The following is a 229856-nucleotide window of genomic DNA, read 5'->3' as shown; positions in this document are numbered from 1 at the left end:
AAAATTGGTTAAATAACAAATTTTACTTGTGTAAAAAGGTGTTTTTTTTTTATTACTTAAGGCATCACCCTAAATAAATATTATATAGACTTGAAAGAAGTGCAAAAATACCTTTTTACGGGCTTTTAAGCTACTTGCCCCTTAAAACATTTTTGTTTAAACATCCCCATTGTCGATATCTTCGACTGTTACAAAAATTTACATAAATATATATAGAAATATAAATATTTTGGAATGTCGATATTGGAAAGAAATTAACAAAATAGTAAATGTTTACGTGGAAACGTATTAAAACAAATTAGAATCTGCCTATCAATTTTTGTTTAGCTTTTCTAGTTCCCTAGATCACAGATTTTATATGGATGGCCGGACACACATACACATGGCCAGATAATCAGTTTATTATTTAATTTACAAACTTTTTAATATGTTATAACTGAAATCGGAACAAAATTTCCTTCTTAATTCTTGAACCGTACTTTTAATATGAAAAATAGTTAATCATGCAATGAATATTTTGTTTAAAGTGTCCTTGGAATTTTCGCTGAGGTAAGGTATGTACTAACATATTTTTGCGGGATGGTTTAACTTAATATTAAAAGTAATAAATAAATTATACAACTATAGAGTAGTTTTGAATTTGTTTATTCAATTCTTGACATGAAAATAAAATACACCAGATTGGCTGTGTTCACAAACACATTTAAGTTTAATAGAAAATACGTTTTAACAGGCAAATTTATGTAAACAGGCAACTTATTTCTTTAACATCGCTTTTAGCCCTACAAAAACCATTTCTAAGGAAGAGTAAGTGAAGGAAAGAAATATTTTAAGTACGTAGTTTACGAGGCAACTTTTAAGGTACATACAATTATGAAGATAATATATAAGGCAATAAATTAAATATATATTTATATACATATGTATATGTATATATTAATACACCGTTCTGGAAAAGCTATTTTGTGAAATTTCAAAATTGTTTTTACACGTTTAAAGATAAATATATTTAGGAAAATAATATATAAGGAAAAAAATGCATTGATATATATATTCATATACTCCTTCGGAAAGCTATTTGGTATAACAAATGGGAAAGGTGAAAATAATTTTTGAACGTAATCAATGGTTTAAAGCTTTTTAATACAACAAATGATTTTTAATAATATAATATTAATAACTGCTCGTATGTAAATGTGGCCTGCATTTTCTGTTTAGGGCTTGCTTTGCCTGCTTTCGAATTTATCATCTAGCTGTGGCAAAAGAGGCATGGAAGCTGCTGCCGTATCTTTGTCATCGTGTTCTCCACTGTGAAGGTCCTCTACTTCAGAACCTATGTTTTCTGAGACATTGCCCGCATGGTTTAAGTTTTTTAATTTCGTGCCGTCTTGAATGGCTTCGTCGACTTTATTATATACCAAATCGGGAGAGCTGTTCATATTTGTTGGAGAACAATTTACACTTCGGTTAGGTATGGATAGACGTCTCGTACTTTGATTTGATGCAAGACAAAAAGGCTTTTCATCTTCTGTTATAGAGTGCAATAGACGTTCCACTTCGTCATCGAAGGTCTCACTGGAAAATGTCCCAGATTTTCGACTTTTTTCCAACAATGTAGCTTTCTTTGCAGTTAGATACAAAACCCTTTTAATTGTTATATAAATCACATCCGATATAGCACGAACTGAGTAATCAGGTACAAAAGATTGGCGTATTTTTGAGTCCATATTTAAAGACTGCAGAGAACCCATTTGTGTTGGAGAGTCTAAAAAAAAAAAGATTTAATGAGAATTGGTTTGTAATTTGATATTAATAAAATAGGGCAGATCGCTACAGTCGAGTTCCATTGAATCGAAATACGAGAATGATGGGCTCATAAAAACAGAATGCGAATGCTCTAGCATGTAATAAGGTGACGGCTCATTTTTTATTAGCTTAACAAAATTTTTGTTGTTTTAAACTTTAAGCATGTGGGCTTTAATATACGACAGATCGGCTCGATTCTCGAGAAGGTAGACGCAATATAGGACAGTGTGAAGAAACGAGAAAATATATTCATATTAGTAAGATCTATTTATATGTTAAAAAAGTTAGTAATGATCGCTCTAAGAATAACACGTATCACGGCACCATATTTGAAAGCCGTCTGGATCGGAAGGCAATTCCAAATGGCAAGAAATATCTTTAACTGTAAATATCCCATTTTTGTATTGCGCGCCTTAGTGTGAACAAGATAAACAATGATATCGATAAGCGATAGAATAAAGTAGATTTTAAGAGAAAGAAGATCCTAAAAAATCAAGTTTTCTTACAAAAAATATACGATTTACACAGTCAAATGTTTTACTAGTGTCAGTGTAAACGACATCTGGAAGTCAGCCCCGCGCACTCGAGAAAATCATTAAGCTTAATCATAAGCTGTTTTGGGCGGTTTGTGAACGTTGGAATGGGACAAACAAAAAAATTAAAATATAAAAAAACATTTTTTAAAAGTTTGGGCGTGACAGTTTTGGGCGGGTTGTGGGCGTTGCAACATTTGGAAACAAACTTGCCCTGCATGTTTGTCTCTAGAACCTGCATTCCTAACTTTTTCAGCTTTTATAGTTCCTGAGATCGAGGCGCTAATACGGACATGGCCAGATCAACTCGGTTATTGATTCTGATTAAGAATATATATACCTTATATGGTCGAAAACTTAACGGGGGTATGATTTGGCTTTGCAAATTTAACGGCTCGGAAGACGTAAAAACATTCGAATGTACAAACAGTTTAGGAGACTGAACTTATATAAGTAAACAAAAAATATAAAAGAAAAAACTGCTAAGGTCAGTATTTATTTTAGTCGAATAACGAGGGATTTCAAAACAAAAGCAATGCAATGATACAGAAAGTCAACAAGTGGTCACGGCATTGCAGATTTTTTTGGACTGCTACTTAAAAGTTACCAAACGGAAACTTAGCCATCGCGAAATACATACAGCCAAAAAGACAAAAGTTAACTACTGTATTAAACACAGATGACAAAATAAAATTGGAAAATAAACGGAGAGCTCCGCATAAATTAAAGGCCGAGAAGACAATAAACGCATTGATTAAAAAAATTGTTAAGCTAGTTGGGAAAGATATCTTTTACATAATTCCACTCTCAAAAGGAACAATAAGCGAAACTGCAAATCAAAACGGAAGATCACTTCCGAATAGTCACCAAAAAGTTAAATGGTTAAAGAAGAAACTATAAAACAGCATCAAAGCCTTGAACTGATTCTATTGGTCTGCTCGCTACGAAATACGTGCGGCTAGCTCAGTAGATTTCGTGTATTCGTCCCACAAAATTTATATTAAAAACGTGATCATCTGGTTGCCAGTAAAAACATTTGCCGTTTTCGTTTCTTGGGTATTTATTCTGGCCTAGCTTTATAATATAATTTGATTATCGCACGGCAGATAACGGCTGCGACCCCCAAGGCAATCGCCTGGTGGAACGGCAACACGCCAACACGTAGTCTCCGACACAGTCGATCGGGTCTACACCGCAATTCCTGCCGTCTCTTCGGGACCCTTCTGTTGAATGCTTCCGGACTACCGTGGTTCGTCGTATTGGACCTGCGCTACCTGCGTCTCAGTGTCTTGTCCCGAACTCCTTCACGTAGCGATCTTGTTGACTATCACGGCTGTAGTTCCTCTGCTTTTGTGCATCTTTTCATCTGCAGTTGTGCGGAGTTTTAACTCCTCACATCCTCCCCTTTCTTCGGAAAAATTTAAATTCGGCCTTGCAGTTACTGCGGGACATTCCTGAGATCCCGTCGGCGCTCACAGCTCTGTCTTCAGTTCCACAGCGCCGATCTCCTTTCAGTGTATTCTTCTTTCCTCCTTTTCAAATTTTGCGCCGATTTTAATTTCCGTGACGCCACTCCCTTTTTCACTCTTCTTTCCGCATTCCGCATTCCGCATTCTCGTCCTTTCGTCGTTTGGTCACACTACTTCCCGTCGATCGATTGTTGCGGGTAGATCCCGATGACTTTCGTGGGTGCGGCGTTGCCACTCGATGACCATAGTAGTTCTGTAGTGTGACCCGTCATGTGTTGCTAGTTCCGATATTTTCGCCCACCGATTGAACTTTGCCGGTAAGTTGGATTATAAAAAAAACGTTTTACCCTGGTTAATCCTGGACTTTCTTCCCTGCTGTCTTATTTAGCTTGCCTTGCGGTACTTCTGTACCGCCCCTCACCTTTCCTCGGGAGCATGTTGGTTCCTTGGTCTGGTGAGTGCATTGCTTCTCCGTGCCCCGCTTACTTGTGGCATGCCCCCGTTGACTCCGGCTTTGGCCTGACGCTGAAACGGACGCCTCTGTTGCTTGTATTTGGGATACGTTGAGTGTGCCTGAGCCTGACGTTAGTTGGGGAATCCTGATGTCCGCGTGAAAGAAACAGTATTCCGGCTTGCTCGCTGAATGTCCCCGTTGACTCTCGTCTTGGCCTGACGCTGAAACGCTGGCCTTTCCTATATGTGACCTCGAAGTCATACTGCTGTAGCTCAAACGCCCATCTGGTAATTCTTCCCGAAGGGCTTTCTATGTTGTTCAGCCACTTCAGCCATATGATCCGTCACTACCTTAATGTGGAAGCCCTCCAGGTACGGCTTTAGCTTCCGAATAGCCCACACAATTGCCAAGCACTCCTTCTATGTTGTAAGGTAGTTCTTCTCGGCTCTCTTTAGGGTCCGGCTGGAGTACGAAATGACCTTTTTACCATCTTCTGTGCCCTGTGTGAGGATCGCGCATATCCCGTAGTCACTGGCGTCCGTTTGCAGGATAAACATTTTTCGAAATCGGGGCACGCCAAGACTGGGTCGGTAACTAATCTAACTTTTACCTCCTCGAAGGCTTGCTGGTGATCCTGTGACCATCTCCACTTGGTACTCTTGCTGAGGAGGCCGTTGAGTGGCCTTACAATGCGCGCGAAGTCAGGCACGAAACGTCGGTACCAAGATGAGACTTCAAGGTATTGGGTTCGTGCTCCTGGCTCCTTGGCTTGTGACGCGTTGCCCTATGTACAGTAGTTGTTGCTTGAAGAATTTTCATTTCTCTGGGTTTATTCTTAGATTCGCGTTCTTCAAACGGCGGAACACTTCCCTGAGGTTTCTTTTGTGTTCCTTTAGGGTGCGGCCAATCACGATGAATGGCCAATCGCGTTTATCTGCCTGAAGTCTCCATTTACCCGTTTTCTTCTTCACCATGACTATGGGCTGTACGGTCTCCTTGAATGTTCTATTAGTCCCATTTCCAGAAGTTCATCCACTTTTGCATTAATCTCCCCTTGAATCTTTGGATTCTTGGGGTAGTATCTTTGCTTAATCGGTTTGTCATCTTTCATGGTTATCATGTGCTCGGCTATACTAGATGTTCCGGTCATAGAGTGAAATTTCGCGAGCTCATGTCATCCTCTTCGCCGTCCTTTTGGACTTATGCGACCGACAACTTTTCCTCGACCTCGATTTCATGACCGGCGCACCTGATCTCGGCCCGACTTGCGTGAGGAAATTCCACTATTCCTGGTAATATCAGCAAGCTCATGCTGAGTCGCCTGTTGCCGAACTCCACACCAATTTCGAGCTTTGCCTTGATTTCGCCGCACCTTCCATCTGCCAACCTAAACTACCGTCGTATCCATGCTTGTCCGCCAGCTCTTCGCTTATAAAGCTTGCTGTTGCCCCGGTGTCGATCGTGGCCTTGTACGTGTCCCCACCGATCGTTACCGCTGCGGACAAATGCTGCTCCTTCTCGATTAATTTTCCAGTTAGTTTGGAGAGGCGGCAGCTTGCGACCCCGGCTCGCCTCTCTGCGGCTGGGATCGCTGCCCACTTCCCGCTCTCTGACAGCATTCCGTACTTCGGATTCCTATTTTCCCGCACATCCAGCAGAACAGCAGCCTCTGGTTTCGGCAGCCTCTTGCCCAATGGGCATGTCCACCGCACCTACGACAAGCTTCTTGCGGATTGGCAACAGGGGTTGGGCTCTGACCCGAGTTGCCCCCAAGTGTCGTTCCATTGTGTCTCTGGGTGGTGGCTGTCGGCCTCCATAGGGTTGTGTTTTGTCGCCTGGACTAAACCGGGGTATATTGCGCCCACTGTTCCTGGGTCTGTGTACCTAGATCGCCTGCGTCCTCACACCTTCTACACGTGACGTGTGTTGCGGCCGCGGGCCTGTTGCGGCTGAAATTATGTTCCTCCGCGAAGGCTTCCCATTCCGTTTCCCTTTTCCGTACCACAGGGGTCTTATTAGGGTCTGAATCTCGACCATGCAGTCCTTTAATGCTCCACTAAACCCTTGCTTCCTTTGCCTCACCTTGTCCGCGAGTTTCGTAAAGTACCTCCTGGGCAAGAAGAATGTTTTGAAACTATCTATGAATTCGGCCCAAGTCCTCCAGTGTCTGTTATTGGATATGTACCACATTAGAGCCTTTCCCCGCATTTATTCCGGCATTGCTTGGGGAATCATGTTCAGGTCCAAGCCGTACGTGTTTGCGGACGACTCCACCTGTTCCAGGAATTCGAGGGGCTTTTCTTCCCCGTTACGCACTTTTGCGTAATTCGGCTGGTTGGGCCTGGGTCTTTCTGGACTTGGCCTCCTTTCCCTACTCGTCTCCTCCTTCAGCCTTGCTATGAAGTCTTTACCCTCGGGATTTGTCAGCTTTACGCTTGGACCTGGTTTGTCTGAATATGCTGCCTCCAATTCTATCCACATTGCTGCTAACTTTGGGTCGTTTTCCGTCTCTGTGTAGTACACCCCCAGGGCCTTTCGTATGTCCTCTGTACTTCCGGACAGTGATATGCACAACCTCTGTGCGATATATGCGAAATCCTCTTTTTTGAGACGGTAGATCCAACTTCTACCCATACTGCACTTTTTTTTGCGTATACTGCCGGGATAATCACGCCTTTGGGCGCCAGATGTAACGAAGTCTGCTCGTTACGGAACACGTGCGGCTAGGTCGGTAGATTTCGTGTGTTTGTCCCACCAAATTTATATTAAAAACGTGATCTCCCGATTACGTTGGGTGCCCGGCACATGGGCTGAGAATTGTCGTCCTATGCGGACTCACGCAGCTAACGGCTGCGATCCCCAAGGCAATCGCCTGGTGGAACGGCAACATGTCAACCCCATGTCTGCTCTGACTGGTGGCGCCGTCACCACGCCTGCTCGGATCGTACGGACACACCAGGCAATCGCCGGGTTCACATACGTAGTCTCCGACACAGTCGACCACGTTGACTTGTTGCGTAACTGGCAACGGCAGATCCTCCTCATGCCATCTTCATCTGCATTTCTGAGGAGTTTTAACTCCTCATACCCCTGTGAATTTACATATGCACATAGAGTAATATGAGTCCAAAAACCACAAGGTTGAGCTAGAACTAGATACCAACTATTAAAGAAAAACGAAGTTTACTTAATATTTAGACAGGAGTTCTGGTTGCATCAAAAATTTTCAGTAGCAGAGTCGTACAAGCGGAATTGGCCAGTGCAATTTTTGAATTACATGAAGTATGGACATCCTAGGACAGTCTGCGTACGTTGTGGAGACGGCCACAAATCCGAACCGTGCTCTGCTAACAATGAAGCCCCGGTAATAAAAAAGTATGAAGAAAATCATTCAGCAAACTGGGCTAATCTGTCTGCAAGGAGCTGAAAAGTCGAATCCAACGAGCCATAACGGCTTACACCTAAAACTTATAGGATACTTAGTTTAGTTCGCAAGCCACACTTTTACTTCGCAAAAGCAGCCATTTCATCATTAGTGAACGCCCTAAACCAAAACAATTATGCAAAATGAAAACAAGAGAGAACGCTATAGTTGAGTTCCCCGACTATCTGATACCCGTTACTAAGCTGGTGGAAGTACTTTTGGGCGGTTTGTGGGCGCTAGAGTTACGCTGCTTTTAAGTCTCTGGAGTCTGCAGGCTTAATCTCAACTTTCCAGCCTTTACAGTTACTAAGATCTCGACATTCATACGGACGGCCAGACGGACAGACAGACGGACAGGGCCAGATCGACTCCGGTGATTGATTCTGATCAAGAATATATATACTTTATATGGTCCGAAACACTTCCTCCTGCCTGATACATACTTTTCAACTAAAAATTATCTTTTTTATATCCTCCAAATCACATCCGGTCTCCCACAAGGGAGCCACCCTGGTCACCTTATTTTTTAACTACCTTTCCTTAGTAACAAAACATTCGCGTGTACTTATGTACGCAGACGATGTTAAATTATCTTGCCATTCGGACTTACAATCCGGGCTAGATAGCTTTTAAATATGGAGCCGTGATAACGTAAAAAACTTAAGTGGCTCTTGAGTATGGACCGGCTGACCTGGAGTCCACAATAAGGAGAGTCCACTCGGACCGCAGTGAAAAAAAACTTCTTACTGTTTGCTTTACGTGGCCTAAATTGGAATGCAAACCTCATATTACCTCCTTACATTAACAGCCAGAATCTGATGTAAAGGGAGGGGTACAACTACATTTTTGAGTCAGACTGAATGCAACAAAGAAAATTCAGTTCGGCAATAAACCAGTCCAGCGCCCACAAGAGCTCACATGAAAATTATACCCTAAACAACTTCATTAAAACAGTATAACGTCAAATTTAAATTCAACAAGAGAGTACGCTATAGTCGAGTTCCCCAACTGTCTGACACCTGTTACTCAGCTTGTGAAAGTACGAAGGAGACATTTTTAAACTGACATTCTTTGGCGGTTTGTGGGCGTTAGAATGGGCGTTTTTTGGCAAAGCGAGAGAAATTTACAAGTCTAAATAAAAATATCATATATTAAATAACTAACAAAAATGTGAAATAGTATAAAACATTTTTTAAAAGTGTGGGCGTGTCAGTATTAATTGTTTTGTGGGCGTTAGAGTGGGCGTGGCAAAAAAAAAAATTACAAGACTAACAAAAAAAAATCAACGTATTTTTCAAAAGTGTGGGCTTGGCAGCTCAGAGCGGATGTTGGGCGTTGGGCGTGACAACATGGGTTACCCAATTTGCGCTGCGTCTATGCCTTTGGAGTTTATATGCTAAATCTCAACTTTCTAGCTTGTATAGTTCCTGAGATCTCGACGTTCATACGGACGGACAGAGAGAAGGAAAGACGGACTCGGCTATTGATTCTGATATATGGTTGGAAACGCTTCCTTCTGCCTGTTACATACTTTTCAACGAATCTAGCATACCCTTTATTTATTGTCAAAACAGTATTTTTTGTTTTCAATTGGTTAAGTAATCTTAAATTTGAAATAAGTAACCCGCGCCAGCAAACACTAAATTGAAACGCCTGAAATAAATTGAAAATATCGTAACATCTTTCAATTTTGTGATGCGTTTTGCCGGGGTGATGAAGTGATACATTTACGTAGCGGACAATTAATGACATTTTCATAAATTTGTATAAGTTCATTTGGTACTGCTGCCACAAGCCCGTCGTCGAATTATCTTGTACGCATGCCTATGAAACAACACCCTGTCAGGATATATAATAAATTTGTTAACCAGTTTGTACAAAACTTTTAAATGCGGCGAGTGTGTGAGACAGATGCCCAATGTCAGTGTGAACAAATTTCCTCTGAAATTTAGAATTCTGCGAATTAGAAAAGACAAAACAGCTAGAAAAGCAGCGCGAACGAGTATTACGAAAAATGTTGAGCAAGGCCTTGATTTACTTGGGTGACTAAAAGACGGTTGTGAGCAGGAGTATAGCTAGCCGCCAGGGCAAATAATTTTAACCCCATCGTGTCCCTAAAAAATTAAAGAAGCTTAATGAGTCAATATACGAGGAGAAATTAGACGAGAGATTAAATATCGAGGTGACAGTGATAAGAGCCATGACTTGGTAACCATGTTTGAGGCCCTCCGCTCAGAAATATAGGGTATACGAATATATATAAACAGAGCCCGTTTAGGTATATAAAACAATCAACGTGAAAATAAGTCTTTGGCCGATCGTCAATTAAAGAAGTTTAAGTGTATCCGTGATTTCAATAACGATTCCATAGAAAATACAAATTCAAATACAAATGAGGGCAATAAAAAAAGGGCTACTCAAGATCAAGGTCAAGAACGAATTGGGAAACAGTTTGTAATCGGATTGCCATGGAAGGAAGATGTAAGAATGCCGGATAGTTATGTGATGGCTGAGAAAAGATTGTACGCAAATACAAGAGAGAACGCTAAAGTCGAAGTACTCAGCTAGTGGAAGTGCGAAGGAGAGTCTTTAACACTGACAGTTTTTGGCGGTTTGTGGGCGTTCGAGTGGGCATGGCAAAAAGTTTTTTGGCAAATCGATAGAAATTTACAAGACCAATTCAAAAATGAAAAAATATAAAATTATTTTTCAAAAGTGTGGGAGTGGCAGTTTCGGGCGGTTTGTCGGCCTTAGAGTGGGCGTGGCAACATGAATCGCAAACTTGCGCTGCTTCTATGTCTCTGGAGTCTGTATGCTTTATCTCAACTTTCTAGCTTTTGTAGTTCCTGAGATCTCGACGTTCATACGGACGGACATGGCCAGATCGACTCGGCTATTAATCCTGATCAAGAATATATATACTTTATATGATCGGAAACGCTTCCTTCTGCCAGTTACATACTTTTCAACGAATCTAGTATACCCTTTTACTCTACGAGTAACGGGTATAAAAAAGATGCACGCTAATCAAGAATTGGATTAAAAATACAAGACAGAGATGACTAAATATGTCGAAAGGGAGTAATGCTCGCGAGCTAAGTCACTCGGAAATTATTGACACATCAAAACCAGTCTAGTGCATTCCACATTTTACAGTACAGTCGGTTCACAAACCAGATAACATGTTCAGCTACATCGTTTTCGACGAAGCTACTGAAGTCAAAATAAAATATGTGTAACACAATATGCAAAAGGTTCCGCGAAATTACTATCCTATTTAAGCTGCTGCGACCAATTGGATGTGCATATATTCGTCGTCGCGAGTCCAGCAGCATTTTCAGCGGTTGCTTATTTGCGCATATTTGTCATGAGAAAAATACGCCTAGCCCCGAAGAAACTGTTGTCTATTCCTAAACTGGAGCTTCAAGCTGCAATCCGATTAAAGCTTCAATCGATTAAATCGCTTAAGGATCTTAAGTTCGATCTTGACTTTCTGCAGGGGCCTTGGGCATGATAAGGTCAGTTCTGGCTTAGCATTGCTTCAGACTTTTTGCAAAAGTACTTCAGCAAGAAATTCTCAGTGGTTTGGAATGGGTAGCCTTCACCCCTGAAATCGGCTGTAACAGGTAGAAGAAACAGGACCAATTAACGAGTCGATCTGTTCATCTTTACGTCCGCCCGACTGCACGTCCATATGAAAGTTGAAATTATACATGCAGTTTCCAGACACATGAAATATTTGTAATACTATTTAATTTTTTCTTTAGTCTTGTAAATTTCTATTGACTTGCTAAAAAACTTTTTTCTCGCTCATCCTAACGCATACAAACGGTCTCTTTTGAAAAATTTTCTTACTTTTTTAGTTTTTTTTTTTGCGAATTTCTATTGATATGTCAATTGTTTAACTTTCTCGTTCGCACCCCCAATAGCTGAGTAACGGGCATCTCTATTCGGGACCTCGCCTATAGCGTTCTCCATTGTTGTTTTTTAACTAAAAGACATAGACAGACATGGTAAACTTATGTCTAGGACAAGAACAATAAGAATTACAAAGCAAGTCCCCTGTAAGTGCTTCCTAACAATTCCTCAGCCAAATATTTCTTGTTGGACTTAATTTTTGTCGTTAAAAAATTAATAACTTATATATATGTATTATTAGTGTCTCTTTGTCTTCAATGTTCAAATGGTATTGTCTAGCTATGAAAGACCAATTCCTTGAGATATTAAGAATGGTTATGGATAATTTTATACAAGAAGAAAAATTTTTTTTTACATTAAGAATTAACAAGAACTGTGACTCGCGTCGGGGTAAGACGTATTTTGATCGAGGTCGGTATAAAATCAATTTACTTAAGTGAAGTGAATAAATAAAACAAAATAAATTACAAATATCAGCGAAAAGACGCTATTAGCAATGTTAAATTGCAAATCTATAATATTTGTTGTGTGTGGAAACATTAAATTAAATCAAAAGCTAATTTAAATAGACAACAAACAAATCGACAGTTCCAAAATGAGCCAACGCGATTTGCGCGCTCAGCGGCAAAAAGAGCAAGACGAGCGCCGGCTCTCTCTCCAACGAAACAATGCATACTTCACCGTCGTGTCTGACGCCCGCGAGTGCCAAACAATCCATCGGGTCAATGACCTAGCACCTGCAGATAGCAAACGATCGCGGTCTTGCTCACCAATGCTTATGACTGCACGATGTGAACCCGAACGCATTGAGAGCGTCTTTCTCGCGCTCTCCTCATTGCAAACGGTGTCAAGTTCTGTAGCTACCAGCACAGTAACTTCGATATCTACTGCAACTGCACCCATAGCAACAACAACAACAACATCAACACTATGCTCAGTACCGAGAGCTGTGTACATTTCTGCTGAATCAACAACAACCAAAGCAAGTGCAACCTCTCCGACTCTAAAAAACAAAAGCGGACAAGAACCAAAACAAAACACAAAACTGTGTCAAACAGGGCTGGATCGCTACATTCAAATAAAGCGAAAGCTAAGCCCACAACACAAACAGGCTGGCAATCAGCCGAAAATAAATCGCACCAACGTTGACAACTCAACTTCAAATAGGTTTGCACTACTGGATGACTGCGAAGTGCGTCCAATCAAGAACAGGAGCAGAAGAAGATTAAGCCGCCACCAATATTTATACGAGAGAAAACCCCAAGTGCACTGGTTAACAAACTAGCTACGATCATCGGAGAAAACAAGTTCCACGTTATACCTCTTACCAAGGGAAACATACATGAAACGAAAGTGCAGACTCCGGATGAGTCTAGCCATCGATCAGTGACCAAGTACCTGGATGAAGCTGGAAAGAGTTACTATACCTACCAGCGTAAAAGTGCCAAAAGATTGCAGGTTGTCATTAAAGGAATTGAATCATCAGTGACCCCATCCGAAATTATCGAGGCACTAAAGGAGAAAAACCTTAAGGCAAAAACGGTGATCAACATTCTTAACAGGAAGAAAGAGCCGCAGCCACTCTTCAAAGTCGAACTGGAGCCATCGAGTCAAAAAATCAGCAAAAATGAAGTACATCCTATTCTTAAACTACAGTTTCTACTGCACCGCAGAATAACTATCGAAGAGCCACACAAGCGCAAGCAGCCTGTGCAGTGCACTAACGGCCACACCAAAGCGTACTGCACTTTAAAATCTATCTGCGTCATTTGCAGGGATGCTCACAGTACCGCAAACTGTCCTAAGAACAAGGATGACAGCTCAATTAAATTATGCAGCAACTGTTGCGAAAACCACACAGCCAACTGGCGAGGATGCATTGTTTACAAGGAACTTAAGAGTCGCCTAAACAAACGAGTGACTTCAGCTCGTGATCGTACCATACCTGCAATTCACAAAGTAACGGAACCGACTACAACTTATATCCTTTCGTCTGGCAGATACCTAACAATGCCAAATTTTTCCTTTGCAAGTACACTAAAGTCAGAGTCAAATCAGCATACAACCCCATTCATGAAACATACAATCACGAGAACATGCAATAGCAGTCAATTGGAGTTGAACCGATTGTGCTTTCGATGTAGCAAAGCATTAAAGACTTTATGGCATTCATGCAAGCAACTATGCAAGAGCTCGTTTCTTTAAAAACAGCATAATCAGGCATGCTCCGGTAATCGTTATTTTTATTCGACTTCGATGTGGGCCAAATCTTTTGATTTCGTTTTTAGGTGCAAAATTTTTTCTATCGGAGTGTTTCGTTTCTCATCGCTTCTTGCTGCTCAAACAGCATATTTTTTTCTTTAGTCACAATTTAACAATGTGAAAAAATTAGAAAATCTAGAGCTGCCACCTTTTTCACAGTTCTAATTCCGATGTTCGCAATTACATTTTTACTACACTTTGACCATTTAAGCAGTTAAATTAAATAGCATTTTATACAAACAATACTTTTGGCCCTGCTTTAAATGAATTAATAAATTCTTTTATATTTCATAATTATATTTACCTGCCTTTTTCGTTTCACCTGCCTACCGTTTCACGGTATGGCAACCTTCGCGAAAGCTTTTGCCGGCGTACTTATCGACCCGTTGCCAAATCGAAAATTGTTGTTGCCGATGGCAACATTTTGTTTGTCATATATGAGCTAGGGTAAGAAATAAATTTCATAAAATACCTAAAAGGTAGAATGATCTTGTGGTGATGTACAATTAACATCAATAGACCACTGAGTAAATTATTTTTTTCCCTTAGTAAATAATATCTGATTTGATATAAAAAAGACATTTACTTTTTATTTCGGCCAAACAAAAGTGTCCGTTTTACAAATCGAACAATTCTTACGAATTTGAAAACCGGAGAACCAATTTTTTGATTTTAAATCCAAATCGTAAGCATGCCTGAATGACTTCCTTAATAATAGCAACCTGGAACGCTACAAGCGTTTCGCGACACAAGCTTGCTTAGTTCTTAGCTGACAGAAACATTGATGTTATGCTACTCTCAGAGACTCATCTTACTGAAAAGAAACATTTTCAAATATCAGGATAACAATTTTACTTTACAAATCACCCGGATGGCAAGGCCATGGAGGCACTGGCATACTAATCCGATCCCGAATTAAGCACCACTTTCTTAGTAATTGGCAAGAATACTGCCTACAAAAACCTCTATAAGCCTCCAACGCTATAACGGTGACCACATTCTGGCTGCTGTCTATTGCCCACCCCGCTTCACAATATCTGAGGACAAATTCACAACACTTTTCGACTCGCTTGATGAAAGGTTTGTTGCATCTAGCGATTGGAAAGCCAAGCACATGTACCGGGGATCTCGAATAGCGACCCCAAAAGGAAAACAGCTGTACAACGCAATTATTAAACCGGAAAGCAAGCTTAATTATGTTTCTCCGGGTGCGCCTACATACTGGCCAGGAGATCCTAAGAACCTTCCAGATTTGATTGACTTTGCCATCACTATGAGGATATCCCAATCAATAATTACAGCTTACGCACTTGCAGAACTTTCATCTGATCACTGCCCTGTGCTCTTTCATCTTATGTACCAGCTGCAACACATCGAGCGGCCGTATAGGCTTACAAGCAGCAGGACTAGTGGGGAGAGGTACAAAAAATATGTTTGTTGCCATACCGACTTTTCAAGCCCCTTTGAAGTAGAGCAAGACATTGATCAGTTTGCTGGTGACCTAGAATCAACACTAGTTGCAGCAGCAAAAGCATCAACTTCACAAGGTACCCACTCATGCAGTATAAAGACAAGTCGACAAGACATGACAAGTCGGGATACTGATTTGCCTGTGCTCACCTGGTTTCCAGACTTACTAAAGCACTTCAGAAAGAAGAAGCGGACGCACAACTACGTTACCTCGAGAGTCTTACGCCCACCAGCACAAAGAACTCATTGTTGAAAGCCCATAGGAATCTACAGGCACCAACAGAAACTGGGCTCGTAGTGACATGGATAGAGCCAGAGCCTTCACTGATCATCTCAGAAAAGTATTTTAACCAAAGCCAGCCACTAGTTCATTTACACTCCACTCTTAACTCCATCTGACTTAACACCACAAGATCCCATAGAATTCCAGCCAATCGAAATAACGAATATCATTAAAGAGCAACTAAAGACTGGAAAATCGCCTGGCTTATTAACCCCAAAAATGATCACCGAGCAGTTCTACAATGCAGTTCTACAAATTTTCTGGCTCTTCAACGCAATTACCAAAATTGGATATTTCCCTCAAAAGTAGAAAAAATCAGTCATAGTTATGATCCCTAAGCCCGGGAAAGAGAAAACACAGCCATCATCATAAAGCAAGAAGCTTAAGTGCAGCTGCTACGAATCAGTACCCACCTCGAAACACACTACAAACTCCCATCGCACCAATTTGGTTTTCGGGCAATATATGGAGCTATTGAGCAGGTTAACCGCATCACAACAGAAACGCCTTTGAACATCGTAAACACTGCACAGCTTTATTCCTAGACGTTGCACAAGCATTCGATAGAATATGGTTGGATGGATGTTTTAAATAATCAAACTGCTTTCTCAAAACTTACATAAGCTTCTAAAGTCTTACTTATAGAAAAGAGTGTTCGCGGTTAGATGTAGTTCAAGCACTTCAAGCGATTGTACTATAGAAGCTGGAGTGCCCCAAGGAAGTGTATTAGGTCCAATTCTATACACCCTATACACGGCGGACATCCCAACAGATTACCAGTTAACTATATCTACATTCGCTGATGACACTGCAATACTGAGTCGATCCAGATGCCCAGTAAAAGCTACGATGCAACTAGCACGCTATTTAACATGTGTAGAGAATTGGCTTGCAAATTGGCGCATATGAGTAAACGAACTAAAACGCAAACAAGTTACGTTTACCCTTAACAAACAAAGCTGCCCACCCTTGGTTATGAACCACACGCGCATCCCACAAGCCGATGACGTAACATACTTAGGTATTCATCTGGACAAGCGGCTCACCTGGCGGAAACACATAGAGGCCAAGACGACGCACCTGAGACTAAAAGCAAAGGATCTACACTGGCTTATAAACGTTCGGTCTCCCCTAAGCCTGGAGTACAAAGTCCTTTTGTATAACTCCGTTCTTAAACCCATATGGACCTATGGCTTCGAGCTATGGGGCAATGCATCGAGAAGCAACATCGACATCATACAGCGAGCACAGTCTAGGATTCTGAGAATCATAACTGGAGCTCCATGGTATCATACAGCGAGCACAGTCTAGGATTCTGAGAATCATAACTGGAGCTCCATGGTATCTTCGGAACGAGAATATACACAAAGACCTAGAAATAAAACTTGTCATTGAGACAATAACAGAGAGAAAAGTAAAATACAAGGAAAAACTAGGCTCACTTCTAAATCCCCTTGCAAGAAAACTTCTTTGAGTATGCAGCCAAAGTCGACTGCACCGCAACGATCAACCAGCCCAGCGTTAAATTTGTTAGGCCACATAGCACAAATCATCTCATAAAATGATAATTAGCTAGCTTAGAATAAGATTTGAAAACTTATTGTTAGTCTCTTAAGTAAAAGGGAAGATTCAATAAATAAGATTTAAAAAAAAAAAAAAAAAACATTAACAATGTTTTCTTACCAATAACTACATTTGGGACCAACGCCTGTGTTCCGAAATAAGTAAAAGGCCCGCTTTCAAACATAAGCGCTTCCTTGCCAATTGTAACTTCTACACGACCTTCCAGTATAAGTACAAAAAAGTCGACAGCTTTTCCTTGTGTGAAAATATAAAGGCTTGGATCATCTTTACTCTTTCCCTTTGTTTTTATGTTGTGAAACACGTCTTGATTAAGTAACCTCCGCAAAATGAGTTCAGAAATAACATCTTTTTTAAAAGCATCGACAGCTAAAAGTTAAAACATTAAACAATAAATATATGATAAAGTTAAATATATATTACCAGTGCTAAGGTACTGGAAAGTAGCCAGTGTTAATTGAGGAGATATCCGAACAGTTTGCACTTCACGACGTTCGGCAAACGCTGAAAAGTCCGCTTTTTTGTATCTGTTTCTTCTGGTTTTTGTACGGTTGTCAACAAAAACATCGGTTTCGTCAACAATTTCAGCTTGAATCAGTTCTTCAATTACATCTTCCAGAGTAACTAACCCGACAGTTTCATAAAAAGGATCACCATCACCTTCATTATTTACGCGGTGCACAAAAGCAATGTGACCAATTGTTCCTTCTTTAAATTGATTAAACATAATATCCAAGGTATAATCTTCAAATACGAAATGAACAGGATTTTGGTAGAATTCGCAAAGCGTTTTTAAAGGAGTGTTATCATCAGTATCAACAAATGCCAAATCTTTAATATAAAGTAAAGTAACAATGTTTTTTCTATCACCATCGTATACCGGAATACGAGAATACCCAGAATTCATAATTTCTGACACTGTTTCAAAATCAAGTAGCGCATCCAATGACAGCATAAATGCATCATTTATATGCGTCATTACGTCAGCAACAGTTTTCTTACGCAATTCGAGAGCTCCGGATATTATGTTTACCTCATTTTTGTCAAGATCATTTACATCGTTTGTAACCTACATTTAAAATATTTATTAATGATTAAAATATATTTACAAATAAAACATAATTTTTACTCACACGGACAAGTTCTTTTAAACGTTCTCGGTTGTAAACATTACCAATTTCTTCGCCTAATAATTTATCAAGAATACGAGAAACTGGATAAGATAGTGGGGCTGTTATAGCCATTACGGTTTTGGTTACTAAAATGGTCTTAGCTCCAATTGCCAATCCATGTCTTGAACACACTGCCTGTAATTAAAAAAAAAAAATTTAGTGGAAAAACAGCCGAGTTCCCCGATTATCAAAATCGGCCAATTTTTGTGTTTCGCTAGACTGAATGGGACTCTTTAGAGTGGGCGTGACAGTTTTTGTTGGTTTGTGAGTGTTACAGTGGGCGTGGCAGTTTTAGGCGGTTTGTGGGCGTTAGAGTGGGCGTGGCAACAAACTTGCGTTGCGTCTATGTCCCTGGAGTCTGTAAGCTTAATCTCAACTTTCTAGCTTTTGTAGTTCCTGAGACAGACAGACGGACGGACAGACGGACATGGCCAAATCAACTCGGCTATTGATCCTGATCAAGAATATATATATACTTTATATGGTCAGAAAAGCTTCTTTCTGCCTGTTTCATACTTTTCAACAAATCTAGTATACCCTTTTACTCAACGAGTAACGAGTATAAAAGTAGTAGTAGTTGAGATTAAGCATACAGACTCCCAAGACATAGAAGCAGCGCAAGTTTGTCGATTCATGTTGCCACGCCCACTCTAACGCCCACAAACCGCCCAAAACTGCCACGCCCACACTTTTGAAATATGTTTTGAAATTTTTTCATTTTTGTATTAGTCTTGTAATTTTCTATCGATTTACCAAAAAACTTTTTGCCACGCCCACTCTAACGCCCTCAAACCGCCCAAAGCTGATACGCCCACACTTTTGAAAAATGTTTTGATATTTTTTCATTTTTATATTGGTCTTGTAAATTTCTATCGATTTGCCAAGAAACGTTCGGCCACGCCCACTATAACGCCTACAAACCGCCAAAAACTGTGTTTAAGACTCTCCTTTTCCCTTCCACTAGCTGAGTAACGGGTATCAGATAGTCGGGGAACTCGACTATAGCGTCCTCTCTTGTTTTTATGTATGTTCCGATCATTTTTATAATTTTATTTATTTTATGTGATCAGAAATTTAAGAAAACTTACCTGTGGAGTAATTTCACCGAAAAGTACGATGGCCAATGTGGAAAATATAACAGCGAAGAGTCCAGAAGTTAAACCATCCAGCAGAATGGTAAAGGTTGAGTTAACCAACACATTACCCAGGAGGATACTGCACAAAAGATAATTACCTTGATCACGAACAGGTGCAATCTTTGATGCATATTTTTTTTCTTTTTCCGTACCAGTGTTCCGCAAAATCTAAAGTTTTCAGTTATTAAAACATTATATTATATATTCCGCTTTTACCTTTAATTCTGTGCGGTCCATCGACATTAAACCCAAGTTAAGACCTGAAAACAAAGCCGAAAAGCCCAAGCATGTTACGATGATGATTATGGCCAACCAAACAGGTATCAACGGTTCTAATGTTATTATTTTCAAAAAATCGGAGTTTCCTTGATGTTCCAAAGGTGTCGTCGTTGCAGCTCTGCTGTGCTAAAAAAAAAAACACACTTTTAAGCTTTGTGCCGTGCACATTATCAAAGAGACCTTAAGGCGTAAGTGTATATTCTAGATTTGATGAATGGTATGTAACAGGACCAAGATAGCGTTTCCAACACGATACAGTATATATATTATTAATTAGTACAACCAGTCGAGTAGATCTAACCATGCCCGTCTGTCTGTCTCTACGTCTGTATGCACGTAGAGATTTCAGGAACTATGAAAGCTAAAAAGTTGAAATAAGATATGATGAATTTAGTGACGCATACGCTGCACAAGTTTGTTTCAGTACGTTGTCATTCCCACTCTAACGCCCATTAGCCGCCAACAACTGCCACAACCACACATTTGTAATTTGTTGTGTTATATTTTCATTTCTTTATTAGTCTTGTAAATTTTGATGTGCCAAAAAACTTTTTGCGATGTCCACTTTAACGCCTATAAGAAAAAATGAGGAGAGACTTTTGTCATAACATATTTTCGGGAATACAAATGTTGAGCGCAACTGTTTTCGCTAACTAATTAACGGATCCTGGGAAACAATTTTTGCTTCTTACTTTAAAATATCAAAGAATTAGAAACTAAAATATATAGGCCTTGCTGATTTTTACAATCTTACTATGTCGGCAAGGAATTGTTCACATTTTTCCTGTTTATGTATTTATTTATTTGTACGTTGTAGACAAAAGTTTTAAAATTATGCTACAACAGATATCGGTTATAGCTGCTGGCGCTTATAGCCGGACTTCAAAAATATTTACTTAATATTTTCAACAATATTTACAATTATTTACAATAAATATACAGTGATTAACAAATGGAGTATTACGGAAATTTGTTATTTGTGTTACGAAAGAATGTTTACAGAAGATGGAATATGTTTGCTTTTTTTATAAATGTAAGTAAATGCTGTAGATTTTTTGGTGTGGTTTAAGATATCTGTAAGGTTTAAATTCGAATTGCTGGATCTGTTTTTGAAGATGTCCTAGATATAGTCCTATGATTTTTAGATCTCTTCTGGTTATATCACAGGTTTTACCGTGTTTGCTATAATCAGTTATGTTTTCGTTATTTAGGGTTATCGATTGGTACCAGGGAGATGAATTTTTAATTTTTCTTTAACGAAAAGTAAAAAAATAATACATTTTGTGAAAAGTGAAAATAAAAATAAAATTTTATTGTGATCCCAGGGAGATGGAAAAAAAATCTACAGTTTAAAACGGGGGAAAAGCCATTAAATGAGTATAGAAGCCCGAATGGTGTCAAACGCAAAACCACAGATATAGAGGATAGACGCATAAGAAGGATTCGCAATCGCGGAAAATGAGAATTTATTTAAAGAAGGGTCTAGAGCATGTGGAAGAACTACGGATGATCGTCTATCTAGAAGGGTTCGCGGGATCGAGCTATGCCTCGAAGAATTTTCTGTCGGAATTTGAGGAGCGTTATATGGACGCCTATAGCGCCATTGCAAATTTTCCGGTGAGTGTGTGGACTGGCAAGACTAATATGACGCCTTCACAAGCCTCATACACAACAACAAGAATTTGATTAATGTGCAACGATTCACTTTCTTAAAGATTCGTTGCCAGTAGGGCGCGATAATGACATCCGACAAATTCAAGTCACGGAGAAAAATTACGCCGTGGTTTGGGGACTGATGATTAATCTACGTCTCGTTTTTTAGCACCACATGAACGCTAACTATGCGCCGCACAAGCTGCAAAAGGAAAATACAAAATTAATACAGTCTATGTTTGCCTGACTGCATTCCGACGCGTTCAAGCTTCAGACGCGCAGCACTGGTTGCCGCATTACGTAGCATAGCAGTTGCGTAAGGAGACCCATAACGTTTGGGTGCACCATCAAGGGAGCGGTCCCACCGTTCCTAAGAGCGCTCAAGACGACCGGATAGAGCATGTTACCACATCGATGGCGTCCATTTCCTGCGTCGTTGCGCAACCCTTCTTGCTTTGGAGAAAGGAGATAGTGAGCAGGAAAAAATTATGCATCAATTGCTTGAGCAAATCGCATGCAGCAAGAGCTGCATTTCCCAGTATTGACTCATAACCAATCCTCGAGCCGTGCACAGCCGCATTCGAGAAGGTCTTCAGCGCCGCCGCTTTGTGCACCCGCAGCCATGGAAAACCTATCTCAGCAAGGAACGGAGGACCAGAACGCATCTTGCAGATGCTATTGGGCAACTTCGTCGAATGTCCCTTCGAGGAATGTGCTTCTCGCCCCTGCTCGTATCGTCGTACGAAATCCTGTCAACGGCCTACACGCAGTCAATGCTCTAATCAATCAAGGATCTGAGGCAACCATAGTATCGGAACACATCGTTCAGTCCCTGCACCTGAAGCGGTCTGCCACCCGAGCAGGGTTGGGTCCCGGGGTGGATCCTTGGGGCGGCCGTCGTTGCAAGTACTAAGTAAATTTCGAAATCTGTAGTATTATTAACACAAATTTCTTTTTAGGGGTTGATTTAGCATATGTTCTTAATTCGGTTTCTTTTTGCCTGCCAGGTCTTAGCTCTACGCCACAGTATTGGGATATTCGAGGGCTCTCATAGGCAGAAACCCACTAGGCACGATCGATAGGCACGGCCATTTAGGAGTGGACATGCTGGCGCATGTTGCCCGACACCAGGATCGGATTGCCCGACGAGCCCATACTTCGTTTCTGTGAGGCCGAGTCGGTTTAAACCGCCCTACAGCAACAGACGAGGACCTCTGGTAAAAGCAGTTTAATAAGGAATACATCCACGAATAGGCGTGTAGCATCTTGTGTACTTTCACATGACACTGTCTTTGAGAAGGATCCTCAGTCGACTAAACAGCGAATCGTCTTCGATGCCTTATCATTGTCCAGCAACGAAGCGAATATTGTCCGCTCGATTGCAAGAGATCATCAGTGCAGTCGAACACTGACAACTTTCTTAGGATCCACAATATAAGTATTCAGCGGTGTATTTATTATTCACCTGGACACAAAACTTCAACTTAGCTTTACGAGTTTCGTAGGACTCGAGCATGAGGGCGGAACGTGCTACACCTCGCTGTTGGCTGCAAAATGAAAGGTTACTCCTACGAAACCTCTCATACCTAGAACGAAGCTGAGTGGTGCAGTACTGGCCATCAAGTTGGTGAATTGACTAACCACGGAAAAGTAGCTAGAAAACCTTCCCATCCAGACTATTGGACGGATGATACAATATTTCTGCATTGGCTGCACGGGGACGTCAATAAATGGAAGACTTTCGTCGCTAAAAGGGTCACCTTTATTTTAGATCACTCTTCACCGTCTCAATGGAGACATATTGGTACTAGCAAAAAACCAGCAGACTGTGCGACAAGAGCTAAACATTGTGCTGAAGAACTTCGATCCCGGAGTGGCGTACACGCAGTCAAGGTGACTGGCCTTTGTCGGAGATCAGATAAGTCGACATGAATGATGCTTCACTAGAGGCAAAGGCCGAAAAGGCACGCGTTCACCACACAGTCTCAATGCCATCGCTTCTGGAGCGATTTTCTAGTTTCTGCCAGGTGGTACGAGTCATAGCATATATAATTCGGTTCAAAACCAATGCTATCGGGAAAGAAGAGAGGTGCTCTAAGCATTATACTGATAGTATTATGTTACTCGCACGTTTAAACCTTTACTTTGCACTTCGACTAGCTGAGTAACGGGTATCAAATAGTCGGGGAATTCGACTATAGCGTTCTCTCTTGATTTTATTGTTTTTTTACAAAAAAAGGATACAGAATCGAATGTTGAGGAAATGTTTTAATAAGATTTAATTGAGTTAAAAAAGTTAGAATTGTTTGCATTAAGAGCTGCAGAGTATCAAGATTAGAGATAATTGGATAAAGTTATAGTCAGAACATTATACTCTGTAGGGGTTATCAAACTCATCGTTAGATCAAGATTAGAGGTAAGTAGTTTCTAGTTAATCTGCTTGGAACAGAGAAGTTTACCCAACTAACCAAGTCGGTTCTATCAACTTCACCGCGAATAAGCTTACAATAAAAGACTGTTCCAAGTATTGTTCTACGGTTAGCTGGGAAAGGTAAATTAATTAACATTAGTCTACGGAAGTAAGGAAGAAATATAAGGTTTGCATCCCAGTTTAGGCGCCGTAGAGCAAACAGTTTTTTTTGAACCGATTCAATGCGGTCCGAGTAAACTACGTATTGTGGACTCAAAACTAGTGATCCATACTCAAGAATCTGACAGTCAAGCCAAATGAATAGGGATGATCAAATTTTTTTGACCACCTTTTTATAAAACCAGGCACACCCCTGGCCTTATTGATAATGGACGAAATATGGTCTACAAATTTTAGTTACGGGTCTATAAAACCACCAAGATTATTAACCCGTGTTATTCTGTCCAAAGAGCACCCACTTAGAGTAGGTTATCACGGCATCATATTAAATATACGTATATTACTTATATAAATGTTTACTTATATAGTTATAGGGCTACAAAGACTGGGGTAAATTAAAAATAAGGTAAACGTAAAAAAAAAAGGTTTAACTTAATTTTTTACTTCTAATTCCTGATTTTCCCAAGAAATAAAGGCACTTCACAAGAGGCCACAATATACAAAACTTAAGACACGAATCATAAATTTTGACCATTTGACAATTTTGAAAATTTATCTGCACGTAAATTCTTCACTTTGTGGATCTGCGTCTTGAAGTTTTTTTAATTTAAGAACTGCTAAAAATACTTAAATCTGTGCAATAATGGAATTGGAAAGGAAGGTTTTTATTATATTTTATTACATATAATCAATAACAGTACAATTTTGCAGAAATCCCAAAAGTTCTGTCACCACTCATTTCAAAGGACCCGTTGGAAATGGATCACGGCTGTGTTTTTTTTTTAAGTTTTAGGACCATCTCCCGAAGCCTTTGTAACTTTGTCAGCATAGTTAAGCGTGAAAGGTATATCTTCAAATATATAAAGCACCAATCGAATTGGATAAAACAGAGTTGACACATTAAGTTTCCAGTTTAATGTACGTCTTTGCATTGAATATTTTTTAATTTTAAGTAATCATAATTAGTGAAATAAGTTATTTGGTTTATTGCAAGCTTTGTCTTATTTCCAGCATTATATTCTTCCCGAAACGTTTATGATTTTAATCGGCTTAGATATGATTTTAAATAATAATAGAATTTTTCTACTGTTAATCATATTCAAAGATGAAATGGTTTTCGTCTAGCATCTAATGTCTATGGGCTAGCGTTTGCAATTAGAAGGGCTTAACATTTAATTTTAAGCAAAAGACAGCATCGGTACCGTGAGAGATTAAGCCTTCGCCGTCGCCACAAACCGCTGCTTCAACGGTATTCTCAATATAATCTGCCCCCTCCGAAGCTATGTTTGTCCGTCGCGTATCTTACGATATCTCTTAAAACACGCGATCGTTCTACAAAACGATTACCGCTGGTGAGCTACTAGAACTTAGTTACCAATACGAAATCAATAATATGATGATTTCTTCAGTTTATCAGCACTTTTACCTTACAATGATTTACGGTTAAGACATTGTTTCCACTCATTGTGTTTCTTAAAACATATATGAATATAAGATATTCGAATATGCTGGTACGAACCGCTGGTCCGGTGTCCAGACCATTTCTATAGCATCTGCATGCTTAATCTCAACTCTCTAGCTTCTATAGTTTCTGAGATCTCGACGTTCATACTGACAGACGGACTTGGCCAGATCGACTGGCTATAAGAGGAACGACCCACAGCCTCCGGCAAGTGATCAACAGGACCCGACAGCTGATCAACTGTCGATTGCTGCCAGTGCCCAAATGTTGCTAGGAGCGGCAGTTAAAAACGATTAGGAGCAACCCGATAAATCCGCTGTGGAGGAACTTTTGTTTGCGATTGCTAGAGATTCCGATGTGGCTGTTTTGGTTTCACAACCAGGAATCTCTGGTCCTGTCCTAATTTGTGTATCACCAATAGGGAATATTTTAAGTCCAGGTTTTATACAAAATGAAAAAATACTGGTTATCAATCTATATTTTTATACCCGTTACTCGTAGAGTAAAAGAGTATACTAGATTCGTTGAAAAGTATGTAACAGGCAGAAGGAAGCGTTTCCGACCATATAAAGTATATATATTCTTGATCAGGATCAATAGTCGAGTCGATCTGGCCATGTCCGTCTGTCCGTCCGTCTGTCCGTCTGTCTGTCCGTATGAACGTCGAGATCTCAGGAACTACAAAAGCTAGAAAGTTGAGATTAAGCATACAGACTCCCAAGACATAGAAGCAGCGCAAGTTTGTCGATTCATGATGCCACGCCCACTCTAACGCCCACAAACCGCCCAAAACTGCCACGCCCACACGTTCGAAAAATGTTTTAATATTTTTTCATATTTGTATTGTTCTAAGTTTCTATCGATTTGCCAAAAAATGCCCAAAGCTGCCACACCCACACTTTTGCAAAATGTTTTGATATTTTTATACCCGTTACTCGTAGAGTAAAAGGGTATACTAGATTCGTTGAAAAGTATGTAACAGGCAGAAGGAAGCGTTTCCGACCATATAAAGTATATATATTCTTGATCAGGATCAATAGCCGAGTCGATTTGGCCATGTCCGTCTGTCCGTCCGTCTGTCCGTCTGTCCGTCTGTCCGTCTGTCCGTCCGTCTGTCTGTCCGTATGAACGTCGAGATCTCAGGAACTACAAAAGCTAGAAAGTTGAGATTAAGTAAACAGACTCCAGGGACATAGACGCAGCGCAAGTTTGTCGAATCATGCTGCCACGCCCACTCTAACGCCCACAAACCGCCCAAAACTGTCACGCCCACACTTTTGAAAAATGTTTTAATATTTCTTCATTTTTGTATTGGTCTTGAAAATTTCTATCGATTTGCAAAAAAACTTTTTGCCACGCCCACTCTAACGCCCACAAACCGCCCAAAGCTGCCACGCCCACACTTTTGAAAAATGTTTTGATATTTTTTCATTTTTGTATTAGTCTTGTAAATTTCTATCTATTTGCCAAAAAACTTTTGGCCACGCCCACTCTAACGCCCACAAACCGCCAAAAACTGTCCTTCGCACTTACACTAGCTGAGTAACGGGTATCAGATAGTCGGGGAACTCGACTATAGCGTTCTCTCTTGTTTCATTTTTGTATTAGTCTTGTAAATTTCTATCGATTTGCAAAAAACTTTTTGCCACGCCCACCCTAACCCCCACAAATTGTTAAAAACTCTCAGTGCTTAAGATTCTACTTCGCACTCCCACCAGCTAAGTAACGGGTATCAGATAGTCGGGGAACTCGACTATAGCGTTCTCTCTTGTTTTGAAATATTTAAATGCTCGGCAAAATTTTACCTTGCTCAATGCTCAGTGTTAAAAAACTATTTAAACTGTCGTTGGATTCGGTTCGCACAGGATCATTAATGCAAATTCAATGCAAGCTATTACATAGGAATCCTTAAATTGCCGGCTATCCCTTTTTTTTTTGAAAATGTTATAACTCCTCATTTGCAGCACCTTTGTAGGTAAATAATTTCACAATGTCAGCACGCTTTTATAAAACGCAGATTAACAACCATTAACCTTTTTGAGCTAACCTTATTCGTAATACAGGGTTTCTAAAAAACATTTTTACAGCAGCACAGTAGCTGCGTGTCCATCTAACCTCGCGCTCTCTCTCCTTTGTCCTCTCGCGCCTGCACCTTTGCGTTCTGCTGTTCGCACTGAAATGAAGTCAACAGGCTGCAATTTATAATAGAGTGGAACGTTTAGCGGACTACTTATTAACCTCTGCAATAACTTCGTTTGATGAGTCCGTTCTTCATATGAGGTTGGAGCTGATCGATGAGCATCACCAAACATTCAGAAAAAATTCTCGTTATGCTCGAAAAACTTGATATTAATGAAATTAACCCCACATTTCGGGGGGAGATTTCAAAGCGCACCCCGCATAAACTTTACTGATCTTAGAAAAGCTACAGCATCTACGAGGGACACTCCAACCATTCATTCACTGGAAATATCGGATGGCAACAAATTTGCTAATCGAACAGAACAGAACAGATTAGCTAATCGTCGTTTGTTATTTCAGGCACAGATTACTGAAATTCCTAGGCTAAGGGCAGTGCAAAGTGGTTTCGTTTTAATGCTTTGTGAAATGTCGAATAAATTTAACGTTCATACTCGCGCTTTAATGGAATGTGCTCCACGGAACAAATCGCTGGATGCATCATCGTCCATGTACTCCTTCGAAAGCTAGAACTTCGTTGCTTGCCGTGCTCTGTTCGACTGTGTATCTGAACTGCACCTTATAACATTCCTGATTCGCAAATCAAATTTATCTTAAAAAGGCAAAATCGGCAGCTTGTGTTATTGGCTTGTGTTCTTGTCCAGAATAAAAGATACAGCACTAAAAAAAAAGACAGTCCCGGAAAATAGAGATTTCGTGTCAAAAGGGAGACTATCGATTTCATGTCGAAATCTATTGGGCCTAGAGAGGACAGCTTCTTTCAGATCCAGAACGGAATTCTGGGATTTAAAAAGGTTAAAGTTCTTAGGACTAGAAGATATCCTTGACTCAGAAGTGATGAGAAAATCGTGAACTGCGATGGCAAGGCGAAGGCACATAATGAAGGAAGACCCGTATTTTTATACAGCAGCTGAGAAGTTCCAGGATGGGCAGCAAGAAATCCAAAGCCTCCGACAACACCGCCGACTACGTAACTTAAGTATCAGATAGCGGTTAGAGCGCTTTGCGGGTAAACATACATACTGCAATACACCTTTGTACATATTAATTGACAATATTCACTTTGTGTTATTGTTATATCCGTTATTCGTAGAGTAAAGGGGTATACAAGATTCGTTGAAAAGTATGTAACAGGCAGAAGGAAGCGTTTCCGACCATATAAAGTATATATATTCTTAATCAGGATCAATAGACGAGTCGATCTGGCCATGTCCGTCTGTCCGTCCGTCTGTCCGTATGAACGTCGAGATCTCAGGAACTATAAAAGTTTGTCGATTTGCCAAAAAACTTTTAGCCACGCCCACTCCACTCCTTTGCACTTCCACTAGCTGAGTAACGGGTATCAGATAGTCGGGGACTCGACTATAGCGTTTCCTCTTGTTTTTAGGCGTAACCGTTTTTGTTTATAATTTGTTGAATCACGTGTATAAGTTAACACAATCAGTTCTCACGGAGTGAAACTGCCGAATCGCAGGCCATATCCGGTGGTCTGCATGCGCAATAAAGAAACTGCTGATCGCGCACTTCAAGTGCCTGGAGCTGCAGCGGGATCGGACCATTAAGTTAGTTATAAATTGTACTCCGAGGCTTTCGCCTTTATAAAATACTTGGAATATTATGACCCTCGCCCTAACGGTAGAGTGGCGAATAAATATTATTAAACTAAACCAAACGACTTATAACTTATATAAGTCATGTTTAGTTTCAACTTAATATATAGAAATGCACACGATCCAGAGTTTCGAAATCCCATCGCACAGGATTCATTTTGAGTATGTTAAACGAAACTCAGTATGCTAAATTTTATAGTATCTGTCCCCATATATCCTCGAGCCATCTTCATTCTTCTATATGCACAACTTATCTTTGTAAGAGCATTCACAAAAGTTTATTGGGCATTTTCAGCCTCTTCTATACCATGCAATTTTACTGATGAAAATTGGATAAGTCATATTTATATATAAATAAAGTTATCTTTAGCCACCTATCTTTATCATTTTCCCAAGAGCTCCAAAAGATTCTTAATAAAGTTCTCGGTCGACACTTCAGATAGACGTTCGTAGCGGTATCACATAAGACTCATAACTGCAGAAGTGGGTCGAAACCACACATTTATGGGAAAGGCAAGATAGGATTATTAGCAAGATGTCGTACGCATTTCATTTGCAAAGTTATTTCATCCGTTTACGCATCGATCACAAAGAGCTAGTTAAGTACGCCCTCTTAGTAAAATTGTAAGACATTCACACGTAGAAAAGCTATAATCTTGAAACAAAGGGATGGGTGCAATTCGCTCGTAGAATCAGACTGATACAATCAAGGAAAGTACATTGTGACTTGGTGACCACTTGATTAAGTGTTCCAAGATTGGAGGCAAGGAGTCCCAAGCCTTCGACAACACCATTACCGTGATTAACGTGATCCTTAAAATAATTTAGATGTACAAGAGAACCGTGCAGCGGCGACTGGATAACCACCATGCGTTATGAAAGGTCGTGTCTACCATCTTATGCTAAAAACTAACAGTAATCAAATACGTGTTTAAAAAATAACATGTGCAATTGAAGAAGCATACAGAAACACCGCAATTGGAGTATGCCGCAGATGCATATACAAAGCAGAGTGATTTCATTCCCGGAAATGGAAAATACCGACGAGTTTGTAAAAAGGACGAAGCAGCAGTTGCAGATACAAAGGATTTTTGACGATTACAAAATATGAAGATAAAAATGTAACAGCCGAAATTGCCATAGCTAAAAAAGACAGATAAAAGATTTTTGAAAAAAAAAAATAGTTTCCATTGTGTTTTAAATACAGAGGTATTATATATACATATATTGTTTAATGTCTATTTAATAGATATAACAGATTATTTTTCGGTAAAATTAGATAAGCTAATGATATTATTTGTAGTTATTTAATGATGCTATTTTGTTTCTATTTTTATTAGTATGTTTTTAACTGTTCGTGAATAAAATAGATCTTAGAAATTGCACGAAAGTTTTAAGCTTCAAAACTTTCCAACTTCTTCCCAAAAGGCACCTTTACAGCGTTGCAAACTTCTGACTGAAATCAACACACCCTATGTACGGTCATAATAATTTTCGGGTCCAAGATGGTTCTCGGATAATTGTTTTAGATTGGCCATACTCTGAACGTAGATGTAGTTCTACTAACCGCTCCTATAAGAGATCACCGAGGAAACGAGGCAAGGGCTATTTGTCTCTTCTTTTCGAAGGCTCTTTGGCTAGGTTGTTACGGGTTCATTCCGAAGAAAATGTTTGTTTGTGGTTGCTTAAACTAACGTCATCGGTCTCGCAGTAAGTAATAACAGTCATTTGTCGTGTAAGAAGTCATCTGAGTCAAATTACCAAATTTGCAGCGAAGTCATCCTTGAGTTTATTTATCCGTCCCTCCGGTGCTCGCAAAGTGTTATTAATGAGCTCATTAAGATCATTAAAGCGAGAGTTCATAATCTCAAGCAGCTGCTTGTTACGAACGTCCTCTTTATAAAATAATAAGGTACATCTCAAATTATTACTCTTAGGAGGGTCCAATAAGCAATTCCAACCAGTCATGGGTGTAAATGGTTTATATAAATGTTGTAGCCAAAATACTACCAAGCGTTTAAATTATTTACAATAAGTGCAAAATTACTGTACCACTGGGTACATTGTATTTCTTAATTCCAAGGTTATATAAACATGCAATGGACAGTCCTAGTGCTAAGTCGGCATATCTGGCATGTTACTATGAGAGCATAATAATCTCTCTAGCGTATTGTCAAAATAGACCATAATACATAATAATTTTAGAAATTTTAACTTATTTAAACTGCTATAAAATTAATTCTTTATATTTTCCAGTGGCATACATTAAATGTTAATAGTACATTTAAATGACGTTTTTACAAAATCTTGAAGCTGGTGGCCAGACAGAAGTGTTGCGATAGGCGCTACGAGCCTTTTATTTTATTTTATTCGGGAATGGACAATCTGACAACTGTAAGCTCTATTGTTAAGCTAAACAGTTTTGAGGGTATACGTACTTAGACCGTTTTGACATTTTTGGGGATGAAGCTTTATCAAAAACCAATGTTTAAGGATGGTTTGAAGACTATAACAGAGGTTGAAGGCGAATTTCTTGAAGGAATTCCAAAATCCGTTGTTGTTCCAAAAACCATTGATGCTGTGACCTTAGGCATTAGTTAGACCAGCATACATTTAATAATACATGAACATATGACCGTCAAAAAATGTAATCGCGTTGGAACTCACACAGTTTGTCAATCACTTAAAAGAAGGCTCGTGCCGATTGGAAGAAAGAAATGCTTAAAAAAAATATAATCGAGCTTCCACAAATCTCCTCAAACTGTGCATTATTAAGCAACAATGTTTAATTGTTAAGTTCGACTTATTTCCGTTCTTGAAAAATAAAAAGAGAGGTCAATGTTATTTGATTTTGATATCAATCAGTGGCAAAAGTGCTTCGACACTTGGTTGAAACGAGTGCTGAAGTGTAAAGATCTTAATGGGGAATATTTTAAGGCATTTTTGTTTACAAAAAGGGTGTACCGAGTACTAATAATTAAGCTTCGTTTCTGTTCTGAATTGAATGGCAGTGATTGTTATTTGTGTAAAATACAATAATAGCTCTTTTCACGAATCGACAGCTTTTCTCATTTAGAAATTAAAATTTGGTTTCCATTACGTTGCCCTTGGCAAATAACATAACATACCTATGGTTCCCGAAAAGGCGAGTAAGTTTCTACCCCGTCGTTGGTTATTGTTTTTGCAAAAATTGTTGAATGCTTAAGACAATTGATTTGTAAAACAACTATTAATAAAACAACTATTTCGATTTTTGGTAATTTAGAATTCTTGTGAAATTACGAGCTATTGTAAAATTGCATTGAGTTTAGTTCCACGCGTGTTAACCTATACTTATAGACCTGTGTATATGTGCACGCTAGCATGGACAAGGGAAAACGAAATATAAAGCCATTCAATGGCGAGAAGTATGCGATTTGGGAATTCAGAATAAGGGCTTTATTGACCGAACTGGATGTGCTTAAGGTCATCGATCAAGACATACCTGATAAATTACCTGAGCGTTGTGCAAAAATTTATTTCTAAACTTTGCGACGAGGGATATAACGGCGCGTCAAATTCTTGGAAATTCGAACGCGATATATAAAAGAAAAAAAATATCAATTGGCCGCAGGTGCCAAAATAGAAGAGATTGATAAAGTGTCCCAATGTTTATTACATTGCCTTCGGCTTACGATGGCGTCACCACAGCCATTATCAGACGAATATTTAACATTGGGATTTGTTAAGAATAGATGCTAGATCAGGAAACTAAAATTAAAAATGATCGTAAAAACATCAGCAGGAAATTTTTTAAATACGATTGTGCAAAATAAAAACTACAGCTTTGAAAACAACTCATTTAAAATTCGCGTAACTAAACAAAAGAAAACATTGAAGGTGAATTCTAAGAATAGGGTTAGATCTCACTACAAACAGGGACACATTAAAAAGGATTGTTACCACTATAAAAGAATACTAACTGAAAGAAATAAAGATAATACAAACTACAAAAAACAAGCTAAAACCGCAACATCACAAGGCATTGCATTCATGGTAAACGAAGGGAATGAAAACCGCGCGGTAGATAAATGAGGTGCAAGGGATCTTCTCAAAATGATGAGTCGCTGTGCGTTAATTTTGTGGAATTGGTGCCGCCGCTGAAGATCGCTGTGGCCAAGCAAGGCGAATATATTTACTCAATTAAGCGCGGCATTGTGCTGGAAACTTGATGTCCGTGAAGCGCCTACAAGAGGCAGGAATGTCAATCAAATTTGACAAGACTCGGTTAACCATTTTCAAGAATGGATTGATCGTGGCCAAGAATTCAGGTATGTTTAACAACATTCCTATTGTGCAGTATCAATCATATATTATGCAAATATGCGAAAAATAAACATTATTTTCGATTATGGCATGAGAGGCTTGGAAATATAAGCGATAAAAAGTTATTAGAAATACAAATAAATAATGAAATTATTTGATTAAAAAAATTTGTGAATCATGTTTAAATGAAGAGCAAGCAAGGCTACCGTTACCGACTCCTATTTGTTGCGCACTCAGATGTTTGTGGACCAATTTGTCCAGTTACTTTAAGTGACAAAAATTACTTCTTGTTGATCAGTTTACCCACTATTGTGTAACTAACTTAATAAAACACAAAGCTGACTTATTTTATGTATATGTTTAAAGACTTTTTTGCAAAATGTGAAGCTCATTATACCCGTTACTCGAAGACTAAAAGGGTATTCGTTGAAAAGTATGTAAAAGGCAGAAGGAAGCGTATGTATAATCTTGATATATATATTCTACAGTTTTGGGCGGTTTGTGGGCGTTAGAGTGGGCGTGGCAACATGAATCGACAAACTTGCGCTGCTTCTATGTCTATGGAGTCTGTATGCTTAATCTCAACTTTCTAGCTTTTGTAGTTCCTGAGACGGACAGACGGACATGACCAGATCGACTCGGCTAAATGACTCCTAAATGAAAGAAATTAAACAACCTGACTGAGAGTATGGAAAATTAAACAGCTGGATACTTGGATGAAACACGATCTGTAAAGAATCTGATTTAAACTGATGATATTGAAATAACGAGTGGAAGAAGTGAGATATAAAAAAAAGACATCATATAATAAGGATTAAAATAGTTAAAATAAATTTGTTTTAAAAGCTCACATTATCTTTAACGATGTTCCAAATTCATTCCATGAAATTCAGTATAAAATGGACAAAAATGAGTTAATTGGTCATGAATTGAATAATACCTGTACAATCACAGAAAGTCCTAAAAATAAAAACATAGTAGATAGCAAAGGGGGGTTTTCCGCTAAATATAACGAACTGGGAAGTCCTACTAGAGTTAGATTTGTTGCATGATGATTTACTTAGGAATAATATAGAAAGTCGACTATGAGAGACTTTTGGTTCTGTAGCTAGAATATCCAGTTTTCGATTTATATTATCATTGCCAATATAACTTAAAAAACCATCAAATAGAGTTTTCTTAAATGGCACATTGAAACAGGAAATATACATAGCAAGGGTGACAATGTGTATACATTAAATAAGGCAATTTACGGACACAAACAAACGAACTGATTTTATTTGTTTGCTTATTGGTCTTATTTGGTTTTACACCACCTTATAGAAAGTTAAACTTAAAAACTTACATTTGTTGTTTTCTCAGCTGCTTTGGCACAAATAAAAAATTCATTTATAAATGATGGAAATTTTACTGAGTATAGTGCTGAAAATCCATCGCTGGATACTTCTATCGGTGTGTACAGATCAGTAGCTGGCTTTAGACATGGACCGCCATAATCGTTTTTTTCAGTTGTAAACGTTATAGCTGTATTTTCTTTTAATCCGCTACCAAATACTCGAAAATGCTGTTCCTTGTATACTAACACTGTTGGTATTCCGTTTTTAGTTTCTACTGTTTCGTCTTCCAAACGAATTCCAACAATACGAAAAGAATTCGCAATGGTTCGTTGCGTCCGTGAACTGAAAAAAATGTATATGTTGAGTTGTTACTAGTATTGCTAAAATTATATAATGTCAAACGAATAACTTTATAAATAGCAGAAACAAATGAATATGGCCAGGATTAAGCCATTAAAACTCGAAATATATTATATTTATGTGTAATTTATGGAAACATAGTATTGATGGTTTTTTTTATTTTTTTTTAAATTGAACGTTTTTAAATGCAAACGGGGTTGATACTATTGTTTTTCAAAGGGCATTTTGCTTAAAGAAATCCATATAGCTGGCGTTAACATTTTTTAATTTTTGTCAGATTTGTGTTGTTATTGTCTTAATTATTAGTCTATAGTAATATTTTATATTTTTAATAAATCATGATGATCAGGCGTACCTGGTCGAGATGTATCTTTTTCACTTATTTCACAGTTATATTCGGTATCAGGGTTTTTACTTTAATTACCCTGTCTATTTGTTGTGCATATTACTTATTATAAGTACTTCTGGTTAAAACCTTGTATTGGTAATATTAACTAGTTAGCTAGTATATGTCTCTGGAATCTGCAAGCTTAGTTAATCTCAACATTTTTATAGTTACACATTTTTCAACGAAGCAAGTATACCATTTTACTCTACAGGTAAAGAATATAACTATTGAACAGATTTTCCTCATCTATAACTAATTTTAAGGAGCATAAAAATGGTTTAATATAGACTAAATATTTTAAAAACAATTGTCGAATCATGCTGCCATGCCCACTCTAACGCCCACAAACCGCCCAAAACTGCCATGCCCACACTTTTGAAAAATGTTTTGATATTTTTTCATTTTTGTATTAGTCTTAAATTTCTATCGATTTGCCAAAAAACTTTTTGCCACGCCCACTCTAACGCCCACAAACCGCCAAAAACTGTCAGAGTTGAAGACTCTCCTTCGCACTTTCACTAGATGAGTAACGGGTATCAGATAGTCGGGGAACTCGACTATAGCGTTCTCTCTTGTTTATTTTTTATAACGGTTTACAATAATATTTCTTTGATTACTTGTTTGTAATAAAAAATAAATTATTTTAAACAAATAAATTACTAAATAATTGCATTTAATTAATGCAGCCGGCAGCATTAAACAAGACCAATTGTAAAAGTTAAGAGCGAACAGAGCGTTCGAAGAGACAAACAAATCTTAGTCGTCTACATACTCCGCCTGAATACAAACATTTCGCTGTCAAATAAATTATAATAAACTAAGAATATTAATTGAACAATAAGTGTGGTTTATTCAAAGTTTATTTAGTTCAAGGCTAGCATACGAGCGATTTGCAAGCGTAATGCCAATTTTGCTACGCATTCCACGTTTGCCGAAGATGTCACGCCGAATAATTGCAGGTATCCAAGGCATCAGACGCGACATAGTTCGCATATGCGAACTGGACAGACTTTTACTCGATGTTTATAATTATTATAGACTGCCATCCGGACCTAGCCAATTACCATTGCAGCACCTAAAGTATTGGTAATGGATCAGTTTCTTAACTACGGGAACTATCGGAACTATATTCATATTCGCGCTCTCAAAGGCTTGGGCTCGCCTTCATTCGCATTTATGAATTTGATTTCGTCGTGGGAATTGATGGCAAATTTTCTGGAGCAGCGCTGCAGAACATTAGAATCCGTGGACTACGCTATGGCAACCTACTCGCCAGGCGGCCAGGTGTGAGAAAATAGACACGATAACAAATTCTCATTTATAGCTATTGCCCCAACTACTATTTGGTTCCCGGTTCCGGGAGTTAACGCTATCTGATAGTCTTATAGGTAAAAAGGCTTGCCCCGTGTATGAACTGCCTTAAACGAGGGCATAATCTACGGCAATGCAATGCAAGTCACTGCCGCACTTGTGGGTCTAGGCATCACACTTTGCTGAATTTTGAAAATGCAATCTCTTCTTCCGAGCAGGAATGCCACTGCATGCCACTGCACTCATTGCACAGGATTCCGGTAGTGACATTGCGCTTTTAGCCACTGCGTCTGTTTTAGTTAACAGCTGTAATGGATCGTTCATTCCCGGTCGGGCATTGCTTGATTCCGGTTCGCAATTGCATCTTATTACATTCCGTTTTGCCAACTAGCTTTAACTTAAAAAGTTAAGATCCTATGGCGCAGTTTCGGAAATAGGCAATTACACTTTCGTTACTGATGGGTTTTTGGTAGATTTTATCCGGCGGTCCACTGTTTCCGACTACTCTACAAACATAACTGCAACAATTGCTCCAAATATTACTGATGAAGCACTTCGCCCGAATGCCGTCTGGTGATTATTCTATCCGGTTGCAGGCAAAATTAAACTTAGTTCTTTTGGGAGATTCCTATCGGCAGGCGTTGCGGAGGTGTCTATCTCTCGAGAGGAAGCTTATTCGAAATCTTGTCGTAAAGGATCAGTAATTTGCATTAATGAAGAAACAAGAGATACATACATACTCCTTAATGTTGGTCATATATCTCATCTTGTTCCTTCATCTCTGGACCGTTCTTTGAGATACTTTTAACCGTTATGCAAAAACAAGAGCCGATACTCCCCACTAGCCTTTCATTTTTGTATAACACAGTACACATGGCACTAGCCAACAACTTATTAATCAATAAAATTACTCGTATGTTATTATTTTGACTACAACAAAATGATTAGGTAAACAAAAGGGGTGCTGACGCGAGAAGCGGAGTAGGTCAAAAACGATGACATAACGTTTGACGGAAAACGCCTTGACAACAGGGATCGAATTGCGCGGCCTGCGACGGTCCATCAGGCATGCGGACGCATGAAGGAGAGGGAATGTGGCCGAAACCTTGCCCGATCGTTTGACGATCAAGCTACAGCTTATGGGGTAGTGAGGACTGATGACTGACGAACGGTCCGAACTTTTACAGGCACTACTAATATTTATTCTCGTTATGTAGGAGAGAAGGGCTTACCAAGATCGCAAGACCAAAAATCGACGAGCTTACGCTGACAACCTGGTGCCTGAACATCGGATGAACCTCCCTTAGCCTTAGTCCTTACACTGGACACGGGCACTAATACGCCGACATAACATATCTTAATGATCTATTGATGTCGGGTCCAGTCATCCAGCCCAAGCGGTTTCATACATTATTCCAGTTTCGTTCGCACCCTGATGCCATTACAGAGGACATCTGTAAGATGTATAACTGTGTAAGGATTTCGCATGAGGACAGCTATTTGCAGTGTAATTTATGGAGAGACTCCCTAACAGAATAAGTTAAAGTGTATAAACTAGACATAGTTACGTACGGCAACAAGCCGCCTTCTACTTGTCTGAGAGGGCTATGCTCCATTTGGCGATGGATAAGCAAGGCAGAATTTCCCATTGGATCAGAAATTCTTCGTCGCAATTTCTACGTGGATGATCTAATCAGGTGCCAATTCCGTGGAAGATGCTATCAACATTATGCACCAGACCCCTAAAATTCTTGCTGAGGCCACTTCAAGCTAATACAAGAGTGCTCCAAAACTCCGTTACTTTTAGAGGATGTAAACAAGGAGGACAGAAAATCCTACTAATTTGATGATGGGAGTGACATCACCAAAACATCGGGCCACGCTTGGGATCCTATCTCTGATCACCTGTTGTTCTCATTTTCTGTTCTGCAGTCATCATCGACGCCATGTAGACGCTCTGTATTATCCACAATTGCAAGGTGTTATCCGTAATTGCAAAGTGTAAAATTTTTTGGCAAGAGCTCTGTAAGGATAAGTTATCCTGGGATGAAAGCCTCCGCCGAGATTCTTTCCAGAGGTGTTCTGTCCTCTCAGCTCTGCGAGTTCCCAGTCTGGACACACCAGTTCTTTTTAATCGGGAGAAAGAGAAAGATTGGCCATCGACTGGTCTCACTGAGAAGCCGCTGCCTGGGCTTCGTCGAAGTGTATTGCTGGACAATCTCCGTATGTGGACATATCCATTTGATTTAAAATTGCAAACTCCTTTACTTCGCTGCAGCGTGTATTCGGTTATGTCCACATCATGCTTTTATGGTCACTGGAGTCGAATTTTGTGGGCTATTCTTCTACAAGTCGGAGGCTCACATATCTTATTTGCAGTAAATCTTCTGGTCTAAGAGGAGGGACGAGTATCTGGCGAACTGGAGAGTAAGTGGCGATCTACAAGTCCTGGTCTGACGGTGAACGACATTGTTCTTGTCAAGAACGAGAATCTACCCCAAATGAGGTGGCCCCTAGCTAAAGTTTTTCTAGTTGCCATAAAGAACAAGACGTGCAGTAAACAAGCTGTGTCAGCTGCCCCTAAAGGACTCTATTGAATGTCTGACTTGAGCATGTCGGACGGCGCAGCTGGCAGCATTACCCAAGACCAATTGTAATAGTTAAGATTAACGTAAATTAATTATTTTATTTTATTTAATACGTTCTTTATGCTCATCTTTGTACAGAGCGTTTGGAGAGACTCATTTTTGATCTCAGTCGTCTACATACTGCGCCTGCATACAAACTTTTTGCGCTGGTTTAACCCTTTCGCTGTCAAATAAACTTAAAAAACCGAGAATATTGTTTGAACAATAAGTGTTATTAATTATTAAACTAAAATTATTAAAGAGCTCATTGGCTAAACAGTATATAAATAAATATATATAAATAATATAATAATCAAAACACGCTTTTTAAAGTTAACTACTATAGTATTTAAAACAAAAAGTTCAGGAGCACCACCTAGCGTGTAGATTTATAGCTTAGAATCATTGGCCATGGTAAATCTTAAAATCTTATTTGATTCTTACAACTTATGAGCTTATACAACTTTTCAACATAATTTACTGGCAAGAAAAAGCCATTACATTTCCTTCGTAATTTGTGGGCAATTAAGTCAAAATGCTATTAATTTAATTTAGCAAGACAAGTAATAATATCAATACATAAGACGTCACTATGGAATCTGCATGCATAACATTAAGGAGATATCGAGTTCTTTTAATTCACGAGTTTCCGAAGGGAATACTATACCATACGCTTTTTATGCTGGTTTACAATAGTTTCTTTATATCTCTTGCTTGTACATTCGGTAATCTAAAATATCTTGATATATTTTTAATAGTTTCGCTTCTGAGCAACAAGCTGACCGAATGTAATCAATTTGTTGTTCTGGAAGATTGTAAAATACCTGGTTTGTTCCAGGTCTATCAATATTGAGCGTCCTTCTCCTACAATGAAATAACTTGACTTGATATTGCTTTACATATCGTTGTCGCAATTATATTAACTATATTTAAAATTCACCAGCTCCTTTCCTAAACCTGTTCTTTGTAACTGTCCCGCAGTTTCATACACTAATTTTTATCATGTGTGTCACCGTATAAAATTCATTATTATTATTATTCATATCGCACGCTCAATTTGTATAACATCTTTTGATGATTTTAACATTGGCATCGCTAAGACAAACCATCACAAAAACAACACTAGAACGGCAAAAAATCGCACAGTTAATATCCGCAAATTATAATTACAAAATCCTCACTCATTTTCGAAGAAAGAAATTTACAGCTCTTTACCATCATTTTTTTTTTAGCTTTTCAGGAGCAATTTTTATCAACCTTTTACTAAAATAGAACCAAATTATCGAATTCATAAATTTTTTTTATTATTTTTTATGTATTATTTTTAATTTACCATGGGTCTCAACTTGCGCTGCGTCTAATTATCTGAAATCTGCAAGCTTTTTATCAAATTTGATAGCTTTTATAGTTCCTGAGATCCCGAAGTTCATACGGACGGACAGACAGACGGACTGACATGTCCAGATCGACCTGGCTATTGATTCTGATCAAGAATATATATATTTTATATGGTCCGAAAAGGATCCTTCTGCATGGTTCATACTTTTCAATGAGTCTAGTATACGCTGTCTGTCCGTCCGTCTGTCTGTTCGTTCGTATGAACGTCGAGATCACACGAACTATAAAAGCTAGAACGGTAAGATTCACACACTTCCCACACTTTTGTAAAATGCTTTGATATTTTTATACCCGTTACTCGTAGAGTAAAAGGGTATACTAGATTCGTTGAAAAGTATGTAACAGGCAAAAGGAACCGTTTCCGACCTGTCCGTCTGTCTGTCCGTCCGTATGAACGCTGAGATTTTTGGAACAACAAAAGCTAGAAAGTTGAGACTGAGCATACAAACTCTAGAGACATAGACACAGCGAAAATTTCTCGATTCATATTGCCACGCGCACTCTAACGCCCACAAACCGACCAAAACTGCCACGCCCACATTTTTGAAAAATGTTTTGATATTTTTTCATTTTTGTGTTAGTCTTGTAAATTTCTATCGATTTGCCAAAATACTCTAACGCCTACAAACCGCCAAAAATTTAAAACTAGGTGATGCTCCCATATGCCTTCACAGACATGCCATTTGTTTGGACTTTTCAACAGGACAATAATCCAAAACATACAAGTAAACACACCAAAGAGTGGTTCGCAGCCAATCAAGTCGATGACATGGAGGGGCCCGCACAGTCACCCGATCTCAATCCAAAAGAGAATTTGTGACGTAAGGAGAGCAGTCTCATAAATAAAACCGAGTAATAGTTTTGAACTCTGGGAACCTGTACAAAGGTCATGGAACTCTATTCCTGTGCAAATATGCCAGAATTTAGTTAATTCCATTCATATGCGCTATGCGTCTATTATTGCAAACAGAGGCTATTCAAGAAATTACTAAAATAAACATATATATAGGGCTATTACAAAGATTAAATCATTTAAATGTTTTATTTGGCTGTAATGCTGTTTGAGAAAATGCACTAGTAATATTTTAACCGATCAAATTACGGTCCAATTTCACATTTTCATTTCTTTCTGAAAAGTCTTATGAATTATCCAAAGTCAATTTTTTTTTTTTGATTATTTAAAAACCTTTGTGAGCACTACTATTATTTTGACTGTAGCTGTGCTTTTCAACGAATCTAGTATACCCTTTTACTTTACGGGTATAAAAAGTACGTTTTTGATCAAAATTTTGAATATTGTTCGGTAAACACCAACTTTTAAACATAATAAAATATCGAGTGTAAATCGGACGACTTGGTTGAAAGGCAAGAAATAGGTATAAGTAAGCATTTTCTATCCTCTAATATATACATATGTATATTATTTATCAGAATCACTATCTGAGTCAACCGACGTATTAGTCGGTCTGTCCCTTTTACTCTCCGAGTAAGCGCTGTAAAAATAAGCGTGTATTTAAAAAGAAAAGTCCTTATCTTAAATCTGCAATCGCCCAAGACCGAAAAAATCCAGATATTTTTGAATGTCTTCGTATTCATCACTGCAATCCAAATGTTGAAGTTGAACTTCAGGGATAGTTGGATTGCTTAAATACTTATGTATATGTGAAATTTTATAGAGACAACAGAGAAATAATAGCCAATTTCCTCTACAGTCGGATACCCGTTACTCACTTGAGGGAGGGAAAAACTATTTGATGGCATAGCGAATATAATTTGTGAGGAAAATAGTTTAATAAGATTTATCAGAACTTTTTTAATTACTGTGGGTCACACGGTTTTGGGCGGTCTGTGGGCGTTAGAGTAGTGAACGTATTATCCGCATGCTCAGCCTCAACTTTATTGCAGACGAACAGACACACAAGCCAGACCGGCTCGCCTGCCAGTTTGATCAAGAATATACATAAAACAAGAGAGAACGCTATAGTTCCCCGACTATCTGATACCCGTTACTCAGCAAAAGGGAGTCTTCAACACTGACAGTTTTTGACGGTTTGTGGGCGTTAGAATGGGCGCGGCAAAAAGTTTTGTGGTAAATCAATAGAAACTTACAAGACCAATACAAAAATGAAAAACTATCAACACATTTTTCAAAATTGTGGGGCGTGGCAGTTTTGGGCGGTTTGTGGGTGTTAGAGTGGGCGTGGCAACATGAATCGAACTTGCAACTTGCGCTGCGTCTATGTCTCTGGAGTATGTATGCTTAAACTCAACTTTCTAGTTTTTTTAGTTTCTGAGATCTCGACGTTCATACGGACATGGCCAGATCGACTCGTCTATTAATCCTGATCAAGAATATATATACTTTATATGGTCGGAAACGCTTCCTTCTGCCTGATAAATACTTTTCAACGAATATAGTATACCCTTTTACTCTACGAGTAACGGGTATAAAAGGAATATGTTCGGCAGAAACGCTAATACTAATTCGCAGAAGAATATACATAAAAACTGCATATGTCTTAGTATACACTTTATAACCATATTAACATGAAAACGCATTCTTGGTTAGTTCAGTGTTTTAAGCTTTGGGTGTATTACTGTATTACTTATAAGGGTACTATATAAATCTCTGGTCCTAGTTACGCAACCAATATCAGTAATCTTTCTACAAAGGTGTCTGCAGATATTAAGCAAACTAAAGGCCCATATGATCTAAATAGGTATGTATATGCATCGTACCTGTTGCATGCATACGTTTTCGTTATTCTTTGCACCTTTTCCCAAATTAAATTAAAAATAATACATTACTGACAGTGAGGAAAAAAAATATTCAACAACTTTGTATTCGGTTTACAAAAACATTGGAAAGTAATTGCATGCTAAAAGGTTAAGGGATAAGCTGTTTACAACCAGATATATCTGGATATTTAGGAATACATATACATATATGTACTTCTTTGTTTTGCTCTGTAGCCTTTTCCAAATTTTTATTGAAAATTATTACTGACTAAAGAAACCGAAAAATATTAAACTTATGTAATCGATTTACAAATACATTGTTCAGTTACTGTATACATTCTTCACATGTCTAGGTTAAAGCAGTTTACAACCAGATATATCTGGATTGTTAACAATAAATAGAGACATATATTTAAGCATATACGTATCAAATAAATATCACTCATCTTAAATAAGGTTAGAAATAAATGTACGAAATGTGGATTTATGAATATAAAGTAATTATGATGTGAGGTAATTATTGAATAAATACATTTATTAACAAAAAAACTTGCCTTGCTAAATTTTGTGATAATTCAGACGATACGGAGTTGAAGTCATTCCCTTTCTCCAACAAGAATTTATTTCTTGTCTCCGTGGAAATTCCATTTATACCATTAGCAAAAAGAAGTATAGTAATTAATGATGTCAAATATGTGCTTTTCATTTTAGTCGAACCGAGCAATATGTATACTCCGTTTATTGACTTTTTATTGTTCAAAAGTGTTAGGCTGAAAACTTCTAGTATTACAAAATAAATAACTTTTAAACACTTTTCAAAGAAACTAGCTTTACCGGTGTATTTTAAGAGTTCAACCCATTTAGTCTGTATTTGACACATGTGTATACACTGTTTACTATTTTGCATACTACGCTCTTGGGAGTATTTTAGTGGCATCTGTTCACGCCAATTTTATAATCTCATAAATTGTCTACTTGAATGAGAGAAATCTTTTATTATAATATATTTTGTAATAATAAAAGTAGAAAGATTTTCAAAGCACTATTGTACTATTTGTAAAGCACTATTGTATTTTGGATGTTCCTTATATACCTTTTTCCCACTCTCTCTTATCTTGCTCTCTAACTTTTTACTCTCTCTTAAATGTACTTGTATTCTAATACTCAGTGCCACTGAATATTCCAATGAGTACATCGATATTACTATCGATTATTATTAATATTAAAGGCTCTTCATGCCTGCATTAGAATTATAACAATAGCAAAACTGCACTTCTATAATCTCCATTATTATAGCATAAGTCGGATACCGATAAAAACGGAACTGTTAACTTTTTTAACTTTGTTCAGTTATTGGCCCTTTCCAAATTTCACTTCCGAGAGATTCACGCGTATTTCTTTTTTTATACCCGTTACTCGTAGAGTAAAAGGGTATACTAGATTCGTTGAAAAGTATGTAACAGGCAGAAGGAAGCGTTTCCGACCATATAAAGTATATATATTCTTGATCAGGATCAATAGCCGAGTCGATTTGGCCATGTCCGTCCGTCTGTCCGTCTGTCCGTCTGTCTGTCCGTATGAACGTCGAGATCTCAGGAACTACAAAAGCTAGAAAGTTGAGACTAAGCACACAGACTCCAGAGACATAGACGCAGCGCAAGTTTGTCGAATCATGTTGCCACGCCCACTCTAACGCCCACAAACCGCCCAAAACTGCGACGCCCACACTTTTGAAAAATGTTTTGATATTTTTTCATTTTTGTATTGGTATGGTAAATTTCTATCGATTTGCAAAAAAACGTTTTGCCACGCCCACTCTAACGCCCACAAACCGCCCAAAACTGCCACGCCCACACTTTTGAAAAATGTTTTAATATTTTTTCATTTTTGTATTGGTCTTGAAAATTTCTATCGACTTGCAAAAAATCTTTTTGCCACGCCCACTCTTACGCCCACAAACCGCCCAAAGCTGCCACGCCCACACTTTTGAAAAATGTTTTGATATTTTTTCATTTTTGTATTATTCTTGTAAATTTCTATCTTTTCGCCAAAAAACTTTTTGCCACGCCCACTCTAACGCCCACAAACCGCCAAAAACTGTCCTTCGCACTTACACTAGCTGAGTAACGGGTATCAGATAGTCGGGGAACTCGACTATAGCGTTCTCTCTTGTTTTTATATTAAAAAAAACAGCTGTGGAAACGAAACAAACGGTAAATGTTTAAAACGGTAAAATATAAAAGTTTGGGTTGGGCATTTAAAAATTCGATTAAAAAGTATATTAAGACTTAAGCATTCTTTTTGAAGCTCCGTTTTATTTTGTATTTTGTAAAATATCTATCGATATTAAATTTTTAAATTTCATGTTCGCACTTCCATTATGGTATTATTTCCTGTTTTCTTTTTCCTTGTGTAAACTACCATTATCTTCCAACATAATTTGTTAATCTACTAGTAATGTATGAGAAAAACAAAAAGGTAATTAAATAAAAAAAATAAAACAATAAAAACGTAGAAAATTCGGAGTGTGGCCCATTAGATTGGTGTTCATGCCTGGAAATATTCTAATAAACAAAAATATTCTAATTGGGGTTTGACTCAACAGATGTCACTGAACAATTATAACCCAATATTCAAGAATACTAAACTTTTAATCACTAAATAAAAATTCTCGGACTTATAATAAAAAACATATACAGCTCGAACACACACATTAACTCCCTCATACTATGTTTTTTCAACAAATTAATATTATAAAATGCCTGGCCAACCTTAAATTTAACTGCAACACAAAGAGCCGACAGAACATCACAAAAGCCATACTGATCTAGAAAATCGTCTACAGATTTCGGACACATGGAAACGCACCAAAAAGTACGATGACCAAATTCAAATCTACATAAAATGCAGCACTCAGGCTAGTCCTAGGAGTTTTCCAAAGAACACTGACGAACCACTTTCTGTACAAAACCAACATACTGCAACTAGCCAAAAATACAGAAATATTCAAATACATAAAACCAAAAAATAAAAAACACATTTTAACATGAGATCGCGCTATAAAAACATGTTAACTCAACATACACAACAACGCAACATATCCTACAACTCAATGAAACTACCCAGAACCACCAATGAAACTTCCCGAAAATCTAACAACAGCAAATAACGACAACACTGCACCAAAAATATTTCGAAAATTTTTTATGAAACAAAATAAACCTAAAAAAACCACACATTTATCTACACAGACGTTTCCAAACAAAACATCACCACCGAAACGGAAAGTCTGCACCTTGGTACACTACCACCCTACTCATCTACCCCAACAGCAGATAACGCAATAAAATAGTTAGTTTTGGAGAGGAAAGTTTGTAAGAGCGATTTAAGCTTTACTCAACACAACGCACAACAACAAATACCTCACACAAATCAGGTGACAAATTCAAATAAAAAAACCAAAGATAAAAGTCTAACGTAAATGAGGTGATCAAATAGCAAAGAAGGCTAATAAAATGCCGACTATATACACCTCCAACAACATCATAAAATGCATAAAGAATCTTCTAAAACAATAATTACAAAAGGAAAACAGAACCTTATTAAGCAAATTCAACACATGGTACAAAAACATCAACACAAACAACACCCGCCCACCAAACACTTTTAGCATATGTAGTGTGAAACGTCTCCTTTAGGAGGATCTGCTCTGCTGGTTCACGCTGCCATTTTCCGGCTACAGCTCGTCGGCGGGGTGGTGGTCTTTCTTACCAAGATCTTGGACACGGACTACACATCATTATTAACAAGACAAGAAATTACAAGCTAGAACTAAACCGGATGTTTAGTGAAAAGACAGAGAGAAGACGAATTTTTTTTTGCGGAGACACAGAGGTTGTTGTGCTTGCATAATGCCGTAATTAAGGCTATCATTACGTTTTTTTTTTAGATAGGTAGGGAAATAGATTATATATGTCGGCGCTTTATATGAAGTGCCAGGGTCCTTTATGCTGATCTGCTACAAGCCTATAAATACTGAGTGTGGTGTCGAAATGACACAGTCTTCATTTGAGAGTTCAGCATGCCTAGGAAACGCGCTGACCGTGGCATCGACGGTATCGATGTAGTGAACGAAAATAATAATCATGCTCCGACATCAGAAGTAGGATCGCCTCCACACCAAACCATCACCAAAGACAGTTTGTGTTCACTTTTGGAACTACAGCATCGCAATCTAATTGAGATCTTAACTTCACTGAAAATCCTCTGGACGGCAGTGCTTTGCTAATAGCTCTAAGCAGATCTTTGGAGGGCAGTGCTTCTAATTGGCTTTCGCAAATATGCTTTTCTGGAGTGTCATGGAGTAAGTTCAAAGAACTATTTCTGCAGCAATTTGAAGGCAACGAGACCTCAGCATCAACATTGTTCAATGTCTTGAACGGTCGACCTAGTGATGTATATGGAAACTGACTTATAACTACACTAATGGCCCAATGGAAGTCCATGACAAAAGAAGAAATTGCGGTATCAACTGTCTTTGCGCATGCGGCAATTGTTGACACTAGAATTCAACGTACGGTGTTCACAACTACTATCAAGACAATAAGTTTCCCGCGTTTTTATTAGCCAGAAGAAGGGACCAATCTGTACCTGAAAATTCTGCAAGCGGAAAAACAGGCTACAAAATCGCCGATTGCCGTTCACGGAAAACAACATTAAACACCAAAATGCATCTCATCCAAATGCTGGACGTCCGTCTGATGGACAGAATGGAGAAATTTCGTGTTACACGTGTGGAAAATCTGGGCACATTTCACCAAATCGCCCTGCACGAAAACTATCAACAACTCACAACAGGAACGAAGAGAAGCGTGCTAACTTGTGTCAAGTAGCAGAGCCAATTGGTACCCTAAGCTCGTCCGCTGAGTCATATCCATTTTATTTCGATTCAGGAGCCGAGTGCTCCCTTGTGAAGGAATCTGCATCATCCCAACTGGCGGGCACACGCATCATAATACTGTAACTAGCACACTACAAATTCTATCAAAAGTCAATATTAGCGGATAGCCGATCGAAGTCCTTTTTCATGTAGTCCTTAATAGTTACATTAATTATAATATAATAATTGGGGGGGGATTTTTAATCAGAATTTTGGAACTACAATAACTATTGAAAAGATTGAACTTTTTAAGAGTAAGTCTGTGTAAACCCTTTCTGCTATGAATAATACCGCCGAATATTATTTGTCCCAGCAGTTCTCCATTTACCAGTCCCCGTGCTACTAGCTAAATAGAAAAACGGTTCTTATCGACTATGCATGAATTACCGTGAATTAAATGCAAACACCATCGTCGAAAATTGTTCCTTGCGGCGCTAGGTACTTTTCTTGTTTAGTTATGGCTAGCGGTTTCACCCAAATTCTACTGAACGTACTGCATTCGTTACTCCAGAGGGCTAATACAAAATTCAAGCGTTAATTAAATTACCTCCTCCACAGTCAGTTTCCCAAGTAAGACAGTTTATTGGTCGTGCATCATATTTTTGGCAATTGTATGGTCTTACTTGTAAAAGTAAAATATTCGATTGGAAACCAGAGCATGAGCAGATCCGCAGAAAGGTTATGAAAATACGGACAGATGAGCCAGTCCTAATTATATTTGACCATTCAAGTTTTAATGAAATCTGTTCAAAGCAAAAAATAAATTAAAACTTAATTGCAAAAGGCTCCAGTCGCGCAAATAGCCAGGTAGAACGCGGTTTGAGCGTTTGAGCGTGTGTTGGCTTGATAGATGTCTTCCGACTGACGTTTGGCAAAAGGCCGTTTTGGTTGGTGTCCTGAATGTCAGAGTACATTGCAATTTTTGGGAACTCACTGTCCGGCTGTTAAAAATTGTTTACAAATTCAAGTATAAAACAAGAGAGGACGAGAGGAGTTCCCAGACTATCTGGTACCCGTTACTCAGCTAGTAGAAGTGCGAAGGAGAGCCTTCAACACTGACAGTTTTTGGCGGTTTGTGGGCGTTAGAGTGGGCGTGGAAAAAAGTTTTTTGGCACATCGATAGAAATTTACAAGACCAATACAAAAATGAAAAAATATCAAAACATTTTTCAAAAGTGTGGGCGTGGCAGCTTTGAGGCGTTAGAGTGGGCGTGGCAACATGAATCGACAAACATGCGTTGCTTCTATGTCTCTGGAGTCTGTATGCTTAATCTCATAATCTTTCTAGCTTTTGTAGTTCATGAGATCTCGACGTTCATACGGACGGACGGACAGACAGACGGACTGACAGACGGACATGGCCAGATCGACTCGACTATTGATTCTGATCAAGAATATATATACTATATATGGCCGGAAACGCTTCCTTCTGCCTGTTACATACTTTTCAACGAATCTGGTATACCCTGTTACTCTACGAGTAACGGGTATAATTATAAGAATCTAAGAGCACTTGTTTCCAAGAGTGAATGCACTTGAATCCAAGAGAAATCCAAAGACAAATAAAGTCACCAACTCCAAAGCTTTCTCTTTTCATATGATCAGAACCCTAAAGTCTAAAGTCCATTTTAGAAAAGCTCGAAACCGAGGCTTGAACGTCAATCAAACCAGTCACGTCTAAATAAAAATATTGTAATCATTCAGTAAAATAAAAATATATTTTTTTTACATATGAGTGTTGCGATTATTCATCAATTTCAATAATTAAAGTTTAATTTAAGGTAGCGATAATTCATTAACTTTATTTCTTGTGATAGTCAATTCAGGTTTCACTTTCAGCATAGGGTAGAACTTTTTCAAAAATTTTTTAGGCTTTTGTTAAGCTTCCATGACAAAAAAACACTATTTATTTATTATTTATTAACCCTCACGCATCATTTCCATCGGTGAAAGATCGATCACTCGACGGTGGCTGAAAATTAATTGCGGTTCTCGGTCTAAACGAAAGCGACGAGAAATTTTCTTTTTTTTACCCCATTCTTTAGATTGATAAGGAGAACTTTACAATTTACTTAAATTTGATTAAAAATTACTTAAAAAATAAAAAAAAAATATTTGTTTTTGTTTCATATAATCCAAAAGACAGTTCCTCTCATTATTCTCGGATTCTAGTTTCAGCAAAAGTTCACATATAGAATTCGCGCATACACAGCTGTCGGACGACGGACGTTGCCTTTGGCCACTGATCGGGTCTACTCTTTGGTTAAGTTCACTACCGAATATAGGTTAAGTCCGTAAGGGCACGCAAGTCATTTCAGGGTCAAATATTTAAAGCCGCACGGCGTAGCAGGCCATTGAAGAATGTTGCGCAGCCGTGCTTGTGGCCGATTTAACTGCACTAGAAGTTTTTAAAAATGCCTCTGTTCGCTTCCTAGCCGGCCATGCCCCGCTTAGGGGTGCTTCTCGGGATCCGAAGTCAATTCCTCTTTGCTGGGTTCAATCACCCAATAACCCAAACGCTTATTCCGAAATTACCCGCAGAATTAATGGTTCCGATGAAAAATTAGGGGGTGTCCCAGGTCTAACCTCTCGTACTTGAGTACTGGCCGACGCCAGACAGTAAACTTGCCACCTTCGATGGCACTTGTTTCCGTGACCTGGACAAAAACAGAGATACGCATTGTACACATACACAGGCAGTTTTTCTCTATTCACTTGAATTTGCTTAAGCTCCGGCTAAACCCTTTTCTAACCAAATATTTATCTGGTCGTGGACTTAAAGCTTATTGAAAACTTTGGATGCGGAGGAAGCAACTTAAATGCTTATACACTTCACCGGTTCTCGATTTAGAAAATAAATTTAATACGGAAACGGACGCAGCGACTTATGTTCAGGTTCAGCAGCAGCGAAAATTTCCTAATTGGGACCCGAGCTTACAAAATCTTCACGAACGAAGCTATGAGTTATCTGTAATATTTGCCCAAAAGTCTGTCAGACCGAAAAAAAAATGCAGCTCACGAATTTTATGCACGCCCGACTTGGGAATAGCGAAAAAGGTTGCCTGCGTTTAAGCTGAAACACGTTTGCGTTATTTCATACGCCCAAAGCTTTGCTTAAAGCTTTTATTATCTGTAGCATGCTTCTGGACCCAAAATTTAGTTCGCGGCTATTCATTTGGCATCCCAACAACACACGCACTTTACCCTATGCCAATCCTTAAACCCCGTGGACATTGTCCAACAAATGCTAACAAAATCATATTTTGTGTATTCGTCATTACTTTGTTGGCGGTTAAACAGCAATTGATTTAATTTTCGTATGCACGCGTCAAACCGTTTGCTGAAGCTTCACAAATAATTCTCGTGTGATAAGGAATTGAACTCCACTAATGTACAGTGCTCGAAATCATAATAGAGCGTCTCTGATTTGCCAGTCGTGCTCGTGGGCACCACCATATTATTATAAGCTTATGCTTATACATGTATCATGGGCCGGCCACACTGTATTACAACGCTACACCAAAAACGAATAGGGAAACTTCGCCATGCCATATCTGTTTTTAAACACTTATTACATTTTTCTTAAATTTTTTTTATTTTTCTTTTACAATATTAGCCCATTGACTGGCCGATTATGTTGACGTTAACTATTTTTATATTGGTGCATAAAGTTTTTTCAATTCACATTTGATTATTTAGTTATTTTCTTAGAAATGAATGAATAAATTAATTTAAGAACAATTTAATACTATTATTTATTTAAAATACGCAAAAAACGCCAAATATCAGATAGCCGTTACTCAGCTAGTGAAAGTACAAACAAGAAATTGGGAAGAACAATATTAAAATTAAAAAAAATTACAAATTTTTTTTAAAAGTGCGAGCGTGACAGTTTTTTTTGCGGTTTTTAGGCGTTATAGTGGGCATGGAAAACAAATTTTTGCCAAATCGATAGAAATTTACAAGGTTAACAAAAAAATTTAAAAAAATATATAAACATTTTTCAAAAGTGTAGGCGTGGCAATTTTGTACGATTTGTGGGCGTTAGAGAGGGCGGGGCAACATGGGTCTGCAGGCTTAATCTCAACTTTTTCGTTCCTGAAATCTCCACGTTCATACGGACAGACGGACGGACTAACAGGGACAGATCGACTGCGTGCTTAAATCACGAAATTTGATCTGTGTGTGCTCTATGGGATTGATATATTTCAAACTTAGTTTTATAGTCACAATATAAGACTATTATTTTATTTTTTAACGAATTTTAAGAATATAATGATATGAAACATTTGTATAAAGTCCCACAGTCAAAGTCAATTTCATATTTCGTTGTTCCATTTTCAACGGTTTTTAAAATTCAACACATTTAATTCCAATTTCGACAAGGATATTGCCGCTATTTGAACGCATGTTTTTGGGGAACTTTTACCAAGATGCATTTGATGTATTCTACGATACCCAATGAATGTACAATAGAAGTTTGTTTTAATATTCTATTATTTGCTCCGAGTCTTATGCATGCGTAGAAATACGTAGCAGTTTTGGAAGTATTTCTTTCAGAATAATTTTTTTGCATACATCTGAGAACATTAAAAAACTAACAACGCAAGCCCAAATGATCATTTGCATTTGTAAATGAAAAGACTTGAAGAAAACCCGAAAAAGGTAATATTCCCATATAAACAAGTCAATTATTAAATCAGTTTTAACTATGATCTGTGTAATTTTTTTAATACGCAACCGAAACTACCCAAACTGAACAACTAAACATTTTTTTAACAAATTAAAAGCGCTGCGAGGGAAACAATGCAATAAGGTACAGTAAGCCGAACAAATTACATTGCCCTATTGTTTGCATTGATTAAACAGTTGTGCTGGTTGACATTTAAAATAGTTAAAATTAATTAAGTTTAAAATAGTTATGTTTAAGCAACACTGCACTTGTAATCAAAAATGTATATGTAGCTTTATGCAGTGATTAACAGGATTTTTTCCAAATTTATTTAACTAGAGCTGTATTGACTAATCGGTTTATCTTTTTGATAACCGACCCTAGTGCAAAAATTTACCAGTCACGTTCCCGTTTTAGCACGGCAATAACAATAACCATTAGGATTCATGCAACAGCCTCAAAAACTTGATCCAGGAGTGCCCAGTTGGAAGTATGTACATTCACAAGTAGGAATTTACTATTTCATTTTGCTGGGCATGAATGAAGAATATTTCTTTTGCAATTATTCTGAAAACATTCCTTTTCAGAATATTTTTCGTACAGTTCTGTAAACTTTTCTCCCGAACAAAATAAGCTATCCAGAATACTTCTATACTTCTGAATGTGTATAATGATTAAAATAACAATTCATTAATTAATACATATTTTATTTTATTTAACTACCATATTTGAAATTCTAAAAGATATAATATAATTACATTAGGATTAGAATTAATAATTAACTAAGAAGCCGTAAAAAATTTATAATAGAAATTTCCAACTATGTAATAAAAGGCCGAAAAAAATTAAATGATGTATTGAATTTAAACTAAATATGCATAATTAAATTCAAAGTAAATATTTATAAATATTATTAATAATTTGTTACTTGACACAAATTTTAATGCATTCAGGAGAATTTTCGAATGTGTATACTATATACATAAAAAGAAATTAAAGTTTTTTGTGGATTATTTTATTTATTTATTTTTTTAGTATAATCGAAAGGTACCGGAAATACATAACAAGACTTTGAAAAAAATATATATTATTCTGGAGAAAAACAAGTTTAGGTTAAACTAATGACCTATAACTAACTAACTAAAAACATAAGAAATTGTGGCTTAAGGGTACACAATTTTTGTTGACAAAACGCATTGATTGATCTTATATTTAAAATCCGACTTACAAATAAAACAAGATTTTTCTAAATGAAATATTCTCTCTGGCCGTTCGCAACAGAGCGTTATTTTAAAATCCTAATCTAAATTTTACTGTTCAGCAGGTCAATATTAAAACTTTTAGATTTCCCACTTTTGGGGAACTTGGTACTGCCATAACCGTCGAACAAGAGACTTCTGTTACGGTATTTTTGCTTTCAAACATTATAGAAATATAAAGTAGCTGTTTCTCACGTTTTTATACCCGTTACTCGTAGAGTAAAAGGGTATACTAGATTCGTTGAAAAGTATGTAACAGGCAGAAGAAAGCGTTTCCGACCATATAAAGTATATATATTCTTGGTCAGGATCAATAGCCGAGTCGATCTGGCCATGTCCGTCTGTCCGTCCGTATGAACGTCGAGATCTCAGGAACTACTAAAGCTAGAAAGTTGAGATTAAGCATACAAACTCCAGGGACATAGAAGCAGCGCAAGTTTATCGATTCATGTTGCCACGCCGACTCTAACGCCCACAAACCGCCCAAAACTGCCACGCCCACACTTTTGAAAAATGTTTTGAAATTTTTTCATTTTTGTATTAGGTATGTAATTTTCTATCTATTTACCAAAAAACTTTTTGCCACGCCCACTCTAACGCCCACAAACCGCCCAAAACTGCCACGCCCACACTTTTGAAAAATGTTTTGAAATTTTTTCACTTTTGTATTAGTCTTGTAATTTTCTATCGATTTACCAAAAAACTTTTTGCCACGCCCACTCTAACGCTCTCAAACCGCCCAAAGCTGATACGCCTACACTTTTGAAAAATGTTTTGATATTTTTTCATTTTTATATTGGTCTTGTGAATTTCTATCGATTTGCCAAGAAACGTTCTGCCACGCCCACTATAACGCCTACAAACCGCCAAAAACTGTGTTTAAGACTCTCCTTTTCCCTTCCACTAGCTGAGTAACGGGTATCAGATAGTCGGGGAACTCGACTAAAGCGTTCTCTCTTGTTTATGTTCAAATATGTTCCTTTAATTTTAGATTCCCTTGATATGTATTTAACGAATATGTATTAATATATACTTATCAAATGGTGATACTAGTGTAAGACTTACAAAGGTCTTAGAACCGAATTCCAGTGAAGAAATGGCAGAATTTGGTTGATTTCTTACAAAAGAGCTGTGCTTTCTTTAATAAACATCAAGGATATAAACAGGAAACACAAAAATTACCATTAAATTATAGTTTTATTATGCGATGATTTTTATTTCCTTGAAGGAAGTTTTTCTAAAAATGTTGTATACTGTTAAAAATATTTATACCCGTTACTCGTAGAGTAAAAGGGTATACAAGATTCGTTGAAAAGTATTTAACAGGCAGAAGGAAGCGTTTCCGACCATATAAAGTATATATATTCTTGATCAGGATCAGTAGCCGAGTCGATCTGGCCATGTCCGTCTGTCCGTCCGTCTGTCTGTCCGTCTGTCCGTATGAACGTCGAGATCTCAGGAACTACAAAAGCTAGAAAGTTGAGATTAAGTATACAGACTCCAGGGACATAGACGCAGCGCAAGTTTGTCGATTCATGCTGCCACGCCCACTCTAACGCCCACAAACCGCCTAAAACTGCCACGCCCACACTTTTGAAAAATGTTTTAATATTTTTTCATTTTTGTATTGGTCTTGTAAATTTCTATCGATTTGCAAAAAAACTTTTTGCCACGCCTACTCTAACGCCCACAAACCGCCCAAAACTACTACGCCCACACTTTTGAAAAATGTTTTAATATTTTTTCATTTTTGTATTGGTCTTGTAAATTTCTATCGATTTAAAAAAAAACTTTTTGCCACGCCCACAAACCGCCAAAAACTGGCCTTCGCACTTCCACTAGCTGAGTAACGGGTATCAGATAGTCGGGGAACTCGACTATAGCGTTCTCTTGTTTTTTTATGTTGAGTGTTTTTTTTTTTTGTGTTTGAAAACGTTTGTCTTATATATTTTAATTGCAGCTGGATATTTCTTAAGCTATCTAGAAATATCAAAAACCATCGGTCTCTCGGTGTTTACATTTAATAAAACTTGAAATCGAGTTGGCAAAGTCCAAAGCATGTCAACTACAGAGAAAACATCAGAGAACGCTATAGTCGAGTTCCCCGATTATCTGATACCCGTTACTCAGCTATTGGAAGTGCGCAGGAGAGTCTTCAGCACTGACAGTTTTTGGCGGTTTGTGGGCGTGGCAAAAATGAAAATATATCAAAACATGTTTCAAAAGTGTGTGCTATCAGCTTTGGGCGGTGTCTGGGCGTTCTGTGAGCGTTCTTGTTATTTTTGATTACACACAGGTTTTAAACACACTTGCCTTTAAACGACTCAGCACTCTTAAACGACTAAGAATAAAAATAAATGAATCTATGTTATGAGCAACGTGTATGTACACGTCTGTTATTCGAATTTCAGTAGAATTGTCGATTTAATGTAAAATGTTGAACTTTCTGAAAGCTGACCATACGCTCACATGCATACATATGCCATATGTATGTACATACCTTCTTTTCTATCGTTTTGCTATAGGAATGTTTGGTTTCTCATCGCTTCTTGCTGCTCAAACACCTTTTTTATTTTAATTTTCTAAATCAAATAACGTGAAAAATGGCTCTTATATTTGGAATAGCTTGTTCTGAAGCCAGGAGAAGGCAGAAATTGGAGGGCTTGAGAAAATCTATGGCTGCCACCTTTTTCACTGTTTTAATTCCAATTACTTTTTTTACTGCACTTTGCCCATTTAGGTTCTTAAATTAAATATAAATTTTTACAAACAACACTTTTCCCCCTCCTTTTAAAAAATTAATAAATTCTTTTATATTTTATGAGTATTTTAACCTGCCTTTTTTGTTCCACCAACAGTAAGGCAACCTTCACGATAGCTTTTGCCGACGTACTTATCCGACCCCCAAATCGAAATTTCTTGTTGCCGACGTTTTGTTTGCCAAAGATATTTTAGGAATTGCTAGTGCCCTAAACTCCTCATTAGGTTCGTCCACCTCTTATTTATTTTGTTCACTACTATCTACCTCCATGGCCCTTCTATGCGCGTCTTCTAAACTATCTATGGCATTATACTTTTCAAAGTTGGCTGAAATAGCCTCCTCATTCTCTTTATAAAATTCCTCGCAATTTCTTTGAATTAAATCTACCTGTTCGTTTCGCCACGGAGAAAATAGCATTACTAATGATCCAAAATAGTTTACCCTATCTGTATTGATATTAAAAGGCCTATACCTAATAATACTAGCCTTATTTCTTTCTCCTAAATCGTCACTATTTGCCCTCTGACGAGAACTTCTACGGCTTTTCGAAAACTCATAATATGTTGAAAAATCGGCTAAACACAGGCCTTCATGGAAATCTGGTTTGTATCTATACAGCAATCCCTTCAAAAATATGTCAGTTGAATTCTGAGGCATATTTTGAAGGTCGCGTGTAGGTCTCAGCATACGAACTCGTTGTTCTGGAGGGAAGGTGTTTATATGAACGCACTTATTACTTGCTTCTGACAACGCTTTTCCCAGACAACAATATACGGCTTCCTGGGCAGATATCTCAGTGCCTAAAATAAACTTGTGACCAAGATACTGTAGCTTTTGACGAATGCTTGAATTGCCACTTCTAATATCATCGCTGCTTCTCGCATTAACTTCGAAATACCCCGTTGGGATTTGTTAATATAATTAATAATATAGCTACAGCAAGCAAAAGGGTCCAAAATTAACTGGATATCCATATTTGCCCTTTGCAAAAAAGAATGTGTTTATTATAAGCATTTACTTGAATTTCTGCAAATGTTCTCTTCAGAAAAATCTGTGGTTTTTTCAAACTAGACCTAATAGCATAAAAGTAGTCCTCGTAACTGAGACTCACATGGTTGTGAGAAAGAAAATTTTCAAATATGCTTAAATGATTAGCCATCTCCATGATTGCGAAGTAGAAAATCTCGAATTTTTTTAAAAAGTTATCGTGATGAAGAGAATTTTGTTGGTTCGGGAAGTGAATTTAATATTTCCGTCCGGGGCATTGGAGGGTATGGAATACCGAAACGACAAATAGATTGTCCCCGCACTTTTTTAAGACACGAATGCCCGTGCTTATGTTTTTGGTATTCCATATACGGAGCCAAATCTGGGTTTGTAACATCCACAGTTACAAACTGATCAATGAAGGCTTTTACACTACACATAGACTCTTTATTGTTTAAATCCACTTTTGGGGCATCTTTCAGCCAAAACATGCAGTGAATATGAGGCAAATCTCTCTGTTCAAATTCAACTCGCCAGTAATAAGTAGTAACGACCAAAGACACCCCCAGGCTTTTTCATAAGTTTTAAAACTTTTCTATATCTGTAATCGAAATATCTAGCGCACGTTACTGGGTCTGTTCTTATAAGGCGCGCCTTTTCCCTAAACTGCAAGTTTGAAGCTTTTTCTTCATTTATATTAACCCTATCTACATTGCGCTTGAACAGTACTAACAGCTCTGGCCACCTAGTTTCAGCGGCCGATAAAGTTATGAAAAAAGTTGGCAGCCCAAATTTGGCGAATCATGGCCATGACTTTTTTCTTGTCGTCTTCCCAGTGAGCAGGAGACGTGCGAATATCCCTAATATCCCTCATCATGACAAATGACGTTGCTGTAATGGCACTGGAGGTACTCCGCTTACGTAAGCAAGTTGAAATATTATTTCGAATTTTTATTAATTCCAACCTCTTATTATTGAAGAATAACTTATCAGTTCGACAACCTTGTCTATCTACATTCCTAAGTTCAGATCTAACTATGGTTGTGTAGCTTTCTGAAGATGGGCTTTTTATGCCACCATATATGCTAGGGAATGATTATTAGGTCATCGAGAATTACGTCGAGAGGCTTTTGGCCTTCACCTGGAGCTATTGTAATTCTCGTCATTCCTACATTATGTGTCTGGTTATTCTCAAGCAAAGTATTCTGATTAGAATTACGCGCCTCCGAATTTTCATCCTCCTGCTGGATGGCTAGTTGTCCCTCTACAAAGGCTACGTGAGCTTGAGATGCTACGAATGGAACAGTATCGGATGTGAAGTCAGAGATCCACTGCTCTTTAACTGACACATTGTGCTTTCTATAAAGCTCACTATTAAGTAAATACCTAATAGCGTCAGCCATTTTGGCAGGCCGTATGGTTTCTGCCATGAAATCATGTCCGTATTCCATTCTTCGTTTGAGGTGGAGCTGAATTAACTCTGCTTTATTGAAAGCTCGTGGAAGAGACGTCACGATATTGCTTACTGGAATAGGGAGATTAACAACTGCTCCTTTGATAGCACTTTGACGCTCATGACCTATTGACCTAATAATCATTAATGGAAGGCGAGGTGAAATCAGTCGTTCTTCCAAGGGAGTTAGGCCCCTCAAAGAGTAATGAATTTCTGGGAAATCTAAGCCATTTGAAATGGCCCTTTTGGGCTTTCGGCCGAATTTAATATTGCTGTGACAAGTTTTGCAAAACTTAAAAAGATTACCAGCGAAAGCAAGATGTCTTGCATTTTGGTATATCTCTTCCCTGAACTCGCAATGTTCTTCCAAATAAGACCTAGAAAGCTTTCTTATTTGATTGGGGAACCACAATCCTTTGCAACAACCAAGCTTAACATTCCTATTGAATGTAGCTATGAGAGCATCTATTTCAATAGGTCTGATTCTAATAGTCCTATTTTCCTGAGCTATATCAAGTCTAATCTCCTGACTTCGAAGGGCATTCCGAAGATTTTCTGATTGCCTATTAGCACTAAGGATTCTATACTGACTAATCGTGCGCTATGTCGAGCAAGTGTATTTCTCGCCTGCTCGACTATCCTGCGATCCCTACCAGCCCTAGCCCTAGCCCTAGCTCTGTTAGCCCTATCACGCTCTCTTTCTAACAAGCGTTCCTGTGTATCTCTTGTCAGTGCTCGACGCAGGGTATTTGCTTCTTGCTCACCCGCGCGGTACACGGTATCCAAGCGCCTTATTCTATGGTTGGCAGTGTTTTGTTCCTGCGCCATAGCCGTAGTCTCTATATTTGGTCGCCTTTCAGAACGACGTCGAGTATCGGCTGCTTGCTCAGCAGCTCGACCTAATAAAATATTTATAAATATATATATCAAATATTTAGAAATTTTTATTTATTGAACACAGAAAAAATAGTCAACAGAAAAATAATAATATAAGATTAAGTATTTAAAAAGGCTTAAGCTTTTATTATTATTTTAAATATCAATATAATTTAATTAATAGTATTAAAAGTATAAGTCCTTATAAAGACTAACGCTTGCAGCAAATGTATTTATACTTATTAAAATAATAATTTTTATATTTATATTAATTTATAGAATTTGTAGAGTAGATTAAAATTAACTTTGAAAAAAGCGAAATTATATTAAGTTAAGAAAAAGTCTATAAAAAGACTTAAGCTTAAATTATTATTATTAGAACCTACCTAACTAAATTAATAGTATTACAAGTCTTCAAAAAGACAAACTTTTAGTACTATTAAGATTATATACGCTGAGTAAGTATATGAATAAAAATATAAGAGTAAGCTTTTAAAAATGGGAAAATTTATAGAATATATTAAGATTGTGACAAAATGTGAAAAAAATAAATAATAATAAGTTAAAAACCCTTTAAAAAGACTTATGTCTTAAATTATTATTTGTTCAATATAGTATATTAATATATTATAGTATTATACGAGCAAGTCTTTAAAAAGACTTAAACTTTTAGTACTATTATGTTTATATACGCGGAATACGTACATATATGGATAAAAATATAATAGTAAGCTTTTTTAAAGGCTCAGTTCTTATATTAATATGGGTAGAAAAGCGTGGGCGATATTAGAATAAAGGAAAATCAACTACAAATTTGATACTCATCAGTAGCGTAAGGGGGTTGCGGGCTGCCCCGGGCCCCGCGATCAATATTTGAAAAAATGAAATAAAAATTAAATGAGGGGGCCCCTGACTTAAACCCGCCCCGGGCCTCAAGCGTTCTTAGTCCGCCACTGATACTCAGCACTGAGCGCAGCGACGAGACAGCAGCGGGCCAAACGGCAGCGACTTCAATCGAAGCAGCATCAGCACTCACGACCGCGTTGTAATTTAAAAATCTAATTTTACGTTAATGTATGCCACTTATTATTAACAAATCGAATCTTTACGTTAAAAATGGAGCTTAACACTTATTGGTTGGCAAAAAAACGTTTAGATCTGGAAAAATCAATTAAAAATCGCACTCGGCTCTAAAAAGATGTTAAGGCATCGTAAGATTTTTTCGATTTCGATTTGGGCCAAATCGTACGATTTTGTTTTTAGGTGCTCTGGTTTTCGCAAAATTTTTGCTTGAGAAAATCTTGAGCTGCCACCATTTTCACAGTTTTAATTCCGATGTTTGCAATTACTTTAAATTATTTACTTTACTTTAAATTATATAGCATTATTTATAAAGAACACTTGTGGCCCTCCTTTTAATCTTTTAATTCTTTTATATTTTATAAGTACCTTTATCTGCCTGTCTACGAACAGTATGGCAATCTTCGGGATAGCTTTTGGCGACGTACTTCGACCCCTTACCAAATCGTAAATTGTTGTTGCCGACGGCAACATTTTGTTTGTCAAATCTAAGGTGGGATCAAAAAGAAATTTTTTATAAAATAACTAAGTGGCAGAATGATATTGTGGGGATGTGGAATAAACATCAATAGACACCTGAGAAAACTAATATTTTCCCTTAGCAAATAATATTAAAAAATTTTACGAATTCAATTACCGGAGCATGGCTGAATATAATTAATAAATAAATAAATATATCGAAAAGCAATCTAAGTTGGGGAAAATGGAAATATTTAAATGTTTAACTTTTAAATATTTTAAGTCGAAACGAAGGTCATATAAATATATGTTTGTATGACTTTATAACAATTGTGTTGTTCCCTGGGTACCAATTATTACATATTATTAATAATAAACGTAGAACTATACATATGTAAATTGTTGAACTTCTATATTATATATTATATTCATAAGAGCAACGCAATCTCTATTCCTCTTTCTATAGTTAAACAACGAAGAGATCCTTAGCATAAGATCAATCCATTAACTTCGAGTCGCACTGAAGGCTCTCTTATATTAATTTGTATACTCTCAACTGCCTGTGTGCAGTCATATTGTTTCCCACTTTACTTAGTTCTAACAAAGTACTCAAATGAACAGGTTATGGGCCCAGGCCATCGCGAGTAAAATAAACTGCAAAACTGTAAAAGTGAATATTTCTGAGTTTGTAGAATATTCTGGAATTTTCATATTGTCATTGTGAATATTTGTGATTCACAAAATAAGTTCGTCTATACATATGATAGACCAAATTAGATGATGCGTGGGCTGCACACATGAAAAGTGTGTTAATACATTCGGACTTATGGAATGTCACGTATGGTCGAGTCGTCAAAGTGGAAAACGATAGTGCCGAGAAAAAGGCGCTATTTGACGAAAAGGATGAAAAAGCCTTTTCGAGTATAATGTTATGTGTTAAGACATCGCAAATTAACCACATAAAGCATTGTGAAACCGCTAAAGATGCATGGAAAAAAAGGGAAAAATACAAACACCTACGGGACCAGCGCGTCGTATTTACTTATTAAAGCAGTTGTTGCAAATTAGACTGTGTAAAACAGACACTGTGGGAGCGCATGTGTCCAAATTATGACATGGTGGAAAAATTCAAAGAAGTGGGTTTTTCAGTCCAAGAAGAAATCCTAAGTCTTCTACTATTGTCAAGTTTGCCTCAGTCGTTTGAAGGTTTCTTGATTGCCCTAGAAAAAAATCTAAGCAAACGGTTTTTGGAATTCGGTCCACGAATGCAGCGAGAAGAGCGAAAATAAACGAAACGGACAAAAAGAACACAAGCAAGCAGCAAAAGGTAAAAAAAACAGTTACATGCTGGAATTGTGGAGGTAGCGGACACAAAGCTGCAAAGTGCAAGGCAAAGAAGAAATCGCAAGTGAGTGAGAGCGCAACTAGACAAATTGCCGAAAAACATGTGGTGTTTGGACTCGGGAGCCACTGCTCATTTGTGCTCTGAGAGAGCATTATTTAAAAATATAAGAGAATATAAAGAACGCATTCTCTTGGCTGGAAATAATTACATTGAAGCTGCGATTATCAGGAACAGGTTTTTTAAACTGGAAAAATTCAACTATGGAACTGATTAACGTACTGTACGTAAAAGACTTGCAATGCAATTTTATGTCAGTAACGCGAGCAATTGAAAATAGGTTCAAAGTAAAATTTGAAAATAAAAGTGCGGTTATCAAAAACAAAGAGAACAAAAATATTCTGGTTGCTGAGTTGCAAAATGATTTTTTTTTTTAAATGAAGCAAATGGTGCTAAACAATCATGTTTTGCGAACATGTTCAGTTTGAGAACATGTTAAATAAAGAAATTGTATATGTTTTGAAAAAACAAGAATTTAGTGGTACAAAAGAACTGTAATGTATCACGTGTGCAAAGAGCAAAATTTGCATGAAGAAGTTTTCTAGAGCAAGTGAAAGTCGTGCCACCGAAATGCTTGAATTGGTCGGTATGTACCATGTATGTATGTGCTCCTATTCAAGCTGTTTCCATGGGAGGTGCACACTATTTTGCTTTATTCATAGATGACAAGTCTCGATATGTGTCTGTGTTCTGAAGACGAGAGATGAAATTCTAGCAAAATTTAAAGTATTTGCAGAGAATCAGACTAACAAGAAGATTAAAGCCGTGAGAAGCGACAACGGGCGTGAGTAAATACTCAAGTAATGCATTTCAGTCTTTCTTGACAGAAAATGGTATCAATCGACAGTTGACGGCTCCAAACACCCCTCAGCATAATGGAGTGGCGAAACGCGCTAACCGAACTCTGGTAGAAATGGCTAGAGGTATGATGCTGCAAGCTGGTGTTGGTGATTGGGTATGGGCAGGGGCTATTAACACTGCTGCCTATCTACGCAATCGCGCCGAGACGTCTACTTTACCAGGAAGGACTCCATATGAATCATGGACAGGGAAGAAGCCAACTGTGTCGCACTTTTAGGTCTAGGACTGTCGTACTGGACAAAACCCAGAAAAAGAAGTTCGCTCCAAAAGGCCAGGAAAATGTTTTGGTAGGGTACTCTGAAACTTCGAAAGTTTTTTTTTGTATAATCCAAGCAAGCGAAACATATGTGTGACTCGGGACGTCATTGTATTTGAGAATGACCATTGGGACTTTGCTCGGGCCGAAGAAGATTCAGGTACTTCCAACGTTCAACTTGACAAGCTGAATGCCACTTTAGTTGACGTGTTTGATGAAGTTCAGAACCTGTCTAATAATCAAGACGATGATGAACCTTTAGGGAGAATCTTGCTGAAGAAGGAGCAAAGCTTTCCCCTAATGAACCTGAACCAGCTGAGGTCCTGGGCGACCAAAGAAAGTGTACACCGGCCTGCCTGGACGGCCACGTAAGCATTACAATATGGTCAATGCAATGTATGCTGAAGATGTCCCCGTCCCTACGAGTGTGAACGAGGCAATGGGAATGGATAATTCTGATGAATGGAAGGCTTCTATGCAGAAGGAGATAGACAGTCTTGAAGCCAATGCGCCCTGGACTTTGGGTCCCAGAGGGTCAAAAAGCCATCGGATCGATATGGGTGTTTGCAGTGAAGCGCGACAAGACGGGCCAGGTAGAGCGACTGAAATCTCGACTAGTTGCTAAAGGTTGCCCTCAGCGATATGGCGTTAATTTAACGGAGACGTTCTCTCCTGCAGCGCGTTATTCGTTTATCAAACTTGTCATCGCTTTGGCAGTGGAAAATGGTTTTATCATGCACCAAATGGACGTGTCGTCTGCCTACTTGAACAGTGATCTACATACTACTGTTTACTGTCAAGCAAAAGGATTTATCTATGAACAAGATCCGAGACTGGAGGCATAAGGATTGCTCAAAGGCAGTACATAGAGAGGCTCCTGAATGACTATAAGATGCAGGATTGGAAGCCAAACGTTATAACTCTAGAAGCCGGATTCCAAGTAAAATGTGACAAGGTCGATTACCAGAGGGTGGATAAAGTTGACTCTCATTCTATAATCGGATCCCTAATGTATTTGGCAATAACCACTCGGTCTGATATATTGCATTCTGTGACCAAACTGGCACAGCAGGATGCAGACCTACATAAGGAGAATGAAGCTGCTGCAAAGCGGGTGCTGAGATACCTACGAGGCTGACCTGAAGTCGCACTACGAGCGTACTGGTGTACCAGTACACTGCTTTGTCGACGGGGACTGGGCTGGTGATTCCAGCGACAGAAAATCATTCACCGTTTGGGTGTTGATTTGCTGCTGGTGCCCTTTTTACAAGGGCTTCGAAAAACAATAGATGGTTGCCCAAAGTATCACAGAAGCGGAGTATGTGGCACTCTTGACTGCGGCGAGGGAGGCGGCCTATGTGCGAAAGCTGATAAATGAGATGGATTTGGAAGTCTGCAGGTGGTCCAGATTTATGGCGATAATCAAAGCGCACAATGTTTAGTAAAAAATGGCACTTTCCATTCACTTTCCATTTAATATTAATATTAAATATCATTATATTAGAGAATTGTATAAGGAAAAGATAATTGAAATTAACTATGTTCCAACGGAAAACATGATATCAGATGTATTAACAAAGAATTTGAATCAAGTTAAGCATGAGAAATGTATTAAAATGATGGGATTGTATTTCTATAACTCTTTCTATCGTTAATTAACGAAGACACCCTTAGAGTAAGATCTCTCAACTGCCTGTGTGCAGTCATATTGTTTTCCACTTTACTTAGTTCTAATAAAGTACTGAAATGAACATAATAGGTAGCTATTTAGGCGTCGATTTTAAATAACGAATATTAAATGTCTTTGGTAAAAGTGACTACTAGATTTGTTAAAAAGTGTGTAACAGGTACGAGCCCCAACCACTATTAATTCGAACAGCATGTGATTTTTGCAGTGTGCAATGTTCAACACACGATAGTTTCGATACTATTACAGATAGCGTATGTCAATGTATTTTTTCTTAAAGAGAATTTTGTTCTCTTTACGATGATAAAAAAATATTTCTTGTATTTACAACAATGACGGTTAACGCTGCAAAATATATTAATATTTTGGAAGATAGTTTGCTGCCATCAATACCAAAACTGGCAGACTGTGGTGAATTCACCTTTCAGCAGGACGGAGCATCATCGCACACAGCCAAAACAACAAAAAATTGGCTTCAATATAAACAAATGGAGGTTTTAGATTGGCCAGCAAATAGTCCTGATCTAAGCCCCATTGAAAATATTTGGTGGCTAATGAAAAGAAAGCTTCGCAATGAGCCACAAAGGAACATTTCTGACCTTAAAATAAAATTGCAAGAGATGTGGGACTCGATTTCTCGAGAACATTGCCAAAATTTGTTGAAATCAATGCCAAAACGTATTAAATGTGTAATACAGGCCAAAGGTGACGTTACACAATTTTAATTTATATTAATTTGTTATATTAAGCAGCGTTCGAATTAATAGTGGTCAATTTTTTCTTATCTCTTAAGTCTACGTTTTGAATAAAGTACTCATATTTTTGTTGTTGTTGTAAATACAAGAAATATTTTTTTATCATCGTAAAGAGAACCAAATTCTCTTTAAGAAAAAATACATTGACATACGCTATCTGTAATAGTATCGAAACTATCGTGTGTTGAACATTGCACACTGCAAAAATCACATGCTGTTCGAATTAATAGTGGTTGGGGCTCGTAGAAGGAAGTTTTTTAAAAGCCGAGACGATCTGGCCATGCAATAAAGTTGAGATTAATCTAGTTAGTCTTTCCTTGACTGCAAACTTTAAACGAGATTTTCTCGAAACCATGTTTTTCACATTTGCTTAATGGACAATAAAAAGAACGAATGAACTGATTTTCATCATTAAGTTTTCATTTTAAAGAGCAAAAACATTGTTTTTATATAGACTTAAAAAAAAAAAACCTTTTTTGGACATTTAAACATTTTTTTATTACCCCAGGCATTACTTTAAAAAAATATTATATATTATTATTTAAAAAGAACTGTGTTCTACAAAGCGACTGCCAAATTTATTTAACTACTTGTGTTTTGGTATTAACAAATACTTAATAGACGACTATTGCTCACCAGCATTGCAGCAGAGGGTGGTGTGTTCTTTCCGAGCATTGGTAACACAATGCTAATCCCCAAAAATTTGGAGATACTACCATTCATTTGGTCTAAGTACGCTGCTTTAATTATTTCTGATTTTTTTCTTAGATGTTTTTCAAGAAATATATATTGCAATTTAAATTATTGGTTTTAATAAATTAAATTTCTTTCCTTTTGAAAGGTGTCCTAAGCCTTATGTTTTGAAGATAAAGAAATATACAATTAATATGCAATGGGCGTTAAAAAAAGTATTCGTCATTCTATAATTTTCTAAAATCATTGTAGAAGGCAGTGCATGTAGCGGCGAAGCGCACAAGAAAAGTGTACGAAGGCAATCACTATATACACAAATTAACATTTTTCTATGCTTGCTTGTAAACTAGCTTCGCTGTTATTCCTCGCCGCTCTCATAGCCGAAAGATTGTATTGGAAGGGTAACTGCCCTTCGTAGCCTGCTGGCCTAGGGACTCAGTCATAATATAATTTAAAAATAAATTTTAACAGTGGTAATGAGATGTAATCCCCGTTTCCAGACGCTAGATCCGTTGTCCACACGAGCCTGCGCCGCGAGATCGTTGCGAATGAGCTCTCCGATGCCAATTGACAGAACAATTGTCTTATCGAACGTCTTTAATCAAATGGATTTTTCCATTACACTCTGCTATTACGTTATTGCTCGTAAAATTACATGACGATGGGGAAAATTGTGATTTTCTTAAATGCTAACTTTACTTAGGAAATTTGATGACAAAGTGTAAAATGTTATTGGTTGGCTCCTTAAGCCAAACGTTTGCTAAATCTGCGTGGTCTAGGATATTTGGACTGACTATGTTGACAAGCATTAAGTTTTGCAATTCCATCATGATCATCCATTATCGACATTATCATTATCCATTATCACATTATTGTGAATTTTTGGCTGATTTCAGAATTTGATTGACTGTTGTGATAAGGTTAATAATCCGATCTTGTACTCTATTGTTAATTTCTATCTGTCTATTATCGGAACTGATGAGTTGAAGCTCAGTAAATCTGCGTCTGGTGTTTCTGTCACAATCTTCAGTGCTGATCTTAGAATATCTTCTAGCTACCCTGTGGTGTACGCGCAATGAATCGATAAGGTCTAATAGGTAAGGAGAAACACGCTGTCGATGTAGTTGGCCTCGTCAATTACTTGCTTTTTTTAGAAAAGATTCGTTTAAAAGCCGAAAAATTTGATGACTAATGAATAATATAGTTAATAAAAAATGCAGGGCAAATATGAAAACGTACATTAATCGTAAGCGGCCAACGTGGCTGGTGGGAAGTAAAAAAATACCCATCGATTTACACCTTTCTTAAAACCCGATGCTTTGTTTGAAAGTTTTTGGTTTAATACAGAAATATATTTTAAAGTTCCTGAAATCTGTATCTGTGCTAAATATCAATAAAAAAGTTTAGTTCTCCAACCTTTGAAATAAGCGATTAGTTTTGCGGGAACACAGTTATAAATTTAACTTTATCTTTTTACTACCAAAGCTAGCAGAGTTATTGCCAAGCCTTCTGTTGGTCTTTACTTATACTTTTGTTCTACCCACTTTAAAGACTATTTTTCCGGGAGTCCATTTCTTATATTGCGTTCTGAGCGTTCGTAATTGTATTACCGACTAACTGCTGTGGGTCGTTGACGATTTTATACATCCGCTGGCCTCATATTGATGACGGATTGACTTGTTGTATCTGGTGGTGGCAAGCTGGATCACCTCTACTGTGTCCCTAAAACCCTAATGTAATCGTGGGCGGCTTTAACGATGGTTCATTATCGCAGTAGATTACTTTTGCATTGGACAGTCTTTAGTTATCTGTAAGAGGACCGGTTTTGATTCATCGATAGTTCTTGAGGGTACTTACTGTACGATGGGGAATCTGGAGAACTTGTCGATGCAAATTAGGAAATATTTTTTATCTGTGAAAATAATGTCTTTGGTTAGCATTTCTTACACATGAAAGGGTATTGGCGAATCCCTGATCTCTTGTTTCAAAAGTTGTCTGTTGTTCACACTATAAATTAGTGCGTACACTTAAATCTTAAATCTATGCTTGTGGCCTATGACCGCGCTTATAACCTCCCGCGAGGTGCCGCGCTTATCGGCAATAGGCCGCTGCAATCGCACTTAAATGTAGTTGCCACTTATGCTGTAAAGTGACATGTTTATTGCAGCCCATAAATAGAAAATATTTATAGTTTGTCAACTTATCATGTCTAAACACATGTTTAGACATCTGTCGAATTAGACTTTCGCGCATTTCCTGCAATTTGTAACTATTTCGTTAGCCAGTGTTGAAACTTTGAATATTTTGGAAGTAATACTCGGAGTGTAACTGTTTAATGTTTTCTTGTGCCGACTTGTGAGCCCTTTTCTATCTCTTTATTTTGGATTCCGAAACCGATAAGGTCAAAGGCTGGTGGTCGGTAAAAATGTTTATGTCTTTAACCGCGTACTGGTAGTGCCGTAGATTGGCCCTTGCCCATACTATGGCTAAAAGTTCCCGTTCAGTTGTGGCGTAATTCATTTCCCTGTCCTTCAATGACCTTGAGCTTATTGCAATCGGACACCTTACTTGGGAAAGCCCCAAAAGCCTTTTTATGTTCGGGGTACCTGAGCATAAAGTCCGCAGACGCCAATATGTTGCGCAGCTTCTGGAATGCATGTCGCTGTTTCTCGGAAAATAGCTCTTGAATATTTTAGGTGCTGTGTCAACTGAGGCTTCCATTTTCCCCTTTGAGAATGTTTGAGATAGGTTTGCCTATTGATGTGAAATCTTTAATAAAGCATCTGTAATAGCTGGCAAGGTCCAATGACATTACCTGTTGAGGGATATCTTTTAAGGCCTTGACCTTTTCTAGGTCTGTCGTCGTTCCATTTTTGGTGACTATGAACCCTAGAAAGCTTACGCTTCTCTTAAAAAGAATTCTCTGCACGTATAATTTGGTGATTGGCAGGCTCTATCTAAAGTTAAAAAAATTTGGCTTTGACTTGGGCTCCTAATATTATTGTGATATGGCATATTTATCGGATATCGTCCTGTTTAACTTGCGAAAGTCTATTACGAATACGTAAATTCCGATTACTCTCTTCGTCGACGCTTTTTTGGGTTATTGTACGGCGTTATTTGTACATGCCACTTCTTAATAGTTTTTGAATTTTTTTGTTGGCGAAGCTGGCTGCCCCTATGTAAATGGTCCCTCATACAGATTTTTGGTGGAAGCCACCGCCGACGTCTTATGTAGAAGAAATCCTTCCTGGCCTGTAGCATTCTTAGAAACGCAACTGCACTGCCGCATCTGAAAAATCAACGTTAGTAAAGTTAAAATTATTTTCAATTTCTGTGCCCTAGTTAAAGCTAGTCACAGCGACAGTCTTGCTCTTTGTAAGAAGTCAAGGCCAATTATCCCATGGATATGTTGAAATACTTGGTAAAATGAGCCTTTTGTGATAAAGAATTTTTTCCTGATTTTTGTTATTAATTGAGTAAAGAAAAATACTGTCCTGCTCGATGACGTGCATCGGTCGCTGGTTACTATACGTTTTCAGATTCTGAATCGCTAGGGAATAAATTCTGATTTCTATAGTCAAGAACTGGTAAGCTCATCAGCCGTTTACCCAAAAAAAAGCAGTACTTAAGGAGCAACACAAAGCTCGTATTCTTTCTTACGTTGTACAGACTTTACAGAGTGTACGAAATGAATTAAAGTAACAATGTTTTGCAAAAAAAAAATTATATGCCATAATATATCTAAGGTTTTAAATATACTTAATGGGTTTCTTCTTCCTATTTATAATATTTTATTTAATATTTTTTAATACAGATTTTAAAGAAATTATTTTGGGAAGGGCTTACTTTTTTGTTCCTGCTGATGTGGGGTATCTTTCCTCAAAATGTTGCCTTACTGCCAAATTTGTAAAAACCAAAAGGTTGCTTAAAAGCCGAAAAAATTGAAGGACTAAAGAATGATATGGTAAATAAAATATGCAGGGAAAATGTGGCTGGTGGGAAGTAAAAGAATACCCATCGATTTACACCTCTCTTAAAATACGATGCGTTGTTTGAAAGATTTTGGCCGAATGTTCAAAATGAAAGTGCTATTTGTCTGTTTGATACAGAAATATAATTTTGAGCTACGAAAATTTGTATCCGTTCTAAAAATCTATAAATAAGTTTAGTTCTACCAACTTTGAAATAAGCGATTAGTTTTGCGGGAACACAGTTATAAAATGCCACATTTAACTTTAACTTTTTAACTACTAGGGGTAGCGGATATGTAAAGTGTATAAATATATATAAAGGCTGTTTAATACGCTATCTTTGCGCCCTACAATCTTTTTGTCATAATACTACAAACAAAAAGTTTAAAATTAAAGTTTTTCAGTTCCTTATGAAAGCACACCAAGATCTTTATCGCATGTTATTTATTCCTTGCGTGACTTGGGTTGAAGGTAAAGTTTAGTACGTTATCACGGCACCATATTTGAAAGCTACCTGGATCAGGTTCTTAGTCCAAATGACAAGAAATGTCCTTATACTGCGCATTTAAAATTAGGGGTACGTAATTTCTAGAGATTCTGCTTGGATCAGAAAAGTTTAGCCGACTAATCAATTCGGAACTACCAACTTCAACTTAGACTGATCCAAGCTACTTCCTAAGGTCAACTAGGGATGGTAAATTAATTAGCATTAGTCTACTGAAATAGCCATGTAGTATAGGGTTTGCATCCCAGTTTAGGCGCCGTAAGGTAAAATGTAAGAATGTGTTTGAGCCGATTTAATGCGGTCCGAGTGAACTACGTGTTGTGGATCCACGGTGGTGGCTCGAAAAAAAATATGTCGGTCGCAGTGGTCTAAAAGGACTGCGAAAAAGACGACGTGGAAAAATTCCTGGAATCTGAGCTCGTGGGATTTCGCACTATGGCCGGAACATCAAGTTAGCCGAGCACACGTAAACCATTGCGTACAGGAAGGGTCAGTTAAGCGTGGTGGCACATGCGCTATCAAGCAGACATCAGATACGGTGCAAGGAAGGCAAGAGAAAGAGGACAAAGCTGAGTCCATATGATGTTTATTCTGCATCCGCACAAGACCATTCTTCCACTTAGTTATTTTATAACATATTTATTTCTGAACCTACCTCATATTTGACAAACAAAATGTTGCTTTTGTAGTTCCTGAGATCTCAGCGTTCATACGGACGGACAGACAGACGGACGGACATATGGACGGACAGACGGACATGGCCAGATCGACTCGGCTATTGATCCTGATCAAGAATATATATACTTTATATGGTCGGAAACGCTTCCTACTGCCTGTTACATACTTTTCAGCGAATATAGTATACCCTTTTACTCTACGAGTAACGGGTATAAAAAGCATTATTTCAAATCAAAATAAAACTAGAGAGAACGCTATAGTCGAGTTCCCCGACTATTTGATACCCGTTACACAGCTAGTAGAAGTGCGAAGGACAGTCTTCAACACTGACAGTTTTTGGCTGTTTGTGGGCGTTAGAGTGGGTGTGGCAAAATGTTTTTTTGCAAATCGATAGAAATTTACAAAACCAATACAAAACTAAAAAAATATCAAAACATTTTTCAAAAGTGTGGGTTTGGCAGCTTTGGGCGGATTGTGGGCGTTAGAGTGGGCGTGGCAACATGAATCAACAAACTTGCGCTGCGTCTATTACTTCTGTATACCTAATCTCAACTTTCTAGCTTTTGTAGTTCCTGAGATCTCGACGTTCATACGGACGGACAGACGGACGGACGGACATGCCAGATCGACTCGGCTATTGATCCTGATCAAGAATATATATACTTTATATGGTCGGAAACGCTTCCTTCTGCCTGTTACATACTTTTCAACGAATCTAGTATACCGTTTTACTCTACGAGTAACGGGTATAAAAAGGTGTTTGAGCAGCAAGTAGGGATAAGAAACGAAACATCCTGATAGCAAAACAATATACTAAATTTTGCGAAAACCAGAGCATCTAAAACGAAATCAAAAGATTTGCGCAACTCGAATTTGAAAAAAAAATTACAATTACCGGAGCATGCCTTTATGTTTGGGAAGGTAGATTCCGCATAGAGCACGGGACGAAGATGTGGTGACCTAGAAGCTGTGCGTTCGTGACAACAAACTAAATCAACAGCAGCGATGTAAATGTTGAAACAAATCCCGGTGGAGCCCTGGGCAACAGTGTGTGCCCACAGCCACGGCGGAAACGTGCAAAAAACGTTTAGGGAACGCATAGTCGCGAGTTTTGGAGTCTCGAGTGGTGTCCCAGACAACTGCGTACAATTTACGAGCCGGGCGGTCAAGAAGTTCCTCAACGGCATGGGAATAAAGCAGCAGAGACCAGAGTCGGTGGAAGGAAACGCTTCTCATCGAAGGAGATCTTTGAAATAGTGCGGAGAAACCTGAAGAGCGTTATCCAAGACCAGGCAAAACACTAAAAAACGGAAAAGAATGAAATGGAAACCACGGATTGGTGGCGTTGTGTTGGCCAAAGAGCACCATTTGTCGAAAGTGGCCAAGGGATTTGCGGCCAAACTGGGTCCGAGGCTCGATGGTCCGTACCAAATTGTGGATTTCGCACCGCCAGTGATCTGTAAGATTCATCAGTGGCGTAAAGCAACATGATCAATTGGAAAATTATTTCGCTGAGGACAATCAAGGAGAAAGGAGGAGAAAGAAGGAGATGGCGATTGGATAGGACCAGTGACTCGGCGGCCTACCGGATCCTACCGGGGATCGCCCCAGCCTTTGATCAGGCGAGGCAAAATTGCACAGGGAGCGGGGAGGCGTCAGTTGGCGGAGAGAAGCGGAAAATGAACCTGCAAGTAATTTTCTCCTCGTCACCATGTGCTTAAGGAAGGCGGTCGATCGGCACTCGATAGTGTCGATAGATGGGCAGAAATACATGAACTATCGGCACATGACATGTCACACTGCAAGAATACTAAGATCATCGAGTGGCAACGCTGCACCAACGAAAATTGTAAATTTTCAGACCTACCGATAAACTTTAACAAAACGTCTCAAATTCTAAAATCTGATCAATTTGTCCTCGCGATCTGACCCGGCGGAGCTGAGGAACTCATCTCTACGACTACACAGATCGTAGGTCCTGCCTCCGTCCTGGTCGTAGTCTCCTTCGTACGGAGACGTCTTATCTCTGACCGGGGTGTGCGGTGGGGGGTCTTCATCCTCGTGCGGGGGTCAGTCCGACGCGGTCCGGTGGGCTCGTGCCCTAGCGCAGGGGATCATTTGCGAGGGTGAAGTCCCTCGCTCAGAAGTCGGGTGCATGGCTCGGGATGGTCGCCGACGGGGTCTTCTGCGTCGTCATCATCAGCGTCAGCGGAACCTGTGGAAGAGGATTCGTAGAATTCCTTTAAGTCATCTTGGTTGACTAAACGGCCCGTTTGGTTGCCGCATAGGCAAACGCGGAAAGGCGACGGCTTTGGACAGATGGTGCGGAGGAGGGCTTCCAGATTCTATGACGTAGGTTGTACTTCCTCACCTGCTGTCGGTTGGCCTTTTACCAATTATTCTGGACGATTTCGAAGATTTCCTTTAGGCCAGCTCTCTCCGGTGGGCATTGAGGTGAGGTTGCTGTTCCGATTGTTATGTGGTAGTACCAAGATCCGGGTAATCGAGGCTCTCGTGCTTGAAGTAAGAAGGCTGGGCTGTACCCAGTTGTCACCGAGACGCTCGTGTTAATCGCGTGTGACAGTTCCGGAAGTATGTTATCCCACTTGTTTTGTTTGGTCTCGCTCAGTCGGATTCTCTCGTGGAGCGGTAAATTAGAACTCTACCTCTATGTCTTGGGGAAAGTCTCTGAACGCCTCGCTTGTACACTGGGTTCCATGATCGCACACCAGTTTCCTCGGTGCTCTGAAGTGACTTAATATTCGCTCGCGGAAGGCCCATATCAGGATGGGAGTGGTTACTATCCGTAAGGAAAATAATTTGACCCATTTGGTAAAACAGTCTAAAAAGAGGAGGAGCATAGTATATTCTTACTTGGATCTTGGGAAGAGGTCTCACGAAGTCTGCGCATAGGTTTCCAAACGGTTCGCTGACCTGTCGGGTCAGCATCCTTAATACTTGCTACCGCTGTTCAACCTTTTTCCTGCACGGAAGGCATTGACGCACGTTTTGTCGCACGTCTCGGAACATCCCAGGAGTATGCCGATATATCCTCCTCACTCCAGCGGATATAATCCTGGTTGTCGGGATGGTGTCCGAGGTGTCGATAAAGTTATCCGTTTTCGATGGTGAAGTCTTCTTCTGTGGCTCTTCGCGTACCTCCTGTAGACATACTCGCGGCGATGTCGCTCCGGACTCGGCAAAGGCTAGTAATTCGGCTTTTAACTTCGTATTATCACTCTCAATGGCGGTCGAGCTTTCTTACGGTCACGTTGTCTGGCAAACGTCCTTGTAGAAATAAAATCGACGCCCTGGCGGCGGCGGTTCGTATGAGAAGCTAGGACTCGGAATACGGGATGCAATAATGTATACAAAAATGCGGTGGATAATGTTCACAGGATTTCTTTATAAGCAATTTATTAACAGTAAGGAAACTGTCCTAAATGAATCTAGCGCTTACTTGATAGCTGGTTATTCGTTGCTATGCGAGGGTGTGGATGACGGAAACACAAGAGGCTGGCTGAAAACGATAGCGATCGTATTTGAGTTTCGTTCTGTGCTATCGGGTCCCCTCGATCGTGTGGGTTCTTTTCCTAACTAAATACTTAGGGGGACTTCTTATCCTGAGAGTATGCGACGGACTCCGTTTAACTTAACATATTAGTAATTGTAATCACAATGAGTAAGTAATAATAGGTTTACGTTTAGGTTTTACCGGCTGTCGGTTAGCCGACGCACTTAGACCATTAGACCATTGTGATACCGTGTATGTTTTTCCCTTTTGCCCGTCGAGGCTCGTGTGAAGTTAGCAGTTTACCCAGCCAGAGGGGCTGGTGAATTTTTGTATCCGATGTGGATCGGTGTCGGACAGGTCGAACGTATCTATCAGGAATCTGCTTCCTAATTGAGGAAGTCTTTCGCTTGCAGTGCTGGACAGTGGCATAGTAGATGCTCTACCGTTTCTTCCATTTCTTCGTCCCTACAGCTACGGCAGAAATCATTATAAGGGGCATTTAGTCTTCTGGCATGGGTGCCTATCAACCAATGCCCTGTGATGACTTTCATAGCAGTGCTTTGGTCAATCTTAAAAGTTTTGACTTTTTTGAGCTTATTTTTGGCCATATCTGGGGTGTTAGGCGACAGTGTGTGGTGTTTTCCCATATTGTCTGTTTGTTACGGTTTAGGTTTTCCCTAAGTAGTAGTTTACAAGTGGCCAAAGGCATACTCATGTCCTCCATCTCTTGTATGAGTGGCGCGGTAGTGCCTTCTCGAGCTAGCTCATCTGCGATGCTGTTGCCTTCTATGTCCCTGTGTCCGGGTACCCATATAAGGCTGATTACGAATTGTTGTGTCATCTCGTGTAAAGATGAGCGGCAATTCGATACTGTTTTTGAGTGGCTTGAGATTGAGGCAATCGATTTGATAGCTGCTTGGCTATCACTGAAAATGCTTACGTGTGAGCTTTCCGGTTTTAGTGCTTTCAAGTGTTTTAGGGCCTCCCTTATTGCTGCTACTTCAGCTTGGAAGACGCTGCAATTATCGGGGAGTCTGAACGAGATGCGTAGACCTAGCTGTTCGAAGTAAAGTCCTCCCCCTACTCTGTTCTGTAGTTTTGAACCGCCCGTATAGAAGCAAATAGCATTCTGGGGTCCAGGTGTTCGTGAGTTCCAATCGTCCCTCTCTGGGATGATTATGTTAAACGGTGTTTGTATGTACTCCGTTGGAGTGCTGTAGTCTGTCCTGGAGGGGACTATTTGAATGACTTTTAGGATACATAAGTTACTCGCTTCTTGTGTGTTCCACTGTTTGGTATCTCTAAGCCTGATTGCCGCTACTTTAGCCTGTTCCATGCCAGCTAGTTCTGGGCTTGGGGGGTTGAGTATGACATTTAGGGCTTCGTTTGGGGTGGTGCGTAAAGCACTGCTGATGCAGAGTGCCGCGGCTCTTTGCATCTTTGCTAGCATTTTTATGCTGGATTTCTTTTTCAGAGCCGGTCACCATACCACGACCCCGTACAGTAGTATTGGTCTGACGATGGCCGTATATATCCAGTTTACTATATAGGGTGTCATGCCCCATTTGAGCCCTATTGCTTTCTTCTACGAGAAGAATGCTGTTGAAGCTTTCTTGTATCTGTCTGTGAGGTTCAAATTCCAGTTTAGTTTCCTGTCAAGTATTACGCCCAGGTACCTTGCGCTGATACTGAAGGAAAGTCTTTGATTGTTGAGGATAGGTGAGACTAAGCCTGGTACATTATATTTCCTAGTGAAGAGAACCAGCTCGGTCTTTGAGGGGTTAATTCCTAGTCCGTTACTTTTCCGTTACTTTTGGTCCAGCTGGACAGAACACTGAGTTTTTCACTCATGACGTCGCATAGCGTTTGGAGGTAATTACCTGTGAACATAATAGCAACGTCGTCCGCATAGGCTATTATCCTGCAGCCCCCCCCTTCCATGTCGCATAGTATCGAGTTGTCTGCTATGTTCCATAGAAGTGGGTAAAGGACGCCTCCTTGCGGAGTGCCTCTGCTGACGTGCCTAGTGAGGGTTGACTCGTCTAGTGAAGAGCACCCTGCAGGTGAGCAGTTGGTTTATGAGTCCCACCGAGTGGCGGTCCACCCCAAGGTCTGTCACGGCTCCGGTAATCGCCGTAGGGATGACGTTGTTAAAAGCTCCTTCTATGTCCAGGAAAGCTACCAGTGCATATTCCTTTTGGGACATTGAGACGAGACGAGTGTAGTGCTGTCTCTTTCGATTTCCCTTTCTTGTAGGCGTGTTGCGTGTCTGTAATGAGACTTGGATTGAGAGTTGATCTCAGATAGGAAGGATTACAGACTAATTGGTCTGAAATCCTTGGGGGTCGTGTGTGATGGTTTTCCTGCTTTGGGAATGAAGACAATTCGGGACTCTAGCCACGATTGCGGTAGGTGTCGAAGAAGTAGGGACCTTTTAAAAATGTCAAGAAGCCAGTTTATGGCTATATTTCCCGCATGTTGGATTTGTGCGGGTATGATTTTGTCTGTACCTGCAGATGTTTATGGTTTAAAACTGTGTATGGCCCAATGGAGGACCTTTGGGTCTATGCACAGTTCGATACTTGCCAGTGTGGCGTTTGTTTGTTGGGGGTTGAGAGCGTTTTGGCTGTTTCCTGGGAAGTGAGTGTTTAGAAGTATCTCCAGAGATTCCTCACTCGTGCTGGTCCAGGAGTCATCTGCTCTTTTAAGGTAGCCAAGGGTTGTGGCCGGAGAGGATTTTTCTAAGTCTGGCTGCTTCAGTTGTATTTTCAATTTCTAAGCAGAAGGAAGGCACGAGGATCGCTTTGCTTCCTGATGCCTTTTTTGTAGTTTGCAAGGGCTCTCTTGTAGGCGGTCCACAGCCTCCTCATTTCCTGCCTTGGCCCTGTTAAAAAGGTTTCTGCAGTCTATTCGGAGGTGGGATAGTTCTGCTGACCACCAGGGATGGTTTCTTTTTCTTTTGTGCTTGCTATTGGGGTAGGCCTTTTTAGTGCATAGTTGCAGGTTTCTGTGAAAATAGAAACTAGTTCGTTTAGACTAGAAATTGTTTGAGGGTATGGAGGGCGATCCATTGGGATTTTTTCCTTTAAAATATTTTTGTATTTTTGCCAGTCTGTTTTCCTTGGGTTCATAAAAACTGCTGGTTTTGATGGGTTGGTTGTGAGGGTCGTTTCTATATACCTGTGGTCCGAGAAAAAGTGCTTATCTAGCACCCTCTAGTGAGTTACTGTCTCTAATAGTAGTTTAGAGACGAGAGGTTCTTAATGGTAAAAGTGGGGTCATTACCTTTATTACATATGAAGAGATTTGAACTAAAGATAAAGTTAAAAAGAGACTCACCGTGGTCGTTTGTGTCTGTACTTTCCAATTCCCGTTAGCATCACAGCCTATTAGTAGGCCTATGTTTTGCCTTTCGCTGTCTTCTATCAGTCTCCTTACCATCTCATCCTTTTAGAAAAACTTTAACTTCAAAATTTTTTTTTTTTCAACAAAAGTGTCAATTTTTAGACAAATAGCAGAGGGGTTTATCTTCGTTTTTAAGTATTTGTCGATCCTGACCTGGCGAAGATTCCTCCCTCGTCGGAGTTGTGGGCGTTGATCTTACCTTCGCGCTGCTCAGCCGCCTTGAATAGCGCGGGTAGGATAACAACAACAGACGACGATGTTAAAGATTGAATTGTGTTGCTTCGACCGCGCTAAAAATAGCTGCTGGGTCGAAAGGGTTTTTGCTAGCCCTTTTGTAAGGCTTGAACGGGGCCTTTTTATGGAGGAACGACTGTAAGAAATGGTGTTTTTAAGAGACCGAAAGTTTTCACTATATGGAAACTATTTACCGATGATGAAAATGGGAGGTAGAGCTGCCCTATGTTTGACTGATATAGTTGAATTTAATCCTAAGGCCTTTATGTAAGGTAATGCCGGAGCAGCCAGCCGTGATAGCACGCGGTATTGGGCCTTCTATACGGGACAATAGTAAATCAATTTCGCGATGCTTTGTGTCTCAAATTATTTACCGTACTTTTAGCTCGGGATTGGCGGGTGTGCGCCTGTTAGCTAAATTAGCTGATTAGGTCGCGGATGCCGTTAGATTTTTCTAAAGTTTCTATGCACTTTTTCGGGACACACGCGGCTTGGGTCGGAAAAGATAGTTTTTTATAATCGATAAATCGATTGCGAGGATCAGATGGCAACCTTGATCGCCTGATTGTTCGAATATCGTAGGGCGCGTAAGCCGTAATTTTAAATATTCTTTTGAACTTTAATTAATTTTCTCCAAGGCCAACCATTACAACCACAGATAATCCGACGAGTAATCGCAGACAGATTAGCTGGAATTAGCTTCGTATATCTTTTGCGTGATGTGTTCCGATTTCTTTTTCTGTTAACGTTTGTAATAGATAAAACGCATTACCTAATTTCTTTTTAGTTCTACACTTTGAAAATTGATGGCCTAACTTCTTATTGTAATTCTGACTAAAATTGCTTAAGTGAAAGTTTCGCTTAAAGACTTCTTGTCCTTCTCTATATACAACAGGGTTAGATCTTAGGTTGTATTGCTTAACATTCGTTATTCTATTTTATGTCTTTCCGTAATAATGCTAATTGGCCCACTCTATTCAAGCGACTATGTTCCTCTAGTAGAGATAATTGTTTCAAGAGCTTATAATCGGTCCCATGGTTAATCATGTTGAAGCCAAGCAGAGCTTTATATGGAGAACAACCTAAGGACTGATTTTTCTAAGTCTGGCTGCTTCAGTTGTATTTTCAATTCCTAAGCAGAATGAATGCCACGAGGATCGCTTTGCTTCCTGATGCCTTTTTTGTAGTTTGCAAGGGCTCTCTTGTAGGCGGTCCACAGGGCCTCCTAATTTCCTGCCTTGGCTCTGTTAAAAAGGGTTCTGCAGTCCATTTTCTTTCTTTTTCTTTTGGGCTTGCTATTGGGGCAGGCCTTTTTTAGTGCAAAGTTTCAGGTTTCTGTGAAAATTGAAACTAGTTCGTTTAGACTAGAAATTGTTTGGGGGTATGGAGGGGGATCCGTTGGGATTTTTTCTCTTAAAATATTTTTGTATTTTTGCCAGTCTGTTTCCTTGGGTTTGTGAAAACTGCTGGTTTTGAGGGGTTGATTGTGAGGGTCGTTTCTATATACCTGTGGTCCGAGAAAAAGTGCTTATCTAGCACCCTCCAGTGAGTTACTGTCTCTAATAGTGGTTTAGAGACGAGAGTTAGGTCTATTATCTCTTTTCGGTTCTTAATGATAAAGGTGGGGTCAATATCTTTATAACATATGAAGAGATTTGATCGAAAGATAAAGTTAAAAAGAGACTCACCGCGGTCGTTTGTGTTTGTACTTTCCTATTGTGTGTGATGGGCTTTTGTCACAGCCTATAAGGAGGCCTATGTTTTGCTAAGGTGCTTTTTGGCTAAAATGCAGGTCCTTACTTTACCTTCGCTGGGAACTGTTAGAAGCTTATATTCCTTAGTCCCTTATCCTTAAACCTTTCCTCCCACTATCCAAGGTTCCTGGATCAGGACTATGTCGACTCCATCTTCAGCCAGATGGAGTTGAAGAGCAGAGAAAGCTGCCTTACTGTAGTGGAGGTTATTGCCATCTCCACCACGGTTGTATTGGCTCCCCCCTCCTCCGATGTGTCTAGGCCCGTCCCCATTGGACCCATGTTTGTAAGGCTGTGGAGGATTGAGGCATCGGTCGAGTAGCCGTCCTCCGTTTTCGATGCCTCGATCTCGGAGGCAATCTCCTCGATCACTCATCGCCCTCATACACCTCCCCCAGCTCTTTTACTGCGGCCTTGTACAGCGATCACCTTGACGCCGCCTTGGAACTATCCCACGTCTTTGGAGACAGGAGTGGGGCCAGGTTCTTTGGCTAAAATTTCAAAGCATTTTGTGGCTTGGGCTGCTTCCACCCACTTCCCCTTGTTTCGTGGAATCCTGCCACTCGGGTCGTTTCTGTCGACCACGCCTAGGAGAATGCGGTTTTTCGCAATCTCCGCAAAAGATCGCCCTGGCTGTACGCGTTGCCGCTTTGCCGAGGGGTCGGAGGGAACGTCCTGGGAGGGCTCCCTCTTAGTGGAGGTCGCTTTTTGACCTCAGTGGGATTGGGTGGCTTGGGAGCTTCCTTGCCGAAGTTTGGCAAAACGGATCTTGCCCATTTCACCTTCTTCATCCATTCAGCAGAAGGAGCCGTTTTCGATCTCTCCTGGCTGCGTAGGATTTGTTCTGCATATCGTTTCTTTGCGTAGGTGTGTTTGCTTTTACCGGTTGCCACTGAGTGCTTGCCGTCCTTGGCTGCGCCTGAAGGGGGCATCATGGAACTAGGGCCTGAAGATGTTCCCATGGCGACGGCTTTGGGCGGCTTGCACTCAGTCGCCTCAGACTTAAGGCGGGGTTCACCCGAACCCGATCCTTGGGTGAAGGACAGGCAGGTGGGTTCACTCGCCAACTTCGCTGCCTTGAAAGTTGTTCGGCCAGACTCAGTCGTCACTGCCGTTTGGGTAGGTTTTTTGGGAGATCCTAACTCCTTTTTGTTTTTATTTAATGACTCCATGTGATTCCCACGAGTTGCGCAGATAGGAGGGTCCACCCGGGCGAGGATCCGAGACGCCCGGGTAAGGCTTTTTAGAACAGGGGGTTGCCAGGTTCCCTGAGCTCTCCGTTTGAGACTGAGCTATTTTGTGACCCGGGCCCTCAGTCAGGCTGACTTTCGGCACGGGTCGAGTGACACCTTAGTCCGGCTCGGGACGCCCGACTACATTTGTTTCCAGCCGCTCTCGCGTGGAGAGTATAATCGCACTATCGTCCACTGTATGGACAATTACGGCACGTTCTTCTAGCACTACCCGACTGACGGCCAGGAAGTAATAATAATAATATTGAATGGAGCAAATGAAAATATACAAGGGACTCTGTTAAGTAAAAACTCAGGTGTGTTTGTGCTACCTCGAACCACGGTCGTCACAATATCTTAAATATATTATGTATATATTATATATTTATAAAGTATTATTTAAATATTATATATAAAGCGGTTGACCGAACCAATTACATAAATATTATATATCTTATCTAAATATATACATGTATGATACATTATGTATATAGCAGTTGACTAAACAAGTAACATACATATATGTAAGATGGTGAAGCAGCGGAGCGTCACCAGAAAGGCAGCAGGAAGGCAGCAGAAAAGCAGAAGATTACCAGCAGAAAATGCCGCAGAGTACTAGCAGAAAAAACATCAGAATATCAGCAGAGGATTAAGAATTTTAACATTAACAGCAGCAGCTGAAGAGTATATGACGCGCGTACATGGGAAAAAAAGGGTGGCAACGCGGAAGCAAGAGGAAGCGAGATAAGAAGGAGGAATCAGCAGAGACAGGGAAGTGACGCCGAAGCAGAAAAAGTTAAGAAAGCAAAAAGAGCCGAACATTTCCAACAATATATTAATACTTATACGATATAATAAATCGAGATGATAATAATAATTTAGCTCGTCCTAGTCTGAAAAGTGCAAGTGATCACGCGGTCCCGAGGTCTTAAAAGAAACAAGAAGCGGGAAAGAATAACGGTAAGTGAGAAGACAATAAAGCAAGAATTTTCTAGAATTCCGTTTGCGAAAGGATGTCAGCCGTACTATACAAGGTCAGTGGCTGCTGCAGTGAAAAATCGTAAAATGACGGATTTGGATAACGACAATCAGAAGCTTGAAGAAGCAAGTGGAGCGCCCTCCAATGCAGCAGTTGGGGCTACTGAAAACTGCTCGCCGGAAAAAGAGGATTCGACGATAAAAGCAATAATAGTTGCTCAGTTACGGCGGAAAGCTTTGAAAAATCATTCCTGAGTTTGACGGTGAATCCATACCAGTCAAGCATTGGTATGAATCTGCAGCGCAAATGTTCTTGAGCAGCTCCGTGATCGAAAAAAGCGAAAGCAGGAATCATTTTACGAGTATCTAGGCCTTTTTAGTGTATAGTTGCAGGTTTCTGTGAAAATAGAAACTAGTTCGTTTAGACTAGAAATTGTTTGAGGGTATGGAGGGCGATCCATTGGGATTTTTTCCTTTAAAATATTTTTGTATTTTTGCCAGTCTGTTTTCCTTGGGTTCATAAAAACTGCTGGTTTTGATGGGTTGGTTGTGAGGGTCGTTTCTATATACCTGTGGTCCGAGAAAAAGTGCTTACCTAGCACCCTCTAGTGAGTTACTGTCTCTAATAGTAGTTTAGAGACGAGAGGTTCTTAATGGTAAAAGTGGGGTCATTACCTTTATTACATATGAAGAGATTTGAACTAAAGATAAAGTTAAAAAGAGACTCACCGTGGTCGTTTGTGTCTGTACTTTCCAATTCCCGTTAGCATCACAGCCTATTAGTAGGCCTATGTTTTGCCTTTCGCTGTCTTCTATCAGTCTCCTTACCAGCTCATCCTTTTAGAAAAACTTTAACTTCAAAATTTTTTTTTTTCAACAAAAGTGTCAATTTTTAGACAAATAGCAGAGGGGTTTATCTTCGTTTTTAAGTATTTGTCGATCCTGACCTGGCGAAGATTCCTCCCTCGTCGGAGTTGTGGGCGTTGATCTTACCTTCGCGCTGCTCAGCCGCCTTGAATAGCGCGGGTAGGATAACAACAACAGACGACGATGTTAAAGATTGAATTGTGTTGCTTCGACCGCGCTAAAAATAGCTGCTGGGTCGAAAGGGTTTTTGCTAGCCCTTTTGTAAGGCTTGAACGGGGCCTTTTTATGGAGGAACGACTGTAAGAAATGGTGTTTTTAAGAGACCGAAAGTTTTCACTATATGGAAACTATTTACCGATGATGAAAATGGGAGGTAGAGCTGCCCTATGTTTGACTGATATAGTTGAATTTAATCCTAAGGCCTTTATGTAAGGTAATGCCGGAGCAGCCAGCCGTGATAGCACGCGGTATTGGGCCTTCTATACGGGACAAGAGTAAATCAATTTCGCGATGCTTTGTGTCTCAAATTATTTACCATACTTTTAGCTCGGGATTGGCGGGTGTGCGCCTGTTAGCTAAATTAGCTGATTAGGTCGCGGATGCCGTTAGATTTTTCTAAAGTTTCTATGCACTTTTTCGGGACACACGCGGCTTGGGTCGGAAAAGATAGTTTTTTATAATCGATAAATCGATTGCGAGGATCAGATGGCAACCTTGATCGCCTGATTGTTCGAATATCGTAGGGCGCGTAAGCCGTAATTTTAAATATTCTTTTGAACTTTAATTAATTTTCTCCAAGGCCAACCATTACAACCACAGATAATCCGACGAGTAATCGCAGACAGATTAGCTGGAATTAGCTTCGTATATCTTTTGCGTGATGTGTTCCGATTTCTTTTTCTGTTAACGTTTGTAATAGATAAAACGCATTACCTAATTTCTTTTTAGTTCTACACTTTGAAAATTGATGGCCTAACTTCTTATTGTAATTCTGACTAAAATTGCTTAAGTGAAAGTTTCGCTTAAAGACTTCTTGTCCTTCTCTATATACAACAGGGTTAGATCTTAGGTTGTATTGCTTAACATTCGTTATTCTATTTTATGTCTTTCCGTAATAATGCTAATTGGCCCACTCTATTCAAGCGACTATGTTCCTCTAGTAGAGATAATTGTTTCAAGAGCTTATAATCGGTCCCATGGTTAATCATGTTGAAGCCAAGCAGAGCTTTATATGGAGAACAACCTAAGGACTGATTTTTCTAAGTCTGGCTGCTTCAGTTGTATTTTCAATTCCTAAGCAGAATGAATGCCACGAGGATCGCTTTGCTTTCCTGATGGCTTTTTTGTATTTCGCAAGGGCTCTCTTGTAGGCGGTCCACAGGGCCTCCTCATTTCCTGCCTTGGCCCTGTTAAAAAGGGTTCTGCAGTCTATTCGGAGGGGGGACAGTTCTGCTGACCACCAGGGAGGTTTTCTTTTTCTTTTGGGCTTTCTGTTGGGGCAGGCCTTTTTTAGTGCAAAGTTTCAGGTTTCTGTGAAAATTGAAACTAGTTCGTTTAGACTAGAAATTGTTTGGGGGTATGGAGGGGGATCCGTTGGGATTTTTTCTCTTAAAATATTTTTGTATTTTTGCCAGTCTGTTTCCTTGGGTTTGTGAAAACTGCTGGTTTTGAGGGGTTGATTGTGAGGGTCGTTTCTATATACCTGTGGTCCGAGAAAAAGTGCTTATCTAGCACCCTCCAGTGAGTTACTGTCTCTAATAGTGGTTTAGAGACGAGAGTTAGGTCTATTATCTCTTTTCGGTTCTTAATGATAAAGGTGGGGTCAATATCTTTATAACATATGAAGAGATTTGATCGAAAGATAAAGTTAAAAAGAGACTCACCGCGGTCGTTTGTGTTTGTACTTTCCTATTGTGTGTGATGGGCTTTTGTCACAGCCTATAAGGAGGCCTATGTTTTGCTAAGGTGCTTTTTGGCTAAAATGCAGGTCCTTACTTTACCTTCGCTGGGAACTGTTAGAAGCTTATATTCCTTAGTCCCTTATCCTTAAACCTTTCCTCCCACTATCCAAGGTTCCTGGATCAGGACTATGTCGACTCCATCTTCAGCCAGATGGAGTTGAAGAGCAGAGAAAGCTGCCTTACTGTAGTGGAGGTTATTGCCATCTCCACCACGGTTGTATTGGCTCCCCCCTCCTCCGATGTGTCTAGGCCCGTCCCCATTGGACCCATGTTTGTAAGGCTGTGGAGGATTGAGGCATCGGTCGAGTAGCCGTCCTCCGTTTTCGATGCCTCGATCTCGGAGGCAATCTCCTCGATCACTCATCGCCCTCATACACCTCCCCCAGCTCTTTTACTGCGGCCTTGTACAGCGATCACCTTGACGCCGCCTTGGAACTATCCCACGTCTTTGGAGACAGGAGTGGGGCCAGGTTCTTTGGCTAAAATTTCAAAGCATTTTGTGGCTTGGGCTGCTTCCACCCACTTCCCCTTGTTTCGTGGAATCCTGCCACTCGGGTCGTTTCTGTCGACCACGCCTAGGAGAATGCGGTTTTTCGCAATCTCCGCAAAAGATCGCCCTGGCTGTACGCGTTGCCGCTTTGCCGAGGGGTCGGAGGGAACGTCCTGGGAGGGCTCCCTCTTAGTGGAGGTCGCTTTTTGACCTCAGTGGGATTGGGTGGCTTGGGAGCTTCCTTGCCGAAGTTTGGCAAAACGGATCTTGCCCATTTCACCTTCTTCATCCATTCAGCAGAAGGAGCCGTTTTCGATCTCTCCTGGCTGCGTAGGATTTGTTCTGCATATCGTTTCTTTGCGTAGGTGTGTTTGCTTTTACCGGTTGCCACTGAGTGCTTGCCGTCCTTGGCTGCGCCTGAAGGGGGCATCATGGAACTAGGGCCTGAAGATGTTCCCATGGGGACGGCTTTGGGCGGCTTGCACTCAGTCGCCTCAGACTTAAGGCGGGGTTCACCCGAACCCGATCCTTGGGTGAAGGACAGGCAGGTGGGTTCACTCGCCAACTTCGCTGCCTTGAAAGTTGTTCGGCCAGACTCAGTCGTCACTGCCGTTTGGGTAGGTTTTTTGGGAGATCCTAACTCCTTTTTGTTTTTATTTAATGACTCCATGTGATTCCCACGAGTTGCGCAGATAGGAGGGTCCACCCAGGCGAGGATCCGAGACGCCCGGGTAAGGCTTTTTAGAACAGGGGGTTGCCAGGTTCCCTGAGCTCTCCGTTTGAGACTGAGCTATTTTGTGACCCGGGCCCTCAGTCAGGCTGACTTTCGGCACGGGTCGAGTGACACCTTAGTCCGGCTCGGGACGCCCGACTACATTTGTTTCCAGCCGCTCTCGCGTGGAGAGTATAATCGCACTATCGTCCACTGTATGGACAATTACGGCACGTTCTTCTAGCACTACCCGACTGACGGCCAGGAAGTAATAATAATAATATTGAATGGAGCAAATGAAAATATACAAGGGACTCTGTTAAGTAAAAACTCAGGTGTGTTTGTGCTACCTCGAACCACGGTCGTCACAATATCTTAAATATATTATGTATATATTATATATTTATAAAGTATTATTTAAATATTATATATAAAGCGGTTGACCGAACCAATTACATAAATATTATATATCTTATCTAAATATATACATGTATGATACATTATGTATATAGCAGTTGACTAAACAAGTAACATACATATATGTAAGATGGTGAAGCAGCGGAGCGTCACCAGAAAGGCAGCAGGAAGGCAGCAGAAAAGCAGAAGATTACCAGCAGAAAATGCCGCAGAGTACTAGCAGAAAAAACATCAGAATATCAGCAGAGGATTAAGAATTTTAACATTAACAGCAGCAGCTGAAGAGTATATGACGCGCGTACATGGGAAAAAAAGGGTGGCAACGCGGAAGCAAGAGGAAGCGAGATAAGAAGGAGGAATCAGCAGAGACAGGGAAGTGACGCCGAAGCAGAAAAAGTTAAGAAAGCAAAAAGAGCCGAACATTTCCAACAATATATTAATACTTATACGATATAATAAATCGAGATGATCATAATAATTTAGCTCGTCCTAGTCTGAAAAGTGCAAGTGATCACGCGGTCCCGAGGTCTTAAAAGAAACAAGAAGCGGGAAAGAATAACGGTAAGTGAGAATACAATAAAGCAAGAATTTTCTAGAATTCCGTTTGCGAAAGGATGTCAGCCGTACTATACAAGGTCAGTGGCTGCTGCAGTGAAAAATCGTAAAATGACGGATTTGGATAACGACAATCAGAAGCTTGAAGAAGCAAGTGGAGCGCCCTCCAATGCAGCAGTTGGGGCTACTGAAAACTGCTCGCCGGAAAAAGAGGATTCGACGATAAAAGCAATAATAGTTGCTCAGTTACGGCGGAAAGCTTTGAAAAATCATTCCTGAGTTTGACGGTGAATCCATACCAGTCAAGCATTGGTATGAATCTGCAGCGCAAATGTTCTTGAGCAGCTCCGTGATCGAAAAAAGCGAAAGCAGGAATCATTTTACGAGTATCTTTTGCAGATGAGCAAGATTGCAGCACTTGGCACGTTCGGTAATACGCTATATAGTGGATGGCCTAAAAATGAGGAGCGACTTTAAGTACACTCTCTATAGTTGCAAATTTTTTAGAGAGCTGCAGGAGCAGTATGAGGATTTTGAACGCGTAGCTGAAAAGGAAAATAAGCCGTTCCAGTCAAGCAATGGTAATTGGACACCAAACCAGAAGAAGCAGCACGAGTTCAACGATAGAAAGAATCATTGCTTTAACCGTGGGTCCGCAGATCCTTTGGGTACAGATTGCAAGGCTGCCACGAAATGCATTAGTTGCAACAAAGAGGGACAAATGTCTAAGATTTGTACTGGATCAGCTGCTGGTATTCAAGTTGTGCGGAGTTCGAATCGCATGAAGAAGGTCACTTTTAACGACGTAGAAGTTGAATGCCTGGTGAATACTGGAGCCGATGTATCTATATTGAGAAAGTTCATCTTCAACAAAATCCCGAATGTCGTCCTGGAAAAATCGCTTAGAAGTTGCGTGAATTAGGAAAGAAAACAACAAGCACAGTTGGATGCATTTTTGCTAAGGTTGCGGTAGACGAAGTGACAGTTCCGCAAAAGTTTGTTGTCGTAGAGGATTCGATTTCGCGCTGCTTGAATTCGATTTCGTTTCAAAGTTCAATTTTTCATTGCCGGCAGAAGGGTATAAGTTTTCTCCCCCGCTGGGAGAGAGAGCTTGTGAGGAACCAAATCAGATGAGTATTTATAATATTAATACAAATGATGAAATCGATGTTCCGCAAAATAAGTGTCGATGCTGATCAAAAACTATAAGGCAATGGATTCGGTTGCAGAAGTCCCAATTAAGCTGCGAATTGTTCCAGATGGCTAGATCATCCCATTTCGTCAGCCCCCGAGTCGATTCGCAATTGTCAAAGTAAAAGGTGTTGAAAAACAATGGCAAATGGTTAGCTGCTGGAATTATACGACTGTCTACATCAAACATTGCTAGTCGCCTGGTTCTGGCACACGTCGCATTTGCGTTGATTTTCGGAAGCTGAACTCTGTTTCAGTGTTTTCCCGTCCCGGACGATTTAAAAAAACTGCAAAAAGCGAAGTATTTCACCGTGATGGATTTGGAGAATGGCTTCTTTCACGTTGCTATAGAAGAAAAGAGCAAGAAATACACTGAATTTATCACCAAATCAGGACTGTACGAATTCGACAGACCGCCGTTTGAATTTCGAAACTAGCCGACTTATATATGATGATATAATAATTCACGCCGAGACTGCAGAGGACTGTTTGGAAAAGATGGCACTAGTTTTTTTTGAAGATCAAGTGGCGAAAATGTCACTTCTTGCAGACAAAGATTTCCATCTTGAGCCATAACATCGAAAACGTAAATTTGTGGCCTGGGCAAGAGAAGACGGCAGAAGTTAGCAAATTTTCGGTGCCGAAGAACGTCAGAGCAGTACGAGCTTTTTTGGGATTGGCCGGATTTTTCAGAAAATTTGTGTTCAACTATTCACAGTTTGCACGCCCATTAACGGATCTGCGAAAAGATGTTCGTTTTGAAATGGCTGATCCTCAGATGAAAGCATTCCAGAGGCTAAAGTATGCGCTGACAAAGGAGCCTGTTTTGAAAATGTACACCAGAGGAGCCAAAACCGAGTTACACACGGACGCATCGAAAGACGCATTTGCAGCGGTATTAATGCAAGTCGGATTGCAGACTTTACCCAATCCAGTATTGAAGCAAGAAGACAACCGAAGTTGAGTCTCGCCAACACAGTTACATTCTCGAAGCAAAAGCCGTGTATCTAGCGGTTAAGAAATTCAGACACTATTTGCCGGGAACACCGTTCAAATTAATAACAGATTGCGCTGCATTCAAGCAAACCCACCAGAAGACGGATGTGCCAAGAGCAGTAACGCAGTGGATTATTTATCTGCAGAAATTCGAGTTTGCAGTTGAACATCGCCCAGGTGAACGATCAAAGCAAGTTGACTTAGTCGATATCTCAACCGTGTTATGCTCGCGTCCATGGAAATCGCAGCTTGTATTAAAAATGCGCAAGGAAAAAATGAAATGATAAAAGCAATTACGGAAATGCTCGCCAGCGGTTCTTACGAGGGATATAAGATAAAAGGTGGACTTGTATATAAGGAGGTGAAAGGCAGTGATCATCTTGTAATTCCGAAAGCGAGGGAAAAAGATGCTATTGTTGACGCCCACAACGCAGGTCACTTTGCTCTTCAAAAAACGGTCCATGGTGTCAAGCAATCCTATTGGATTCCTAATCTAGAGCAAAAGGTTCAGCAGGTTGTAAGCAACTGCGTAAGATGCATTATTTTTAACAAGAAGATTGGAAAAAAGAAAGGACTTCTATATTATATCGACAAAGGTGATCAGCCAATTCATACGTTGCATGTTGATCATCTTGGTCCCATGGATGCAACTGGAAAGCAAAATAAATACGATGGTAGATTCATTCACGAAGTTCATATGGCTTGTCCCTACAAAGACATTGTACAAACATTGAAGAAAAGCGAGATTTGGTCGGAAGTTTTTGGCAACCCAGTGCGCATTGTTTCTGAAAGAGGCTCCGCATTTACGGCCAACTCGTTTGCAAAGCATATGAAGGAAAGCGGTGTTCCCCGAGAAAACGGACAGATCGAAAGGGTGAACCGCACAGTTTTATGAATAAGGAGGAATCAGCAGAGACAGGGAAGTGATGCCGAAGCAGAAAAAGTTAAGAAAGCAAAAATAGCGGAACAATCTTGTTACATTTACAACAAAATATTAATACTTATACGTTACAATAATAAAGCGAGTTGAGCATTATAACTTAGCTCACATATATATAGTGATGCAGCGAACCTGGAAAGTACAAAGGCGACTACTATATATACACGAAGAAATTTAAAGATGCTGTTTATAAATATTAACGTGTGATACACCACACCAATCAAAAGGTTTTGTAAAATCCATATTTGCATCCCTATATTTAGAAAATTAATTGGTTATATATTCTGCAGTAACAGATATCAAAGTGTAAGTGTAATTAGCACTATACCCACAAACATTATTTTAAAAACCCTATAATACTTGATCTAAATTTAAAATACAATAGCCATTTAAATATTTTAGTTCAGCAGATTTCCTAATTATTAATATAATTTTATACAGTCAATGTAGGGTCTCGCAGCCGCCAGCAGCTTCCAATTTTGTTTAATTGTAAACATGCCAACTTAATAGACAGCTGCTTTGTACCTCTCAACTCATTCGCTTCCGTAACTCATGGCCAGGCGCATGCACATCAATGCCAGATTCGCATTAAAAAACTAAAATAAAATATATGTATGTATTCATTTGATATCGCTACAAATACATCATTGTATTATTATTAAAAATAGCAATTAAGAAAGCTTATTAGTATCAATTATCATCAATAGTAATATATATATATATAAATGCTATATATATAATTGCTATTATATATGTACATATATGTATATGTATGTTAAAATACAATACGTCTGAATTTCAGTATTAGTAGCCTTGTTGGAGGAGGAAAGGCAACCATCTGCAATATATAGATAATGTACAAACATAACTATGTATATTAGAACTTTTTAATACTGTTAACAAAAAAAAAGGAAATTAAAAAGAAACAAAAAGAAAAATTCATATTCAAATTGAAATTAAATATTTATGAATATTTTTAATAATGTGTTACATTCTTGCAAAATACAAACCCATATCTGAAAAAAATGTCTAGTTTCAAAATGGAAATAATAACTAAATAACTTCTATCGTTTACGTCTTTTGCTTTACGTAAGAACCGTTTGATTAAAGTGTGCCTTTCCTTTTTACATAAATCAAAAATATAGCAGGCAATGTAAGACAACAAATGTACATTTTGTTATACCCGTGACTCGTAGAGTAAAAGGGTATACTAGATTCGTTCAAAAGTATGTAACATGCATTAGGAAGCGTTTCCGACCATATAAAAAAAATATATATTATTATTATTACGCCCACTCTAACGCCCACAAACCGCACAAAACTGCCACGCCCACACTTTTGAGAAATGTTTTGATATTTTATCATTTTTCTATCGATTTGCCAAAAAACTTTTTTCCACGAACTAATTAGTTACGATCATGTTTCTTTTTTAGCCACAAATCGCTGCTACTGTACATAGAAAGAAAGATAGCAGGGAGAACCATAAAATTATTGATTGACACCGGGGCTTTGAAAAATTGCATACAAGGATATCGTTTACCAAGTCAAATATCTAATAAATTTCACACAATGCCTAGAGACCGATTAGCCGACTTTGCGGAACTATAAGAAGCATTGTCATATAATACCAACATTATTGCCACTGGGTACTGTGGATTACCAACTACTTCAGTACGGTCCCTAAGAACATCATCAATAGCACGTTGAAAAATACTCGGGGGAAAGGCGTATTATGTTTACGTTGATGACGTATTAATATTTTAAAATGGAACGTACTAGAGGCAAGCATGAGGGTATCTCTTTTTCATCAAGGAAAGGGTCGAGTATCTCGGATTTACGGTATCTAGGTGAGGTACAGTCCTAGCAAAGTAGCTATTCAGAAATATATTCAACCCAATAATCTGTTTAGCGTTCGATCGTTCTAGGGTCTAGCAAGTTATTAAATACTTTGCCTGTATAGCTAGACCGCTGACTTTAATTCTGAAGGGAGAAAACGGAAAAGTTTCTGCAAGCCAGCCTTAAAAGATACCAATTTCTTTCGATAAAAAATAATTTTCTGCTTTTGAGAAACATCAAAATGTTCTTGTCTCTAAAATTGTAATGTTGTTGTATTCCGATTATAGAAAACCGTTTGACATAACTACAGACGCTTCGGCTTTTGGACTGGGTGCAGTCTTATCACAGGTTGGCAAGCCTGTTCCAATAACTTCGGGAACTTTACAGGATAGAGAGTTTAATTTTGCAACAAGTGAACGGGAACTTTTGGCCATCGGTTGGGCTTTAAAATCTCTTAGGAACTATCTATATGGTGGCAAGACATTAAACATTTTTACAGATTATCAACCGTTACGTACGCCGTGTCAGATAGAAATCGAAATGCAAAAATCAAGAGATGGAAGGTGTTTAATGACGAACATTATGCATACAATTTTCTATAAGCAAGAGAATGAGAACTATGTTGCCGATGCACTATCCAGGCAGGCTATTTATATTAAAGAACACGAGCCCCAGTCAGACATGGCAACAATAAATAGCGAAATTTCATCGACTTATACAATCGAAACTATCGACAAGCCGGTTAATTTTCTCAGAAACCAAATAATAATAGATAAGGGGCACCGCAGACTAAACTCGAACTTTTGTTATTTTGTGGAGCATATCAAGGCATATAATACAATTTCTAAACAAAGAGAATTTACTCGGAAGAATTCGTGATGTGGTTAAGCTGGGTGTTGTCAATGCAATACACTGCGAATTAACTGTACAGGGTATCATTCAAAATAGTCTTGTGTTTGAGTTTGAGCAACAACTACCCGACACTATGAAAATTGTTTTAATAAAGCCGAGCAAGGGGAAATAGTATCTATGGAGCAAACAGAGCGCTTAGGGCAGCACAGGAGAATGTAAAACAAATTCTTCAATACTACTTTTTCCCTAAAATTTCACAATTAGTCGATAGTTTTGTAGCTAACTGCTTGGTTTGTTAAAAAGCATGTAGGCGAGACATTGCATGTTGATATATTTTCCATGGACAGGAACTTCTTTCTTGATAACGGATTTAGAACCTGAAATTATGCAATTAATGCACTTCCTTATTTAAAGACAGTATTTTGTAACAATGAGCCGTCGATAAACTCCGAGTCGATCAAGTCACTTTTAATAAATCGTTTCAATGTTGAGATAGCGAACGCACCACCACTTCATAGTTTGTCAAACGGACAGGTGGAAACACACACACAGCACGCTTTTAAAAATAGCTCGATGCCTGAAACTTGAAAGTGGCATCAACCTAAATCTTTAGGCAACAATAAAATACAATACTACTAAATAAAACTGTGCATTCACTCATTAATAACAGACCGATCGACATTATTTATTAAACTCCTCCCTATATGACAAGCGAAATAGTAGAAATGGTTAATGAAGCTCAAGAAAAACAGCTATGAAGAGAAAAAATGACAAGACGACACAGAACCTTTGAGGTAGGAGAAACCGTCTTGGTAAACAAAAAAATCGCTTGGGAAATAAACCAACCCCACGGTATAAGAAAGAAATAATGGAAGCAGACCTCTGGACAACGGTCCTCATAAAAGGGAGGGTCGTTCATACAGATAATCTACGCTATGTTCGTCGAATATTATTATCTTTACTTTTTAAGTGATATTACCTTTCCTTGTGTGACCATCGCCAAGTAAGCAGAATAAGCAGAATGACATTATCATGACATTTAACTTTTAAAAATATTTTATTATTTCCGCGACCTTTGTTTTGAACAGTTTAAAGTACGTGATGAAATGATAGACTTCCTTGAAGTACCATAGAAAAAAAATGCGAAAACAAAACGGGATGATCTCAGTATAGCGAGTGAGTGTTGTATTTAGTGAGTGCACTCTAATTAGATTTGAATTCGAATTCCTGATAAAAAAATTACTAAAGTTATCAATACCCTTTTCTCAATATGTTCAACTAAATAACATTAATATTTGCAATCAATAAGCCTTTTACTAATATCACTAAAATAAATTTTTAGACTTAATTATTGTCAAAGCTTTTGTATTAAAACTGTAACTACATCCTATGTAGCATAGAAGAGGGAATTAAATTATATAAATGTATTAACTACTAAATACATAAGCATAAGCATATAAACTATTTATACCCGTTACTCGTAGAGTAAAAGGGTATACTAGATTCGTTGAAAAGTATGTAACAGGCAGAAGGAAGGGTTTCCGACCATATAAAGTATATATATTCTTGATCAGGACCAATAGCCGAGTCGATATGACCATGTCCGTCTGTCTGTCCGTCCGTATGAACGCTGTGATCTCAGGAACTACACAAGCTAGAAAGTTGAGATGAAGCATACAGACTCCTGAGACATAGACGAAGCGCAAGTTTGTCGATTCATGTTGCCACGCCCACTCTAACGCCCAAAACTGCCACGCCCACACTTTTGAAAAATGTTTTGATATATCATTTTTGTATTGGTCTTGTAAATTTTTATCGATTTGCCAAAAAACTTTTTGCCACGCACACTCTAACGCCCACAAACCGCCCAAAGCTGCTACGCCCACACTTTTGAAAAATGTTTTGATATTTTTTCATTTTTGTATTAGTCTTGTAAATTTCTATCGATTTGCCAAAAAACTTTCTGCCACGCCCACTATAACGCCTACAAACCGCCAAAAGCTGTGTTTAAGACACCTTCTCCCTTCCACTCCCTACTTAAGATCCGCTTTCAAATAGATTTGTAAACTATAAAAAGTCTGTTGAAAGCCTTCGGCTTAGAAGGGGCGTAGTTACAATCACACAGCAGAAATTTATGAAACAGAAAATATAGTCGTAAGCCTAGGTCATTGTCTTGGGTAGTAGGGCAAGCTTTAGAAATAAGAATATTGTTGTACTTTGTTATGTTTAGTCGATTGAGCTTCAGAGATAACAACATACGCGCCGGCGTGCGCGGTGTCTACTCAAAGCCGAATCAACCTACGCACGTTGGTATTATATAATATAATATAAATATTGTTTTTAAAATTACAACAATAAAATCTCGTAATGCATACTCGATAGAAAATTACAAGACTAATACAAAAATGAAAAAATTTCAAAACATTTTTCAAAAGTGTGGGCGTGGCAGTTTTGGGCGGTTTGTGGGCGTTAGAGTGGGCGTGGCAACATGAATCGACAAACTTGCGCTGCGTCTATGTCTCTGGAGTCTGTATGCTTAATCTCAACTTTCTAGCTTTTGTAGTTCCTGAGATCACAGCGTTCATACGGACGGACAGACAGACAGACGGACAGACAGACGGAAGGACAGACGGACATGGCCAAATCGACTCGGCTATTGATCCTGATCAAGAATATATATACTTTATATGGTCGGAAACGCTTCCTTCTGCCTGTTACATACTTTTCAACGAATCTAGTATACCCTTTTACTCGCAGGAGCTCATCGATAATACCACACATTTCCATCTCGGTCCTTTGTTTAAATAATATCCATTTAATTTATAATTATATTCCTGGTATGAATGTATGTAATAAACAATTTTTTTTTATCTAAAGGTAAAATGTACAATTTGAGTGGATCATATACTTCGCCGCAAGATGATGTTCTGTCTGAAAGAGTTCCCCCATCCAGGCAACTTCGTGGTAAGCCTTTTAATAAATTTTAAATGTATTAATCAATAAAAATCAAGAGACCGCTATAGACGAGTTCCTCGACTATCAAATAACCGTAACTAAACTGTTGGGAAATTTATTGGCCATATAGGAAAAAAAAAATATTTTTTTTAAGTTTTCGATGGTTTTTAGGCGCTGCGTTTCAGGCCAAAATATTTTCGGAATACCGATACAAATTGGCAAGACAAATAGTAAAACGAAAAAAAATCGAAACATTTTTTAAAAGTGCGGATGCGGCCGTTTTTTTGTAAAAAATTAGAAAAGTATTAAAAAATGAGAAAATATTAAAACACTATAAAAACTGTAGGTGTCGTAGTTTTGCGCTGTTTGTGGCCGTTAGAGTGGCAGTGGCAAGGTTATACAACAAACTTGCGCAGCATTAGTATCACTAGAGTCTGCATGTTTAATTTCAATTTTCTCGCTTTAATAGTTTCCGATGTTCTTACCGACGGAAAAATCAACTAAACAGCATGATTTTTTTGCAGTGCTCAATTTTCGACACACGAATTTTTTCAATAGTATTAAAGATTAGGAATACCAATATATTTTTTCTAAGAGAGAATTTTATTCTCTATACGATGAAAAAAAAAATGTTATTGTATTTTCAATAACAACAACAATATGAGTAAATTATTCAAACGGTAGACTGAAGAGATAAGAAAATAATACCATTTAATCGTGAATGGTTTTATTTACTGGGAAAAATAATTCATCTCGGCTAAAATATGAAATTAACTCGTGAACATTTTCGTGCGTTCATTTTTCACAACTTTCGACGTGGATAATCACGAGAAGAGTGTATCGATGAACTAAAATTTGTTTGGCTATGAAGCACCATCCTATAGCATTGTGAAAAACTGGTACAACGAATTTAATCGTGGCCGACGCTCGCTCAAAGACGAGTTCCATGAAGGTCGTCCAGAACAACAGTTGTGCCAGAAAACATCAATGCCGTACGGAACTGATAATGCAAGACCGTCATGTAACATACCTACAGATAGAGGCATGCCTATGCATTTCTCCCACCAGCATACATTCGATATTGCATGAACACCTGTCCGTAAAAAAGGTTTGTTCTCGTTGGATCCCGCACAATTTGACAATCGCTCAAAAAAAGGATCGTGTGGATTGGTGTAAAGAAATGGTAAAAATATGATCGCGGTGCTTCAAAAGACGTTTATAAGATCGTCACAGGTGACTAATCGTGTCGGGCTTGGAGCGCCCAACGAGAGCAGTGCTGGCTGCACAGGCGTCTTCCTTCTTGAGGTTTATGTATTATGAGCCCAGAGGGTTGCACTTATGAATTTTTTAGCATGGTAGCCAAGATATTCTCGCTGCAGGTAAAAATGCTTACAATACAATTGCGCATATATTAACCACTGTGGCGTCCAATAAAATCAAGGGCAATTCTTACAGACTACTTGATAATTGTAAGTGACAATTAATAATAATTAATTAATAAATAAATAAATTCCTAAATATTAATTAATAAATAATAAGGGATGAGCTAAGGGCACTGCGCGACATGGCGATCTGATTGGAGTAAGTCGGCCTTTGTCCGAAACGTATTTCAAATGGACTTAAAAATGTGCTGGACTTTGTAGTTATGTATAGTTATCATAGCTAAAGGCTTAAGGAATTTAATGTGTGCGCGTAACACAGTTCACAATAAAGCGCTACTAAACGCTTGACTTGATAGTTGATACTACGTTGAACTGAAGTACTCATATTGCTGTGGCTAAACAAACGTAATAGGATCAGAAACGCTTCCTCCCACCCGTTAAATACCGTTTTTTTTTTTTTTTTAATTCCTTTTATTCCTCTCGGGAACTTAGGGCTTCTACGAGAGCTTTCCATCTAACTCTATTTTGAGCTGTCTGTTTTGCACTTGCCCATGTGGTGTTTATTTGGGCTAGTTTTTGGTGAGCGGTTCTTCTCCAGGTTGCTCTTGGCTTTCCTACTCGCCTGCTTCCTTGGGGATTCCAGTCTAGTGCCATCCTCACTATGCTACTCGGGTTTCTTCTGAGAGCGTGCCCTATCCACATCCATTTTTATACCCGTTACTCGTAGAGTAAAAGGGTATACTAGATTCGTTGAAAAGTATGTAACAGGCAGAAGGAAGCGTTTCCGACCATATGAAGTATATATATTCTTGATCTGGATCAATAGCCGAGTCGATTTGGCCATGTCCGTCTGTCCGTCCGTCTGTCCGTCTTTCTGTCCGTATGAACGTCGAGATCTCAGGAACTACAAAAGCTAGAAAGTTGAGATTAGGCGTACAGACTCCAGGGACATAGACGCAGCGCAAGTTTGTCGAATCATGCTGCCACGCCCACTTTAACGCCCACAAACCGCCCAAAACTGCCACGCTCACACTTTTGAAAAATGTTTTAATATTTTTTCATTTTTGTATTGGTCTTGTAAATTTCTATCGATTTGCAAAAAAACTTTTTGCCACGCCTATTCTAACGCCCACAAACCGCCCAAAACTGCTACGCCCACACTTTTGAAAAATGTTTTAATATTTTTTCATTTTTGTATTGGTCTTGTAAATTTCTATCGATTTGCAAAAAAAACTTTTTGCCACGCCCACTCTAACGCCCACAAACCGCCAAAAACTGACCTTCGCACTTACACTAGCTGAGTAACGGGTATCAGATAGTCGGGGAACTCGACTATAGCGTTCTCTCTTGTTTCTTCCTTATTTGTATGTGAATCGGGGACTCGTCTGTAACGCGCCACAGTTCTGTGTTGGCTATTCTGTTTGGCCAGAATACCCCACATATGACTCTCAGGCATTTGTTGCTAAAAGCCTGTAGCTTCTGCGTTATTTTCTTCGTGGCGAGCCATGTCTCACTATAGTATTATGGTGCAGGATGGATTTCACAAACGCATTGTAGATCCTAAGCTTTGTTCGTCGGCTGATTTGTCGGTCTCTCCATATGCGGTATAATCTCCCAAATGCTGAGCGGGCTTTGCCAAAACGACTGGAGACATCATCATCAACTCCACCACTGTTGGATATGGGTTCCCATTTATGTTGATGTTTCCTAGAGTGGTTGAAGCGCATAGCTTTTGTTTTCGCTATGTTTATCTCGAGCCCTACGCTGCTGGCTATCCTGACGAGGTCGTCATTTTTCCTCTGTATGTCGTCGAGTCTGTGCGATATGAGACAGATGTCGTCTGCGTAGTCCAAGTCCTCAAGGTGTCTGGTGAGGTTCCACGTAATTCCTAAGCATACTTCGCTCATTAACTCGTCGACTACGATGTTGAAGAGAAGTGGTGACAGCGGGCATCCTTGCCGAGTTCCGGTGTTTGTCTGGAAAGGTGCACTAGTTTTTCAATTGTGCAGTACCGCCAGGTTGGCATCGTCATACATCGATTTGATGATGGCGATGAGATTTGCAGGTACTCGTTTTCTTGCAAGTGCTCGCCATATTGCTCCTCTTTCAACTGAGTCGAATGCCTTCTTGAAGTCGATGAACAGGAGGTAAAGCGGGGCTCTCCATTCCACAGCTTGCTCGGTTATTATGCGTAGTGTATTTGCCTGGTCTACGAAACTCCTGTGTGGTCTGAAGCCTACCTGTTCGTCTCGAATTGTTGGCTCAATTTTTTCCTGGAGGCGTTCGTTCAGAAGTGTAGCTAAGATCTTGTAGCTGGTGTTGAGCAGTGTTATCCCTCTCCAGTTGTTGCAGTCACTAAGGTCGCCATTTTTGGGAAGCTTCACAATGATTCCGCTTTTCCAGGAGGCTGGCACCGTCTCGCCTTCCCATATGAGAAATGTGGATGCAATATTTCAGCCATCAGTTGGTTGTCAACTTGAAGCAATTCGGCTGGTATGTTGTCTTCGCCAGCTGCCCTGTTGTGCTTCAGCTTCTTTATTGCATTCACGATTTCTCTTACATTCGGGGGTGCAGAGGGTATCCTGCTACTCCCACTTGGCGGCACAACACTCCTGTAGTCTATGGCCACGTTTGGTGATGTGGTGTGGCTAATTCCAATGAAGTGTTTGATCCATCTTCCATCTTCGGACTGCGTCATCATTGGATAAGAGGTTACCTTCTAGATCTCTGACTGGTTTGTTCTGTTTGTGATGGGTTCCTGTGATCCGTGCAATCTGCTGGTATAGCAAGCGCATGTTGTTCTCGCCGGCTGCTCGTTCTGCGTCTGCCGCAAGTCTATCCAGCTGTACTCTTTTGTCCCCTCAGGCCGACCCTTTCACCGCTCTGCATAGTCCGCGATACTCCTCACGGTACTGTGTGAGCTGGTCCGCAAGATGCTTCAGGTGGTTCCTCCTTCTAATCAGGTCCCAGGTCCCTTCAGATATCCAGTCCGATCTTCCGCGTTGTTGCAGGCCGAGTATTTCCTCCGCCGTGGTCCTTAGTTGCAAGCAGGTGTGCTCCCATGGGTGGTCTTCTAGGGGGATCAGCTGTTCTCGCAGCGTGGACGTCATTCTCGTGTTCAGAGTAGAGTCGCTAAGGAGGTGGAGGTTCAGGGGGGAGCTCGCCGGTGTTGACTGTTGCCAGTGTTCCTTGATTGGTTGCGGTTGAGCTTTATTGAAAATTCTCCAATGACCAACTCATGGTCACTGTCTATGGCTGCTCCCCTTTTGTTCCGGACCTCCAGTAGCGAGTGTCTCCATTTCCTGCGGTGCCTGTCGTTATCGAATTTTTCTCGTATTAGTTTCATCAATCGTTGTAAGTTTTTCGACCGATCTGGTGATTGGCCAGATGCGGCTTATCCCAGTGGTGGGGCTGCCAATTGTCGCCATCGGGGATTGGCGTCTACGGTGTTGTGTTGTTATTCGTAGAAAAGCGAACAGTCTGGTAACGCGCTCGCTCTGCTGGGTGTTGTTGCTGTTTGCAGAAAAACACAGGGTGCGCAGGTACTATGTGGGTGCCCCCGTTTTTCTCCCATGTAGTGAGGAAGGGGGTGGGGCGTTGAGGCAAGTGGAAGTTGTTAGAATAGTCACTTATTATGTGGAAGAATACTTTCTAAAAGTTAGAAAAGCATTTCAGAGAGGAATCTTTTGTATGGCCATGCTCTCGTCATGGGTGGGGTTTGAACCCACGACCCCGTGGTTAGCAGGTAGTTGCGCTATCCACTACACCACGAGGCCCCATTAAATACCGTAACGAACCGATTTTGCTGGTCTGCTCGCTATGTAGTACGTGCGGTTCGCTCAAAAGATTTTGTATGTTTGTCCTACCGCATTTAAAAACATGTTTGCACGGTTACCAGTAACTATCGTTTGTAGTTTTGTAATTCCAATGTACATTAATCTTTCTCCTAGTCCAATTGGATTTAAATGTGTGCTGCGGGATTTTCCTCTGATGGTTGATGGTAAATTCCCCAGGTACTGCCGTGGGTACTGGACTGGGGGGTAAAAGATGGGCTGTTGTCCTTAGGCCTCCCCTGTGCTGGCCGCAACCTCCTGTCCCTTGCTCTGTCCCGGCCGGTACCGCCAGACGCCTGTATAATTCCCACTGAAAATCCAGCCATTCGCCAAGCTTACGGCGCAGCGCCTATTCTAACGCCCACAAACCGCCCAAAACTGCTACGCCCACACTTTTGAAAAATGTTTTAATATTTTTTCATTTTTGTATTGGTCTTGTAAATTTCTATCGATTTGCAAAAAAAACTTTTTGCCACGCCCACTCTAACGCCCACAAACCGCCAAAAACTGACCTTCGCACTTACACTAGCTGAGTAACGGGTATCAGATAGTCGGGGAACTCGACTATAGCGTTCTCTCTTGTTTCTTCCTTATTTGTATGTGAATCGGGGACTCGTCTGTAACGCGCCACAGTTCTGTGTTGGCTATTCTGTTTGGCCAGAATACCCCACATATGACTCTCAGGCATTTGTTGCTAAAAGCCTGTAGCTTCTGCGTTATTTTCTTCGTGGCGAGCCATGTCTCACTATAGTATTATGGTGCAGGATGGATTTCACAAACGCATTGTAGATCCTGAGCTTTGTTCGTCGGCTGATTTGTCGGTCTCTCCATATGCGGTATAATCTCCCAAATGCTGAGCGGGCTTTGCCAAAACGACTGGAGACATCATCATCAACTCCACCACTGTTGGATATGGGTTCCCATTTATGTTGATGTTTCCTAGAGTGGTTGAAGCGCATAGCTTTTGTTTTCGCTATGTTTATCTCGAGCCCTACGCTGCTGGCTATCCTGACGAGGTCGTCATTTTTCCTCTGTATGTCGTCATTTATTAGTCATTTATTATGTCGAAGAATACTTTCTAAAAGTTAGAAAAGCATTTCAGAGAGGAATCTTTTGTATGGCCATGCTCTCGTCATGGGTGGGGTTTGAACCCACGACCCCGTGGTTAGCAGGTAGTTGCGCTATCCACTACACCACGAGGCCCCATTAAATACCGTAACGAACCGATTTTGCTGGTCTGCTCGCTATGTAGTACGTGCGGTTCGCTCAAAAGATTTTGTATGTTTGTCCTACCGCATTTAAAAACATGTTTGCACGGTTACCAGTAACTATCGTTTGTAGTTTTGTAATTCCAATGTACATTAATCTTTCTCCTAGTCCAATTGGATTTAAATGTGTGCTGCGGGATTTTCCTCTGATGGTTGATGGTAAATTCCCCAGGTACTGCCGTGGGTACTGGACTGGGGGGTAAAAGATGGGCTGTTGTCCTTAGGCCTCCCCTGTGCTGGCCGCAACCTCCTGTCCCTTGCTCTGTCCCGGCCGGTACCGCCAGACGCCTGTATAATTCCCACTGAAAATCCAGCCATTCGCCAAGCTTACGGCGCAGCGCCTATAGCGAGACACGGACTCGATGGATCAACGCCAGGGTCTGATCTTGATTGGTGTTGTAGCAAGGCGTTTCAACTCTATTGTTTTGCCTTTGGGGACCTCAGGTTCTTGAGTCTCAATTCGCCGACTTGCTTCTTGCTGACTTTAACGGCCCTATCTCTCTTGCTTCTTGCTCTTGTTTAAGTGCTTCACGTTGTTCACTTGCGTTCTGATTCTCCTCGTCTGTCTAGATCGGCCTGCTTTTAGAGGCCTCCTTTAACTAATTGCTTTAATAAATATCAAATTTGGTCGAAGTCTGATCAAAAATTTGGATGTATATCAGTGCCTTTCAAGCAGTGTTTAAAAAACTGCACTCAAACTAGGAATTTTCGCAGTATTTTAGCTTTTCAAAGCATTACCTACTAAATGGCAAAATCAGAGGTCGCAAAAGGAGGTGTTGCATTCGACACTGCGACGTTGGCAGTCTCAGCGTTATAAGTCGGCTTCCTCTACTTTTGATTTTGGTCGCTGTTGCTTTTGTGCTGATCGAATCAAACAAGGAGACTGAAGCTGATTTCACATTTTCGCCACTCCTTGATTTTTGCTAGAATAAATTATAAAAAAAACGTCATCGGAAAGGATTAGTAAAACTAGATAGTGAAAGTGGTGTTTCTAGACCCTATGGGAGGCTGATTGAAAAAAAAATAGAATTAAAAAATAGGCCATTAACCGTAGTTAAAATACTAGACGAACCCATAACGAAATATTAACTTAAAATATAAATATAGCGACCTCATCTGGCCTAGCATTACCTTATTATTAAAAACAATCCTAACCTTATGGATAGTTTGTCTTAGGAGTTAAAACGAGAAAGAACTAACCATTATCATTAAGACAAGAAGAACATTTATTAAATGAACTATAGCATTTGCCAATCTTACTCTTAACGAGTAACAAGCATCAATTATTTGGGGTACGTCATTGGTAGTGGAGGTATTTGTACCGACCCAGCCAACATCTCGTGTGTACTAAATAAGCCAGCCAGCTCCCTAAATCTAAAGCAAGTAAGGGGATTTCTTGCAGTCCATGCTCAAGCACGGCTGACTTTCAAGGATATTGAAAGCAATAACAGCAGTGATGTAGGTTGAGTAGTTAGACGTTCGAAATCGAATTAAAATAGTTAATGACTAACCAATTGTCTCAAAACTAGAATCGCCTATTCCGGTAACACAAGCTGCCAATTTTGTCCTATTAAGTTGAAGCTGATCTGCGAATCCAGAGTTGAGCAGAGCACGGCAAGGAACGCAGATTCCTAAACGGTTCTTCACTAATACGATGGCAGTGGCTACAAGCACAACATTTTTACTGAGATCCTGTGCAAGAAGCAAGAAGCAGCCGTTCCAAGCAACGCAGAGGGTTGTACTGGATGGTGTAATTCAGAAGCAAGCTTTTCTCTAGGCTTTGAACTTTCATGAGATAAAGGCGAGGCAAGTTTCCCAGATGAAGGAGAGTGTGGTGGAGTTGCACTTCCTCAGTTGATGACCACACTTAAGGCAAATTCAACAAAAAGTCAGGCTCATAGCTTGCCATGACGTCGCTGCTCCAGAAACGATGTCATAGATTCCCATGTTGGAATTAAATGTTTGAAGATTTTGGGTATTCTAAATGCTCCTCCCATTTCGCTAGACTCGATGGATCCAGCATTCGGACATTTACTTGGGCGATAATGCATCCAGCGATTTGTTCCGTTGAGCCCATTCCATTCAGCTTACGAATATGACCGTTGAATTTATCAGACAGTTCGAGAAGCATTGAAACGGAAGCACTCTGCACTGCCCATGGCCCTAGGATCTCAGTGATGTGTGCCTAAAATACCAAACGACGATTGTCGGATTGAACGCTGCTGATGGCTACAATTACACGGAGAAATGCCGTCAGCAAAGGTAGAGTGCGAACGCATTTGCGAGGCGCGCTTTAAAATCTCTCCCTGCCCGAGGATTTAAGACTCACGACAAGTCATTTTCAATTTCCTCAAAATCAAGTTCTTTAAGCTCGTTGAGAATTTGCCAAAGCTCATCGATCACTTCCAACCTCACATGAAAAACGTACTCGTCAACCGAAATTAATGCAGATCTATTATAAATATCAGTTGCCTTGCGCCTTAAAAATGTCGCATCAGCGGGAACAGCAACAAGAAATAAGCGGCAGAAACACTGACACTAAATTCAAGCGGGAAGATGAGCGCAAAAAAGAAATAGCGGAAGCTTCTGTTATTATACCCGTTATTCGTAGAGGAAACAGGGTATACTAAATTCGATGAAAAGTATGTAACAGGCAGAAGGAAGCGTTTCCGACCATATAAAGTATATATATTATATTTATATATGTATATACTATATACTCATATATATATATATAATATATAACCATATATATATATATATATAATAATATATATATATATAATATATATAATATATATATATATAATAATATATATATATATAATATATATATATATATAATAATATATATATAAAATTATATATATATAATCCTATATATATATAGGATCAATAGCCGAGTCGATCTGGCCAAGTCCGTCTGTCCGTATAAACGTCGAGATCTCAGGAACTACAAAAGCTAGAAAGTTGAAATTAAGCATACAGAATCCAGAGACATAGACACAGCGCAAGTTACAAGTTCGATTCATGTTGCCACGCCCATTCTAACGTGCACAAACCGCCAAAAACTGCAATTTTTTTTATTAGTTTTGTAAATTTCTCTCGATATGCCAAAAAACTTTTTGCCACTCCCATTCAAACGCCCACAAACTACCAAAAGCTGTCAGTGTTCAAGACTTTCCTTTGCACTTCCACCAGCTGAGTAACGGGTATCAGATAGTCGGGGAATTCAACTATAGCGTTCTCTCTTGTTAGACTATGCAGCCCGCACATATATAACTCTTTATGTATGTGAAGTCTTGCGTAACCACTCCATTTAATTTTGTCCGAATATAGCTGACACAAATTCTTTATGTATGTGAAGTCGCGAAAGTTAATTTAATTGCAGATCGAACAGCACAAATCAATAGGACACATACACTGCATTAAAAGCTAAATTTACGTATAGCGAAGATTTCCCGAAATTAATTTAGAGCAAAAGTGCTTTGTCAGGCACACGGAATGCCTGACGGGTTCCCGTGACGCATGTTAAGAGAACAAAGCTTGTCCAGGATGGTCTGTACTTCTTCCTCGGACGGCTCTTCTTCCATGTTCTCCGGTATGCTCCCTTCTTTTCGGTCCTCCCTGTATTTGTCCTTGCCTGCCGTTGTTATCTCCAGCTCCAGATTTCCGCACCTTAGTACGCTGTGAGCTCTTGATAGGAAATCAATAGAGCACAATTCAAAGCTTCGGAATGCAACGCGTTTCTTACTGAATTGGGGTTTACGGCTAATATATATATACATATATACCACTTTAAACTCACCACAGCGAAATACGGCCGAGTGTGACAGGAACTTTACTAGTATTTCATGTTTTCCAAGCGGGTAATTTACCCATTATTTGAAAAGACATGCAGGCCAATATTCGTCGTGCCTACGATCGCAATGTGAGCCACTTTAACCTGCGCGCGAAACCCATTTCCTTTAAGCAAGGAAATGCATTCCGTTGAAATTTTGTCCAAAGCAAACTAGCGCAGAATTTCAAAATTATGCCGACAATTTGTAAAGTTCCGAATTAAAAAGAAACTTGGAAATTGGTATTGTCAGTTTTCCAACTTTCCAATAAAAGCACAGCTATATTAATTGGAATTTGGTCGCATATTAATGCCCACGCGGCTACATTAACCTTCTTCTTAACAACCGGAAAAAATTACTGCTAGATTGTTGTGTAAGTCCTCTTAATATGCAACAGCACTTCCGACCATATAAAGTATATATATTTGTTGGAATAAATGTGTATGTCTTGATCAGCTGTTCTGATAAAGCATAATGTAATTTTAAATAACATTTTATTTATTTATATATTTATTATATTAGATAGAGTAGTTTACAACTTGCTGCAGGGGCCTATGGCTATGTTGGTTTACGATGGGTTTGTACCTTAATCTAGTTAAAGACTAAATAATTGCTGTGCTTGGTACGTACATTTGTCTTACTAGTTTCAGAGTTTTTTTTTGTATAATTTGGTTGATTTGGGGAAAAGTATGAGTTTTTGTATGTTATCCGGAAGATCTAGAGGGTTAGTGTTGCCAAATATGGTTTTTTTAGTTTGCAGGATGGTTTAAGGTAATCACAGGTGTGTGAGTTATTCGTATTAATTGATTGGTACCATTGACTGTAGTTTATTAGGGTTTCTTTCTTTTTTGTCGCAAGTTCATCTTTAAGATGTTTTTATGTCTGTGTTATTTATGTTTGGGGTGAGGATAAGTAGCATATTGCTTGCTGATTTGCAGCTAGTTCATTTCCTGTAATACCTGAATAACCGGGAATCCACATTATTTTAATTTTAGGAGCATGTTGCTTTATTAGTGGTCGTATTCTGTTGGGGTAAAATTTGTTATTATGGGTATTTAGGATTGAGTCTTTTGCTGATAGGGAGTCGGAACATGAATATGGAGGCAGTATGCCGTATTTCAAGATGTTTGTTTCCGTTGTAATGGCGAATGTTATTGTGCAGTTAATTTTTGAGCCGTCAGTGAATATGAAATTATGAGATTTAAGGTTATTTTTTGTGTGTTCGTATAGTTTTCTGTATTGGTCTGGAGATGTTTCTTGTTTCTTATGGATTCTGAGTGATGTGCCTTTTAGATTGGGGAGGGTCCATGATGGCCTGTGTTTATAAAGTTTTACTGGTTTGTAGGGTAATATGTCTAATATTGGTGTTATTTTCTTTTTTGATTTTTTATGTTTAACGATCTTTTAAATTGGTGTGTTTTTGGAAGAAATTAGGTTGTGTGATAGCTTGTCTATTTGAAGGTCTCGTTTCATTTCTAAAGAGGGAATATTTTATTCGTAGAGTAAGTTATTTGTTGGGGTGGAGCGATCGGCTCCGAGGGCTAGACGGATTGCGGAGTTGAATGGTGTTTTTATTTCGTTTATAATACTTTTGGGTACGTGGCCGTATAGAAACTAACCATACTCTAATTTGGCTATGACCGTTGCCTTCGCGACATCTAGTAGCTTATTATTATTTAGCTTATGTGTGTGTCCAAGTTACGGGGTTTGGACTGTCACCCGCTCTCCGCTCCCTCTTACGGTAAAGAGCGCTTCACCACAGAGTCTTCAAGGAGTCTCCGCTGCGCTTGGGAGAGCCTAGCTAAGTAGAATAAGATTCAGTGTAAAAACTATTACGAACGATTAAACATACGCCCGGTCGCGCCCCCGCAATTACGAAAAGTGTTCTAGTGTTCGCTTTTCTTCGAGTGTTTCTATTTCAGCATATTTGGAAAATTCCAGAACAGCAGCCCCCTACAATCCAACAGTGTGTTTTCCATTTATATTTGTTGTTTATGGTCATTCCTAGAATTTTTAAGGAAGTAACTGTAGGAATTTGGATGTTGTTGCTGCAAGTCTTGCAAGTACAGTGGTGCTTTTTACATATGTGGAGATGTTTGCATTTGGATAGGGATAGTAATGCTCCTGAGTAGGAGCCCAAATTTTCTATATCGTTTAATAGGATGTCTAAGCTGATGTTTCTATTTGTGTTTTTATTAAAATTTATTATAAGGAGGAATCCTTTTAATATTTGTAAGGTTGAGATATGTTCAAGATATGTTTTGCTTTCTTCTATGGTTTGGGCTATTGGGGAGGGCGTATAGTTATGTAGGTTATTTCTGTATTTATTTTTTCGAAACTCCTCTGAAAAGTTCCAGTCGCCGGAGAGGTCAGAAAAGTATTGTGCAAATATGTTAGCAATTTCATTGCTAGCCAATGTAGTCTCATTGTTAACTGGGTTTGACATGGCATGCATATTTATACCCGTTACTCGTAGAGTAAAAGGGTATACTAGATTCGTTGGAAAGTATGTAACAGGCAAAAGGAAGCGTTTCCAACCATATAAAGTATATATATTCTTGATCAGGATCAATAGACAAATCGATGTGGCCATGTCCGTCCGTCTGTCTGTCCGTACGAACGTCGAGATCTCAGGAACTACAAAAGTTAGAAAGTTGAGATTAAGCATACAGACTCCAGGGACATAGACGCAGCGCAAGTTTGTCGAATCATGCTGCCACGCCCACTCTAACGCCCTCAAACCGCCCAAAACTGCCACGCCCACACTTTTGAAAAATGTTTTGATATTTTTTCATTTTTGTATTAGTCTTGTAAATTTCTATTAATTTCCCAAAAAACTTTTTGTCACGCCCACTTTAACGCCCACAAAGCGCCAAAAAACGTCAGTGTTGCAGACTCTCCTTCGCACTTCCACTAGCTGAGTAACGGGTATCAGATAATCGGGGAACTCGACTATAACGTTCTCTCTTGTTTATAATTCAAACCTACATTTTGTGTTTTTGCGACTATAGTCGATAATGTTTTCTACAGTAATAGTTCGGTTTAATTTTTTCCAGGAAAGTTGTTTTTGTTTTCGTAATTGTTCGAGGTGTTTATACCACCATGGAACCCTGTATGGATGTAAGTTGGGTGAGGTATGTGGGATGGAAAGGTTTGCGCTATAATGAATAATTCTATTGATTTGGGCGTGTTGTTCGAAACATATGCGTTGGGCAGTTTTATGGTCAACTTTTTCTGTTAATTCCTGATTTATTATGAAAGCTGATGGTTAATGTCAGAATTGTTTCCGCAATTTAAGCAGTTATTTTTTATAGAGCATGTTTCTCCGTCGTTTGTGTTTTTTATTTCCGAACAATTGGTGCAAGTTTCTAAACTTTTGCATATAGGTGCTGGGTGAACGAAGCGGAGGCATTTTTTGGATCGAAGTGGGATATAGTCACGTACTTGAACTGTTTCGTAACCGACTCGTAATATTTCACTCAAATATAATAATAATCAATCCAGTTTCAACTAAGGTGATTTTGCTATCAAAGATTGGGGTTTCGTCTTTTCATTATTTTTTTTAGAATGTTGTCTTCGTCGATATATCTAAGGTCGTTGCAATAAATGACTCCTTTTGAACAGTTTAATGTTTTATGTTCGGTTGCTGTTACTTCCACATCTGCGACTTTTGTTAGTTTCAGGAGTGTTCTGGCTTGCAATTCGTTTTTGGTTGTTATTAATAGGCTGCCGTCTCTTGCTCGCTTGCATCCCTCCACTTCTCCTCCACAGGCAAAGTCCACAGATTTGTTTGCAATTAATGGAGATACTCTTCCAAAAGAGCTGTTATCATTCCTTTTAATAACAATTATGTTGCCTAAATGGGATTGGTATGATTTTGAGGTGATTTTGTAAATGTCTGGTGGGTCCGTCATGATTGTTGTTTGAGGGCTTGAGCCCGGGGTAGAGGGATTGGGTTTTTGTTTTTGTTGTTGTGTTTTTTTTCTCTCTTTGTGGTTGATATTTATTTATGCAAAATTCTGCTGATAAGAGTTTTGGATTTACGCAAAGCGAGGCCTTAAACTGTAGTGGCACGACTTATCTCTTCGGAGGTTGAAGTGGTAGTGGATAATTAAGTTACTTGCTCAAAGAATGTGAAACGGAAATGAAGTGCACAAAGCACATGCTCATTAATCAATAAATACATATAAATAAATAAAGAAATCCACTTTTTTTTAAGATGGTAGCAGAGCTACCACCCTTCCACTTTATTATAAGCATGGTAGCAGAGCAAGGTTAATAAAATTAATCCTAGATCTATAACTAAATCCAAGTTTGACAAAAATAAATGTTGTTCAAGTGAAGCCAAGTGAAGCGACAAAAAGAAGAAGTGTAAAAGACATAGAAAAAAGAAAGACAATATTAAAATTGCGAACTTTTAAGAAATACTAATGCCAAAAGAAGACTTTTGATAAATATTAAACAAATAAACGGAAAAGAATTAAAAACATAAACTAACTAGTCAAAGGCAGCAGATGGCAGATGACAGACGGACAGACAGACGGACATGGCCAAATTGACTCGGCTATTGATCCTGATCAAGAATATATATACTTTATATGGTCGGAAACGCTTCCTTCTGCCTGTTACATACTTTTCAACGAATCTAGTATACCCTTTTACTCTACGAGTAACGGGTATAAAAACAAGACTGTAGGCGATATCAGAATACGAATCAAAGAGGCGGTCGAGGCAGAAGTAAACATCATGGAAGTGGTTGCGGACGTGGAACTGGACTCATTACTCATTTACTCAGATTATTTAGGCAATGTGTAAATTTGAAAAATCCGATTGTTGTTAAAGTAGACGAAGGCAAACAATTACAAGCGACCAAGATTGGAAATGTACAAACACAATTTAGAACAAACAACAAAGAAAATGTACATATACTTTGTATAAGGCATACAACAAAATTCGCTAAGCATATCAAAGATAACTGAAAATTTACAGTCGTAGCTAGAAATAATGATACAAAAATATATAACGAAAAAACAGAGTTGTTGTCACTTGCAAATAGTTTATATAATGTAAAAAGCTTCAAGCTTAAAAATTAAACAAATGAACTATATAAAAATTTAACTAAATTAGCTGAAAAAGAAAAATGGAAAAAGGAACAAGGCCGCGTAAATATTCAAAATTTTTAATAGAATTTCTATGAATAAAATGCTAGGGGTCTGCCTGATAAAATCGAAAATACAGAAATGAAATGTGAGATTGTATACAAAGTGAAATGAGAAAGTACCCAGAGAATAAGAGAAAAAAAACTAAAGAAACATGTTGCATTAATAGGGCCTTCTCGATAGGTAGCACGATAGGGCTGATGATTTTGGTAGCGCCACCCTTTGGGAATGCCGTTGGGCGATCTACTGTTTGAATAATCCCGATTCGCTCCGGGATTTCTCTTAAATTGCCTGGATTATGACCAATGACCCAAGGAGAGGATTGGGAATATAGCGGGCAGCATGAAATGCAAATCATAGCTCAATCGCAGCCCTACTAATGAGCCATTAAGTTGCAGCTCGGGCAACTTTAATTTTTCTATCTGTGTGTGAAATTAATAAACAGTGAGTTTAAAAGATTAGTTTCTTTGGGAACTTACTCGCCATCAGGCATTCTGGAGTCAGGATCTCAATCTACTATCTTTCCCGATGCGATCCCAATACCTCCAGTGAGTCCGTTCCAGGAATACGAATAGTCGTCTAATCCCTTGGAGCTCCTTAGGATAAGGTGACCCTACGTGTGTAAATACATCCATTGTAGTTCCGTCTTATGAAGCACCGCCAATTGCGGGGCACGTTTCCGCAGTGTTTTATAGACCTTTCGCTTTGACCCTCCCAAAAGCAGTCGACGATCAAGGGTCATCGCTTATGAGGGATTGATAAAAAAATGTGATGAAAAGTCTGAGCTAGCGGCACCGCCACTAAGGAAGGAAAGCAGTTGGTAACAAAAAGAGTTAATACATACAGACTTAAACGGACCAAACAGGACAACAGGTTATTGTTTTTTTTTTCCAGTTTTTATTTGTTGTATCTTTTCTGTACCGAAAACTAACAACAAGTTAACGAATCTTAAGTATAAATACTAATTAGCAGTACAGTTCTTAAACTGTATCATAAAAGCGGCCCAAAAAAAAAAATTACTGCCTGGTTGGCAAGTCGTTTCGAGGTAGGCGTGATCGGCTGCTTAGCCTTGTTAGACTCCTCGCGAGCTGGTTAGGATGCGTTGATAACTTGTTAATGTACTTTTCCATTTTTTCCGCAATTTCGTCTTTTACAGGTGTCACGTTTAGATCTTTGTAAATGCTGGCGTTTCGAACATACCACGGTGCCCCGGTGATAGTTCTCAATATCTTCGTCTGGGCTCTCTGAACGATATCGATGTTGCTGTTGCTGGCATTTCCCCATAGCTGGCAGCCGTAAGTCCAGATTGGTTTTAGCACTGAGTTGTAGAGGAGCACCTTGAAGTCCAAACTGAGTTGTGAGCGGGAGTTGATAAGCCAATGAAGGCTGTTGGCCTTCAGTTTTAAGTGAGTTCTCTTGGCTTCGTTGTGTCGGCGCCAAGTTAGTCTTCTATCGAGGTGAACTCCCGAGTACGTCACTTCGTTTGCTGTTGGAAGTGCGACGTTGTTCAACGTGAGCGGTGGACAATCTTGCCTGTTAAGGGTGAAAGTTACTTGCTTGCATTTTTGTTCGTTCACCTTTGTACGCCAGTCGAATAACCACTTTTCCACGTCGACCAGGTAAATGGCTAGCTGAGATGATGCTTTGATTGGGCATCTGAAGCGGCTGAGAATAGCTGTGTCATCCGCAAATGTTTAAACTGTCAGGTTGCTGCTTGTAGGGATGTCTGCTGTGAATAGGACGTATAGTGTTGGGCCTAGTACGCTGCCTTGTGGGACATCGGATATCGCAATGTTGCACCTCACTACAAACTTCCTGTTGTAGAGGTACGATTCTAGCAGTTTATGAGTGTTGTTTGGAAGCGTTGTTTTGATTTTGTACATCAGACCGTCAAGCCAAACTCTGTCGAATGCCTGCGAAACATCTAGATATATCGCAGAGCAGTATTCCCGTTTTTCAAATGCGTTTCGTATTTCTGATGTTATGCGGTTAACTTGCTCAATAGTTCCGTGTTTTTCACGAAAGCCAAATTGGTGTGCTGGTATTGTGTTGTGCGTGTTCAGGAATGGAGTAATAGTCAGAGACAGTAGGCATTTTTCGAAAAGTTTTGATAAGCAGGATAGAAGGCTTATGGGTCTGTACGACGATGGAACAGTGTGATCTTTTCCCGGCTTTGGTATCATTATTATTGTTGACTTTTTCCATCTTCCTGGAAAGTAGCCAAGTTTGTTGATGGCGTTGAAGAGCTGGGTAATGCTGCATACGGCACAGTAAGGCAGCTCGATAATCATCTTAGGGGTAATTATGTCGCACCCTGCAGATTTTTTTGGGTTCAGATGTTCTTTGATGATTTTTGAAATTTCGTTTAAGCGAAACACAACTGGTGCATGATGATGCTGGGAGTCGTCTATTGCGGGCGGAATTTCGAACGTGTTTGTTGCAAAATTCGGTTGGAATACTTTTTGTAGATGAGTGGCAAATGTGCTGGCTCTATTTTTGTCGCTACGGGCCCAACCACCTGTGTGGTTTCTAATAGGGACCACTGGTACTGTGAGTGAGCCAAGAGTTGGGTGAGCTTTCCACAGTGAGTTTTTTGTACTGGATGTTGATAATTTTTCAATATAAGTACGTTGGGCAAGCTCTTCTTCTTGCTTTAGAGCTTTTGTAAGTTTGCGTGTGGCGTCTTTTAACTTTTGTTTTGCCGACGGTGATCTGGAGGACTGCCATTCTCGCCGTAGGCGCCGTTTTTCGAGAACAAGTTGTTCGATTTGCAGGTTGGTCTTTTTGTGATTTGTAATTTTGCTTACTGTTTGCGGCGTTGAGCAGCGAGCTGCAGCAACGACGATTGACTCCAGTGAGTTAACAAAGCTATCAATGTCAGCTTCAGGTTCAAGAGGTGGGTTAAGCTCAATGTGTGAGCTTATGTATTTTTTGTATTTGATCCAGTTGGTTTTTTCTGAAGTAAACTTATAAGAGAGGTTTGCTGGTTCTGGGTGTCGGAGCAGATTTATTAGGAGGGGCGAGTGGTCAGATGATAGGTCTGAGAGGCACTCGGCGCTTATCAAATTACGGGGAATGTTTTTGGCGACTGTGATTAGATCAGGTAGTTTTTTGGGGTCAGTAGGCCAGTATGTAGGTGTGCCAGGAGAAACGTGGTCGAGCTTGTTGTTTGCTTTTATAATGGCGTTGTAGAGCTTTTTTCCTTTTGGATTCACGAGTCGAGATCCCGAGTGTGTGTGCTTGGCATTATAGTCCCCAGTTAGTTTTTGGCAGTCTCAATATGACAGTGGTGCTTGAGACGGCTTCTTATCAAAATCCCGGTCCCGCAGTGGGCCTTACCATCGGGGTGATTGGTTCCGTAGAAAATATATCCTCTTATGTTGAAGTTATATTTGTTTGTGAGGTGTGTTTCCGAAAGTAGCATTACGTCGATGTGCTTTTCGAGTAGGAATTGAGCTAGCTCAGGTTTGTGCTGTGAAACGCCATTGGCGTTCCACGTAGAGATTCTTAGCGAGGCCATGAAGATGATTATTTTGATTGTTGTGATACAAGCAGTTGTATCAACATGTTTTGATTGCGCATTAGAAATTGCATGGATGTCCGCATAAACGCCATAAACTTCGCCATGCTCTGCTGCAAGGTAAGTATAATTGCTTCGAAATTGTTTTGTTGTTGTTCCATTGGCTTTTTGTCTTGTACCGAATTGAAGTCGCGCTGGTTAATGCGGCTTTTGTGATCTTTGTATACTGGGCAGCCTCTGTAGTTGGCTGTGTAAATGCCTCCACAGTTGCCACACTTTTTTCTGCTTGTCTTCTTTGGGTGCACTGCAGCTGGCTTTGTCGTGGAGCTCGCCACAGACTACGCACACTGGGCGCAGCTTACAGTAAGACTTTGTATGGCCGATTTTTGGCAGTTTATACATTGTACCAGATTGTTACGTTTGTGAGGTTCTTCTACAGAGATTCTACGATGTAGTAAAAATTGGAGTTTGTAGATTGGATGCACATCGTTTCTTTTTGGCATCTTTGCTTCTGGTGCAAGTTCCACCTTGAAGAGTGGTTGCGGCTGTCTATTTTTGTTTAAGATGTTGAAGACTGATTTTGCGATAAATCCTTTATCCTGTAGCGCCAGCTTTATTTCGTCTGGTGTTACATCAGGCTCTATGCTCTTTAGTACGATTTGCAGACCCTTGCAGCTTTTTAGCTGGTATGTATAATAGCTTTTTTCTCCTTCGTCCAAATACTTTGTTAAGGCTCTAAAGTGTTGTTCAGACTTGGTCTGAACTTTAGTTTCATGAATGTTGCCCCTAACTAAGGGAATTATGTGGAAATTTGCGTCACCTATGAGCTTTATTACATTGTTTACAAATGTACTTGAGCTTTTCTCACGTACAAATATTGGTGGTGGCTTTGGCTTATTTTTGTCGCTTCCATCAGCTTCAACGGGCAGGTCTTCAATAGCTTAGGCTTAGGCTTAGCTTTCGTTATATTTGGATGTAGCGATCCATTCCAGTCTGTATGGCCGGCTTTGCGTTTTCGTTTTCGTTTGTTCCAGTTTGTTTTGCTGTCTGCGCAGCTTTCGTTGTGTTTGTATGTGCTGAGCGGGCAGTCGGCATCGGTGTTGTTTTAGTTATTGAGGTTGTCGCGACAATTGAAGAGTTTGTGCTTGCTGTTACAGCTAAGTTCTGTTCTCTTTTCTTGGTGTAAGCAGATTTTGTTGGTAAGGGAGACGAAAAGCAAGATTGTTCTTTGACGTTCGCTGTAAGCAGGTGTTCGTTTGGCGGGTTGGGAGTTGCCGATCGCGGGCGTTCGGATTGCGTCGGCCCGATAGATAGTAGCGACGGCGACAGGGAGCAAGAGCGTTCACATTCGCGTGTTAAGAGAGAAGGTTCAGCTGTCGGGTTGGGGGTGATTGACCGCTCGCGGTTCGATTCCGCAGAGACGACGAAAAAGTAAGCGTTGTTGCGTTGCAAAGAGAGCCGTCGCTCATCTTGCTGGCGTTGACGCTGCGCGCGAGCTTCGTTTTCACTCATTGTTTTTGGTTGGTTTGTTTATATTTGTAATTAGTTAGTTGATGATTAATAACTTATAGATTTGTTAGAAAATCTATATGTGCAGGCATTGCACTAAGCGTCTTTTCGCTTATGGTTTTATGTTTGGTTCTTTTCACTGTTTTGATTTCTGGAAGTGTTTAACTGGAGCACTGTTAAAAACACGTCCGCACTAAACGAAATGAAGTGGGTTATTGTGAAGAAATATATTTTTTTACATTTGTTGACGACTTTAGTAAATGCGCGAGAATTTATTGTTTTAAAAATAGATCTAAAAATGCGAGCTGCTTAAAATAATATGTAAATGAAATAAAATTAAACAAGAGAAAACGCTATAGTCGAGTTCCCCGACTATCTGATACCCGTTACTCAGCTAGGGAAAGTGCGAAGGAGGTCTTCAACACTGACAGTTTTTGGGCGGTTTGTGGGCGTTAGAGTAGGCGTGGCAAAAAGTTTTTTGGCAAATCGATAGAAATTTACAAGACTAATATAAAAATTAAAAAATATCAAAACATTTTTCAAAAGTGTGGGCGTGGCAGCTTTGGGCGTTAGAGTGGGCGTGGCAAAAAGTTTTTTGGCAAATCAATAGAAATTTACAACACCAATACAAAAATGAAAAAATATCAAAACATTTTTCAAAAGTGTGGGCGTGGCAGTTTTGGGCGGTTTGTGTGTGCTAGAGTGGGCGTGGCACCATGATTCGACAAACTTGCGCTGCGTCTATGTCCCTGGAGTCTGTATGCTTAATCTCAACTTTCTAGCTTTTTTGTGTTCGAAAATAAGTGAATAAACAATCAGTTACATATAAAGTTCTACTCAAGTGAAATTGGTTTCATTTATGCGGGTTGTTACAGTGGCGACAAGGTAAAAATTCAAAAAAAAAAAAATTAAAAAAATAAGGAAGAAATGAAAAAGTAGTATATTAAAATATTTATGATGTTATTTATATGTTATCCGTCTTTCCACCCTCATTCTTCCTTCACGTTCACTGGTGCCGTTATTGTTTTTTTTTTGAGTATGAAAAAGGAGAGCAACAGCGGCACCGATGAGCGAGCTCGTGAGAGCGTTGAATGATTGGAAATGTTTAAAAAGAAAAGAGAAAATATCAGAGAGTGTAAAAAGAACACACGTGAAAGGTACATGTTTTGGCACACATAATGTGCGTGAAGGAGCGTAAGAGGCATAAGTAGATATTCAACGCACACACGCAAACACAGCTTAAAAAAAAAAGAGAGAAAGAGAAGAATCAAGCTGACTTCGAGACGGGGCCTATACTGAGAGTATGTGGTGATTTGGGAAAAAAAAGAATAAAATAAAGCTGACTACAAAGTCAGGGCCAGTACTACTAGCATATGGCGATTGGAAAAAAAAATCTGACTGTAAGTCAGGGCCAGTACCATGAGTATGTGGAGAATGTATATATATATATAATATGTATAACATATACGAATATTTATGACTGAATCTAAAATCACGATCTGACTAAGTCAGAGGCAGTTTGCCAGTAATAACGATATTGCATTTAATTTCAGGTACACTGATATCAATGGCTGAAAATGTAATCAAGCCATTTCTCTGCGACACTATTGAAAAGTCTCTTTAACGTATCGAGTGGGAGAAGTGGCTAAGAGCCTTCGAAATTTATCTCATAGCTGAAGAAATTGACACACCTATTCGGAAAAGAAGTAAACTACTTCATCTAGGAGGACCACAACTTCAGACGGTAGCGTTCACATTATCCGATGCGGTGTTAGAAAATTCCACAGATAATAATATAGATATATACAAGGTCCTTGTTAAAAAATTAAATGCATACTTCTCGCCAAAGCAGAACTCCAGTTTTGAAAGGCATCTGTTTAGGAATCTCTGTCCATCAGAAGGAGAGACTTTTGCTAAATTTGTATTAAGGCTACGCCACCAAATTCAGAAGTGTAATTTTGGGGCTACTAAAGCAGAAAGATGTCTAAAGGACAAAATAATAAACAGCTGGGCCGGAGTAGATCTTAAAAAGAAATTGTTGGGAAAAGAATACAATTTGTCTCAAATGATAGATGCCTGTCAAGTCGATGAGGAAATTAATAAACAATCGGAAATGATGCGATGAAACCCCAAGTAAAAACCTAAAAGCCGAGAGTATAAGAAAAATCTCAACAGAGATCATGAACATTAATAAATCCATCGAATGCAGTAGATGTGGCCGTAAAGGCCACGACAGTTACAGTTCTTTGTGCCCAGCCAAAAATCAAAAGTGCAACAAGTGCACACGAATTGGTCATTTCGCCATAAAATGCAGAACAAACTTAAAACGCGAGAGACCTCAAGGCATAATGAAATCTCTAAACGTCAACGCACCAAGGTACGTCGGGTAGAGGGAGAACGTGATTTGAAATCTGGAGAAAGTTGTTTTAAAATTCAGAGTGATGAGGAGGATGGATTTATTAAAAGTCGAGTTGGTGGGCGCGAAGTTTCCCTAGTAATTGACTCGGGCTCCAAATTCAATCTGATAAGCCCAAAAGACTGGTCATATCTCCAGACAGGAAAGGGAGTTTTATTCAACGTTTGACCAAATTCAAATAATAAATTTAGAGGATATGCTTCACACGAATTGCTTCATGTAATTTGTGTGTTTGTTTCAATTGGCTTGAACCCTGAGGTGATAGCTTCGTTTTTTGTAATAAAAAACGGAACACAATCACTGCTGGGGAAAGACACGGCACTGTAACTTAATGTTTTACGCCTCGGACTGGAAGTTAGGAAAATCGATTCAGTAACTCCGTTTCCAAAATGGAAGGGGCCGCCGGTAAAATTATCAATTGATACAAATATCAAACCGATTAGAAGGATACTAATTGCACTTGAGGATAAAGTAAAGTGCACTTGGAAGAGGCTGTTGCCTTTGATATAATCGAACCAGTAATAGGGCATTCTCCCTGGATATCACCCATGGTCATAGCGTTTAAAGAAAATGGCGACCTAACGATATGCATAGACATGAGGCTTGCCAATAAGGCAATCTTAAGGGAAAATTATCCGTTGCCTGTATTTGAATCGTTTATGACGAAACTAAGGGGCGCACAATACTTCACCCGCTTAGACCTAAAAAGCGCATATCATCAATTGGCGCTAGACGAATCCAGCCGATACATAACAACTTTCATTACACCCCCAGGTTTGTTCAGGTACAAAAGATTAATGTTTGGAGTTAATTCTGCCCCTGAAATTTTTCAAAGAAGACTGGAGGAGCTGTGAGCACCATGCAAAAACGTTATGAATTATATTGACGACATCATTATTTTTGGAACAAATGAAAAAGATCACGACGACGCCGTTCAGAAGATCAGAGATATTCTAAAAGTAAATAACGTATTTTTGAATGAGTAAAAATGTATTTGGAAAACACAACAAGTTAAATTTCTGGGACACATACTATCGGAAAAAGGCATCGAAGTAGACCCGGAGAAGGTGACAATGATCCTCTCATTCAGACATCCCAAAACCAAAGAGAAAACACGCAGCTTTTTGGGACTTGTTACTTATGTTGGGAAATTTATTCCCGATTTGGCCAATTGTACTGGCCGTTAAGACGGTTGCTAAAAAAAGAAAGCAAATTTAACTGGAGCGAGACAGAAACAAAAGCTTTTGAAGACCTAAAGGACCATTTGGCGAAAATTCCAGGTTAATCATATTTCGACCCGAATAATAAGACACGCCTTATAGCAGATGCAAGTCCAGTTGCTCTAGGAGCAGTACTATTGCAACTCGACACAGCCGGTGAACCAAAGATCATTTCGTTTGCAAGTCGCAGCCTATCGGATGTAGAAAAACGGTACTTGCAGACCGAAAAAGAAAGCTTAGCACTTGTTTGGGCAGTCGAAAAGCTATATTTTTATTTAGCTGGACTGGAATTCGAATTGGTCACTGATCACAAGCCGTTAGAGACCATCTTCAAGCCAACTTCTAAACCTCCGGCTCGAATTGAGCGATGGCTTTTACGCTTACAAGCTTTTAAATTCAAAGTCATCAATAGAGCGGGTAAGGAAAATATTTCAGATACCCTGTCCCGACTATGCGATTTTCTATCAACAAATTCTAGCTGGCGCCAAACCGAATTTAACCTATTTCGGGATGTCGAATACACAGTCCCAACATTATTAACTATTTCGGAAATCGCACAAGAGAGCGCAGCCGATGAGGAAATCGTGGACGCGATGACTTTTTTGGATTCTAACGTGTGGGATACTGGTACATCAAACAGTTTCTACCCATTTCGTTTTGAGCTTTCAATGCTTGGGAAAATTTTGTTGAGAGGCACACGGTTAATTATTCCGAAAGGACTACGAAAAAGAGTTCTAGAATTGGCTCATGAAGGACACCCTGGCGAGTCGGCCTTCGGCGAGTTCGGTTTTCGAACAGTACTGCATATTGGACTCAAAAAACTAAAAATTGCACATCTGAATAAGGAAAATTTTCAACAAAAGATTCAGGATTTCATGCTAATGCATAATGTCACCCCACATAGCACAACAGGGACCTCTCCTTCAGAATTTATGGTATGTTCAATCGTATGATTCGAGACAAAAATCCTAACATCCAAGACATCTTGGGCGAAGTCCACGATTCAAGAGAGAAAGATAATGATTGTATGCAAAAACATAAGGGAAAAGTAGATGCAGAAAAAAGAAGAGGGGTGAAAGAGGTAGATATTGAAGTTGGCGATCAGGTGTTAATGAAGAATGTTGTTTTTCCAAACAAGTTAACACCCAACTATGACACAACCACATATGAAGTTTTAGAGCGTAAGGGTAACATTGTTAAGATTTCAGGTGGAGGAAAGGCAATCATCAGAGATGCTAGCCATCTTAAAAAGATTCCAGACGCCAGGAAAAGTATCGACCTTCTGGACTTACCGCCAACAGGCACAGAAGTAGAGGTTTCACCTCAACACCTTATGGCTGACACCTCACCACAAATTGGCACATCATCTGGGCCTGGGTTGAAGCTCAAGCTGGTAAACAAAGGAGGGATGTGGGAGCCCGTGCGGGAGAGCGGCCACCCAAGCAGTGAGAGAGACCATTGCTCTCTCAGGAAAGCCGATGATGAGTAGTATGAACTTGATCACCGGCAGATACGGACGCGTGTTATTGTGTTCGAAAATAAGTGAATAAACAAGCAGTTACATATAAAGTTCTACTGAAGTGAAATTGGTTTCATTTATGCGGGCTGTTACAAGTAGCTTATTTAAAAAATTGCAAACACTGCAGTAAATAAAAGCCCGTGCGAAATATTTTTTGGTATACAACCAAATGTATAAAATTTAAAAATATACGGAAGTTGAGTTTTTGTTAGAGGTTCAGAAGTACCCAGAAAGAGCAAATGGGATAACAAATCGGAAGTAGGGTTTTACTAAACAAAAAAATTAATAATAACGGAAGACATGTTCGAGTTGGTGAAGAAATAACCAAACTAATTTGCCTAGAAAAAAAAACGGAATGGTAATGAAAGTGATATAAATAAAAATGAAGATTATGATGAGGAGAGCGCTAATACAGACGAACTAAATGACATGGATGAAGTTAATTCAATAGACAGTGATGAAAGCGAGAGTGATGAGAGCAATATGTATTTAACAGTCCAGAGAACATCAAATAGAATGAAAAAAGGCTCCAAAAGGTCGTTGAGAATGAAGTGGACTAGATGCTGGCGTTAGGAGTCCACGAGGTAAGAAAGAGTCCGTGGAGCAATCGCACGACAGTAGTGTCCAAACCAGGGAAAGACCTGTTTTGTCTGGATGTCCGCAAGCTGCGGACGGATACCCTCTACCCAGTGTTGATGGTGATCCTCTTCAGGATCGACCAGCACTATATCGCCAGTGTGGATCTGAAGTTTGTGTTCTTGCAGATCAAATTGGATGACAAGAGCAAGGAATATACGGCGTTCACAATTCCTGGGAGATCGATGCATCAGTTCCGTATGGTGCCATTCGGGTTGTGCAACGCAGCGCATCGCTTGGTGCGGCTGATGGACCGGGTAATAACAGCGGAGCTAAGATTCTGCTTCGCGTAGCCTAAAATCAGCTGGGTTAACAATACCCAACATCATGCTGGGTACTACAGACCAACGTCGAAGACAAAAGATAGCACTCTTTTGACTTCGCATTTAGTGTTTCAAAAAATTCAATTCACCATTATCCACCATTCCGAGCCCTGACATTAACCGACATTTTGTTTTTTTTTGTGTAATATATATCAATCAACCAACTTAATGCTATAATAAATAAATAAGAAAATATGACGCGAATTCAGAAACAGAGAAAACTATTTTTATTACAATTGATGAATTAGTGCTATAGGACTTAAGAGACATTGGGTTTTCTTGTCCAGAGATCGCCATGGTGTCTTCGCTTAAGCCGTCTTCTGGTCATCGGGTTAGCCAAGCAGGCTGCCAGGTGCTGTAATGTGAACTGTGGGGCGTTCGTTGTATCGGATGTATAATGAGGGTGACCACAATCGATTTGCATAGAAGCACTTTGTTGCCCAATTCTCAAATGCCACCACCACACTATCAAATTACCATAATTATTTTCCTTCGACAGTCACTGCAATCAAACCATTGAAATAATTATCCTCTGGGCGTAAATATTATTATTATAATAGATAGAGCAGTTTACAAAACTAAACTAACTTAAGTAATATAGCACTGGCTGCAGGGCCTATGGCTATTTTGGTTTACAATTTTTATTTATTAATTTATTTTTTAAATCTAATTAATGGCTAGTTGGTTAAATGATTACTGTGTTTGTTGTTGTACATTTGTTTTTTTTTGTTTTAAATTTGGTGGTATAATTCTGTTTTTTTTAGGAAACGTATGATTTTTTGTATGTTTTCTGGGTTGGGCTTGCTAAGAAGGTCTAGGGGGTTAGTGTTGCTAAATATGGCTTGCTTGGTTTGTATAAGGGATGGACATGAGTTCATTATGTGGCTTATTGAAAGATCTCCTTGGCAAAAAGGGCAAACTGTTATAGGATTTGGATTTAGGTAGTGTTGGTGGGTTATGTTTGTGTGTCCTAGTCGAAGTCGTATTATTTTTATTTGGTCGAGTCTGGTCCAATTTTGGCGAGTTTGTTTAAGGTAATCGCAGGTGTGTGTGTTATTTATGTTAAGTGATTGGTACCATTGATTGCAGTTTATAATATTTTCTTTTTGTTTTGTCGCAAGTTCAGCTTTAAGATGTCTTTTTATATCTGTGTTGTTTATGTTTGGGGTGACAATTAGTGGCATATTGCTTGCTGATTTTGCAGCTTGATCGGCAAGTTCATTTCCTATTATTCCTGAATGGCCAGGAATCCACATTATTTTAATTTTAGGGGCATGTTGTGTTATTAGGGATCTGATTCGGTTTGGGTAAAAGCTGTTGTTATTCGGGTTTTTAATTGAGTCTATTGCTGATAGGGAGTCGGAACAGATAACAAATTTGCCTCTTCGGGTTTTAATTAGTTCTATTGCTTCTAGTATGGCAATTGTTTCGGAGGTGAGGACGGATGAGTATGGAGGCAGTATGCCCTGTTTCAAGATGTTTGTGTCAGTTGTTATGGCGAATGATATAATGCAGTTAATTTTTGAACCGTCGGTGAATATGAAACTATGTGGCTTTAGTTTATTTTTTGTGTGTTCGAATAATTTTCTGTATGATTCTGGGGATGTTTCTTGTTTCTTGTGGCCTCTGAGTGACGTGTCTATTAGGTTGGGGAGGTCCCATGATGGCTTGTATTTATGGAGTTTTATTGGTTTGTAGGGTAGGTTAAGTTCTAGGCTGAGTTTGATTGTGTGGTCTATTATTGATAGTGTTTTCTTTTTAGATTTTTTGTGCTTAACAAATTTGTGAATTGGCGTGTTTTTCGAAAAGATTAGGTTTTGGGATAGCTTGGCTATTTGAAGGTCTCGTTTCATTTCTAAAGAGGGAACATTTGATTCGTATAGTAAATTATTTATTGGGGTAGAGCGATACGCTCCGAGGGCTAGGCGGATTGCGGAGTTAAATGGTGTTTTTAATTTGTTTAGAATGCTTTTGGGAGCGTGGCCGTATAGAAACAGGCCATATTCTAATTTGGCGATGACCGTTGCTTTTGCTACATTAAGTAGTGTATACGTGTTGCAATTGAATTTGGGACTGGATAGACATTTTATTATGTTTAGCTTATTGTAGAGTTTGGGTAAGAGTGAATATATGTGTGTGTTCCATTTATATTTGTTGTTTATAGTTATACCTAGAATTTTTAGGGAAGTAACGGTAGGAATTTGGATGTTGTTGCAGCTTACCTTGCAAGTACAGTGATGTTTTTTACATATGTGGAGGTGTTGGCATTTTGATAGGGATAGCGATGCCCCTGAGTAGGAGCCCCAATTCCCTATATCATTTAAGAGGTTGTCTAGGCTGATGTTTGTGTTTTTTTTGAAATTTATTATAAGGAAGAAGTCGTCGGCGTATGCGTTAAATTTTATTTCTTTGTATAGGGATATGATATTAGATAATTTATTAAAAGCTATGAGAAAGAGTATTACGGATATGGGTGAACCTTGGGGGATTCCATTGGATAGGGGTAGTGGGCTTGATGTATGCGGACCGACACGGACAATTATTTTTCTGTTAATCATAAAGTTTTTTATGTAGTTTATAATTTTTGGGCCTGTTTTCCATTCCTGCAGCTGGTGGATTATGGAGTGCACACCTACTCGATCGAAGGCTCTTGAAAAATCAAGAGTGACGAGGGAGGTGTGCATTTTTGACTTCGTTATGAGATAGTCTACATAGAGTAGACAGTCCGAAGTCGATTTGCCTTTTTTAAATCCAAATTGGTTTTCGTTAAGTAGGTTGCTATTTGTCACCAACCACCAGAGTCTTTTAGCTATTATTTTATCTAGTGTTTTTGCTATACAGCAGTTGAGAGAAATGGGTCGGTAAGACGTAGTTTTAGTTTTGTCGGTGTTAGGCTTGAGGATTGGGATGATTAGGCTTGTTTTGTAGGCTTGAGGTATGTGGCTATTGAATATTTCATTAAATAGTTTTGTTATTCTGTTTTTTGTTGTGTGGGAGCTATTTTTGATCATTTGATACGAGATTCTATTGAGTCCTGGAGCTGATCCTTTTAATGTTTGTAGCGCTGAGATGAGTTCGAGATACGTTATGTTTTTTTCAATGGTTTGGGCTATTGGAGAGGGGGTATAGTTCTGTAGGTTGTTTCTGTATTTATTGTTTCGGAACTCCTCTGAAAAGTTCCAGTCGCCGGAGAGTTCAGAAAAGTGTTGTGCGAATATGTTAGCAATTTCGTTGCTAGCTAGTGTCGTTTCGTTGTTTTCTGGGCTGGATATGGCATGAATTTGTTTTATTGGGTTAAGTCCGCAGAAACGTCTTATATTGGTCCATATTTTGGATGAGGGGGTAGTGGGATTGATGGTTGAGGTAAAAGAACTGGAAGCTTCTTTTTTTCTTTTTTTTAATTCGTGCCTAAATTTTGCGTTTTTACGTCTATAGTCAATAATGTTTTCTAGGGTGATTGTACGGTTTAATTTTTTCCAAGCAAGTTGCTTTTGCTTTCGCAGTTGGTCGAGGTGCTTGTTCCACCATGGAACCCTGTAGGGATGTGCGTTTGGTGAGGTTTGTGGGATTGAGAGGTTTGCGCTATATAAAATAATTCTATTGATTTGGGCGGCTTCTTTGTTTACGTTTTGGGAGGTAGGGTATTTCTCGTTTATTTGTTGTGTATGTGCGCTGTACTGGTCCCAGTTGGCTTCTTTTAGTTTAAAAAAGGGTCTGTTGAATTTCTGTGTATTAGTCGTTGGGAATAAGGTCGTGATGATAGGAAAATGGTCGCTGCCATGAAGATCGTTTAGAATTTTCCAGTTTGCGTGAGGGGCTAGGATTGGAGAGCAGAGTGTGAGGTCGATATGTGAGTAAGTATTGTGTGTTGAAAAGTGTGTGGGAGATTTGTCGTTTAGTAGAATAAGGTGTGTATTGTCGATGAATCTTTGAGTTATTTTCCCTCGTGTATTTGTTGTTGGGGAGCCCCAAGACGGGTGCCATCCATTGAAATCTCCCGTAATTAGAGATGGTGTTTGCTGGATGTTAAATGTGTTTAGGAGTGTCTGGTCAGAAATGTTTTTGGTAGGGGAGATGTATGTGGAAAATATGTTTAGTTTTATTTTAGATTGTATGTTTATGGCTATTGCTTCTGGATCGCTTGTGATATTGAGGATAGTGTATTGGATTGACTTATGAACTAGTAGTGCTACGCCCCCAAATCTATTGGTGGCTATATTGGTTAATAGCTTATAGTTTATTGGAGTTGGAATGATATTAATGTGTTGTATGTGGGTTTCTTGGAGGGAAATTATGTGTGGGGAGTATTTCTTAATGAGAATAAGGAGTTGGCTGTAGTTGTTTACATATCCTTTTAAGTTCCATTGGATTACAGTAAGGGACATTTGGGAGGAGATAAAAGCTTATAACTTAGTTTAAGGGTGGTGTTGACGGTTTAGTTTAAGCTCTGTGTAGGGCTTAAGATTCTATATGGATTCGCTATCGCTGTTGTTAGTGTGTTTCTTTTTGTTTAAAGTTTTGGCCTTTATTTTGGATGCTTTGAGGTTAGTAGATAGGTTATTAGACTTATCTTTTGAGAAAATTTTTATTTTTAGGTCCTCTGTGTGTTGTGATGAGTATGGCGTAGATGTGGGGTGGTCAGTGGGGTGGTAAGTATCCATGTCTTCTGGTTTGTCGTAGCAATGATGGTGGTGGTGTTGAAGCGGTTGGTTTGACAGAGGAGTTGTTTTGGCTGGTCCAGTTGTTGTTGTCTTCGATGAAGTGGTATGTGCTGTTGATGTGGGTGTGATGTACGAATTTTGCGATTGGATTGTGTGTGTATTTGTGTCGATATTAGGTGCTTGAGTGTTTGTTTTCATCTGTGTTGTGCCGTTTGTGAGTGTTTTGGCATAGGAGTCTCGCAATTGGAAGCCGTGTCGTTCAAAATAAATACGTTGAGCAGTTTTATGGTCTACTTTTTGTGTGGTTTTAATGGCTGTTAATTCCTGGTTTTTTATAAAAGTGGGGCATTTGCGATCAAGTGGGCTGTGTTGATGGTTGATTTCTGGGTTGTTTCTGCAGTTTAAGCAGTTTTTTTCGTTTGTGCATGTTTCTCCGTCGTTTGTGTGTTTTACTTCTGAGCAATTGGTGCAGGTTTCTAGGCTTTTGCATATTGGTGCTGGGTGGCCGAAGCGAAGGCATTTTTTGCATCGGAGTGGAAGTGGAATATAGTCTCGTACTCGGACTGTTTCGTAGCCGATTCGTAATATTTCAGGGAGTTTGTGTGATTCAAATGTTATAATGATCAGGCCGGTTTCAATTAAGGTGGTGTTGTTGGTATCGGAGTTAGAGTTGGGGTTTTGTCGTTTCATTATTTTTTTAACTTCAGTTACTTTTTGTGGTTTTAACTCTTGTAGAATTGTGTCTTCGTCGATATATCTAAGGTCGTTGCAGTAGATAACTCCCTTGGAGAAGTTTAATGTTTTATGTTCAGTTGCTGTTACTTCCACATCTGCGATTGTTGTAAGTTTAAGGAGTTTTCTGGCTTGTAGTTCATTTTTAGTTTTTATTAATAGGCTGCCGTCTCTTGTACGTTTGCATACCTCAACTTTTCCTCCACAGGCAAAGTCCACAGATTTTTTAATGATGAAAGGTGATATTCTTTCAAACGAGTTGTAATCTTTCCTTTTAATGACAATAAATTTTGGGTTTCCTAATTGGGATTGGTAAGATTTTGCGGTGAAATTATGAATGTCTGGTGGGTCTGTCATGATTGTTAGATAAGGGCTTCAGCCCGAGTTATAGGTTTTGGTGTTTTTGTTGTTGTGTTTTTTGTTTATCTTTGTGGTTTATATTTGTTTGTGCAAAGTTTTGCTGATAAGAGTTTAGGGCTTGCGCGAAGCGAGGCTTTAAACTATAGTGGCACGACTTATCTCTTCGGAGGTTGAAGTTGTACTGGTGGGCGTAAATATATTACTACAATTAATGTGTAAACGCCGTGGCTTCAAAATGCATTTCGTTTGCTTGTAATGCTCAAAAAACTATTCCTTTGTGTACTTCATTACATCAGCGTACAACATGACCATTGGATACCAAAGCTTGATTCACACCAAATGCTTATGATACATACGAGTAGGCCTACATGTATACAACATAACCATTTATTTAGTCTACACTAAATTTTCGCTAATTAAATGGGGAGTGTCAGGGAGGCCGGACAAATAATAATACTAATAAGCTCTATAGTTTGGGAGTCTGGCAGGAAAGAAAATAGGAGCTGTTGGCCGAGTAATTTACATTAGGACCCTTCCCAAGGAAAATCCAGTGTGCCCCCGACAACCCTTCGCTGTGGGGCGTTCGTTGTATCGGATGTATAATGAGGGTGACCACAATCGATTTGCATAGAAGCACTTTGTTGCCAAATTCTCAAATGCCACCACCACACTATCAAATTACCATAATTATTTTCCTTCGACAGTCACTGCAATCAAACCATTGAAATAATTATCCTCTGGGCGTAAATATATTACTACAATTAATGTGTAAACGCCGTGGCTTCAAAATGCATTTCGTTTGCTTGTAATGCTCAAAAAACTATTCCTTTGTGTACTTCATTACATCAGCGTACAACATGACCATTGGATACCAAAGCTTGATTCACACCAAATGCTTATGATACATACGAGTAGGCCTACATGTATACAACATAACCATTTATTTAGTCTACACTAAATTTTCGCTAATTAAATGGGGAGTGTCAGGGAGGCCGGACAAATAATAATACTAATAAGCTCTATAGTTTGGGAGTCTGGCAGGAAAGTAAATAGGAGCTGTTGGCCGAGTAATTTACATTAGGACCCTTCCCAAGGAAAATCCAGTGTGCCCCCGACAACCCTTCGTTTGCGTCCATCAACCGTCATTTAAGCTTGCGATTGTCTGACATTTTCATGCAAGTCAAGGCAACTAAATTAAATACCTAGCTGAATCCAGACTAGCTCAATGATCGGAAAGCTTACAAGAAGGAGGGTGCGATATGGCCGAATCCATACAACTGACGCTTGTCAAGCTGCTGTACGTTTTTGGGAAAGATATGTGTACCTCCTTTAGTAGGGTGAAGGATGGAATTCCTTTCTCTGGCAAACGCTATACGTTTGGATTAGGCATAGAAAAATAATTAACCATACCAGTATCAGCTCTATGGATTAGAGCATGTAGATTTCAGTGATGCTTACGCAGTGCAAAAAATATGAAAAATGTTAATAGGTTGCTTTAATATTATAAAGATAGCTCCATAATGCAAGCTAAAGCATTTTATTTTTTATTGCTCATCTTTCGCACTTTTATTAAACAAGTAACGGGTCACGCCACCCAACTTTAGAAGAAGAATCGAGAAAATATTAAATATAAGTTAGAACTAATTATGGTTCAAATAAGTTTATTATAATCCCTTTCAGAGCGGCAGAAAGTCACAATTAGAGATAATATGATAAAATTTTAAAGTCAGAACATAATTCTCTGTAGGCGTCATGCACTTATTGTTAGATCTAAATTGATTTAAAATTAGGGTTACGTAATTTCTAGAGAATCTGCTTGGATCTGAAAAGTTTAGCCGATTAATCAAGTAGGAACTATTAACTTCACCACAAATATGATTGCAGATAAACACTGTTCCAAGCGTCTTTCTACGGTCAGCTAGGCAAGGTAAATTAATTAGCATTAGTCTACTGGAATAAGAAGGTAATAAACAATTGCATCCCAATTAAGGCGTCGTAAGTCAAACAGTAAGAAGTTTTTTTGAAACGATTAAATGCGGTCCGAGTGAACTCCGTATTTTGGACTCCAAATAGGTTATCCATACTCAAGAACCGGACGGGCAAGTTATAAAGGGATCATCAAATTCCTTTGACCTAGTAGACGAAATATGATCTGAAAATTTAGTTTTAGGGTTCAGAAGAACATCAAGATCATCAGCCAATGGTATTCTGTCCAAAAAGCAACCACATAGTAAAACGACCAAGAGAATTTCGAGTATGATTTATTAGCGACAACAATATGTCGAGCCACCCGTCAATAACGTCAAGTTTTGCTATACAGAGAAGTATTTTATGTATCTGTACAATACTCAACACAATAATACAGACGGATTTCGACCCGCTCAATAGAGCTTATCAATAAAGTATATATCTACGTATAATTAAGGTAATGTACATTAAAACAAGATCAAACGCTAAGTCAAGTCCCCGTCTATCTGATACCCATAGTGGAAGTGCGAGGGAGAAATTTCTAAGTGACAGTTTTTGGCGATTTGTGGGCGTTAGAGAGAGAGTGGCAAAAATATTTTTGGCAAATCATGAGAAATTTACAAGAGTAACAAAATTGTGAAAAATATAAAAACATTTTTAAAAGTGTGGGCGTAGCTGTTTTGGGCGGTATGTGGGCGTTGGGGTGGGCGGTGCAATTATTTTCACTGCAAATCGATTCAAATTTACAAAACTAATAAAAATATCAAAGCATTTTTCAAAAGTGTGGGCGTGAAAGTTTTGGGAGCGGTAAAAAGTTTTTCAGCAAATCGATAGAAATTTACAAGACTACCAAAGAAATTAAAAAATATCAAAACTTTTTTTAAAAGTGTGAGCGTGGCAGTTTTAGACGGTTTGTAGGTGTGGCAACATGGGTCAACTAACTTGCGCTGCGTCTATGTCTCTAGAATCTGTATGCTTAATCTCAACCTTCTAGCTTTAGTTCCTCGACGCTCATTTGGATAGACCAGATCGACTCGGCTATTGATTCTGATTTATATAGAGGGTATATACTTTATTTAATCGGAATCGCTTTCTTCTGCCTGTTACATACGTATTAACGAATCTAGTATACACCTTACTTTACGAGTAACTGGTATAAATATGTGTATACTTAATTTATTTAATTTCAGACAAAATTCCAGCGCGTTTGGTGCTTTATTTCCTGTCGTGGTCTGGCTTTCTGGTCTCTTTTATGATGCGCAATGATATGAATTTTGCATTGGTAGCAATGATGTCGAACGACAATTCAACAAAAAAGCTATCTGTTAACGAATCGCAGCAAATTCTGGTAATATAAAAAAAATATTATTTTCGTACATACAGCAAAATATAATAATTAACATTTTTAGGGTAGTGGCACTGATGACCAAAGAACAATAGTGAAATCTGTTATTATAAGTTCTTTCTATTGGTGCTATGTGTTATCCCAGGTGGTTGGAGGGGTTGCCACAGAATTGTTTGGAACCAAGTGCGTATTTGGATGGTCACAGTTAGCAACAGCTTTATGTAGTTTTATGATGCCGTCAGCCGGACAATTACATTACATAGCTGTTATTGTGTTACGGTCTATTCAGGGATTTGCCTCCGGTTTGACGTGGCCTGCCATGTATGCAATAGTTGGATATTGGATACCCCTTACGGAACGTTCACGTTTTATGTCAAGCTTTCAAGGTTTTAGCATTGGTATTGGTTTAACGTATCCGTTGTGCGGATTTATTTTATCAGAATGGGGTTGGCCTTATATTTTTTATACTACTGGTACTTTAGGGCTTGGATGGTGTATACTATGGTATTTACTTGCTTTTAATACACCACGCGAGCACCCTCGTATTGCTGAAGATGAATTAAATTATATAGAACTTAACGTAAGAAACGAGGTAAACAGCAATGTCAAAATTAAAGTCCCTTGGCTGCAAATATTCAAATCTATACCTGCTTGGGCAATTGCTGTAACAACTTTTGGTCGAATATTTGTTCATTACATTTTTATTGTTAATGGTCCGACATTTATGGGAAGTGTTTTAAAATTTAATTTTGAAACAAATGGTTTTCTTTCTGGAGTTCCATTTATTTGCTCATATATATCATCAGTTTTTTTTTGTTATATTGCCGACAAAATTGTATTGTATAAGGTTTTAAGTCTTTCTAATGTAAGAAAAGTATTTACTGCTCTATCACAAATTATTCCAGGGGTGTTAATATACTGTATCGGTTATATAGACAATGTGTACATTTTGTTAACGGTATGGTTTATAGCGGTGATATTTATTACTGCATCTTATGCTGGAGCTATGGCCAATATAATTGACTTAGCGCCAAATCATGGTCATTCCGCCGCTGTTTTAGCATTTTGCCAAACAATTCATATGTCTGCGTCCTTTATATCTCCACTGACGGCTGGATTTATCGTCACACAAGAGGTAAAGTATAGAATATTATTTAAAATTGTAAATACAAAACACAATAAGTATTCTAACGATGTAAGACAACGCAGTCAAAGGGTAATGCTATTTATTTCACTTTATACTCCTAGAGTAAAAACGTATACTATATTCGCTTCAATTTAACAATGAGATTGGCTGACCCTATAAAGTGATCAGAATCAATGTCCTTCTGCCTGTATGATTACCGAAAGCTCGGGAACCACAAAAACTCGATAGTTGACATCGATGCATCGTAATCGTGTTTCAGATGACAAAACATACCGTGTAAAAAACTATTACGCCCACACCTTCGATAAATCCCAATATTTCAGTTCACAGTTAAATTAGAACACATCTGCTTTTTAAATTGCGTACAGGGTGGACCTATGGATTATATTAGAATCCCATAACCTTTTAATTTATTTTAAGTTTAATTTAAGTATTTATAGCGTTTGGGGCCTTTGTATATGGACATCGTGGAAGTGGTAAAAGTGGAGGTAATGCAAATAAAAAGTCTAACGTAAGGCAGGGTTTACAATCTCCAAACACCAATTTATGTACTTCTAAAAATCATGCAAATCTGGACTATGCTCTACAAAAAATATCTTTCGCGATTTGAGAAAAACAAAAACGCTATCGGACGTACCAGTGCTAATAACTCTTCTTCAAAGCTGGCGCTGCATTGAACCAACTCCCTTAAATTTAAAAAATATTGATTCGCAGCTTAACAACAAGGAGGGCATAAATTGTTATGCCAATGTACTGGTTTATGTACCGCCCAAACTGAATGGAAAAATGTGTTAGTGTTTTTCGTTTTATTATTTATTTACCCACTTTCCATCGGTAAACCAAAACATTTTTCCACGCCTCTTCTAACGCCCACAATCCAATCCAAACAGTCACACACAGATTTTTGAATTTGCTTTTATTATTTGTCTTACCAAATAGAATTTAAATATATTACAAAATTAAAATAATAATAGAAATTAAAAATACAAATAATACAAAAAAATTTATAACATTTTTCAAAAGTGTGGGCGTGTCAGTTACAGGTGGTTTGTGGGCGTCGCAACAAACTTACTCTGCGTTTAACTACTCTGGTACAAAAAGGTATATGGCGGGTACAAATATAAGTAATTAATTAAAACTTTTAGTTTTGATTAAGTTTTTTTGTTCTATGTAAAAACACACGCAAAAATGCCCCCGTTTTTAGTTGTGAATAGTCAACCTTTTTGTTGAAATGATCCATGTTTCGGGTGGTAAACTCGATGTTACCCGCTATAAAATAGAACAATGATATCTTTTGACGGAAAACCTTGTGTCTTTGTCCTAAAGACAACCCCAAGTGTCAACAAAGTTGGTCGGGCATATATCCATGTGAGCATCGCTTTGTGAGTTACACACATGTAAGCCAATAAAAAGGTTTATAAATTATGCGCAATGAGTAAATAACACTGGCTGTTAGAAAATGTAAATTTATACGGAAACAAGTAGATGGCCGTCTTTAGCAGCTAATCATGTTAAAAGAAAAGCTGTAAATCGCATTACAATGTATTTAATGAGATCCTCTAATAGATTATCAGCGGAATTTCAACACTGAATTTGCGATAGCAGAACAGACCATCAATCAAAAAATAATGTGTGATGCGTAAATTGCTAAACAAAGAAACACTTCACCAAGGAGAAGCCTACATCAAAGAGAAGCGCACGATACTGAATTTGCGATAGCAGAACAGACACCATCAATCAAATGCAAAAATAATGTGTGATGCGTAAATCGCTAATCCAAGAAACACTTCACCAAGGAGAAGCCTACATCAAAGAGAAGCGCACAAAAATATGCATGTGGGATATCTGTACACCTGAATAGTAAAATACAAAACAAATCAAAATAATTTAGCTAATTGTTATAGAATATTAATTTAATGCACTTCTGAAACCCTTAATTACGGTTATCAGCATGCTTTATAACCACTGAACAATTTCACCGATTTGGTTATATCCAAGCGATTTTCTAATGCTGAGATAATAGACTTATATTAGGTATTTTTAATAATAAGACAAAATTTTCGAAACAATGTAATTTGTTTTAGTTTGTTAGGGTGATAATTGGCATCGATGTGCATATGCATAGGTTACCGAATGCGAGTTTAGATGCTCCCGCAGCTTTATATGTATATGTATGACGCTTTTTTGTGTTAACAAAGTTGGCATATTTACAGTAAAAAATTTAGGAACTGCTGGCGGATGCGAGACGTGGCATCTAGTATATAATGGATTATGTAGTACGTAAGTGACACCAGTTTTAAGACTATTTTTAAGCACCGAAGGAAACCCAATAAGCATAAAAAAACAATCAGGCACACACAGTAGCAGTGAAGAGGCGTCAACGCTCTGTAATAACGAGAGCCGAATTGAAGAAACCGCTAAGCGAAAAAAGTCAGAAGGACAGAAGCAGCCGATTAAGAAAGAGAATGGCAAGCAGCGTAAAAAACAATAACGATTACGAATGAGGGACTCCGTATCACTGTGGTTCTGTTCTTCAGTGGTTCGGCTAGACAAATAATGACCGCAGGTACGCAAAATTATCGGGCCACATTTATAAAGGATTCTATAGAGGACCCTATCCTGAATGAGCTCTATTTCTGCCCGTAATTAGCATCCTTATAATTAGTTTTCGAATGTATTTGTTAATTAAAACCAACTGGCTTTAACGTGTTACATACATAAAAGAATAATGAAATTCCATGTACCAAGAATTACATTTCTCTTAACGATTACCCATGTTATTTGACTGTTTAATTATAAAAAAAAATATTTTCCAAAGGCTTTTAAAAAAATTGATTTTTCCATGATTTGTTAATATAAAGTACCTATCCTCACAACACCGTTAGGCCAGTTAGTTTCTCAGGTGACCAATAGAATTGAAAACAACATATGTAGATTTCATTTTTCTTGATTCTGTAGGGGTCAACAAAGTAATTGTGAACGGAAAAATAAGCGACGAAATCTATGTTTTAGTTAAATTAATATATAATTAAAAGCGGATTACTAATATCAATAATTATATTGGTTTTTATAAACTGAGAGTATAACAATGCAGAAAATAAGAATAAAAGCGATACAAGTTTCTTTGGAACCCTATCCCAAAAGTAATGAGATATTTGTTAGATAGGACAAACATTTTTTGGAGAGATGAACATTAATAAGGTTTAAATTAAAAAAAAAACTTTAAAGAATCAATGGTAGGTTTTTCGTAATTAATATATAAGTTCTACAATTTTTTAATAGGTAGCTTGTGGGAAGGTTTGGTTAAACGGCTAGCTTCTCCAAAAAGGTGAGAACACTCGAAGGCCTTATGGTCCATTGCAATACCCGCAGAAATCATTGCCTATTTTCTTTGTGAGAGTCAAACTCTGCGGAACAAGTAGCTAGGCGTTCCAGTTCAATAATGTTTTTGCAGAGTTTTAGTTGACCACAAAAATGAGCATAGGTCCAGACAGATTGCCTAGATATCCACCAGCTCGGTGTGTTAGTTTATAAATATTCTGGCACCTATTCCCTCTTCATTCTTACATTCACCCGTAAAGATTTTAATTGCGTTCTGTATTTTGTTATTGTTTGCATCCTACCAAACAAGCAAAACATAGGTAAGAATCGGGCGGACGACACCTGTGTACAACCAGTAAAAGATGTAAGGTTGCACTCTGGCTCTTCCTTCGAATTTTCTTTGCAGATGTAGAAGGCCGCACATGCTACTCTCGGAGTTCCTTATCCTTGGATAACGCCAAGATATTTTGCTACCAGCCTAGTTGAACATTATATAAGCCAGGTAGATTTCCATCAAGACCCTGACTGTAGAAACTTATAATCAGGAAAACTGAGTCATCCGCGTAGGCCGTACATCTGCATGTCATGCGTACGAGCTTGATTAGGAGGTCATTTAGGACGACTCCACAAGATCGGAGAGATGAAGGTTTCTTGAGGTATGCCCGTCCGACCGTTTTCCTGACATTAGGAAGCAAATAACAGGAGGCCACGGGTATTCTAGGTTTCCTAAGCCCCGACAGTCAATCTCGTTTGTCGAGTGGCTGTGGAAATATCAGGAACAGTTGGCGCTAGCGAGGAAATAAAACCAATAAAAATGGGAAAAAGCTAGTACTTTTTGCGGTTTTTGGGCTTACGATTTTGCATGAACAAATTGGTTTGAAATGAAACTAGCAAGACAAATAATAAAATAAAATGAAAGTGTGGGCCTCACAGTTTTGGGCGTTTCGTAGTCGTTATTCATAAATTGATTTATACTTTATACGGTCGGAAGCGTCTTCCTCTACTTGTTTCCTACACGTCAACGAATCTTGCGAGTAACTGCGAGTTTTCACTGTTCATAATGATTAATAAAATTAAATGTTACCGACATTTTTTTATGGGAAAAATTAGTAACTCCACTAAGTCGCTAAGTCGGTTCTAATAAGTACAGAAACATTTGTACCCTTTTTATAAGAAATAAAATTTAAATTTATTTCTAAAATAATTCAAAAACGCACGAAATTGTTATAGACTTTTTCTTTCGTACCAGCTTTCAAAAGCCATTTTTGAATATAATTTTTTGTGAACAGCGATACTAGATTAGCCTAAAACTCACTGGAGTGCATTATATTTCAATAGTCGGACGCTGACAGTGTTTCGATTAAAAGAAACAACAAAAAATGTATGCTTTACATTCCCATGTGGAGGATATATCGATTTTAGTCAATTTACAAAGAGGTAAAAAAGACATTTTGGAGCATATAAAGTACACGTATATTTTTGTTCAGTATCAACAGTTTCTACTTAAAGCTCCGAGTAGTCTTCTTTGCTAAAATATTCTTTCTATATATATGTATAGTCCATATGTAGGCCGAAACCCTTGTGGAATAATAAAAAATAAAAAAAATAAACAAAATGTACCATCGTGAATTTCGACTGGTTGTTTTTTTAGTCATATCGAGTCTAAAAAATGGAAAGAAAATGGTTGAAATGGTCCTTTTTCCTATTTTCATTTTGTGTCCATTAACATTCATTTATTCTCCTATGTATACTTGTTTGTAGTATGCTTTAAAAAGATAGTTAAAGGGACTTTTTAGAACCGTGGTATTTTTTTAACATATCTTTGCAATGTACTTATTGTCAGCGTCGTAAAATTCGTGTGCTTCCTTTCTGATTTCTTATTTAAATTAATTTATTATTTTTCTTTATTTTAGGACTCTATTGATCAATGGCGAAGAGTGTTTGAGGTGTCCGCAATTATTTCAATACTGACGTATCTAATCTATCAATTTTTCGGGACTGCAGAAATACAGACGTGGAATAAAGGGCTACCAGTAGATGATGATGATTCAGATGAAGGAAAGGTTTTATCGACAGTAAAGGATAATTTCGATAATACCGTTGGACCAATTTAAAAATATCACACTTAGAATAATGAACTGTTTATACAAAATTTGATATACTGTTATATGTTCGCTGTTATTGAAATAAAATATCACAAATATTTTATTGTATTGATTTTTAATGATTTAATATTGACATCATAAAAATTAATTAAAAATATCAGAGAATGATTTAATCGAGTTTCCCGACTATCAGATACCCGTTTCTCAGCTAGTGGAAATATTACAAGAAATTTTGTGGCATATTGAAAGAAATAGGGAAAAACAAGAATTAAATTTAAAAAAAATTAAGCGTTTGTAAAGAGGGGCGTGGCAGTTGGTTGTCTGATTGGGCGTGTCAAATACTTCATTTTTAAAAACCAATACAAAAATCAATCAAAATTTACAAGACTAATACTGCAATAAACTGGTTTAAAAAAATTGTTCAGTTTTAGGCGCTTGTGGGCCTTATAGTAGGCGTGGCATACCGATAGAAATATACAAGGGCGTGAAAGTGGCCAGGTCATTTGGGTCTGATGAAAGCGGCGTTAACGGGCGAGCGTTCAGGATCGCCTCGACGTCAGCAGCTGCAGTGGCTAACTCCTCAAAGTTTAATCTGGTGTCTCGAAGAGTGCGATTGAGTAGTCCCTTGACGCTTTTTAATGCAGCTTCCCATATGCCCCCGAAGTGTGGAGCTCTGGACGGAGTAAAGTGGAAGTTAATAAACTCTGAGCTACAGAAATTCGTTAGTTTCGTCTTTAAAAAGAAACTGTTTCAAAGATTCTAGCTTGTTGTTATCTCCTGCGAAAGTTTAAGCATTGTCACAAAATATGTCTGAGGGAAGCCTGCGTCGGGTCATGAAACGCTTGAGTGATGCAATGAAGCTATCCGTCGTGAGATCCAATTTTAGTATATGTTCTGCCGAAGCAAGAACCACATCGACATGTATAGCCTTTGTGGCTAAGCAAACGAAGACTGCTAGGTAGGCCTCGGCGGGCGGCTTACCCCGGATGCGCAAATATACGGTGATTAGTACGCAAAAGTTTATTCCGCTTCTCGAAAATGGTGTGATTCGCTTCTTAGGCAGTTGGCCCATTAGCTGCTTTTCGAGAGTTGGTCGATAGCGACGACAATTTATGCACGAGCGAATACTTGTCGCGCCAAGTCCCTTGCATTCAATATCCAGGGCTGTATTCGAATTAAAGCGACGAGAGTCCGTGGCCCGCCATGATAGTTCTGTAGATGAAGATTGCGAGCGAATTGTGAAACAAATGGATCCTTAGCTGGGAGCAGGGCAGGATGCTTTTGGGTTTCTGGATAGTCTGCTAGCTCCAAGCGCCCTCCTACCTTTAGCGACCTGTGACCTGGAGGAAGAGACTAAGATTTTTAAGGCAAGTGCGAATCGGATGGCCTTTCAGGACCGAGTACATCTCTTGAGCGAAGTTAATGTTTTGAAAATTCCAGACGATGCAATGTAGCGCCCGTAGCAATTCTGCTGGCGTCGGCGACAGCAATTGGAATGGTGTAAGTTTACAGCAGTGCTGAATAAATCTGTACATCCAGGCGATAACTAGTAGGCAACGATGATGCGAACGGATCTTGTAGATTCCTTCAAGCAGTTAATTAGTGGTCGTGTGTACTGATTTTCTCTTCTCCAGTTGCGCAGTTTTCATATCAATGTCCATGTGGTCTCGACTGTCCTTTGCCCAATGTTGATGATCTTGGCGTGGAAACTTAGGTCCCTCGACCTATATCGATTGTTCCAACTCGGTGATGGTGCAGCCTCTGGATAGGTTACTAGCCGGTTTACATTGGGTAGGACATGTCTCCAGTGGCAAACTGACATGATTTCTTGAGTTTCAGCAATTCGATTGCCGAAACCGCACCATAAGAACGAGGTTGGCTCTCTGTCAGCGAAGATGAGAATGATTTTTTGGTAGAGCTTTGCCAACAAATGTGCTCCACAAAGTTATAATTTCGGCAGAGATAGCTTCTTGGTGGGAGCAACTTTGGACTTCAAAGTGATTAGCTGTACCTTGGTTAGCCCATCTGATTCGAGTGTCCGAGCGTAGATGCAGCATCCATACGCTCTAATGGTTGAAGGCAATCTCGTGGTATACCTAAAGACTCCAACGACGAAAGCGACGCAAGCAGGGACATCCAAGTCGTATGAATGCCTTGGGGTACTGACTCGTCCCAGTGTAGTTTTAGGAGCCACAGCTCCTGGAGGATAATTATGCCACTATGATGATGGGAGTAATTAATCATAACGGATCAAACAGCGAAGAGGCTATGGACATAATCGAGCGCTTGGTAACGTGGTCTGAATCTACTCTTGGCGAAACCGAAAACATAAATGTGTCCCTTTCTTGGTACTTAGGCCAAGCGTGCTGGTTAGCATTTCGTCGTCCAACTGCAAATTTTTGACTGTAGCGTCATCAGTAAACTTGCAGTGATTTGAATGTCATTTTGCGAGTTCTAATTGGCCATCCCGTAGAATCGCTGTAACGTCCCTTTTGATTTGATGTATCTCCTCTACCGTATCCGCTCCTCCTAGGAAGTCATTCACATAGAACGACGGACTTCAGAAATACAGTCGTGGAATAAAGGGCTACCAGTATATAATAATTAAGATGAAGAAAAGGTTTTATCGACAGCAAAGCATAATTTCGATTATACCGTTGGACCAATTTAAAAATATCGCACTTAGAATAATGAACTGTTTATACAAGATTTAATATTGTTATATGTTCGCTGTTATTGAAATAAAATATCACAAATATTTTATTGTATTGGTTTTTAATGATTTAACATTGACATCATAAAAAATAATTTAAAATAACAAAAAATGATTTGGTCTAGTTTTCCTACTATCAGATACCCGTTACTCAGCTAGTGGAGTGCTAACGAGAAATTTTGTGGCATATTGAAAGAAATAGGAAAAAACAAGAATGAAATTAAAAAAAAAATTAAACGTTTGTAAAGTGTGGACGTGGGAGTTGGATTGGGCGTGGCAAAAAAAACATAGCTGATGTGCGATGTCACGCAAAAATCAGGGAGAAACTAAAATTCATTGTGCCTCGACTTGATATTGGTGGTTGCATGTTGTTTGATTCGCGTTTGTGTCTCACCAATGCTTCGAGTCTCGAGGTTGCTCTTACTCCGTGGCAGTCGAAGCCTTTCGGCAAACTTCTCGGATATGAAATTCACCTAAGAACATGAGTCCAGAAACGCTCTTTCTATTCTGTAGCTTCCATATACATCCTTGACAAGAATCAGTGCAGTGGCCAGGATGACACAATCGGAACGAGATTCCGTGTGAGTATGTGCGACTGCAACCGAAACTTGTATAGACTCCGCTTGAGGTAGTGACAAGGGAGCTGCGGCCGATCCTGGTAACGGCCGATTAAGCAGCGAGTGATGCGGTAATGCAGGCAGGTCGGCAGGCAGTTGGCTACAAGATGACCCTTGCCAAGGCAATTAATGCATAGCTTGTGGCGCTTTACTGCATTGAGGCATTAAGGGCGAGATTGATTAGTTCTGGGCATCTAAAGGTCTTGTGGTCTGTCTGTGAACAGACGTTACAGGTTTGTGTTGTGCAATTGAAGGACATACTTGCCTGATTCTTCTGCGAGCGCGACCTATGGCTACCTGGTTGACTGATAGGGGCTTCAGCAGTAGGCTTCTTATCCGATTCCAAATATTGACAATGACGTTCGACGACTTTAACGCATTTGTCCCAAGAAGGCAAGATAGTGTAATCCAGCGACTCATTCCACTTCCTCATAGTCTCCTGGTCCACTTTGCCCATAGCTATGAAGATGAGCATGGCCTCGCAGAACTGTGACTCGGTGCTTAACGAACGCAACTAGTTGTATAATGCGGATGCATTTTCGATTAGGCTGCGCATCTGCTGACCATTTTACTTGGCGCCAGTTGGCAATGCGAAGAGTGACGATATGTTAGGGTTGTCTTAGCGAAGCTTTAAGCGGTTCAGAGCCTTTGTGTAGTTGTCTGCGGTCACCTGGAAAGCTCGAATCGTTTTAAGAGCGGAAGAGCTCGAAGACAGTTTAACAACGGGTTGAACTTTTCGATCTTAGACATGGATGGCTGGTGGCCAACGACTTCGTTAAACGGTACGATGATGTTTTGGTACACGCAGTATTTGCCGTCAAATGCCGGCAATGATAAGAGCGGGAGCTTAACTGCAGATTTGTGCCAAATATTAACAGTGGATTCATGGATGCCGGTGCTTTTTGCGTCTGGTCCAAGTTGTTCCTGAACGCAAGCCTAGACGTGGATAAATAGTTTTTCTATTTCGAAGCGAGTATTTATTTATTTCGATCTGGCAGTGCCTTGCTGCGAGCGAGAGAGACGACGAGATGTATTGGAAAATTTACATTCGCCAAGCCTAGAGTGCAACCGATGTGCTGTGGCAGGTTATGTATGGGGGTGCACCTCGGGGCTATAGATGTATAGATGTGGGACCGAGATGTCCACTCCAACTATGGCGATGACATTTGGAGGATGGTATGTCCACTCCGTCGACGTCCAGGGATGCAGCGGGAGACCCTTGAATATAGCCGGTAGCTGCGCTGCTATGAGTTGTGCTCAAATGCACGAGCGACAATTCTATGCGCATGCTGGGTATACCGGTAGCGACCGCGATGCGAGAATGTACGATAGTTTGGCAGGTCAAAGGTCGTAAATGCACGTGCGAGACTTGGAGCAAAGTAAAAATGGGGGCGAGCATAACAACAACTATCACCAAAATTAACTAAAAAACTTGCACAATCAAAAACAAGAGCTTTTTTCTTGATTATGATGGTGCTAGTTTTAATAGTATCAATTCTGATGACAATTCTTGATTATTTCTCCTCACTTCAACTTTTTTTTTTTTTTCCAGTTTGGAGCTTTTATTTGTTGTATCTTTTCTGTACCGAAAACTAACAACAAGTTAACAAATCTTAAGTGTAAATACTAATTACCAGTACATTTCTTAAACTGTATTATAAAAGCGGCCCTAAAAAAAAATTACTGCTGGGTTGGCAAGTCGTTTCGACGTAGGCGTGATCGGCTGCTTAGCCTTGTTAGACTCCTCGCGAGCTGGTTAAGATGCGTTAATAACTTGTTAAGGTACTTTTCCTTTTTTTCCGCAATTTCGTCTTTTACAGGTGTCACGTTTAGATCTTTGTGAATGCTGGCGTTTCGAACATACCACGGTGCCCCGGTGATAGTTCTCAATATCTTCGTCTGGGCTCTCTGAACGACATCGATGTTGCTATTGCTGGCAGCCGTAAGTCCAGATTGGTTTTAGCACTGAGTTGTAGAGCAGCACCTTGAAGTCCAAACTGAGTGATGAGCGGGAGTTGATAAGCCAATGAAGGCTGTTGGCCTTCAGTTTTAAGTGAGTTCTCTTGGCTTGGATGTGTCGGCGCCAATTAGTCTTCTATCGCGGTACTCCCAGATACGTCACTTCGTTTGCTGTTGGAAGTGCGACGATGTTTAACGTCCTGTTAAGGGTGAAAGTTACTTGCTTGCATTTGTGTTCGTTCACCATTATACGCCAGTCGGATAACCACTTTTCCACGTCGACCAGGTATATGGCTAGCTGAGATGCTTGTAGGGATGTCTGCTGTGAATAGAACGTATAGTGTTGTGTACAACTTCCTGTTGTAGAGGTACGATTATAGAAGTTTATGAGTGTTGTTTGGAAGCGTTGTTTTGATTTTGTACATCAGACCGTCAAGCCAAACTCTGTCGAATGCCTGCGAAACATCTAGAAATATTTCCGTTTTTTAAATGCGTTTCGTATTTCTGATGTTATGCGGTTAACTTGCTCAATAGTTCCGTTTTTTTCACGAAAGCCAAATTGGTGTGCTGGTATTGTGTTGTGCGTGTTCAGGAATGGAGGCATTTTTCGAAAAGTTTCGATAAGCAGGATAGAAGGCTTATGGGTCTGTACGACGATGGAACAGTGTGATCTTTTCCCGGCTTTGGTATCATTATTATTGTTGACTTTTTCCATCTTCCTGGAAAGTAGCCAAGTTTGTTGATGGCGTTGAAGAGCTGGGTAATGCTGCATACGGCACAGTAAGACAGCTCGATAATCATCTTAGGAGTAATTAGGTCGCACCCTGCTGATTTTTTTGGGTTCAGATGTTCTTTGATGATTTTTGAAATTTCGTTTGAGCGAAAAACAACTGGTGCATGATGATGCTGGGAGTCGTCTGTTGCGGGTGGAATTTCGAACGTGTTTTTTGTAGAATTCAGTTGGAAGACTTTTTGTAGATGAGTGGCAAATGTGCTGGTTCTAATTTTGTCGCTACGGGCCCAACCACCTGTGTGGTTTCTAATAGGGACCACTGGTACTGTGGGTGAGCCAAGAGTTGGGTGAGCTTTCCACAGTGAGTTTTTTGTACTGGATGTTGATAATTTTTCAATATAAGTACGTTGGGCAAGCTCTTCTTCTTGCTTTAAAGCTTTTGTAAGTTTGCGTGTGGCGTCTTTTAACTTTTGTTTTGCCGACGGTGATCTGGAGGACTGCCATTCTCGCCGTAGGCATCGTTTTTCGAGAAGAAGTATTTCGATTTGCAGGTTGGTCTTTTTGTGATTTGTAATTTTGCTTACTGTTTGCGGCGTTGAGCAGCGAGCTCCAGCAACGACGATTGACTCCAGTGAGTTAACAAAGCTTTCAATGTCATCTTCAGGTTCAAGAGGTGGGTTAAGCTCAATGTGTGAGCTTATGTATTTTTTGTATTTGATCCAGTTGGTTTTTTCTGAAGTAAACTTATAAGAGAGGTTTGCTGGTTCTGGGTGTCGGAGCAGATTTATTAGGAGGGGCGAGGGGTCAGATGATAGGTCTGAGAGGCACTCGGCGCTTATCAAATTACGGGGAATGTTTTTGGCGACTGTGATTAGATCAGGTAGTTTTTTGGGGTCAGTAGGCCAGTATGTAGGTGTGCCAGGAGAAACGTGGTCGAGCTTGTTGTTTGCTTTTATAATGGCGTTGTAGAGCTTTTTTCCTTTTGGATTCACGAGTCGAGATCCCGAGTGTGTGTGCTTGGCATTATAGTCCCCAGTTAGTTTTTGGCAGTCTCAATATGACAGTGGTGCTTGAGACGGCTTATTATCAAAATCCGGGCCCCGCAGTGGGCCTTACCATCAGGGTGATTGGTTCCGTAGAAAATATATCCTATTATGTTGAAGTTATATTTGTTTGTGAGGTGTGTTTCCGAAAGTAGCATTACGTCGATGTGCTTTTCGAGTAGGAATTGAGCTAGCTCAGGTTTGTGCTGTGAAACGCCATTGGCGTTCCACGTAGAGATTCTTAGCAAGGCCATGAAGATGATTATTTTAATTGTTGTGATACAAGCAGTTGTATCAACATGTTTTGATTGCGCATTAGATCTTGCATGGTTGTCCGCATAAACGCCATAAACTCCGCTATGCTTTGCTGCAAGGTAAGTATAATTGCTTCGAAATTGTTTTGTTGTTGTTCCATTGGCTTTTTGTCTTGTACCGAATTGAAGTCCACATATTTGGCTTGTGAACATGGCGCATTGGAGGCTGGGGGCTCTAGACCTGATCTTAGAGCGCTTGCATATGACGCGTTTTTGGTAACGAATCCTGTACCAAGTGAGGATCTGGCTGCGGTAGAGAAGAAAACTTCTGGGTTGTTTTTGGGGAAATTTTTGTGATCGGTGCGTTTTGTGAGCTGTGGCTATGCGCTGGTTAATGCGGCTTTTGAGATCTTTGTTTACTGGGCAGCCTCTGTAGTTGGCTGTGTGATTGCCTCCACAGTTGCCACACTTTTTTCTGCTTGTCTTCTTTGGGTGCACTGCAGCTGGCTTTGTCGTGGAGCTCGCCACAGACTACGCACACTGGGCGCAGCTTACAGTAAGACTTTGTATGGCCGATTTTTGGCAGTTTATACATTGTACCAGATTGTTACGTTTGTGAAGTTCTTCTACAGTGATTCTACGATGTAGTAAAAATTTGAGTTTGTAGATTGGATGCACATCGTTTCTTTTCGGCATCTTTGCTTCTGGTCCCAGTTTCACCTTGAAGAGTGGTTGCGGCTGTCTATTTTTGATTAAGATGTTGAAGACTGATTTTGCGGTAAATCCTTTATCCTGTAGCGCCAGCTTTATTTCGTCTGGTGTTACATCAGGCTCTATGCTCTTTAGTACGATTTGTAGACCCTTGCAGCTTTTTAGCTGGTATGTATAATAGCTTTTTTCTCCTTCGTCCAAATACTTTGTTATGGCTCTAAAGTGTTGTTCAGACTTGGTCTGAACTTTAGTTTCATGAATGTTGCCCCTAACTAAGGGAATTATGTGGAAATTTGCGTCACCTATGAGCTTTATTACATTGTTTACAAATGTACTTGAGCTTTTCTCACGTACAAATATTGGTGGTGGCTTTGGCTTATTTTTGTCGCTTCCATCAGCTTCAACGGGCAGGTCTTCAATAGTGTCTGCCAAAATGTCTAACCTGTTGGCATTATTCGTTACTTCGCCTAAAGTTGTGTTGGCGTTGGCGCGTGAGATTTTTGGTTTGTTTACATTTTTTGGGGGCTTAGCTTTCGTTTTATTTGGATGTAGCGATCCATTTCAGTCTGTATGGCCGGCTTTGCGTTTTTGTTTTCGTTCCTTGCAGTTTGTTTTGCTGTCTGCGCAGCTTTCGTTGTGTTTGTATGTGTTAAGCGGGCAGTCGGCATCGGTGTTGTTTTAGTTATTGAGGTTGTCGCGACAATTGAAGAGTTTGTGCTTGCTGTTACAGCTAAGTTCTGTTCTCTTTTCTTGGTGTAAGCAGATTTTGTTGGTAAGGGAGACGAAGAGCAAGATTGTTCTTTGACGTTCGCTTTAAGCAGGTATTCGTTTGGCGGGTTGGGAGTTGCCGATCGGAAAAGTAAGCGTTGTTGCGTTGCAAAGGTTGGTTTGTTAATACTTGTAATTAGTTAGTTGATGATTAATAACTTATAGATTTGTTAGAAAATCCATATGTGCAGGCATAGCACTGAGCGTCTTTTCGCTTATGGTTTTATATTTGGTTCACTTCACTGTTTCGATTTTTGGGATTGTTTAAGTGGAGCACTGTTAAAAACACGTCCGTACTAAACGAAATGAAGTGAGACTACTACTTCTTCTTCCCATCTGCCAATCACTCGCTAGTACGAGTTGGCAGCATTATACAACGGATGTTATGTTAACAACATATAAAAGGCACAGAATTCAAATATAAACAACATTATTTTAATTGGGGCTTGGCCCAACAGATAGAGTTTCTGATTAATGCCCTAATAAGTTTATTGCCGGGCTGGGAGGTCGTTGTGCTGCAGCCAGCTTTGACGGCATACTCGGATTAATTTTCTTGCGTGGAGATTTGGATGGTTGGACATCTTTTGTTGTTATTTCATTTTCTTCTCAGTTATTACTTCGATTACTAATTTTATTTTTATGTCTCTGTGTATGTCTTCGTTTATTTTTTTCCTGGCTTTGAGATAATTAGGTTAGGTTAGGTTTTACCGGCCCTCTTAGGTGGAGGCCGCTTTTTGACCTCTGTGGGCTTGGATGGCTTTGGGGCTTCCTTGCCGAATTTTGGCCATACGGATCGTGCCCATTCCATTCGTGCTTCATCCATTCTGCAGGAGGAGCCACTGTCCTCGCTCTGCCCAGCAGATCGTTTTTCTGCATATGTAAATTTATTGCCGTTACCGGTTGCTACTGAGTGCTTGCCGTCCTTGGCTCTGCCTGAATGGGGCATCATTGCACTGGGGCCGGGAGATGTTTCCATGACGACGGCTTTGAGCGGCTTGCACTCAGTCGCCTCAGATTTGAGGCGACGTCACCTGAACCCGATCCTTGGGTGAAGGCCAGGCAGGTGGGCTCACTCGCCAACTTCGCACCGCCCGGGTAAGGCTTCTTAGAACAGGGGGTCGCCAAGTACCCTCAGCCAGGCTGACTCTTGGCACGGGTCGAGTGACACCTTAGTCCAGCCCGGGACGCCCGACTACCATTTGCCAGCATCCTCTGGCAGGGACATAACCTTGCCAAGGGACCTAGTCGCACTTCCGGGTGTATGGACAACTACGACGCGTTCTTCTAGCAAAGCTTAAAGCTACACGTTAGTCCCCTTGTCCATCACCCGACTGACGGCCTTTGAGATCATTACTATGGTCGACTTTTTCAATTTTTGAGGGAAGTATCCAAGCTTGGCGATTGCGTTGAACAACAAGCAGATGTGCAAAATGAACGTTGGCTGTTTTCTTCCTCTTATTTAAGAGCATTGGTAAGCCTGCTTGTGGCTATTTTAAGCATGTGCCTTGTAGTTGGTGATCTATTGGTCTTCCACTCCCTTCCCTTGCCGGTTTTAGTTCTATGTGTAAACAGACATAGTTTTTATATCTTGGCCAGTTTGCTCTAAAATTTGTGAGTCTATAGGGTGGGTCGACTATGTGGGGGCGATATAGCAAATTTAAAAATAAATGATAATAATGAATATAAATGATGATAAATCTGCTAGTACTTCGGCGGTGACCATGTGGCGGGGGACTTGTTTAGTAATTGCAAATTCGATCAAGTCAGGTCACGGACCCGCGTATAGGCCCATATGGCCCATAGCTGTCTGAATGTTTCTTTATGGACCTAGAGAATGTTTTCGTGGTTTTCGAAATCCTTTAGGATCGAGGTATTTTTCGCAAAGGCAAGTAGTTCGCCTGGCTTCTTCCTGGAGGCATCTTCTAGCGATGCCAGAACCGGAGCGCCTAGGTAGTTTATTCTTGCCCTTGTTAGGGCCGGACACTTGCAAATAAGATGCTCCAAGGTTTCTTTTTCCTCGGATTCGTCACATTTCCGGCATCTGGCGTTGTCGGTAATGCCCAGTTTGACTGCGTGTGCCGCAGCTAGGCAGTGATCTGTAATTATTCCCAGTAACAGTCTGCAGTATTTCCTTAAAAGATGCAGCACGTTTTACGTTGCGCTCTTTGTTCTTCTCCATCTGCTTTTGGCTCGTACTTCGGCCCGTCTTTCCAGTTCGCGATCTTTCTTTCGCCAGTCCAACGCCTTCCTTAGCAAGTTCGTCTGCCGTCTTATTACCATCGAAGCCCTGGTGGCTAAGAACCCAGTAGATCCTCACTGACGTGGTCGTGCTAAGGATATTTAGTGCCTCCCTGCTTGCCAGTACACTTTTGGAACTGACCGCTGACGATTGCCAGGCAGGTGGGCTCACTCGCCAACTTCGCACCGCCCGGGTAAGGCTTCTTAGAACAGGGGGTCGCCAAGTACCCTCAGCCAGGCTGACTCTTGGCACGGGTCGAGTGACACCTTAGTCCAGCCCGGGACGCCCGACTACCATTTGCCAGCATCCTCTGGCAGGGACATAACCTTGCCAAGGGACCTAGTCGCACTTCCGGGTGTATGGACAACTACGACGCGTTCTTCTAGCAAAGCTTAAAGCTACACGTTAGTCCCCTTGTCCATCACCCGACTGACGGCCTTTGAGATCATTACTATGGTCGACTTTTTCAATTTTTGAGGGAAGTATCCAAGCTTGGCGATTGCGTTGAACAACAAGCAGATGTGCAAAATGAACGTTGGCTGTTTTCTTCCTCTTATTTAAGAGCATTGGTAAGCCTGCTTGTGGCTATTTTAAGCATGTGCCTTGTAGTTGGTGATCTATTGGTCTTCCACTCCCTTCCCTTGCCGGTTTTAGTTCTATGTGTAAACAGACATAGTTTTTATATCTTGGCCAGTTTGCTCTAAAATTTGTGAGTCTATAGGGTGGGTCGACTATGTGGGGGCGATATAGCAAATTTAAAAATAAATGATAATAATGAATATAAATGATGATAAATCTGCTAGTACTTCGGCGGTGACCATGTGGCGGGGGACTTGTTTAGTAATTGCAAATTCGATCAAGTCAGGTCACGGACCCGCGTATAGGCCCATATGGCCCATAGCTGTCTGAATGTTTCTTTATGGACCTAGAGAATGTTTTCGTGGTTTTCGAAATCCTTTAGGATCGAGGTATTTTTCGCAAAGGCAAGTAGTTCGCCTGGCTTCTTCCTGGAGGCATCTTCTAGCGATGCCAGAACCGGAGCGCCTAGGTAGTTTATTCTTGCCCTTGTTAGGGCCGGACACTTGCAAATAAGATGCTCCAAGGTTTCTTTTTCCTCGGATTCGTCACATTTCCGGCATCTGGCGTTGTCGGTAATGCCCAGTTTGACTGCGTGTGCCGCAGCTAGGCAGTGATCTGTAATTATTCCCAGTAACAGTCTGCAGTATTTCCTTAAAAAATGCAGCACGTTTTACGTTGCGCTCTTTGTTCTTCTCCATCTGCTTTTGGCTCGTACTTCGGCCCGTCTTTCCAGTTCGCGATCTTTCTTTCGCCAGTCCAACGCCTTCCTTAGCAAGTTCGTCTGCCGTCTTATTACCATCGAAGCCCTGGTGGCTAAGAACCCAGTAGATCCTCACTGACGTGGTCGTGCTAAGGATATTTAGTGCCTCCCTGCTTGCCAGTACACTTTTGGAACTGACCGCTGACGATTGCATGGATCTTATCGCCGCTTGACTGTCTAGGAACAAGTTGACCGCTTCATGTGGGCGGCCAATGCTCAGCGCAAGCTCTGCTGCTTTCCCTATGGCGAATACTTCCGCCTGGATTGGCTTGATAGCTTATACGACAGCCTCATTTCAGGGTCTGAACAGTAAATGCCCGCTCAAACTCCTCCTTCCATCTTGCAGCCGTCCGTGTATATATTGAGGTGTCGGGCATGGTCCTGACCGGTTTTCCAATCGTCTGGTCCCATGCATGACGTTGTTCTTACATCCGGGCACGTTCTGGTGACTATGTAGTCAGATATGTATCGACCAATTTAACTATACCCGTGTCCTTGTAGAGACATATTCCTTGATGCAACTAGGCGTTGTGCAGCCTTTCTGGCGATCATTTGCGCCTGGATGTCTAGGGGATCAACTCCAACTATAGCTTCAAGTGCTTTTGTGGGGGTTGACCTCAGCGCCCCTGTTATGCAGAGCAGTGCCTGCCGCTGCGTTTTCTCCATGAGCTTTTTGTAAGTCTTCTTTTTCATAGCCTGCCACCACACTAAGACTCCAAGCATCAGAGTTGGACGCACCACCGAGATGTAAACCCAGTGCATTAGAGCGGGTGAGAGGCCCCATGTGCTGCTTAGCATCTTCTTGGATGCATATAGCGCTATGGTGGCCTTCTTCACCCTCTCTAGTACATTGGGCTTCCATGTCAGCTTGCTGTCTAAAACAATTCCAAGGTACTTGACTTGTGTCTTCGGGGTTAGCCTGGAAGAGTTAATCTTCGGGGGGACCCATAGCGGCACCTTGTATCTCTTGGTGAAGAGAATGATGTCCGTCATGTACCCGTTTATGGTGAGTCCTACCCTCTTCGCCCACTCACATATCTCCCTGAGCGTTGATTCCATAATAGAGTTGAGTGTCGATGGACAGACTCCCGTGATAATTATGGTTATGTCATCAGCATAAGCTGTTATCTTTGGGGCCTTCCCTTCGAAGCTCTTAATCAGGTCACCAGATTCCACAGGAGAGGCGACAGGACCCCGCCTTGCGGCGTGCCCCTGTGTGCTCCTTTCACCATGGAGGCGGTGCCCCAATCGGATTGTACTCGTCTACAGCTTAGAAGATTTCTTATCCACAAACTGATAGCGGGGGCGTGTTGGCCGCTTCTAGGCGGTCTATAATAGCGTCTGTGGTCACATTGTTGAATGCTTCGGATATATAAACAAACACTCCGAGAGCATATTTTTGGTTATGCAGGGCTTTCTCAATGGTGGCTACTAGTGAGTGTAGTGCCCAGCAGCTCTTCTAGCGTTTTGACTAAGAAAGAGGTGAGACTAATTGGCCTGTAATCCTTGGGGCTCATATGGCTGCACTTCCCTGCTTTTGGCAGGAAAACAATCCTGAAGGCAAGCTGTGAATATATCGTGTAGCCATGGGGTGATGAATTTTTCTTTGGTCTGCTAAAAAACAAATGTTTTTTAATTAGTTTTGTCTTAAAGCCTAAGCACTTTTAGTTATTTTTTTATCGATAGCAATAAACAGGCAACGATATCTTTCCAATAACAGAGATCAATTTTTAAAATGAATAACGAAATAACGAAGTCGTGCTAAAGTCAACCTGGCCATGTCCGTTTGTCCGTCCGTCTGTCCGTCCGTATTAGCCTACTTCTCCTTTTCACTAGCTGAGTAACGGGTATCAGATAGTCGGGAAACTCGACTATAACGTTCTCACTTGTTTTTATTTTGTTTTTTTGCGCTGGTAGCACGGTCAAACCTCTCGCCCTACCGACCGACAAGCTCTGCCATGTATCGTACGGCTCGATTCGCGAGTAGATGGACGCGATATGGGAGTCACTAAAGAAACTACGAAATATGACAGGCAAATGACATTTTAAAAATATTTTGGGATAGCTGACAACTTAGAGATACCTCTGTAATTGCTTGAAATTTGTTACCCTTTTTTGGAGAGGGATCATAAAAGTCTCTTTCCATACACAAGGCTTCCGCACAGAACCTAAGCACGAACCTAACGAAATTATAAAACTTGTTACGTCGGCGTATTAGTGCCTTTGTTCTGGATAAGGACTTGGGCTGAGGGAGTGGCAATTTATTTAAAGGGAGAAAAAAACAGGTTTTTACAGATTTTTTTGGGCGTACGGTGAAAGTAAATTTATTTCTGATTATTGTACATTAAAGAGTAGTAATTGAACTATATTCTGGGAAATATTGGTTGAAAAATATTGAAAATTGACCGAATGGCAGCAATTCTTCGCAGGCGCCTCAGAAAAAATACATTTTGCGGTGCACGTCATACCTCAGCACTGGATAATCTGATATGAAATACCCAAAGTTTTTCCATCAATTTTTATGTCCCTCTAGGTATCCCTGTCGAGTTTTTCCATTTTTTTATAATTTTTGAACTTTTTACAAAACTTGAAAGTGAAAATACCGATTTTTGGCCAAAGTTCATGACTATTGTTGTTAATAATAAAGAAAATAAAGTCAAAAACGAAAAAATCTCGACGGGGTTACCTCATAAATTATGTAAGGAAACACTGTAAAAAATTTGAGAACGATCGGTTGAATAGATTTTGAGATACAGAGTGCACCGACTCAAAAAACATCGATTTGAGAAAAACGTGTTTAAAGGTTTTGTTGGTGTTTTCCCCGCTGAGGGATTAGCTGAGGTAGTCGTTCGAGACCCGTCTACTTCCAAAGCTATATCTTTGTGAGTTTTGCTCCGATTGACTTCCTATTTACAGACAACAATCTTGAGTTACTATACTTTCATAATATGCAATTTAAAAAAAACACTTATTTTGAACCCTCAAAACCCTACCCCCCCCACCCCCTTAAACAAAATTTTTCTAATTCGACAACAATTGATTTAGCGCAGGGTATCGAATTTACGACCGGGAAACAGTGCACACGTCAACAAAAGTTGTTGGTTAATTACGACTACAAACGTCGCTCTGATGGCTCTTTGTGCATCAAAAACAAGGCTAATATTTGCCGCCGAGCAGTTAGCTTTTATAGTTCCTGAGATCTCGACGTTCATACGGACAAACAGTAAAGAAGTTTTTTGGTGCCATCATCCAGGAAAATGTTGTTATCTTGGACATAAATGTGTTGCAGCTGCTTCTCGTTAAGACTCCAGTGTCGACAGCATATGTTGTAATTAAAACATCTTTGAACATCTGGTAATTGCTGTATTCTCTTATGTAGTCTATTATTTGCTTAGACATATCTTTCCAATAGTAATTTCCAATTTCGACCTTGGCCAAGGTTTTTGAAAAGCCTGTATGCCGTCCCTGTAAGTCATCGTCATGTAGCGTATACAAAGATGCTTTTTTTTTACATTCTTTACTAGGACCTCTGGGTAGGGAAGCGTTACCCTCCATTTTTTCAATATCTTTTAGACCAATTTTTTAAATAATCCAAAGAAACGTATTCAAAGATATTTCCCCACGGTGCCACTTTGAGTTGACTGATTTTGTATATGCCTTTGAAAAAATTAATCTAAATCAAGAACTCCATTTGTATATAAATCATCAACATCGTAGCGTGCAGCGTGCCCACGCCTAACCACCTAGGGCTGACCCTGGACCGCAGTCTGACATGGCGCCCTCATCTAGTAAACAAACGCATAAAGGCCGATGTACGATTAAGGCAGATGCAATGGCGCATTGGAGAAGATCCAAACTGAGGCAGAACATCAAGCTCCTGGTCTGCAAGGCAATTTTCAAGCCAATCTGGACCTACGGGAAACAGGTTCCAGAATAAGTGCTTGAGAATTGCCTCCAACGCGCATCCCTATCACGAAAACCAAATAATTCACAAGGAACTTAGAATCCCCTTAGTCGCCGAAGAAATCTCCAGGCTCAGAAAGAGATATCTGAGAAAGCTATAGACAATAGCAAACCCGCAAATTACTAATAAGAAAACATCCCCTCGATCTCCCACAATAATAGCCAATAAATTAATAAAATCCTGCCCCTATTACATGTAGTACTTCTTTATGCCAATGTCACCCCCCCCAAATCATTTAATTGTTGAAAGATTTTAAATTAATAAACGGACGCTCAAAATAAAAAAAATGTTTACTTGCTAGGTGAACTACTACCTTACGTACCTTATTTTTGATGACTTGGAATACATTTGGACACTGAAGCTTTTTTTTTGATCGACTTTTTAGTCGGCGAAGTTTTTAGTAAAGGTTCTATAATTCTTGTTATTATAAAATCCAACAAAACGCCTTGGACCATCTGCATCATGGGACACTGAGTAATTTTGGATGTCACTAAACTTCATGTAAGGCCCTGATCAAATACATTTGATAAGTTCTTAATCATATGTTACTCGGGACATCCTATGACTATCAGATCGTCCATATAGAGAAATGCTTGTGAAGGCTCAAGCCATGAGAATACAATGGTCATCATTAATTAAAAGGAATTAGACGTAATCCTCACACAAAACGGTAATCGTGTAAGACGGTATTATCCGCTTTTATTTGAAAATGAAGTTATGCTTCTTAAACTCATTTCTAGCTCAATTTGGTGAAACACTGACATTAAGTCAAGACATGACACATATTTAGCTTGACCTAGTTGATCCAAAATATCATAAATTCTAGGGATTGGAAATTTGTAAGACAAAAGTTTTTTATTGATTTGACGATAGTCAATTACTAATTCTTTTTATCTCTCTGTTGACAAAATAAACTAGTATTAATATTTTAAAACTTATAAATAGTTCTCATATTATAAGAGTTTATAAATTTAAAAAAATTATATTCCGATACTGATGGTTCGGCTATGGAGAAGAAAGCGTTTCCGACCCTATAATGTATATATATTGTTTATTAGAATCAGGATCAGCTGAGTCGATCTGGCCATGTCCGTCTGTCTGTTTGTCCGTCTAGCTGTCCGTATAAACGACGAGATCTGAGGAACTATAAAAGCTAGAAAGTTTATATTAAGCATGCGGCCTCCAGAAACACAGACACAACGCCCACTCTAACGTCCAAAGCTGCCACTCCCGCATTTTTTAAAAATGTTTTGATTGGTTTGGTTTTTTTTTATTTTTTTTATTAGTAATGTAAATTTTTATCAATTTGTCAAAAAAAAAATTTTGTCACTCTAACGCCCACAAACCGCCAAAAACTCAGTTCTGAAACTTCTCCTTCGCCTTTTCACTAGCTTAGGAACGACTATAGAGTTCTCTTTTGTATTTCCAATCCCAGTTCCGCATGTAAAAATTGATGAGTTCCCGCTTAAACCGGACGTGATTTTCAACGCTGCGCGAAATTTAACTATTTCTAACGACGTCGCCGTCAGAAATAGTCAAAGAGTGTGCAGAGTTGCATCCCCCGTTTGCTGCACGTGAATTCCACACTTTCTTTTTTTTCGGTCAATTGTATAAATATATACAATTGTTGCGGGAGGCCTAACTGAACAGCTGATAGTGCTGCCAACCAAGCGCATAAACCGAGTGGCGTTGCCAGACTTTGTCTGTTTGGCGCAAATCGTAAAAATGTCAAAATTCAAAAGAAATCTTGTGCGAAAAGCCGCTAAATAATCAAAAAAAAAACCGCCGGAGTGATGCTCCCAGCAACAAATATCATACTACTTTTCTTCTTTTTTTATAAATTTATTCCAATCAAAAGAAAACCGTTTATATCAATAAGAAATAATAAAAAAAAATGAGTCAGAAAGACCTTCGGGCCTAGCGTCAACTTAAGCAAGACCAACGTCGCCTCTCTTTGCAACGAAACAACGCGTAATTAGTCGTACGGTCAACCAACCAACAACAAGCGAGATAGCGCTGTCTTGCTTTCCATCAACCTTTAAAGAGACCGTTGAAATGACCGAGCAAGAGCTAGCTAAAAATCTTTGCTTATCAACTGGCTCTGTTACACCTGCTGTGACAAAAACAACAACTCCACCGGTAAACGCCCGATCAACGATGACTGCAAGTCATCTATAGACTGGTATATATCGATACATACAAATAAAGCGAAGACTAAGCCCGCAAAATTCTTCAATGGATAATAAATCAAGAATAAATTGTGATAAAAAACTAACATGCCCAACAATGATAACCGATTTGCTATTTTGGCCGATGATTTAGACGATCTGCCAAATTCTGACAAAGACATTAAGAAGACCCCTTAGCCGCCTCCAATCTACATTAGAGCAAAAAAGTTCCAGCGCCCTCGTAAACAAAATAATGGACCTTATTGGGAAAGACAGTTTCCACATAATTACCCTGACCAAAGCGCAACATTCATGAAACAAAAGTGAAAGTCAAAACGGAAGTACTTAAATTTCAGAGCGCTTTCCAAATACCTCAACGATGCCAAGAAAATCTTTTATACGTACCAGTTAAAAAGCAGCAAGGGACTACAAATAGCTATTAAAGGCATTGAGCCTGAAATAAATCCTGAGGAAATATCAGGAGCCCCAATAGAACAAGGTTTTAAGCCGAAATCAGTTATCAATATGTTTAACAAAGATAAAAAGTCACAACCTCTTTTCAAGGTCGAACTTGAACCAGACTCTTGGGCATTGAAGAAAAAGCTGCAATATCTCTTACACCGTAGAGTCTCTTTTGAAGAGCCGCATAAGCGCAAATGACCCGTACAGTGTGCAAATTGCCAAGAATATGGTCATACAAAAACTAATTGTACCCTTCGCACTGTATGTGCAGCTTGTGGTGAGCTTCACAGCTCTGTTAACTGCCCATCAAACAAAGCTGACCCCGGCATGAAAAAGTGTAGTAACTGCGGAGGTAACCACACTGCAAACTACAGAGGTTGCCTTGTATATAAGGAGCTAAAAAACCGACTACATCAAAAAGTGACTATGATACGTTGGCATAGCACGCCGAGCACAATTATAGCCTTAAAACATACACCTGATGTCCACTTAAACAGTCTGACCAACAGGTACGTAACATTTGCAAGTGCGCTTAAATCAGGTCTTGCATCTACAAATCCTACAACTCCTTTCCCACTCGCTGAACAAAACAGGGTAAATGCTGATCAGCCAACAGCACAGCCACAAGGCAATATTGAAACAATGATCTTTAACTTGCAACAAAGCATGACCGAATTCATGACATTTATGAGAACAACCATGGAAAATCTTATGCGTAATTACTATCTATTAATACAGGTGCTGGTATCGCAGCAGTCAAAATAGTCAATGCATCCCTTACGTATAACTCTATGGAATGCCAACGGCGTTTCGCGACACAAGCTTGAAATGGCTCAATTTCCCTGACTTTTATTTTCATTCCTCAATCCATAATACCTATTTACAAATAGGGGTCGAGAGTTGTTAGACTCTAATTCCTAACACTTTGCCAACGAGTTTGATAAGTCTGTTGGATATAGAAAAAATAGTGTTTCTGAGATTGAACCGTTCAATCCAGAAATAAAAATTCTAAGAGCGTTGCTCCTAATTGTTTTATTCATTTCTTTAGTTATTTCGCTGTCTTTTCCATATGTCAGTATGGTTATATTTATCAGTAATGTCATTTTCTTGTTTACTTCGTCGTTCATGCGTCCCTGCCTAAGGATGCTTAATTCTGATTCGAGAATATGGATTAGTCTTTTATCGTTATAAATTAAAATAGAATTCCTTGAAAGTTTAAAACTGTACCACGGTTAGTTAGAGCATCATGTGCTGCTCCCATTATTTTATTACGTAGAATTGTTAATGCGATAAAATAATGTTCCCTTCGAATTTTATATGGCGGTTTCTGCCGCTTCTCTCCAGCCTACATATTGGGTTATTTCTCCTGTGAGCTTTGGTAAAGATTTAACAACCTCTAGGGTAGTTTCACATTTAATAGTTGGGTCGATTGTATTTTATAATCTTCCACTACATTTTTGCTGGCGTTTATCTGTCCTTCTATACCTTTAATATTTCTGGTCACTTCACTTAATTGTACACTTATTAATCGGTTAATTAATTCCATTTTCAGATTGCTGGCGTTGCATATCCCACCCGGAGAAAGGGTTGGTACTGAACCGGTTGCTATTGTTAAATTTAAATCTTCAAAATTTTTTTTATAAATTTCCAGATTGTTTTCTTTTATTACTGGTTAAAATATATTTTAATTTTTTTTAAGACCTTATAGTATTCCTTGTATCTTAATCTTGTTTTATTAATTTTTTTTTTAAATTTTTTAAAGACTTAATATTATTTTATTCTGCTCAGTTTAGTTGTCTTGAATATTTTCTGTTGGGGTCTTCATACAAAAATTTGTTGCATTCAGCTGTGGCGGGGGATTGCTCTCTACTCTTCATTCTTTCCTAGTGTTGATTTTTTATTATTATTTTTAATATTTTGGTCTTAGTTTTTGGTTGGGTTGAGTTTGTGTTTGTTGTTGAGTTCTGTTTAGTATCTTGTGCTTGTAATTTGTACTAAGTATTCAGTCCTCTTCTTTTAACTTCTTAATTGTATTATTGCATTAATTAATTTCCAATTAAGTTTTTCCACTGTCACAGTTGTTAGATGTCGTTGCGAGTTTCGTTTTATATTTAACTTATTATCGTTAATATTTAATTAGAACGTTGGACGCCAATTAAAATTGTTGTTAAAAGATTATTTAAAAAAATATTTTATTTTAATATTTTAGTAAATTTATTGGTGATAAACTTTTTAAACTTAAACATTATTAAAAGACACTATTATCGGATTTTATCTTAGATCGTTCTCGATCCAATCTCGAAACAGACTCCCTTCTGGATTCTAAATGCTGATCCAATCAACTTCGGCCAGAATCTTTTTTTTTGAAACTTCATGAACTTTCAATTATGTTTAGAATAAAAGCTTGATGCCAAAATTATTTCTCTGCGTTGTGAAATTCAATTATGCAGACCGATGCAGTTTGATTGAAGCGCACTAAGTTGACCATGGTTTGATCTCCACGCGGAAGCTGTGTTTCTTAGAGTTTGATTATTTATCTTAGCGGGTAGCTAAGCGTTGGCAAAGGCAATACCAAAAACAAAGACAAAGGAAATGCCTCCTAGATTGAAATTTGTTTATAAAATGGGATAGAGTGCTATGTTTACGCGTTTGATAACTTGTATATGTTAGGGCACAGAGAAGCGTCGAAAAGTGGACTGTATTTGGATGTATTGAATGCCTGTATAAGGACAGAAAAATTATGTTGCGAAAAAATAACTGCGAGGAGTTGAAACTCCGCACAAATGCGGATGGTGATCACATGAGGAGGGCCTGCCGTTGCCAGTTGCGCAACAAGGCAAATCGTAGTAACGGCAGTGCGAAGCCCGGAGAAAGAGAGTTTGGAGACTATGAGCTGGAGAAAGAGAGCTTGGAGACTCTAGAGGAAGAGAGTTTGGAGACTCGGGAAATGGAAATGGAAAACCTAACCTAACCTAAAGAAAAATTCCTGACTTGATTGAATTTGCAATTACGGTTTGGACCTGAACATGACTCCCCGAGCCATGCCGGAATTAATGCAGGGAAAGACTCTGAAATGGTACATAGCCAACAACAAGCAGTGGAGGACTTGGGCCGAGTTCATAGACAGTTTCCAGACGTACTTCCTGCCCAGGGGATACTTCACGAAGCTCGCGGACAAGGTGAGCCAAAGGAAGCAAGGCTTTAGAGAGGCATTCAAGGACTACATAGTCGAGATGCAGACCCTGATAAGACACCTTGGGTATGGGAAGAAGGAAACGCTGGAGCTCATCAAGGAGAACTGCACGCCAGACCTCCGAATACCGTTGAGATCCTACCACGTGGACGACCTAGAGGCCCTCATGATCCTGGCAGATGAGTACGAGGAACTGCACAGGGAACGGGAAGCCTTTGCGGAAGAGCATAAGTACAGCCGCAACAAAGCTCCTGGCACGACACAAGTCACGTGTAGAAGGTGTGAGGACTCAGAAGAGCTAGGCCTGCAGTCCCAGGAGCAGTGGGCACGATATACCCCGGGTCAGGCGGCACAACACAACCCTATGGAGGCCGCCAGTCACCACCCAGAGACACTCTGGAACGACTCTTGCGGGCAACTCGGGTCAACACCCAACCCATGTGGACAAACCACAAGAAGCTTGTCGCAGGTGCGGTGGACACGACCATTGGGCAAGAGGCTGCCGACAACAGAGGCTGCTGTTCTGCTGGATATGCGGAAAAATAGGAGTCCGAAGTACGGAATGCTGCCAGAGAGCGGGAAATGGGCAGCGATCTCAGCCGCAGAGAGGCGAGCAGGGGTCGCAGGGTGCCGCCTCTCCAAACTAACTGGAAAATTAATCGAGGAGGAGCAGCAGTTGTCCGCAGCGGTAACGATCGGTGGGGACACGTACAAGGCCACGATCGAAACTGGGGCAACAGCAAGCTTCATAAGTGAAGAGCTGGCGGACAAGCTGGCTGCTCGTGGAGCGATTACAAGGATACGACGGCAGGTTAGGTTGGCAGATGGAAGATGCGGCGAAATCAACGCAAAGCTCGAAAAAGGAGTTTAGTTCGGCAACAGGTCGCAGTAGTCCAAAAGGACGGCGAAGAGGACGACATGAACGAATTCCTGGAAACAGAGCTCGCGGAGTTTCACGCCATGACCGGAACATCGAGTATAGCCGAGCGCACGATAACCATGAAGGACGATAAACCAATTAAGCAGAGATACTACCCCAAGAATCCAAAGATTCAAGGGGAGATCAACGCGAAGGTGGACGAACTGCTGGAGAGGGGGATGATAGAGCATTTAAGGAGCCCGTACAGCTCACCCATAGTCATGGTAAAGAAGAAAACGGGAAAATGGAAACTATGCGTGGACTTCAGGCAGATAAACGCGAAATCCATAAAGGATGCCTACCCGATGCCACGGATAAACTACATCCACGACCAACAAAGGGAGCCGCGCTCCGCAGTCTGGACCTAACGGATTGGTATTGGGAAATACCGCTGGAAGAGTCAAGCCGGAAAAGGGCTGTTCCAATGGAAAGTGATGCCATTTGGGTTACACTCCGCGTCGGCCACATTTCAACGGGCCCTGGATCAGGTGATTGGACCGGAAATGTCGCCGCATGCATTTGCGTATCAAGACGACATCATCGTGATTGGCCGCACCCTAGAGAAACCTCAGGGAGGTATTCCGCTGCTTGAAGAAAGCGAACCTGAAGATAAACCCTGAGAAATGCCAGTTCTTCAAACAAGAACTTCTGTACCTAGGGCAACGCGTCACAAGCCAAGGGATAGGAACGGACCCAGAAAAGGTAGCAGCCATAGCCCAGCTAAAACCACCGTCATCGGTCCGAGAGCTGAAGCAATACCTTGGAGTCGCATCGTGGTACCGACGTTTCGTGCCTGACCTCGCGCGCATGGTAAGGCCACTCAACGACCTCCTACGTTCGGAAATGCGAGGACTGCGCAAGGTTCAAACCGAATCAGCGGCAGGCGGCTGGAAAGATGTTGACACAGATCCCGGAGGAACCCTGGGCGACAGTGTGCGCCGATTTCGTCGGACCACTATCAAGATCGAAGCACGGAAACAGTATGTTGTTGGTACTGATCGACAGGTTTTCGAAGTGGACGGAGTTAGTGCCTTTGCGAACAGCCACAGCGGAAACGTTGCAGAAAGCGTTCAGGGAACGCATAGTCTCACGATTTGGAGTACCGAAGGTGGTGATCACGGACAACGGTGTGCAGTTCACGAGCCGGGCTTTTAAAAAGTTCCTCAACGACATGGGAATAAAGCAGCAATTTACGGCACCGTATGCCCCACAGGAGAGTCCGACGGAGAGAGCCAACCGCACTGTGAAGACAATGATAGCGCAGTTTGCCGGACAGAACCAGAGGAATTTGGATGAAAGATGGCCCGAAATCATGCTAGCTGTGAATTCCAGTGTTTCAGATTCCACAGGCTACTCACCGGCATTTTTGACACAGGGCTGTGAGCCAAGACTGCAAAACGCACTCTATGACAGAGAAACGCTAGGTACGGGAAGGCAACCAGAGTCACCGGAAGGAAACGCTGAGAAGATGAGAGAGGTCTTCGAGATTGTGCGGAGTAACCTAGAGAGGGTGTCCCAGGACCAAGCCAGGCATTACAACCTGCGGAGAAGGCAGTGGAAGCCAAGGGTTGGTGAAGTGGTGTGGGCCAAGGAGCACCATCTGTCTAAAGTGGCTGAAGGGTTTGCGGCCAAACTAGCTCCGAGGTTCGATGGACCGTACCAAATTGTGGATTTCATATCGCCAGTGATATGTAAGATTCGCCACCGGAAGAACAAAAAGGAACACACGGTACATGTACAGCAGTACCGCAAGGCATGCCAAATGATTCTGCAGGGGAAAAAAAAAGTCGAGGATTACAAGGATGAAACGTTTTGTTTATATTCCAACTTACCGCCAAAATTTTGTTTATAGTCATCAAAGCTTAGGGAAGGGGGCGCCTCAATCACAAGGCGGTCGATCGGCACTCGATAGTGTCAATCGATGGGCAGAAACATCGGAAAAAGCAGCACATGACGAGTCACACTATGGAAACACTATGGTCATCGAGTGGCAACGCCGCGCCAACAAAAGTTATCGGAAAGAATCGATCGACGGCTGGTAGTGTGACCAGATGGCGGGAAGACGAAAACGCGGAATGCGGGAAGAAGAGTGGTGGATGAAGTAGCGTCACGGAAATTCGAATGGGCGGCAAATTTGAAAATAAGGAACGAGGAACGTACTGGAAGTAGATCGGCGCGGTGGAACTCGAGATGGAGCTGGAAGCGTCAGCGGGATCTCAGGAGTGTTCCGCGGTAACTGCAAGGCCGGATTCTACATTTTCCCGAAGAAAGGGGGAGATGTGAGGAGTTGAAACTCTGCACAAATGCGGATGGTGATCGCATGAGGAGGGCCTGCCGTTGCCAGTTAGAGAGAGTTTGGAGACTATGGGCTGGAGAAAGAGAGTACTGGGGTCCAGTACGACGAAGCACGAGTAGCCCAGAAGCGCCCAACAGGCGAAGCCCAACCAAGGAGGGCACAGGATAAGCGGCAGGGATTGTGGTGTAGACCCGGAGAACTCTGTAGGAGACCGCGAACTTGAACCAGGCGATCGCCTAGGTGTGTCCGTGTGATCCGAACAGGCGTGATACCGGCGCCACCAGTCCGAACCAGACGTGGGGTTGACCTGTTGCTGTTCCACAGGCGTTTGCCTTGGGGATCACAGCCGTTAGCTGCCGTGAGTCTGCGTAAGACAACAACTCTCAGCCCAAGCGACGAGCGCCCAACAACGAAGGTCCGCCACATTCAGGACGACAGAAGCGGCGAGACAGCGGAACGAGGCCGGTGGAAAATCCATCCAGCACCAAGGCCTGATAATCAGATTCCTTTGCAAGTCCAAGCACACCAGATGGCCGATTTTAATTATGCCTTTTTTCTCACCACACAATTTCACTTTTCACTTTGCGAACTCGCGGAGTTAAAATTACGGTGACATATAATTGTGCTTGTGTTTGAAGTCACCACTGTTACTTTGTTTTTGCTGGTATTCAGAACAATTCCAGCTTACTGTTTTTTTTGTTTGTTTTGTCGTGTCTGCTGTAGAGCTGCGAGTTTTAATTAGCGGATTGTTATTGTCACTACACTGCTCATATATGCTAATCGGACTCCGCAATGAAATCAAAACTTCTCACTCATTTCATTAGCTGCCCATAAACGTGTGGCTTCGACCCACTCCTGTAGCCAACACTATAGTCGGTGTTCGGATCTGTTTTTGTAAAGTTTTTGTGTTCTGCGGGCGTCCCGTGTGATGTTATCCTTTTCCTCGGTGCCGTTGAAAGGTGATGGGTAAATCTGCTTGAGCTTGAGGACATTTACGGGTATGACGAGTTCCCGGTCTTCCATGATTTTTTAACCATCGATCCACTCTGAGCCCATCCTTTTTAAGCTCTGCCAGTGATCTTATTGGGCATATCAACAGTAAACCACCCATTTTGAAGTTTGTATCATCCTTTAAGAATTCCACAAATTCATCTTCAGCGATCTTGTTTTTTAATTTAGACTATGTAATTCTCTGAAAAATTTTTGTCGACTTATTCCGTATAATTCCCTCGAAATTTAAGTTCCATTTATCTAGCCAAACACCCTTTCGGTACTGAAGCTTAAAATGTTAGAAATTCGGGGTGAAATTGGTGACTGGTCTCCGCTGCTACGCATTGTTGAGGTATCTGCTGTGAAGTAGCCGTTCGTCTGGGCACCCTCGATCGATGCATCTGGCTGTTAAAGGACTTGATGCCTTTGAAAGCTATCCGTGGGGTTTCTGGGTAATCCATGTGGTGGTGCCATTCTTGGTTGCTCCGTATAGGTTTGTGCGGCTTGTAACTCGGAGCGTTTATTTGAGCCCTTTTTTTACAATTGCGTATCTCTTTGTCTCCAAATTCGTCAGTTCTACTCCTCTGGCTGGTTTTCGAGAATCTCTTGCTTTAGTGCCTCATAAAATTTCTAATTACAAAACAAAGGACCTACGATTTAAAAAAATTATTAACAAAAGTGATCTCAAAGTCATACCTCTATTCTGAGCCATTTACGCTTATTCTGCAGAAGTTGGAGACTTTTCATTTATGAAAAATAGTAAAAACATTAATAAGCGTGCAACATTAAAAGATGGAAGTGATGCCTGTTTAGGTACCCTAATCTCCCAATACAGGAATCTAGTTCGTTGAACTTAATAACACAATTCCTTAATGACTACGAAAAAACCTCCCGTTGGACGCCAATTCTGTTACGTTGGCGTATTGGTGCCCGTGTCCTGGATAAGGATTAGGGCCGAAGGAGAGGCATCCGATGTTAGGCACCAGGTTTCCAGCGTAAGTTCGTCGTATTGGGATTGTGGGATTTTGGTTAGTCTCTTACCTCTCCAACATAATGAAAATAAATATTAGAAGTGCCTGTAAACATAATTACATTCGTACTGTTCGTCAGTCAGCAGTCCTCACTGGCCCACAAGCTAAGCAATCGGGCAATGTTTCGGCCACAATCCTTTCCCTTCACGCGTCCGCCTGCCAGATGGATCTTCGCGGGCCGCGCAATGCGATCCCCTTTTGTCGAGGCTGTCCGTCGAACGTTATATCATCATTTCTGACCTCCTCCACTTCTCGCGTCAGCACCTATATGGAAAATGTTTACCTACTTTTTTGTTGTTGTTAAATTAATAGCATATCTTTATTGATTAATATATTGCTGGCTAGTGTCATGTGTAATACAATATATAAAGGCAAGTATACATAAGCTATAAGAAGTGGACAACAATTGTTGTCGCTCTGAGGGCTCTTGTCTTTGTAAATCAAGAACAAGGCGGATACTCGCCGCTGAAAAGCAGATGGACGCAGATCGTCGTGGCATTGGCTTTTTTTAATAGCATTACAGTCTGGAACGGCAAGCCGAGTTGATCAAGAAACATTGAAGACCTTTAAATAAAGAACATAAAATATTGTAATGAACAAAAAAACTCACAGAACTGAAGCTTTATTTTATTTTATGAGAATGGAACATCTAATCTTCAAGCAATTTGCAACTAGGTGCTGTGTCGAGCCGAATGGATCGGCTAAGGCGTGACCAACAGGGTCGCGCTAACTGCGCCCGAACTAATGGCAAAACCCGGCAGTGCGAAAATTATTAAGTGTATTAATAAAGTGCATGTGTGTGTTTGGGTCAATATGTGGCTGTAATGAATGCTGTAAATGTTGTAAAATATTAAAAAAAATAATAATATGTACAAAAACACAAAACAAATCACCGCGGAGTTCAGGATACGTAAGCGTATGCTCAGATATGAGGGTGTAACGGTTTGTGCAACAAAAAGATATTAAAGAAACCTAAAATCTGAATCAAAAAAATAAAAACGTGGAGCCAATCACTGCGGCGAACAGCATACCCGCACGTATGTTCGGATTGGCGAGTTTATCGGTTCACGTGGATATTGCAATTTTGTAAAGAATAACCACTGCGGCAATTTATTTTTTGCAAGCGTTTTTTTTTAAAGAAGGAGATTTTTCAACACTGACAGATTTTGGCGGTTTGCGGGCGTTAGAGTGGGCGTGGCAAAACTTTTTTGCAAATCGATAGAAATTTACAAGACTAATTAATAAATACCAAAATATTTTTCAAAAGTGTGGGCGCGGCAGTGTTGGTCGTGTGCGGTTTGTGGAAGTTAGAGTGGGCGTGGCGACATGAAACGACAAACTTGCGCTGCGTCTATGTCTCTAAAGTCTGTATGCTTAATCTGAACTTTATAGCTTTTGTAGTTCCTGAGATCTCAACGTTCATACGGACAGACAGACGGACGGACAGACGGACATGGCCAGACGGACTCGGCTATTGATCAAGAATATATATACTTTATCTGTCTGTTACATAATTTTCAACGAATCTAGTATACCCTTTTACTCTACGAGTAACGGGTATTATTGTCTCCGATAATGAGAGAGGTTTCCTTTCTCCAACCATTCTTAATTATCTTCGGTCGTTGCAAATACAGCTATACTTAACCCCTACACAGAAGAGCGAGGTCAACGATCAGATAGAAAGATTTCACTCTACCTTCTTAGAGATCTACCGTTGCCTGAGGACCCAATATCCTACATTTAAAAGTTCAGAGCTAGTTTCTATATCTGTTGACAGATACAACAACTCTGTCTACTCAGTGACAAACAAAAAACCTGTAGATATTTTTTCGACCGGACAGCTAGAATTTCTTATCAGGCTTTATTTGATTTCAAACATCAAGTTATGGGAGACGTAAGGGGACTCAATAAAACCTAACTAAAGCCAATCATAATAAAGGTAAAAAAAAACAGTTAATTACAATCGAAACGATAAAATCTTCGTAGCCAACAAATAGATTAAAATAAAGGAAAAGCCTAAATTCAAAGCTGAAGTGGTACTGGAAAACAGAAACATAAGTCGGATATAAGGAACTAGCAAAGAAAAAACACAGAACAAATAAAACAAAAAACAGCCATGCGTTTCACCCATTTAAGCTAATTTAATAACATTTTTCACAATAAAACAAAGAAAGTCACTAAAACAAAAAAACGTACAAAACAAAAACATTAAAAACATGCAAGAAACACTTACATATAAAAAAAAAGAGAAAAATAAAACATAAGGTAAGAAAACACACTAACAACAAGGAAACACTTAAAACAAACATTATATAAAAGAAAACACTAGAGCACTAAAACACGAAACATAAAAAACACATACAAAAAAAAAAACAGATAAGCATTAAAAAATGTTTTCCAACTAATTAAGTAACACTTAAGACAATTTAAAAAACAAGAGAGAATCAAGAGAAATTAACAAGACTAACCAAAATGTGAAAAAATATCAAAACATTTTTCACAAGTATGGGCGCGGCAGTTTTGGTCGGTTTGTAGGCGTAAGGGTGGACATGGCAAAAAGAGTTTTGTTATACCAAGTTTGATGATCAGCCAGGGATCAGAAAATTCTTTTGTATTTAACGGATTTGGTGATGCATCAGGCCACGCCTATGGTTGTTGTATTAATAGGGCGGTCTCTAATCACGCTGCCGCAAGAATCCGACACAGGAGGACTCTTTAGCAAGTCCAGTGGCAAATATTTGAAGCGGTGGCGAATGCTATCCGCTCTCCAGAAGCCGTTTTGGGCCAGTTGGTCCCAGGACTACATCACCAGACTGCAGCATCAAAACAAATGGAGCGTCAGAGGTCGCCATCTGAAGGTCGGGTGATTGGTGCTCGTACACAAGGACAACTTTCCCCCGCAACGGTGGCTAACAGGCCGCATGGTGGCAACAACAGCCGGCGAGGACGGTAGAATGCGTGTGGAGGAGGTACGGACTTCAAGAGGTGTCATTAAGCGCGCCATCCACAAGTTGGCATTGCTGCCAATAAACAATGCTTCGATCGAGGAGATTTAAGCGCCGGACACCTTCAACGGGGCTGGAATGTTGGAGCAGTAGTTTTTAAGTTGTATTGTTACATTTAAATTAGAATAAATACTGAAATTATGAAAATGAAATGTAAACAAACGAATGTAAACAACAAAGCTTATTAGTTAGAGCAAAACCCACTCGGCTATGCGCTATCTTGAGCGTAACTGATAAGCTTTACGCCATTCTCATCGTTGTAAATTTCGGATGCTGCTCGGAAAGACAGTCGCTAAACTGATGTCGAACCTTCTGGGTAATTGTAAGAAATAACCAAGGTATTCAATAAAAAAAAGTCTTTTTACATTATTCGTTTACTATTTATGTGAGCTCAAAAATGAAAACGTTGATCGTGGAATCACTTTTGCTCCCCACATAATATACAGAGGTGGTCAAAAGTATTTTCACAACGAGCTTTTTATACACGTTACTCGTAGAGTAAAATTGTATACTAGATTCGTTAAAAAGTATGTAACAGGCAGAAGGAAGCGTTCCCGACCATATAAAGTATATATATTCTTGATCAGGATCAATATCCGAGTCGGTCTGGCCATGTCCGTCTGTCCGTCCGTCTGTCTGTCCGTATGAACGTTGAGATCTCAGGAACTATAAAAGCAAGAAAGTTGAGATTAGGCATACAGGCTCCAGAGACATAGACGCAGCGCAAGTTTGTTGATTCATGTTGCCACGCCCACTCTAACGCCCAAAAACCGCCCAAAACTACACTTTTGAAATATAATTTAATATTTTTTTATTTTTGTATTAGTCTTGTAAATTTCTATCAATTTGCAAAAAAAACTTTTTGCCACGACCTTTCTAACGCCCTCAAACCGCCCAAAGCTGCCACGCCCACACTTTTGAAAAATGTTTTGATATTTTCATTTTTGTATTAGTCTTGTAAATTTCTATCAACATGAAAAAAAACTTTTTGCCACGCCCACTCTAACGCACTTCAACTAGCTGAGTAACGGGTATCAGATAGTCGGGGAACTCGACTATAGCGTCTCTCTTGTTTTAAGTAAATCAGTGAATAATTATAACGTCTAAATATATTCGATTTGTGTTGGGAACCCCTCTTACAAATGACCTCTTGGTACAACTGTTTAATGAGAATATTTAAAACTCAGTAAGGCTGTCAGAAAGTTTACATAGTTGGAGCTAATAAAATTTATAATTTTAGAGGAATGAGTCTGATTAATTTCATTTTATTTTTGCGTATTATATTATTATTGTTTAGCTATTGAGCTTTTTCAATAGCTGTTGCGAAGAATAAATAGCCGAAGAAATTTTGTTTATTTTCCGATACTGTTTATTTATTTATTTATACACCAGCAACAACATCGAAGTCATCCTCAAGGCACTGAGTGATAGCATTAACTCCCTCCGGGCGCTCCAAGAAAAGCAGATGGAGCTTATGATGATGATGCTAAAGCAGCAGCAACAACAGACACAGCAGCAGGGGCAGATTCTTAATCTGCTTACTGTCCTCCATGCGCAGCAAGCCCCATAATGATGCCGTTGCGCATCCTAGTGTGGAACGCCGATGTCGTATCCACGAAAAATCCCTGAAGTGGAGTGCTTCGTGCAACGTCATGAAATCGATGTGTTACTGCTCAGCGAGACACACTGCAAGGGGACAGAGGCGCCCAAGCTATTCGGCTTTGTAGCTTACACTGCCAATAATCCGAGTGCTGGCAACGCCAAAGGCGGGGCAGCAATCTTGACCAAATCTAGCCTTGCCCACTTCCCGCTAACACCAATAGCCACAGAGAAGGTGCAGCTCGCGCCGGCGGCTATTGAAACGGCACTTGGTCCTATAAGCTTTGGAGCGGTCTACTGCCCACCGAGATTTGCATGGACTACGGACGAGTTTAAGGATATTTTAGAAGAGTTCCAGACGAGTTCATCGTTGCGGGCGATTGGAACGCGTCCCACTGGCTCTGGGGTGCGGGAAGGAGCAACCAAAGAGGCATTGCACTAGCGAATCTCGTACTTAACTCGGAGGTGAACTCGCTAGCAACAGGAGGACCAACAAGATACCCGTATGGCAGTAGAGGCTCCCCAGGGTACATTGATTTTGCACTGACAAAGGGTGTGCTGGGCATTCATGCTAACATAAGTGCGGTTGTTGAGCTTAGCTCCGACCACCTGCCGCTGGTAATTACGCTGGATGCGGGGGCAATATGCTACCCTAAGATGGAGCGGCTTATCACTAGACGTACAAACCTGGAGGTATTCCAATCGCAACTAGAATCCACATTGCCCCTCAACACTACATTAAGCTCTGGTCAGGATGTTGATGAAGCTATTGAACTGCTCACCAATAATATCAAGTCAGCAGCTCGACTGGCAACTCGCAGCATATCTCGGCAGCCCGCGGTAGATCGAATCCCAATAACCAGGGAGATCCAGCTGCTCATAGCTGAGAAGACGCGCTTACGCACTAGGTGGATGAGGTTCCGTCACCCGTTGGACAAGACGGAATGGAATCAAGCGCTGAGTAGGCTCCGATGCGCGCTGGTGCGGCACAAATCCGCATGGTTCGACGAAAGGCTTGCCAATACTGGAGTAGAAAGCGAAGCGACGCATTCGCTGTGGAAGGCCACGCGCGCAATCAAAAGGCGTTGCACGAGGAAGGCGCCTTTAGTCGATAGCAACGAGACATGGTGTCGGACCGACTTGGAACAAGCGGAGGTATTCGCTGCGCACCTCGCTGAGCGATTTCAACCATTCAACCTTGCCAGCCTGCAACAGGTTGAAGAAACTCAGGAGCGGTTGAATCAAGCGCTTCAAATGGACCTGCCAATCACGCCGTTTGAACCCTGCGAGGTAGCCGAAGTCATTGTGCGCCAGAGTAACAACAAAGCACCAGGACATGACGTCATCTGCAACGCCACATTGAAGGCCCTGCCCAGTCAAGCGATCCTCTACATAACGTTGGTTTTCAACGTTACTGTCGAGCAGCTCCATCGGGTCGTCGAGCAAATTCTGACTGCCTACGACAGCAAGGAATATTGCAACAGCCTCTTCTTGGACATTCGAGAAGCGTTTGATCGAGTGTGGCACATTGGACTTCAGCTAAAAATCAAGCAGACGCTGCCTGCTCCATATTATGGGTTGCTAAAATCGTACCTGGAAGGTAGGAGGTTCGCTGTGCGCTTGCATTCAGCAATTTCCACCGAGCACAATGTGGCAGCTGGTGTTCCACAAGGAAGTGTCCTCGGCCCCCTGCTCTACTGCCTATATAGCCACGACATGCCGCAGCCGGATGTAAGCCTCTACGGGAATTCAATGTTGGCCACATTTGCCGATGACGTGTGCGTCACCTACAGGTCCCGATGCGAGCACGACGCAGCGGATGGTATACAGGACTTTGCAGATCGATTCTCGGAATGGGCAAGACGTTGGAACATTGGCATAAATAGCAGTAAATCCAACAACGTCTGCTATACTTTAAAGCGGAGAACGCCACCGCCCGTCTACATCGAGGCAGCCCCTGTACCACAGCCGAATGCAGCCAAATACCTTGGAGTGCTTCTGGATCGCAGACTCACATTTGCCAAGCATGTGACCGACATTAGAACGCGCCTACGTGCTAAGGTGGCGAAGCACTACTGGCTACTTTGTCCGCGCAGTAAATTGTCGCTTTCCAACAAGCTGACAATCTACAAGCAGATTTTAGCTCCAAACTGGAAGTACGGGTGCCAAATCTGGGGCTTGGCATGCGACAGCCAAATCAAAAGGATCCAGGCTATACAAAATAAGGTCGCAAAACTCATCACCGGATGCGAGTGGTTTTTGCGAAACACCACCCTACACAGAGACCTGAAACTCGCAACGGTATTTGACGAGATAAACCAGCACTCGAGCAGATACCATGACAGGTTGGAGCGCCACAGAAAGCGGCTAGCCAGCGCTCTAAATAGATCTCGCCCACTAAGAAGGCTGAATAGAAGACAACCGAGGGATCTCATATCCCGATCTCCTGTGACAAGAGTCAGCAGAAGCTGACGCTTATCTTAATTCCTATATGTTATCTGTGATTGTTATGTAATTGTAGTAAAATCATTGTAAAATAGAAAAAGCTAACTGTAGTTAGCAGGCGCGCCCAAATGGGCTGAATTAATAGAAAATAAGGACACAAAGGGACTCCAAGTTTCCCCGTATGCCTTAATAAATAAATAAAAAAAAAAAAAAAAAAAAAAAAACTGTTTATTTTGCGAATTGTTTACGGCAGCTAGGGCCGACAAAGAGCTATATCGAATGCACAAGTTGAGTCTTTGCCGAAAAACGCAGAAGTGACAATTGGCGGGACAGACAGCCAAAATGCAGCGCCCAAGCTTAGCGTAGATAGATAACAAAGAACAAGGAATGAGCGCCGTACAGATAAATGCGTGCGAGAACAGCGATTTGCACTATGGGCATCGCAATTGCTACCACTGACTACTTTGGCTTACAATATTACGAGTATGAGATTAGTATACTGCACAGTTTTGGCGGCTGCATGACCCAACGTCTTCCCCCCGTTAGAAGCTTGGCTTCCAACAGAGTCCTCAAGGGGAAGCAAAGACAGCTTGTTCACTGCCCGCCATATTACTCCAGACGCGGTCCTTAATTCTGCGATTCGAGCGACGCCGTCTCTGCCAGGAATCATCAAAGGCCATCTCATTGGGGGTAGATTCTCGTCCTTAACAAGAACGACGTTGTCCACGGCTACGCCAGGCTTTGGGGTGCGCCACTTGGAGCGCTGCTGGAGCAACGTCAAGTACTCTTCCTTCCATCGCGACCAAAATATTTTCTGAGATGCGCTGCCAAGAGTCAAGCCGATTATAGTTTAGGCCCGTTATATCTGGCTCGTCAAACGACGGCGGACCACCATTGAGAAAATGCGCCGACAAAGTTGGTGGCGTTGTCTGACCAAATTTGCTTCGGCTTCCGCCGGGTGCATATGAACCTCTTGAGTCCGCACAGAAACGCTACTGTCGAGAGATCCTTGATCAGCTCCAGGTGCACTGCCTTGATTGCAAAGCATATAAATACGCAGACGTAGCATTTAACCGCGGGCTTGTTGCGAGTATCCGACTTGTGAAAGAAGGGTCCACAGAAGTCTATACCAGGAACCTCAAAAGCGTGAGATCCTTCCAAGCGCTCCTTGGGAAGGTTCGCCATTATGTGCTCTGTCAGCCGCGGCTTAATCCGAAAACATCTGATGCATCTGTTCACGGCCTTGGTAACCGTCTTCCTCCCCCCAATAGGCCAATATTGGGATCGAATTGCACCCAGAAGAGCTCGAGGTCAGGTATGAAGATTGGTTTCATGGTAATGCGATATAATTGCCAGAGTCACCGGATGGAACCTTGGAAGGACTTTCGGGTGGCGGACATCAAAGTCCAATGACGAATTCCGGAGGCGACCGCCTACTCTAAGAAGTCAAAATTGGTCCAGGAACGGCGAAAGCGAGGATGGACGAGGAAACTCTTCCAAGCGTTTTTAGGGACTGCATGTCCTCCCATAACTGCGCGCGCTGCACCAAACGCAGCATCATCTGAGTACCTTTGCGACGGTGAGCCCAGGATGACGAATTCCATTACAAAATTTGTAAAGGTATGCAAACACTCGTTGCAGTGAGGGGTAAGAATTTCCAAATTTGGAGCTAGCAATTACATCCACGTACGGCTCAAGCACCGGTTTGTCAGGACAAACAGCTGTTGGCCAATCTCTTTCAGGCTCCGTAAGATAGGCGGGTCCATGCGCCGAGAGTGACGATTCGCTAAGCTCAGACGGCAGGGATCCTCTGGATAAGATGTCAGCCGGATTTAACGCTGTTGGAACATAACGCCAAGCCGTGACATTTGTCAGCTCCTGAATGGCAGCAACCCTATTTGCCACAAATATGTTGAACCTGGCGGGCTCATCTCGGATCCAGGAAAGTGCCACCGTCGAGTCGCACCAACAAAAGAAGCGTCCTTTAAATACTTTCAAGCCAACTATTTCCCTCATGTTTTTAGCCAGAAGATCCGCACCACAAAGCTCCAGCTTTGGTACTGTTATGGTCTTCAACGGAGCTATGCGCGACTTCGAACAAAGCAAATGGCTAAAAATTTGATTCCCTTTAGAAACCACATAAACGCAAGCTCCATAGGCATCAATGCTTGCATCACAAAAACCATGCACCTCAAGACCAGATTCTGCGCTAAACACGAACCGTGGGAAACTAACATGACTTAGTGTTTCAAAACTGCGACATATATCCAGCCATTTCGTGTTATGAGTTTCCGGGAGGCTTTCATCCCAGGAAAGCTTGAACACCTTGTGATTACCGGACCGACCAGGCCGAGAGGATCGTAAAATTTAGCAATCGCAGACAAAACAGAGCACCTGCAGGGTCTCAATGGCGACTGAAAGGCAGAGAACGAAAACAATAGCTGGTCGGAGGCGGAATCCCAAGCGAGACCTAAAGTTTTGGTGAAATCGCTATCATCTTCAAACTTCATGAATGACTCGGCGGGCACACCCTCCAGCACAAGCGGAATGTTAGAGCACCATTTCCTTAGCTTGAGCTTGCCCTTCGCAAGAATGCCAGCCGTCTGCTGCATTATGCTGATAGCATCCTTTACCGTGCCGGAGCCGGAGATAAGATCATCCACGTAAAAATTGCGCCGAAGGATTTCTGATCCAATGGGAAACGATGCCTGCTCATCGATTGACAACTGCTGCATAGCCCTTACGGACAAGAATGAGGCCGGTTTGGTGACGTACTTGAAGGTCATCGATCGGGGAGTCCCTCAATACAATGCACTGCAAATAGCTATCTTCTTGCGAGACCCTTACACATCGGTACATTTTACATATGTCTCCTGTAACGGCAACTGGGTGTGAGCGAAATCAAATAAGGATGTGAAATAGCTTGGGCTAGATGACCGGGCCAGCCATTAACACATCGTTAAGCGAGTAACCAGTGGAAGTGGCAGCTGATCCGTCAAAGACAACGCGAAGCTTGGTGGTAGTGCTTCATGACGCAGTGATGTGGTAAAAAATATCGGCACGAGCTGACCTCGGAGGCAGCACAGGCGACATATGTCCCAGATCACGATATTCCTTCATGAACGCCGCATATTTAACCCTCAAGTCAGGGTGCTTTGTAAGCTTCCTTTCCAGCGACAATAATCTCCGCAAAGCCTGAGGATAGGAATCTCCTAAAGAGTCCAAATGGAGTTTTAGCGGCAACCGTATCGAGTAATCGCCAGCTGGCAGTCGGGTGTAATTTTTAACAAAGGGCCTCGCAATCTAGCTCCTCCTTAGTGGCTTAAACTATTGGACCGGGACAATTTTCTACCTTCCAAAAGCGCTGCAGAAGTGAATCAAGTTCAACATCAATGTTGTTTTCCTTGCTGGCTGAAGAAGGAACGCGTGAAGCTATTAAGGCGCTACCGCAAGGGCGCGCACAGCCTCGAGACACAACCCACAACGAGTTTTTTGAAGCAGTGGCAGTCCTGGCAACAACTTTATCTGACCTACGCACAGCAACTCATAAAACAGGCTAGCTCCTATTAACAGGTCAACACGCTGAGCTTTATGAAATTCCGGGTCGGCGAGCTGCAGGTTTTCTGGAATCTTCCAGTCCCCAATGTCCACATTAAAGCTTGGTTGGCGATCCGTGATATTGGGAGCGATAACTGATGTTATGCTCGTTGAGAAATCCGAAGTGACAGACCGCATCGCAATTCCTACCGAGAATCTATCAGTCGCGAAATTGGAATCCCCGATTCCAGTGATTGCAGCTGCAGCTGATTTGCAAACAGAGAGGTGACCAAGTGCCGTTGAGAGCCAGAATCTAACAAGGCCCTGTAGGGAACGAACAGTCCCGACCGATTCTGCACTAGAACGGTTGCAGTGGCTAGCAGCACAAGGTCACTACCGAGATCCTGGGCAATTAGAGTAGAAGAAGTCGAAAGCGGGGCAGAAGGCTCAGTGTGGGAGCTTGAAGACACCGGAACATGTGGCTGCGAGGAAGACGGACCATCTAGATGGAGCAGCGTATGATGCCTGATTCCACAGGTGCGGCAGCGGCTCGAGCTGCATTGCCGTAGCTGCCGTAGCCTTTAGGCAATTTAGGCAAAGTGCTCTCTTTGTCTCTTTGCCTCGCGCACACAATCTACTGATCGCATGCAAAGCATGCAACCAAGAGAATTTTGGGTGGTAGCAACTAGCGTCGAACGATTTCTGCCCACCTGAACGCCTGGCGCATAGGTTGCCATGGCGCAATCCACGGCCTTCAAAGTCCTACATCGCTGCTCCAGGAATGCAGCCATCGATTCCCACGATGGAATAAGGTTGGCAAACACCGGATCCTCCAAGCGGTCCTCCCACTTAGCTTGGCTCGCCGCATCCAGCTTTTGCAGCAGCACTTGCACTATGATGCAGTCAGCGATTTGTTTAGTGGTGCCCAAACCCTTCAACGCACAAATGTGAGCGATAAACTTGTCCGACAATTCCCGAAGCGATGCCACTGAACCATTCCGTACTACCTTTAAACCCAGAATCTCGGTGATGTGTGCCTGAAAAACGAGACGCCGATTATCAAACCTTTTTTAAAGCAACTCTAAAGCCGCTTCGTAATTGCTGTTTGAGATCTCCAATGATCGGATAGTTTCCAGCGCTGAACAGCGCATTGGCTTTGCGCTTTAAAAAGGTCACCCCGTTTTTGTCACTTTCAGCGGGCATAGCAACAAATCGCTTTTAATTCGGTTCAGCGGGAAGATGAGCACAAAATAAATGCCGAAAATGCAAGCGGAGTCAATGCACGTAACGATATATGTAGCAATGTATGTATGTATATATGTAATGCTAGCTCGCTTAAACACAGCCACTATCACCGAAATCACCACTTACTTGTCGAACCGATTGCGATTTAATGTATTTATATTTATTTATAAACGGGATAAGTGCATCAATTAATTAATTACATCCACGTACGGCGATATTAAGATGAACACACTTCGACGAAGCTCAAGCACCGGTTTGTCAGGACAAACAGCTGTTGGCCAATCTCTTTCAGGCTCCGTATCCTCTGGATAACATGTCAGCCGGATTTAACGCTGTTGGAACATAACGCCAAGCCGTGACATTTGTCAGCTCCTGAATGGCAGCAACCCTTTTTGCCACAAATATGTTGAACCTGGGGGGCTCATCTCGGATCCAGGAAAGTGACACGTCGAGTCGCACCAACAAAAGTAGCGTCCTTTAAATACTTTCAAGCCAACTATTTCCCTCATGTTTTTAGCCAGAAGATCCGCACCACAAAGCTCCAGCTTTGCGCGACTTCGAACAAAGCAAATGGCTAAAAATTTGATTCCCTTTAGAAACCACATAAACGCAAGCTCCATAGGCATCAATGCTTGCATCACAAAAACCATGCACCTCAAGACCAGACTCTGCGCTAAACACCAACCGAGGGAAACTAACATGACTTATTATTTCAAAACAGCGACATATATCAAGCCATTTCGTGTAATGATTTTCCGGGAGGCTTTCATCCCAGGAAAGCTTTAACACCTTGTGATTACCGGACCGACCAGGCCGAGAGGATCGTAAAATTTAGCAATCGCAGACAAAACAGAGCACCTGCAGGGTCTCAATGGCGACTGAAAGGCAGAGAACGAAAACAATAGCTGGTCGGAGGCGGGATCCCAAGCGAGACCTACAGTTTTGGTGAAATCGCTACCATCTTCAAACTTCATGAATGACTCCTTGTCCTCGGCGGGCACACCCTCCAGCACAAGCGGAATGTTAGAGCACCATTTCCTTAGCTTGATTCCCTTCGCAAGAATGCCAGCCGTCTGCTGCATTATGCATCCTTTACCGTGCCGGAGCCGGAGATAAGATCATCCACGTAAAAATTGCGCCGAAGGATTTCTGATCCAATGGGAAACGATGCCTGCTCATCGATTGACAACTGCTGCATAGCCCTTACGGACAAGAAGGAGGCCGGTTTGGTGCCGTAGGTAACTGTGTCGAGTTTGTATACTTGAAGGTCATCGATCGGGGAGTCCCTCCATACAATGCACTGCAAATAGCTATCTTCTTGCGAGACCCTTACACATCGGTATATTTTACATATGTCTCCTGTAACGGCAACTGGGTGTGAGCGAAATCAAATAAGGATGTGAAATAGCTTGGGTTGGATGACCGGGCCAGCCATTAACACATCGTTAAGCGAGTAACCAGTGGAAGTGGCAGCTGATCCGTCAAAGACAATGCGAAGCTTGGTGGTAGTGCTTCATGACGCAGTGATGTGGTAAAAAATATCGGTATGAGCTGACCTCGGAGGCAGGCACAGGCGACATATGTCCCAGATCACGATATTCCTTCATGAACGCCGCATATTTAACCCTCAAGTCAGGGTGCTTTGTAAGCTTCCTTTCCAGCGACAATAATCTCCGCAAAGCCTGAATATAGGAATCTCCTAAAGAGTCCAAATTTAGCGGCAACCGTATCGAGTAATCGCCAGCTGGCAGTCGGGTGTAATTTTTAACAAAGTGGGCCTCGCAATCTAGCTCCTCCTTAGTGGCTTGAACTATTGGGCCGGGACAATTTTCTACCTCCCAAAAGCGCTGCAGAAGTGAATCAAGTTCAACATCAATGTTGTTTTCCTTGCTGGCTGAAGAAGGAACGCGTGAAGCTATTAAGGCGCTACCGCAAGGGCGCGCACAGCCTCGAGACACAACCCACAACGAGTTTTTTGAAGCAGTGGCAGTCCTGGCAACAACTTTATCTGACCTACGCACAGCAACTCATAAAACAGGCTAGCTCCTATTAACAGGTCAACACGCTGAGCTTTATGAAATTCCGGGTCGGCGAGCTGCAGGTTTTCTGGAATCTTCCAGTCCCCAATGTCCACATTAAAGCTTGGTTGGCGATCCGTGATATTGGGAGCGATAACTGATGTTATGCTCGTTGAGAAATCCGAAGTGACAGACCGCATCGCAATTCCTACCGAGAATCTATCAGTCGCGAAATTGGAATCCCCGATTCCAGTGATTGCAGCTGCAGCTGATTTGCAAACAGAGAGGTGACCAAGTGCCGTTGAGAGCCAGAATCTAACAAGGCCCTGTAGGGAACGAACAGTCCCGACCGATTCTGCACTAGAACGGTTGCAGTGGCTAGCAGCACAAGGTCACTACCGAGATCCTGGGCAATTAGAGTAGAAGAAGTCGAAAGCGGGGCAGAAGGCTCAGTGTGGGAGCTTGAAGACACCGGAACATGTGGCTGCGAGGAAGACGGACCATCTAGATGGAGCAGCGTATGATGCCTGATTCCACAGGTGCGGCAGCGGCTCGAGCTGCATTGCCGTAGCTGCCGTAGCCTTTAGGCAATTTAGGCAAAGTGCTCTCTTTGTCTCTTTGCCTCGCGCACACAATCTACTGATCGCATGCAAAGCATGCAACCAAGAGAATTTTGGGTGGTAGCAACTAGCGTCGAACGATTTCTGCCCACCTGAACGCCTGGCGCATAGGTTGCCATGGCGCAATCCACGGCCTTCAAAGTCCTACATCGCTGCTCCAGGAATGCAGCCATCGATTCCCACGATGGAATAAGGTTGGCAAACACCGGATCCTCCAAGCGGTCCTCCCACTTAGCTTGGCTCGCCGCATCCAGCTTTTGCAGCAGCACTTGCACTATGATGCAGTCAGCGATTTGTTTAGTGGTGCCCAAACCCTTCAACGCACAAATGTGAGCGATAAACTTGTCCGACAATTCCCGAAGCGATGCCACTGAACCATTCCGTACTACCTTTAAACCCAGAATCTCGGTGATGTGTGCCTGAAAAACGAGACGCCGATTATCAAACCTTTTTTAAAGCAACTCTAAAGCCGCTTCGTAATTGCTGTTTGAGATCTCCAATGATCGGATAGTTTCCAGCGCTGAACAGCGCATTGGCTTTGCGCTTTAAAAAGGTCACCCCGTTTTTGTCACTTTCAGCGGGCATAGCAACAAATCGCTTTTAATTCGGTTCAGCGGGAAGATGAGCACAAAATAAATGCCGAAAATGCAAGCGGAGTCAATGCACGTAACGATATATGTAGCAATGTATGTATGTATATATGTAATGCTAGCTCGCTTAAACACAGCCACTATCACCGAAATCACCACTTACTTGTCGAACCGATTGCGATTTAATGTATTTATATTTATTTATAAACGGGATAAGTGCATCAATTAATTAATTACATCCACGTACGGCGATATTAAGATGAACACACTTCGACGAAGCTCAAGCACCGGTTTGTCAGGACAAACAGCTGTTGGCCAATCTCTTTCAGGCTCCGTATCCTCTGGATAACATGTCAGCCGGATTTAACGCTGTTGGAACATAACGCCAAGCCGTGACATTTGTCAGCTCCTGAATGGCAGCAACCCTTTTTGCCACAAATATGTTGAACCTGGGGGGCTCATCTCGGATCCAGGAAAGTGCCACGTCGAGTCGCACCAACAAAAGTAGCGTCCTTTAAATACTTTCAAGCCAACTATTTCCCTCATGTTTTTAGCCAGAAGATCCGCACCACAAAGCTCCAGCTTTGCGCGACTTCGAACAAAGCAAATGGCTAAAAATTTGATTCCCTTTATAAACCACATAAACGCAAGCTCCATAGGCATCAATGCTTGCATCACAAAAACCATGCACCTCAAGACCAGACTCTGCGCTAAACACCAACCGAGGGAAACTAACATGACTTATTATTTCAAAACAGCGACATATATCAAGCCATTTCGTGTAATGATTTTCCGGGAGGCTTTCATCCCAGGAAAGCTTTAACACCTTGTGATTACCGGACCGACCAGGCCGAGAGGATCGTAAAATTTTGCAATCGCAGACAAAACAGAGCACCTGCAGGGTCTCAATGGCGACTGAAAGGCAGAGAACGAAAACAATAGCTGGTCGGAGGCGGGATCCCAAGCGAGACCTACAGTTTTGGTGAAATCGCTACCATCTTCAAACTTCATGAATGACTCCTTGTCCTCGGCGGGCACACCCTCCAGCACAAGCGGAATGTTAGAGCACCATTTCCTTAGCTTGATTCCCTTCGCAAGAATGCCAGCCGTCTGCTGCATTATGCATCCTTTACCGTGCCGGAGCCGGAGATAAGATCATCCACGTAAAAATTGCGCCGAAGGATTTCTGATCCAATGGGAAACGATGCCTGCTCATCGATTGACAACTGCTGCATAGCCCTTACGGACAAGAATGAGGCCGGTTTGGTGACGTACTTGAAGGTCATCGATCGGGGAGTCCCTCAATACAATGCACTGCAAATAGCTATCTTCTTGCGAGACCCTTACACATCGGTACATTTTACATATGTCTCCTGTAACGGCAACTGGGTGTGAGCGAAATCAAATAAGGATGTGAAATAGCTTGGGCTAGATGACCGGGCCAGCCATTAACACATCGTTAAGCGAGTAACCAGTGGAAGTGGCAGCTGATCCGTCAAAGACAACGCGAAGCTTGGTGGTAGTGCTTCATGACGCAGTGATGTGGTAAAAAATATCGGCACGAGCTGACCTCGGAGGCAGCACAGGCGACATATGTCCCAGATCACGATATTCCTTCATGAACGCCGCATATTTAACCCTCAAGTCAGGGTGCTTTGTAAGCTTCCTTTCCAGCGACAATAATCTCCGCAAAGGCTGAGGATAGGAATCTCCTAAAGAGTCCAAATGGAGTTTTAGCGGCAACCGTATCGAGTAATCGCCAGCTGGCAGTCGGGTGTAATTTTTAACAAAGGGCCTCGCAATCTAGCTCCTCCTTAGTGGCTTAAACTATTGGACCGGGACAATTTTCTACCTTCCAAAAGCGCTGCAGAAGTGAATCAAGTTCAACATCAATGTTGTTTTCCTTGCTGGCTGAAGAAGGAACGCGTGAAGCTATTAAGGCGCTACCGCAAGGGCGCGCACAGCCTCGAGACACAACCCACAACGAGTTTTTTGAAGCAGTGGCAGTCCTGGCAACAACTTTATCTGACCTACGCACAGCAACTCATAAAACAGGCTAGCTCCTATTAACAGGTCAACACGCTGAGCTTTATGAAATTCCGGGTCGGCGAGCTGCAGGTTTTCTGGAATCTTCCAGTCCCCAATGTCCACATTAAAGCTTGGTTGGCGATCCGTGATATTGGGAGCGATAACTGATGTTATGCTCGTTGAGAAATCCGAAGTGACAGACCGCATCGCAATTCCTACCGAGAATCTATCAGTCGCGAAATTGGAATCCCCGATTCCAGTGATTGCAGCTGCAGCTGATTTGCAAACAGAGAGGTGACCAAGTGCCGTTGAGAGCCAGAATCTAACAAGGCCCTGTAGGGAACGAACAGTCCCGACCGATTCTGCACTAGAACGGTTGCAGTGGCTAGCAGCACAAGGTCACTACCGAGATCCTGGGCAATTAGAGTAGAAGAAGTCGAAAGCGGGGCAGAAGGCTCAGTGTGGGAGCTTGAAGACACCGGAACATGTGGCTGCGAGGAAGACGGACCATCTAGATGGAGCAGCGTATGATGCCTGATTCCACAGGTGCGGCAGCGGCTCGAGCTGCATTGCCGTAGCTGCCGTAGCCTTTAGGCAATTTAGGCAAAGTGCTCTCTTTGTCTCTTTGCCTCGCGCACACAATCTACTGATCGCATGCAAAGCATGCAACCAAGAGAATTTTGGGTGGTAGCAACTAGCGTCGAACGATTTCTGCCCACCTGAACGCCTGGCGCATAGGTTGCCATGGCGCAATCCACGGCCTTCAAAGTCCTACATCGCTGCTCCAGGAATGCAGCCATCGATTCCCACGATGGAATAAGGTTGGCAAACACCGGATCCTCCAAGCGGTCCTCCCACTTAGCTTGGCTCGCCGCATCCAGCTTTTGCAGCAGCACTTGCACTATGATGCAGTCAGCGATTTGTTTAGTGGTGCCCAAACCCTTCAACGCACAAATGTGAGCGATAAACTTGTCCGACAATTCCCGAAGCGATGCCACTGAACCATTCCGTACTACCTTTAAACCCAGAATCTCGGTGATGTGTGCCTGAAAAACGAGACGCCGATTATCAAACCTTTTTTAAAGCAACTCTAAAGCCGCTTCGTAATTGCTGTTTGAGATCTCCAATGATCGGATAGTTTCCAGCGCTGAACAGCGCATTGGCTTTGCGCTTTAAAAAGGTCACCCCGTTTTTGTCACTTTCAGCGGGCATAGCAACAAATCGCTTTTAATTCGGTTCAGCGGGAAGATGAGCACAAAATAAATGCCGAAAATGCAAGCGGAGTCAATGCACGTAACGATATATGTAGCAATGTATGTATGTATATATGTAATGCTAGCTCGCTTAAACACAGCCACTATCACCGAAATCACCACTTACTTGTCGAACCGATTGCGATTTAATGTATTTATATTTATTTATAAACGGGATAAGTGCATCAATTAATTAATTACATCCACGTACGGCGATATTAAGATGAACACACTTCGACGAAGCTCAAGCACCGGTTTGTCAGGACAAACAGCTGTTGGCCAATCTCTTTCAGGCTCCGTATCCTCTGGATAACATGTCAGCCGGATTTAACGCTGTTGGAACATAACGCCAAGCCGTGACATTTGTCAGCTCCTGAATGGCAGCAACCCTTTTTGCCACAAATATGTTGAACCTGGGGGGCTCATCTCGGATCCAGGAAAGTGACACGTCGAGTCGCACCAACAAAAGTAGCGTCCTTTAAATACTTTCAAGCCAACTATTTCCCTCATGTTTTTAGCCAGAAGATCCGCACCACAAAGCTCCAGCTTTGCGCGACTTCGAACAAAGCAAATGGCTAAAAATTTGATTCCCTTTAGAAACCACATAAACGCAAGCTCCATAGGCATCAATGCTTGCATCACAAAAACCATGCACCTCAAGACCAGACTCTGCGCTAAACACCAACCGAGGGAAACTAACATGACTTATTATTTCAAAACAGCGACATATATCAAGCCATTTCGTGTAATGATTTTCCGGGAGGCTTTCATCCCAGGAAAGCTTTAACACCTTGTGATTACCGGACCGACCAGGCCGAGAGGATCGTAAAATTTAGCAATCGCAGACAAAACAGAGCACCTGCAGGGTCTCAATGGCGACTGAAAGGAAGAAAGTTTGTTTATTTTCCGATACTGTTTATTTTGCGAATTGTTTACGGCCGACAAAAAGCTATATCGAATGCACAAGTCGAGTCTTTGCCGAAAAACGAAGAAGTGACAATTGGCGGGACAGACAGCCGAAATGCAGCGCCCAAGCTTAACGTAGGTAGATAACAAAGAGAACAAGGAATGAGCGCCGTACAGATAAATGCGTGCGAGAACAGCGGCTTGCAATATGGGCATCGCAACTGCTACAACTGCTACTTCGGCTTACAATATTATGAGTATGAAATTAGTCTACTGCACAGTTTTGGCGGCTGCATGACCCAACAATTATTATTATTATATTGTATAAAAATATATAGAGATACCATTTGCGATAAAATTAATTTTGAAAAGCTTCCAAACTTAATAAATGTGGGATTGGAGTAAGTTAGTATTATTAGGCAGCCTAGATGTTTTGGGAGTATACACACAGTTTCTTATTCCACCAGAACCGCCAAGTATTTCATCACCAAAACCGAATGGCATTGCCAACAGTCTCTGTCTCCTATGGTGTCAAATAATATGTTAAAGTCAGTTGCTGCAGAGTGCGAGAGTCGAGAGTTTTTTAAGTAGTAATTTAAAACCTTGTAAGTATTACCCAAATAAATAAATTTAATTTTTATTATCCCTACATAAATATATATTAAAACAAAAGAGAATGCTATAGTCGAGTTCCCCGACTATCAGATAACCGATACTCAACTAGGGAAACAGTAAATATTTTCTGACATTTCGCTATCGCTTTTAATAGGGAAAAACAACAATTAAATAATAAAAAAAATTAAAAGATGTTTTAAAATTGTGGGCGCAAAACTGTTTGGGCGACTTGTGGACGTTAAGGGGTTGCGAAAAAGTTTTTCGGCATATTAATAGAAATTTATAAGACTTATAAGAACATGACATGAAAAATGAGCGGTTTGAGGGCGTTTGCAATGTCGGTAAAAATTTGAAGGCCTATTTAAAATATAAAAGTTTATAACATTTTTTTAAATTGTGGGCGTGGCAAATTTGGTCGGCATGCGGGGGTGGCAACATCAGTTAATAAACTTATGCTGCATCTATGTATGTCTTCATACAATTAAATCATTTTTGAACTCTCGTACTACCCGTCTATCTCCAACAATCCTTGTTGGGTTAATAAAAACTTGACACAGCTAGGAAACGTTGAGACCAGTCTTTATACCGTTTTTACTTTACCGTTCTTAATGCTCAGTGTTACAAGAACTTTTTAAACCGTTTTATAATTTCGTTCCTGTCTTAGTCTTACGCGGTGTCAAAGTCAATTTTAATGTTTCGTCCATTTCCAAACGAAAGCTCACTGCTTTTTGATGTGTGTTAAATCTGTCTATGTATCAGACCCCAACGGAATTCCTGGTTGTGTGGTTAGGCTCTGTCCGGAAGCCTTTTGTAAACCTCTACTGAAACTGTTTGCCTTGTCTCTGGAATCTTCACGTTTCCCTCATATATGAAAGGAGTCCTTTGTGATCCCTCTTAATTAAAAAGGTAACAAATACAAGCAATTACAGATGAAACTCTAAATTGTCGTCTATCCCTAAGTTTTTTGAAAATGTTTTCAATCCCTTATTTATAAAACCCAGATCAACAACCACTAACTTTTTGGAGCCAAAAGTGCTTCAAAAATAACCTTCAAATTAATGTAATTTGCACTGAATTTATTAATTTATTTATTATATTTGACGCGGTTTATTATTCACTTTTGGTTAAAAAAGTTCATTTATTAGGTTTCTCTGCTGATCCTTTAAATAGGATTTTAAGTTATCTGAACGGCAACGGGTTCTTTTTAAAAATTCTCTTGAATTTCCCGAGTCGCTTCGTCCCACAAGGGGAGTTTTTAACCTTATTTATAAACGACCTTGCCATTCCGACTTACAATCCGATCCAGACAGCTTACTGAATAAACTTAATGTAAAATCATGACTTTTTGTCGTGTCAACCATCTGCACGCGTTTTACACTCTAAGTGGGTGCTCTTCGGACAGAATAACATGGTTTGATGATCTTGGTGTTCTTCTGGACCCTAAGTTTAAATTTCCTAACCTTATTTCGTCTATCGTTATTGTTTCGATAGTCCGCTACTCGCTAGTCTTGAGTGTGGATCACATGTTTGGAGTCCTCAATATGGAGTTAACTCGGATCGCATTGAATCGGAAAAAAAAAATTTTATTGTTCGGGGGTGCCTAAATTGGGATGCAAACCGAATATTGCCGCCATACTCCAGTAGTCTAATGTTAATTAATTTACTTTCCCTAGCTAACCCTAGAGCAATGCTTGGAACAGTCTTTATTTGTAATCTTATTCGTCGTGAAGTTAAAAGTCCCGACTTCTGTAGTCTGCTTAACTTCTTTCTTCCAAGCAAATTCATTAGACATTACGTAGCTGCCAGACTCGCGCAGACCTAACGCAGCAGACGTCCGCCTTAAACTTAAGAATTTCAGAAAGCCCTGCCCCTCTTGACGTTTTAACTGCAATCGATTTTTATACCCGTTACTCGTTAAAAAGTATGTAACAGGCAGAAGGAAGCGTTTCCGACCATATAAGGATTAATATAAACGTCGAGATCTCTGGAACTATAAAAGCTAAAAAGTTGAGATCAAGCATGCAGATTTCAGAGACATAGACGCAGCGCATGGTGCCACGCCCACTCTTACGCTCACAAGCCGCCTAAAACTGTCACGCCCACACTTTTGAATTTTTTGATATTTTTTTTACATTTTTGTTAGTCTTGTTAATATCTCTCGAGTTGCCAAAAAACTTTTTGTCAAGCCCTCTCTAACGCCCACAAAACCGCCAAAAACTGCCAGTGCACATTAGGCCAACGTGCCGATATTTCGACGAAAATTCCAATTTTTCATAGAAAGTAAACCTGTTTTAATAATAAAATTTGAATAGTATATACTTCATCTAAAATAAATCAAAAGATTTTAGTTGTTTTGATGCATCTCTGAAATTTTGGCAGCCCTTCTAAGTCAGCTGTTTGATTGCATACGTGCGAAACTAAAAAGCGCAGGAAAAATTTGGTTGACTTGCGAGCGTGCCAAAGTTTTTGTGGTTTAACCAATTTTCCCAAAATTTTGAAAAAGAAGGACCAAGGTATGTAGAATATTTGTATTAAAAAATTTCGTTTATGTTTGTTAATGTGTTTTTTGTGTGCTTTTATTTGTGTTGTCCAAAAGTAGAAAAAAGCTAACCCGCTAACCCGTCTTTTGTGGAGTATAACTAATTTTGTGCCAATTTGTGCCAAAAAGTAATTATGTGTCATTATAGTGCAAAGTGTATATAAACTAATTTTAAAAATCTTTTTTGGTCCTTTTTGCTATAATCCTTAATATAACAGCTGTGGTTGAGTTCGCCTATGAGCAACTGCTTGATATCTACATACAAAACAATCGTAGCGCGTCTTCCGTTTTGAGTTGGATTTATGATGAACTGAAAGAATTCGACTTAAGCACAGAGAAAAAGGTTGAAATCAACACCAAAGTGAGAAGCTTTCACCTTTTCATTCAAAAGAATTTGGAAAATTGTAATAGAAATATGGGCAGATTTAAGACAAAGCATACCAAATGCCTTTCGTCCAACATGGATATAACAGTAAGTTCATTGTCGTCTTCAAATCCAAAGCTGTCTACATCAAGACGAGTTGGACGCCCACCTAAGCTACTAGCTGTAATTTGAGGTATTGATGAATTCCTCATTGCATATTTTAGCAATATTTTAATTGCTATTTCTTGTGACTACCAATTGATCCAACACAATTTAAAAAATATTACCAGAAAACCATAACTCAATAGATGTGCTTGTATCCATGATATCCAACATCGGTAACGGTCCATAAAGTGTTAATGCACGGCTACCAAATAATAGAAGCATCAAATTTTCCTCACGGGCTCGCAACAAATACTATAAGAGTGACAGGAGGTTACATGCTCGAAAGAGTACACGGCAGAACAACATGGCAGACGTTTTCCACAGAGCAGTGTATTCCTCAGATCCTCTTGTGTCGAGCATCTATCTAACAAAAAGATTGGGCCAGCAAAATAAACTACCCCTACCAGCAGACGTAATCGAAGGTTTAAAATTACCAAACTTGATAAATTTTGTTGACATGAACAATAATAACAATGTTCCCGATTTTGATGGTAACAATAGTAATAGTGATTCAGATTCTGACTCTGAAAATCCGTTTTCAATAGATCTTGATGTAGAACACGACTTTTATGAACATTTTGAAATGTAAAATACTTATTTATAGTCATTTTGAATGCATTGTTATTTTTTAGTTATTAATATTAAGGTTGTGTTAAAAAAAATTAATTGAAAACATTTGCTGAATTTAACGACTGAATTTAAGAATTTAAGCATAAGAGGAAACCTATCTCATATGAGCGGCTAGGGAAGGCGTGGTATGAGATTTGGATAAGTTTTTATATGCATCGACACTATCATATGTACGAAATTTCAAGAACCTAGCTTTAAAACTTTAATTTCCGTCGAAAAATCGGCTCGCTGGCTCAATGTGCAGTGTTAAAATTCCTCCTTCGCACTTCCACTAGCTGAGAAACGGGTATCAGAAAGTATCGACTATTGCGTTCTCTGTTGTTATACCCGTTACTCGTAGAGTAAAAGGGTATACTAGATACGTTGAAATGTATGTAACAGGCAGAAGGAAGCGTTTCCGACCATATGAAGTATATATATTCTTGATTAGGGTCAATAGCCGAGTCGAGCTGGCCATGTCTGTCTGTCTGTATGAACGCCCCGATCTCAAGAACTATAAATGCTACAAATATTAAGCATTCAGCTTTCGGAGACATGACGCAAGTTAGTTTCCAAATAGTCTCTGGTCGCAAAGGTGTTCGGGGAGGAGCGTTAGCTTGTCTCAAGGACGATACACCCTGCCCCATAACATCCTAAGCCCCGGTCGAGCCCGTAGGTTGGTCCTTTGGCAAGAGCGACGAGTGCCTGGCTTACGCAAGAAGGGACGGTGGAGTCTTTGGTCGGCAAAGGTGGTTCGGGGAGAAGCTCTAGCTTATCTCACGGACGATACACCCTGTCCCTATAACGTCCTAAGCCCCAGTCGAGCCGGCACGGATACGCTGTCGACAGCTACGCGGGCTCAGTGTAGAAGGACGACGAAGGAGAGAAGAGACAACGCGCATCCGAAGGCGAGGATCACAGGATTCTCTTTGTCAATCGTCACTGAATAAAGGTGGTTTAAATCAGAAACTCTGATTTAACTCTTTTCTCTTTGGTCGGGCAATCACACAAATCATAAATTTGGTGGGACGAACAAACAAATTCTCGGAGCTAGCCGTTGCAATCCGAAGCGAGCAGAAACTAAGAAATCAGTTCGTTACAAGTGTCAAATCTCCCATGAACTGTGTCGAAGTGATAGGCCTGGTCCGAAAGCACCTTACATATTTCCGAACAGCCAGGCTTTCTGAAGATCCAGGACGGACTGCCACGAGCCATATCAAGGACCATGTTGCAACCCGGGTGACTGCAAGGGGGGCGGCATGTTAATGTGAGGGGCCACTGTATCGCCTCTGCACACGGAGCTTTCGCTGTATCGCCCCTCTTTTCCGCACTTACGCTCTCGCTCTCATCGCTCGCGCGCTCCTAACTCCACTGTCGGCCGCCGTCGATCTCCCGAGCCCGCTTTAGCGAAGTAAAGCGGGTGGGAGCGCCGCTCTAGTTTAAGCTTGAACTTTTAGTCTCATGTATGCAGCTGAATAAAGCAGAACTTTTACCCACGACGCCCCCGCTTTTTTGTTATTCCTCTTCGACCCCTGGGTGGTGTTTTTCGGAATTAGCTCGGCGCTATCTATTTGCCAACAGCCTGCCGCTTATTTTTGGAGGTCGATCGCCCCCCTACAAACAAAATGGTAAGCGAAGGGTATCCGGTATTTATTATATTATATATTAATATATATTATAATATTATTAGTCTCTTTTAAGCAAAACATTTCATGAACAAAAATTAAATGTTTAATATGTGAACAAATATAAAAATCCTTTCAGCGGCGATATGTAAAAACAAGGTCCCTCAGAGCGACGTGTGTAGTCGTAAATAGCCAACAATTTTTGTTGACGTATGCACCGTTGTCCGGTGGTGCAATCGATAGTGTCCGCTAAAAGAATTGTAAAATCCCAAATGAGAAGACTTTACTCGTTGAGTTTTTGTAAGAAACTGGTTTTATTTACAAATATCTTCGGTTTAAATATGTGACATGAGAATCGGATCTTAAAGTAAATGGCCTACGCAGAGGCCTAAGTAAATATTCCCCGCCTTATCGAGGTCCCACGCTCGGGCACATCTGCCTATCTTGAGCGGCGAGGACCTTATCTGTGGTCTCCCACTAAGGGACTATTTTAGAAGGCGGGGAACGATCTCAAGTGACTGACTCATGTAGCGTGCACTTAGATTACATGTTTTTGAGCACTGCACCCATGTCGCCTTAGATACCAAAATTCTAAATATAAATTATCGCTCTCGATTCATTTACATAAGATATGAACAGAGCCCAAAACTGTAAGTCTTTAAATATATTCGTGTTCATGTGAGAACATTCTGCCAAAAGGCCATCAAAGCTGAGATGTACATTTGTATATTAGTTGCATTTATAACAGTAGTGGACTGTATTTATTTGATATACGTTCATTTATTTTGCAACTAAGATTTCAATGGCCCTAGTTTTCATGGCTTTTAATTTTATTGAATTACAATTATGGTTTTTATTATTTTTAATTCAACAATTTGTACTCAATTAACTTATTTTAAACATTTCGTTTTTTCTATGTAGAAGTACATTTTCTGTAAAACAACGATATAGTGGACTGTATATATATTTTTTTTTTGTGTTATATATGTATAATTTTATTTTTTATTTACTATTGATATTTATAGTACTGGCAACGGACCTGCAAAGGTTATTGCTTGCATTCTTTGTTGCAAAGCACATTTCCGTATGAAATATATTATTAATACTACCATTATTATTAAAGCAATAATTAATCCAGCATGTACGGAAATATGATGGAAATCTAAATCTTTCAATTTTTGATGATTCTCTTTCATAAATTTAATTTCATTATTCAATCGTTCAAATTCCTCAGTATGATTTAATATTGATAGTTTCAGCGGATCCCAAATAATCTTCGGCACTTCGCTAACTTCTCCTATATAAGGTGTTGATAATAATTCTTTACTTTCGGACTAAATGTTATGGTGGCAACTAGAATTTTATCGTCGGTTCTTGCCGTACAATATGGCGCAATGCTTAAAACTCCTTGCTGAGGCAAATTAAACAATTCAATTTTACTTTTCTTTTCTAACTCTACCCAGTAACTTTTAGAGTCGACTACTGTTTTATAGATGCAGTTCGCCTTTTTGGCTCCTGGTCAGCCTCATTTTTGTCAACAGTCTTTATTCCTTCCAAGGGACAAATTTTAGTAATGGGTCTAGTGATATATCCTTCCTGCATCTTTACTTTAGCTACCCGGACCTTATCATCATTCCCCTTATGGACCTTTTCCACCTTTCCTAAAGGCTATCTTGCAGGATGACAATTCTCATCCTTTAATAAAACTATGTGCCCTTCTTCTATATTAGGACTTTCCTTTTTCCATTTATTCCTTTGCTGGAGCGTATGCAAATATTCACTTTTCCACTTAACCCAGAAATCTTTCCTCATTTTTTGGATAAGTCTCCACCTATCCAAATTTCCGATTTTTTCATCTTCCATTGGTTCGACTATTTCTAAAGGCGGTCTTCCAATTAAAAAATGACCTGGTGTTAAAACCTCTTGTTGGTCCATCTCACTAACTATAGTGTATAATGGCCTTGAATTTAAGCATGCTTCTATTTGACATAAAAGAGTTGACATTTCTTCGTAAGTCAAAATAGTGTCGCCGATTATACGCTTTAAATGGTATTTCATTGACTTAACCCCAGCTTCCCAAATACCTCCGAAGTGAGGTCCTGCCGGGGGAATAAAATGCCAATCAATCCTGTCCTTTTCAAGCTGCGCTGCAATCGTTATATTTTCTTGTATTGCATTAAATAACTCTTGATCTAATTTTCTTGCAGCTACTACAAAATTTGTTCCGTTGTCTGAATAGATATTGGAACATTTTCCCCGTCTAGCAATAAATCTTCTGAGTGCTGCTAAAAATGCGTCAGAAGTTAGATCGCTTACCATTTCTAAGTGTATGGCTTTGGTGGCCATGCAAACGAATAAGGCAACGTATCCTTTAAATGTTTTTTGGCCACGATTTTTTGAACATTTAACATGATAAGGACCTGTGTAATCTATTCCAGTATTAAGAAACGGGAATGTCATCGTCACTCTATATTTTGGCAAGTTACCCATTATTTGCTGAGCTGTATTTTGCTTATACCTTGCACACTTTACACATTTTCTTAAATACTTTTTCAACGAATTTTTCAACCCGAAAATCCAATTCTTTCTTTGGATATAGTTTCGCATAAGGTTTATCCCTCCATGCAATGTTTCCGTATGAGCATTTTTTATTAATAAGCTTGTTAGGTGGCATTTTTCTAAAATGATTGACATTAAATTCTGCATTGGAGTTTTGCAATCTTCCTCCAACTCTTAGAACCCCATCCTTGTCCAAAAATGGATTCAATAACAATATTTTATTATTTGTCTTGATTTCCTTTTTGATTTTAAGGCACTTTATCTCTTGCCCAAACTGGTATTCTTGTTGTTTCTTAATAACAACTGTTTCCGCTATTTTTATCTCATTTACTGAAATAATTGATGAATAGACTTTATTTTTTGTTTTCATCTGCACGAATCTATTTATGTATGCTATTATACGTATAAGTTTTTCTATACTGGAATACCTTTCTATTAATTCGTAAATCGGATCATCTATTTCGTCATTTAATACCGTATTTATTAAGACAGGTTCTTCTACAGACTGCTGCCCAGCCAAAGTTCTTTTGGGTCGGCTAGCCATTTCGGACCTTTCCACCAAGGATCACAGTTGATCAACTGGTTAGAACCCACTCCCCTGGATGCTAAATCTGCTGGATTATCCTCTGACTTAACATGATTCCATTCAGTATTTTTTAATTTCCGAATGTCATCCGTTCTTCTTCTTATAAATTTGATCTTACTTTGACCACTGTTAATCCATGCTAAGGTAATCGTGGAATCACTCCAAGCATAGATTTCCATTATATTGTCAATTGATCCTTTTAGTCTTTGGATTAATTCACTAAGCAAGTGAGCTGCACACAGCTCGAGTTTGGGAATTGTCTTCCTATTTTCTATAGGGTTGACTCTACTTTTGCTAGCTATTATATTAACATGAGGTCCTACTTTAGCATAGACTACTGCGGCATATGCTTTTTCGGAGGCGTCCGCAAATCCGTGAATCTGAATGACTGAAGAACTGTTTGAATTAATCACCCTTGGGATTCGAATATTCTCAACAATAATAAATTTTCTTTATATTTTTCCCAATAATTTGTATCTTCTATGGATAATTCCTGATCCCATTCGCTTTTATTTATCCAAAGTTTTTGAATAAAAAGTTTTCCTGAAACAGTGACTGGTGCCAACCATCCTAACGGATCAAATATTTTTGCTAGCGTTGATAACACAACGCGCTTATTTATATTTTTTGATTCATTACAATTTACGCTGAATTTAAATAAATCATTTTGAGGTTCCCATTTTAGTCCTAAAGTTTTAATACATTCATTTTCGATAATATTGAGAACCTTATTGTCCCCTGTGTCCTCCACAGTGGTTAATATTTTGGAATTGTTGGAAATCCATTTCCTTAAGTTGAATCCAACTTGCTGCAATTCTTGGGAAATTAATGTTATTAATTTATTAGCTTCTTCTACTGAATCAGCTCCAGTCATTTGGTCATCCATATAGAAATCATTCCTAATTATTGCACTAATAACTTGGTTTTTACATTTATCTGCAATATCTACCAGAACCCTGGTAGCCAAATATGGTGCAGATGCAGTTCCGTAAGTGACTGTGGTTAATTTATATTTTTTAATTTTTTTTTTTTGGAGAATTTCTCCATAAAATATATTGATATTTTTGATCATTATTATCTACTTTAATTTGTCGGTACATCTTTTCAATGTCTGCCGAAACCACAAATTCCCATTTTCTCCATTTAATAATAATGTCAAAAATATCTTTTTGAACTCGTGGCCCAACCCACATTATGTCGTTCAAACTTTTGCTGAAGCATTAAAAACTACTCTCAATTTGCTCGTAAGGCTTGAATCTCTAATCACTGCCTGGTGCGGTAAAAAATATTTGCCTTCATCACTCACTTCAATCATGTGTCCTAAATCCATGTATTCATTCATGAATTTAGTGTAGTCAACCCTAAGTTTTTCATTTCTTTTTAGTTTTTTTTCCAGATTCATGTAACGAGCTATCGCTTATTTCTTTGAATCTCCTAAGGTGACATCCTCCTTGAATGGAATTGACACAATGCATCGCCCATCTGAATCTTTTTTTGTCGTTTTGATAAATTTATTTTCACAGATTTCAGACTCGATATCATATTTTTCTTCTTCTTCCACTTCCCAGTAGCGATCTAAATCTTTTATTTCTATTGTTCTGGCTACAATGGTTTCTTTTCCTTTGGATTTTTTACATCCAGAAACTATCCACCCGAAATTAGTTTTATGCCCAAGGAGACCATCTATTTTTATACCCGTTACTCGTAAAGTAAAAGGGTATACTAGATTCGTTGAAAAGTATGTAACAGGCAGAAGGAAGCGTTTCCGACCATATAAAGTATATATATTCTTGATCAGGATCAGTAGCCGAGTCGATCTGGCCATGTCCGTCTGTCCGTCCGTCTGTCTGTCCGTCTGTCCGTCTGTCCGTATGAACGTCGAGATCTCAGGAACTACAAAAGCTAGAAAGTTGAGATTAAGTATACAGACTCCAGGGACATAGACGCAGCGCAAGTTTGTCGATTCATGTTGCCACGCCCACTCTAACGCCCACAAACCGCCCAAAACTGCCACGCCCACACTTTTGAAAAATGTTTTGATATTTTAAATTTTTGTATTGGTCTTGTAAATTTCTATCGATTTGCCAAAAAACTTTTTGCCACGCTCACTCTAACGCCCACAAACCGCCCAAAGCTGCTACTCCCACACTTTTGAAAAATGTTTTGATATTTTTTTCATTTTTGTATTAGTCTTGTAAATTTCTATCGATTTATCAAAAAACTTTTTTCCACGCCCACGCTAACGCCCACAAACCGCCCAAAGCTGCTACGCCCACACTTTTGAAAAATGTTTTGATATGTTTTCATTTTTTTTTTAGTCTTGTAAAATTCTATCGATTCTATCAAAAAAACTTTCTGCCACGCCCACTATAACGCCTACAAACCGCCAAAAACTGTGTTTAAGACTCTCCTTCTCCCTTCCACTAGCTGAGTAACGGGTATCAGATAGTCGGGGAACTTCGGGGAACTATAGCGTTCTCTCTTGTTATAACTCCATTTTGCAGAATGTGAGTATATACGTCTGCTCCAATGATCAGATCAATACGACCCGGTTTATTAAAATCGGGGTCAGCTAATTTAAAGTTCTTCCATTTTTTCTGATCAACATTAATTGTGTTGACTGGAAGTGCCTTCATACGCTTTGGAAGAATAAGTGCTTCAATTTCTAAATTTTTCGGAGAATTTCTTATCGAAATAACCGCTTTGTGCTTGGAGATGCACGTTCCTGTGGAAGATACTCCACTTATTTCAGTATAAGACCGAAATTTTTTCAATTTTAGAATTTGTGCAGACTCTTCCGAAATGATTGTGCTTTGAGAGCCACTATCAATCAATGCTCTTAATTGTTCAAAGCCTCCATACCTCGACTTTACTTGAATCAAGGCCGTGGCCAACAAGGCTGGACCTGTTGTTCTACACGTATTCACTTTTTCTGGATTATGACCTGCAAAGTGAAGTAACGTGTGGTGAGGTTTACGACAAGTCGAACAGCTTATGCATTTTTTATCAAACGGATGCCTCAGACATCTTAGGCAAATCCCATTTTTTCTTACCCAGTCAGACCGTTCTGCTGGATTCATTATTTTAAATTTATGGCATTGAATTAAATAATGCCCTGCTAGTTTGCAATATGCACAATTGTCACTATAATTTTAATTCTTGTTATTATTAATCATTTTCTTTACAGGTTTTACTTCCTGTGAAAATGATGATATAGAATTGAGCCTTTGCTCTAAAAAGTCCATGACATCAGAAAGTGCCTGTATTTCTTATGTCTTTTTAACATGGCTTTCATATAAATTGAGCGATTCTTTATCGAATTTCCGAAGAATTATGTGAGCGAAAATTGTATCCACATCTCGTTAATCGTGTCAATAAATGTCTTTATTTGCTTATTGGATTCCAAATTTAAATTTGACATATCCATAAGCCTATTCATATGATCTGAGAATATATTTCTTTTATTCTCATAGCGCTTGGTCAAAAACTCCCAAGTGGCTTCATAATTTTCTCCAGAGCCGAGCAGTAAATGAGTAACCACATTTCTGGCTTCTCCTTTTAATGCTGACTTTAGATAATTAAATTTGAGAGAAGGACTGAGATCCTCTCTCACATGTATGAGCTCTGTAAAGAGTTCATTAAAAGTATCCCATTCTGTGGAATCACCAAAGAAAGTGGGTATCTGTATTTTAGGCAGGGTTGGTAACTCCTCCGCCTTAACAACCGTCGACATTTCAGCTTTATTTATTGTGCCACTGAGTCGACTATTAATGGCTGTTAGAATATTTTGTTTGTCAAATTCAAGTTCGCTAATTTCTTCTTCAAATAGCGAACCCTCAAAATGACCACCCAATGGTGGGGGGTTTGATTTAGGGACAGTGTTTGACTTAGGGACAGAGTTTGATTTAGGGACAGTGTTTTCTCCCGACTCGCCCTTAATTTTTTCATTTTTATTTTTAATTTTTTCTAACACCATCATTATTAAATCATACTGCTTCGTGTTAAAATATTCATGATAGACAACGCCGATCTTCAACAAATTGCTATGATTGGCAATGAAACATTTTTGAAGCTCATTTAAATTTAGAATTTCTACATCTGTTAATGTTGGTTTTACTTCCAACTTTCTAATTTCCAAAATAATTTCGGACTGCTTCTTAAGGAATTGAATAGTCTTTTCTGACATCATTTTGAAAAATTTTGTTTTTATATAGATGGGCTTGATTTGATTGTAAGTTCTTAATATATAGTGACATATTCATTTCTTCATACGACATATTCACTCTTCATATAAAAAAGCTAAAGCCGATCTTTTGGAAAGCTTCACTCTCCAAAAGCCTCATAAATAACATTCCCCCAAGATACGAACCGCTTAACGGTAACGAGCTTAATGATCTGTTAAGCTTGACATATAAAGCTAAGTAGAACTTAAAAGGCTTATGTTAATCCTCTGTTAAAGGTTTGCTGGGCCGAAAGAATACCTTTGTAAATTAGTTCTTAACTGACCTCTGGTGAAACTTATTCAAATAAAGATCATAAAAAGGAAAATATATTTTTTTTCATTAAATCTATCTCCAAAAAAGTTTATTGGCGCAGTCGGTAGGATACTGAAAAAAGTCCTAGTAAACTCGTTATCCTTTGACAATCTAGTGAAAAGAGGAAACTTGTACGACCAAGTAACCTTTCCTGATTGTACCCGCGAATTGGCCGCAACAAAGTGATTTCGGTTCGTTTAAAGTGACTAAAATCGGTATCCGCACAAGAACCTGTGCGATCGAAGTTAATTTAAAGACCTAATTTTGTGGACCGCTTCGTGAAGTGAGACCTCCACTAAGGTGTAATACAATTAAAAGGCGCACAGTGCAGTTCACTAAGACATAAGTCTCGACATACTGTAGCAGTCAGTGAACAAAAACAGTAGCCCACTAAAATCAAAAGTGCGACCGCTACTATTGTATAAAACAATAAAAAGTTAAAACTGTGCAGTTCACTTAAGGCATAAGTCTCGACATACTGCAGCAGTCTGTGAACAAGAACAGAAACTAACTTATAAATAAAACTAAAATGGAATTACCAGCGGAAAATATGACTCAATTACTTCGGCAAATACGCCAAGTACCGAAATTCTCTGGAGACCCATCGAATCTCAGCTCGTTCATCAGACGTATCGAATACCTGTTGAACTTATACCCTTCAAACGACGCTCGACAGAAGGCGGTTATATTTGGAGCCATCGAACAACTTCAAGTTGTCGGAGATGCGGAAAAGGTTACCCAATTTGGAATGCACAACGAATGGACAACTTTAAGAGACGCCCTAATCACGGAATTCAAGACTCAGACGCCCCTGGAGGATCTACTAGGAAGACTGTATCGGACACCTTTTAAGGGTAAATTACGTCTATTCTGTGAACAATTAGAAGATAAGTCCAGTATAATTATAAATAAGTTAGCATTAGAGAATGACCGAAATAATATGGTGGTTTATACACAAGCAATGGCAACCACAATAAAAAATACAATTCAACGCTCACTCCCCGATAGGTTGTTTATGACCTTAGCGAGGTATGATATTTCAATCGTTCAAAAATTAAGGCAAACCGCCCAACAAGAAGGTCTATACGAAGACCCAATTTCAAAAACATTCGATAGTCAGCCAAAATTTAACTCAAATTCACCTAACACCTATAAACATACAAACATTAACCACATCAAAAACACTCACCCCAACCAACGATTCATTCGCCCCTTTATTCCATTAAATCCCACACAGATCCAAAACACTAACGTAAACAATCAAACCCCTTTTAGACAAATTCCTCCGACCAGACAACAGCAACTTAATCAGTACAGAAATTTATACAACGGATTCAGAACAGACTTAGTTCAGGACCGTCAAAACGACACCCGAAACTACTATCAGCCAAATAAATATGTAGACCTTCCAGCCAACGGTCTTTTTCAACAAACGCAAAAATTCTATATTCATTCATTTTCACCTTATTATGATATTCTGTTAGGAAGAAAAATACTAATGGAGAATAACGGTTTAATAGACTACTCTCGGACAGAAACAATAATTAATGAAAGAACATTCATTCACAAAGAATTAGATCCATGTGATGAGAACTCTTCGGAAAACTTTAATGCACTCTTACAAGAAAACAACTTTACATCAGAAATAAACTATGCCATGGACAACAACATAGACTCAGAACACACATACAGACTAGAACATTTAAATAGTGAGGAAAAATACAGACTTACAAATTTATTAAAAGAGTTCAATGACAATCAATATTCCAAAAATGAAAACCTTACATGCACAAGTATAATACGTCACGATATAAAAACCACTCATGAAAACCCAGTTTACAAAAGACCATACTCGTACCCGTTTTCTTACGAAGCAGAAGTAAATAAGCAAATTGAGGAAATGTTGCGACTCTTCTTATTGCAGTCCATTATGGATTGTCCCCAAAAAGATGGATGCCTCTGGCAAACCGAAATTCAGGTTGGTCGTGGACTATCGAAATCTAAATGAAATAACAATAAATGATAAATTTCCGATTCCTAACATGGACGAAAAACTAGGCAAATTAGGAAAATGCCAGTATTTTACTACAATTGACTTAGCAAAAGGCTTTCATCAAATCGAAATGGACCCTAAGTCTATACCAAAAACGGCGTTTTCGACCAAACACGGTCACTATGAGTACACTCGCATGCCATTTGGCTTAAAAAATGCTCCTGCAACCTTCCAACGGTGCATGAATTACGTCCTAAAAGACCTCATAAATAAGCATTGCCTTGTTTATTTAGATGAAGTGATCATCTATTCAACATCTCTGAACGAACACCTAGACTCACTGAGGAAGGTTTTTGAGAAACTTAAAGAAGCCAATCTTAAACTCCAATTGGAAAAATGCGAATTTTTAAAAAAGCAAACAAATTTCTTAGGTCATATTATAAGTCCAGAAGGCATACGACCTAATAAAGAGAAAGTTAAGGCAATCGAAAAATTTCCTCTCCCAAAGACACCAAAAGAAATCAAATCTTTCTTAGGCTTATGCGGATACTACCGTAAGTTCATTCCAGACTTTGCAAAGATTGCAAAACCTCTGACAATATTTCTAAAAAAAGGAGCTAAAATAGACACAAGAAACGAAGAATACAATAAATCATTTGAAAAATTGAAAACACTCATAATGAACGACCCAATTTTGATTTGCCCTGATTTCACAAAAACATTTCAAGTCACTACTGACGCTAGCAATTTCGCCATAGGAGCCGTGTTATCACAAGACAATAAGCCAGTAAGCTTTGCAAGTAGAACATTAAATGATCATGAACAAAATTATAGCACTATTGAAAAAGAACTACTAGCAATCGTTTGCCCATATTTCCGCCCATATTTATATGGAGTCCCCTTTGAGATTTTGAGCGATCACAAACCCCTTGTTTGGCTAAATAATATTAAAGAGCCTAACATAAAACTACAACGTTTGCGAATTAGACTTAGCGAATATAATTTCAAAATCAAATATTTAGAAGGTAAACTTAATCATGTAGCAGACGCTTTATCTCGCGTCAAAATTGAAGAAAACATGGTAGGCGAAGATGAAAATATTTCAACAGCAGCAACAATACACAGTTCATCAGAAAGCAACGAAACCTACATTGAAATTACAGAAAAACCCATAAACTACTTTGCAAGACAAATAGAATTTATAAAAGATAGTAGAGACAACGAAATACTTTTCCAAAATAAAACTGACCATCAAATACACTGATATGACCCTGAAAAAGGCAAAAGATATCCTTATTAAATACTTCTTAAATAATAGCAGTGTTATTCACCTGGAAAACGATAAAGACTTTTTAGTTTTTCAAAAAGCATATCGAGAAACCATTAACCCACATAGTAACGTGAAAATTCTAAAAAGTATCATAATGTTAAAAGACATAAAATCTTATCCTGAATTTAAAGAATTCATTATTACTCAACATTCTAAATTGTTACACCCCGGTATTGAAAAAATGATACGAATTTTTAAAGAAACTCACTATTTTCCTGATTATAATAAACTAATTCAAAACATTATCAATGATTGTGAAGTCTGTAACCTTGCAAAGACAGAACATAGACCAACAAAACTAGTTTTCGAAATAACTCCAGAGACAAATAACCCATGCGAAATTTATGTTATTGACTTTTATGCTATTGACAACGAACAGTATTTATCTTGTATAGACGTTTATTCACTTATTAAAACAAACAGTGAGATTGGTTAGAGGCAAAACGAGCCCTTACTAGAATTTTTAAACCACAGAAAATTAAAGCAGACAAGGACTCCGCGCTTATAAGCACTTCTTTAAAAACTTGGCTAAACAACGAGGACATACAAATAGATATTACCACAAGTAAAACAGGAATAGCAGACATAGAACGCCTTCATAAAACCATAAATGAAACAAGAGAAAACGCTATAGTCGAGTTCCCCGACTATCTGATACTCGTTACTCAGCTAGTGGAAGAGAGGAGAGTCTTGAACGCAGTTTTTGGCGGTTTGTAGGCGTTATAGTGGGCATGGCAGAAAGTTTTTTGGCAAATCGATAGAAATTTACAAGAGCGATATAAAAATGACAAAATATTAAAACATTTTTCAAAAGTGTGGGCGTAGCAGCTTTGGGCGGTTTGAGGGCGTTAGAGTGGGCGTGGCAGAAAGTTTTTTGGTAAATCGATAGAAAATTACAAGACTAATACAAAAATGAAAAAATTTCAAAACATTTTTCAAAAGTGTGGGCGTGGCAGCTTTGGGCGGTTTATGGGCGTTAGAGTGGGCGTGGCAACATGAATCGACAAACTTGCGCTGCTTCTATGTCCCTGGAGTCTGTATGCTTAATCTCAACTTTCTAGCTTTTGTAGTTCCTGAGATCTCGACGTTCATACGGACGGACAGACGGACAGACGGACGGACAGACGGACATGGCCAAATCGACTCGGCTATAGATCCTGATCAAGAATATATATACTTTATATGGTCGGAAACGCTTCCTTCTGCCTGTTACATACTTTTCAACGAATCTAGTATACCCTTTTACTCTACGAGTAACGGGTATAAAAATCAGAATTATCAATACTGAAAACAATAGAGAAAATAAAGAAACACGAATGGAAACAATTTTATACATATACAACCACAAGACTAAACATAACACAACCGGACAGATACCGGCTAACATCCTTCTTTACGCAGACACACCTACTTATGATACCCAGATGATTAAAGAAATGAAAATCAAAAATCTTAACAAAAAACGACAGGATTTCGAAATCAACACAAAATTTAGACAAGCACCCTTAACACGCGCAAAATCAAAGAATCCCTTTAGAAAAACTGGCAGAATAGAACAATTAGACGAAAAACATTATAACGAAAATAATAGAGGTCAAAACGTTATTCATTATAAAAGCAAATTTAAAATGAAAAAGAAAGTTAATGACAGCAAATACTTGCAGCAAACCGACACCTCCCAATCATCGGACTCATAATCACCATAATAACTTGTATTGCGACACAAACTACAGCAGGAACAATCGAAATCAACCCAATAGAAAACAATCAAGGATTTATCTTGTTTGAATCTGGAACAATACAAATCCCCATCACCTTTATGCATCACTGTCTCACCATAAATATTACAGAAGTTGAAGAAACATTTAATAGTATAATTAAACAATGTCAAGAATTTAAAAATGTCACACAAATTAAATATTTAACCGAGAAAATGGAAAGAAAAATAAATGGCATACGCATTTCAAAACGAAACAAACGAGGACTGGCTAACTTTGTAGGTTCCACATTAAGATATCTTTTTGGCACACTAGACGAAGACGACAGACAACATATCGAACAACAAATTTCGACTCTATCACAAGACACAGTACAGGTCAGCACTCTAAACCACGTTATTGACAGTCTCAATAATGGCATAGAAATAATTAACAACCAGTCCAATTCTTTGAAAAAGGAACAAAAATTGAATCTATTAATATTTAATATTGAACATTTTACCGAATATATCGAAGACATTGAAATGGGTTCACAACTAACACGACTAGAAATATTTAGTCCTAAACTACTAAAACATGAAAATATTGGCAACATTAATTACAAAAATCTGATAAACATAAAAACTTCCGCTTGGTATAACGTACCTACTAATGAAATATTCCTAATGTCCCACATTCCTATGAATTCAATTGAACGACCAACTTTCATCATTGCACCTTACCCCGACAATATCGACAATAAGGAAAATATTGAAGGCAAATTCTACTCACATAACAACTACGTTCTAAATACACTAACAAAGAATATTGTCAAAGACCATTGCATAGCTAACATAATAAAACACGAAACACCAACTTGTACTTTTCAAAAATATCGTAAACAATCCTATATTCAATACATTAAACCAAATATACTTATAACCTGGAATATGACCAGAGAAAAACTTTATCACAATTGTAACGGTCAAGAGATTTATATTGAAAATAATAAAATTATAAAAATATCCAACTGCACAACAGAATTAAAACAAATTACAATATCTAATAATATTCAACAATACACAAATGTAATATTTACTGAACACAATGTAACAAAAATCGAACCAATGTCACATAGAAATTAAGGAAATGATTTTGTCAAACAATAAGAGTAACACAATTTACAGAAACATACTAATAATCTTCATATCTGTTTTAGTTTTAATTTACATATTTTACTTTTATATGAAATGTAAAACAGCGCCACACAAAATTATTATCTCTTACCTAAAACCAAGTAAAACCACTAACAAAAATATCGAAAAAGAAACAGAGACAAAAACAGAAATAGCTGAAATTGCAAATCCAGTACCACACTTATATCCAGAAATAATCGCTTGAGGATAAGCTAATATCTAAAAGGTGGGGGAGTGACATATTCATTTCTTCATACGACATATTCACTCTTCATATAAAAAAGCTAAAGCCGATCTTTTGGAAAGCTTCACTCTCCAAAAGCCTCATAAATAACATTCCCCCAAGATACGAACCGCTTAACGGTAACGAGCTTAATGATCTGTTAAGCTTGACATATAAAGCTAAGTAGAACTTAAAAGGCTTATGTTAATCCTCTGTAAAAGGTTTGCTGGGCCGAAAGAATACCTTTGTAAATTACTTCTTAACTGACCTCTGGTGAAACTTATCCAAATAAAGATCATAAAAAGGAAAATATATTTTTTTTTCATTAAATCTATCACCAAAAAAGTTTTTTATATATAGTATGTGTGTATGTATTGTATATGTATTTATATATATATGTGTGTTTGTATAAACAGAAAATTCTTGTTTTGACTTAGCTGATGTCGTCGTTGTTGCTGCTGCTGTTGTTGTTGCTGATGGTGCTACTGCTGTTGCTGCTTCTGTTGCTGGTAGAGGCTCCTTTGAATTTGACTTCCTTCTCTTGACGTCGATGTTTAAAGATGATTTTTTTTTGGCACGTTTTACTATTTTTGTAGTCCAGTCAGATTTTTTGTTTTTTAGCCATTTATTTCGGCATTTATGCTCTTTTGGCATATACACTCTATTTATGAGCTGATTTAATGCTATTAGAGCATTTATAATGCACTGTTTTCAGGCACTTTTTATTTAATTTATGCTCTTTTGGCATATACACTGCACTCTCTTTATGAGCTGATTTAATGCTATTAGAGCATTTATAAGGCACTTTTGTTAATGTTAATTGTTTTTTAATTTCACAATTGCTGATGTATGGCCTCAAGCACGCCTTACTACAATTTATAATGGTACACTAAGCAACCTTTAGCTATAGACTATACGGTGCTTGTTTTATTTAAAACATAAAAGATTCTTTTGTATCTTTTTGCTTTTTATATTTATACTTTGTTCCTTACCATATAGGGGGAAACAAGAGTTTATTATTTTTGCTACCTTTAGCTGCAAGATTAACTTAGCAATGCGTAAAGGAGCTGGCCTTTCTCTGAGTCCCTTACCATATAGGGGGAAACTGCAGAGTTGATTTAAGGCTCGATTGACCAAATGTAAAATCCCATATGAGAAGACTTTACTCGTTGAGTTTTTGTAAGAAACTGGTTTTATTTACAAATATCTTCGGTTTAAATATGTGACATGAAAATCGGATCTTCAAGTAAATGATCTCAAGTGACTGACTCATGTAGCGTGCACTTAGATTACATGTTTTTGAGCACTGTACACATGTCGCCTTAGATACCAAAATCCTAAATATAAATTATCGCTCTCGATTCATTTACATAAGATATGAATGGAGCCGAAAAATGTAAGTCTTTAAATATATTGGTGTTCATGTGTGAACAAAAATTGTTGTCAACTTCTTATAACTTTTGTATACTAGCCTATAATATTTCTATTACACATGGCAAAAGCCAAAAATATATTATTCAATAAATTATGCTATTAATTAAACATTTTCTAAAAGCGAGAAGTGGAGTACGACGGATGGCTTTGACAAAACTAGATCGTATTGCGCGGCCCGCGACGTTCCATCTGGCATACGGACGCATGAAAGGGATGGAATGTAGCCGAAACATTGCCCGATCGCTTAGCTTTTGGTTCAGTGAGGACTGCTGACTGACAAACGTTGTTAATGTGAGGGGCCACTGTTTTGCGCCGTGGGAATTTTTCCCAACTTCGACAAGCAAGCTCAACGTATCTTTGGTGGATGACGCCCCCCTACAAACATTGGTCCTTCGAGCCGGATATTCTTCTGCCAGCAGTTCCCGGCTATTTAATCCGCCAAAATAAGTGCGAGCCTTCTTAAATTTTCTCACTGCCGGTCTTCAGCAGAGCTCCGAACATTCAATTTCGGTCGCACTGCTGTAAGACTATTTTCCGTGTCAATTCCGTATCCGTGAATTTTCCGACACAACGGCAGGTGAGAAACTTAGTTTTCCTCATCGGTCGACATTTTTCTTTTCAGTCCGTCTTCGCTTTGTTCTATTCTTTTTCCGTACATCAACGAGCAATTTGGTCATATGTTTATACATTATACATATCCACATATGTTCATATGATCATACATTAAACATAGTTACATATATAGTCATCCCATACATCCCGTATGTACATACATATGTACACAATTATATGTCGATGCAATTCTAAGTCCGCGAATTTGCAAAGTAAAAAGTGAAATTGTGTGTTTAGAATAAAAAGGCATAATTAATATCGGCCAACTTGTGTGCACTGTCTTCCGGAATTTCCTTGTTTTTCCGCTGTGTTTACGATATTTTTATTTCTCATCTTGGTGTGTGCCATTTTTTCGCCGCATAATTTTTCAGTCCTTTTACAGACATTAAATACAGTCCACTTTTCGATGCTTAACTGTGCCCATGCATATGCATGCATGCCCATATTCCGTATACGTATATTATTTGCCATTTTTCCAGGAACTAACCTCCGCTAATAAAATTCAACTCATACGAGACCAGGGTGGCTTCCGCTCCCAAGGGGTGTGATCTCTGTTCCAGGGAGAGCCACCCTATTCGCTTATGTCCATGGTTCCTCGAAATGGATGTCAATGGTCGCTCCGACTACATTAAGAGAAGGTAGCTCTGCCTGTACTGTTTCGCACGATGGCACCACCAACGGGATTGCACTAGTGCCCACACCCTCCTGCACCGCGGTAATCCATTTGAAACCGCTCCAAGTTCGACTGGGACAGCCAGGACTCGGCCCGCTCCTATTCCAGAATCAGAGAATCCCTCAGATGTGCAAGTATGCTTCGCTTCCGGTTCAAAAACCGTTCTACAGGGCACTGCCCTCATTCACGTGTGCCATTTGGGGGCAGCTTCCAAGCGCCTGATTGACCGTGCCCTCAACCTTCATTACAGAACGGCTGTTCGACTTAATCAGACTCCCTTTTAAGACGATCCAGGCTCAAGTGTCCGGCCTAAACCAGAACGTGACCGGTCACGTCACTAAGGTGTGTAATTTTTCGATTCGATCGCCTTCTTCCGTCTATTCTCCTCGGCAACTAAGTCTGCAGTGGGATCCACCCGTTACGGAAATGCCACCGATTTCTGCGCTTGAGTACCGAGAAGCGCCTACGGCCTGTCCTCGCCAATCGGCACTGCCCCCGCTGTCTGGTCCACGAACACTCCGACCGAACGTGTCGGCGAGGGGACTGCTGCAAAACGTGCGGGCAGGATCATCACACGATGCTGCACCTCTTCGAGCGCCAGTCGCGTCAGTAGGCGCGCCTTCTGCATAGTCAGCCACTCCACGGCCTCCAGCCGCTCCTCGGCTCCCGTCCGCCACTTCACGACGGATTCCAGCCGCTCCTCGTCTCCAGTCCGCCGCTCCACGGCGTTCTTCCGAGTAGCCAGACGAGCGTATCCTCCGCTCCGTCACTGTCGTCCCTGTTACAGCGACACAGCGTCAACCTGCTACCGACTGCTATGGTGCGGATTAATACCGTGCACGCCTACGAGCTGCATCGACGCGTCGCTGGCGACAGCGTTCAGGCAGTCAACGACCAGAATTGGGAATAAGCAGGTTTGCTCGGCCACCGTGAGCTCCAAACGGGACAACAGCGTCCGGTTCGAGATGGTTTTGAAGGTCGAGCCCCACGTGGGCATTCGCACTCCAATCCGGGAGCTGAGCGAGAAAGTGCGGTCCCACTTCCGGGACATTTCCTTGGTCGACGAGCGTTTCTACCTACCCGCTACGATCTCCGTGGTCCTGGGAGCGGACCTGTATCCGCGAGTGACGCAGCCAGGCTTTCTGAAGATCCACGACGGACTGCCGATGGCCCAGAGCACCGTTTTCGGATGGGTCGTGTCCAGAGCCTGCCACAAGTAATAGCAAGGACCATGTTGCAACCCGGGTGATTCCAGGGGGTGCGGAATGTTAATGTGAGGGGCTCGCCCCTCTTTTCCGCACTTACGCTCTCGCTCTTATCCGAGCTCGCGCTCTCTAAGCTCACCCGATCACCCGAGCACGTTTTAGCGATGTAAAGCGGGTAAGAGCGCCACTCTAGTTTTAGGCTACAAGCAGTCTCATGTATGCACCCGAATAAAACGAACTTATGCCCACGACGCCCCCGCTTACTGTGCTTCTTCTTCGGTGGTCCCTTTCCGATCTATTAGTTTGGGCCGTGGGAATTTTTCCCAAGCAAGCTCAACGTATCTATGGAGGTCGACGCCCCTCTACAAACAAACGTTACAAATGTAATTATGTTTACAGGCACTTCTAATATTTATTCTCGTTATATTGGAGAGGTGAGTGACTTACCAAGATCCCAAAATCCAAATACGACGAACTTACGCTGGAAACCTGGTGGTGAACATCGGGTGCCCCTTTCTCGGTCCTAGTCCTTATCTAGGACACGGGCACTAATAGGCCGACGTAACAGTTTTGATATTTTTATACCCGTTACTCGTAGAGTAAAAGGGTATAGTAGATTCGTTGAAAAGTATGTAACAGGCAGAAGGAAGCGTTTCCGACCATATAAAGTATATATATTCTTGATCAGGATAAATAACCAAGTCGATATGGCCATGTCCGTCTGTCCGTCCGTCTGTCTGTCCGTCCGTATGAACGCTGAGATCTAGGAAATACAGAAGCTAGAAAGCTGAAATTAAGCATACCGACTCCAGAGACATAGGCGCAGCGCAAGTTTATCGATTCATGTTGCCACGCCCACTTTAACGGCCACAAATCGCCCAAAGTTGCCATGCCCACAATTTTTAAAACTGTTTTAATATTTTTTCAAAGCTTTTACGCCCACACTTTTGAAAAATGTTTTGATATTTTGTCATTTTTATATCGCTCTTGTAAATTTCTATCTATTTGCAAAAACACTTTTTGCCACGCTCACTCTAACGCCCACAAACCGTACACTCTAACGCTCTCTTTCGCACTTCCTATAGCTGAGTAACGGGTATCAGATAGTCGGGGAACTCGACTATAGTGTTCTCTCTTGTTTTTTATTTGTTTTTTAGTATTGTAAATTTCTAACGATTTGCCAAACTCTTTTTTGCCACGTCCTAACGCCCGCAAACCGCACAAACCTGCCACGCTCAGAATAATTCTTTGATATATTTAACCTTTACCAATACCCCAGTATTACGCTGGTTTATATTTCGGAAGGATTTACCTTTTCGTTTGCAATGCGTTTCGACATAGTATTATATTAGTCTTAAATTTTTTGTTTGGGACAAGCAGCAAACTGAACATGCCGCCCGCCAATGCAAGATACTTGATACTTCTCGCTTGTCCAGTCCATCCTGTTAGAAAAATTAGACAATAAGTGTGCGCAAGATGCAATTCGTTATGATTGAGGTGTGTAAGTAACAGCGGAAATCGGTCATCCTAGATGATGACAAAGTCTTTGAGCTGAAAACCTTCAGCCTCCTGGCACCATTTGGGCCTCTGCTGTAGATGAGCTTTTCCGTCTTGGATAGCTCCTTTCTCCTTTCCCAATAACATTGGTTTTTAACTGAATTATATTTGCTATGACTTATACCCCCATTCTTAAATTGGAACTGCGCGTTGAAGTACCCACATGTCTCCATTGAGATGGTGAAGATTGATCCAAAATTAAGGCAACCCTGTTAGAGAGCATTGTGTTGGCCATGGTTACCTCCTTTAAAATTAACTTCCCGAGATGAGACCCAGCGGGTAATGAGACTAGCTGGTACCTCAAAATTACCTGAAATCCGATTGCACTGATACTCTATCAGAATCGAGAGAACAATACTCACTTCGTTTCTGAACCATTTACGCAACTCCATGCAAATGGATTTTATTGCACCCTTTCCAAAAAACCAAACCGCCTTTGCTGCACCTATGTGTCGCTTTTCTTCTTTTCAGGCAATTCGCGGAGTCAATTTGCAAACTGAGCGCGGCCGTGATCTGACATTATCTATTTAGATACAAAAAACTATCGAATTTAAAGTCTTACCCTTGCAGGTTCACTCCCTGGGCGCCTGAACAGTTGTGTCCCCTTGTATGTCGCTAACAAGAGGTCATTGTAAGAGGGGTTCACAGGCAAGATTAAACACAGGTCGAATATATTTTCTCTGTTTTCTATCTCCCGCCATATACACTGCCCAGAAACGAGCGAGGGATCACCGCTAATCGCCGCTTTCCCGCACATTGGGACAAGCAGCAAACTGAACACTCATAATTGTTCGGCATTTTTGTAAAACGCCTCTGGCGACTTTTTCGGGGGACTATCTTCCAAAGCGAGTAAGTACGAGTGACTTAATTGCAGAACGCGAAGCCAAAAGTGCAGGCTGGAGAGTACCAAAAAGAGATAGAGGCGAGTTTAGAGGCTCACGCAGCTTCTCTACATATGTAATAAAAGAGTCTACTCCGCCCGTTGACGGCGTGGCTTAGTAAAAGATGAAGGCGGACCACCAATTAAAAAATACACTTTAGTTAAAACGTCAGGGCTTGTCAGGGCTTTTTCAAATCAATACTAAAGGTCGAGAATTAAATCACTTCTTTCTAAGCTTAAAACTGCGTCTGGCCAAGAGTGCGGACGTCTGCTGTGTTAGGTTGATGGCCTCTTCTTTGCCGCTGGCGCAAGATATCAAATTATTATTTTTTTTAACGCGTGAGTTTAACAGCTACACCTCCCGACCAACCGACCGAGGGGCGCTGCCGTGTTTCGTAAGGCTCGAATCGCGAGAAGATAGACGCGATATAGAAAATAGTAAAATAATGGGAAAACATATAAGTATTAGTAAGATCCTATTATGTGTTAAAAAGAGATAATAATTGAGATAATTGGATAAAGAATATTAATTTCAAAACGTTATACTCTGTAGGGGTCATGCACCTCATAGTTAGAGTGTAAGTCGCGTGTCTTGTGTTGAAAAGACAGAAGATCATAATTTACACTTTCGAGACGTTTAACGTTACCACGGCATCATATTTCAAAGCTATTTAGATCGGATTGTAAGTCCAAGTGCTGGAGACTTAAAATTCAATGTAGAAGATCAACAGGTGTCGGGTATCGAAGCCGCCAGCAGTACCTAAATTTATGTCCACTTCTTATCAACATCGGAAAAAAATACTCAGTCCTTGGCACCTCAGCTTTATCTATGCGGATCAGCTGCAGATCGCGCCCTGTTGTACTTTCGTCTGCATCTTCATAGTTGGATTATGCTGCCAAATTTCTCGAATAAAAGAGTAAATAAAATCGCTTGAATTCGCTACCATAAAAGTCTTCATTCATTTGCAAAAAAGGCAAGTAAAAATTCTTATTAGCTCAACATGTAGGTGAAACCGACGTGATTTATATAAACAATATTAGTGCAAATTATACAAAGATATTTAAAACTATAACTTCGTTGTTACTGTTGAGTGATTTGTTCATAATAAATATATTGTGCAATCATACAATGCTCTTTAAAGCTTAAACTTTGCTGTTACTGCTAAGAGATTTGTGCATAAACATTAATGTCTACAATAATTGCACATTAAAGCCAAATACAGGAAGCTGCCACTGATTCTTCTTTGCACCAATCTACCCGCTTGAACAGAATTTTTTGTTGTTAATGCACATAGGGTGACATATTTGAGGCGCAAGGCGACTGCCATATATAACAGAGTGGGACGATTAGCACATTCTTTATCAAGTTCTGCGTTAACTTAATTTGAAGATTCCGTTTTGTTGAAGCTGATTGAATAGCTGCAACAAACATTTCGGGAAAATTCTGAGCGAGCTTGAAGAGCTTAATTTGGATGAAACTGAAAGCGATTTTATTGAGAAATTTGATAATGTTCTCATAAGGCTTAAATCCTCAGTTCGTGGGGAGATATCAAAGCGCGCCTCACAAGTCCTCGCCCACTCAACCTTTTCTGACGGCATTTCACAGTGCAAGTGAAGCCATCGGAAACGTTCTTTCAGGAATAGGGCACCATCGCCCCCGCTAGATCTACCAAAACTCCCTGGAGGCTATGTCAACTGGCTGGATGCAGGACTCTGGAGACTATGGATTTCGTCTTGGCAAGCTATGCGCTTGGTAGCCAGATCTAAGCACCACACTCTCTGCATTACATCTTCAGCTCTTATTGCTCACGATGTAGGCAAAGATATGGTACTCCTAGCCATTGCCACTGTGTTAGTAAAAAACCGTTTAGGAACCTTTGTTCCTTGCCGTGCTGTAGTTGACTCTGGCTCCCAGTGGCACTACAACGTCCCGTTTTGTAAACTTGCTTCAGCTTAGAAAAACAAAGTCATCTGCTTGTGTTACTGGAATAGGTGCCTCTAGTTTCAAGACAGATGCTTTGTCAGTTTACTTAACAATGCGATCTCGAACCTACGAGTACTTGACTTCTATCACTGCTGACATTGCTTTGAATATAACCAAACATCACCCCAACTTTAACATCGACGTTTGTAACTGATTATGTTCGATTGCCAGCTTTATATCTTGCATATCTTTATATCAGCAAGCTCTGCAAAGATACTTATCTTTGAGAGAAAACTAGAGCATCGTCCAGCCGTCAAGGCCCAATACAAGGCTTTCTTGAGGAGTACTTGAAAATGGGACATATGTCAGATGCTCCGACATAAGAATTCAATTTCTGTCGGTATTTTTTGCCTCATAATTGTGCCATGAAAGAGAAAAGCACCACCACCAAGCTTCGCGTCGTATTTGATGGATCGGCTTTAAATTCTTCATGATACTCCTTAAAAGAAGTTATGATAGCCGGTCCAGTGATTTAGCCAAAACTATTCCAGATTCTTCTTCGTTTTCGCTCGCATCCAATTGCAATCACAGGAGATACTCGTATCTGTAAAATGTACCGGTGTGTTAGGGTTTCGCCTGAGGATAGCTACCTCCAGTGCATTGTGTGGAGAGATTCTCAAGATGATCTGTGCGTACTTACGGTAGATAATGTTACGTATGGCAAGAAGCCTGAGTCTTACCTAGCTGTGAGGTCGATGCATCTGTTGTCTATGTATGAAAAGGCGACATTTTCAGGGGGGGTTGCTGAGATTCTTTGCCGTGACTTTTGTGTTGATGATTTGATATCTGGCGCCAGCTCCAAAGAAAAAGAAATGAACATAATGTAGCAGACGTCCGCGCTCTTGTCCAGTGTCTTGTCAAATGTTTACTGGGATACGGTGTCTGATTAGCTCTTTCTCCAAGCTCTGAATTAGAGATTCATGCTTTTTGCGATGCCAGCACTGAAGCTTATGGAGCCTGTTTATGTGTCGTGTCTAGGGGACAATCTCACAGCAGCCACCTACTTTATTCAATGTATCGAGAGGTCTCTTTGATAGCCCTAACCGTGCCAGAACTTCAGTTTGCGGAGCTCGGCTTATAGCTGTAAAATTAAATACGTAAATTGAACGTATTCAACTGTGGTGCTTTCCGGGAGGATCCCTCAAAATTAAAAGTTTATGTAGCAAAACGAGTGGCTACAATTCAGAAGTTGAGCGGGGAGCTCTTCTCAGCGAGCCTAACGAGTCCCCTTTGTGGGCCCATGGACCGCCCTTTCTGAGTAGCCCCATAGCAGTATGGCCACAAACATTCAAAGTGGGACTTCTCTATTCCTGTGTCTGGTTAAGTGTGCTCATTTATGGAATGACATACTTGACAATACTTTCACACCAAAGTGGTAGTAGTAGACTTCCGTTGACCGTTTTGTACAGTGATGAGGCGCGCAATAAGGTTCCTGTAAAATGCTACGTTTGTGTTTCTATTCGCTTGCGTGTTGTACTTTAGGAAGAGGGATATTCGATTTTTGTCTGTGAACCATGTATTGCCAGGTATATTAAAATCACCTAGAACTATTAATTGGTCTTAATATGACATCATTTTTGAGACGGATACATCTTCCCAAAATTCAGAGAGCAAGAGCATGTAATATATCGGAAACGACAGCCTTACGCATAAGGCTGAAGTGAGGTTAGACCTAACCGCAATTAAGACTCCACCTTCCCGCCTGGAGGGACGATCATACCTGGTGTGTACACACCTGGGAAAGTTAAATATCTCCGGCTTTAACGAAGTCATCGTAAATACTATGATATGGAATGCAAAGGAAAGGCTATCAGAATACAATTTATTTAGCTTGCTACTCAAGCCCCTTGAATTTTGACAGGAGATAGTGAGACTAGTTGGTAGTTTTTTGAAAAGGTAGAGGAAGGGGAAGAAGTAGAAGAGTAGAAAGTTTAACAATGAAGAAACCGAATTAGAAGGGAATGAAATTGCTCATTAGGGACAGTTATCTTGAAAGATGAAATGTCCCTACCGTAAGAAAAGTTTAATTTTTCAAAAGTTATGTTATCGGCTTTTGTTATGTTTTGTATACAAAACAATGCATCCTATGATTTTTGATCAGGGGAAACCCGATTACTTAGTGGAACCACCTTAAGGGATTTTGGCACTGCAGCTTGTGTATTTGTAGAGCCAACTTGTGCCGGTAGACGGGACTCAATATTCCTTTGTGGTGGTACACAATCGGGACAGGTGGAATTGGTTGAGAAAACAGTGCAGACAAATCGGAATCTCTAGCAATCTCAAATTGAACTCCCTCCACATCAGGTTGATTTGCTGCGATCAACAGATCATTGCCTGTAGCCATAATTGACTGGCCTATTGCCAGCCGCCAACCACTAATTGTTGGCTGCACAGACTTTATTACCTGACTGAATTTGTTTTGAATGCAGACAACACTAGTTTTGATTTTTTCGATTAGAACCACTGCAGTGGTTATCAATTGCATTAAATGTGTGAAAAGACGAGGACAAAAAAATAACGTTTCATCAATAATATTCTAAATTAATTTAATTAAATAATTTTGTGTACAAAATAGAATTACTAAAGAATTTTGTAATAACCACCGCTGGCTTTGGAAAAATCAAAAAAAAAAATCGGAGCGCAAAAAGTCACGAGAAATCTCAACACCCACTGAATATGTCCCTCCTCCATAGATAACTGATGCATGAACCTCACAGCTAGGTATGCTGGCTTCGTGATATACGTCACAAAATGCACTGGAAATAGCTATTCTTAGGCGAAACCTGGACACACCGGTACACTTTACATTTGTCTCCTGTGATTACAACTGAATGCAAGCGAAAACGAAAAAGAATCTGAAATAGTTTTGGCTGAATTACTTGACCAGCCCTCAGTATCAAAAAGAAGTTTATGCTGATCCATCAAAATCGACGCAAAAATTATTGGTGGTGCTGTACTCATTCAAGACGTTTCTCAATACAAGCATCTCGTTCTTCCCCCCAAAAAAGTTAGTTGCATTGTCGTGGCCTTCTTCTTGTGCATATAAACCGTATTAGACCATACAGGAAAGCAAATGTACAGAGATCTTTAATGAGCTCCAAATGTATCACCTTGCCTACAAAGCAAATGAAAACACACACGTAAGATGATTGTGTGGTGACCATTGAAGTCCAGCGAAGAGTTCTTCAGCCAACCATCTACTCGAGGAAGTCCAACTTGGTCAATGAAGGGTCTTTTGGTCGACGAAGATTTAATGTCATGCCACAAATTATCCCGCTGAACCAGACGCAGCACCAGGCAAGTCCCACTTTGAGTGTCAGTGACAAGGTATCGAATGCGGTTGCATAACTTATAGATCTTTCCAAACGTACTTTGCAAAGGACTCATCAAGCGCGGTGGGAGGAGCTCCTCGAGAAATAATATTTGCCGGACTTAAAGCATTAGGAATGTAGCGGCACTCCATTGTAGAGGTCGTGTCCTGGATTGCAGCTACTTTTTTTGCTACAAACACGTTGAATCTTGATGGCTCCTCTCGATTCTAAGAATGCACTACAATTGAGTCTGAGCAGCGGTAGAATTATTCTTCGAATACTGTCCATTTAGATATTTCCCCTATAAGTCGAAATCGAAGTTCAGCTCTAAAAAGCTGAAGTTTTAGCTATGTTAGGGATTTTAAAGGAGATACTGGAGACTTTTAAAAAATTTAGTGACTCCAGTGCTCTTGTCCTCTAGAAACGACATATACACAAGATCCATAAACTTCGATGCTGGCCCCTCAAAAAACATGAATCTCTTTAAGTGCTTAAAGATAACTGGATTTTGTGCAAAATTCTGAATCTTGCGCCAAAGGAGGGTTTTCGGCACATCAACTGAAGAAAAGTCTTGGACTTTGTGATTACTGGGCGAGACCATCATACTAGAATCGAGCAGATGCGGATAAAAATTGCACGGCCACAAGGCCTTGCTGTTGATTAAAGGGCTGAGAATGAGAACAATTGATCAGACATTGAATCACAGGAGGGGCCTATTTTTTTTTTTTTTTTTTTGTATTCCTTGCTTTTCCTCTCGGGAACTTAGGGCCTCTACGAGAGCCTTCCTTCTAACTCTGTTTTGTGCTGTCTGTTTAGCATTTTCCCATGTGATGTTTATTTGGGCAAGTTTTTGTTGAGTGGTTTTTCTCCATGTTGCTCTTGGCCTTCCTATCCTTCTGCTTCCTTGGGGGTTCCAGTCCAATGCCATCCTTACTATGCTACTCGGGTTTCTGAGAGCGTGCCCCATCCACATTCTTCTTCCCTATTTGGGTGTGTATCGGGGGCTCGCTCGTAACGCGCCACAGCTCTGTGATGGCTATTCTGTTTGGCCAGAATACCTCACATATGATTCTCAGGCTTTTGTTGCTGAAAGCCTGTAGCTTCTGCGTTTTTTTCTACGTTGCGGGCCGTGTCTTACTTCCGTATAGCACAATGGATTACACACACGCATTGTAGATCTGGAGCTTTGTTTGTCGGCTTATTTGTCTGTTTCTCCATATGCGGTATAGTCTTCTAAATGCTGAGCGGGCTTTGCCAAGACAACTCGAGACATTATCATCCACTCATCCACTGTTGGATATGATGGTGCCAAGGTATGGGAAACTGGTAATGAACTCGATTGGGTTCCCATTTATGTTAATGTTTCCTTGGCTGGAGTGGTTGAAGCGCATAGCTTTTGTTTTCGCTATGTTTATCTCGAGCCCTACGCTGCTGGCTATCCTGACGAGGTCGTCACTTTTCCTCTGTATGTAGCCAAGTCTGTGAGAGATAGGACAGATGTCGTCTGCATAGTCCAAGTCCTCAAGGTGTCTAGTGAGGCTCTACGTAATTCCGCGCTTGGACAAGCATACTTCGCTCATTGACTCGTCGACCACGATGGCGATGAGGTTAGCAGGTACTCCTTTCCTTCCAAGCGATCGCCATATTGCTGCCCTTTCAACTGAGTCGAACGCCTTCTTGAAGTAGATGAACAGGAGGTAAAGCGGGGTTCTTCATTCCACAGCTTGCTCGGTAATTATGCGTAGTGTGTTTGCCTTATCTACGCAACTCCTGTGTGGTCTGAAGCCTGCCTTTTCGTCTCGGATTGTTGGCTCGATTTTTTTCTGGAGGCGTTCGTTCAGCAGGATCGCTAGGATTTTATAGCTAGTGTTGAGCAGTGTTATCCCTCTCCAGTTGTTGCAGTCGCTGAGGTCGCCTTTCTTGGGGAGCTTCACGATAATTCCACTTTTCCAGGAGTTAGGCACAGTCTCGTCTTCCAATATGCGTGCGAAATGTGGATTCGGCGTATCAGCCATCAGTTGAGTGTCAACTTGAAGCAGTTCGGCTGGTATGTTGTCCTCGCCGGCGGCCCTGTTGCGCTTTAGCTTCTTTATTGCATTCACAATCTCTCTTACATTCGGGGCTGCAGAGGGTATCCTGGTATTCCCACTTGGTGGCGCAATGCTTCTATAGTGCCGTAGCCACGTTTGGTGATGTGGTGGGGCTAATTTCCGTGTTGGCGCCACCTCCGGATCTGTGCATCATCATTGGATAAGAGGTTGCCTTCTAGGTCCCTGACTGGCTGGTTCCGTCTGTGGAGGGTTCCGGCAATCCGTGCAATCTGCTGGTATAACGAGCGCATGTTGTTCTCGCCGACTGCTCGTTCTGCGTCTGCAAATGTGGTCGATCTGGTTGCGCGTGTTACCACTAGGAGATGTTCAGGAGTATTTGTGGACATCTTTGTGTGGAAATATTGTGCCGCCGATGACCAGCTGGAATAGCTGGCAGAGTTCCACTAATCTCTCTGTTGTCATTGCGAGTCCCAGGTCCATGTTGGCCCATGATAGATCTTAGTCCGGTGTTGTTGGGGCCTACTTTCGCATTAAAGTCACCCATGAGGATGTTAATGTGACCTTGCCGTGTCTTGTTGAGGGTTGCTGTGAGGGCAGTGTAGAAGTCGTCCTTGGTGTTATCGTTGGCGTCTTCCGTCGGGGCATAGCATTGTATGATGTTTATATGTCTAGCTCGAAATGGGTTCACAGGAGTGCAGTGTCTTTTTTATGCGCTTGGACACGTAAATCCCCACTCCGTATCTGCTGCCGCCATTGTTGCCACTGTGTAGGTTGCTATTTGATGTTGTTGTTTCCAGCTCCTTGGTGGGTTTGGTGGCTACTGGGGTTTGATTCCAGCTATTGCAATATGGAGTCTCTCCATCTCCGCCTCGAACTGTGCTAATCTAGATGGTTCTCTCCATCTCCGCCTCGAACTTTGCTAATCTAGATGGTTCTCTCAGAGTTCTAACGTTCCATTGTCCAATTCGTGTCCGTTTTGATATGCCTACGGTCGTCATCGAATTTGGGGGGCCGTTTATTTTTAATTCTCTCGTATTTGTTTCGATAATCGATTAAGTTTTTCGACCGATCTGGTGATTGGCCTGGTGCGGCTTATCCCAGTGATGGGGCTGCCACCTAACGTCATCGGGGAGTGGCGTCTACGGTGATGTCGCTTGTCGTAGAAAAGCGAACAGTCTGGTAACTCGCTTCAGGCCCTGCTGGGTGTGGATGCTGTTCGCAGAACACAGGGTGCACTTGGTAACTATGTGGGAGACCCCGTTTTACTCCATATAGAATGGAGAGGGGGTGAGGCGGTTGGTCAAGAGTAAGCTGCCGAAGATTGTTGCATCAGGCGTTATGAATGGAAGAATACCCTCTAAAAGCTAGAAAAGTATCTTTTTGAGAGGAAAGTTTGTGTGGCCATACTCTCGTCATGGATGGGGATTGAACTCCCAACCTCGTGCTTAACAGGTAATTGCGCTATCCTTCATCGTGAAACTTCAAGAAGGAAGCTCCCCCCTCCGAAGCTCCCTTGCTTGTACATTTAAACACTACTTCCTTAGATAAAAATTGACTCTGGACAAGAATGACTGATTTTTAACTTGCTGGTAAGACTTATTTACGAATCAAGAAAATATCAGGTACAGTAGATAGCCCAAGACGCGTACAGCGCGGCAATGAACAAAGGTTTACCTCTTTACCTAATTTGTGTGCAATAAGTGCTGAAGACGTGTTATGCAATACAAAGGGTTCCATGGCGTGCCTAATTGAATCTTAGGCCACCGTTTTAGTAAGCTGTAATTTTTCGTGTGACGAAGGCGAGGCTAAGATTCCCATTGAAGAAGAGACTGTTGCTTAGATCCGCAGGCACGGCAATAGCCGAAGTCGCACTGTCTCAATTGATTACCATTCTTTAGGAAATTTATACAAAGAGTGGACGGTTAGAACACAGGTCGGACGGTTAGAACTTGTGGGGGAAAAGGTTGACTTACTCATAAAAGATGTATGATTAGTTCCCACCTGGCGCATAGATTGTTATAGCGAAATCCATATTCTCCAGAATCCTGCATCGCTGCTCCAGAAATTATGCCATGTATTCCCACTTTGGAATTAAAATTCTGAAGGCTGGGTCCTCGAAATGCTTGTCCCGTTTGGCCTAACGGATCCTGCTTTTGGACATGTACTTGAAGCACCCCGCGATTTGCTGCTTTGTTTCCAATCCATTTAGGGCGGGAATATGGCCGTTGAAGAATTACGTTGCAGCATTAGCATTTTAATCTACTTAGCCCCAGAATCTCAGGCACATGAGTCTGAAGAACCAAACGCCGATTATTAATTCTGTTTTGTAACAATTCCAAAGCTAAATCGTAGTTGCTTTGCGAAATTTTTAGCAAGTGAATAGTTTCCAACGCAGAGTCCGACATATATGATCCTAGATGCTTTAACATAGCTATGTTTCTGAAATCCGCTGTGGGTTTAGGCGTACTGGAAAAATGTAGCAAATAGGTTTGCTGCAACTAAATCATTTGAGAGAGGTATATTGTCAAAATCAATTTACCCGAGGAATATCTGAGGAATTTCCGGAGAATATCAAAAAATAAGCAAGGTCTTATCCCGAGGAATACTACAGGAATTCCTAGGGAATTTCTTGGGAGTTCCTCGGAATTTCTTCAAGTATTCTATTCGTAAATTACTCGGGAAAATACATGTAAATCCAGAAAAATTTAATTTTTATTTTTATTTTTTATTCCATTAATTTTTTCCTATTTTTGTTTGCATTCTTTTTAATACATGTTAGTGCGTGGGGAAAGGCCTTCTCCGGTGGCTACTGGGCTGGCCTTCTAATGTGATTATGCTCTCAGTAAAGAGAAATATTTGAATAATATTAATATCATGTAGCTTGGAATGCAATTAGTTTTGCTTATTTATCAATGCGAAACACTACTAACCGGTTTTATATATTTTACGTTGAAAATTTTCTAACCACCACTTGACACGTTCTACATTTGAATGCAAATGCAAAAGAAGAAATGTGACCGAAAACGAAACCGAAAATTCTAAAAGGCACGCAGGGTATATTCGACCGTAATGATCCCAGGTAATTAGAATTCCATAGGCAAACAATTAAACACGGACGCATTGGCGTTGCCTAAAGCGGCAGTTTAATTTATATCAAAATTAAAAATCCCTAAATCAACAAAAAAATATAAATTAAATATACACTTAAAAATATAAAAAATATCCCACCAATTATTAGAACGGTATTCAGAAGTCTATACATAGCGTTTTTTTCATCTCATCTCTCACTCTCATTTTCGGTCACTGCTCTGAACTACTAACAAATATGAACTTCGAACTTAGGCAGCGGCAGAGCCACGACAGAATTCGGCTTGACTTCGGTGTTTGAAACTTTGCTAGAAAAGGCCTGTGCGATTTGAATTTTCGAACTATCGCGACGAAAAATACGGGCGAGGAGTTTTTGCTACTGAAGGGTATACATATACATACATACAACATACATATACATATACACAAATATTAAATGCTTTGGCCAAATTGAAGAATCAATAATTGTTGGAAAATGTCCGTCTGAAAGCTCAACCTTAAACGAAGAAATCATACATATCTGGTTAAAGTTATACTTAGAGACGAACAATTCTGTTGCAAAACATTAAACTTTTAGCTTTGGTTAGTTCGAATATCGTCTGGGGCTGTTGGGTTAAGACGGGAGATGAAGATATAATTACAGCAGGCAAAGCTAAATATCGGTTTTGAACGCTTCATCTCTTTTCCAAAAATAGAATTTCCGGGGTTTCCATGTAGGCAGTTACAACTGACTTCTGTTACATACGTGGCCGATTATATGAGCAAAGGTTCTGTCGAAACTGAAACCTGCGGTGCAGATGTAGGCGCTGATTGAAGAGTGGAGACGCTTAGATTGAGCCCTGCCACTGCTTTTCGATTTCGTAACGGAATACATTATTTTTTTATTATAACTATTTTTGTCTGACTTTTAAACTCGGTTATTAGACCAGCACTGTGCTCGAAGTCAAGACATTTCTGGTGAACATAAGGCTGCCGAGATTAGATTTTGCTAATGATATATGGAACAAGCAAAAGAATTTCAATGTAGTTTAAATGCTTATATTAGCGTAGATATTGGCTAACTATAAACAAAATGTAAACAAAAATCAAGTTAATAGAGCTTGCGCAGCTATGTGCTTTTGAGTGCGAGAAATAGGAATAGAGTGATCGGGATAAACAAAAAGACCATTGGTTTTGCCGTAAACCCAAGCCCAAGAATAAAGCATTAAAGCAAACACAAAATTTTGGGTCGTTATTTTGTCACTGTCAGAAGTCAATCTCTTATTTTACGATCTAAACGTATTGTAATGATTAAGACCACCAACACTCTGAACAGGTAAAAAAACGTAATTAAAAGCCTTAATTTATGACGTCTTTTCTAAATGAATTATTAATAATAAATGATGCAATTTTGATGTTTTGTAGAGAAAATAATGAAAAGAGAAATAAAATACAACGAATTAGTGAAAGATATGTACCTCGTGTTGGAACTAATTTGTTTTACATAAGATGATGCTGGCAAACTATTGATAGTCAAACATACAAAAGTAAATACTCTCATGGAAGCTACTGACATAGGGCATATTTACCAGTATATTATATTTTGTTATTGTATTTATAGCAATTGTTATGCAGTATGAAAGAAGTCAAAGCAAGTGCACATCATTTGGAGTCGACTTTTCGACGGTCAGAAAAATTCCCCAAAGCCATAGGAATGATGTAGACAACTCCAAAAGATTTTGGCATGAGGCTATATAACTTTACAATTGAGAATTAAAATTGTCTTGGGGTAGCCGGTCCTTAGAAGGTATCAGCGGGCTAGTTGATCATTTCACTGCATTCGTCTTAAGCTGCGAGCTTAAAGTTACCCTTTGGCATGGGGATTCGGAAGCGCATCCAGCTTGTTTAAGTATTTTACTTTTCCGGATATTTTGGATATTTTGCCCCTTAGGTCAGAGTCGTAACACCATATGGACGTAAGTACAGTGTTGTTATACCTGCGCCAAGTATACCCGTTACTCGTAAAGTAAGAGGGATATTATTTTCGTTGAAGAGTATATAACAAGCAGAAGAAAGCGTTTACGACTATATAAAGTATGTTTATTCATGATTAGTCATGATCTAGTCACGATCTAGTCATGTCGGTCTCTACGACCGTCTGTCTTTCCGTCCGCATAAACGCCTCGATCTCAGGAACTATAAACACAGTTGAAAAATATTTTAATGTTTCTCATGGTTCACTGGCCAGTATGTAGGTATACCCACGAATACGTAGTTGAGCTTTTCTTTTGCTTTGATTTTTGAACTATAGTGCTGCTTACTTTTGGGGGTAAAAAGGAGATATCCGCAAACAGTATGCTTTGCATTATAGTCTATGAGTTATGCTTAGTATGAATGCTGATGATAGTGGATTGTAGGTGTTCGTTTTGGAAAGTGTTCTGGAAATCAAGTATCGTACGTGTTCTTATTATTACTCCAGTACGGATCATAGAACGTTTACGTTGAAACAATTTTAAAATTTTTTCATTTTATTATTTTTTTTCTTAAAATTTCTCGTTTGCACTTTCTCCAGCTGGGTAATGGATACTGATACGCCGATTATTAATTCTGTTTTGTAACAATTCCAAAGCTAAATCGTAGTTGCTTTGCGAAATTTTTAGCAAGTGAATAGTTTCCAACGCAGAGTCCGACATATATGATCCTAGATGCTTTAACATAGCTATGTTTCTGAAATCCGCTGTGGGTTTAGGCGTACTGGAAAAATGTAGCAAATAGGTTTGCTGCAACTAAATCATTTGAGAGAGGTATATTGTCAAAATCAATTTACCCGAGGAATATCTGAGGAATTTCCGGAGAATATCAAAAAATAAGCAAGGTCTTATCCCGAGGAATACTACAGGAATTCCTAGGGAATTTCTTGGGAGTTCCTCGGAATTTCTTCAAGTATTCTATTCGTAAATTACTCGGGAAAATACATGTAAATCCAGAAAAATTTAATTTTTATTTTTATTTTTTATTCCATTAATTTTTTCCTATTTTTGTTTGCATTCTTTTTAATACATGTTAGTGCGTGGGGAAAGGCCTTCTCCGGTGGCTACTGGGCTGGCCTTCTAATGTGATTATGCTCTCAGTAAAGAGAAATATTTGAATAATATTAATATCATGTAGCTTGGAATGCAATTAGTTTTGCTTATTTATCAATGCGAAACACTACTAACCGGTTTTATATATTTTACGTTGAAAATTTTCTAACCACCACTTGACACGTTCTACATTTGAATGCAAATGCAAAAGAAGAAATGTGACCGAAAACGAAACCGAAAATTCTAAAAGGCACGCAGGGTATATTCGACCGTAATGATCCCAGGTAATTAGAATTCCATAGGCAAACAATTAAACACGGACGCATTGGCGTTGCCTAAAGCGGCAGTTTAATTTATATCAAAATTAAAAATCCCTAAATCAACAAAAAAATATAAATTAAATATACACTTAAAAATATAAAAAATATCCCACCAATTATTAGAACGGTATTCAGAAGTCTATACATAGCGTTTTTTTCATCTCATCTCTCACTCTCATTTTCGGTCACTGCTCTGAACTACTAACAAATATGAACTTCGAACTTAGGCAGCGGCAGAGCCACGACAGAATTCGGCTTGACTTCGGTGTTTGAAACTTTGCTAGAAAAGGCCTGTGCGATTTGAATTTTCGAACTATCGCGACGAAAAATACGGGCGAGGAGTTTTTGCTACTGAAGGGTATACATATACATACATACAACATACATATACATATACACAAATATTAAATGCTTTGGCCAAATTGAAGAATCAATAATTGTTGGAAAATGTCCGTCTGAAAGCTCAACCTTAAACGAAGAAATCATACATATCTGGTTAAAGTTATACTTAGAGACGAACAATTCTGTTGCAAAACATTAAACTTTTAGCTTTGGTTAGTTCGAATATCGTCTGGGGCTGTTGGGTTAAGACGGGAGATGAAGATATAATTACAGCAGGCAAAGCTAAATATCGGTTTTGAACGCTTCATCTCTTTTCCAAAAATAGAATTTCCGGGGTTTCCATGTAGGCAGTTACAACTGACTTCTGTTACATACGTGGCCGATTATATGAGCAAAGGTTCTGTCGAAACTGAAACCTGCGGTGCAGATGTAGGCGCTGATTGAAGAGTGGAGACGCTTAGATTGAGCCCTGCCACTGCTTTTCGATTTCGTAACGGAATACATTATTTTTTTATTATAACTATTTTTGTCTGACTTTTAAACTCGGTTATTAGACCAGCACTGTGCTCGAAGTCAAGACATTTCTGGTGAACATAAGGCTGCCGAGATTAGATTTTGCTAATGATATATGGAACAAGCAAAAGAATTTCAATGTAGTTTAAATGCTTATATTAGCGTAGATATTGGCTAACTATAAACAAAATGTAAACAAAAATCAAGTTAATAGAGCTTGCGCAGCTATGTGCTTTTGAGTGCGAGAAATAGGAATAGAGTGATCGGGATAAACAAAAAGACCATTGGTTTTGCCGTAAACCCAAGCCCAAGAATAAAGCATTAAAGCAAACACAAAATTTTGGGTCGTTATTTTGTCACTGTCAGAAGTCAATCTCTTATTTTACGATCTAAACGTATTGTAATGATTAAGACCACCAACACTCTGAACAGGTAAAAAAACGTAATTAAAAGCCTTAATTTATGACGTCTTTTCTAAATGAATTATTAATAATAAATGATGCAATTTTGATGTTTTGTAGAGAAAATAATGAAAAGAGAAATAAAATACAACGAATTAGTGAAAGATATGTACCTCGTGTTGGAACTAATTTGTTTTACATAAGATGATGCTGGCAAACTATTGATAGTCAAACATACAAAAGTAAATACTCTCATGGAAGCTACTGACATAGGGCATATTTACCAGTATATTATATTTTGTTATTGTATTTATAGCAATTGTTATGCAGTATGAAAGAAGTCAAAGCAAGTGCACATCATTTGGAGTCGACTTTTCGACGGTCAGAAAAATTCCCCAAAGCCATAGGAATGATGTAGACAACTCCAAAAGATTTGGCATGAGGCTATATAACTTTACAATTGAGAATTAAAATTGTCTTGGGGTAGCCGGTCCTTAGAAGGTATCAGCGGGCTAGTTGATCATTTCACTGCATTCGTCTTAAGCTGCGAGCTTAAAGTTACCCTTTGGCATGGGGATTCGGAAGCGCATCCAGCTTGTTTAAGTATTTTACTTTTCCGGATATTTTGGATATTTTGCCCCTTAGGTCAGAGTCGTAACACCATATGGACGTAAGTACAGTGTTGTTATACCTGCGCCAAGTATACCCGTTACTCGTAAAGTAAGAGGGATATTATTTTCGTTGAAGAGTATATAACAAGCAGAAGAAAGCGTTTACGACTATATAAAGTATGTTTATTCATGATTAGTCATGATCTAGTCACGATCTAGTCATGTCGGTCTCTACGACCGTCTGTCTTTCCGTCCGCATAAACGCCTCGATCTCAGGAACTATAAACACAGTTGAAAAATATTTTAATGTTTCTCATGGTTCACTGGCCAGTATGTAGGTATACCCACGAATACGTAGTTGAGCTTTTCTTTTGCTTTGATTTTTGAACTATAGTGCTGCTTACTTTTGGGGGTAAAAAGGAGATATCCGCAAACAGTATGCTTTGCATTATAGTCTATGAGTTATGCTTAGTATGAATGCTGATGATAGTGGATTGTAGGTGTTCGTTTTGGAAAGTGTTCTGGAAATCAAGTATCGTACGTGTTCTTATTATTACTCCAGTACGGATCATAGAACGTTTACGTTGAAACAATTTTAAAATTTTTTCATTTTATTATTTTTTTTCTTAAAATTTCTCGTTTGCACTTTCTCCAGCTGGGTAATGGATACTGATAGTTCTGAAACTCGACAATAGCTTTCTATCTTATTATAATCATAAAGTTTTATTAAGTATATAACTATTTACTGCAAAGGCATCTAAGCTTCGTCTTCATGATTACAGCCAATTTTTTTTTGCTATATGAACATTTTCTTTAAAGTTTTGAAAGTCACTTCCGTCTGAGTTAGCCGAGTAAGAATCTGGTGTTTAAAGACTATTGCCATCGAATTCAACTGGTGTTTAACCTGGAGGTCCAAG

General features: G+C 40.1%; 3 protein-coding genes, 3 long non-coding RNA genes and 1 pseudogene across 23 annotated transcripts; 2 read left to right on the top strand and 5 right to left on the bottom strand.

The window, feature by feature from the left end:
• Positions 1-681: 681 nt before the first annotated feature.
• On the bottom strand, positions 682-44841 carry LOC26536428 (unextended protein). 2 transcript variants are annotated; one of them, XM_015189735.3, is made up of 9 exons: positions 44601-44841; positions 44321-44546; positions 34952-35285; positions 19725-19913; positions 19461-19676; positions 18334-18507; positions 17624-18269; positions 17303-17569; positions 682-1765 (listed from the first exon to the last, which is right to left on the bottom strand). In XM_015189735.3, the coding sequence occupies exons 1-9, from the start codon at positions 44701-44703 to the stop codon at positions 1215-1217; spliced, it is 2706 nt and encodes a 901-aa protein (XP_015045221.1). In that variant the 5' UTR covers positions 44704-44841; the 3' UTR covers positions 682-1214. The 2 variants fall into 2 exon arrangements, with proteins under 2 accessions (XP_015045221.1, XP_015045223.1); XM_015189737.3 differs by having other exon boundaries at positions 44321-44841.
• Positions 36516-37954, bottom strand: LOC120320502. Its single transcript, XR_005559996.2, has 2 exons — positions 37739-37954; positions 36516-37685 (listed from the first exon to the last, which is right to left on the bottom strand). It is a non-coding gene; the product is annotated as an uncharacterized LOC120320502 (long non-coding RNA).
• Positions 37942-39841, top strand: LOC120320501. Of its 6 annotated transcripts, none has more exons than XR_005559992.2 (3): positions 37942-38146; positions 38220-38475; positions 38537-39841. It is a non-coding gene; the product is annotated as an uncharacterized LOC120320501 (long non-coding RNA). The 6 variants fall into 6 exon arrangements; XR_005559991.2 differs by having other exon boundaries at positions 38220-39225; positions 39281-39841; XR_005559995.2 differs by having other exon boundaries at positions 37955-38146; positions 38220-39655; positions 39729-39841.
• An 8266-nt stretch (positions 44842-53107) lies between the features above and the next one.
• LOC6539265 (sialin) lies at positions 53108-140313 on the top strand. 12 transcript variants are annotated; one of them, XM_039371346.2, is made up of 7 exons: positions 53109-53370; positions 53496-53521; positions 97875-97961; positions 120016-120206; positions 133488-133645; positions 133712-134777; positions 140024-140313. In XM_039371346.2, the coding sequence occupies exons 6-7, from the start codon at positions 133872-133874 to the stop codon at positions 140222-140224; spliced, it is 1107 nt and encodes a 368-aa protein (XP_039227280.1). In that variant the 5' UTR covers positions 53109-53370; positions 53496-53521; positions 97875-97961; positions 120016-120206; positions 133488-133645; positions 133712-133871; the 3' UTR covers positions 140225-140313. The 12 variants fall into 12 exon arrangements, 10 of the variants coding, with proteins under 10 accessions (XP_015045217.1, XP_039227280.1, XP_039227279.1 ...); XM_039371345.2 differs by having other exon boundaries at positions 53110-53370; positions 133707-134777; XM_015189729.3 differs by lacking the exon at positions 120016-120206 and having other exon boundaries at positions 53111-53370; positions 133707-134777.
• Positions 75204-78894, bottom strand: LOC122319487. Its single transcript, XM_043206817.1, has 4 exons — positions 77325-78894; positions 76070-76269; positions 75938-75997; positions 75204-75278 (listed from the first exon to the last, which is right to left on the bottom strand). Exons 1-4 carry the CDS (start codon positions 78025-78027, stop codon positions 75204-75206), a joined length of 1038 nt encoding a protein of 345 aa, XP_043062752.1. The 5' UTR covers positions 78028-78894.
• Positions 78756-82355, bottom strand: LOC122319486 (annotated as a pseudogene).
• On the bottom strand, positions 83649-86307 carry LOC120320785. The gene is made up of 3 exons (XR_005560340.2): positions 85588-86307; positions 85403-85526; positions 83649-85344 (listed from the first exon to the last, which is right to left on the bottom strand). It is a non-coding gene; the product is annotated as an uncharacterized LOC120320785 (long non-coding RNA).
• Positions 140314-229856: the final 89543 nt, after the last annotated feature.

Source organism: Drosophila yakuba, chromosome 2L (genome assembly GCF_016746365.2).
Source record: "Drosophila yakuba strain Tai18E2 chromosome 2L, Prin_Dyak_Tai18E2_2.1, whole genome shotgun sequence".
Taxonomy (NCBI): domain Eukaryota; kingdom Metazoa; phylum Arthropoda; class Insecta; order Diptera; family Drosophilidae; genus Drosophila; species Drosophila yakuba.
The sequence above is the reverse complement of the archived record's forward strand: the minus strand, read 5'-3'. Positions and strand labels throughout refer to the sequence as shown.

What these genes read in the sequence shown, in the direction of transcription:
- LOC26536428 (XM_015189737.3), bottom strand. Translation starts at nt 44,703, where the DNA reads ATGCCACTAAAATACTCCCAAGAGCGTAGTATGCAAAATAGTAAACAG. An exon ending in TCGGTGAAATTACTCCACAG is followed by an intron (nt 18,508 to 19,460) that starts GTAAGTTTTCTT and finishes TTTTAATTACAG; the next exon opens with GCAGTGTGTTCAAGACATGG. An exon ending in TTTCCAGTACCTTAGCACTG is followed by an intron (nt 17,570 to 17,623) that starts GTAATATATATT and finishes TTTAACTTTTAG; the next exon opens with CTGTCGATGCTTTTAAAAAA.
- LOC122319487 (XM_043206817.1), bottom strand. Translation starts at nt 78,027, where the DNA reads ATGCTAGCAAAGATGCAAAGAGCCGCGGCACTCTGCATCAGCAGTGCT. An exon ending in TGAGCTAGCTCGAGAAGGCA is followed by an intron (nt 76,270 to 77,324) that starts CTACCGCGCCAC and finishes CCGAATTACTAG; the next exon opens with CCTTTGCCGAGTCCGGAGCG. An exon ending in TCCGAGACGTGCGACAAAAC is followed by an intron (nt 75,998 to 76,069) that starts GTGCGTCAATGC and finishes CTGACCCGACAG; the next exon opens with GTCAGCGAACCGTTTGGAAA.
- LOC6539265 (XM_002086127.4), top strand. Translation starts at nt 97,880, where the DNA reads ATGTACAATTTGAGTGGATCATATACTTCGCCGCAAGATGATGTTCTG. An exon ending in ACGAATCGCAGCAAATTCTG is followed by an intron (nt 133,646 to 133,706) that starts GTAATATAAAAA and finishes TAACATTTTTAG; the next exon opens with GGTAGTGGCACTGATGACCA. An exon ending in GATTTATCGTCACACAAGAG is followed by an intron (nt 134,778 to 140,023) that starts GTAAAGTATAGA and finishes TCTTTATTTTAG; the next exon opens with GACTCTATTGATCAATGGCG.